Source organism: Acinonyx jubatus, chromosome E2, assembly GCF_027475565.1.
Source record: "Acinonyx jubatus isolate Ajub_Pintada_27869175 chromosome E2, VMU_Ajub_asm_v1.0, whole genome shotgun sequence".
In the NCBI taxonomy this organism is placed as follows: domain Eukaryota; kingdom Metazoa; phylum Chordata; class Mammalia; order Carnivora; family Felidae; genus Acinonyx; species Acinonyx jubatus.
Genome location: NC_069396.1, coordinates 12,249,352 through 12,520,800, shown reverse-complemented (window position 1 = coordinate 12,520,800; position 271,449 = coordinate 12,249,352). Strand labels below are relative to the sequence as shown.

Genomic DNA, 271,449 nt, shown 5'->3' with positions numbered 1-271,449 from the left:
GTCCTGGGGAGAGGGAGGAGGACCCTGAGGGGAGAACAGAGAATCCAGCTAGCATCTGTCTCTCTCAGGAAGTTATTTTCAGGGTCACCTTTGTGCTCTCCTGGGACTGGGCACCTGTGCCCAGCTGGCCCTGTGAGAAAGCCTGGCCCAGAGGCCTTAGGGGCCACCCGAACAGTAGAGGCATCCAAGCTCGGGACACTTGTCCCTTTCTTCTCTCCCTTCTACTTCTCTCCTGGTGCGTCCTCAGGGAGTAGGCAAGAGTTGGGCTTAGCCTGGGTGGAACCACTGTCCAACAGGCCTGGAGGCCTTAGGTCACAAATGTTTTTCTCAAGTGGTGAATGCATAGTCACCCTCACCCCATTTCCACACCTCTTCTGTTCCAAATACCTTGCCTGTGCAAAAGCAGTCTGCGGGACTTCGCCATTTGCATTTTACACCATTGCCTTAAACACCTGGAGTTGACCAAGTAGTTTAAGGCATCTACTCAGAATCGTAACACACTTACCATAGTAATTCCAATGATAGAAATTTGGCCTTACAGATATACTGTATAAGGATGTGTATGTAATGGTATTAATTGCAACACTGCTTACAGGTTAGAAACAACCCCAGTGTTCATCATAATGGAGGACTAACTGAATAACCGATGATGCATTCCCACTGTGAAAGGCTATGTAGCCATTAGGAAGAACCAGGTAGATCTGTATGTACTGATAGGGAATAATCTCCAGGACATTTTCAGTGGAAAAAAAAAATAGTGTGCATGGTGGGCTAAACATTATTTTGCTATTTTTAATTCTTTAATCTTTAAAAATATTCTGAAAGCAAACAAAAGAGTGCATGTAAATTTCAAAGCAAAAAGAATGTATTCAACTCGGTGAATTTGCCTCCCAACCCGGGAGCTGGGACATTATAAAACACCTGCACGTACCTCTGTACTCCAAAACTTTCATCTCTCTGCCTCTCCCCAAGAGGTAATCACGGTGCTGGCTTTTGTGCTTATCCTTCCGTTGCTTTTTATTTTTAATATTTTTATCACGTCTGGGGCACCTAGGTGACTCAGTCGGTTAACCGTCTGACTTCAATTCAGGTCATGATCTTGTGGTTTGTGAGTTCGAGCCCCACATAGGGCTCTGCGCAGACAGTGCGGAGCCTACTTAGGATTCTCTCTCTCTCCCTCTCTCTGCCCCTTCCTCACTCTCGCTGTCAAAATAAATAAATGAACTTAAAAAATATTTTAAAAATATTTTTATCACATCTGTGTATATGCCTATACAATATATTATTTAGATTAGCTTAGAGTTTTATGAAAATCACATGATACTGTATTTTACTTTATGTGGCCTTGCATGTTTGACTCAATATCATTTTAAGATTTATCCATGTTGGCGGCACCTGGGTGGCTCAGTCGGTTGAGTGTCCAACTTCAGCTTAGGTCATGATCTCACAGTTCGTGAGTTTGAGCCCCACGTCGGGCTCTGTGCTGACAGCTCAGAGCCTAGAGCCTGCTTCAGATTCTCTGTCTCCCTCTCTCTCCGCCCCTTCCCTGTTCATGCTCTGTCTCTCTCTGTCTCTCAAAAATGAATAAATTTAAACAAATTAAAAAAAAAGATTTATCCATGTTGTTGAGGGTCACTGTAGTTCACCAGTTTTTCAGAGCAGCGTCATATTCCACTATATGAATTTATTTACCCATTTTCTTTACTTGAGTTTTTTTCTTTTTTCTTTTCTATTATGAGCATTCTTTAAAATTTTTTTTTTTTACATTTATTTATTTTTTCAGAGACTTAGAGAGACAGAGCACAAGTTGGGGAGGGGCAATGAATCTACTCCTGAAATCATTGTTGCACTATATGCTAACTAACTTGGATGTAAATTAAAAAAATAAATTCAATTAAAAAATATATATGCATATATATATATGCATATATATATATATGGGGCCTTGCAAAAAAAATGCAAAGTTGTGACACCTTCCCTGTGAATTTAACCTTTTATCATTACAGAGTAAATCTGTTCATCTCTTTTAATGATTTCTGCTTTTCTGTCTATTTAATATTCCTAAACCAGCTGTATTTTGGCAAGCACAAGTCTAGTATATATTTGTTCATGCTCTTTTTTTTTTTTTACTTTTACTTTTTCCATAATCATATGTTTAGCTTTCTCTCTTGTAATCAGTGAACAGTGCGTTTTTAAAACGTTTTTGACTGACAGCTTTTGTCTTTTAAAGATTGGGAAGCTTAAAAAAATTATTGCAAAGGGAAAGTTGAATTCAGCTTTCCCTTAGGTCAGCAGCCCCTTCCGGACTGTCTTATTTCTTCTTATTAACCAACTGAGCCACCCAAGATCATGATATTACCGCTCACCTGGCCCCAACATCCAAAACCTTAGAGTCACCCAACACCTATGCCACACCCTCCTCCTTTGTTTTTTTAAAAATTTTTTTTCAACGTTTATTTGTTTTTGGGACAGAGAGAGACAGAGCATGAACGGGGGGGGTGGGCAGAGAGAGAGGGAGACACAGAATCGGAAACAGGCTCCAGGCTCTGAGCCATCAGCCCGAGCCTGACGCGGGGCTCGAACTCACGGACCGCGAGATCGTGACCTGGCTGAAGTCGGACGCTTAACCGACTGCGCCACCCAGGTGCCCCCACACCCTCCTCCTTTAAAAGGCATCTCCTATATTTCCTTTTCCTTTTATTTTTTTTAAAGTTCGTTTATTTTATTCAAGTAATCTCTATACCCAATGTGGGACTCGAAGTCATGACCCTGAGATCAAGAGTTGCTCACAGCTCCAACTGAGCCAGCCAGGTGCCTCTCACTTCCTTTTCATTTTAGAAATGTTAAAGTTAAGGGGCACCTGAGTGCCTCAGTCGATTAAGCATCCAACTTCGGCTCAGCTCATAATCTCACGGTTTGTGAGTTCAAGCCACGCATCGGGCTCTGTGCTGACAGCTCAGAGCCTGGAGCCTGCTTTGGATTCTGTGTCTCCCTCTCTCTCTGCCCCTCTGCCGCTCATACTCTGTCTCTGTCTCTGTCTCTGTCTCTGTCTCTCTCTCTCAAAAATAAACATTAAAACATTTTTTTAAAATGGGTAAACACTTAAAAATTTTTAAAAAGCAAAGAAATGTTAAAGTTAAAAGTGGCCCAAGAGAAGGACTATGGCTCAATCTTAATTCTTTGGTAGATGAGGAAAATGAGACCCCAAATCACACTGCTAATGAGGGGTACAGCTAGGAGCCGAGTTCTCTTGTGCTTTAAGGTTAAATGCTCATTCTTCCATTGCCACTAGACATGAGCAGCTCAAGGCCCCGTCTCGCCTACGTGGTTGTTGCTTTGCTCCGAACAGAGCTTCTGACGCTGGAGGCACATAGTAAATATTTGCCGAAACTGAACTTCACTCTCTAACTCAGATTCTCCCCTCACGCTGACTCCTGCAATGGCTCTGACAGTCTCTTTTCCTCCAAGCCCCAGCCCTTCCAGTCCACCTTCAACACCATGAAGAACAGACATTTCATTCAGTGCATGGCATCGCCCTGCTCAGAACCTGCCAGAGGTTCCCTCTGGCAAACACCGTGAGATTCGAATTCGACCTGGGATGTAATCCCGAAGTACCTCCTCAAACTCGCCTCCCTCTCCTTCAGAGGGAGAGATCCTTTTATCTCTCCACCTGGCTGGCCTGACCCCGCCATTCCAGGACCACCTCTCCAGAGAGTATTCTCAGCATACAGCGTCCTGTGCTGTTACCCAGTCCCTAACTAGACTGGTCCCTAACGAGAAGCGCTGGAGGCAGGGAATGTTTCTCGTGTTGGTTTGAGTCTCCAGCGCTTAGCACACAGGACAAACCCAATATCTGCTAATAATTATACCAGTAAACATAAACACACATTTGCCTCTAGCATACGTGTGCACACAGAAAACATACAGTTGCATACCCCTTTTAAGCACTCATCTGAATACTAAACATTTTGCCGCTGTTGGGCTATCTGAAGGTACTATCTTTTTATCCCACGGGTCGTGGAATATGGGCCTCATTCACTGTGGTACAAACCCTAGGTTTTTCATTGGCTGGTTGTTTGGTTTGCTAAAAGGCAGCGTTGTGTGAGACGAAGCACTGAGTTTGGGTGTTTTTTTTGTTTTGTTTTAGTTTTATTGAGATATAATTGATACACAGCTCTGTGTGAGTTTAAGGTGTATGATCTCACTCATGTATAGAATCCAAAAAAGCGCCCAAACGTAGAGGGAAAAAACCAAAACAAAACAGATCACAGTTACCAGAGATGGAACTATTGATTTGTGGCTCAGAAGCCCCGAATCTACTTTGGGTCTGGACCCTGGCCCCAGTGACTTTAGCAAGTTTCTTAAGCTACTGAAGGCTGATTTCTTTCACTTTTTAAAAAATTGAATCAGAGTTCACACGACATAAAATGTATCATTTAAACTGTTTTAACACGTACAATTCAGTGGCATTTAGTTCACAATGTTGTACGACCATCACCTCGACCCAAACATTTTCATCACCCCAAAAGGAAACCCCGTGCTCGTTAGCAGTCACCCCCCATTTCCTTCTGCCCCCAGCCCCACCCTAGGCCCTGGCTACCAGTAATCTGCCCTCTCTGTGGATTGGCCTATTCTGGATATTTAACATAAATGGAATCGTACAATATATTTGTGTCTGCTTACTTGTACTTAGCGTCATTTCTTCGAGGTTCATCCGTGTTGTAGCACGTATCGGCACTTGATTCCCTTTTCAGGCTGAACAACATTCCCGCACCGTATGGACAGACCACATTTTGTTGATCCATCCGCCAGTTGAATGACATCTGCAGTGTTTCCACTTTTTGACTCTTGTGAATGGTGCTATGAATACTTCGCTTCTTTTTGTGTAAAACTGCGATTTAATAGGCCCCCTGGCCTGGCTGCCTTAAGGTCTGGGTGAAACCCAAAGGAGAGCACATAAAAATCATTTCACGAGCTGCCACCCCATGCACGTGTGTTGTGGGGTGCTGGTGGTAGACTATTATGGTTACGCTTCTCGGCTGATTTACCTGTTATGGCCTCCGCCCTTTCTCAGTGCCAGCTTGTCATCCAATGCCAGCTCCCGGCCTGGCAGAGACCAGCTGCTCACAGCTGAACCTAGACATCCATTCTTGGCCATTTCAGGTAAAGCAATCAGGGCAAAAGGTGCCAATTAACTACGAGGACAATAACGTGCTTTGGGGTTCTGAGTCATAATCTGGCCTTGCTGCTGTTGGGCCTGAGGTACTTGTGGGTAACTGGAATGAGCACCAAACAAATCTGCTGGGTGGGGTAGGGTAGGCAGTGAGTGATTGGGGCTATTGAGAAACTCTTTTAGTGGCTCTATGCTAGACAAGACTCCCGTGCAGAGGGTGACCTTCACTTCCTCCCTGTTGGCCAAAGCCCACTCTCTAGTTATCCAGGACACCAAAGAAGGGAAAGATATCCATATGCTCCCAACAGGGGAAAAAGAACATGAAGCTATAGAGTATTTGTAAAGCAACTCATTAAAAAAAATATGTCTAAATTGCTATGATGGTGAGTACAAAAAACAGACTATATGCATTAAGAAATGATACTTTAACATGAATAGACACTTCTCCAAAGAAGACATCCAGATGGCCAACCGACACATGAGAAAATGCTCAACGTCACGCGTCATCAGGGAAATACGAATCAAAACCACCACGAGATACCACCTCACCCCTGTCAGAATGGCTAACGTGAACAACTCAGGCAACCACAGATGTTGGCGAGGATGCGGAGAGAGAGGATCTCTTTTGCACTGCTGGTGGGAACGCAAGTTGGTGCAGCCACTCTGGAAAACAGTATGGAGTTTCCTCAAAAAACTAAAAACAGAACTACCCTACGACCCAGCAATTGCACTACTAGGTATTCATCTAAGGGATACAAGTGTGCTGTTTTGAAGGGACACATGCACCCCCATGTTTATAGCAGCACTATCGACAATAGCCAAGTATGGAAAGAGCCCAAGTGTCCATCAACGGATGAATGGATAAAGAAGATGTGGTATATATATACAATGGAGTATTACTCAGCAATCAAAAAGAATGAAATCTTGTCACTTGCAACTACGTGGATGGAACTAGAGGGTATTATGCCAAACGAAATTAGTCAGAGAAAGACAACTATCATAGGACTTCACTCACATGAGGACTTCAAGACACAAAACAGATGAACATAACGAAAGGGAAGCAAAAATCATATAAAAACAGGGAAAGGGACAAAACATAAGAGACTCTTAAATATGGAGAACAGAGGGTTGCTGGAAGGGTTGTGGGAGGGGGGATGGGCTAAATGGGTAAGGGGCATTAAGGAATCTACTCCTGAGATCATTGTTGCATATGCTAACTAACTTGGATGTAAATTAAAAAAATAAAATAATTCACTGAGAAAAAAAAAAAGAAATGATACTTTAGAGGGGCGCCTGGGTGGCTCAGTCAGCTGAGCATCCGACTTCAGCTCAGGTCATGATCTCATGGTTCCTGAGTTCAAGCCCTGCATCAGGCTCTGCCCTGACAAGTCACAGCCTTGAGCCTGCTTCGGATTCTGTATCTCTGTCTCTCTCTGCCCTCACCTGCTCTCTCTCTCTCTCTTCCCCTCTCTCTCTCTCTTTCTCTCAAAAATAAACATAAAAAAAAAGAAATGATAGTTTAGAAAATTAATTAGAGAAAGCCCCCAGGCAGTGGGTGCTCAGGTGACTTAGAACAGAGAAGTCTGGAATTGGTGCAAATTACTCTATCCACCCCAGGTTTTTGCTTGGGGGTCAGGGGCCCCATCTGATTTTTTTGTGTGTGACATTTATACACTTGCTGGGACACAGTGTGTGAGGTTGGAGTTTTCCTCCTTGTTCAACAGATGAGCGCACCATCCTGCCGACCTCCATGTTCTTACACCCACCACCCCCCGCCCAGATCAAAGGTGAAAAGGGTGCAAGGGAAGTGAGAGCCACGGGTCTCGGGTCCTTGTAGAGGATTGGGAGCCTCTGTTCTCTCACTTTCTGCAGACCAACTTTGGCCCCAGTGTGTTGATGTATGTGCACAACCATCTTAATGATGGCAGCTCTTATTCTGTTCTCGCTCTTTGGCTTGAACTCCTTGTGGATTCCAGCCCCTTCTCTGACACTCACTTTCTGAACGTTTATCAGCCTCTTTGATGGCCCCTCCTTTTTTTCCCCCATCACCAGCATATTTTCTTTTTCCCACTGCCCCTGAGATGGAGCTATTCACAAGGTCACCTTCAAGTCTCCATTTTCCCCTCTGTACTTTTCCCTTGGTGACTGTATCTACTACTTTGACTTCGACAACCATCTCTTGTTGTTGAATTTTAAATCCAGAGCTCCATCCCTGACCCTCTCTCAAATCCAGAGAGGTATTTCTGATGACACCTGAGCCTCCTGCAAGCCCCACATGCTAAACCCAAACCGATTATCTTGCCCCTAAAACCAGCCTCTCCTGTTTCTGCAATGACATCATGAAACTTTCAATACTCAGTGACGGACCTCAGCATCCCCATTTAGTGCTCATCTCCCACACTATCCAAACCAACCAGCAGCTGAATTGTGTCCAGTCTACCTCTGAGATGTCTCTTATCTTCACCTCACCTTCACCGTCAGGATACAGATCCTTACGTCAATCACGAGGACCACAGAAGCTCCATTACTTCATTCAATAAAGGCTGTTGGGATAACAAGTCAATTACTAAGGCAAATGAAAGTCTGGGAGTCAATTTGGAGAGTAGGAAGCAAACATATTAAAGGAGCGTGTTAGAGCTGCCTGGATCGGCTCAATGTCTACTTGAGAAAGTTGGAAAAATATGCACCGAGAGGTTTTTGGAAGTTACCTCCCATTTGCATGTTTATATTTCGTCTTTTCTCCCCCCTGAAATGAACATGTGTGAAAAAGGGATGAGGAAAAATAACCTAATTGAGATTAACATTTGTTTATACGGGTAGTACACAAATGTGCTATTACCATACAAAAGTTTTATAAGGAAAAAAATTGGATCAAGGGCTGGGGGTGAGGGAAAGAACGGACCATAAAATTGCATGAAGAACCTTTTTTGAGGGCAATGGAAACATTCTAAGTCTTGATTTTGGTGGTGGTAACATGACTATATTTGTCAAAACTCAGAACTGCATGTCTAATAGGGGTGAATTTTACTATATGTAAATCATACCCCAATAAACCTGACTTTAAGAAAAGAGTTATGTGGGGGCGCCTGGGTGGCGCAGTCGGTTAAGCGTCCGACTTCAGCCAGGTCACGATCTCGCGGTCCATGAGTTCGAGCCCCGCGTCAGGCTCTGGGCTGATGGCTCGGAGCCTGGAGCCTGTTTCCGATTCTGTGCCTCCCTCTCTCTCTGCCCCTCCCCCGTTCATGCTCTGTCTCTCTCTGTCCCAAAAATAAAATAAAAAACGTTGAAAAAAAATTAAAAAAAAAAAAGAAAAGAGTTATGTAATATAGAAATTTATAGAGTGAGTCAGGCAAGCCTTCTTTCAGTTATCATCCTCCCAGCCCAAACCCCCAGTTCTACTTCCTGGTCAAGAGGTAGCCGATATCCAGTTTAGCTTATTTCCTTCCGTTCTCTCCCCACCCCCACTTCTGCTCCACACACACACTTTTTTTTTTGAAATTGACATAACATTGCATTCGTTTCAGGCACTCGTCTTAATGGTTTATGCATATGTTGTGACACCATCACCACCCTAAGTTTAGTTAATATCCATCGCTGAATGTAATTACATTTTTCCTTGTGATAAGAACTTTCAAGATCTATTCTCTTAGCAAATTTCAAATATACAGTACAATATGGGGGTGCCTGGGTGGCTCAGTCGGTTAAGCATCTGACTTCAGCTCAGGTCACCATCTCTCAGTTCATGAGTTCAAGCCCTGCGTAGGGCTCTGCACTGACAGCTCAGAGCCTGGAGCTTGCTTCAGATTCTGTGTCTCCCTCTCTTTGCCCCTCCCCTGCTCACATTCTCTCTCTCTCTCTCTCTCAAAAATACACATTAAAAACATTTTTTTTACAGTACAGTGTGTTAGCTATAGTCACCATACTTTACATTACATCCCCAGGATTTTTTTTAATGCTAATTCCTTCATTTCTTGGGTACATTTTATTTACTTATTTATTTTGAGAGAGAGAGAGCGTATGTGAACAGGGGTGGGGCAGAGAGAGGAAGAGAGAGAATCTCAAGCAGGATCCTCGCTGTGAGCACAAAGCCCAACTTGGAGCTCAAACTCATGAACTGTGAGATCATGACCTGAGCCGAAATCAAGAATCAGTTGCTTAACCACTGAGCCACCCAGGCACCCCCGCAGGACTTTTAAAAAAATCTTATAACTGGAAATTTGTACCTTTTAACCATCTTTACCCATTTCACACACTCTCTTCCTCCTGCCTCTAGTAGCCACTGAACTGTTCTCTGTATCCGTAAGTTTGTTTGTTTGTTCTTTAGATTCCACATATAAGTGAGATCATACAATATTTGGCTTTCTCTATTTCTTTTTTTTAATGTTTATTTATTTTTGAGAGAGAGAGAGGGAGAGAGATAGCTTGAGCAGGGAGGGGCAGAGAGAGAGAGACAGAGGATCTGAAGTAGGCTCTGCACTGACAGCAGAGAGCCTGATGTGGGGTTCGAACCCACAAACCACGAGATCATGACCTGAGCCAAGGTTGGACGCTTAACGGACTGAGCCACCCAGGCACCCAGCTTTCTTTATTTCACTTAGCACAATGCCTTCAGGGTACATCCATGTTGTCACAAACAGCAGAACTTTCTTCTTTTATATGACTTAATATTTCATTGTGTGTACACATGTATACACACACACACACACACACACACACACACACACCACGTTTTCTTTATCCAAGTCACCCATTGATGGACATATAGGTTGTTTCCATATAGACACCTATATCACAATGTAGCTTAGAAATGGGGGTGCCTGGCTCAGTCAAAGTACATAACACCCTTGATCTCGGGAGCATGAGTCTGAGCCCCATGTTGGGTGTAGAGATTACTTAACTAAATAAATAAACTTAAAAAAAACACAGAACAAAAACAAAAGAGTCTAGCTTAGAAATCACTCCATATTAAGTCAAGGAGATTCTCCTCATTTTCTCTTCTAGTTTCCTAGTGTTTCACAAGATGGATATAACACAGTTTTATTAAAACAGCCTCCTTTGTGTAGAAGTACATTTAGATTATTGCTCGTATTTTGCAATTACAAATTATTCCAGAACGAGTAGTCGTATACATATTATTTTTATATGGCTTAGATGAATATTTCCAGGGTGAATTCCTAAGAATGAAATTGCTGCGTTTGGGGGTAAGTGCATTTATAGTTTTGTTAGATGGGCCCAAACCCCATTCCACAGAGGAAACACCCCGTTGCTCTCCTACCAGTAGCACATGAGAGTCAACAGTGTGTGGTCAAACTTTACGATGCTTGCCCATCCGATAGGGAAGAAATTGTGTAGTCGATTTGCATTTCCCTTATTAAGAATCGGAGTTATCTTTTAAAAAGCCTTTCTGGGGGCGCCTGGGTTGGCTCAGTGGGTTGGGCTGATGGCTCAGAGCCTGGAGCCTGTTTCCGATTCTGTGTCTCCCTCTCTCTCTGCCCCTCCCCCGTTCATGCTCTGTCTCTCTCTGTCCCAAAAATAAATAAAAACGTTCAAAAAAAAAATAAAATCATCTTATTAACAAGATGAAAAATGCAAAAGCATATGATCATCTCAGTAAATGCAGAAAAAGCATCAGACAAAATCCAATATTCATTTCTCATTTTTCAATTTTTAAAATTGTAGTAAAATGCACAAACATTAAACTTTACCATCTTAATCATTTTTTTAAAAAATGTTTCCTGGGGTACCTGGGTGGCTCAGTCAGTTAAAGTGTCCAACGCTTGGTTTCGCCTCAGGTCATGATCTCACAATTTGTGAGTTGGAGCCTCACATCAGGCTCTGCACTGACAGTGTGGAGCCTGCTTGGGATTCTCTGTCTCCCCCCTCTCTCTCCCCTTTCCCTGTTCTCTCTCCTTCAAAAATAAACAAACATTAAAACATTTTTAAAAAATGTTTACTTATTTTTGAAATAGAGAGTGCCAGCGGGGAAAGGGCAGAGAGAGAAGAGGACAGAGGATCCCAAGCGGGCTCTGTGCGGACAGCAGCGAGCCAGATGCTGGGCTTGAACTCACAAACCGTGAGATCATGGCCTGAGCCAAAGTCAGACGCTGAACCAACTGAGCCACCTGGGTGCCCCCTCATCTTAAGCATTTTGAAGTGTACGGTTTAGTAGTATTAACTACACTCATAATGTTGTGCAACCATTGTCACCGTCCATCTTCATACCTCTTTTTGTCTTGCAAAACTGGAACTCTATACCGGGTAAACAATAATTCCCCATTCCTCCCCGCCCCTAGCCCCACACAACGACTCTTACACTTCCTGTCTATGATTTTGACTACTCTAAGTACCTCAACTTTCATCCATGTTGTAGCATATGTCAGAATTCCCTTCCTTTTTAAGGCTGGATAATATTCCCTTGTGTGTACTACATTTTGCTTATCAATTCCTCTGTTGACCGATATCCATTTCTATCATCCCGTCATATCCCTTCTTCAAAGGAAGACTGGAAGGCAACATCCTCAGTCTCCTAACGGGTATCTTTGAAAATCCTACAACTAATACAAAACTTAATGGCAAAAAAATGGATACTTTCTCCAAATATCAGTAAGAATGCAAGGATTCTACTCTTACCACCTTTATTCAACATTATACTAAAGGTTAGAGCCAGAGCAATTGACAATAAAAGGAAATGAAAGGTTTCCAGATTGGAGAGGAAGTCAAATTGTCCTTATTGAGAGATTACATGACTAAAATCCAATGGAAGCTACAAAAAAACAACTAGAAGTATTATATGAGTTCAGCAAGGTTACAAGGTATAAGGTTAATTTACAGAAATCAATTATATTTCCGTATACTGGTAACAAACTGGGTTTGAAATTAAAAAGCAATACTGTTTACAAGGCATTTAAAAACATGAAATAATTAGGAATACATTTGACAAAAGATGTGTGAAACCTGAATCAGGAGAACTACAAAACATTGTGAGAGAAATTAATGAAGAACTAAATAAAAGGAGACATACTATGTTCAAGAATTGGAATGCTTAATATTGTTAAGATGTCACTTCTTCCTAAATTGATCTACAGATTCAAGGCAATTCTACTAAAAGTCCAGCAGAGTATTTTTATAGAAATCAACAAACAGTTTCTAAAATTCAGTGGAAACCCAAAGGACCTAGAATAGGCAAAATAAATTAGAAAAAGAACAATCTGGGGGACAAACTACCTGATTTCAAGACTTATTATAAAGGTATAGTAATTGAGGCAGCATGCATAGTGGGGATAAAAAAATAAATAGATGATAAACCAGTGTCTAGAAACAAACAAAAAAAGCAAATAAATATATTCAAATATGTATTTTATATAACACTTGATGGAGCCATAATCCACACAACATATAGTTAGTCCATTTAAAGTGTATAATTCAATGGTTTTAAGTGTATTCGCCAAGTTTTGCAATCAACACCACAATCAATTTTAGAACATTTTCATCATCCTGAAAAGAAACCCAATATCCATTAGAAGTAACTTCTTAATCCTCTCATTACGCTTCCCTACCCAGCCCTAAGAAACCACTACTTTACTTTCTACCTCTATAGATCTGCCAATTCTATTTCCACATCCTATAAATGGAATGATAAAATATGTGACCTTTGGTGCCTGGTTTCATTCACTTAGCATAATGTTTTCAAGGCCCATCTAGGTTATAGCACATGTGAGTATTTAATTTCTTTTTATTGATGAGTAATAATCCATTTTACGGATAACACACTTACCATTTATCCACACATCACTTGATTAATCTTTAAGTTGTTTCCACTTCTTGGCTATTGTGAGCAAGGCCGCTATGAACATTCATTACAAGTTTTTATGTAGACATGCGTTTTTATTTCCTTAGGGGTAGAACTGTGGCAGCTCAATGTTTAACATTTTGAGGAACCGTCAGATAGTTTTCCAAAGTGGATGCACTCTTTTCCATTTTCACCAGAAGTGTATGAGGGGTCTAATTTTCCTACACCCTCACCAACATCTGTTATTGGCTGTTGTTGCTACCATCCCAGTGGTGTGGAGTGATATCTGATTGCAGTTTTCATCCTTACTTCCCCGATGGCTAATGATGTTGAGCATCTTTTCATATGCTTATTGGCCATCTGTTTGTTTTCTTGGAGAAAGGTCTATTCAGACCCTTTGCCCATTTTTAAATTGGGCTATTTGTCTTTTTATTATTGAGTTGTAAGTGTTCTTTATATATTCTAGATGCAAGTTCTTTATTAGATCTATAATTGCAAATTTTTAATCTTATTCTGTGAGTTGTCATTCCACTTCCTTGATGGTGTCCTGTGAAGCACACAAGTGTTTTTTTTTTAATTTCTGTGATGTCCAATTTATTTATTTTTTCTTTTGTTATTTGGGCTTTTGGTGTTCTAGATTAGGACCAATTGACTAATATAAGATCATGAAGATATGCGCTTATGTTATCTTCATATTCATAAGAGGTATTGGTCTATAGTTTTCTTGTGATGTGTTTGGTTTGGGTATCAGGGTAATATTGGGCTCATATAATGAGTTGGGAAGTGTTTCCTTCTTTTCTAGTTGTTTGGATGAATTACAAATAATTGATATAAATTCTTCTCTAAATGTTTGGTAAAATTTACCAGTGAATCTGGGCTTGGGACTTTCTTTGTGGGTAGTTTTTAATATTAGTAATTTATTCTCTTTACCTGTTATAGGTCTATTCAGATGTCCTATTGCTTCTTGAGTCAGTTTTAGTAGTTTGTATCTTTCTAGGAATGCATCCATTTCATATAAGTTATTAAATAGTTGGCATATAGTTGTTCATAGTATTACCTCATAATCCTTTTTATTTTTGTATGGTTATAGTAATGTTCTCTCTTTCATTGCTGATGTTTGTAATCTAAGGACTCTCTCTCCCCCACCCTCCCTCTTTCCCTCTCCTTCTCTCCCTCTCTCCCTCCTTCTCTTCTTCTCCAGTCTAGCTTAAAAAAAAAATCTAAAAGCTATTTTGTTGATTTTGGGGTTTGTTGATTTTCTCTCTTGTTTTTCAATTGTCTATTTCATTAATTTTCACTCTAATTCTTATTATTTTCTTCCTTCTGCTTGCTTTGGATTTAGTTTGCTCTTTTTTGTAGTTTTTTTTTAAAGTAGAAGGCTATTAATTTGAGATGTTTCTTCTTTTTTTCTATGTTTATTTATTTTTGAGAGAGAGAAAGAGAGAGAGAGAGAGAGAGAGAGTGAGAGAGAAAGAGAAAGCAGGGGAGGGGCAGAGAGAGAGAGGGAGTCAGAATCTGAAACAGGCTCCAGTCTCTGAGTTGTCAGCATAGAGCTTAATGTGGGGCTCGAACTTACGAACTGTGAGATGATGACCTGAGCCAAAGTCAGACCCTTAACTGACTGAGCCACCCAGGCTCCCCAAGGTGTTTCTTTCTTTTTTTTTTTTTAATGTTTATTTATTTTTGAGACAGAGAGAGACACAGCATGAGCAGGGAAGGGGCAGAGAGAGAGGGAGACATGGGATCGGAAACAGGTTCCAGGCTCTGAGCTGTCAGCAGAGAGCCGGACGTGGGGCTCGAACTCACGGACCGTGAGATCATGACCTGAGCCGAAGTTGGATGCTTAACCGACTGAGCCACCCAGGCGCCCCTCTTTTTTTTAATACAAGTATGTACAGCTATAAATTTATCTCTAAGTTCTTCTTTCACTGCATTCTATACATTTTAGGGTGTTATATTTTCATTTTCATTCATTTCAAAATATTTCTAGTTTCCCCTGTGACTTCTTTATTGACCCATAGGTTATTTAGGCGTGTGTTGCTTAATATTCACTTATTTTTGAATTTCCCAAATTTCCTTCTGTTAATTTCCAATATTAGCTCACTGTTATTGGAGAGCAACCTTTGTATGATTTAAAACTTTTTTAATGTATTGAGGCTTGTTTTAACACTTAGCATGTGGTCTATCCTGGAGAATATTCCATGTGTACTTAAGAAGAATGCATATTCTGTTGTTGCTGAGTGGAGTGTCCTAGATATATCTGTTAAGTCTCATTGGTTTATAGTGGTAATCATATCTTCTATTTTCTTTGTGAGCTTTTGCCTAGTTGCTCTATCCATTATTGAAAATGGAATACTGAGGCATCCAATTATTATTGTTGAATTGTCTATATCCGCCTTCAGTTTTTTTCAGTTTTTGCTTTATGTGTTTTATGGCTCTGTTATTAGGTGCATATATATTTATAATTATTATATCTTCTTGATAGGTTGATCCATTTAACATTGCACAATGTTCTTCTTTACCTTTAGTAACATTTTTGTTTTAAAATCTATTTTATCTGATATTAGTAAAGTTACTCCAGCTTTCTTATGGTTGCTGTTTGCATAATATATCTCTTGCAATCCTTTTACTTTCCCCCTATTTGTATTTTTTAATCTAAAATATGTCTCTTGTAGGGGCACCTGAGTGACTTAGTTGGTTAAGTGTCTGACTCTTGATTTCAGCTCAGGTCATGATCTCGTGCTGGTGAGATAGAGCCCTGCATAGGGCTCTGCGCTGACAGCATGGAGCCTGCTTGGGATTCTTTCTGTCTCTCTTTCCCTGCTTCTCCCCCACTCTCACTCTTACTTTCTCTCTCTCCCCAAATAAACATTCGAAAAAAAAATGTCTCTTGTAGATAGAATATAGTTAAATCTTCTGGTTTTTAAAATATCCAGTTTGAGGGGCACCTGGGTGGCTCAGTCGGTTAAGCATTTGACTTCAGGTTAGGTCATGATCTCACTGATCTCGGTTCCCGAGTTCGAGCCCTGCATTGGGCTCTGTGCTGACAGCTCAGAGCCTGGAGCCTGTTTCAGATTCTGTCTCCCTCTCTGCCTCTGCCCCTCCCCCACTTATGCTCTCTCTTTCAAAAATAAATAAACATTAAAAAAATTTAAAATATCCAGTTTGACAATATCTGCCTGTTCATTGAATTGTTTAATCCATTCACATTTAATGTTGTTTTTTATGCAGTTGGCATTAAATGACATTTTACTTTTTGTTTTCTATATGTCTCATGGCTTTTTGTTCCTCTATTCCTCCTTTACTACTTTATTTTGCATTAAGTGAATATTTTTTAGTGTAACATTTTATTTCCTTTAATGATTTTTTTTTCTACCAGATCTCTTTGTGTTCTTTTTCAGTGGCTGTTCAAGGACTTACATATACATCTTAACTTATCAGGGTCTACTTCAGATTTATATTAACTTAATTCCAGGGAGATGTAAGAATGCTATTCTTATATAGTTCTATTCCACCTTCTTTTTTTTTGTACTATTATTAATATATATATTATCTCTTTATGTGTTACAACTCCTACAATACATTGTTATAATTACTACTTTATATAATTTTGTCTACTCAGGAAGCTGAAAAAAGAAAGGAGAGAAAGTATGTTTATAGAGCTAAAGTAAGCTTTTTATTTACCATTTCTGATTCTCTTCATTTGTACCTGTGAGTTCCAATTACTGTCCAGTATCATTTCCTTTCTCCAGTACAACCTTGCTCCTATCTACCTCCTTTGTACTGTCATTGTCGTGTATATTACATTTCTATATGTTATAGGTCCAATCATATAACTTTTGTTTTACAATCACACAAATACAATCATATATATATATATATATATATATATATATATATATAGTCTTATACAAAGAAAGGGATGGCCTGTGATAGGAGTAAGGATGGCTCATACATGGCAGAGAGAGTCCGGCATGTAAGCAGATGATTTAGATAGCATGGATATAGAGTCAGGTCTAACACTGCTACTTTCTCAGTAAAGTATGAGGCAAGACCCCAAGTGACAATAGAACTTGGAGCCAAAAGGAAGGGACATGTTACTGATGGTACTATAGATAATAGGCCATCCAGCTGGGCAGATCTGTATAGCTGGCTGCTAAAAATGTTATTTGTTGGGTGGAGTCCCAAGTTTATTAGTAGGTATTTAAATAATCACAAGTAACACTATGCTTATATACACACACCAATGGTGACTTTAACCAGAGACAAGCCCTCAACTATCCAGAAAATCTGTGAATTTGTAGCACTTTCCAGTGACTGACACATAGTAATAGCTTTAGGAATGTTATTAAACTGATTTAGATACAGAATATACATTTCCTTGCCTACAAAGAAAGACTTCTGATGGACTACCAGAAAACATAGTTTTTAGGATATATTTCCAGGGGTCAGAATAGTTTTCTGGAGATCTATCCACATACTCTACCCAAACTTCATGGCACAAAGTAGGGACACAGGTAATCAAGCACAATCAAAATAAAGGCAGGCCTAAGCTAAGTGGATTGACTCCTTAACTTGACTCCCTTAGTTATAATCAGTTGTGCAGATGCAGGTGTAAACATCTGCCTATAAACATCTGCCTATACAGGTATACACAGTATTAAAGGTAAACAAAGCAGGATATTAATTACAGCAGTAAAAACAGAATTTATTCTATAACTACTGATAGTAGGGGAAAGGACTGAGCTCCATTCTGATTTGTGCAGACATGACCGGATATTTTATTTTATTTTATTTTATTTTATTTTATTTTATTTTGTATATTTTTAAGTTTATTTATTTTGAGAAAGGGAGAGAGCAAGAGCAGGGGAGGGGCAGAGATACGGGAAGAGAGAGAATCTCAAATAGTCTCCGTGCTGTCAGCACAGAGCCCAAAATGGGGCTCGATCCCATGAACTGTGAGATCATGACCTGACCCAAAATCAAGAGTCAGACGCTTAACTGACTGAGCCACCCAAGCGCCCCAACGTGACCAGATCTTTTAAAGACAGAATGAGGGAGTAAGGAGGGAAAGAGAGTGGGGCTCTAGTAAAAGTGACAAATGGTTGGTCAGTGTCCATATGATTAGGCTAGTTGTGTCTGTTAACTGGCAGTTATGGAAGTTAGGACCCCATCTTCCCACAGAGGCCAGAGACAGAGGCCCTATCCTTTCTCGAAGGAATGGCTTTCAGATCCTTTAGAAAGAGACTCCTGACTTGCAGGAGATACATATATCTCAAAAGGAACAGAGGAAGGATTCACTGTTCTAAATAAACAGACTGTAAACTTGGAACAAACTATAAAATTTGCTGGCAGATTTAAGCTTTCGTAGGCAAGTATTTTATAGGGCGGGGTTTGGAAGTCATCCTAGGAACATGCCTTAAGCCGCTGGAAGCCATGCTAAAATTTAGATGGAGTCCTGATGTGCCCAGAGTTCTGCAGTTTTCAACACACACTTACACCCACACCCACGCCCACACACACACATTCTCATTCAATATCTTTGTTCACCCTAAGTTCCACAAGGTCCATATTGAAATTCTTTCTCTTCTTTGGAAATCTGGTGGGGAAGTCTTGAATGGAGCAATGTGTAAAGCTGAATCCTGGCACACTGTAGGGCAGGGGCCTGTGGAAGAAGGACATTATGTACACAATGAACTTGTGGAAAAGAGGCCTAGAAAGTTCTCTCCTGTCTGCTACCATACCCATCTTTGCAGCTTCCCTGAGCCCAACCCCACACCCAGGGAACATACCAAGTGGTTTCTTAGCTTCAGCCCAGGAAATGGACTTGTAGGTCTACTTGGGGGAAAGGAGAAGCCCTCCAAAATGCCCATCGATAGTCAGAGCCTATAAATAATCCATCCCTCTAGTTCTTAGAGCACCTAACCCAGGACCCTCTCTCTGACTCATGACCTTGGGCTGTATCCCTCCCTGGGGCGATCCTCCCCTTGCCCAAGCCTGCAGAGCATCATCTGAAGAGCCTCCCACGCTGAAGCCTGGAAGGAGGTGCAGAGGAGAACATTTAAATCCCGGGCCCTCTGTGTGTGTGTGTGTGTGTGTGTGTGTGTGTGTGTGTGTGTGTGTCAGGGGTCGTCACCATCTGGAGTCCTGGCAGCGGATGCCCAGCCAAGTGTGGGCGCTGGACCTCCTGGGGACTGGGTGCAGACACCGGGTTCAGCACCCGCCTTCGTCTCCGCTCACCACTAGGTGGCGGACTTGCCTAGGCAAGGCCTCACGTCTGCCCTTGTCACAGCCGGGCCGGACCTGCCCAGGAGAGGTGCGCGAGGAAGTCAGTGTCATTCTCTCTGAAAACCGAATCCCAGACAACAGGAATGCACCTAGTGGGTATTGTGCTAAGTGAAATAAGTCAGACTGAGAAAGACAAATACCATATGATTCCCCACATAAGTACAATCTGCAAACAAATAGGCCACAAATGAATAAACAAACAAAAGCAGAATCAGACCCCCAAAATACAGAGAACAAACTGACGGTTGCCAGATGCTAGAGGGGAGGGGCTGGTGGGATAGGCAAAATGGGTGAAGAGGAGAGGGAGATACAGGCCTTGGGTGTGGAATGAACAAGTCTTGGGCATAAAGAGGCAGACCATGAGGAGCACAGTCAATGATACTATAATAGCGATTTAATGGGACAGGTGGCAGGTACCTTTGTGGTGAGCACAGCATGATGTATAAACTTGTCAAATCACTATGTTGTACACTGGAAACTAATGTACCTGTGTTAACTACACTCAAATAAAAAGAAGAAAATGAAAACAAACAAAACAAAACAAATAAACTAGAAATAATTCCCAGAGCCACCTGGGGCACCAGAAAATGAACATGACCCCCTTCAGGGATCCTTCACCCATTTTTGTGTTCGGACTCCTTTAGAGGGACGGTGGAGCTGCAGCACCCTCCACGAATGATGCTTCCAAGTGCATAAAATATACAGGATTAAATAAGAAGATCTAGGAATTTTGGAAACGTGGGCACAAGTGACTTTTCTTGATCTCTGCAATGACCAATATGACATGAATGTCTCTGATTTCTGTGGGTACCGCTAATACTACTCTGGTTTATTTGCTGCCTACATTCATAATTGAAGAAAATCTGAAATACCACTTAGAGGTTAGTGAGACTGAAGACTTAATTAGTTTCCCAGGCAAGTTCAAGGATTCCATGAATTCTCTCTGCAAACCCAAGGTTAAGAAACCCTTAGTGAAAACAGAGGTGATAAAGATGGGTGGAGTTTAAATTGAGCGTCTTAAGTCACGCACAGGGACACCTCAGTCCCTCCATGTGGAGACATGCCGAACATTTTCCTGTTCTGCCCTAGCTTCCTAGCTCAGTGCTTCCTCAGCCTTGACCCTAAGAGGCTGGCTCTGAGCATCCCTGAACAAAGGCATAGCCTAGGTCACCAGGGTTTCAGGAGACATTCCTAGAAAATGTGGAGATTGGCAGGAGTCTAAAATGTCATCCAGGTGCACCCTTTTGGTTTCCAGAGATTGAGACACAGGAGGAGTAAGTGCCCAGTGTCTTACCACTCATTCAGGGCAGAGCCAAAGGTCTAGCCTCCATTTCTATTTCCCCACTTGGGTCTAGAGGACAAACTGGGAGGGACACAGTGAGGGAGATCTCCCCAGAGCAGGGGACTCACCAGGGCTTTACTGAGTCACCAGGTAGCCATGATGGGGAGTCTGGTTTCTGTGAGAGTGGGGGTGCTCAGAGTAAGCTTCCCTGAGAAAACATTTGAACCAAAACATAAGAGAGGGAGGGACTGAGCCAGGAGGACATCTGAGGAAAGAGTGTTTCACAAAGAGTGAAGTGCTGAGACAAAGTGCTGAGGCAACAATATGCTTGGAGTGCTTCCAGAAGGAAGCCATGTATCTGAAGCAGAGCAAGGGATGACTGATAGAGAGAACAGTAGGAAATGAGGTCTGAGGGGTAACCAGAGACCAGACCTAGAAAAGTGTCCCACCCTTTTTGCTGGGACTTTGGCTATTGTAGTGTGTGAAATAGGGACCCAGAAGAGTGTTTTGAGCAGAGAGAGAACACAATCTGACTTATGTTCTAACCTGGGTGATCACATGTTCCAGTTTGCTGGAGTCAGTACTGGCTTATTCCTCTTGTCCATTGTAATTATTATTAGCACTCCTTTTTCCTCTCAAAGAGGATGGCAACTTAGAGTCACTTGGGTAATGTCACATGGCTGCCATGTTGAGAAAGACTGAAGGGGGTCAAAGATGAGAGGAAGAAGATCATTTAAGAGATCACTGTAATAATCCAGGCAAGAGCAAATGGTGGCTTTGGCCAGAGTAGTAGCAGTGGAAGTGGGAGAAATGGAGGAATAAATCCAGAATTCAGTTTTTGACATGTTAATTTGAGACATCTACTAGACTTCCAAGAAGTCATTGGCCAAGAGGTGGATGCTGCTGGTCCATGATGAGCCTCTGGTTACTTGTACCCTGTGTCTTCTGCCCTCTACTGCCTGGTCCACACAGACTTGTTGAGGATGCAGTTGGATACACAGGAGAAATGATACTACAACCTAAGGGTGGGCAGGGGGAGCTCTGGCTCTCCCTACACAGAGCCTGGACCAGAGAATCTCTTATGTCCTTAAGGGATCCAGCTCCAGGGATCCAGACACTCTCCTAGTGTCCTCCTGTCCCAAACAGCCCAAGAGTTTAGAAGGCCACCTGGCTACATGAGACAAGCTGTGCTCATGGTTAAACACCCAAACATTATCCACCATTTTTTGCTAGGACTTCACATACCCTATAATCCAGCACTGGCTACACAATTTGTGGTGCCCAGTGCAAAATAAAAATGCAGCGCCCCTTGTTTAAAAATTAATAATAAGAATTTTTTTCCTTGCGATAAGAACTTCTAAGATCTGTTCTCTTAGCAAATTTCAAATAAACAGTACAGTATGTTAGCTTTGGCCACCATGTTTTATGTTACACCCTTGGGACTTTTTTTTTTCAATCTTGTAGCTGGAAATTTGTACCTTTTGACCACCTTTACCCATTTCACACTCCCCCCTCTCCTGCCTCTGGCAGTCACCCAACTGTTTCCTCCATTGTTTGCTTTTGATCTTTGCCCCAATCTATCTCATTTGATCTGAGCTCTAAGAAGTGTTTCGGTCTTTAGCAAGACAGTCAGTCAGGGTCCATCCAGGAAAACAGTAACCACAATAGTTATTTTAACAGAGAGAATTCAATAAGGGGAATTCAGCAGGTACTACAGAAAAGGCAAAAAAGGGAATGTTGACATAACATAGACATTGTAACTTCAGGAAGCAGCTCTCATCCCAAGGGCTGGGAGGACAAAGAGGGGATGTTGGGTCCATTGGAATTTAGAGGATTATGTGAAGGGGTCAGGGTGCTACAGCTTAGACCTCTGGGGAGTAGTTCCTGCCAGCTTAATGTGGTACCTCAGAAGGTTAAGGGATGGACCCTCCAGAACTGGACCCCAGATTGCCAAGGAGTGGGCACTGCCTGGCTGTTGTCTTGAAGGAGTGTGATAAAGTTGGTTTGGGAAGTGCAGAAAGTGCCTGTCAGGGTAGAGCACACTTGCTGTGGTGACGTTGGTAGGAACAGAGAGCGAACAGGATGGAGCAGCTCCCTCTTCCCCTGAACCCGCCTTTCCTTTCCCTTTTGCACCATTATTGCCAGAGCTCAATGTAGAGCCAGCTGGCCAAGCAGAAATGTGGCTATCAGAGTCTCAGCCCAGCACCATGAGGCAGAGCACAGAGGGTAAGCTGGAAGAGGAGAAATAGTAGATTGCATCTACCAAGTCATGAAGTTGGACAGGCCAGAGCAGTCCATTGTAGGATGGAAATGGTATATTTGGACCTGAGTCAACGAAGAACCAGAGGACAAAAGTAAGCTGAGAAAGCAGGTAGGCCAGACCCATGTGCCAGCCACCACAGTCACAAGGGTCCGTGCTGTGGTGTCCTGAAATCCATCACTGCGAGTGCCCTGAGGCCATGCCTGCCATGAGCTGCTCCCCACCATGACCACACATGACACGTATATTAAGGCAGTCCTGTTCCTGGTAGACACAGGACTCCTCTGACAGCCAACTTTGGCTCAAGAACTTCCCAATGTCTTGGCCAAACCTTCCTTGGATGCATGGCAGTCTAGAATTCTTCCATCCATCTCCCTTTCCCCACTTGGGCTCATATTTACATTAGAGTCTAATGATTCCTGCAATCTCTCTATTTTCCCTCATACAGGAATTTTCCCTCCTTTATTCATTTCCTTTGGTCAGGTACCCAAGTTTACAAATTCATAATAAAATTCTTCTTGGAGCATTGGAGTTTCTCAGGAGCATTGTCAGAAACAAATCTTCAGGATGGTCAGCATCTGCTCCAACTCCAATTCCCATGGCCAGGTGGTGGGCAGGAAACACCCCACTTCTCCTTCCCAAACTTCTACTAGAAACGAATACACTGAAGCCTGACAGCAGCCTCCTCACATTCTGCAAAAGACTCCACATGCCAATAGGCAAAAGCTCATGAAGTCAAAGGTACAAAGGCCCAAATATCTTTGGCCCTCGGAAACAGCTCAGGCATGAGGATTGCCAAGAGAGTTCCAACTCATCTTGGGGGCATTTTGGGGTGGGAGGGGGTGACGGGTTGTGAACTGGTTTAGGAGAAGTGGAGGAAAGGAGGACAATGGCTGTTGTTTGGTGCTGCCCTTGAGGACAGTTGGACAAGGGCTAAATGTTAGAAACTGGGAGCTCCTCCTTGATCTGGATCCCCCTTCTCCAACTGGGGACTGTGCATCCTTTTGCCCTCTCAAAAGCTGGGGCCACACCACCCCCATCGTATGACCCCAGGAGCTTCAAATAGTACTGCCTGCTATGTTTCCAGAAGTGGAGCCACCCCTGGGGATTAGGCTGAGGGCTCCCGTCTCTTCTAGACTCTATGTTGTTCTAAAATGGATTGTAGGGCATGAGAACTTTTCTATCCTCTCCTCCTGTTCCTTCTAAGCCAAGAAAGTCCACTTTTTGGCTAAAATCCCATTCATTTCCTTAAGGCTCCTTTCCTTAGGGCTTTCCTTAGCTTTCTTAAGAAACTTCTACTCTATATATGCATTCGCATTCATTCACACCTACAAGAACCTTTCGTCCTTCGTGGTCTTACAACCTTCAAGATGAAATTTTCCCTTTATCTTGGCAAGTTATCACTAAGATAACTTACCTCCTTCTCAGAGATGATAAAGACACTGAGTGGGAAGGGTGGGATGAACAGTGTCAGGTACGCCAAAGATTAGTTTGATTCTTTGTGATAGAAGTGATAGATGGGGGTGAAGGCTTGGTGTGGTTTTCCCCAAAGTGTGACTGTAGCAGACCTGTTGGTGCCCTGCCCAGATCCTCTAACTGGGCAAGTGCTCCTCTCCTCCAGCTCCAGGGTGCTGCCAGTAGTTTACACCTATGCTGTTCTCTTGTCCTTGGCCAGAGCTGCCTTGCCTAGAGATGCTTCCAAGGTTATGTCTTGCCCTCCAGGCTCAGCCTATGGCCAATGACTAATGGATAAGCGTATAAAACAGCTCAGCCCCTTTTGCCTCTGGGTGTATGTGGGGACCTCTGAAAGTTTTGTCAACATTCACATTAAAGTTTCTGAGAAATCCTGAAATAGAAAAAAACACAAAACCTAATTAACCCCCTAGACCCCACTTTAGCCCGTCTAAAGCAATGTGTCCCAAGGGGCCAGTCAGGCCCCCAAGGGGCCTACTTCTGTAGGTTGGGTGGGGGCGGGGGGGGGGGAAGGAGATTAGGAAGAATCATTTGGATTAGAAGGAACATCAAGAATGTTCTCAGACTAAGTCAATTCTGAGGCTGGATTTAGGGTTTGGAGATTCAAGGGAGGATTTGTTCTGTGACTGACTTGAAACCCTGGGGAAACTTCTAGGCCAGTAGCCATCTGAGTCCAATCGTAAACACAAATGAGAAGGCTAGTACCAACCTGAACCCCAGGTTACAGATGTGAAAGCATCATTCTCTTACCCTGCTGGCTCCACTGTTGATCCATGGTCACCACTCCTTCGTACCTTGCTTTACTCGAGGACCACACGGGGTGACCCCCTTACCTCCTTCCACTCTAAATGGGGGGAGTATTACTTGACTATAGAAAACTTCTTTTTCTTTCTTTTTTTTTTTTAAGTCAGCTCCACTCCCAACGTGGAAGCAGAGAGCTGTTTGCTCCCAAGATGACTTGTGGTGTGGACACAGAAGTGTCTGTGTGTGGTGAGGACACACATGATGTGGGCATGCACAGCTGTGTCTTACCCGAGGAGACTTCCTGCGTGAATGGAAGGCCATGTGCACACAGGACCTTCCTGGCTTCACGTTTTCATTGGTTTTAAAATGTGGGCAAAGGTTTTGAGGGGAGCAAAACTCACAGAAAGTCAGCACCCTAAGAGCCTCCTGCTAATCTCTGGAGAGAGTGAGCACCAGCTCAGGTACCACCTCCTCCATCATGGCCTCCCTGATGCCTTAGGCATAGTTCTCCTCCCTGGCTTTTCCTGTGGTACCTGGCACATTCCTCTTGGCATGGTCTGGCTTAGAGTTGATATTCAATAAACGAGTTAAGCATAGGCTTAATAAAGTATGTTTTACAGAAAATTATTTGGAAACCACAAGTACAGTCTACCTATGAAAACTTAAATTTTCTAGTAGCCACAATTAAAAAGATAAAAAGAAACAGGTAAAATTAATTCTAATATTTTATTTAACCCAATATATACAATATATATATATATTTTTTTTCATTTTTAAAAAATGTTTCTTTATTTCTGAGAGAGAAAGAGAGTGCAAGAGAGCATGAGCAGGGGAGGAGCAGAGAGAGAGAGAGAGAGAGACAATCCGAAGTAGGCTCCAGGCTCTGAGCTGCCAGCACAGAGCCCTATGTGGGGCTTGAACTCATGAACTGCGAGATCATGACCTGAGCTGAAGTCAGATGCTTAACCGACTGAGCCACCCAGGAGCCCCCAAAATATATTTTTTAATGTTTATCTATTTTTGAGAGAAAGAGAGTGTGAGTGGGGGAGGGGTGGAGAGAGACAGGGGACAGAGGATCCAAAGCGGACTTTGCCTTGATGGCAGAGAGTCCAGCGTGGGGCTCGAACCCATGAACCATGAGATCACAACCTGAACCAAAGTCAGATGCTTAACTGAGTCACCCAGGTGCCCCAATATATACTAAATATTATCAAAACTGTATACAATCACCATAGAAACCTTTTTTTTTTAAATTGAGGTATAATTGACATACAATATTGAATTAGTTTCAGGTGTACAAATGAGTGATTTGACATTTGTATACATTAAGAAATGATCAGCACAATGTCTAGTTACCATCTGTCACCTTATAACGTTAAAGCAATATTATTGACTATATTCTGCATACTGTACATTGCATCCCCATGACTTATTTATTTTATAACTAGAAGCTTGTACTTTATCCCTTTTCATGCACTTCACAGCCCCCTGCCCAGGCAACCACCAATCTCTTCTCTGTATTTATGAGTCTGGGTTTTGTTTTGCTTTATTTTGTTTTGTTTTGATTGTTTTTGAGGTTCTACCTAGAGGTGAAATCATGCAGTATTTGTCTTTGTCTATCTGACTTATTTCACTTAGCGTGACACCCTCAAGGTCCATCCGTGTTGTCACAAATGGCAAGATTTCATTCTTTCCTACGACTGAGTATTACTCCAGTATATACATTTACCACATCTTCTTTATACATTCACTTATCAATGGATGCTTAGGTTGTCTTCATATATTGACTATTCTAAGTAATGCTGCAATGAACATAGGGGGTGCATATATTTTTTGAATTAACGTTTTCATTTTCTTTGGATAGATACCCAGTGGTAGAATTGCTGGATCATATGCTATTTGTTTTGTTTTTTTTTTCTTTCAAACATTTTTTTAAGTTTATTTATTTTCAAAGAGAGCACAGGTGGGGTAGGGCAGAGAGGGATGGGAGAGAGAGAAACCCAAGCAGGCTCTGCACCACCAGTGCAGAGCCTGATGCGGGGCTCAAACTCACGAACCGTGAGATCACGACCTGAGCTGAAATCAAGAGTCCGATGCTTAACCGACTGAGCCACCCAGGTACCTCTGATATTTCTGTTTTTAATTTTTTAAGGGCACTGCATACTGTTTTTTGTCACGATTGCACCAATTTACATTCTTACAATAGTGCACGGGGGTTCCCTTTTCTCCACATCCTCCCCAACACTTGTAATTTCTTGTGTGTGTGTTTTAAAATAATCATTCTGGCAGGTGGAAGGTGATATCTCGTTGTGGTTTTTACTTGCATTTCCATGATGATTAGTGACATACCTTTTCATGTACTTGTTGGCCATCTGGATGTCTTTTTTGGAAAAATGTCTACTTAGATCCTTAGGCCATTTTTTAATTGGTTTGTTTGGGTTTTTGTTATTGAGTGTACAAGTTCTTCATATGTTTTGGATATTAATCTCTTATAAGACATATGATTTGCAATATCTTCTCCCATTCAGCAAGTTGCCTTTTCATTTTGTTGATGGTTTCTTTTGCTGTGCAGATATTTTTAATTTGATGTCATTCCTTTTGTCTATTGTTGCTTTTGTTTCTCTTGCCTTTGGAGTCAGATGCAAAAAAGCATTGCTAAAACCACAGTCATGAAGCTTACTGCCTATGTTTGCTTCTAGGAGCTTTATGGTTCTGGTTTTTATATTGAAGTCTTTGATTATTTTGTTAATTTTTGTATATGATGTAAAATAGTGGCCCAGTTTCATTCCTTTGCATGTGGCTGTTCAGTTTCCCCAACACCATTTATTGAAAAGACTGTCCTTTCCCCATTGTATATTCTTGCTTTCTTTGTTGTAAATGATTTGACCAAATATGTGTGGGTTTATTTCTAGGCTCTTTATTTATTTTTTTTAAGTTTATTTTTTTTTACTAAGGTCTACACCCAGTGTGGGGCTTGAACTTATGACCCCGACATCAAGAGTAGCATGCTCTTCTGACTGAGCCAGACAGGCACCCCTCTGGGCTCTTTATTCTGTTCCATTGATCTATGTGTCTGGTTTTATGCCAATACCATACTGTTTTGATGACTATAACTTTGTAGTATAGTTTGAAATCAGGGAGCTTGATACCTTTGGCTTTGTTCTTCTTTCTGAAGATTATTTTGGCTACTTGGGGTCTTTTGTGGTTTCATACAAATTTTAGAATTATTTGCTCTAGTTCTGTGAAAAATGCCCTTGGAATTTTGATGGGGGTTGCATTGAATCTGTAGATTGCTTTGGGCATTATGGACATTTTAACAATATTAATTCTTTAAATCCATGAGCATGGTATATCTTTCTATCTATTTGTGTCTTCCATTTCTTTCCTCGATGTCTTATAGTTCTCAATGTGCAGGTCTTTTACCTCCTTGATTAAATTTATTCCCAGGTATTTTGTTCTTTTTTTATACAATTGCAAACAGGCTTGTTTCCTTGATGTCCCTTCCAAATAATTATTTGTGTATAGAAATGCAATATCTTTTTGTATATTAATTTTGTATCCTGCAACTCTATTGAATTATTAGTTCTGTTTTTTGGTAGACTCTAGGATTTTATACATTTAGTATCATGTCATCTGCAAACAGTGACAGTTTTCCTTCTTTCTTTCCAATTGGATGACTTTAATTTCTTTTTCTTGCCTAATTTCTATGGCTAGGACTTCCAATACTATGTTGCATAAAAGTGGGAAGAGTGGGCATCCTTGTCTTGTTCCTAATCTTAGAGGACAAACTTTCCGTTTTTCACCAGTGAGTGTGATGTTAGCCATGGGCTTTATAATGTGGAGATAATTTCCTTCTATTTCTAGTTTGTTGAAAGTTTTTATCATGAGAGAGTATGAATGTTGTAAAATGCTTTTTCCGCATCTATTGAGATGATGATGTTTTTTAAATCCTTTATTCTGTTAATGTGATGTATCATATCAATTGATTTTCATACGTTGGAACATTCTTGCATACCTGGAATGAATCCCAGTTGATCATGGTGTATGATCCTTTTGATATATTGTTGAATTTGGTCTGCTAATATTTTGTTGAGGATTTTTGCATCTATGTGCAGCAGGGATATTGGCCTATAATTTCGTGTCTGTGTGTGTGTGTGTGTGTGTGTGTGTGTGTGTGTGGTGTCCTTTTCTGGTTATGGAAACATTTAATGAGATATTTTATTACTTTTTTAATGTATTAAGTCTTTGGAATTCAGTATGAATTCACAGTACATCTCAATTCAGACTAGCCACATTTCTAGTGCTCAGTAGCCACAAGTGGCCAGAGGCTACTGTATTGAGTAGCACAGATTTAGGGCATCTGCTACACAACGGCCACTATGCTGAGCACTTTATACCCACGTCATCATAATAAAAACAATTATAATCAGACCGTATTGCATGTTTCCTACTTGCATCATGCCAGGCATTATGCTAACAGCTTTAGTGGATTATTGCATTTAATTTTCACTGCAGTCCTATGGCTACATGCCATTGTTATGCATACTTACCACGAGGGGACTGAGAATTAGAGGTATTAAGAAATTAGCCCAAAGCCACACAGCTACTGAGTGAAGGAGCCAAGCCTGGAGCCTTAGGCAGAATTTGCTTTCCTGAGCAGCTTCTACCTTGTTTCCCAAAATCCTCATACACACCTGGCCAAGCAGGTTCCTAACATAAGGGTTCTGAAGTCCTTACAATTTCTGGTATTATGTAAATTCCACTGTTTTGCCTGCTCACCGAGGCTGATTTTTTAAATGTGGTGACAAAACAATGATTGTGAAGTGGTGATTTCTCAAATTTTAGGGTATGGTAAGAATCACTTGGGATTACAATCACTTGCTTGCAAAAAGGCAACTTTTTGCCCCAATCTTCTGAGATGTTGATTTAACATATTTGGAGTAAGCTCACAAACCTGCGGGACCTCCCCCAGTTTTCTCCTCCATAAAGCAATGAGAAAATTGACAAAAGTGTCCAGAAACAGTTTTTTTTTTCAGAATTCTAAAAAATAGCCAAAATCTTGCAGCAAATCAAGGAGCATTTATTCAAGAAAAGCTCCCATATAGTTTCTGTAGGTACACCAAATAAAAACTTCATTTGTTAAAAAAGAAAGAAAGAAAAGTGGCCAAGTCTTGGTAAGAATGGCAAAAGCTGTAGTGGTTTAACTTTCCCTCGTCCTTGCCCTTCTCTCCACCTCCATGGTAACCTTGAAACCGAGAGCTTGAAATCATGGGGAAATCCAGTGTGCATGCTCAAGAATGACACAGAAAACCCTAAGTTCTTACCTCTGTCTGACTTTGAGGCTCTACGTAAGCAGGAAGCGGAGGCTAAGGAGGAGTTATCAACGGCCAGGATGAGTATTGAAAGCAAACCCCAGCACACACACATAGCCCCTTGGCAAAGACTTACTGGTTCCAGGCATTTAAGGAAATCTCTGTCCAATCATTAGCTGACACGAAGCAAACCAGAGTGCAGTGGCCAACACGATCAAGGAATACAGAATTTAGAGAATTACTTCAGAAAGGTCACTAAACAAAAAAGCAGTAACAACAAACAACAGCAACAACAACAACAACAAAAACTCTGGTGCGAGAGTGTAGAGGGATCTCATGTCCAGATTTACCAAATTATATGACTTCAAATGTCCAGTTTTCAATTAAAATTTATGAGACATTCAAAGAAACAAGAGAGTACAGACAGTCTCCAACTTACCATGGTTCAACTTATGAGTTTTTGACTTGATGATGATGCTAAAGTGATATGCACTCAGTAGAAACTGTACTTTGAATTATGAATTTTGATTTTTTTTTCCTGGGCTAGCAATATGTGGTGTAATAATCTGTGGTAATGCTAGACGGTGACAGTTCCCAGTCAGCCATGTGATAATGAGGATAAACCACGGATACACTTAAACCATTCTGTACCCATATAACCATTTTCTTTTTCCTTTTTTTAAGTTTATTTAATTTGACAGAGAGAGTGAAGAAGGGGCAGAGAGAGGGAGAGACAGAGAATCCCAAGTAGGCTCGACACTGTCAGTACAGAGCCCAACGTGAGGCTCAAATTCACAGACCGCAAGATCATGACCTGAGCTGAAGTCTGATGCTTAACCAACTGAGCCACCCAAAAGATTTCACCAAAAAGCTGCTAGAACTGATTCATGAATTCAGCAAAGTGGCAGGATATAAAATCAATGCACAGAAATCGGTTGCATTCCTATAAACCAAAAATAAAGCGACAGAAAGAAATCAAGGAATCGATCCCATTTACAATTGCACCAAAAACCATAAAATACCTAGGAATAAATCTAACCAAAGAAGTGAAAAATCTATATACTGAAAACTAGAGAAAGCTTATGAAAGAAATTGAAGAAGACACACAAAAAAATTGAAAAAGATCCCATGCTCCTGGATAGGAAGAACAAATATTGTTAAAATATCAATACTACCCAAAGCAATCTACATATTCAATGCAATCCCTATCACAATAACACCAGCATTCTTCACAGAGCTAGAACAAGTAATCCTACAATTTGTATGGAACCAGAAAAGACCCTGAATAGCCAAAGCAATCTTGAAAAAGAAAAACAGAGCTGGAGGCATCACAATCCTGGACTTCAAGCTATACTACAAAGGTGTAATCATCAAGACAGTATGTACTGGCACAAGAACAGACACTCAGATCAATGGAACAGATTAGAGAACCCAGAAATGGACCCACAGCCGTATGGCCAACGAATCTTTGACAAAACAGGAAAGAATATCCAATGGAATAAAGACAGTCTCTTCAGCAAATGGTGCTGGGAAAACTGGACAGCGACATGCAGAACAATGAACCTGGACCACGTTGTTACACCATACACAAAAATAAACTCAAAATGGATGAACGACCTCAATGTAAGACAGAAAGCCATCAAAATCCTCGAGGAGAAAGCAGGCAAAAACCTCTTTGACCCCGGCCACAGCAACTTCTTACTCAACACATCTGCAGAGGCAAGGGAAACAAAAGCAAAAATGAACTATTGGGACCTCATCAAAATCTAAAGCTTTTGCACAGCGAAGGAAACCATCAGCAAAACTAAAAGGCAACCGACAGAATGGGAGAAGATATTTGCAAATGACATATCATATAAAGGGTTAGTATCCAAAATCTATAAAGACCTTATCAAACTCAACACCCAAAAAATGAATAATCCAGTGAAGAAATGGGCCAAAGACATGAATAGACACTTCTCCAAAGAAGACATCCAGATGGCTAACATGGAAAAATGCTCAATATTACTCATCATCAGGGAAATACAAATCAAAACCACAATGAGATATCATCTCACCCCTGTCAGAATGGCTAACATTAACAACTCAGGCAACAACACAGGTTGGTGAGGATGCGGAGAGAGAGGATCTCTTTTGCATGCTTGTGGGAATGCAAACTGGTACACCCACTCTGGAAGACAGTATGGAGGTTCCTCAAAAAATGAAAAATAGAACTACCCTATGACCCAGCAATTGCACCACTAGGTATTTACCCAAGGGATACAGGTGTGCTGTTTCGAAGGGACACATGTACCCAATGTTTATAGAAGCACTATCAACAATAGCCAAAGTATGGAAAGAGCCCAAATGTCCATCGATGGATGAATGGATAAAGAAGATGTGGTATAATGGAGTATTACTCGGCAATCAAAAAGAATAAAATCTTGTCATTTGCAACTACGTGGATGGAACTAGAAGGTGTTATGCTAAGCAAAATTAGTCAGAGAAAGACAAATATCATATGACTTCACTCATATGAGGAATTTAAGATACTAAACGGATGAACATAAAGGGAGGGAAGCAAAAATAGTACAAAAGCAGGGAGGGGGATGGGGCGCCTGGGTGGCTCAGTCGGTTAAGCGTCTGACTTCGGCTCAGGTCATGATCTCACAGTTCGTGAGTTCGGGCCCCGCGTAGGGCTCTGTGCTGACAGCTCAGAGCCTGGAGCCTGCTTCACATTCTGTGTCTCCCTCTCTCTCTGCCCCTTCCCTGCTCATGCTGTGTCTCTCTCTGTCTCAAAAATAAATAAACATTAAAAAAAATTCAAAAAAAAAAAGCAGGGAGGGGGACAAAACATAAGAGACTCTTAAATACAGAGAACAAACAGAGGGTAACTGGAGGGGTTGTGGGAGGGGGGATGGGCTAAATGGGTAAGGGGCACTAAGGAATCTCCTCCTGAAATCATTGTTGCACTATATGCTAACTAACTTGGATATAAATTAAACAATAAATAAATTAATTAATAATAATAAAAGGGACCAAAAACTGAAAAAAAAAAAGTTGCTAAGAGAGGGCGCCTGGGTGGCTCAGTCATTAAGCATCTGACTTTGGCTCAGGTCATGTTCTCACGGTTTGTGAGTTTGAGTCCTACATTGGGTGAGCTTGAGCCCCGCTCTGGGTAAACACAAGCGCTGCTTCAGGTGAGGCCTGCTTCTCTCTTTCTGTGCCTCTCCTAAGATTCTCTCTCTCTGTCCCTCGCTCACTTGCACCCTTTCTCTCAAAAAAAAGAAAAAAAGTTGCTAAGAGAATAGATCTTAAAAGTTCTGATCATAAGAAAAAATGTAACTGCATGGTGATGGACATTAACTAAACTTATTGTGGTGACCATTTTACAGTACATACGTATATCAAATAATGTATGCACCTGAAACAAATACAATGCTATATGTCATTTATATCTAATTTTTAAAACTGGAAAAAGGGGGGAAAATACATTATTAGTATTCACTCTTGCATTAAACAAGATTGAGCATTGTTTACAAAATTTGGTAGGAGAGTCATGCAATGAGTATAAAGCAAACAAATATTTACTCCTTAGAACAAATCAGAGAAAAGGAGAGACATAGTTAAGGACCAGTTTCCTAGTAACAATGTTTATCTAATTAATGATGCCATACTAATAACGACCTTGTTAATTATCTACTATCAGTAGTTACATTATTAATAATAACAATGTTGTTGGGGTGGCAGGGTGGCTCAGTCGGTTGAGCTTCCGACTTTGGCTCAGGTCGTGATCTCTTGGTTCATGAGTTCGAGCCCCATGTCAGGGTCTGTGCTCCCCAGCACGGAGCCTCCTTGAGATCCTCTTTCTCTCCCTCTCTGCCCCTTCACCACTCATACCCTTTCTCTCTCTCTCTCTCTCAAAATAAATAAGTAAACTTAAAAAAATAACAATGGCATTAACTATCAACAATAAACTCTCAACAGATGGACACTTTTAGAGCCCTGATATTCATTAGCTACTCAAACATTCAACCAACCTTCCTTTCATGGGATATTTATTTATTTATTTATTTACTTATTTATTTTAATGAAAAAAAAATTTAGGGGCACCTGGGTGGCTCAGTCAGTTAAGTGTCTGACTTTGGCTCAGGTCAAGATCTCACAGTTCATGGGTTCAAGCCTGGCGTCAGGCTCTGTGCTGACAGCTCAGAGCTGGAGCCTGCTTCAGATTCTGTATCTCCCTCTCTCTTCCCCTCCCCTGCTTGCACTCTCCCCGCCCCCACCTCTCAAAAATAAATACACATGAAAAAAAAATTATTTTTTTTTTTTAATTTGAGAGAGATACAGAATCTTAAGCTGGCTCCAGGCTCTAAGCTGTCAGCACAGAGACCCGTGCAGGGCTCAAACTCAAGAACCACGAGATCATGACCTAAGCCAAAGTAGGACCTTTAACCGACTGAGCCACCCAGGCGCCCCTTCGTGGGATCTTTAGAACTTAAGTATTTCAAGAGAAGAAGGCATTTTCCTACAGGGACTCTTGCTCTAATTAATTACTCTTTTTGTAAAGTATTTCTAGCTAGAACCAGTAGAGGCTAACACATTGGGTGGCCCATGTGACCTCTCACAGGTGCTGTGTGGAGAAGTAATAGCCCAGGATTTGTCCTTAATTATCTTCGTTTTTTATGGTGTCATTTGTTCAATGATTTATTTGTTCATAGACTTATTTAAACCATTTTGCATTTAGGTAAAGTGCTGACTTAAAAAGCTGTGAAGGGCACCATGAAGGGGTAGAGAGAAAGGATTATTGAGCACTTACTCTACCCTCTGGAACATAAACTTTGACTAATACGGTTGTCATTTTCCAAGGTGGCAAGAATCACTTTCACTTTATTAACACCAACCGCTTATCGGCATGACCAGTGACCCTGCCACAGTTGTAGTTTTTGAAATTTTCCCACATCTCACACGTCCTTGGTCATTAATTTCTCTAAGGGCTGGCCAGGCTGCAGTCAAACGGGACGTTCGCCTTGTGGGGGCTCAGGACTCTTGCTCTCTTCTCTCTGCCTCAGTGACCTTATCGTATTTTCTGAGCCAAGGGAGTTAGCAACGACAGTGCTTTTTATTTATTTGGTCATTTGTTTATGATTTATTTGTTTGTGCATTTGTTCTGCCTAACACGATATAAATGTATTATCTTATAGTTCTGGAGGTCAGAAGTCCCAAAGAGTTCTCTGGGGCTAAAAATCAAGGCTTTGGCAAAGCCGCATTTATTCTGGGGACTCTAGGGGAGAGTCTGTGTCCTTGTCTTTTCCGAAGGCCGCCCACATTTCTTGACTTGTGGCCCCTCCTTCCATCTTCAAAGCACATCACTCCACATTTCTGGTGTTTATAAGCTCCCCAGTCTATGGAATTTTGTTACAGCAGCACAAACAGACTAAGACACCCTGCAAGATGACACCTTCACAGGTTTTGGAATTAGGATGTGCACATCTTTGGGGCCCAATATTCAGCCTGCCTCGGTGAGATCTTTAAGCTGTCAGCTGCCTACAGTACTGCTTTTCCAAATGCACGGAAAACGGAATTTTAGTTTTGGTGCTGATTTTATTAGCTCAGCTTTTGTTACCCAACTTGGCATATGGTAGCCAGAGCTAACCAGCCATGGGAACCTCTGAGAGTCTGCCGAATCCCTCTAGGGTTAAGTTGCGTAAATATTTGAAAAGGCTGGAGGCACGGGGTGCTTTTGGCTTCTCTGTTCTATGAGCTGGCCAAGATCTGTCCCGTGGCTGGTTTACTCCTTTGGGAAATTTCCAGCCATACTTCCAACATTCACATGGTGTTCCTAACGACAAAAGTCTTAAAAAACAGAAAAATCAGAGTCCATGAGAAAAAAGGAAGCTATTGCAATCAGAAAGACAAATAAAAGCCCTTTTTATAGTCACCCCTATGAAAATAATTAATGCGCCAACATAGAATGGCATAATGTAGACTCTATCTTGCATTTTGCTTTTTTTGTTGCTTGTTTCAAGTTTTTATTTAAACTCTAATTAGTTAATATGTAGTGTAATATTGGTTTCAGGAGTAGCATTCTGTTTTCAAAGAACTACATAGACTTTTTAAAGCTACTGAGTAGAATAGATTGTTATTTCACATGTCATAGAAAGTACAAATGTCCTTCTAGAAGACAAGGACAAATCAACAGTAAAAATGGACTAAATGAGCTGAGACACAGCAGTCATCTCTATCTTTAGTTAGAAATGTGTTGCCTGGGGCACCTGGGTGGCTCAGTCGGTCGAGTGTCCGACTTTGGTTCAGGTCATGATCTTGCAGTTCGTGAGTTCAAGCCCCGCGTCGGGCTCTGTGCTGACAGTTTGGAGCCTGGAACCTGCTACAGATTCTTTTGTTTCCCTCTCTCTGTCCCTTCCCCACTCATGCTCTGTCTCCCAAACATGAATAAATGTAAAAAAAGAAAAAGAAAAAAGAAATGTGTTGCTTAACTGTAAAGGGAGTAGTACAGGTTACTTTAAATAATACTTTACCTAAAAGCCCCTCCATTTTGACAAATCGGTGGATGTCATTATTTGATATAACTGAGTTAACAATGACCTTAAAGGTATTTTTGTGTTCAAGGAACACAGGTGGCACAATTAAATTATTGCACCATCGTGTTTTTTGCACGTAGGCTCATTCTTTTTCAATGGTCTCTCACCCATAGGTGTGAGGAAATGGGAGGGTAGAAGGTAAGAAGCTAAAGGGCAGAGGGCATCCACCTGAGCCAACAAGATGAATACCCAAGAACAGAATCCAGGTCACATCCTGCCCACTCATGACCTGCTAGTTGTGGGAAAGTAGTCCTGAGTGAGAGCCATGGCTTTTCAACTGAAACTTGTCATGAGAGACACTTACTTCATTTCTCCGTGGCTATTTCTTTACCTGAAAAATATCAGTAAGAATGAGAAACTTGACCAGGGGACATTTTTCACATTTATCTGGAGTTCTAAGTTCGATTTGTGTACACACAAGTGTGGAAAGGGCTTGATGGGGTAGCTACAGAAACACAACGTAGAGTACAGAACCCAATAAGCTCTTAACAGGCAGCGGGAAGATGAGCCGTAATCGAAGTTGAGGCTAGGGAAGTGTTGCCAAACTCAGAAAGACTGGTAAGGATGAAATGTGAAAGATGACCAGAATATACGATGACCTAGGTCCAGACATTTATAATTAAGTCCAGTTCACAGATGCGGACTTGAGAGCCAGACTGAGAAAAGCCAGAACCGGTCCATGTGTGGACCCAAGCTCCCCAGTTCTGGCTGCCCTTCTTGGCCACTTACCCTGAACCAATCTCGTGGAGCCATGGCATGTTTGAGAAGCTTACTCAGCTCTCCTTAAGTGGCTAAGTGAGTTTGCAGTCCTGGAAAGGCATAAAAAATAAACATATGCATGATGAGGAAATAGAGTTTTGATATAAACTGTCAATCCTGGTGTGAAAAGTTGTATGCTTGTGCTTTTTTTTATAGGGCTTCATTCATTCAGTTTTCAATGGTTTGAAACATTTCAGACAATCTGATATACTAGAGAATTTGACATGTAATTTTAATTGTAATCCTAAGGAAGATTTAACTAATTAAGTGTGCAGTCGACATTTAAATGCAGAGGAATTCTGATTTTCCAAATGTATAAGTTTGGTTTTTAACATATAGAAGTGCATTAAGATTTTTATCTTACTAAATGTATATTTTGATTTATTGGATAAAAGTTATCTAAATCCCTAGCAAAACTGTATAATTGGATTTGTAAGGCTTTTCTCTTGGGTGCCTACAAAATTCAGACTTAAGGAAAGAGCTTAACTTTCCTACATAAAGCATACAGAAGAATAAGTTCTTTTTTTTTTTAATGTTTATCCATTTATTTTGAGAGAGAGCAAGTGCGTTCGTGGGAGCAGGGGAGGGGCAGAGAGAGAAGGAGAGAGAGAACCATTCGTGCAGAGCCTGATGTGGGGCGTGATCCCACAAACGATGAGATCATGATCCAAGCCAAAACCAAGAGCCGCCCAAATGACTGAGCCACCTAGGCACCCTAAGAATAAGTTCTTTTTTTTTTTAATGACCTACTCTTTTCACTTATTTTTATTTTTTTAAGTTCATTTATTTATTTTGAGAGAGAGTGCAAGTGGTGGAGGGGCAGAGAGAGAGGCAGAGAGAATCTGCGCTGTCAGCACAGAGCCCAATGCAGGGCTGGAACTCACAAACCTTGAGATCATGACCTGAGCCAAAATCAAGAGTCAGACACTTAACCGGCTGAGCCCCTCTGGCGCCCCAAGAATGAGTTCTTTATAGAAGAATACCAGCCACTGAATTCAGAAGGAATGACAGACTTGGAAAGACATCATGCTGCAAACCTTAATAAAGCAGTGATTTGGGGCAATGACTCTCACCTGCCAGAATCAGCAGTGAAAAGCTGAAGAGTTATGTTGACAAAGGATACATCTGGCAAAACCTAAGTCCATAGATCGATCATTCTTCACATCACAAAAAGAGAAATGACCAGTTATTATGTGTCTCCTGATGCAAGTACACAACACTATATTGAATGAATTCTTGCCATAAAAGCAAACCTGAATTAATCAAACCTCTAGATTACAGTTGCCAAATTTAGCAAATAAAAATACAAGATGACCAAATACTGCATGGAGCATTCTTACACACACACACACACACACACACACACACACACACACACACTTATTCACTGTTGAAATTCAAATTTAACTGCGTGTCCTGTATTTTCTCTGGAAACCCTACACAGCTCTGTCTACCTACCGGTTTACAGGAAATACATAGGCATGCAATCAACAAAATCTAGAATGTAGAAAATTCTACAGGACAAATATCCTTCAACAAATAAATTGTGGAGCAACAATGGGGATTTTTTGCTAACTGGAAGAAAAAAATGATTTGTTCTTTGACAGGTAAATTGCAAGAATGGAAAAGAGTGGAAACCTATAGATCCTTTAGATTCAAAGAGACTGAGAGGCATAGCAATGAATTTAATGTATGGACTCTGGATCCTGATTTGAATAAACATTTGTGACACAATTTAGGAAATGTGAATGCTAACTGAATATTTAGGAATTATTGTTAAAAGTTTTAAGTGTCAAGGCACCTCGCTGGCTCAGTTGGTAGAGCTTACGACTCTTGATCTCGGGGGTCGTGGGCACAGAATTTACTTAAACATTTTTATTATCTTTTTAATGTTTTTTTATTTATTTAGAGAGACGGAATGAGGGGCAAAGAGAGGGGGGAGAGAGAATCCTAAGCAGGCTCTGTACCGTAGACACAGAGAGTGACGCCAGGCTCAATCTCATGAATCCTGAGATCATGACCTGAGTGGAAACCGAGAGTCAGTTGCGTAACCGACTAGGCCACCCAGGCGCCCCTACTTACAAAAATTTTTTTAAGTGTCATAGCTGTGCTTCACAGAACAATACTGACCTCCTGAAATACATACTGAGGTCCTATGAATGAAATGATACGATGTCCCAGATTTGCTTCAAAATAACCCTGGGGCAAGTGGGAAGGGAAAGAGGCTGGAATGAAATGACATCAGCGGGTGCTGACAGGTGTTGAAGCTGGGTGGGAAATGGTTCTTTATAGCATATGATTTTGGGGTGCCTGGCTGGCTCAGTTGGTAGAGCTTGTAACCCTGGAGTTTGAGGTTGTGAGTTTGAGTCCCATGGTGGATACAGAGATTACATTAAAAAATTAAAATCTTAAAAATTATACAAATCTACCACATGATCTTTGTATATATTTGAAAAATTGTTGAAAATTTTTAAAAGGGGTGTTTAAGAAAAACTGAGGCTTACATGTAGAACTTAAACAAAATATTAAGACACAAATATAAATTTGCATGCCTTCATAATAATTGAAAGGAATGATAAATTTAAATTACAATTTAGTGAAAATAAATGTGCTATTGTTTCCCCTATCTGTCAACAGACTCCTTGAATCCACCCAGAGGCTCCTCTGGAACCTGAGGATCCATAGATTTCAGATTAAGAACTCCAAAATTAGCATAACAAAAAAAGGTCTTGGAGGTTCCCAAGAATAGCACTGAAAGGTAGGCGGGGAGGGTCTGCTTAAAGATGGGGGGCTACGGGGAAGAAACATTAGGGAAACAGAAAAATTTATGCCCCACAGTCTTTAATTCCACAATGGCTAGAAAATATACATGAAGGCAGAAGCCTCAAGATGTCATTAGCAATTAGTGACAAAACCTGAAAATAGTAAGAGCGCGATTGGTGAACTTTCACACTTGGTTAGAACATTTTAGCAAATATTTACAAATCTTTTCTCACAATATTTAAGGTATGATACCACAACTTATGTATGATACCATTGATAGATACATGTCATTATATATTTCTCCAAACTCCAGAGAGTGTACAACAGCAAGAGTAGCCCTAAGGTAAACCAGGGACCTTGGGTGACAACTATGTGTCAGTGCTGGGTTCATGGACTGTAATGAATGAACCATTCTGGTGGGGAATGTGGATAACGGAGAGGCTGTGACTGTGTAGGGCAGGAGGTAAACGGGAACCCTCTGTACTTTCGGTTCAACTTTGCTGTGAACCTAAAATTAAAAATAAAGCCTTAAAAAACAATTTTCTTTTACATTTATTCATTTTTGAGAGACAGAGTGAGACAGAGCACCAGCAGGGGAGGGGCAGAGAGAGAAGGAGACAGCATCTGAAGCAGGCTCCAGGCTCCGGGCTGTCAGCACAGAGCCCGACGCGGGACTCGAACCCTCCTCGAACCATGAGATCATGACTTGAGCCGAAGTCAGTCACCTAACTGACTGAGCCACCCAGGTGCCCTGCCTATTTTTTTTTTTTTTATGTTTATTTATTTTTGAGAGGGAGAGAGAGAAAGAGAGAGAGAGAGAGACAGAATCCAAACCAGGCTCCAGGCTCCAGGCTCTGAGCTGTCAGCACAGAGCCTGACACAGGGCTCGAACTCATGAACCTGAGGCTCGAGATCATGACCTGAGCTAAAGTCAGACGCATAACAGACTGAGCTACCCAGGCCCTCCAAGCCTTTTTTTTTTTTTTTTTTTTTTTTAAGTGAGGTATCACTGCCTATCTTGGTCTGCTTGCCGTTCTGAGGTAACCAGTTATCAGTTTAACACGTGAACTTCCAGAATGTTTCCTACATATTTATAGACACATACATGCACCACATATTTATAGATACATACATGACAGCTTTCCTGCTGTCATCTGACTGGTAAGTGACCCCTTGAGTAAAGGTTAAGTGATCATTAAGGTACTGATTGATAATACTCTGTGACCTCTTATACAATATCTGGTAAACACACACACACACCCATAAAATGACTTCTTAAGGATAAGAATAACTACAAAGATGCTAAGAATTTGGTTTAGTAGATAAAAACTTGGTTCGTCATTTGCAAGTGGCATTAACCTGACAAAATCTGTTGTAATCTTGGGTGAGACCCTGATGTCTAAAGGCTGGCCTGTGTGCTCAGCGAGGTCCTGCTGTAACATTGAACATAAACACCTGCATAGAACATCAGCATCAGAGAGGGCCACTCTGAGGCCAGGAAGGCGCAAGACAAAAACAACAGCACTTGGGACTTACACCCGAACACAGATAAAACCCAAACAGCATCAAGCCACGAACTCCAAACTACCCCCCTCTCTCAGCCAGTATGAGCAGAGGCTGCTGCTGCTTTACCAGTAACAGCTGTAGCCTCTCTCTGGTCTCCCGTCCTATAATTAAGTTTTATTAATGTATCTAATCATAGAACTATCCTTGCTTCTGACAGCAATATGATATCCAACTGAGAGCAAACCTTCACTTCCATGAACCTAACAGCAAATCACCTAACACCAGTGCAAATCCCGTAATGACGTCCCACCGTCTCACAGAGCGGCCCCGCAGGGACCACGGTGAGGTTCTCCCTCTCTGCAAGGAGGAATAAAGCCAGCTTGTTTACCTACAGGTCTGGTCCTGGTGGTCTTCAGCTCACAAGGCTTTTTTTCTTGAAAACTTTTGAAACAGTGGATCCTGAAGTTCCTGGTTGGCTCAGTCGGTTAAGCGTTGGACTCTTGATTTCAGCCCAGGTCGTCATCTCACAGTTAACGGGATTTAGCCCGGAATTGGGCTCCGTGCCGACAGCGTGGAGTCTGCTTGGGATCCTCTCTCTCCCTTTCTGTCTCTCTCCCAAAATAAATAAACAAACTTTAAAAACAGTGCGTCCTGCCCTCCAATTCTCATAGATCAACCCTCATCAATGATTGCTTCCCACAGTGGATTTAGTGATCACCTCCCCGGTATCTATTTTCCATTTCTGTTGGTATCTATCACCAGTTTCATTCTTTCGGGTAACCATCCCCACTCAGCCTACCCGTTCAACTCATTGGCTACCAGGAGCCTTAGAGACTCGGGTCCTCTATATGGCCAGTGAAGACCACCTCTCATGGGGAGCCACCGGGACCACACTGCAGGCGCCTCTCCTGTGGCTGGGCGGACCCAGGTCCTTACCACACCCAGCGGCCCAAGAACCTCACAGCTACGCAGCATAGGAGAGGCAGGTGAACCAGGGCTGGAAATGATTATTATTTCATGTTTAAATGTGTCTGCGTGCAGTTTTTTGTTTGATAAAACTGGAATTCTAACCTAAGTTCTTTATCATGTCTTTTTTACTTAGTGTATTACCATTTGCCCCAAATTGCTCCAAATTTCTTGAGTTCAAATTTCTTGGGACAGACCTCAGCTAGCCTGTGTGAGGTAAATCTCTTTTTTTGCTCTTTATATTCAATTTTGGAGACTATTTTAGACGAGTCAAGTTTTCTTGGGTGCCATTGTTATTGGAAGGACTATGTAATATATACAATGTCAGCATTTTTTAGGGAAGGACTTTTAAGGGGCGCCTGGGTGGCTCAGTCGGTTACGCGTCCGACTTCGGCTTGATCTCACAGTTTGGTTCGTGAGTTTGAACCCTGCATCAGGCTCCTTGCTGACAGCTCGGAGCCTGGAGCCTGCTTTGGATTCTGTGTCTCCCTCTCTCTCTGCGCCTCCCCTGCTTGCACTCTGTCTCTCTCAAAAATAAACAAACATTAAAAAATAAATAAATATGCTTTTAATTGTCACTACCTATTACCTAAGCTATTAACCTTAAAATAATGATGACATCTGCTTACTTTGGACCACAGTGCTATTGCATCTGAAATGGAAAACACACTCATAAAATTTTTTTAGTGATAAATCTGTTCAATAGAACTCTAGAGGCATAAGCACATATTCTTTGGGTGTGGGCTTTTCTGACCCATATAAACATGTTGCCTCACTTACAGCTGTCCCATTTAAAACAAAATTGAGGGACTCAAGTGCTTTGCACCTAGCTATTTCTAACACACAAAATTCTTCTCAGTCAGGCACTGAGTAGCCAGCAAAAACTTCTCTTTTTATATTTAAAAAAAAAGTTGCTTATTTGTTTGCTTCTGGCAAGGAATACTTATAACATTTAATATTATATTAAATCAATTAATATTATATTAACTTAATGTTAAATTAAAATACTAATTTTCTTACATTAAAGAGTCAAAGCATAGCAAGTAAGCAAAGCATTTTTTACACAGTAAAAAATCAGTACAAAAAATTAAAAATAAAACATAAAACACTTTTATCACCCCCAAAACCCTTCCAGGCCTATTCTCCAGAAAAAATTCTTATTAATAGCGTATGCTTCCATTTATAAATGTATATGTATACATTATTCTTCAAAAAACCAGAAATAGGACCACACTTTATACACAGTTTGGGTGTTTTTCCACTTAATATATATGGCAGCACATATAATCTGTGTCCATGTATTTACAAGGGTGCATAATATTCCATTGTATGGACATACCACAGTTTATATAATTCGGCCCCTATTGATGAGCATTCAGGTGGTTTCATTTTTTCTGCTAGGATAAACAATGGGAAACTGAACATTTTCATACTAATGTTTTTGTGCATTTGTGTAAGCGCATCTGTGCAATAAATCCCTACTAATAAAATGGAGTCAAAGGGTTGGGTATCGGACCATGTGAGAGCTATTGCCAAATTGTTTTCTAAGAAGGCAGTGCGAGTTAACACCCCTACCTGCAGTATATGACATATACCGCATGCTGGCCAACGCTGGTTTTTTAACTTTTTTTTATCTTCGCCAGTCTGATGCGTGGGAAATGGTATGTTCTATGTGTGCCTGAGTTTTTAACCAGTACACAATGAGTGTGAGGTTACTGCCATTTCTGCGTGGGGTGACCCGATTAAATCAAATCAGGGTGGTAACAGGGATGGAGGCTATTTCAAAAGTGTATCCTTATTTAGAGGCACCTGGGTGGCTCAGCTGGTTAATCATCTGACTTCAGCTCAGGTCATGATCTCACAGTTCGTGAGTTCAAGTCCCTCATCAGGCCCCCGGCTGTCAGCAGAGTCTGCTTGGGATCCTCTGTCCCCTTCTCTCTCTGCCCCTCCCCCCTTGCATGCTCTGTTGCTTTCAAAAATAAAATAAACATTAAAAAAAAGTTTATCCTGATTTCTACGAATGAGTGGTTGCCTTTGCAGCCTACATTGGAAGATTAATTATATGCTGAGCAGGGCTTCTGTGTCACTTTCAGATTATTCCTTGATCTTAAAAGGTCAAGCTAAGAATTAAAGGGAACTACTACCCTGATAATGTAAGAAATAATTACAATTTTGATTCCGTTATTTAGAAATGGCAGCACATGTCATTTGTAATCTTGGCAATGACAAATCCATATTGTGTATTTATGTGAAACAGGCGGTCTCAAGAACAGGCTAAATAGAAAAATGGGTGTAGTAATTCTTCAAGCTTTTCTTTACCTCTTATGAACAGTTTTGAAAGCAATTTATTAGGGCCACTGGGAGGAATTTTAAATCCCTTCTTGAAATACATGTAAATAATCTTTTTTATTTTAGAAGGGTTTTAGATTTACAGAAAAATTGCAAAGATGGTACAGACAGTTCCCGTATACCCCACGCTCAGTTTCCCCATTTATTAACACTTGTTCCCCAATTAGTTGTTCCCCACTATCATTTTTCTGTTCCAGGATCCCATTCAGGATCCCACATTACATTCAGCTGTCATGTCTCCTTTGGCTCCACTTGGCTGTGATAGTTTTTCTGACTTTCCTTGTTTTCGATGACCTTGACAGTTTTGAGTACTGGCCAGGTCTTTTGGAGAATGTCCCTCAGTTGGGATTTGTCTGATGTTTTTCTCATGATTCGACTGGGCTTAGGGATTTGAGGGGGGAAGACCCCAGAGGTAAATGCCCTGTTCATCCACCATGTCAACTGTCATATCATACTGTCAACATGACTCATCACTGCTGCTGTTGATCTCTATCACCTGGCTGAGTGAAATCCATTTATAAACTTCCTGTGTTGACATAAGCAAGGTTACAGTGATGAGTTGAGTCTTGAGTATTTCCAAAGTACATTGTGCCGGCAAGGCTGAGTATTAGGGAGCAGGAAACCCCTAATTCTCTTGGGGACCCTGCCAAGGGAATGGAGAGAACGCTATGCCAGACTACAATGAAGTTTGAAGCAATATTGGAAACTTATAAATACAATTGTTCAAAATAACCCCAGTGAGGGAAGTACAGTAGCCTTCCCTTATTGGCAGGGCATACATTCCCAGACCCCCAGTGGATGCCTGAAACCACGGATAGAAGTGAACCCTGTGTACTGTGTTGTGTTTTTTACAAACACTATAAACCGCACTATGCTTTTTCCTATGCATACGTAGCTATGATAAAGTGTAATTTATAAACTAGACACAGTAAGAGATTAACAACAATAATCAATAATAAAATGGAAAAGGGGCATCTGGGTGGCTCAATCAGTTAAGTGTCCGACTTCGGCTCAGGTCATGATCTTGTGGTTCGTGGGTTGGAGCCCCACAACAGGCTCTATGCTGACAGTGCAGAGCTTGGAGCCTGCTTCAGATGCTGTGTCTCCAACTCTCAGCCCCTCCCCTCTCACTCTCTCTTTCTCTCTCAAAAATAAACACACATAAAAAATAAATAAAATAGAACAATTATAACAATATACGGTAATAAAACTTACATGAATGTGGTCTCTCAAAATATATTTTTTTGAGGGAGAGAGCAGGGGAGGAGCAGAGAGAGAGCAGGATTCAGAGAGGCTGAATCCCAAGCAGGCTCCACACTCAGTGCTGAGCCCGACACGGGGGGCTCAATTCCACGACCTTGGGGTCATGACCTGAGCTGAAATCAAGAGTCAGATGCTGCACCGACTGAGTCACCCAGGCGCCCCTCTCTCTCAAAATATCTTAACTGTACCGTACTCGCCCCTCTTGTGATAATGGGAGATGATAAGGTGCCTACGTGACGAGATGAAGGAGGTGAATGACGTGGGTGTTGTGAGGCAGCAACAGGCTACTGTTGACCTTCTGACCATACATCAGAAGGAGGAAGCGTTGCTCCTGGATGGGAGTCGACCGTGGGGAGCTGAGACCACGGAAAGTGAAACAGCAGATAAGGGGGGACTACTGTACTGGTACTCACGCTCTGCAGAGGAGAAAACCGAGGCACGGCGCCAAGGATACAGGCGAGATGCGCCGGAGACCACGCGGCCTGGGCACAGGGTCCAAGTTCAGACCACTGGGTGCAGAGCCTTGCCAATGCTCTCACTAGTCTTAACTTGCATTTCCCAGACTATTAGTGAGACTGGATTATCTTTCCTTTGGTTTATCAGCCAGTGGACTTCTTTTCAAGAATTCTGTTTGGACAAGGGATACAAAGGAGGACCCCAGGGGGACATACAGGGTGAGAGCCAAAGTCAGAGCTGCCAGAGACACGGAGGGGTGGCGCCCGTGCTGGTGCCAGCAGCTGGACTAATTTCAGGGCACAATTTTGGTTATGTCCCTGGGCTGGGCTGGCCAGATTCAGCACACAAAAAAACAAGATCCCCGCTTAAATCTGAACTTCAGATTAACCACAAATAAGCATGTTCCGACTGAAATTCAAATTTGCCTGGGCATCCAGTATCTTATCTGGCAACCTACCCTCTGGCTATGGTGGCACCCTCCACCCCCAGGCCTGATGTCCTAGCCCACCTGGAGCTTCTGTGACTTAACTTCTCTTTCATAAATCTCTTCCCTGCTTCAAAAAGCTATGGAAGAGTCTGTCGTGTGACACGAAAACCTCTTACACTGTGACTCCATCACTGCGGGAAGATCAGTGAAAGATCTGGAAGGTTTCAAGAAAAGATGAGGAGAGTACACAATTCTTCACGGAAGAGAAAAGCACTGCGTGCTTACCTCTGCAAAGTGTCTTTCCAGAGAATTCCGCTCAAGGTGTCATTATGAAACAAATTGTTAACATTTGCTTGCCTCCAGGGCTTAGGTTACACTGAACTTACGTTACACCTGAAATGCCCAGGCTTTGGAGTTAGTGACTCCTGGAATAGTTCTGCACCTTTACTTTACAGAAGAATGATTAGATTTACAGGAGTCCTGTGCCCTCCCTGCAGTCACACAGCAAAGCCGGGATGAGAAAAAAGGTCTCCATAGTCACAGACACCATCCCGACTGCTCCAAATCTGTAACCCGAAAGCCCTCCTTATAGTGCACACTAAGATGCAAGATCATAAAACAGCCAGAGTTGTGTCCCATAGTGTGTCCCTGTAAAGGGTAGCACAGTGCCTGAGACCCAACAGATACGTGTTAAGTGAATGGGTGGAAAAGTGGAGTCAGAACCAGTGGAATATCCCTTAAGAAAATACTCCATTAAGCATTAATGTATTGAGGCACATTTTTGCAAACCCAAAATTGATCTTGGCACAAAAGGACATCATGAAGCAGACAGAGGGAAAGGCAGTGATTTTCCTTCATCAAGATTCCTATGGTTCTGGTGCAGCCTCCTAATCAATGCAAGAATCCCCTCTACGACACCCTTAGCAGGGGATACCAACTCTTCCAGTGATGGGAACTCGCTGACTTTTGCTGAACAATTTCAAGTTCAAGTCTCCCCTGCTGTAATCCAGGAACACCCCACCCACCTTCCCCCATCCTGCTGAAGTCACTTTTATATTTAATATCTCAGGAAGGCAGTTCTGGGCTGCCTCCCCTCGCGCTCTCATAGATTTCCTGGAACTCACCGTTGATCCAGGCAGTCCAGGCTGCGGCTTGCTTGCTCAGACCTCAGCACCCACATTCATTCCTTCTTTCACCCATCAGTCCATCCTGAACCTTACCCCTCTTCTTTCATTCCTTCGCACCCCAGTGACACAAAGTTACCGTGTGGCAAAGCGTTACCAGCAGTTGAGGTTAAGTACGGCTCAGAATGGGGAATGACTTCAAGTTGAATGTGAAGTATCACTGCTCTGAAAAACTTTTCAGCCATTCCCCACCTCAGGACATTTCTGGGCGTGTCCCTCTGTGGAGTGAGACCTTCTGCCGCGTTTCTCTCTTCCCCCCAAAGCTCTCCAGGGAACGTGCAAGCTCTCTCATCTGATTAGACAGGAAATTGAAGCTTTGTTTTTTGTGTCTCTTCTCTGACCTGCCCAGAGACGGCTCACCTCTCACACCCAAAGAGGCTTGTTGGGAGTTACATTATACCCATATGTGCAAGCCATTACAATCAACTGTTGTCATTTCTTCCTGCTATTCTTCCACGAACTTGAATGCTGTTCCCTTGCAACCTGTTTCTGTTCATCCTACTTTGGGCTTCCAGAACTACAGATTAAATCCGTCAGCCACTGAAAGTCCGTGTTTCATGTCTTCTCTTTATCTTCTCTTCATCAGGTCAAAAATTTTCCAACTTTTACAATAATTCTTCATTGTATATAGTTTCCAAACTCTTCACCACCTTGCTTATTACTTGAACTCTGTTCCTCTAAAAATGCCCAGGAATTGAACACAACGATCCATAACTGCCTAAACAGGACTATTACCTCCCCCCATCCAAACAATAAAGGCTGAGATTTTGTTGACTTTTGGCCATAAATACACATTGTTGGCACCTACTAAACATGCAGTTAGCTAGACCCTCTAGGCCTTTTCTGTACGAACCCTGCATCCTGTACTTCTACAGCTAATTATTTCTAACTGTGGATTTTGTATGTATCCTTCATAAAACTCATCTTTTTAGTCAGGATCCATGACCATAATTTGCTGATTTTTTTTTTCAAGAAGGTTATTTTCTTTTAGTCATCTCTATACCCAGCATGGGGCTCAAACTCAAGAGTCGCATGCTCTGCCGACTGAGCCAGCCAGGCACCCTTTAAATCATGATTTGATGCAATTATCCAATGTACGAATTATGCATCTCAGCTCTGTGTCACGGACCAATCTTAAACAAATAAAGACGTTTTCATATAAGCCATCCATCAGGAATTGTTGTACATTCTTGCTGTTAAAGCAATGTGAGTGAAGTAAGTCAGGCTAACCTACAGGAAACCCGCGTTCTAATCCCAGCTTCATTATTCAGAATGTCTGTGGGTCACAGTCTTCCCAAATGTAAAATGCGCTGTGTTCCTGGTAGGGTTGGTGAAGGTCAATGGTCTATAAAAAGACATACACCTGAATCCAGATTAATGTTGTTATTTTATTTTCTCGTTATTTCAGCTTCTGCCTTTCTCACTGACTTCCAGATTTGATATTGGTAGAATCCTCTGCACCGCCTCACCCACCAGGCTCCTAGACTTGGTTTGACCGCATCCATCTTCCTCATTTATAAATTTTAACAAGGTGTCTCATTTAAAAAGACAATTTAAAATTAATGTTAAAAGGCCAGGTTTTAGCAGTATGCGAGAAATGTTCATACTCGCGAAGGTGCAGGGCAGGATTTGAAACAACTTTTCTGATGATACATGTTTGTTCAATCACTGGATCAATCTAGGGTGAATTACATACAGGTGAGCAGATCTTCCATTTCACAAGTACAGAAACAGGTATAGGCTAGTCTGGATTAACCTTTATCCTCAACCTCATTTCAGACCGAGGAACTGAGCAGATTCTTCAAATGAGGTCTCTGCTGCCACCTAGTGGTAATAATTTCTCAGCTTTAAATTTGTAAATGTTCAGGAAATTCTGGGCTCTAAAAATTACACCTTGAGCTCCAGTCTGCCATCTCTACCTCAGATTTTCCAACTATATCGGAGCCTTTTGTGGGAAAAACCAAGAATATCCTCTATTTGTACTGCAAAAAACATTTACACTCTGTTGTATCAAATGTGTCTAAAATGTTTGATTCCTTTAAGGTACAGATTGGCCCAAGCCTTTTAAAGCCAGCAAAAACATTTTCCAGATGGGAAAGAAAACTCAGCTCTGTTGGTTTTGTTTTGTCTTTTTTTCCATTTCTGATTTCCATTAGGAAAAGAATAAAAAACATAGTAGTGCAGAGTGTTCTCAATTAAGAAAGTCACAGAAGAAAGTAACGTCTGATCTGGCCTGGGGCCTTTAAGCCAGAGTCAGTCCCAGCGTGGACCAGGGAGTTCTAGCAAACTTTCAACCTTCTGAAATCACGGCGGGGGGGGGGGGGGCGGGGGGTGAGAGAGAATGCCTTCCTGAAGGGCAGTCCAGAGCCATGGCAGTCAAGAGCTAAGTTCAATGACAAAACATAGGTCATTTTTTTTTTCAACACAGGCCATTTAATCTAATCATTTTCTCTTCCTTTATATTGTGTCTTGGCTTAATATAGCAAAATAAAGGTAGTAATTAGAGATTGTTTTCAGATTATGCTACTGTAAGAAAATTTTTATGGTAGAAGAAATGTACTTTTCTTACCGTTTTTCTGTTAGTCCAATCTGGAAGAGTTTATCCATAGATCTTACCTGAACATAAGCAGTCAATCTCCCCAGTGGCAGCACTGGGGACTTCTGATGTCTGGTTTCAGAGGCAATAACCAGTCTCCCAGGACGAGTTGTATATTTTCAAAGTGATGGCAGACATCACATTTGCCTCTATTCCTAAGAGTTTTAACTGCTTTTTGACCACAGGTATTACTGGAAAACAATTACAACCACCATAAGGGAAGAGAGTGGAAGGTCTAAAATCGGAATGAGAAACTAGAACCTAAGGTGGATGAACCACCGCGCAGAGTTACCATGGGGCTCATCTAAGACTGCACCATCCCAGGGGAGCCTGGGTGGCTCAGTCGGTCAAGTGTCCAACTTCAGCTCAGGTCGTAATCTCACAGTTTATGGGATTGAGCCCCACATCAGGTTCTGTGCTGACAGCTCAGAGCCTGGAGCCTGCTTCGGATTCTGTGTCTCCCTCCCTTCCTCTGCCCCTCCCCCGCTCTCACTCTGTCTCTCTCAAAAATAAATGAAACATTAAAAAAATGTTTGTTTAATCCTTGTCAAGAGATTCTAACATCTACTCATCGCTGTGTTGGGTCAGTTGACTGTCTTTTCTATTTGAGTTGTGTCAGCCTGGCTCTTGGTGTAACAGATGATTTTCTATTGTATCCCGGACATTTCAGCTAGTCTGTTAGGAGGCTCTGGGTCCTATTTGAGTCTTATGTTTTAGCAAGCAGTCACCCTGTTCACGTTTAAGGTTTCTAGGTGGGCCTGTCCTACTTTTCTGGACTGTGGTTCCAATGACAATTTAATTTTCAGAGACTCTGTGCTATTATTTTAGGGTGCTTAATTTATCTGGTGCCACTGGGGCTCCGCTGGTCCCAGCCGGTGCTGCCTGAGGGGACCAAAGAGTATTCCAGGCCGACTCTCTGGTCTCTGCAGGCATGTGAACAAAGAGACTTCCTGAACCAGGTGCTGGTCATGTTGAGATTCCTCTGCTGGAGTCTCCAGCCACCTGGTGCCTCAGTGGGGGACTGCTTGGTGTCAGCGAGTTCCCAACCAATCTTTTGCTGGGGCTACTGCCTCACCTGGTGTTGGTAGAGCTCTTGTTCCACCTGGGCTGCCTTCTACTGCTCGGGTGGCGGCTGGAAAATGCGGGGTGCAGGTAGCTTCCTTCAGTTGGGTGAGGGGTTGTAAAATGTCCTCCCTCTATGTCGTTCCTCTAGCCCTGGTGTCTTTACCAGTTCACCTTTCTTTTTCCACCTTGCAGAGTTCTCTGGTCGTCTCCTGCATTGTTTCCAGAGTTAAGAGCTGTACTTTGCGGGGAAGAGCAGGGAGAGGCAAGTCTACCCTCTCCTGTCCAGACCAGAACCCCTGGCCCGTGGCCGTACCAGTTTTGATATTTCCTAGGTAGTGTTGCTGCAAACGGGAAGTTCTTCTTTGACATCTGGAGGGATGTTATAAAGTATTTTCATAAAGTGAGAAAGGCTAATTGCAGTGTAAAGCATATAATACGACCACATTATTCTACACACAAAAAATAACTTGTATTTGTTTGCATATTCGTATGTGAGAAAAGTGTGTAAGGATAAGCACAAGCTTGTTAACACTAGTTGTTGGGGAGAGTTTGTTTGTTTGTTTCCATGTATTTTTCCACTGATTGCAGTGAAAACTTTCTTGAAGAAGAAATTAAAATAATTTTTAAAAATTGATTCTGAAGGGGCACCTGGGTGGCTCAGCCAGTTGAGCAGATGACTTTGGTTCAGGTCATGATCTCGCAGTTTGTGAGTTCGACCCCCACGTTGGGCTCTGTACTGACAGCTCAGAGCCTGGAGCCTGCTTCAGATTCTGTGTCTCCTTCTCCTTCTCTGCCCCTCCCTCTCGTGTGTGTGTGTGTGTGTGTGTGTGTGTGTGCATGCGCACTCTCTCTCTCTCTCTCAAAAATAAATAAACATTTAAAAAAATCAATTCTGAAGACTGGACACAACCCAAATGTCCTTCAAAAGGTGAACAGTTAAACACTGTGGTCCATCCATACCATGGAATATACTAAGCAATAAAAGGAGACAAGCTATTGATACACATAAGCAACGTGGTTGGATCTCAGGGGAATTACAATGAAGAGCCAAACTCAAAAGATTACATACTGTATAATTCCATTTTTAGAACATTCTTGAAACTCTACAATCCCAGATCTGGAAAACAAATTAGCAGGTGCCAGGAGCTTAGGAGGTGTGTGTGTGTGTGTGTGTGTGTGTGTGTGTGTGTGCGCGCGTAACTGTGGCTATCACAGGGCAGCACAAAGGACCACTGCTCTGTATGTGGACTGTGGTAGTGGCAGATACACAAATCTACTGATGATAAAATTGCAGAGAAATTAAACACGCGCGCACGCACACATACACATACACGAGTGCATGTAAAACGGGTGAATAAGGTTGAAGGATAGTACCAAAGGAAATTTCCTAATTGTGCTATTTACTACAATTACACAAGACGAAGCCACAGGGAGAAAGTGGATGAAGAGTATACCACGTCACTCTGTATTATTTCTTACAACCGTATGTGAATCTACAATGACCTAAAAACAGAAGTTTAAAAGAACAAATTCTGGCACAATAGGATAGTGGTACAGAGAAGTATAAGCTCCCCGTGCTTAAGTGTTCTTAGTGACAGCTGCTCTCCCCGTCTGGGAGGCAGTACTGAGGCTAAGCATTCTTCCCAAGGAGATGGTTTTGATCTCCTTTTGCCTTAGTGTCTGTATTCCCACTGTTGCCATCCTAATTAAGGCACAGAAATGGACTTCTAACCACTGTCCCTTTCTACTGTCTCTTCACCTGTAACGTGCACATGGTCAAATTAAAACCTGACCTGTCACTCTCCCATTTAACTCTCCTTGATGGCTCCCCATCTTCTACAGCAGTTAGTTATTTCTCAAGTGAGATCTTCAAACCATGGGTGTTCCCAGTTGGTCTGCAGGTCAAGCCTTCAAAGGTAAAAAGATAATTTGGTGTGTGTATATGTTTTCTCAAATTTGATACATAATATTAACTATGATTTTAATATGTTCTTAATGATATCCTCAAAGATTGCACATGAGCATATAAAGACTATATTGCCATTTAATCTTGTCTATCAAATGACTATGCTATTACATTTGCATTTTCATTATTACTAGTGCATAACATACCTCCAATTTGCAAAAATAGATCAATGGCTTAAAAAGGTTAAAAAATTTGACGATAGTGATACAAGTGGACTGATTAACTTTCTTACACCACACACAAAAATAAAAAATGGATTTAAGACCTAAATGGAAGACATGAAACCATTAAACTCCTAGAAGAAAATATAGGCAACAATTGATTTGATATTGGCTGTCACAGTATTTTTCTAGATATGTCTCCTGAGGCAAGGGAAACAAAAGCAAAAATAAACTATGGGACTACACCAAGATAAAAAGCTTTTTCACAGTAACGGAAACTATCAACAAAATGAAAACCTACTGAATGGGAGAAGATATTTACAGATGACGTATCTGATAAAGGGTTAATATCCAAAATACATAAAGACATATACAACTCAACAGTTGAGAAAAAAAAAAAAGCCCAAATAAATATGGGCAGAGAATTTGAATAGATATTTTTCCAAAGAAGATATACAGATGGCCAACAGATACATGAAAAGATGCTCAACATCATGAATCATAAGGGAAATATGAATCAAACCCACAATGAGATAACTCCTTATACCTGTCGGAAGGGCTAGAATCAAAAGACAAGAAATAACAAGTGTTGGCGAGGGTATGGAGAAAAAGGAATGTTCATGTATTATTGGTGGGAATATAAATTGGTACAACCACTGTGGAAAACAGTATAGAGCCTCCCCCCAAAATTAAAAATAGAAATACCATATGATCCAGTAATTCTACTACTCAGTATTTATCCAGAAAAAACAAAAACACTAACTTGAGAAAATATATGTTTATGCAGCATTATTTATAATAGTCAAGACATGGAAGATGTTATGTACAATACCAAAGTGTCCATCCATAGATGAATGGGTAAAGAAGATGTGATGAATACCATATAAGGAACCTAGAAAACAAATGAATAATAAAAACAACACCCATAAATACAGAGAACAAACTGATGGTTGCCTGAAGGGAGGGGGCGGGGTCATAGGCAAGATAGGTGAAGGACAGTGGGAGGTACAGGGTTCCAGTTATAGAATGAGTAAGTCACAGAGATAAAAGGCACAGCCTAGGAAGTATGGTCAAAGGTATTGTAATAGCGTTGTATGATGCAGATGATAGCTACACTTGTGGTGAGCATAGCATAATGTATAGAGTTGTCAAATCACTATGTTGTACCCCTGAAACTAGTAACATTATGTGTCAACTACACTTCAATTTTTTTAAGAGTTCAAGTTTACTCCACTTTCTTACTTTTTTTAATTAAAAAATTATAATGTATTTATTTTTGAAAGAGAGAGTGAGACAGCGCAAACAGGGGACGGATAGAGAGAGAGGGAGACACAGAACCCGAAGCAGGTTCCAGGCTCTGAGCTGTCAGTACAGAGCCCCACATGAGCTCGAACTCACAAACCTCAAGACCATGAGGTCTTAACTGAAGTTGGATGTTTAACCAACTGAGCCACCCAGCTGCCCCTCACTTTATTATTTTTTTTATTCAACACTTCCAAACATCACTCGGTGCTCATCACAAGTGCACTCCTTAATTCCCATCACCTATTTAACCCATCCCCCCACCTACCTCCCCTCTGGTAACCATCAGTTTGTTCTCTATAGTTAAAAGTCTATTTCTTGGTTTACCTCTCTCTCTCCCTCTTCCCTTTATTTCTTAAATTCCACATGAGTGAGATCATATGGTATTTGTTCTCTTATTGGCTTATTTCACTTAGCATAATACTCTCTAGCTCCATCCACATTGTTGTAAATAGCAAGATTTCATTCTTTTTTTTTATGGCTGAGAAATATTTCATTGTGTATATCTACCACATCTTTATCCATTCATCAATCAATGGACACTTGGGCTGTTTCCATAATTTGGCTATTGTAGATAATGCTGCTATCCCTTTGAATGCATGTGCATGTATCCCTTTGAATAAGTATTTTTGTATTCTTTAGGTAAATACCTAGTAGTGCAATTGCTGGATTGTAGTTCTATTTTTAACGTATTGAGACACCTCCATACTGTTTCCACAGTGGCTGCACCAGTTTGCACTTCTACCAAAAGTGCAAAAGCGTTCCCTTTTCTCCACATCCTTGCCAACACCTGTTAATTCTTGTGTTGTTGAGCTCAGCCATTCTGACAGGTGTAAGGTGATCTCATTGTAGTACCAATTTACATTTCCCTGATGATGAGCAGTGTTGAGTATCTTTTTATGTCTGTTGGCCATCTGTTTATCTTCTTTGGAAAAATATTTATTCATGTCCTCTGCCCATGTTTTTAAAAAGTTTATTTTTGAGAGAGAGAGAAAGAGAGTGAGTGAGTAGGGGAGGGGCAGAGAGAGAGGGAGAGAGAAAATCCCAAGCAGGCTCTAATTGTTAGCACAGAGCTCCATGTGGAGCTCAGTCTCACAAACGGTGAGCTCATTACCTGAGCAGAAATCAAGAGTTGGATGCTAATTGACTGAGACACCCTGGTGCCCCTTCTGCCCATTTTTAAATTGGATTGTTGAATTCTCGGGTGTTGAGTTTTATAAGTTCTTTATATTGTATACTAACCCTATAAAAGGTTATTTGCAAATATCTTCTCCCATTCCATAGGTTGCCTTTTAGTTTTGTTGATGGTTTCAGCTTGTAATTATGATATAATCCCAATAGTTTATTTTTGCTTTTGTTTCCCTTGCCTCAGGAAACATATCTAGAGAGAAGCTGCTATGGCCAAGGTCAAAGAAGTTGCTGTCTGTGTTTCCTTCTATGATTTTTATGGTTTCGGATCTCACATTTAGGTCTTTCGTCCATTTTGAATTTATTTTTGTGTATGGGGTAGAAAGTGGTCCAGTTTCATGCTTTTGCATGTAGCTGTCCAGTTTTCCCAAAACCATTTGTTGAAGAGACTTTTTCCCCTTGAATATTCTTTTCCTGCTTTGTAGGAGATTAATTGACCATATAACTGTGGGTTCATTTCTGGATTTTCTATTCTGTTCCATTGATCTTTGTGTCTATTTTTGTGCAGGTACCATACTGTCTTGATTACTACAGCTTTGTAATATAATCTGAAGTTGGGAATTGTGATGCCTCCAGCTTTGCTCTTCCTTTTCAAGATCGCTTTGACTACTTAGGGTCTTTTGTGCTTCCACACAAATTTTAGGATTGTGTGTTCTAGCTCTGTGAAGAATGCTGTTGGTATTTTGATAGGAATTACATTAAATGTGTGGATTGCTTTGAGCAGGATAGACATTTTAACAATATTTGTTCTTCAAATCCATGAACGTTGAATGTATTTCCATTTCTTTGCATCGTCTTGAATTTCTTTCATCAGTATTTCATAGTTTGCAGAATATGGGCCTTTCACCTCTTTGATTAGGTTTATTCTACTCTGATTAGGTTTATTCTTATTGTTTTTGGTACAATTGTAAATGGGATTGATTCCTTAATTTCTCTTTCTGTTGCTTCCTCATTGATGTACAGAAACACAACAGATTTCTGTATGTTGATTTTGTATCCTGTGACTTCAGTGAGTTTATCAGTTCAAGCAGTTTTTTTTGGTGGAGTCTTTAAGGTTTCCTATATATAGTGTCATGTCATCTGCAAATAGTGAAAGTTTGACTTCTTCCTTGCCTTTTATTTCTTTTTGTTGTGTGATTGCTGATGCTAGGACTTCTAATACTATGTTGAATAAAAGTGGTGAGAGTGGACATCCCTGCCTTGTTCCTGACCATAGAGGAAAAGCTCTTTAGTTTTTCCCCATTTATATTAGCTGTGAGTTTTTCATATATGGCCTTTATTATGTTGAGGTATGTTCCCTCTAAACCTACTTTGTTAAGAGTTTTTATCATGAATGGATGTTGTACTTCTTGTCAAATGCTTTTTCTACACCTACTGAAATAATTTTATGGCTCTTATCCCGTATTAATGTGAAATATCACACTGATTGATTTGCAAATATTGAACCACCCTTGCAAACCAGGAATAAATCCCACTTGATTGTGGTGAATGACTTTTCTTTAAGGTATTGTTGGATTCAGTTTGCTAGTATTTCAATGAGAATTTTTACAACTGTGTTCATCAGGTATATGGGCCTATAGTTCTCTTTTTTAGCAGTGTCTTTATCTGGTTTTGGTATGATGATAATGTGGGCCTCGTAGAATAAATTTGGAACTTTTCCTTCCTTTTCTATTTTTTGGAAGTTTGACAAAATAGGTTTTAACTTTTTTTTTTTTTTAATTTCTGGAAGAATTTGCCTGTGAAGCCATCTGGTCCTGGACTTTTTTTGGTTGGGGGTGTTTTGATTACTGACTCAATTTCCCTGCTAGTTATTGGTCTGTTCAAGGTTTCTATTGCTTCCTATTTCAGTTTTGGTAATTTATATGTTTCTAGGAATTTATCCATTTCTTCTACATTGTCCAATTTGTTCACATATAAATTTTCAAGATACTCTCTTATAATTGTTTCTATTTCTGTGATGTTGGTTGTTATTTCTCTCTCATTTGTGATTTTATTTATTTGGGCCCTTTCTGTTTTCTTTTTGATAAGTCTGGCTAGAGGTTTATCAATTTTATTGATTTTTTTGAAAGAACCAGTTCCTGGTTTCATTGATCTGTGTTTTTTTTTTTTTTTTAATGTTTACTTGTTTTTGAGAGTGTGTGTGTGAGCAGGGGAGGAGCAGAGAGAGAGGTAGACACAGAATCTGAAGCAGGCTCCAGGCTCTGAGCTGTCAGCACAGGGCCCGATGCAAACTTGTGAACTGCGAGATCATGACCTGAACTAATAATGTCTAACTGACTGAGCCACCCAGTTGCCCCTCTGTTTTATTTATGGATTTTTTAGTTTCTGTATTATTTATTTCTGCTCCAATCTTTATGATTTCCTTCCTTCTGATGGCTTTAGGCTTCCTTTATTGTTCTTTTCTAGCTCCCTTAGGTGTTAGGTTAGGTTAAGACTTTTTTTGCTTCCTGAGGTAGGCCTGTATTGCTATAAACTTCCCTCTTAGGGCTGCTTTTGCCACATCCCAAAGGTTTTGGACAACTCTTTTCATTTTGTTTCCACATATTTTTTTAGTTTCTTTTCCTAGATGACTCATTCATCATTTAGTAAGATGTTATTTAACCTCCATTTATTTTTGATCTTTCCAGATTTTTCCTTGTGGTTGACTTCTAGTTTCATAGTGTTGTTGTTAGAAAAGGCGCATGGTATGACTTTAATCTTCTTGTGTTTGTTACGACCTGTTTTGTGGCCTCATATGTGATCTATTCTGGAGAACGCTCCATGTACACTTGAAAGAATGTATATTCTGCTGTTTTAGGATGAAATGTTCTGAATATATCTATTAAGTCCATCTGGTGCAGCGTGTCATTCAAAGCCATTGTTTCTTTGTTGTTTTTCTGTTTAGGTGATCTGCCCATTGATGTAATCAGGGTGTTAAAGTACCCTATTATTATTAAAGTACCCTATTATTAGTTATTATTATCATAGATTAGTTCCTTTATGTTTGTTATTGTCTTATGTATGTGGGTGCTTCCATGTTGGGTGCATAAATGTTTAAAGTTGTTATATCTTTTTGCTGGATTGTCCACTCTATTGTTATATAGTGTCCTTCTTTGTTTAAAAAGTCTTGGGGCGCCTGGGTGGCGCAGTCGGTTAAGCGTCCGGCTTCAGCCAGGTCACGATCTCCCGGTCCGTGAGTTCAAGCCCCGCGTCAGGCTCTGGGCTGATGGCTCGGAGCCTGGAGCCTGTTTCCGATTCTGTGTCTCCCTCTCTCTCTGCCCCTCCTCCGTTCATTCTCTCTCTCTATCCCAAAAATAAATAAAAACGTTGAAAAAAAATTAAAAAAAAAAAGTCTTTGTTTTAAAGTCTAGTTTGTCTGATATAAATATTGCTATTCTGGCTTTCTTTTGACATTGATTTGCATGATAAATATTTCTCCATTCCTTCACTTTCAACCTGCAGGTGTCTTAAGGTCTGAAGTGAAATTCTTGTAGGCAACATATAGATGGGTCTTTTTTTTTTTTAAGTCCATTCTGTCACCCTATGTCTTTTGACTGGAGCATTTAGTCCATTCACAGTAATTATTGATAGACACGTATTTATTGCCATTTTATTACTTGTTTTGTGGTTGTTTCTGGAGATTTTCCCTGATCCTTTCTTGTTTTTCCCTCCTTCATAGTTTACTGATTTTCTTTACTGGTATATTTGGATTTCTTTCTCTTTACTCTTTGCATATTTATTAGTGGTTTTTGATATATGGTTACCAATAGGTTTGTATATAACATCTGCATATAGCAGTCTATATTAAGTTGATGGTCATTTAGGTTTGAATCCATTCTTTTCTCCTTTCCTTCCCATGTTTTAGGTATATGCTAATGTATTTTACATCCTTTTTTGTGTGTGAGTTCCTTGACTGATTTTTTTTTTTTTACAGAAATAGTCATTTTTACTGCTTTGTGTTTCCCACCTTTATTGTCACTTTTGGTTTCTCCTTCCCACTTAAAGAGACCTCTTTAATATTTCTTGCAGGGCTGGTTAATGGTCACAAACTCCTTTGGTTTTTGTCTGGGAAACCCTTTATCTCTCCTTCTATTCTGAATTATAGACTTGCTGGAGACAGTATTTTTGGCTGCAGATTTTTTCCATTCAGCACTTTGAATATATCATGCCACTACCTTCTGACTTGCCAAGTTTCTTTCGAAAAATCTCCAGCTAGCCTTATGGGTTTTCCTTTGTAAGTTAATGACTTATTTTGTCTTGCTAATTTTAGGATTTTTTTTTTTATTACTCTATTTTACAAATTTAATTACAATGTATCTTGCTGTGGGCCTGCTTTCGTTGATTTTGATGAGAGTTCTCTGTGCCTCCTGGATGTGTATATCTGTTTCCCTACCCAGATTAGGGAAGTTTTCAGCTATTTTTTATCAAATAGTCTGCCCCCTTTCTCTTCTTCTTCTGGGACTCCTGGAGTCACTGAATTCCCTAGGTCTATCCTCATTTTGCATAATTTTCTTCTCTTCTGTTCAGTTTCATTGCTTTCCACTACTGTCTTCTAGGTCATTAATTTTTTCCTCTGCTTCTTCCAGCCTGCTGCTGTTCATTGCATCATGTGTATTCCTAATCTCATTTTTTTTGCACCCTTCATCTCTGATTCTTTTTTAACTCTTTTATCTCTGTGGCAAGTGTCTCACTGATGTCTTCCATTCTTTTCTCAAGCCCAGTAACTATACTTATGATCGTTGCTTTAAATACTCCATCAGGCATGTTACATATATCTGTTTCATTTAGATCTCTGGCTGTGGCCTTATCTTCTCTCATTTGGGATAAATTCCTGCCTTCACATTTTGTCTAAGCCTCTTCCTTCTTCTCTGTGTTAGAAAAGCCAGTTATATGTCCTGTTTGTGAAAGTAATGGCCTTATGAAGAAGAGGTCATGTAGTGCTCAGAGCCTGGCACTTCAGGGAGTGTCTCTAGTGTGTGCTCTGCTGTTGTGTTCTGGATGCTCTATCCTTCAGGTCAATCGTTGCAGAGGCTCTCTTTGCCTACGGTGGGCAGTGTTTGGTCCCTGGCTTGAATGTGGCAAGTTTTAACTAGGAGTGCTCTGGTCTGCTTGTGAAATGAGACCAGTTACTGCCTCCACTGGAACTAAGACACCTGCAAAACTCTTGTTAGGAGACATGGTATGGGCACAGGTTTGTGCTAGTCTTTTGGGGGAGGGGCCTGCCACAATGGACTGAGATATGCATGACTGAGAAAGGCAGTTCCACTGGAAGGGGGGGGGGGGGACTTAGTGTAAGCAAGTTGGGCAGCCACTGTCTGTGTTACACTGCTTCCCATTGGTCGGTGTGTTTATGCTGAGGGGGAGGGAAATGATGCCAGTCAGCTCCTTTGTTCCTGGAGAGGTGTCTCTGTGAACACTGCCTCTTCAGAGATGTGCTCTAAGAACAGCAAATACTCTCCCGACTGTGTACCCTAGGCACTCTTCAAATCAGTTCCCATGCGGTATGCCCCTGGATTGTTTGCCTGCCTTCCCTCCAGGAGCAGCACAGTGTCTTCCAGCGTCTATCCCAGCCAAATCCACTGACCTTTAAAACTCCAGGCTTTAAGCCCCACTGGTTGCAAGCACTCATGAAGTTCGGCCCTCTCATTTTCTAAGCCAACGGCCTTGGGGAAATATTCCCCTCATGCATCCGCCTGTGTGCTCTTCTCTCTCATCCTTCTCTGCGGCCACAATTCCCTCTCCTCTGCAGCAGCCATGGTCCATTTGCCCCCTAAACCATGCCTCTGCACTTCCTACCTTCTTCAGTGTGTCCTCTTCTCTACCTTTAGTTGTAGAGTTTGTTCTGTCAGTCTTCAGGTCGGTTTCTGGGGTATTTAGGATGACTTGATATTTATCTAATTGTGTTCGTGGGACAAGGTGAGCCTAGGGTCCTCCCAATCTGCCACCATCTTCCTGCTCCCCTTGAAATGCAAATATTCTTAAAATATTAGACTTTGGAAAAAATATATATATATTAGGCTTTTGTTCTGGTAACTTAGAAATTCAAAAGGAACACACGTGTTGAAAGAAGAGATTATGTAATCTTTTACTTCTGTATGTATGTATGTATGTATGTATGTATGTATGTATGTATTTATAGAGAGCCCAAGAGTGGGATAGGGGCAGAGAGAGAATGAGAATCCCATGCAGGTTCTATGCCCAGTGCTGGATCCCATGACCATGACATCATGACCTGAGCTGATACCAAGAATCAGATGCTCAACTCACTGAGCCACCCAGGCACCCCAACATTATGTAATCTTTTAAGCTTTAAATTTCTTAACACTCATTAAGTTTTAGAAGATAAGGTTATTATAATAAACTAAAACAATAAAAACATCTAATTCTTGATGAGGACAGATAGGGACAGATTTTACATTAGTTTGAGCAGTGGGGAACAAGAAAAGATTGTTCTCTGCAAATGGTGTGACTTCACTGAAGAAGGTAACAGATCCTTTATCTTAGTATAAATATCTTAGTATAAATGGCCATCCTGTGATGGCCATTACAGCACCCTCAACGCAAATGAAAAACAGACAGTGGAGAAATTCGGGCTTCCTAGGCCACGTCCTTTATCAGCCTCCCAACCTACCTGTTGCACCTCGTTTCTCAGCTCAGTCTGTGGAGATGCTGGCATCTGACCTTGGTCAGAGCCCAGGCTATATACCTCTGCTCTCACACTGCACACAATCTAGGCTTCTCTTACATCACGGTGCTCTGTGCCTGGCAACATAGGGGACAAAGTAGATGTATCATCCTGAACAGTGTTTTCCAAATGTTTTGACCACAACCCTCAGTTAGAAATGAAGTTATGTTGGGGCGCCTGGGTGGCTCAGTCGGTTAAGCGGCCGACTTCGGCTCAGGTCATGATCTCGCGGTCTGTGAGCTCGAGCCCCGCGTCGGGCTCTGTGCTGACAGCTCAGAGCCTGGAGCCTGTTTCAGATTCTGTGTCTCCCTCTCTCTGACCCTCCCCCGTTCATGCTCTGTCTCTCTCTGTCTCAAAAATAAATAAATGTTAAAAAATAATTAAAAAAAAAAAGAAAAAAGAAATGAAGTTATGTTGTGCATATACACTCATAAACAAGTTACACAAAATGATATTCACTGTATGTATGGTATATGTTCATCTTTTCTCTTCTACTCTACTTCAATTTTTTTAAATGCTAGTTTTTATCTACTAAATCAATGTCACAATCCATTATTGGGTCCTGACCTACAGTTTAAAACATAGTGATGCATGACATGTTTTGAGACATGTAGTTATATTTCTTAACTTAATCAATTTGGAACAGAAAAATTCTTAAAAAAAAAAAAGTTCGTTTATTTTTTGGGGGAGTGGGGAGGAGATCTGAAAGGGAGAGAGAGGATCCCAAGCAGGCTCTGAACTTTCAACACAGAGCCTGACGCAGGACTCAATCTCATGAACCGTGAGATCATGACCTGAGCTGAAATCAAGAGCTGGATGCTTAACTCTGACTGAGCCACCCAGGCACCCCTGAAACTATAAAATTCTAAGAAACAAATATATATTTCAGTAGAAATGTGAAAAAAAAAAATTTCCCTGGCACATATGTGAAGAGTTTGAAAATCATTCTGAAGAATAAAATAGGTGGACATGTGAGTCACAGTCACTTGGAATGCAGATAAACACAGGGCAACATCTGTGAGGAAGCCCAAATGAAGAGTGGAAGGAACTTACCGGAACTCAGCCAACCTACTGTGGCAATGAGAGACTTGACTATCAATGCTGTGAAGCCATCTCATTTTCCTTTTGCTAAATAAAATGATTAAAAGGGTTAGAAAGAAACTGCAATGTCAAATTCTATCTTCTCCAATCAGATGACAAGAGTAAATCAGCATTTCCTTTGAAAATGTGAGCGCTGACTTTGGTCCTATCCAAAAGAGTTAACTTCAATTAGAAGCAGGGTAAAAACAATTTCACGAAAACATTGTTCAGGGGCGCCTGGGTGGCTCAGTCGGTTGAGCGTCCGACTTTGGCTCAGGTCATGACCTCACGGCTTATGAGTTTGAGCCCCGTGTGGGGCTCTGTGCTGACAGCTCAGAGCCTGGAGCCCACTTTGGATTCTGTGTCCCTCCCTCGCTCAGGCTCTGTCTCTCTCCCTCTCTCTCAAGAATAAATAAAACATTAAAACTTTTTAAAAATAAAAATAAAAAAATGAAACACTGTTCAATCTTTTTTCCCAAACAATTACCTGAATTTTATTAGCCAAGGAAGATCAGCTTGAAGAGAAAAAACAAACAAAAGAGCCTTTAGACTCTTTAAGTACATCATATATTTATAGTTTAGCATTTTTAAAAGGTCACTACCCATCAGTCCATTAAATGTACCAATTTACATCACAGGCCCACTTGTCAACTAAGTTAATGTCCATCGTCCTTTGGCTCAGGAGACCGTCCTTTGCATCCCACCGTGGTCTGAAACGGCATCAGAAAGGATGCTGCTCAGTGGTTTGTGGTTAACACCTCAAAGGTAAACATGGCTCTGGAGCCAGGTGCTTTTCTGCAAGGAAATTTCCACCTGGCTACGCGGCTCTGCACATCTGTTCTCCTCCTGCCCGGTGACATCCCTGCCATCAACAGCCACACTGAAGAGAAACAAAAGCTCATGAGCGGCTGGGGCTGCGGCAGTCTCTGAGGGGAACGTGCCCCAGTCTAGCTGGGAATGGCTTCGGGAGCCTCTCTCCTGGCGGAGAACTTGCCGTCCAGCGTTTACGGGGTTCTCCGGGATTTGTGACAACTCCCAAGGTCTGTAAGTTCAGAATGTGCTCTCAAGCAGGCAGTGGCATCCACACCCGGTGGGACACACCTCCTGGGTCCGAAACCACTCCATCATGTGGCTGGTGTGCCCACCGTGCCCACAGGTCAGGCAGAAGTTGGACGAGCCGCGCACCGCCACGTGACAGATGGCACACTGGAATGTGAAGCCTTTGCAGATGGCACACTGCGTGCCACGGACCTCGCTCCGACAGTGGCTGCAGTACACGCCAAACTCTGCGAACGGGTGGGAATGGCCAGAACAAGAGACACGGTAAGTTAGTTCCGCAGAGGGACATGGCACTGTGAGAACGATGTATTGGCTGGAGGACTCTACGGGATTCTATCACAGCCGTGGTGCTCCCTTTTCTTCAACAGCAGCTCTTCATCCACAATCTCACTAAGTCTGACAAAGAGAAGCTGCTGTCCCTGCCGGCGGGGTGCAGGTGGACAGCGTGCCAGACGCCTGGTGGCCAGGGGCCTCGGGTGAAAAGCCCAGGAGGTAGCTACGCCTCATTCTCTCCTACGCCAGTGGCTGCGCGGGCCTGGCTCGTGGAGGTGGCCACCGATCGTTTGTTGACAGAAGCGAAGGACCCAGTGACACCCAGCAACGGCTGACCAGTCTCACGCCGTCTTCCCTACCTGCCCACCAATGACCAAGTGGCACGAGAGGAGCCGGGTCAGGACACTGCGGTCAGGACCACCTGACAGCTGGCCCCCCCGGCCTCCCGAAAGAGACCCCGAGGGCCAACCCCCTCACCTGCACATCCTAGTCTACCTCAGGCATGACCCCGAGTCTGGGCGGCCAGTACCGACCTCCCGTCTGCCTGGCCCGCTTCCAGCGGGCCAGCTTGGGAGCAAACCTCCCCACCGGCTGCGCTCTCTCCCGGGACGGTGCCCTCGTCGCCCAGCCCTGCCTGTAGCCTGCCACCTCTGCCAACCTCTGGAGCAAAGGCCACCTTGGTCTCGATTCCTGAAGAGCGCCAGGGCAGGAGCGGCAGGCCCGCGCCCCATTACTGCCTCCAGACCGTCACCTTTCCTCTCGAGGAAACGCCGCCTGGCTCCGCCACCCTTGTCTCCTCTCCTCTGCTCTCACCTGTGGCACCGTGGACACACCCCCGTTCCCTCAGGACTTCTCTTCTGGTTCTCACGCTTCCTTCAGCCCCGGTTCTTGGCACCATCGCTGGTGCCTTCAAAACCCACCCCCCCGACCCTCTGCCCACCTGGCCTCGCAGGTCCTCACCTGTCATGTACAGCCTTCACCCTTTCTGGCGTCACCTTCCCCCGGGGCCAGTCTGAGTGACGCGAACCAACCTCCCAATCACTTGCTCGCAAGTGTCCCCACCTCTCCCTCCACGGTACTGACCGGAAGAACCTCCGGCCCCGGTGGAGCTGCCGACTCCACGAGCACTAGTGAGGGAAGGCCCACCGTCAAGATGCACTTCCCACTAAATCCACGACAGACTCCCAGTGCGGGGGGCGGGCTGGAGGGGGGGCTTCTCTGCCATTCCCCAGACGGCACTTCCGGCCTCCGCAGCAGCCCGCACACTCCTCGCACACACCCTGCTCCCCTCACCTGCTGGCCTCCCCTCTGCCTCGAGAAAAGAGAAGCTTTCATCTCCAGCCACCAAACCTTTGCATCTCCCTACCTGTTTCTCTACTCCTTCTACCTCCTACAACACAGGAAGGAGCCTTCCTTTCGCCAGAGCCAGTTCCCTCTGCTTCGTGACGGCGGGTGGTCACAAAAATGTACCACTAAAGACTTCTAAAATACATGGTAACTAAGGAAAGATTTTATGATAGTCCTGGTTCAGGTCAATCCCGAGACAAATTAGAGTGGTTTGGTGATCTTGGTTAAAAACAGCCATGTCTTGTCCCTCTAAGCCTGACTGTTTATGTCAGGTAAGACTTTGGTTTATGTTCTTGTGAAAAGCCTAATTAGTTTAAATTTCTTATATTTCCTTTAGTAGTTTTATTGGTTTGATAAGATTCAACCTTTAAAGATTATGAGAATGCAGAAAGTGCATGTTCAACATAGTGAATTATAGTATGGCTTTAAAAAAAAAAAAAAAAAGGTTGTTCTTGGGGCGCCTGGGTGGCTCAGTTGGTTAAGCGTCCAACTCTTGATTTGGGCTGAGGTCATGATCTCGCAGTTTCATGAGTTTGAGCCCCACGTCGGGCTTGCTGACCCTGCAAGCCTGCATGGGATTCTCTCTCTCTCTCCCTCTCTCTACGCTCCCCTGCTTGTGCTCTGTCAAAATAAATAAATAAACTTAAAAAAATTATTAAAAAATAAAATAATAAGACACAAAATAAAAAAGGGTTGTTCTTTGACATTTCAGATAACTGTATATGTAAACTTAATTATCCTCCTTATCTATCCGGGTAAAATTACTAAAATGTCATCTCCCTGAAAAACTCAATGTCATCGGTAACTGTGTTTCTTCACAGTAAGTCAGTTTAAGTATAATTTCTAAAAATCCTTATTAAGGCTCTGAACTAACATTTCATTTAGTTAATTAATGAATCATTTGTGGGGGGGGGTGGATGTGAACAATTTCTAAGTGGATACAAATTCACAAAGAAAATACAGAAACACTACGTCACTAAGTGTAGTTTTAGTTCTTCTCTCTTGCCTCTTACTGTTACACATGATGGACCGGCCATTACTGAGAAGGGTGGGCACACATCTGGGCCATGCTGGTGGGGTTCGCGCTAAGTGTCACCACATTTGGGTATGCAAAGGGCTGTAGACTTTGTTTGTGATCGGGAAGCTGTCAGGTATCTTTTATAGGAATACTGACAAACCTGGGGATCTCAGGGAAGGAAGCATACAACCACAGGTGTAGGCTTTGCAGGGGAAACGTGGTGGAGGTGAAAGGGATCATTCTTGGTTCCTAAGAGACAAACTAATAAGGACAATAAAAACACGTCTGGCACATAAACGATGAAATTACGATTTCCGAGGCTCTATGAAACCCTCAGGCAGAAGCCAGCTCCGGAGGCTTAGTGTCATATGGCCCCTCATAGGGAAGAGTTGTGTCATGAACATCAATTACACAAGTGTAAATAAAACCAGTCAAAAAAATAAGACGCTAAATTAATAAATGGAAGTCAAATAAAATAAGACATAAATTAATTAATAAGCTAAATAAAAATCGCTGAACAAAATTGAGGTGGGCAGATGCACACCTCTGGCGCAAGATTTGGGAGGCGGGGCTGACAAAGCAAAGCAAACACCTTGCTCTGCCACCATTGTGACCAAGCACCACATGCCGTAGTGGAAAACAACAAAATCAAAACCCATCTTATGATGGAGATGGCTTTTCAAAAGAATATTCTGCCCAGCAGTACTCCTTCAAAATAGATGAAGCTTTGACTTCTTTCTATAAATCTAACTCCCTAAATGAAAACAATCTTATTCCTAAAATTCACTGCTGATATCGGATGACCCTTGCCGACGTGATTAGCCCAAGAGGAAAGTGCTGGTTTTCCAGCAATTTGGAGCCTAACTGTACGTAGCCCTGGTGACCTTGTAGCATTTTTCTCTCAATATCTGTTTGCTATATGTGAACAGTCCAATTCTTCCAAATAATAAAAATGAAAATATTTAAATGCTTTGGTCTGTGAGTCTGTTTTCATAACCCCCTCCCTCTGAAATCTTGCAGTGCTCTTTGTAAAGGTATTAGAACATATTATTCATTCTTCAAGATCATCTGAGTCTTTGTGAGTTCCTGTTTTACTTCTCTGATTGGATTATAGGCTTCTTGTTAACCCCCGCCCATCCCCACCAAACCACCCCCTGGATTTCCTCGTATGGCCAACAGAACCTGGCATGATGCTTCTCATGGTGGATGTCAGTAAGAGTGCAATATACCAGTTACCTGTCTCTGTGACTCACAGATTTTCCTGAAAACTAATTCTACAAGACAAACTGCTCTAGGCCTGCAATCCTCTCTCTGATAAACTTTCATGCATTTATATGCTCTGAAAAATATATTACCCAAATAGCATTTTGCATCTTTGCATCTCCTCAAGTACATACACCAAAATAATCCGTATTAAAATAATCCTTCAATATGCAGATCTATGTATTACTCTGGTTTGTTTTTTAGATTTTAAGTAATTTCTACACCCAACATGGGGCTTGAACTCACAACCCTGAGATCAAGAGTCACATGCTCCGCTGAATGAGCCAGCCAGGTGCGCCCTGTTTGGGTTTTTTAATTGAAACTATATACACACAACTTAAAGAGTCAAATAATGCTATACATCTTATTAACAAAACCAACATTCCCTTCTACCTCCCTTGCCCCTCACTCTCAGGAGGAAAACCTTCCAACTCATTTAACTTTTTCTTCTGTTTCTACCTTCCTATTCTCAAACACCACATTTATGAAGCCAATTCTTACCTTCCACACTGAAGCATTACCTCAACTTTCACCTGGCAGCTTCTTCCACTCCTCAATCCCACCATCCACTCATATACCCCGTCCCACCATCTACCTAGGTGAACATGAATCAAGCCGAGCCACATAACCATGATGACTTTTCCTTTCCTGCACATTTGGTTTTTCTCAGAGTTAGTAACCGTCTTGTTGTTTTCATTTGCTTAGCTGGCTTAGCGTAATTCACCTGCGAACCCTCTATCAAATACCTGAATCTCTATAAATATATCGGACACTGAAATCCATTAGATACTTTGCTAACTTTCTCTTCTTGGAGACAATGCTCCTGAAGCTCCAAACTGGATCTGTCTCTGGGTTGGCCATGTGGATCTCCCTTTAACATCATCCCGACTCCCTGCTTTCTTAGACTGAATCTCCTTCTTGGAGAGGGTGAAGGTTTACTTTCACACGTGACTGATAATTTGGGTAGAATTGCAGGTGAGAAACCATTTTCTGGAGAATTCTGAAGGCACTGATGCATTCATTGTCCTCTCCTTTCCAGTATCTAGTTCACTGCTTCTGAGAAGTGTGGTGCCATCCATTTTCCTTAACCTGCTTTGCCTCTCTGGAAGCTCCCAGGGTATGCTCTTTATCCTGGGTCTTTCTTCATTCACTACACTAAGTGCTTGGTGAGCTTTCTTTTTTTATATTAAAAAAAATTTTTTTTTAACGTTTATTTATTTTTAAGACAGAGAGAGACAGAGCAGGAATGGGGGAGGGTCAGACAGAGAGGGAGACACAGAATGTGAAACAGACTCCAGGCTCTGAGCTGTCAGCACAGAGCCCGACACGGGGGCTCGAACTCACAGACTGCGAGATCATGACCTGAGCCGAAGTCAGATGCTTAACCGACTGAGCCACCCAGGTGCCTCGTTGGTGGGCCCTTTCAATGTGGAAAGGTGTGTGCCTTCTCTGGAGAACGAATATTTCCGATTTTCTATAGTGCTAGAGAATGGGTAATAACCTGCTCTGCAAACTAGGGGCAGGGGTCTGGCCTAAAAAGGCCATCAAACAATACTGTGCTTACTCTTACCTTCATGCCACTTCCAGAGGTACTGGGCATAACTAAATCCTGAGCCATCGTTGGGGCAGGTGGTTCTGTGATGTGTGTTACTGTTTTTCCACCTGTCCGTTCAGGCCCCGTAAAATCAGCTACCACTAACCTATCTGCCTCCTTGACCCCAAATGCTATTGCCAACACTGTTCCCCGTACACGGTTATGCCTTTTCAGGAAAGCTCTGGATAGATGCTCTGGGGCATCCGGGGGAGAGAGGAAATCCATGTGTGTTCAAACCACCCTCTCTGGCAGTCTTCCACGTCACCCTTTAAAACCTATCTCTTCTTTTGGCTCCTTTCAGGTCACGGTCTTGCTTTTCCTCAGAACTCACTGGTGTCTCATTCTAAGTTTGTTTCTGGTTCTTCCTCTAGACGCCAGTGCAAGGGCTGGTTTCTCTCACGGCCCGGAGTGGGTGGGCACTCGCTCTCCCTGTATTCTTCCCCCCGCCCCACTGGGCCTCCCCCCTCCCCACCCCCAGGCCCAGGGCAAGGTACCCACTATCACAGCTTCAGGACCGCCTACATGACGGAGGTTCCCAGACTCCTAGTTCTAGCCCCAGGCTCCCCTTTGAGCTCCAGACACACATCTGGCCACATATGGGACTGAACGGTCTGGCATCTCATACACACCTCCGGCCCCTAACAGGGCTCCTAATTTTCTGTCTTAATTTGGGCACCACCACCTACCCAGTTGCTCAAGCTAGAAACCCAGAAATTACCTAATAAGCTCTGTCTCTTCCCCGCAATCCGACATCCAATTTGTTAGCGTATTATGGTAGTCTCCCTCTAAAATGTATTTTTAATCCCTCTCTCTCTACCTCTATTGACACAGCCTGACATTAGACTGGAGATCTCCCTCTGACTATCCTGACAGCCTTCAGACTTTCACCCCTGCCCTCCTCCAATCCTTTCTTCGTTTAACAGCCAGTGATTCTCTTAAAATAAAAATGAGAGCATGTCACTTACCTCTTAATACCTTGGACGCTTACCACTGGACTCAGAATACAAGCCCAACGCTGTACCCTGACTTACAAGTCCCTAATTATCCTACAATCTGACCTGGTACCTCTCTTCTTGCTCATTGTGTTCTAGCCACTGCCTTCCTTCACTTGTTTATGTCTACTGCTCTCCTCACGAATGGCTCCTTCTCACCCCTCAGACCTCAGCCCCTCAGAAAGGCCTTCCCAGTCCACTGTAACACCTTACCTAAAATTCTCCCTCCCTGCACCAACATCCTTTTTGTTTGCTCATAAACACGGATCACCACTTATAACTACTTAATTTTGCTCCCTACTTGTCTGTGAACTCCAGAAGGGGAAGAATGTGCTTGATATACAATAGGGGAATATATGGATAAGTACCCCTCGTTCAAATCACTATCTGAGTACCACACACAGAACTACTACTATTTAGAATAGAAATTTACGCTTGTCATGAAAGGCAGGGGTTTTTGGCAGCTTGAAAGTGAGAAGCTAAAACACTTCACTCCAAGTCTTACACTACAGACAAACTAAATTATGGGACCTTTCAGACAGTGACAGGAAAAGAAAGAAATTAATATTCACCGATCCCTTTGTGAGGATCAGGAGGACAGGAGACAAACTTCAGCACCTCAGCTCGTTTCTCTCTCAGCCCCCAGCGATAGAGGATTTCTCCATAGCATTTCTTAAAGTCATCAAATTGCTGGGTATTGGCAGGGTCCAGAAGCCTGGATAAAACTCAAAAGATTTCCTGTCAGTTCCTTTAAGAAAAAACAAGCTCGATACCAAATGAACTCAATATGCCTTTCTTAAGGCAAGAGTCCTAATTTTGGAGAATCTAAGCATTATGAAATTGCAGCTTTCGCCCGGGAAGGTCGTTACCTTTTATTTTTATCATGCTGGTCACGTTCTCGCTCACGAGGATCACTGTAGGTAAGACTCCCAAAGCGGATTTCTTCTGGAGAAGACTCTCCCCAAGGTGAAGATACATGTTCTGCCTCCCTTCCCGCTGAAGAAAATCAAACGGGAAGGAAAAAGGGAAATCAGAGAAGGCATGGAAAGGGCCTGAACACCCTCATAATGCAGAATGCGCCCAATTTAGTCCCTGGAAGATGTTGAGAAATATAACTGAACAGAACTCTTTCTCAGCCTTGCCTTTTTGTCTAGGTATTTACTGTTCAGGTGACCAGATAATTAAGTATACACATAATGTTCAAGCAGCAAATTATGGTGTAGTGATACGGAACATTGGATAAAGCAGTCATGACTCATAAAGACTTTTTAAATGACATGAGAAAATGCTCATGATCCAATTAAAAACAGAACGCAAAATCATATATATAGAATGATCCCACCCCCCACCCCCCACCCCCCCGCCCACATATACACACACACACATATACAGATTGGGAAAAAATGTTCTGGAATGTTAACAGACATTGTTTCTAGGTGGAGGTTCAGTGGTGATTATTTTCTTCTCTAATACTTTTTGTTTTTCTTCACTGGGCAGGTATGACTTTTATAATCCAGAAAATTAAGGTAATTTTTATGTATTTACTTAAATAGGCTTCATGCCCAGCATGGAGCCAATGCAGGGATTGAACTCACAACCCCGAGATGAAGACCTGAAGTGAGATCAAGAGTCGGGTGCTTAATTGACCGAGCCACCCAGGCACCCTCAAGAAAACTAAGATGATTTTTAAAAAGAAATTGCAAAAATCCGTAAACCACAAATACACTTATTCATTAAATAGGTCTTTATGGCCAGCCAGAATCAGGCTCATCTTTACTTCTCCACGTTGAAAACAGTGCGTGGGAAGAGGCGGATAACAGAAGTGGCAGATGACGGGGGCAGGCGGTGGGGGGGGTGGGGGTGGGGTTGGGTGCCATGAAGGAGAAAGGATGAGGGTTGGGTTTACGGGGTGAGCACAAAGAAGTCCCACTGTCAGTTTCACAAAGTTCTAAGTTGAAAAGCAACCCAGCAAGGCACACAGGCATACCGGAAACTGGCCTGTTCAAACATGAAAGCCCAGGCCTTGCTGACTACAGCATCCCCATCATAGGAAATTGGAATAGAAATGAGAAACAAGGAAAAAATGGAGCATATCCATCAACCGAAGTTTACACATCAACGACTCACACACAGCTTCAGAGCACTAGAAATCCAGCGTGGCCAAGTCAGCTCCATACCAACCTATGTTCCAGCCACCAGTGTTGAGCCCTGGGTCCGACATGCTGGAGCAGGAGCCCGAGGAAGTAAAGCTAGGCTGAAGGACAGACAGGCGCAGTGTCAGAACACGCTGCTCTGTGAATGCTTCCCTCTCGGAGAAGTCAGACACAGAGCAGAAGGCCACAAGCTTACATATCGGCTGTGGGACACCACGAGGTTAGAGGACCGGCCGGGAAAAGGTCCGAAGGGGTTTGGTATTCCCTGAGGCCGAGACTGGGCTTCAAACACACTGCACAGCATGGCCAGTGTCTGGACGTCCCGGAGTCGGCAGTAATGAGCCAACCTGGAGGAAGATGACAGAAAAAAAGTCAAGAGAAGAGACAGAGGAAGGGTAACTGTCACAGTTTATGGCAGGTTGCTGCCATAGGGATGAGAGGGAAGGTTCTTAATTCTGCCTCACAAACCCCTGTCGGGAACCAGGGTTTTCTACAGATCTAGCTGCTTGATTAGAATCTGGCTAAATTTGTTTTGGAAAAGAATATATCCAAGTATTACAAATGACCCGGGTAACCCATTCAAAAGTTTCTGGTTGGCATCCAGGCATGGCTCAGACTTGAATGTACCTTCTCCAAGAACTAAGGGGACTAAACTAACATCTGAATGAGGCCATGCATGTGCTCTCAGTCTCTCCAACTCCAAGAAGCAGCCCACTGCTTTCTGGGGGTCTCTACACACTTCACTCGTGGAACCAAAAGCTGCGTGAAGGTGCTCAGAACACTGTACAACCACCACTGTATGGCGAGCTGGCGACAGACTCAAAGGTGGAATTATGAGCATGAGCTATTAAATAAGAACAACAAGGAATATTTTTACCTTTTAGGTACTCACATCCTCTTTGCTCCTTTTAGGACTACTATGCTAGGATGTGAGGTAGGGATCGGGGCAACATGGCCTTTGTGATAGAATGATATTGATACTTTCCTACCAAGTAATGTCTAACATTTCTTAAGGTGTTTTCACACTATCTTATTTGAGCCTTCTGTGATGTGGACAGAACAACTGTTATCATCCCTGCATGACCATGAGGCAACTGAAGCTTGAGGACAGGTCCGAGGTCTGGCTTCAACAAGTAAGTAAAGAAATCCTCCACCAGAGGAATTAGAGCTTCTCTGTCTTTCTATCCAGATCTGAGCCAAACTGTTATGAAGGTTCAAGTGGTTTTATCTGGTAAATCATTTTGCACATTGTATTTCCAGCTTGCCACATCCCAATGCAACAATCAAACACAAATTCAGTGTTGCCATAAATTGCCTAATAGGGTGAAAACATCATTGCCCTTGGAAAATGTGTAAGCCAATGTGGCATTAGAGTCTCCGCTCTTGGGGGCAAAGCTCTACAGCACCCAAGATATTTACCATCTGAAGAGTTCAAATTCTTCTATTCAGACTGATGTTACTTATAGACTAAAGCATAAATCTCTAAAGGACGCATGAGTCTCCAATCTTTGTCGTAAATGACAAAAACTGTATAGTTTCTTCTGTTATAAGAAGTTAGTTCTGCACAGAAATTATTATAGCACTAACGGGAAAGATCTCACTTCTTCCTCCCGTTCTTCAGACTTCTTCGATGATAACACTGAAAAGTGTGTACAGACCTAAAATTTACATCACTCGTTTCCTTCCTTTTAGCTCTCTAAACCTACAAGGATTCCAGCAGCTGTCGCCCGAATGGATGTCGAGCCCAGGGCGTTTCCAAATCTGGGTCAGACTTCGGGCCAAGGCAAAGATCTGTAGCGACTGTAGCCAGCGACCAAACCTGGACAGATCAAAGAGAAATATTCAAAGTCAGACTGGGGACGAGAGGACCAGGAAGCATGAAAGAACCCCACCTATCCTAAAGCCTTGCTGCTCTGAGGGCAGTAAAACCTGGGAATATCAGGCCCCATTCCAGACATACTGACTCAAAATTCGCATTTTAACAAGATGCTCAGGGGACTACACCGCTCAAGAAACACTAGTCTTAAAAACTTCTATCAAGCAGGATCACTTGGGTGGCCCAGTCAGTTAAGTCAGACACTTGATTTCAGCTCAGGTCTTGATCTCATGGTTTGTGGGTGTTCCTGAGTGTTTGTGAGTTTGGGCCCCACGTCAGGCTCAGTACTGCCAGCTTGGAGCCTGCTTGGGATTCTCTGGCTCCCTCGCTCTCTGCCCCTCCCCCACTCGTGCACAAGCACACGCACATGCTCTCTCTGTCTCTCTCTCTCTCTCAAAAATAAATAAATAAATAAATATTTTAAAAGCCTTTTGTTAAGTATACTTCAGAGGAATGACACTGTGCATTAACTTCAATGGGTTGTCTATTTAACCACGAACTCATGTGACTTCTGCTGCTGCTTCATTAGTGAACAGGCAGAGGTGAAAAAATAGAATTCTGTATCACACTGCAGATCTGTCCTTTGCCCAAGTAACAGGAAGCTATGTTGCTTTCATTACAAAAGTTTCAGTATACTCACAAAGCTAAAGAAAAATAGGCCAGGACAAAATAGACTTGGTTTTCTTTTTGTTGACATCAAATCTGAGGAACATCACCAAACCTGAAATCTCACAGGGCTTGGGGTCATCAAGCCGAAACGAATGTCCATTAAGTGTCTATTAAATCCAAGATTTAGCACATGCTTAATATTAAGAGCCTCCTTAAGAGGAATACTACTTTTGGGAAATCTTTCTTCTTAGTAGCAACACATCATTGTACAACCAGGGACTGGAAAACCCTGTACTAGACTCTGAGAAACCTGAAAGGAAGGAAATTTAGACTTTAATCAAAGAGTCTATAAGAAAAAAGAAGCAAATAAAAATACTGGAAAACAGGTAGAGAAATACATCAGCTACGTAATAAAGCAATTAAATTAGCCCTTTCATGAAGATGGCACCGAAAGTGAAAAAAGAAGCCTCTGCCCCTCCCAAAGCTGAAGCCAAAGCAAAGGCTTTGAAGGCCAAGAAGGCAGTGCTGAAAGGCGTCCACAGTCACGAAAGAAGATCCGCACATCACCTACATTCCGATGGCCCAAGACACTGTGCCTCCAAAGGCAGCCCAAATATCCTCGAAAGAGCACCCCCAGGAAAAACAAGCCTGACACAAACAAGCTATGCCACCATCAAGTTCCCACCCCACCCCCACCCGGACTACCAGCATCAGCCATGAAGAAAATAGGAGACAACAACACACTTGTGTTCATTGTGGATGTCAAGGCCAACAAGCACCGATCAAACAGGCTGTGAAGAAGCTCTATGACAATGATGTGGCCAAGGTCAACGCTCTGATCAGCCCCGACGGAGAAAAGAAAGCATCTGTTTGGCTCCCGACTATGATGCTTTGGACGTTGCCAACAAAATTGGGATTGCCAACAAAACTGAGTTCAGCTGGCTAAATCTAAATTTTTTCACCAAAATAAATAAATAAATAAATAAATAAATAAATAAATAAATAAATAAAAAATTAAGTGGTACCAGTGTACTTAATGCACACAAGTACTGATTCAGGCAAGAAACCTGAGGTTGGTTAAGCATCTGACTTTGGCTCAGGTCGAGGAAATTGAGGCTCAGAAAGATTAGGTGGCTACCCCGGATCACACAACAAAAAAAGTGAGAGCCTAGGTTTAAACCCGGGTCTGTCTGAACCCAAGGGAAGGGTCTTTCAAGTTCACACAGACTAGCCTGACTTTCCAAATCAACTCCCAGAAAAATACTGAAAACTTCCACAAAATAAAACAAAAATACCTTAGGAAGTAGTTTTTTCGCAGAGAATGATTTTTTCACAACACGAACCGTGGGTGTGCCTTAGGACTGACTGCATCTGCTAACCTCACCGATCCTATGATGCAATTAACCTTCCGGTTTTCATTTTACAAAGACACACACACAGAGGCTGAGCGAGTCTGAAATACTTTACCCAGGGCTATCCCATGAGGAGCAGAGTTGGACCTTCACCTCCCAGGATAAATTCCACAATGTTTCTACTACTTTCTTGTGCCTTTTTAGCGTACACAGACCCTGAGATGGCTAAGTCCTTAGAGAAGCAGATTCAATCTAGGACCCTCAACCTCGCTTAAAAGGGTTTGGGGGGTGGAGACCGGACAGTGTTCATGAGAAGACAAAAGGAAATCTTAAGGATTTTTTAATCAGATAAAAATCATGGGAAGGCCTCAGTTCTGGGCCAGTGGGAGAGTTATGAGGGAAAAACTGAGCTGAGAGGGGTTTCACTGCCCAATCACACGCTCACACTACAGAATAAAGGGCACAGGAGAGACAGAGCGGACTAGTGGTTGCCCAGGCCTGGGTGGGGAAGAGGGGACTGGCAGGAGACAGCCAAGTAGGGTGGTTTATGGCAGTGTTCTAGTTCTTTTTTTTTTTTTCAGAATTTTTTCTTTAATGTTTATTTATTTTTGAAAGAGAGAGAGAGAGTGGGGGAGGGGGAGAGAAAGGAGGACAGAGGATTTGAAGTGGGTTCTGTGCTGACAGCAAAGAGCCCCCCCGATATGGGGCTCAAACTCAAGAAACCATGCGATCGTGACCTGAGCCACAGTCGGACCTTAACCGACTAAGCCACCCGGGGGGCCCCTACGGCAGTGTTCTAAAACCCTTGTGATCATGGTTGCAAAACTGTGAATATACTAAAAGCCACTGAACGGTACGTTTTAAATGAGTGAATCACAAGCTATATGGACTATATCTCGACAAAGCTATTAAGAAAAATAGGAGCAGCTCGCTTTAATATACTGATGTGTTCCTGCAAGGATGAAGGGAATTAACATTTTTGCTCGATTACATCGTATTTTATTTTACGTCGTATTTTAAAACGGAAACATGTTTCCACCTAAAGGAATGCTTTGGTAAACTTTTCATGAAACAAAGCATTTTTAAAAGTATAAAAACCCCAACAAAACGGAATTAAGGGCGCAAATGGCAAGGGTATAGATACCCACATTTAGATGTATAACAATCACCATGGTACCAGAACAGAAAAGAAATGTAATAAAAAATTCTCAGTATGTGAGCTTTAGGATCTTCTCAACTAAGCACTAATGAGAAAAATACCCAAAGGATTTAAAAAGCTGCTCTTGCCCTGATGTTTATCAAAGAAAATGGGAGAGGGATTACAAAATAGGAGGCCCCACTTGAAATGTCATTAAACCACAACCATACAGTGACAACAACCTGCTCAAAAAGGAAAATCCAGATTGCCATCAGAAGGGATGCACAATACCTGGACAAGGTCCTTCCTTCCCACGAGCAAGGCCGAAGTGGCATTCTTCTGACATGTTTCTTGAATATCATTCACATTCAATCTGAAATTTAAAAAAAGAGTTAAGAAGTTTTTTTTTAGTCTAACTTCCTGAACCAATTACCCCTGGACTAACAGACAGACAAAAAGGTGCCTCTTTAGTTGTCACCCAAAATGTCTTATCTGTGTGGGCCTTCCGCTTCTCCCTTGCTACATGATATGGAGAAAAAGCTTACCTACAGCTCATATGAGGCCGTGGGTTCCCGCCTGGGGAAGGTGAAATTGCTCGCCTCTCTAAAGTCAGGACAGGAGGACAGCCTCAAATGTCAATTTGGCAACCAGTCCTTCTATGGATTTCCCCAGGCTTGAGGGTTGAATAAAAATGCATTTAAATACGTGTAACACCGAGGTTTCTAACACAAAGGGTGGTGTGCTGTGTATATGTTACAAAATAAACACTTTCTGCTATGTATGCAGGTTCGAGAAAAAGGGCAGCCACAGGCCAGCCTCTGTATGCCTGCTACTAGCCTCCCAACTCTCTTCAAGCAAAATGGCCCTGCTTTTAACTGTTTTACATACTGGCACAGAAAGCAGAATTCTGAGGCCGTTCCCAAGATTTCGGCCTCCTGCTCTACACATCTTCTATAATATCCTGTGCCTTTAATCGTGGGTGAGACCAGTGAATGTTGATGGGCTATGACACCCAAGATTAGGTTATTGATCAGTCCACTTTGAATGCATCAAAAGGGAGATTCTCTTAGGTGGGCCTGACCTAATCAGGTGAGACCTTAGAAAGAAGGTGAGGTGTCCTCTCCTGGTCTCAGAGAAGATGAAAACCATCAAGTTCTACGGCTTCAAGGAACTGAATTCTGCTAACCACCTGAATGAACTTGGAAGAGGACTCTGAACATTGGATAAGACCACCACCTGGCCACCTCCAGATTTCAGCCTGGTGAGATCTGAGCAAGGACCTAGCTAGGCCGTGCTCAGACTCCTGACCCATAGAAACTGAGACAATAAATGTATGTTGTTTGAAGCTGCTAAGTTTCTGGTACCTCCTTATGCAGCAATAGAAAGCTGGTACACCGGTCTTCTAAAACTGCTTTTGAAGAAAGGGTTCCGATACTTAAAACCAAGCAAACGAACACAACTTTGATTGTGATGACTGTGTGATAAGCAGGGCGCACTTACATGTACAGTTCTCCCAGTGACTTGTGAACAGGAAGAAGGCACGCAGTGTCCTGGATGATAACCTTCCCAGCAGCCTTGATGGGTCGATTGCCGGAGTCCGATCCCTCACGCTTGCTTTTCCATCTCCTGGATTTCTGGGGGAGATGACGAGATATAACTAATAGGGACTTGGACGAATGGAAACCTACGGTTGCAGAGCACATCAGAGTTGGGTCATTGGTTATTTGCAGAGGCTTTGCATTACATCATGCCCACAATTATATGAATCAGCATCTGTAGGAAATAAAAGGATGGCAAAGGGCACTGAGCTCTTGGTCCAAAATCCTAACAGGAAAATAAGCACCCTACCGCAATGCTACATACATTCTGCAGGTGCCCAAAAACAGACGCCTTGAATTTAGAATTAAAAAAAAACAAACAAAAAACCCCCCAAAAAACAAGAAGAAAGAAAGAAAGAAAGAAAGAAAGAAAGAAAGAAAGAAAGAACGAACGAACAGCAGGTAAATAAGTTAGTAAAGACCACAAAAATGTGGGGGAAGAGCAACTTTCAAGGTTGGGATCAGCCTTAGATTCAAAGTTCTTGCTTGAAACTAACCAAAGGTTTTCTTCTTCTCAGACAGCTTTAACAGGATTTGCTGAGAATGTAATTCACACACAGCGGTGTGGGCTCTGCAAACCTTAATCTGTGGCAGGCAGACAGAGAAACATAGCAGCTCAAGAGAATTACCAGGTTTTTCCTAGCAGATTTGAATTATTTCTAAAAGTGATCATTTTAGAATGTCAAAAATAGCTGAGCAGAGGGACCTGGGTAATGGATGTGGATGATCACGAGCAACTGTCCTGTCTCCCCAGAGCCTCACCTACAAAGGAGCCTGCATGCGGGAAACGAGAGATGTCCTGGAAAAGGAGAATTATCAGTGTAGCCTCATCTGGTACATTCAAAATGACAACCAGCCAAGGGAGCAATATTCTATTTTATTTTATGCTGAAGTTAAAAAAGGGGGCCGGCCACCAGAGTGACTCAACTCAGGGGGGAAGTGACATACTTATTATTTAACAAAGTTGCTAGCGAAAGAGTCTGCAAACTGGAGTCAGAAAACCAAGGTGTGCTGGTCTTATTACGGCACGGCTGGCTCACCGTGACCCTGGCTGAGCTACACGGCTGGCTCACCGTGACCCTGGCTGAGCTACTCACTGGCTGTGAGTTTAGTCTCATGTCGCTCTCTGTGCTCACTGGTAACTGTCTTAGGATGAGCTCCGTTCCAATCTTGCAAGATTAATAAGGGCACAATGAAAAGGTGAGAGTGCGCACTGAAAACGTGCAATTAAAAAATACGCAATGCTTATGAACGTCTATAAGCCCACAGGAATTTAGATTAAATCATTACTTAGATTACTCACAAATAATTCATTTTCCCCAAGTGATTTTTATACAATCACTCTTCCATTCCTGAGTCACGGTCTGCATTTAGTTGCTTCTGACCAGTGACGTCCCCTCTAATCCCCAAAGGTGCCCAATGCAGGTAACTTCCTACTGGCTCAGTAAGTGTACGGAACCTCTTAGATCCAGGACACCTGGACTTGGTTCACGGCAGGTAAACGAAGTTTAGCTGAAGTCTCTGAATTATTTATCATAATTTGTAAATATATATGGCTACATTACCAATTTGGGACCTTAAGCCATTTGATCGTTGGAAGTAATTTAGTTACCATGTGTTCTTTATTCGTACACATTGCTATTACCAATACATCAGGAAGCCTCATCGATTACTGCATAGCAGCCCTTCAGTTCTCTACCAGCCCTGGCTATTTTCTAAAGAATTGTGTATATATTCATGAAAACACTAGTCTTTTAGCCACAAATAACATGATGTGGATGCAAGTAAGGGGAGAAGGTGCTAAAGAGCAAACAACCTGTCCGCATGGGCTGGAGGCAGGCAATGTTAACTGACACAAGACGGAGGTCGTCACACATGCAGGTGATACTTTGATGTGACCGGTTTTAGGGAGGGCAATTTCGTGTGCATCTACAGGGCAGTGACGGGAACAGCACAGTGTGGTTAACTGAACAGGGAGGGTGTAAGTACACCGACTTTTTCATCCAGGTTTCCAGGAGTTTAAAAATCCCAGGAAACAACACCCGAGTAGGTCTCCCATAATTGGTCATCTCAGATGAGACTGAGGGGACTAGGTTGAAAAAGTAGGAAAGAAATAAAAGAAAAGACCTACAGTAAGAAGATTCCACCTGGAATGGAATATGATCCACCTCACAGGTTTTCTGGGATGGGTGGGAGGCTTCTCAAATACTGTTCCAGGCAGACACTCTGGCTCCTTATTACAAAGAGAAAACGAGCAGCACTTGGACAGTTGAGCACTTCACTGTAGCTCCATTTAACTCAACAGTGGAAATAAAAGGAGGCCTCACGAGGGATGGGGTCTACTAGCTCTCAGACCACACTGCAAACCTCAATTTCTGGCCTTTGGAAGCGAACCTAATGAAAGCAAAATACTAAGGTACGTGTGCCCAAACTGGTTCCTCTGCATGCAGACTAGCTCATTTAGACATGTTTTTCCTCGCGGACTTGAGTTATTTCTGAAAGCGATCACTTTGGAATGTCAAGAATACTTGAGCACAGGGACCCGGATAATGGACGTGGAAAATCATGAGCAAGTGCCCTATTTTCCCCACAGACTTAACTCCAAACGGCTGTGGAGGAGCCAGGACACGGGCAGTGAGAGATGCCCCTTGACACAGTCCAAGCGTGTAAATGTTTGACACAGGACTGAAAGATGTGTCTGTCATTACGAACATCAGCTGCTGCTTGGGGCCGTTCACCCTCTGCGAGTGTGGGCGTCACACGGCTCTCCGGCAGAGCGGGCGTTGCCTCCACCTCACAAACGAGGATGGGAGGCCATGCAGAGCTGGGATTTGAACACAGGCTGTCAGGCTGCTAAGCCCATACCTGTTAAGTCGTTTTTGAGCGCAGGATTTCGGATTAAAAAAGAAAAAAAAAAAAAAAAAGCCCTAAGCCGAAGCTACCTGTTAATACGTAAGCAGTGTGGTCCATTTTTAAATGGAATCACTTCTGCATGGGAGGAGATCAACATCTGACTGCAGTGAGGCCTGCCCGACACACAGCCTCTACGATTACTTCTTCTCATTTCACTTCTCCGCCAAGTACCACGAGCACGTTCCGCGGAGCCAGAGCAGCACGTTGAACACTGGCCGAGACACGCGGCGGCCAAAGCTACTGGCTTCACGTGGAGCACACCAGGCTCGGGCCCAGATGCTGTATTTCAGGCCAGGCTCCGGAGCCGCAGCCTCAGTCTGTTTAGTCTCCTTTTGGGATGCGTTAAGGGCGGGCACGTTCAGAGAGAAGAGAAGTGAGTCCAAAGAGATGCTTTGCCCCTGCCTGTCTGCCGTCCCTGGTTATAGAGACTGGTGGAAACAAACCCATGGGAGTCATCAACAAGTACTGGGAGAGAAGGAAAAGACAGTGGTCTTGGACCACTTGCTGCCATTATCCTTCACTGAATGATAGAAATCACAGTCTGTATTTCCTGGAACTTCGTTGTCAACTTCTGGAGACACCAGGCTTCTAGGTGTTTCTCTGATGTAGAGATGACGTTTTGTGGAAACTCACGAAGCTGCCCTTGAGCCTGTAACAGAAGGAGGTTCGCCACCACTGGATCTCCCTCACCAGAGCTGCCACCAAGAATCAAACTGTAAGGCAATTGTGGGACAGCGCTACTCAGTCATTGAATCCAGCAAGGAATAACTGCAAAACATTATCGAAATCTACAAGGGGTCAGAAAAGTGTTGTGTTTCCTATTTATTGGTTGGTGGTTTTTAGGTATGAACTATTTCCCCTTCAGCCTAGAGGGTCCCTCGGTACTCAGTCTAGTGGCCAAATATTCTGGGGATGCAATTATAACAAGGCTGCCTAAATGAAGACATGCTCAGTCTCAAATAAGAGGTTGGGCCACGGGTCCTTGCTGCTTCCTAACGAGCACGGACAACTTTCCTGCAGCAAGAAAGGGTTCCCATCCCATCTACTCCTCCCCGAGACTTCTTCTTCCCTTCCATCTTGCTGGCGATTTTAGGAATCTCTCGTCTGTGCAACTGCCAGCTGATGACACACGAGGCTGGCATGTGGCTGAACTTTCCAGGTGAGGGGAGGGCACTTTGGCACGAAAGCCCCTTAAGCCTCCTGCGCTGCCGCAGTCCCACTCTGATGGGCTTACATCTGGATACTTTTCTGTGCAAGGATCGGTCCCTCTGGGAGGCCAAGGGCCCTGCACTTCTCTTAGGTCTTCTCAATGCCCCATCAGTAGAAAATGCCCCCTTCCCCACAGATTTCATAAGCAGGGATTGAGGGAAGAGAGACACAACAAGACAGACAATTATCACATGATGAGCACCGGGATGCTCCTCTGAACATACCAAGAAGGCGTTCATGGGATCATAGGAAAGAGGACAGGGAGGAAAGGACCGGGGGGAGGGGGGAGGCATTGGTGCGAATAGCACTGAATGACAACCAATATAGCCAGCTTGCGACTGTACCACCAGTGTTACTGCTACAACCGGAGGCGACATCAATGCCAATAAATGGGTTAAATGTAAAAACAGCCCAAGAATAAGCCACCAACTGCTTCGCAGCAACCCCACCAACAATGCATAATCAGCAGAGTGGGCAGTGAGTCAAAATGAGTTCCTATTTCAATAGCAGCAGGAGCAGAGACTTCTGGAAAATCAGTGGAAATTCCACAGTCGGATTGGCCGGGACAGGCTTTTGGAGGAAAGGTGGCCACGTTGGCGGCTCCGCCTCCAAGTTGTCGGCAGCAGTGGCACTTGAGAATCAGGGCTCCTGATTTCAACTGGTTTTGATATGAAAAGGCTATAGGACTGTTCTCCTAAATATTTTGTAGACCCAGTAAAATTTACAAAAAAGCCACAAGGCTGCCCTACACAGCCTGAGGCCACCTTGGCACTACTGAAACATGGAGGGGGTGGGAGAGGAAGACAGAAGAGGGGGATGACCAATAGGAATGAGTAAGAAGGAAAGAAAAGGAAGAGAGATGTCCACAGCAGAGGTTTTGTTGCAATGCAAAATACTGATGGTAAGGAAAAAATTTGTTCCAGAGAGTTCCCGAAGGATTAAAAACTAGCTTATGCATCATGCCAATGAAGCAGGTGAGCACTTCCCTCTTTGAACTAGACTAAGACGATAAAAACAGAGAGACAAAATGGTGGAAGCCTCTTATATCTTCCTCTGCTTCACCCCATGCCAAAGGTAGGCTTTTGAAAGCTCCAGGAAATTATACAAATACTCCAAATGAAATCAGGTGAGCTAAAGGCTTACAGATGGGGTTCTTTCCAAGAAACCCAGTGTTTGGCTTCACTTTCAAAGAAGTCCATTCACAATCCTTAATGATACCAGTACTCATCCATTTGAAACTGGATGAAAAAAAGAGGAAGCCCTCGGCACTTGACTCCCAAGAGTGAAAAATTTATTGTGCTGGTCCTGAAAACCAGCCAGCCTGTCATTCAGGTTCCTCAAAGCCAGGCAGGTGGCATTTTATTCTTGGGCCTTTGGGCAGACAGGATTAGTCAAGGAGAGCATTTGCACAGCGCACAGTACCGGGAAGTCGTTAATTGCTTGTATGGACCAACGTCGCCGGGCAGAGCGAGGAGACATCTGTGCGTGAAAACGTTACACCCAGGAGGAGGGAAGAAAAACACCAAGAAAATTAAAAGGGAAAAATATAGAATAAAATGAAAGCTTCCCACATATTTGATGGATTAAAAGGTACCACAATATACTGCAAAATCAGGTTTGCATGACTAAAAATCTGAACCTAACCACAGCAATATTTGGAGATTCCCTCACCTCCCTCCAGACCCACTGCACTCCAAACCCAGCTTCAATGTCATAATTCTTTGGTTCAAAACACATTTCAAGATATTGAGGAGGCTGGCATCAATACAGCTCTGACAAGGTCAAGGTTTATAGTACTCTCATGAGGATTAAGATCGTAGGGCAAGCAGAGAAATAGGTAGAGGGTCTACTCTCCCCATCAAGAGCATACATTTGTGCGAGAAGATTCTCATTCCTAAAAATGAAGAAGTTCGTTGGTAGACTAACACCAAATTGTTTCTGATGTGTGGTTGGGGTGGGTGGGGCCAATGGGGGAAATTGGAAGCCTTGACCTTGGGGTTGCAGGACTATTTTCGGAGTGACACCATGGGGAGGCAAGAGCCCATGAGAAATGAAGGGAATGAGGGAGCAAAGCTGAAAAGCTGCTGTCCCGGGGGCACGTGCTAACAACATGCGCATCAGTGTGAAACTGGGGCTGAAAAGCACTGTTTATGGGAAATCAGAAATTATCCTATTAACTTCAAGACCTCCTCAGTTATTTACACTTAGAGCTATTTTAGCAACATAAACTGAAGCATGGGTGGAGGTTGCAAAATGTAAAAAATGTTTATAGGCCAATGCCTAATGTTTAACACAAGTTCTAGGTCTTCTGATTTGCCCTAGGAATAAACAATATTTCACCAACTATTAATAGGTGGTCCAGTTACCAAATGAACGTTAGCATCTCTCTGGGCTCTCTAACTTCCTATGAAATTTGATAGTTGTTTCTGGGTTTTTTTTTTAGGTCTCTCACATTTTAAAATATTTAGGAGAGAACCTTGGAATTTCATCTGGAGAACATTTGGGTGAATATGATAATATGACCTAAGTAGGGCAGGTCAAAAACACACCAAAAAACAAGAGAAACGAACAGAAAATCCCCAAAGACTCCATAAAGATTCTTATAATCTCCAAAATACTCTATAATTCCTTCACTGCTATACTTTAACATGGTCATATTTTTTTCTTTTATTCTTACTCATTTATAGACCTCAGGGGTAGAGATCTAAAAGAGAATAAAGATATGTAGGAGAAAAATTGGGGCTGAAAATAAAGACTTTAGTGATCTGGAATCATTTCGAGAACAAAAGTAATAAAAGTGGTATTATTTGACATGTCAAACTAGATACCTGAGGATAAGAAAATACTCCTTGAGGGATAAAACCATATTGACTTCTAACAGGAAGGAAGATGGCCTATATAAGATATCATGGCCAGGTTGCCGTATTTCATTTCCCTAACTCCCCCACCCCTCCCTCTGCCCCATGTAAATGGGATGAACGTGAACAAGGTTTAAGGAGAGATGAATGTGTTTCAGATTCATCACAAAATGACTCACTCACTTAACTACTTTATACAGCTGAACCACATGAAACTTTTTTTTGAGATTAAAAATGGTCAAATATCAGTCATTTCATAGGATGTCACCTAATAACTACTATCTATCTGTCACCCACTGAAATGTGCCTCCCTCCCCCAGGGCTTCTAGAGTTCTTATAATGTTCTACTTCTTGGCCTGGGTGTTGTTAGTTCACTGAATTATTGCCAATGATTTGTGAACTGTTCTGTACGTATATTATATAGAAATACAAAAGTTTCAAATAAAATTATAATAAAAGTGTCTGCTCCCCTTTTATGTGGTCATTATCTCAAATAAAACCTAAAGACCATGTGCTATACTAGGTCATCCTAAGGGACTATAAGAGCCCATTTTCTGTGGAGAAGCTGTACACCGGGAATCATCCCAAAATGAAGGATCACAGTCCTCCCCCTCCTCCCCAGAAGATCCTACCTGATACAAGGTAATTATCTATGTGCCTTTGGTCCCTCTTTGTGACTGTGGTATTTATAGGAAAAGAGGCCAGACCATGAAAAACATGGGCGTAAGCCTTTACAAATGCTTTTGCATTAGGAGAGGCCCCATGGTGGAAACGGAGTTACTTTGACTAGACATGGCCTTTTTGCACTATCAGGGTCAAAAGTGCTAGTCAACCTACTTTCCCAATCCAAACCCAAGCATGAGTAACACATGACATGATTCGAAGGAGGACTGAGAACTCTCTTGGACTAAGAGATCTCCTCAAATGGGCCCTTACACTCAAGAAAATTCCCCATTTACCCAACCATGAGTCTGTTTGGCTATTATGTCAATAAAATGCCCTAGTTCTGACCATCTAGCCAGCTGCCTGCTAGCTTGCTTGGAGGGAGTGGGAGGGAATCCTAAAAATTTTGAATGTAAAGGACTTGTGGGGATATATGTGTTCTGAGACAGTCAGCAACGGCCAGAGGGGCACAGTTCCATCAGAGATGTGAAGAAGGGGACTACGGAAAGGCAACAAAAAGATCACTGTCCCTATTCAAGTGAGTGGTTTTGTCCAAGGTCGGTCCTATCTCAAGCATCAGCTCCTGCCGCTCGCTCATTTCCGTCACATACAAACTCCAAGACTACACAAAGTCAGAGGTGGACAACTATTAGTGTGAACCAAGGTTAGACAATACAATGCAATCGAGGTGAAGACACCTCTAACACTTGCTGGAAATTGGGTTTTTATTTAAAATAATTCAATTTTTTAAAAAACACATTTCAATTAGAGTCGATCCATCATTTAGCCGGGGACAACAACAAAGAATTCCTAAGGACCGAGCTCTTCTTAAAACATCATTTCAGTTAAAAGCCAGTTTAAACCAGCCTCTCAATCTGACAACACAGGAAGAGTTCTTAGAAGCATTCCTACGCTCTGCCAACATTCTCTACACTGTCATCACCAAAGGCTTCTGCTTCTGACAGCTTAATAGCTACATTAGGAACGATGAGTTCCTTAAGAACTCAGGAACACAGGACAGGCTCGGGTGATTTTGTATAAACTGACCATTCAGATGGGCATTTCAGTGGAGATTTAGTAAAAGCCTAAGACCTCTTAGAGATCAACTTTATAACTTTTCACCACTATGAACTTCTAAATATATCGAGATCCCAAGCCTTCAGAAGCATCCCTAAATTTGTTGACAAACATCAGAATATGAAGGAAGATCTGCAGCTAAATTATGCTACCTGAAACAAGGGGAATCAAGCTTCGTAAATGGGGGTAACAAGGATAGGGTTAAATGGGGAGCGAAGAATATGGATTCTAAGAACCAACCCATCCCTCCACACACACAATTCACAGTAGTTAAAACCAACTGAAAGGAACGAAGCAAAGGTCTTTCTTGAACCAACTAATTTTGAAAGTTAGAGACTATAGGGGCATCGCTAACTTAGGTGCTGTGCAGAGCAGGCAGGGAGACAAAGAACGAAAATCTAGAAGGAATAAGAATCAGAGGCCATGCCTCTCCTGCTTACCCGCTCCTTGTAGTAGAAGGAGCTGATGGAGACCTGCTCTTTCTCACTTCGAGTGGGGCTCCCACTGTATAAACGAAGGTTGCCAGGGGCCTCTGTGCGGATCTTCATTGGCGCAATCAAGCCAGTATGATAAGCAGACAAAGCTGACAGAGACCTGTAGTTGAAAACAGAATTATCCATACTGGCTTCAGTCTTTCCTTATTTCCAAATACTGTTGCTCTTAAGCACATGATGAAACCAAGAGGAAAAGATGGGTAAAACGGGAAAAAAAGGAAACTCAACAAAAAGAACAAAACACGACTTTTGTCTGCAAAAGCGGAGAATACTTCTAAGACTGTATACATAGAAAATCAAAGGAATCTACAAGCTATGAGAATGAACAAGTGAATTTAGATACAAGGCCAATCTATAAAAATCTGCATTTTTATACATTAGAAACAAACATTTAGAAATATCTTAAAATTTTCATTTACAATAGCATCAAATACCTAGAAATGAACTTAATTTAAAAATGTGCGTTGAAAACACAAAATATTGCTGAGAAATCAGAGAAGTATCATGTTAGTGGATGAGAAGTTTCCATATTACTGTCAAGATGTCAGTTTTCTCCAAACTGATCTGTAGAGTTGACACATTTCCAATCAAAATATGAAGAGAAGTTTTGTGTAGAAACCAATCAGCCATGTCATGTTTTTACAGGAATGCAAAAGACCTAGCCAATAGCCAACATGATCCTGAGTAAGAGTAATAAAACTGGAGGACTTACTAGCAGATTTGAAGACTTACAATATAAAAGCTACATTAAGAGTATAGTGTTGGCATAAAGAGAAACCAATAGAGCAAAGGAAAAAAGTAGACTCTAGAAATAGACCCACAACCATATTCAATTGATTTTCAACAATGGTATCAATGCAATTTTTTTTTTAATCAATGCAAATTCAATGAGTAAAGTCAAAATTTTTCCATGAATGGTGCTGGAACAATAACTATATAGCTCTACTGAAAAAAGCAAACTTTGACCCCTACCTCACATCATACACACAAAAAATTAATTTGAGATTGACTACAGACCTTAAAGAAGGACTCTAAAACTATAAACTTTTAAAAGAGAAGAATATTTTTGTAACCTTGGGTTAGGCAAAGATTTTTTTTTTCTAGAACACAAAAGCACTAAACATAAAATTTTTAAAGTGATAGATTGGATTTTATCAAAATTAAAAACTTGTATTTATCAAAAATCATTACGGAGAAAGACAAACCACGGATTAAGAGAAAATCTATCTGGACTTCCAGCAAACGATTTAGAACCAGAATAAAGAACTGACACAAATAAATAATAAGAAACCTAGTCCTATAGAAATGAGCAAAATACTTGAACAGGCACATCACAAAAGAATATACCCAAATGATCAATGAGCACACAAAAGCTGCCCAACATCACCAGTCATCACCACAATGAGATACCACATACCCATCACAATGACTAAAGTTGAAAAGATTGAAAATATCAAATTTTGGAAAGAATGTGGAGCAACTATAATTCTGAAACATTGCCGGTAAGAGTGTAAAATGACACAACCACTGGGGACAGACTTTTTGGCAATGCTAAAAAAAAAAAAAAAAAAAAAAAAAAATCAAACATACACCTAACCTATGACCCAGGGATTCTGCCCCTTGGGTAGAGAAGTTAATATACACGTCCATAAAAAGACTTCTGTGTGTAGGTCTACTCATGATAGCCGCAAACTAGAAATAATTCAAATATCCCTCAAGAAGAGAATGATAAATTGTATTATTTTCATACAATGGAACCATCGATATATGCAACTCTGTGGATCAATTTCAAAAACATAAGAGACTCTTAAATATGGAGAACAAACAGAGGGTTACTGGAGGGGTTGTGGGAGGGGGGAATGGGCAAGGGGCATTAAGGAATCTACTCCTGAAATCACCATTGCACTATATGCCAACTAATTTGGATGTTCCACTATACGCTAACTAATTTGTATGTAAATTTAAAAAATAAAATTAAAAACAAAAAACATTAAGTTAGCAAAACAGGTGAGACACAAAACAGCACATGCTGCCTGATGTGCTACTTAGATGAAGCTCAAGCACAGGCAAAACCACAACTACAATGATGGAAGTCGGAAGACTGGTTTCCTCTGGGTGTAAACAGAGAAAACTCCTGTTCTCTATGTTGATCTGGGTGTTGGTCATCAAGGTATACACTTCACATCTGTGTACTGTAAATCAGACCTCACTGAAACACTGTTAGCGTGCAAACCGTTCTAATAGGAACATTCTTCCCTCTTATCCGAAGCCCAGATACACATATTCTTGTTTCCCTTTGAGAGCAGGTGCTTGTTTTCTAGTCCAACCTTTCAAAAACAGAACCCAGGTAATACATGGGGTCTCTGACACTTAACTCCCCAGGCCTGTGCAGTCAAGGTCTCATCTGCTCAGGTGACTGCAGAGATTGGCAGACTCCCAGGACAGCAGTGGTGCCTCCTCGTGCACTCGGTTCAATCTTTCTTTCCTGGAAGTATGCTAATTATATTTCATCCCATACATCCAGGTGTTCGCAATGGGAGGACTTTCATGTTATCCTAGACACCGCACTGCAGGGGCAGAAGTCCCTCGTACGCACCTTATAATTTTTAAGTTTAAAAAACCAGTGGTATGGGGGAGGTTGTGCATGTGTGGGGACGGGTGTATATGAGGACCCTCTGTACCTTCCACCCAATTTTACTACATACTTAAAACTGCTCTAAAACATGAAGCTTATTAATTAAGAAAAAAAAAAAAACCTTTGTGATGGGATCCAGCAATTCTGCTCATAGGTATATACTGGAGAAAAATGAAAAGCTGTGTCCACACAAAAACTTGTACATGAATGCACAAAACAGCATTATTTGTAATAGCCAAAAAATGCAAATAACCCCAATGTCCACAGACTGATAAAGAAATAAATAAAATGTGGCATATGTATATGACAGAATATTATCTGGCAATAAAAACGAAGTCCTGGGGCGCCTGGGTGGCTCAATCGGTTGAGTATCTGACTCTTGATTTTGGCTCAGGGCATGATCTCACGGTTTGTGAGATTAAGCCCCCTGTTGGGCTCTGAGCTGAGTGTGGAAGCCTGCTTAAGATTCTCTCTCTCTCTTCCTCTCTCTCTCTCTCTCTCTCTCCCTCCCTCTGTGCCTCTCCTCTGCTCACACGTTTCTCTCTCTCTAGAATAAAATTAAAAAAACAAAAAAAGAACTACTGACCATGCTACAATATGTATGAGCCGTGAAAACACTACACTAAGCAAGGGGCGCCTGGGTGGCTCAGTCAGTTGAGCATCTGACATTAGCTCATGTCATGATCTCATGGTTTGCGAGTTTGAGCCCTTCGTCGGGCTCTGTGCTGACAGCTCAGAGCCTAGAGCCTGCTTTGAGTTCTGGATCTCCCTCTCTCTCTGCCATCCCCTGCTCACACTCTGTCTCTCCCTATCTGAAAAATAAGTAAACATTTTTTAAAAGTTAAAAAAAACCATTACACTAAGTGAAAGAAGCCAGTCACAAAGAACCACATAATTATATGATTCTATTACTATAAAATGCCCAGAATAGGCAAAATGATTGACAGAAAGTACATCAGTGTTTGCCCAGTACTGGAAGAAAGGGGGACTTGGGAGTGTTGACACCTAGGGGATGCAGTTTCTTTTGAGGGTAATTAAAAATGTTCTAGAACTGACTCTAGTGATGGCTGCACATGATCTGTGAATACACAACAAGCCACTGAATTATATACTTTAAATGGGTCAACTGTATACTATGTGAATTATATTTGAGTAAAATAGTGAAAACTTAAACAGTAGTAATAGGAAACACAGAGCCACACGCCAGGCTGTATTCTAAATGCTTCCCAGGGATTAACTCATTGATTCTTCCCAGCAACCCAAGTATGTAGGTGTCACTATCATCCCCAACTTATTGGTAAGGAAACTCAAGGATGGTTTACATAACTTGCCTAAGGTCACAGAACAGCAGGGCCAAGACTTGGACCCGGTGGTTTGGCTCCGGAGTCCACATTCCCATTTGCTACCTTAGATCTCCTCTTAAAAACAAAACAAAGCAAAGAAAAAACCGACACACAGAAAAATAATGGAGACCAGACAGGAAGCATGTTAAATTGCTAACGATGACTCGCCATGGAAAAGAACAGCTTTCAAATCTTAACTGAAAACTTCCATAATGTTGGAGTTTTTCCAACCACTGAATGTAGTTTATAAAAATTTCACATGTTTTGGTAATGTCAGAAGTGGCATACTAATGTTGTGGAACTAGAGATGACCTTTTTTTTTTGTTATTTTTCTATTGTTATTTAATGTTCAAATAATACTTTAGCAACAGGGGAAAAGAATTTGCCTTGTTTTGACAACAACTTTTATCAAACTTCTTCTAGTGGTTTGGTGGTAACCTGACAGTACAAATCTCAGCTGAGTAGCAATTTAATGAGCCTGATCATTCTCCAATGAATCTTCTAATGGGTATTTACTGAAGAACTAACACACACTGTCCCAAGACCAACGCAGTGATAAACCCCGGATGTCTGCCCACCTATGGCTCCGTGAGTGCAGCTTACACCTGCATCTCCCAGGCTCACCTCGGAGTAGGTTCTGTCGGAGACACTGCTCGATGCATCGTCATAGGCCGCGTGAAATACACCAGATAGCCTGACAAAGGAGACACCACATGGGCACATCAAGGTCAATGAGTTGCACGCGGGAAATCCAAAGGCAGCACCGGTCAGTCCTCGCTACAGCCACACTTTAACAACGACAAAGGTCAGAATCTCTAGGATCCAGGAAGGATGGGATGTGTTTGGTGCAGAAAAAATCTTCTCAGGTACTTTCTACTTCTTTGCTAGGGGACCTGTCCTACGTTGAGAATCAGGGATCGTCAGAATGAAAAAAATAAAACTGCAATTCTGTTGAGTATTCTCAGGATATGTCCACAGAAGCCAATTCAGCATCATACCATTTAACACTCTCGCAATCTTTTGAGTTACCAGGAAACGACAAATTTTCTGATTTGTCTGAGATTTCTTTATAGACTATAGAACAGTCTCAGCTTCTCACTCTCACAATCTACAATCAGAGAACCAAAAGAAAGACAAACCTGCTCCACAGAACCTGGCCCCCGAGGTCCTAGGGAAGGGAATGTTGGCATCTTGGTATGACCCATAGGCAGTGGTCACCCGGGCAAACGTTGGTAAGGGCGGAGTGACGGAGTTTGGGAGTGCAAAGGGGTTGCTGGAAGTGCTGTCTTCTTGGTTCTGAAATTTAAAAATTAACAGACTAGGGGCACCTGGGTGGCTCAGTCGTTTAAGCGTCTGACTCTTGGTTCCGGCTCAGGTCATGATCTCACACTTGGGGAGTTCAAGCCCCACATCAGAGTGTGGAGACTGCTTGGGATTCTCTCTCTCCCCCTCTCTCTCTGCCTCTCTCTCTCTCTCTCTCTCTCAAAATAAATAAATAAACTTAAAAAAATTTTAACATACTAAAAACCACAGGCTGTCTTAAAGCTGACTTACAAAATGAGGACACATTAGTTTGGGGAGGAAGAAACGAAACAAAACACCAAAGCACGAGTCGGTACAAGAATCCCACCACAAAAGACTCAAGGCAGGAGACGAGCTGGCGCAGGCAGGGCTCCAAACAACTCTGGTTGCGCTTCACTTTTTGCAGGGAAGTGTCTTTCAGGATCTAGAAAAGGCACGAAACACAGTCAAGAATAGCAACCTTCTCTCTCCTGATTCACTTTTATTCTTCAAAGCAGTGGGAGGCCGTGAAGACGCAGGGAGACTGGAGCACAGCCGTGCCTCAGGCTTCCAGTGCAGCAACCTACTTTCCAGCTGCTCTAGAGGCACGGAGGGCAGATGCGTTTCTGTGCCCTCTTCGAGAAGCCCGTTCCTCAGCCAGGGTGTGCACACACATCTTTACTGTGAATTCTACTCCTGCCCTGTCCTAGCTTGACCCCTATCCCCCCCAGGAAAATCCCAGTACCTTAGAAGTAATGCTCAATACAAGCCCGGGGGAGAAGATTTCAATCCAGTGGAAATTATTATAATTTTTTTCTTCTTTAAAAACATAAATCCTAACATTTTAAGGCACATATTGGAGACCTAAAGTGACATACACATACTGAAGACAGGCATGTAAACTGGCTGTCCTGTAACGAAGTCATTACCCATGTGGGGCTACGGGGCATGGGAAGTGAGGAGAGTCTGAATCGAGAGGTTCTGGAAGCACACAATTCATACCAAGTGTTGAAGACTTATTAGTACAAGAATGCAAAGTGTCTCAACAATTGTTATATGGATTGCATGTTGATATAACACTTGGCACATACTGGATTAAGTAAAAATAGTATTGAAATTAATTTACCTGCTACTTTCCATTTTTTTTAGTGTGGTTACTAGAAAATTTTAAATTACGTGTAGCCTACATTCTATTTCTGTCAGACAGTACTCAATTAGACTTTTAGAGATACTTCCTAATCCTATCATTTGTATACCAATAGGAAGATCTATCTTTTTTTTTATATGTGCAAATAAGACAATGAAATATTCAAATTCCGAGTACAGAAAAACAAAAAAAAACCCAGACTCGTAACTAGAGAGAACAAATAGATGGTTACCAGAGGGGAGGTAGGTGGGAGATGAGTGAAATGGGTGATGGGGATTAACCACACTTAACGCGATGAGTGGTGCTGAGTGATGTAGAGAATTGTTGAATCATTGTATTGTACACCTAAAACTACTGTTAACGCTGTATGTTAATTATACTTGGATTCAAAAAATTCCAAGCACAAAATGTACCTCTACCACAAAACCAGAGTAACGTCTGAGAGATCTTTACGCCACCTGAAAAATTTCTTGGCTACGTATCTTATCCCAAGAAGACGGGCCAAGTGTGTATAATACAAACTAGGCCAAAGCGAACAGCATTTGGGTCAACTTGGTCGGTCAGGACTTTTCAGTTACTTCACACAGGCTGCTGCTCACACTGAAAAAGGTGTAGCATCCCCAGCTCGTGGGGCTGTTTAAATGGGGGTTCTGCCTGATTAGCTCTGCATGAACTGACAGAGCAAGTTCCTGAGCCAGCAGCTAAGAGCAGACGCCGTGCCGGTCGGCCCTGTTTCGGGCACCGCCATGCCTCCAGACGCCTCACGTGTTCAACGAGCCAGCCGCGCTCTGGGATGACACCATTTCCTCTCATGGAATGAACTTTTTTAGTGACCTCACATTTTGTTTTCTGATTATAAAGTATCTCTTAGCTTCAGAATACATCTTGCCTACTGTTTCCAGATAAATGAAAATGTACTGCAGGGCTCTTAACCCAGGATTAATGCACAGCTTTAATGAGATCTCTGAGCAGATGAGAGGCAATTATGGAACCGCATCCTATTCACGCACAGTGTTTCTGAAATTATATACCACAGTTGCGCACATTTTTCTGTGTCGGTTTCATTAGATGTTCAAAGGGGCTCCACGACCCAAAAAGGCTGAGGACCACCTCCACTGTTTGCTACACACAGTGAACAGCAAGGGCTAACCCGGTGGCGCGGAAGGACAGATGACTTTCAAATCTTCTCTACCGGACTTTTCACTCGACCTTACTCCTCAACTCAGACACGGACGCCCGTGGACAGAGGTTTCCTCTTAAGACACCTGAGGAGAATTTGTGAACACAGACCCCCACCTTCAGCAGCTTGGCTTTCATCGTGGACGTGATGGTGGTGGGGTTGATAAACTGGAACGAGGGGGCAGCGTTGTTGGGATACTGCGCGGGGAACTTGACCAGCATCTTGACGCGGTGGCTGCTGCAATGCACAGACACCGTGCAGCTCCTGTCCGCCGCATCCATCTGCAGGGGACAAAGGGACAACCGCTTGGGAGGTAGGCCACCATTCGTTTTCAGACGCAAATGAATTTACACAAGCTAAGTGCAAGCTCAAGGTTCCTGGTAACTGGGTGGAGGGGGGGGATTCCCCAAAGACAAGTGAATCTGGAAGATTCGGACAACTTGTGTTCAAGACAGATGTTTCATTTTTAGCACTGATTTAATAAGCTCGAAGTATTCTGACGTAAAAAAGCTTCAACCTAAAGCTGTAAGGTAGACTGGAACTTGTTATATTTATTTTGAGACGAGAAAAGAAAGCAGGAAGAATGGAAATACCTGACTCAAGTTCAAAAGAACTCCTGGGAAAATCCATAGAGACAGAAAGTTGATTAGTCAGCGCCAGAGGCTGGGGGGAGAAGGCAATGAGAAGTGACTGCTAATGGATATGGGATTTTTTAGGGACGATGACAATGCTTTGGAATTAGGGGTGATGGTTGCATAACTCTGCGACTGAGGTTTACAACCACCAAACTGTAAACTTTAGAAGGGTAAACCTTATGGCATGTGAATTTTATCTCAATACTTTTAAAAAAGCACTCCTGGAAAAGGAATCAAGATCTCCTTCTTAAAAGAGACTCACTTGGCTATCCACACTCTTCTCAACTGTTCTCAACAAAGGGGGTATGATCTGAATCAATACAGATAGCCAATTAATCAGAGGATTCTTTCTCTCTCTTGATTTCTTGTGAGGCCCACCAGAGAAGGCAGCTGGAGTAGAGCAAAAAACAGGAACACAGGTGGGAAATCTGGGGACAGATTTCAAATATTCTCTCTTCCACCAAATAGCTGCTGACTTCCGACAAGTCATTACATCTCTTAGTGTGTGTTTCCTCTTCTGTTAAGTGGGGATAAAAGCACGTGTTGCAGAGTTGTTGCATTTATTTTTTTGTTTATTTCTTTTTGAGACAGAGAGTGAGCACAAGGGGGCAGGGGCAGAGAGAGAGGGGGGACAGAGGATCCCAAGCGGGCTCCATGCTGACAGCAGAGAGCCCCGTGCGGGACTTGTACTTGCAAACCGCGAGATCATGACCCGAACTGAAGTCAGGCACTTAACTGACTGAGCCACCCAGGTGCCCCTGCAGAGTTGTCTGGTTTTTTTTTTTGTTTTTTTTTTAATTTTTTTAATGTTTATTTATTTTTGAGAGAGAGACAGAACACGAGCAGGGAAGAGGCAGAGAGAGAGAGGGTGACACAGAATCCAAAGAGGCTCCAAGCTCTGAGCTGTCAGCACAGAGCCAGCCTGATGCAGAGCTCCAACTCACCAGCCTCGAGACCATGACCTGAGCTGAAGTCGGACGCTCAACCGACTGAGCCACCAGGCGCCCCCCTGCAGAGTTGTCTTAAAGGCCAAAGGAGATAAGTATGTACACACAGGTACATATCCATGCCTACTGTTTGTTGAATCTGGGCAAAAGAGAAACGAATCAAGCTTCAAAACTCCTTCACAGGGGCGCCTGGGCGGCTCAGTCGGTTAAGCGTCCAACTCCCGATTTTGGCTCAGGTCATGATCTCACAGCTCATGACACAGAGTCCTGCATTGGGCTCTGTGCTCACATCGCAGAGCCCGCTTGGGATTCTCTCTCCCTCACTCTCTGCCCCTACCCCGCCCCTGTGCTCACGTGCACTGTGTCTCTCCCTCTCTCTCAAAATAAATAAACATTAAAAGAAAAAAAAAAACCTTCTTCACAGACTCAGTTCTCTGAAGGAAAGCATTTCATTACCCGCCCAAAATGAAAAGAGTAAATCTTTCCACATGTTAGACGAACAGAGAGGTTTGGTGATCTCACTAGGAGCTGAAGTCATTAAGGAAATGACCAGCTCTAAGGGCAGGTGGTACAGCAGAGCACAAAGAACCTTGGGGAGGCAGGCGTGGCTGCCAAACTCAGCTCTGCCATTAACTATGGCAGGAACCTTTGCCAACTCACGGAGCCTTCCTGGATCTAAGGATCTTCACACATGGGAAAATGAAGTGTTGGAGCATCTAAGAGGATTTCAGGACACGTGAACACCAGTTTATCCCTTGGTCCAGCTTATGAGAAGAGAGTATGGTAAGAATATAATTTACATTGTAAGACTTCTATTTCCTTAGAAAGTCTAGAAAATAAAAAAGCAAGCAGAGAGGTACACCTGTTAGAGCAGCGGAGCTATCTGTAGCCACCATCCTGGCTCAAACAGTCCCCACTCCCACAAAGTGCCATCTGCAAGCATGAGCCAATCATTAGACTACTGAGTACCTCCACGTTGACATTCCGGATCTGCACGTTGATCAGGGAGAACTCCTGCTGCAGAGTCTGAGGCAGTCCCGGCTGATCTGACTTCTTCTCTTCCAGGAGACTGCTTGGGGGGTCTTCCTTTAAGACTAGCAGGAGAGAGAGGGTCTTCAGTTGTTGGAAAATGTTTTTTGAAAATGAGTCAGAGAGCAGTTCTGGGGTACCTGCCAGAACTGAAATGCACAGAGGGGCACCTCACCTAAAACATCAGTTTAACCAATTACCTTCTTCCTCCCCATGGCTCAAGTTGTGCTGGTGATCCGTATCTTGAGTGTGAAGGGTCTTCTCTGGTTCCGGCAGAAGAGAAATGCTCTCAATGAACTCATCAACACCATCTAATATGTCATTTGCACAAAGCTGCAACAAAGGGTAAAAGATCTAGGTCTCCGGAAGTCAGTGGAAATGTTCATCGAGTCTGGTTCTGACTTAAAAATGGGACTCACGGAGGCTAAAAGACGTCAGCCCAAAACTGAGACAATCAAAATAGGTTTTACCCACCACCAGCTCCCCCTGGTTAAATACACAGGAGAATAGGCTCCATTATCTACATGGAAATTTTTCATCCTGTTCATCCTTTATGCAAGCCTCAGAAAACATTATTTTAAATTCCAAGCCTTTGTGGAGTTATTCAGCTAACCCAAGACCAAAAATGAATACATGGTACTTTCTGGAGAAAATATATTTAAAAGGCAGTAAGGTGATGATACTTGACCAAAATGCTCAAGAGTGACTTCTTACTAAGCAATGTTGCACATTTTTTACAATTTTATTTATTTGTTTGTTTGTTTGTTTTTAAGTAACCTCTACATCCAACGTAGGGCTTGAACTCACAAACCTAAGAGCAGGAGTTGCATGTTCTCATTCCCAGGTTTCAGCACCGAAAAAACCCCAAAACACAATAAACCAAAAACCCAACTCCATGGTGTTGTAAATTTCAGCCAGCATTTTCCATCCACCCTATACGGAGCACTGTGGGGGAAGCAATACAAGGGAGGTGTGGCTCCTGCCTTTAAGGAGCGTGGCCACTGAACGAAAGAACCACACTGAGGCGGGAACACAGCAAGGGGCCGTGGCAGCAGGTCACACCAGGTGCCACCGTGGTTCGTGGAAGAAACAGAACTTGTGGGGCAAACCTTGAAAAAGGCTTCAGAGAATAGGTGCCACTGATGGATGTAAAGGGCTCTGAACACTGCAGAGTGTAAGGTTTGACTTCCTAGCTCATTTAGAAGAAGAGAAAGAAATTAAGCCCACAGGCCATTTGCTCAGTAGGCTATCTACAGTCTCCTACCAGGACAGGAGAAAAGGCAGTCGGAGGCTTTTCACGCTTAGAAGTGCCAGATATCAAAGTTGGCTCTTGGAGACCGCAAAGCCTCAGTGTGGCCTATACAAGCCACTCAGCCAACCATCAAGTATTATTAAATGTCTGTCATGTACCCTCTAAGTTCCACAACTACTAACCCTTGGTTTTGTTTTGTTTTGTTTTAAGGTTTCCAGCGTACCCGGTTATACTCCTCCACAACGGCGCTGAATACATACCCTCTGCATCTGGGAATCTACCCGCCACATTCTCAAGGTCTGATCCCGTGACCACGTGACCAGTTGGTAGTCCTTGGACCCTAGAAATCACCAAATAAGAATCCTGGAATTTTTGGAGGGTGGGGTGGGGGGTGTGGATTCAACATCAACTTTGCTACAAGTTGCAGGGGAGCGAGATTCCTCCCTTCATTTGGCCATCCATCCATTCAATAAATACTTACTGACCAACGCCTATATGCCAGGCACCGTTCTAGATACTAGGGCAACGGCGCGAATGCAACAACCTCTGTCTTTACAGAGCTCACAATCCAGTGCTGGCAACAGACAAACAGATAAATATGCGATAAAATGTCTGGGAGTGATAGCGCTCTTGCAAAAAAAGGATAAGACAACTGCCGGCGGAGCTATTTTTAGACAGGGCTCCCTGAGGAAGTCGCATTTGAGCAGAAACTTAAATGAAGCGAAATAATAACTGGCAGGTGAGCAGGTGAAAAGGGATGCTGGGATTTAACGTCACACTGAACTTTCGCCTCCACAAATGTTCCTCCTTTTACACGCTCCAGAGGAGCTGATTTTGAATATGATTTTTTGAAATGAATTGCTTTAAAAGCATAATGACACCTTACTGTTTGAAAAGAATTTTTTGGCAAAGAGATGCATCTCTTCATAAAATGGATAATCGATCTTGAATGTTCTTAATGGCCTGAGTTACATTTTCACATATTAGGTCTGGTCAAAGGGAAATTATTCTAAAAAGGTTTAGAGAGCTTTATGAAAAATCAGGGCATTTCAGAGTAATTAGGTCCTATCTAGAATCGCCTTTATGGCCATCCTTAGACAGCCGAGAATTTAGAAGACTTTAGAATTTTTATGTCATCCAATTCCCTCATTTTACAGATGGGAAAATGGAGGCACCAGAGAACACACTCTGTCCGAGCTAACAGGGTGGGTGAGGGGCAAAAATTCCTTCTCTGTGTCACTGCCTTCAGTTGGGCCTCCGCTCCTCAACGTGTCAGCATTTCCCTGTGTGTGCCCCACAGGACGCAGCTCTTCTGAATAACTGCCTGCCAGGAGTCCCCTCATACAGACTCCTGCTCGTGTCAGCCACTGTCTGTCTCCACATCTGGCTTCTCTTCATATCCCTGACTGGAGATAAGTTATGCCTGATTCCCTTCTAAACCCAGCTCCTCCACCACTGCCTTCACCCCCATTCCCTCCTACCCCCACGGGGCCCTTGCTTTCCCACGCCCTCCCTTTCTTGCACCTTCTCCTCGCCCTCAGAGACAAGGCAGCAGCTCTAACATCAACTCAGTCTGCTCCTTGCCTTTGAAGGCAATTTCTTTCGCGAATCCAGTCCCTACCGCCTCTGTTCACGTTGCCTTGTAGTCTGGCCTCTAGCCTCAATCCGCTTTTGGAACTCCTCTCTTAATGATCATATGGCCTCCTATTTGTACCATTAAGCGCTTTTCTCTTATTCTGCACATCCATCCTTCAGCAACACCTACAACCAGCGACTGCCGCTTCCTTCATGAAGCATCTTCTTCCCCTGGCTACAACACCCCGATTCTCTTCCTACCTAAGAGCCCCTGCACCGCAGTGAAAACCAAAATTAAACCAGTAAAAATTGACTAGGAAGACATGGCGGTAAAAATAAAATGGGGCAGCCTGAAGTTGAAAAAGAAGTGAAATACAGGAATACATGCAGGATGACTAGACTTATAAAAGGTTCGACAAGCACACTGAAACTATTCCAAGGGATGCGCTAATGGGTGGCAAAACTCTAAAAAAATAATCATTCTCATGAGTGTTAGGACAGCGTGTCCTTCTGGGGAAGGGAGGGCACTGTGATCGAGAAGTTTCTGGGGTTCTAGCAATGTTCTCTTTCTAGACCCTGGTGGTAGTTATGTATATTTTCGCTTCATAATTTGTTAGAATGTACACGTTTTATGCAGTTTTCTACACAGATGATATACTTTACAATAAAAAGGAATTTGAAAAAAAAAAGCACCTGTAACCGGTACTCAAAAATCTCGTTACTGACTAGACGGTCCCAACAAACACAATTCACCCTGCCGGCTTACAGACAACACAGATAGCTGAAAATGGGTTGCTAAAACCTTTTCATTCCAATCCAAAACTACAGGCCAACCTCTCCCTGCCAAACCACGAGGAAACTACATCTTCTATTTACGATGGCAAAATGCAAGAGAGGAAGTTGAGAGCCAAAGTCATGCATGCAAATTAATGGGATAAAAACCAAGCAGCCTCACGTTTCTAGAAGCAAGGAGATTTGGGAAATAAAGATGGGAAAATTCAGGGGGTGATCAAATGAGTCCCTTCAAAAACTATCCTGGAAGAGGCTTGTGAAGTCACAAACAAGCCGGGATAAGAGGACTGCTCTGATCTCAGGATTACCAGAGACCTTTCCCGGGACTCTGGACAGTCCACACCACTCCACTGCCTGGTTTTCCGTCTATCATATGGAAAGACCTTGAAATCCACTTCCGTTGCATAAAACCTTTAGAGATCACAACAGTAAGGTCTCAAGAAAAGAGAGGCTGCAACTAAATTTGCACACTGAGCGGGTGGAGAAGCGGAGGCCGAGGGCTTGTGATTCCCATTACACTTGACCTTGCATTAGTGAGGGCTGGCTAGATGGAGGTTCAAGAACCATCCCCGAAACTCAGTGGCCTAAAGCAAGGACATCTTGCTCCCTCTACACCCCCACCTCATCCTTGCTGCCGACGGGCACAGCTCCAGCTGGAGTCTTGCCAGCTGCTGTGGCAGAAACAAAGAGAGCGTGTTAATTGCACAATGGCCGTTAATGCTTCAGCCCAGAAGAGATGGCATCTCTTTGTTCACGTTTCACGACCAAAGCAAGACGTTTGGCCAAACCCATCTTCAGGGAGGGGGGAGATAAAACACCACCACGTGCCGTGAAGAGAACTAGGGTTATTTGGTGGGCAGCGCTGATGACGGCCTCAGGTCTCCTTCCTCAAGAGAGTGGAAAGGGGCGAATGCCAGACTTCTGAGGGTTCTGACCCCAGAGTTTTTCAGCCCCAGAGATGATCCGACAGGAAGTCTATCAATCTCTTCCGGATCTCTTCCACACAGGTGAGAGATGACACTGAACATAAGAGAAGAGGAGGAAACCTGGGAGAGAAACCACAGCCGTACACCCCCTTACCCATCTACCGTGAAAGGTGGCGACCCCCCTGACTCTCTCGTTTCTAAAGCCCAGCCCTGAGGTGCCCATGCTGGGCCACACGGCCAACCCTGACTGGAGATGCCGTGGACCACGGCTCAGGAGGAAATCAGGCTCCCCCTCACCCTCCTTCTGTCTTCTCCACTGGAACTCCAGCACCACATCATCGTGCCCCACAAAGGTATGCACTGGCGTGTTCAAGTCAAAGACGTTCCACAAGAGAAGACTATTTTCCCTCCGCAGCTGGGGAACCATCACAGTCACCAGTCCATTGCTGAAAGGCTACGGCAGGAAAGGGAAAAGAAGGTGATTATTCCAGGGAGACTCCGCTGAATCTTGAATTACCCAAGTTGGGATGCTTTCCTAACTAAAATAAATTACACGATGGGGGGATCCCAACCACTCGGGGGAGATTTTTTTCCCATACCGTAAGTTAACCATCACATCTACTTTCCTTCTGCATTTATTTTACTTCTTCTTCGCGTGGAAAGGGCCACAGCCGGTAAAAAAATAAAGCTAAGCCAAATCCTTGGAGAACTTTAAATTCTGAAACAAGCAAATGGCTCTGACCGCTGCGTATCATGAAACACTGTGTCGCATCCTAGTGCTTCCCCAGAACGAGTGTGCAAGACACCCTGGGGAAAACCCCAGAGAGGCAAGCAGAATTCTTGCCATGTGGACACACACCGGAAGCACACATCCACATCAGGCAGCACCTCCCTGGCCCCAAAACTGCAGCTTTTCAGAGGAAAACCCTCCAATTTCAGGACTGACATGTTTTACTTATCCACACCTCATCTGCTAGGGAGCTGAGGGGCCCATTTGGTAGATAATCGGCCTCTGTTCTTTAAGGAATAAACCACAGTCATCTAAAAGCACATTTATCTTCACTTGCCCTCCTGGCAGCACTCCTGGACTTCTCTGTTTATTTTTTAAAGTAAACATATTAATCCAGAGAAGTATTTCACTGCATAAGAACAATGTCTGATTTCTTGACAAGCACTCCTAGATGCAAAAGCCACTTAATCCCTAAATTATCTTCTATGCTCCACAGAGTCTCAGGGTGACAGCCTAATGCAGAAACGCAGCTTTATTCACCTCTGTGCTCCCTTTCAAGTTGACACTGAGGACAATAGATTATATCTGATCAGCAGCTATCAATGTGGCAATGGGAAAAATTGTGGGAAGGCTGATAACAGCCTGCCCCCCCCCATCTGTGGCATTTTATGGTTTACAAAGCATTTCACACACAATTTTTCAAAAGGAAAGGCATATTGTGCATGTGCTAAATGCCACTGAATTGAACATCTTACAGTGGTAAATTTTATCACAATAATAAAAAGGAAGACCTAGTAAAAATTATTATTCATATTCTACAGAGGAGGAAACTATTGCTCAAAAGCATCCAGTAGCCTGCCCAAGGCCACACAAACATTAAATGGCTCATTGCAACATTATTCACAACAGCCCAGATATGGAAACGACCTAAGTGTCCATCAATGGAAAGATGAAGAAGACGTATTAGATATATTCTATGGAATGCTATTCAGCCAGGAGAAAGAAGGAAATCTGCTATCTGCCACAACATGGGTGGACTTGAGGGCACTACGCTAAGTGAAATAAGTCCGAGAAAGACAAATACTGGGTGAGGTCACTTACATGTGGACTCTAAGACAGCTGAATTCACAGAAACAGAGAGCAGGATGGTGTTTGCCAAGGGCTGATGGGTGGGGGAAATGGGGACATGCTGGTCAGATTTCCACTTGAAACTTCTAGTTAGAAGACGAGTAAGTTTTGGATCTAATATACAGCATGGTGACGGGAGTGAACAATACCATATTACACTCATAAAAGTTGCTAAGAGAGTAATATCACATGTTCTCAATCCAAAAAAGAAATGGTAATTATGTGATGTGACTGAGGTATTAGCTATGGTACCAGTAGTCTTGCAATATATAAGTGTATCAGACACCTTGAACTGACACAATGTTATATGTCAGTTATATCTCAATAAATCTTGGGGAAAAACTAAATGGCATCGATGGATCCCAAACCCAGGTCTTCAGAATCTAAAGCCAGAATTCTTCCCACCATCGGGAAGAAATCCACTGACTGAAAGCGCTTCAACCCTGTGGCTCCATCTCCCCACTTCCCCCTGCCCTTAGTGACCACCTTCGTGCTGCCCGGCTTCCCAGGTGGTGGCCAGCAATCCTAGTGCAGATTCTTCCCCAACACTCGAAGCGCCAGTTTTTAAATACCTGTGCCCCCACCCCTCAACCAGGACAGGAGGTGAAAACTGCCTCACAGAGAAAGTAAGAGAAAATGGCCCTCGTGGCCCCCGCCCCCCCCCCCCCCACATCTGGAACACCAAGTTGAAGCTCCCCAGCAGGAGGTGGGGTGTCCCACTCACCGTGTATCTGGCCTTCCAGACGGGCACCTGGCAAGGGAGAATACTGAGGTATTTCCGAGGCTGGCGGTAGTCCCAGAACTGGAAGAAAGAGAGCAGGATAATGTGTGAACTAAATGCCATCAAAAGACTCGACAAGTGAAATGAGCCCAGCTTCGCTCTGTCCTCGGTGTGTTCCACGCAGCCCCCTGGCCCTGGGACCGTGGCAGAGACACAACCCTCCCTCTCCCATTTACAAACATTCCCAGGGAATTTCCAGACTCCACGAGGACTGGCCCCGGGGGGCAGATCACCATCATCAGCCTGCCTACTAAACAGCCTTGTAATTGAAAGGTAAGAATGACATGTTTTCACGCCACATCGCGTTTACACCGTGTAGGGTAATGTAACTAGGAACTAGGCTGATGTACTGACTACTCACTGCATTCCAGAGTTTGGAGCTTTCAGTTCTGTATCCCGCTTAATCTTTACAACCAAATAACGGGTGTTATTCATCTCTTTTTCAAATGAAGAAGCTAAATTACTGAACAGTCTAACTTGTGCAAGGTCACACCCGCTCCGCCACCGCCCCCGAACACGCGGAACTTGAGGCCGCGGAACATATGAAGGTAAGCCAGACACACTCTGCCTGAGCTGCCTGTGTTTTCCATGACAGGACAACTACACTTAGAGCTTGAACATTTGTCATGAAAGCAGGAAATGGCAGAGCACAAAAGGCAGGAGGACCGAGAGTGAGACTCTGAATTACTCAAGTACTAAGAAATTATTTTCTCTTAAAAAAAAATTTTTTTTAATGTTTATTTATTTCTGAGAGAGAGAGAGACAGAACGTAAGCGGGGAAGGGGCACGGAGAGAGGGAGACACAGAATCTGAAGCAGGCTCCAGGCTCTGAGCTGTCAGCACAGAGCCCGACACGGGCCTCAAACTCACCAACAGTGAGATCGTGACCTCAGCTGAAGTCGGACGCTTAACCGACTGAGCCACCCAGACGCCCCACTAAGAAATTATTTTTAAAAACAGATGACTCCCTCTCTCTCTGCACCTCCCCTGCTTGGTCTCTCTCAAAAATAAATAAAACACTAAAAAAAAAAAAAAATAGATGACAGCCATTCTGGAAAACAGTTTGGCAGTTTCTTAAAAAGTAAATGAGCACATACCACTGACCCAGTGATCTCAACTCCTGTGTATTTGTCCTGGAAAGTGGAAACGGTCCATTCCCAGAAAAATCGATACATGAATGTTTATAGAAGCTCTATTCATAATCACCAAAAGCTGGAAACAGCCCCATCAATGTCCTTCAATGGGTCAACAGAAAATAAACTGTAGCAGTATATCCATATAGTGGATTACTGCTCGTCAATAAAAAGTATATGATCTATCGATTTTGAAAACAACTTGGATGAATCTTGAAGGCACTATGCTGAGCGAAAGAAGCCAACTCAGAAAGTAAGATACTGAATGTATCCATTTAAATGACATTCTCAAAAAGACTAAACTACAGTGATAGAGAACACAACAATGGTTGCTAGAAATCAGGGGTTCGGGGAGAGTGTGGCTCTAAAGGAATCACATAAAGCAATTCTTGTTCCTTCTGACAACACTTTATTTTTGTCAAATTTGGGCTCCATATTCAAAATAATAAAATTTTTAAGATGTCTTTTCCAGCTAAACTGCCTCAGCATTTCCCAGATGGCCACAGGGAAAACTACAACTTGCTCCCTCAACTCGTAAAAGAAGGGAAGCTAGACATCATTAGGTCTGCTTGGCATTCTCCGGATTTTTAATTAGCTCAACACTTTATGAATGCTTTCCTGTTACCAAGTCTCCCATATGTGAAAAACAAGCAAATAAAAAAATTCAGTCTCCCTAAGCTAATTACATACAAGTAAAACGTTAGTATTATGAATACATTTTGGCAACTGGTTACTTGTCATGTCGGACAGAAGCATATTCATGCGCATTTACAGACTGTCACGGTAACTGTTAACAAAAGTAATCCTTTTTTTGAAAAGGATTATATAACTTAGGGGACAAGGTAGAGGACCCTGGGGATTTGACCAAGTCCTCGCTCACCAGAACACGATCTTATTCTCAAGGCAACCACTGACAGTCTTACGGAATGATTACATATTGCATGTGAGTGGAGGACTTTGGTCTGTTTCAATCTGACAGACTGGTCACTATAAGAACCAGAGCCATGCCATCCTCCCCTTCATAGGTGATTTCTGCTTTTCTCTTACTTGCCAAAGGGCCTTTGCTATGAGCTACAGATCAGAAAGGAAGGCTTCTGAAGAAATATCAGAAGAGCCTCAGACAAGAAAGAATCACATTCTTGAACAGCGTCATGGGTACAAGACTCTCTCAGCAAGGTGACCCTGACCCATGGGCAGACACACACCTGTCAGATGTACTGAGGAACCGTGTCTGGATTTCCAGGACACTTTGTCTAAAGAAGGCAATGTTGTAAAATAGGCTGCTTAACTCAAGTTCAGGAAAAAAAGCAACCACCTAACCTGGTATGAAGTCATTTCATTGTGGTCATGTTCTATTTTTATTTTTATTTCCTTAATGTTCTAATTTTAATAGCCATAAAAGAAAAATCCTTTTCTTTCTTTTCGATCTAGTTCTAAGCCTCAATTCAACAGTTTTACAGTTTAACAATTTCCTAACTCGAGTGAAACATTCATTCAATGGCACCTTGTTCCAGTGCACCCCTTAGAATTCAGAAAATAAAAATATAATAAAAATTACTATAATTATAAGCTAATATTTCTTAAGGTAAACTTAAGAAAATGATTATGTAGGGAAAAAAAAGACATACTGACCCTTATCTACAAATTATTAAAAATAACGGTTGAATATTATGCAAAGTGCCTCTAAACTCCTACACTTTCTACAATTATGCTATTTATTTACATTCAATAAAAACTGCTTTCCACCCACCAGGATATAGTGGAACACATCAAATACCATGTCAAAAAATCTCATTTAATACGTAGGCTAAGCCTACAAGTAAGGAACAGGGGCTGAATCTCACAGGTGGAAACTGGCCAGTCACCTGCTTTAATACCTATGGAATCCCAGCCTCACAGGTGGGAAAGATGTCACTGAACGGCGACAAACTTGAGGAAAGAGGAGGGGGTGAACTGGATGGTTTCTGGGTTCTGAACTTGGGCGACAAGGTGACAAAAACCCAAATCCAAAACAAGCAAACCAACAAAACCCCGCTGTGGCATATAAAAGTAAATTCCAACCCAAAGGGATTGACAATCCTCAAGGCAGAAGTTAACTTTTTAGGCCGTAGTGTCTGACCACACCGCAGGAAGACGTGGTACGGGAGCCTATGTAAACAGAGCGTTAAATCAACGATGCTGAATCGCAAAACTGCTAAGTAAACTTCTGTGGTCAAATCTCTGTCCTTCCAGACAGGGACCTGAGCTCAAGGAGGACATGTGGAACGAGGCTGACTCTGTGCCCTGCAACTTCGTAAACACAGCACACCCCACAGTCGGGAGAGGAGCAAACAACACAAAACGTCACACTCCACGATAAACCACAAACACGAGGGTCACTGAAACACATAAACCCTCGAGCACTTCCAGCAAGTTACAGAATCTAGTAGAACAACTCTGCCCCCGACTTTTTGCGGTGCTGATGACTGAAGATGTCCTAACTTTTGCAGACATGATCATCTTGTGAGAAAATTGCTATTTTTCCACCCCAGGGAGACGAACCACAAACTCGGTAACCTTAACAACGTTGGGGGCTTTTACATCTGGTGTGGTTTTTTGGTTTGGTTTGCTTTTGGTTGGTTTGTTTTTTCTCTGAAAGCTGACTTCTTGACAACTTCTTTGCAAATAAGCTTTTCCTTTCTAAATGCTTTAGTCTCTGACTCCCTTTCACAAAGGGAAAGAGGAAACCGTCTAAACAAATCCCAGGAGCCGCAACGGAGATACGCTACCCCATCATTCCTACTGGCCTACGTAACCAGGTTTACGTGCCCGTGCACCCCTAAAACACACACACTGTGCTCACTTATTGTAGCTTTCTTTCCAAAGAAAGTGCTGTTACGAAATCTGGTGCCTCCCACACACGGAACCCCAACTGTCCCAGTGGGTCACTCACCTTGACAGAATTGTCTTGGCTGGAGGTAGCAAGAATGTGCTCGATGTCTGGGTGCCAGTCCAGGCCATGGATTTTGGAGAGGTGGGCTGCGAGGTACTCCACTGCGGTGCTGGGTTTCTACAACAGGATCAGCACCGAGTGTTGTCGATTTACAAATCACTCGTTGAGGGTCTACCATGTAACGGACTGTTACGTGGGCAGCGGGGGGACACAAGAGTATTACCAGATCCTCTCTCTATCCTTAAGAAACTCCACTTTGTTTTGCTTAAAACAAACAAACAAACAAACAAACAGAAAAAGACTTATCCAGCTCTCCTTCACACATGCTTGGCATATGGGCCTGTGAGCCAGATTTCTTTCTGCTCCGTCGCCACGCGTAGTTTTAATGAAGGACACAAGGCGGTGTGTGCTCTTCCCCCAAATAGGACAGACTGCAGTGTCGGCCCCCCTTCCTCACTATCACTCAAGGAGAAGGGCTGTGACACGCAAACAGACCACCCCACCCCAATATCCTGGAGGTAAAACCACCAAATTTAAGTAATCGAGCACCAAGACCCAAGAGAACAAACACACATTGCAAAAGAAAACAATACATGATTAATAAGCTTATATAAGACAAAGGCAGAAGGAAACCTCAGAAATATACATTAAAGTGAAGACTTTACAGGGCGCCTGGGTGGCTTAGTCAGTAAAGTGTCTGACGTCAGCTCAGGTCATCATCTCCGAGTTCATGAGTTTGAGCCCCTCGTCAGGCTCTGTGCTGACAGCTCAGAGCCTGGAGCCTGCTTCAGATTCTGTGTCTCCCTTTCTTTCTCTCTCTCTCTCTCTCGACCCCTCCCCTGCTCATGCTTTGTCTGTCTCTCTCTCAAAAATAAATAAAACATTAAAAATTTTTTAAATAAAATAAAATAAAATATTACTAAGCTATCAAATTAGAAGACATATGTAAATAACACTCAATGCTGACAAGGCTGCATTTGTCACTGCTGCTATTTATACCAAATAGCACAACCTTTTGGCAAAAAACTGACAATTTTTATCAACCAACTTCAAATTTTCCTTTCTTAAGAGAGTATTTCATTTCACAAAAAGCTTTAGATAACAAAAGATGTTCATCTTGGTATTATCTGGGCTACCAGAAAACCAGAAACAACACAAATAGTAAGTGGGGAATAATTAAATTTTAGAGTCGATTATGGACTAGCTATCTGATCCAATATGATATAGCCACTAAATGTTCTACTTAGGGATTATAGCACAGGGAAAATGCATGTGTTGTAACGTTAAATGAAAAAAGTACAGGGGCACTTGGGTGGCTCAGTCAGTTGAGCGTCTGACTTTTGGTTTCAGCTCTGGTCATGATCTCACGTTTTGTGGGGTTGAACCCCACGTCAGGCTCCACAGTGACACTGTCGGGCCCGCTTCGGATTCTGTCTCTCCTTTCTGTGCCCTTCCTCCTGCTCAGGCTTGCTCTCTGTCTCAAGATAAAAAAACATTAAAAAAAACAAAAACAAAAACAAAAACAAAAACAAAAACAAAACGTGAGTGGGAGAGAGCCAAAGCATAAGAGACTCTTAAAAACTGAGAACTGAGGGTTGATGGGGGGTGGGAGGGAGGGGAGGGTGGGTGATGGGTACTGAGGAGGGCACCTTTTGGATGAGCACTGGGTGTTGTATGGAAACCAATTTGGCAATAAATTTCATATATTGAAAAAAAAAAAAAGCCAAAAAGCCAAAATGTTAGCACTTGTCTCTGAGTAATAGGTCTATAAATGATTTTTATTTTTCCTTTTATATTTCCTACAAAGAGCATCTATTACTTCTATAATTAGTGTTGGTCTATGAGGTTAAGAGCAGTCTCCAGAATCAGGCCTCCCTGAGTTTAAATCTTGACAACATACCATGCTTCAGTTTACCCGTCTGTAAAATGGGGATAAAAACCACTTATTTTAAAGGCTAGTCATATAGAGAGTTCTTAGAACAATGCTGTGCACAATGAACGATTAGTAAATGTTACTATTATCAGTTATCTGGGTGTGTGAACGAAATCCAACATTCCCACTGATACTGCACTTTTTTAAGGCTCTGATGCCTGGTACCATCAGTGCTGCTTTGACATGGGAAAGTGCCAGAGAAGTAAGAATATGACCTACAAGTTTTACAATCCATGTGAGCAAAAGTCTTAAGTATTAATGGAACAAAACAAGGTTAAAATTTAAACAAAATAGGTAAAATTGCCGAGGGAAGTCAGGATTGTTAGCGCAACAGTCAGAAGGCTAGAAAGGGACAGTTCGGCAGTCGGTCTCTGAAAGACAAAGAACAATGCTAGTCTGGAAAACAAGTACTGACAGGGTTGATGGCTGAATACCAAATGGTTTATCTTGCCTACGGCCTGAAAACATTCTAAAGCAAATATATATGCTCTGCAAATTAACCAAATATTTTATTTAAACCATTTACTATGTTTAAGTGCTACGCTAATGATGAAAGGAATAAAACCAGTTGCCAATTTAAGACATAAAGAGAGGGGCGAATGGCTCTCACCAGACTGGACGAAGGGACACAGACAAAAACTAACACATAGAAGGTGCACCCGGCCACCTCTACTTACGGACTCACCTGCTCACCTGAGAGCCACCTAAGGCAGAGGGCTTCGGCGGCACACGCTGCCCCAGCAGGTCCTGGCACCGAACGCGGCAGACTCCGCGTCTCCGCTTCATCTCCTTCCCCTCTCCCCAACCACATGACCAACTCCCTGCCACGAGGGAAGGGGCGAGGCTGCCAGGGCCACGCTGAGACTGGACAGTCAGCACCCAGGCTGACGGTTTCGGGAAAACGACAAGTGGGTGCTCCCCGGAGGCTGAGGAGCTCTAGCCTCCAGTTCCAGAAAGCGGGAAGCAGTAGGACACCCCAGATCTTACAGAAAGAAGTCAACTGCTCTGTGCGTTACTACCCAATCATACGGCAGGTAAGTTCGGGGGGCCTTTCCCCGAGTCATTGTCTTCTCCGATACCAACAAACCGAACTCCAAACAGACTCTCCGTGGCAGCAGCTGCCTGGGACCCTGCCCCTCTTCCCTGCCCGTCAGTTACACGGGCTGTGCGGGGAGAATCCGGGCTCTGCAGGCTCTTTGGAGGCTGAAAGGACAGCTAGACGTCTAAGGGAGGATCTGAACACGCTACGTACCCCGCCTCAGTGATTTATACCAGAAATACCCAGGATGGAATAGGTCCTAGAACAACTAGTTTGCACTTCGCAATCTGGGGCAGGGATAAGAAGCCTGCTGACCATTCTAGAACAGTGTCTGGTTCCCAGGCTCGACCTCCTCAGTGACCCATTCGCTATGATTATCTTCATTTTGAAGACGAGGTAACTGAGGCTTGGAGTAGTGGAGTGGCTCACCTGACATCATAATTAGGAGGCAGCAAAATGGGGCCCTCACTTAGGTCAGTCCTAGTTCATTTGCTTAACCACTGATTGGAATATTCTCTATCTTCCTTCAACATCAGTTTGATCACAAAGCAAATGTCATCTGGCACCGTGATCTTAAAATGGCAATTTGCCACACTGCAGAGGACACCCTGGCTTCTCAACACAAGTCCTGCTACTCACAACATCCTCTTCATTCCCGCTGCGAGGGACTAAAGACCACCTGGGGTGGGAGGGAAGAGATTACTCACCCGCTTGTCCCATATCCGCACGTCCCCATCATGACTGGTGGCGAGGCAATTAGCATTTTTTTTATTCCATTTGACCTGTGAGGCACCCGCTGGAGAGAAAAATCAGGGGAAGAAAGCTGCTGCCGTCAACTCCTCTGGAACCAGAGTGGAATGTGTCCGGGGGGGCTGGATAACGAGTTCTGGCTGAATGAGAACAGAACCCTTCAAGTTTCTAGGACTGCACCAGCTCCACCATTAAAGAGAAAATGAAGCCAAAAAATAAATGAACTAACACACTGGAACAGGATCAGAGACACCTAACGGAGGAAACAATCTGACTTAGGAAAAAACTCTACAGGTTACCTCGGCACAGAAGCAGCAGGGAAACACAGTTTCTCATGAGCAGCAGTTCAACATGGCTCTGTTGGCGGGAAACTGACTACTCAGCACACAACCTGGCTCTTCATCATCCCCGACGACCAACCTGGAGCACCCACCCAGAAGAGCCTCAGCTCAACGCCTGCTCCTTCCCACTTACTTGCTCACCTCCTCGCCTATCTAGGAGGGCAATCTTGGAGAAACAAAGGTTCCTCAGCCTCCATGTTGCTCAATTCTGCCCTCAGAAGGGTATGTGTACCACCCCCCTCCTACGCTCTCTTCTCCCATCAGCGGCTACACGTGGTCACTGGCCCTGCATTAGGTCAGGGAAAGGGAACGTCCCTGGCACCGTGAACTGAGTCCTTTCCCCACTCTGCCAACACAAAGAAGTAACAACAATAACAAAGGAGCTACTTAAGAGAGGAGACATAGTGTAAAATGCCAGAGGGGTTGAGGTCTGTCGAAAACCGGGACATATCAGCACTTCTGGTGGACTCTTAAAAATAACCAAGTTGGGGTGCCTGGGTGGCTCAGTTGCTTAAGCATCCCACCCTTGATCTCAGCTCAGGTCATGATCTCGGCTCAGGTCATGATCTTACAGTTCATGAGTTCAAGCCCTGTGTCAGGCTATTTGCTGACAGCGCGGAGCCTACTTGGGATTCTGTCTCTCCCTCTTTCTGCTCCTCCCCTGCTTTCTCTCACTCTTTGTCTCAAGATAAATGAAGTTCAAAAAATAAAATAACCAAGTTAATTAAGTTAAACCAGAACAACACGACAGCTCTGCTTCCCATCTCTTCTTGTCCTCGCTCAGACAACACATAATATTTCTTCCTTTGGGGTGCTGTTTACTAATGGGGACACCACAGTGAATCCAGGGCTTTGGAAAGCAACCTGAACCACGAGGTCTAGAGTGACACCAACAGAGCAAGGACTGAGAATCTATTACGAAACTGAACTGGTGTCCAGAAATTACCTCTGCTTGGTTCTGGGGACAGTCTTTGTTTGTTTGTTGTGTTTTTTGCCTGAGACACAGGACATCTTAAGTCACTGAAGAATGAATGGTGGAGACCCCTAAAGGAGGAAGGTAGTACACTACTTAGGAGACACAGTTTCTTAGCAAGAAAAGGTATCAGCTCAAGGAGAAGGTGAGTAAGAAGGGTCTGTCCCATTTCCTCATGATAGAATTACTTGAAGACTTTCCCCAGTGCAGGGGTCTATCAGACCATGAAGCCTTCCAAAGGGCTCTGGGAACCGCCTAATTCAACCTGTTTTACTAGGCTCATGACAACAGAGTCAAACAGAGGTCCCAGACCACAGGTGTCCTCAGACAGAGAATACTCTTGAATACACACATGCTCTTGCTTACTCCCCACCCCAAAGGTATAAACAATGTGCTCATGGAGAGATAGGAACCATGGCCTCTGGGAAGCAATACGAACCAAGGCTGAACCTCTCAGGGAATGGTAGATCAAGCAGCTTCCAAAAATCCACAGCTTCTCATTTGCCTCTTTTCTCCTCTTTGCTACCCTGAGAAATCTTTGCTACCCTGCAAGAAAGAAAGAAGACTCCCTACCTCTATTCTTTAGAGGACTCAGAACAGAAAAGAAAGCAATCAGAAGGAGTGGGTTGAAAAAAAGAACTTTCTTTTGGGAGCTCCTCTAAAACCAACCTAACTTAGAAACCTTTAAGTAGAAGCAACAAAATCCTGGGGGAGCAACTGAGGCATTTATAGACCATTTGTGTTTTCATTCAGTTGGATGTCTTCTGCAACCATGTCTGTGCCCCATCATATGTCTCTGACCATAACTGCCTAAAGGTTGAGGTGGCGGGGGTGGGGGTGGGGGTGGCCCAAATCCACAGATTTATTACGCACTTAGCACAGAGGCACAGGGGCTTGACTCCCATGCCATTTAACAAACATTTACGGAGCATCTCCTTGAGTCAGGCACAAATGCTGACCTTGGGCTACAGCACTGAAAAAAAGAGATGTGGTCCCTAACTTCACAAAACAGATAATCCACCTGCTTAATACAGGTGTGATGTTCAATGTCTTTAAATGATGGGGCACGGAGATGTGGAAGAAAAAAATATCACATAATCATTTTGGAGCAAATACCACATGTGAATTCAAATGTAACAAACAGATACAAAGGAGCAGGATTTAAGAGATAGATGATGTATGTTTTTAACAAGGATGCCAAAATACAATACTGATGACTGACCTTCATTGCTGTGATATAACCAGTTCTGTGCCCAAATTCTACTCTCAGGAATTAGTGGGAATGCCCCACAACGGACCCAAAGCAGAATTTCAAAAACAATCCATTCCAACTGAGCAATGAAAACAGGTAGACCAGAAAGTAGTTTCAAAGTTTCAGGACATCCATATTACACGACAACATGGGGACACAATCAGCATAATCTAGATTGTGGGGAAACTGCAGGACAAACCTGGTTTCTTCAATAAATGAACCTCAGGAAAAGAAAAACAAACCAAAAAAGGAGAAGGGGAAGAAACCTACCAATCACAAAAGATGAGAATTCCATCAACCATTATAAGTATGTTCTCTATTTGGATTCTGATTTAAATAATTTGTAAAAACAAAAACAAAAAAACCAACAAAACAACAACTGAGACTATTAGGGAAATCAGTATACTGCTTAAATATTTGATATTAAAGAGCCACCATTAACATTTTTAGAGGTCTGTTCATAGTATTGTGGTTACATTTCCATAGAGGATTCTTCTCTTGTAGAAGTATTACTGACTGAAATATTTGTTGAGGAAACGATATGACACCGACATACTTCAAAATAATTCCAGAGAAGATGGGAGTGGGGGGCAGGGCAGTAGGTAGGAGTAAAGATGAAATAAGACTGGCTAAACAGGGACAACTATGGAAGCTGGATCATGAACACAAGGCAGTTCGTTTTCTTCTATTTTTATATGCACCCAGGGGTGCCTGGGTGGCTCAGTCGGTTAAGCGTCTGACTTTGGCTCAGGTCAGGATCTCACAGCTCTTGGGTTCAAGCCCTGCGCTGGGCTCTGTGCTGACAGCTCAAAGCCTGGACCTGCTTCAGATTCTGTGTCTCCCTCTCTCTCTGCCCCACCCCCACTCGCACTCTCTCTGTCCCTCTCTCTTAAAAATAAACATTAAGGGGCGCCTGGGTGGCTCAGTCGGTTAAGCGTCCGACTTCGGCTCAGGTGGTGATCTCATGGTCCGTGAGTTAGAGCCCCGCGTCGGGTTCTGTGCTGACAGCTCAGAGCCTGGAGCCTATTTCAGATTCTGTGTCTCCCTCTCTCTGACCCTCCCCCGTTCATGCTCTGTCTCTCTCTGTCTCAAAAATAAATAAACATTAAAAAAAATAATAAACATTAAAAAAATGTTTTTTAATACATAAATAAAAAGTTTAAAAACAATTTCAGCTCCTGTCCTTGAATCCCGAAATAAGCTCCTGAGCGCACTCAGCAGTCCTGACTGTAACTTCCGAGAGCAGCCTAAAGCAAGCCCCTTGCCATGAGAGACTCACAACCCCACCGGCCAGGGTGTGGGCAGGAGGCAGTCCCCGTGGGGGTGGGGGAAGTACACACTCACCTACAGCAGAGAGCGCAACGGTAGGCTTCCTTGTGTCTCTGGAACAGAAAAGTCAGAAATCAAATGCCCGATTCATAGGCCACCATCCACCTGTACTTTTCACCCTCTGCACGCATTTCTCCACTCTCCTTTCAGTGGGTACTTGGAGCTCGGAGAGAACGTGAGGGCCTTAGAAGCAACTGTAAAGTGTCTCCCTTCGGGGACAAACTTTCTCATCTGCCTCAAATGAGGCTGAGACTAAATTTCAAATCACATAGCTGCAGCCACAGAAAACGAACTATGTGATTCAGCGTGTCCGGCGTGACCCTGATCGTAGGGGTGGAGGAAGCCATAAGAAGCCGTTCCTGGCGTCATTTCTCCCAGTGGCAATGAAGGAACAGTCATGGAGGCATAACTCTGCGAGAACCTTCCCAGCAGCACTTCAAAGGTGAAGTCAAAAGCTACTCTGATAATCACAGTTGCTAAGAGGTGGAAACCCAAGTGTCCACTGACAGACGAGTGGATCGACAAAATGTGGTCCAGCCACACGACGGAATATTAGCCAGCCTTCTGACAGAAGGAAATCCTGTCACACGCTACAACATGGATGAACCTTGAGGTCATGGCGTTAAGTCAAGTAAGTCAGTGCCGAAAAGACAAGCACTGCATGACTCCACTCCCACTTGTCTGAAGGATCTAAAGTAGCCAAAACCATAGGAACAGAAAGTGGGAAGGTGCTTAATGAGCAGAGTGTTAGCTTGGTAAGAGGAGAAAGTTCTGGGGATCCGTTGCACAACAATGTGAATATATTTAACAGAACCACACACTTAAAAATGGTGAAGATGGCTTATTTCATGTTTTGGGTTTTTCAACCACAATTCAAAACAAAAAGAAAACAAAAACCCTACTCCTGGATACAACGGGAGGCTCCTGGAAAGAGAGAGATTCCTGGGTTCACCACAAAGCCAGAGGACAACTTCTCCACCAAATGGTAAAGTGACAGAACAGGGCACCAACCCAGGGCTAGAGGGTTCGGACGGCCAATCCGTGGCTCAGGCTTACTAATCCAGAAAACTTGAAAAGGCATCATCTGTTCAGCATTTTTTAATCCTTAAATTATGAAAACAACGATTTCATGTAAATGAGGAATACTCTAACCTTGCCTCCTAACTCCCTGGGGTTTTGTTTATTTAAACCCATTTCCCCTGGGTTTAGCGCTCCGTCCCCACTCCGGCGCTGCCGTTAGACTGATCACCACCAAGGCAGTGTCCCGGATGCAGGTGAAGTCTGCTGCGCACACCCTCTCGGACTCCCTTTCCCTGATCTGTCCACCTCTCAGTGCAAACGGTCACAGAGCCACTGCCATTGGGAGCACAGCAGTCCGCTGAGGGGAGAGAGGGTCCCGTCTGGGGGACTCTACAGACCACGCCCTCTAGTTAGTCACCTCAAATTGTTATGGCAAAGGGAGCCTCGCTCTACAAAGGGAGAAGGGGGACAGACAACATGCCCGGCCCTGGGCTGGGGGCTCCTTCCCTCTTCGCCTCACGAAGGGTAACCCTGAGAGGTGGCCCTCAGCCGCCTGGGGGACTGAAGCCTCACAAAGAGCAAAGCAGATGTGTCTCATAGCATCACCTGCTGTAGCAGACGTGTGTCTGTGCCCACAACTCCCCACTGTCACCTGCCACGTCAGTTAAACTTCAGCCTGACTTTCAAACGCCAGCACCTATGTTTCTCTGCCAAAGGGACTTCCCTGACTGCTGAAGCCTGTCCTGCACATCTCTGTGCCAGGCCTGAAGTGCCAGGGAAGGGAGGCCCCAGGGTGCAGCCTGCGACCAGTGACCGACAGTGGATGACGCCCCCACTTCCTGAGCCCTCAAGGGTGGGACACCTCTGAGGAGTTCTGCACTAGCACCTAGCGGTCCCCGGCAGGAATAAGCTCCACGTGCTCATGCTGCCTCCCGCGTGGACAGCGCGCCCTCCGTGTGCAGCCTTCCCGCTCCCGTCTCTCCTCCCGCCAGTGCTTCTGTCGCCTCCTAAACAACGTCCTTGCAAGGCATCCTCATCTCGGGGTCTACACCCAGGGGAAACCAAACTAAGACAGCTGATCTCTAAAACAAAGGTCCCAGATCATCCCACAACCCAGTGGTTTGGCCTTTTAATTGTTCTTACTTGATATCCCAAATGTAGATGTAAGTGTCCACAGAGCTGGTAACCAAGAGATCTGGCTCAAACACTGCCCAGTCCAGGTCACTGGAAACACAAGAAATAAACAGAACAACACCAAAGAGAAGAATATTCAGAGTCCAGTTCCAAAGCACTAGCAGATTTCATTTCTAGTGGCTTCAGAGAGTCACTGTTAACGGTCCTCCTTAACATGATATAGGCTAGAAATCTCCAAACTTCTTTGGGAATGAGTAAGACTTAACTGAGCTCTGAAAAAAGCTTTCAGGTCCTTTCCCCTGTCATCACCAGCTATCCCATCACCTGCTCCCAAAAAAGAAAAGGAGGATTTCAACTTCAACCACACACACACACACACACACACCCCCCAAAGCAAAAACATCAAGTGATTTTTGAGTTGGAATTTTCTAAACCAGATTCAACCACAAGTACCTTGAGTAAAACCAACATCTCTCAAAGCAGCGGCAAACTGTAACACTGCCATGCAGCTTTCAGGAAGGGTAGGCCTCCCTAACATAGGCCAGGGGTCTGGCCTTTCCCGTTACTTCTGGGTCAGCTCCCCCACTCCTGTACTCCCTGCTGCTACTTCCCAGGATGAGTGTTCCCTACCCAGGAATAGTGACCCAAGGACAGGATGGATCAAGGAACACTCCAGAAGGCCATGGGTGGGAGGCAGCTGTGCCCCACAGCCACTGGAGAAAGAGCAAAGGGCTGCGTCCTGCTGTCTGTGCTCCCACACACTGCCGAATGTGAGCTGAGGATTCTGCCAGCATAACTGTGTCTCCCTCCCATGGCAAAAATCAGCTCTAATCCTTCACTCCAGACTGGGCTGTCCGAGGGCCTTCTGGAATCGAGGACAGCAGTTACAGGAATGCTGGTTCCTAAATACTGGTTGATCCCCAGTATGAGAGCCACCGCTTCAGTAAGCGCCAAGGACCTAGCAGTCACCCGTGGCCAATGCAGCACAGAGGGTCAAGTTGTGGAAGGGGGACGGAGCGTTCACATCACTTCCCGAGGGACTATGACAGAGCGAGACAGGCCAGGAGCTGCGGAGGCCTGGTACCTACCTGATTACACGAGTGTGGCCTTGTAAGGTAGTGCCAACTTCCCCGCTGCCATCTTTCCACTTATAAAGGTCAACCCGTTGGTTACTCTGAAAAGAAACAAGGGGAAGAAGGCAGCCAGTCCCACACCTGAACACACGCTCTCACCGCGATCTGCCTAGGGCTGAGAAAACGAAGCCATGCAGAAACTAACTTGCATGGCAGAGACCCTACAGACTGACTTGCTCACAGAGCCATCAGAAATGAGTACAATTAGGGGCTCCTGGGTGGCTGAGTCGGTTAAGTGTCCAACTTTGGCTTGGGTCATGATCTCACAGTTCGTGAGTTTGAGCCCCACGTCGGGTTCTGTGCTGACAGCTGAGAGCCTGAGCTGCTTCGGATTCTGTGTCTCCCTCTCTCTATACCCCTCCCCCACTCATGATCTGTCCGTCTGTCTCTCTCTCTCTCAAAAACAATAAAGATTAAAAAATATTTTTTTTAAAAAAAGAAACAAGTACAATTAACATGTGAGCCAACCTCAGCTCAGTACATAGGACTATAAATTTCCAAAAGAGAGGGCAGTGCTGTCTTCAAAGTGAATCTACCCTGAGTCATTGCAGCTGAATTGAAACCACCGAGGCGCTACTGAGCACCTGAATGAAGAGATGCGCCACCCCCACCCCACCACCCCCACGCCTCCCCCCCCACCCCACAGGCTGCTCAAAGGACCACCTCCCAGCTCTAAGCATCACACACCCATCTCTCCAGCTGCTGTCACACTAAGGCTTTCAGCTCACTCTTCCCACTTATCAAAGGCCCAGAGTCCATCCATCACACTTTAAAAACACATAAACACAAGAAAGAAAACAGAACCACTATTAAAGGGGTATCCTAGAAGACAAAATTACAGAAGACTCCTTGAAATATGCCTATACTGAATTTCTTTTTTTATACATTTTTTTCTTAATGTTTATTTTTGAGAGAGAGAAAGAGAGATGCAGAGTGAGAAGGAGACAGAGAATCCGAAGCAGAGGCTCTGTGATGAAAGCCCAAAGCCCAGTGTGGGGTTCAATCTCACATACTGTGAGATTGTGACCTGAGATGAAGTTGGATGCTTAACCGACTGAGCCACCCAGGTGTCCCTAATACTGAATTTCTTTTCTTTTCTTTTTTAATGTTTATTCATTATCTTTGACAGAGAGAGACAGAGCACGAACAGGAGATAGACAGAGAGAGAGAGAGAGAGAGAGAGAGAGAGAGAGAGAGAGAGAGAGATACACAGAATGTGAAGCAGGCTCCAGGCTCTGCCCTGTCAGCATAGAGTCCGACCTGGGATTCAAACCCACAAACCATGAGATTGTGACCTGAACTGAAGTCAGACGCCTAACCAACTGAGCCATCCAGGCATCCCTATACTGAATTTCTTAAAGGGTTAGGCATAAAGACCTAGGAAAGACTAGGAAAGACTGACCAGAAAAAAACACACAGCAATAGGGAAAGGAGGAAAGAAAAAGCTACATTTCACTGAAACAACAAGCCAGCAAAATATCTAAATATCATGAGCTTATGAAACACACCAAAAGTGAATAAAGACTACAACAGACTGATTACTGCTACACAGGCTATCTAATAATTTCTGAACTGATATACAGATGCAGATCTATTAATATCTATATATTACTAGACTCATTTTCATTTTAGCTCATAGATGGACAGATGTATAAAGTTCAAAGGTGTTTATCCAGAAATGCCAGTTTCCAATTCTAAATAGGTAAGGTTTCTGGTCAACGGTTAGAATTCAAAACAGCTTCCAATGGGAACAGGAGTGAAAAGAAAAGTCCCCTCATAATATAATAATATCCCCTGTCATTTCCAGAGGGTCTGCTAACACCAGTCTATGTACTAGGAATCTTGTTTTTAATACACAGATTCTGTTTTTATTCATTTTTTCAGTTATTTACTTTAAAGAGAGAGAAAAAGCATGAGTGCGGGAGAGGGGCAGAGAGAGGAGGAGAGGGGAGAGAGAGAGAGAAGGAGAGACTCTTAAACAGGCTCCATACTCAGCAGAGCCTGACATGGGGCTCGATCCCACCACCCTGGGACCACGATGTAAGCCAAAATCAAGAGTTAGACACTCAACCAACGGAGCCATCAGGCGCCCAACGTACTAGGAATCTTCAGAGACCCGCCCTCCGTTCCGTCACACAACACTGCACGCTGGCTATCATCACCCACGTTACAGGTGAGGCAGCTGAGGCTCAGAAAGTTGGGAGAGTACAAAAGATAAAACAGGAGTGTCAAAACTAGAACTTGACCTCAGATGTGCCTAACTCCAAAGCTTTTTCTCCTGAAAAAGCCTCTCTCCCAACCAAGAACAAAAGAAAAAAAAAATCCATCAATTGAACTTTATCAAAATCAAACCTTTTACGTAACAAAGGACATTATAAAGTGAAAGACAATCTACAGAATTAGACACATACTTGCAAATCATATCTCCGATAAGAATCTAGTATCAAGAATATAGAAAGAACTCTGGCAACTCAGCAGCAAAAAGACATACAACCCAATTCCAAGATAAGTAAAGGATGTGCATAGATATCTCTCCAAAAGATACACAAATTGCCCACAGGGACATGAAGAGATGCTCAACATCATTAGTCATTAGGGAAATACAAATCAAAACCACAGTAAGGTACCACTTTCTCCCACTAGGATGGCTATGCTTTAAAAATTAAAAAAAAAAAAAACCAAACAGAAAAACACTAATTTGGGGGACAATGTGGAGAAACTGGAACACTGCTGGTAGGACTATAAAACGACTCAGCTACCATAGAAAAGTCTAACGGTTCCTCAAAAAGTTAAACACAGACTTACCATAGGACCCTGCAATTCTACTCCAAAGTATATACCCAAAACAATTGAAAACAAGTACTCAAAAAACTACATTTACACACACGTCCACTTCCACCTTATTTACAAGAGCCAGCCCAAATATCCATCAGGGAATGAACGATTAAACAAAACATGTTATAGCCATACAATGGAATACTACTGAGCCATAAAAAGGAGTAAAGCACAGATACATGGCACAGCATAGTTAAGAAAGCAGACACAAAAGATCACATATTGTATGTTTCCATTTATATGAAATATCCAGAACACAGAGACAGAACACAGACTGGTGGCTGTCAGGGGCCGTGGGGAGGGGGCATAGGGAGAAACCGCTTCATGGGAGGGGTAAAATTTTATTCTGGAGGGATGAAAATGTTTGGGAACCAGAGAGGGGCGGTGGCTGTGTAACATGTGAATGTAAATGACATTACATTGTCTACTTTTTTAAATGTCTATTTTTTTTTAAATGTTTATTTTTGAGAGAGAGAGAGAGAGAGAGAGAGAGAGAGAGAGAGAGACAGAGCTCGAGAGAGGGAGACACAGAATCCGAAGCAGGCTCCAGGCTCCAAGCTGTTAGCACAGAGCCCGACCGGAGCTCGAACTCACGAACCGCAAGATCATGATCTGTGCCTAAGTCAGCCGTATAACCAACTGAGCCACCCAGGCGCCCCTACATTGTCTACTTTAAAAAGACTGTAAAAAAAAAAAAAAAAAAAAAGGCTATCTCACCATTTGTAAACAAATGCAATGTTAATCCACATGGGCCAAGTATTGACCAGTTAGCCTAAACCAGTCGTTCCCAAAGAGGGGCTATTTTGCTTCCCAGGGACATTTAATAACGTCTAGAGAAATTTTTGGTTGTCATGGTGACGGGGATGGCGAAGATGCTACTGGCATTTGGTAGGTAGGGCCAGGGATGCTGCTTCATCTCTTACAATGCACAGGACAGACCCTGCCGCAAAGAATTATGTGGCCTGGGAGGTCAGTAGCTCTAAGGTCTAGGACCCCTGGACCCAATGATCAGGGGCTGAGGCTGAGAGGGGAGTGGAAGTTGTAAAGCGTAAGCCAACAAAAAGAGCATTCTTCCTAATTCACAGGAAAGGGGTCGGGAATGGGAAAGCAGTAGACTGGCCCTATCTTCTCCTTCAGAACAGCCCCCCACATCAGTTCGACCGCAGATGTCCATGGTGAGAGTCAGACGTTCAGATTCTTTGTTTGTTTAGAGAGAGAGCAGAAGCAGGGTAGGGGCAGAGATGGGGAGAGAGAGAGAATCCCAAGCAGGCTCCAGGCTGTCAGCGCAAAGTCCGATACAGGGCTTGAACCCATGAACCGTGAGATCATGACCTGAGATCAAGAGTCAGACACTCAACCGACTGAGCCACCCAGGTGCCCCAGACAGTCAGATGCTATTTTGGAAATGAGGGGAAGAGCGGCTTTTTGTTCCTTCTAAAGCTGACAGCGTTGCTCGTCTTTCTCTTCCTCAGGTGCTTCCCTCTCACAGACTGTCATTTCTGATAAGAACAGACGTAGACAGCACTGTGAATGCTTGCATCCCTTGGATGATAAGCAGGGTTCTTTAAATACTGTTCTTCCAGCCCAGTGCAAAGGAGCCAAAGGTTTAGATCTCTAATTGTTCTAGGAGAGTAGAATGCTGGTGTAGAATCTGACGAAATACCAGAGGTGATCTAGCCTAGATCTTTCTTTCAGTCACGAATCCCTTGGAAAACCTAATAAAATGCATGCATCTTTTCCTGGAAGAATTCACACAGAAACAGGCACATAAAATCTCAGGGGGTTAGCCGATCTAATGAATCCCAATCAAGAAACAAGCCCTTCCTGGGGCGCCTGGGTGGCTCAGACAGTTAAGCACTTGACTCTTGATTTCAGCTCAGGTCACGATCTCACAAGCCACTGTGTTGGGCTCCGTGATGATAATGCTCTCTTCCCCTCTCTCTTTCTCTCAAAATAAATAAATAAACTTTAAGAAAAAGAAAGAATCCCTTCCTTTGAGCGAAAGCATGTGTGGAGTCTTCTGATCCCTCTGAAAACAGTGAAGGTCAGAGTCATGTCCAGCTACATTCCTGCCGGTGAAAACAGGATCTTATCACACACAGAAATGGAGGCATCTATTCATTTCCCTTTAACATCTGGATCTTTAGAAACACAAGATCTGACACCGATGGGATCAGCAGTTCCGTTCATATATAGATATACGCCATATGTGTATGTATACATATATGTCTTTAATTTGCCTCTCTCTTCCTTTTAGAACCATCCACACTTCTTTTCTGCCTGAAAAATGAGTTATATTCTCTTCTCTCCATAGAACATAGACCTACCAGCCCCAGCTCACACTTTTAACAGCCTTTTCCCGTACTCCTTAAATGGCTCACCGAAGCTGCAAAATAGTGCGCAAAGCTGTCATGAGGATTCCACTGCACAGCTCCGATGTCCCACTTGCTCTGGCGAGAGATCTTTCGGTGACCTTCGAAAGGGGCATCTAGATTAACGATGTATAAGAATCGGCGGCTAGGAAAACAACATCAACATGATGACAATATAACAGCATTAGCATTAAGACAGAAAAGCACATTTGGAATTACATATGGTTTGCAAAGAGTGCTCAAAAAATCCCCAGGTTTATATGACGTTTATCTACTCTGAAAGGCATACAAGGGACAGGAGGAATTCAAGGTGACAGTTAAGCAAGTGGAAGCCACGTCCCTGCGAGAGCCTGTCTCCAGAGATGGTCTTCCCGACTGGATCCTTGGGAGTCTGACATCTTCCCACCAGCTTCAGCTCCAAGCCCACTTCGCTCCAGCCTTTCCCAACTGCTGAGCTAGGGGTAGTTCCGGTTCCCACACAACTCCCACCACGCTGTTTGCATTGCGACAGCAGCACTGATCTCTGTAGTACAACTACCCATGGTAAGGCTCTGGTCCTGAACCAACCGAGTGGAGCACGGACCAAGTCTCCAGTGTCTGTATGTCCCTCCTCACCAGGCATAGTGCTTGGCATTCAGTAAATGTGTGTTAAACCTATCACTTATCACTTTGCCAAACATCCTGGAGAAAATCTCAAATTCCCTTGCAAGTTGACTACCTGGGAAAGGCAACTAAATCAAGTCTATTGGGAGGGAAATAATAACGAATAAAATGATAATGAAAATAACACATTAAGGGCTGATAATGTTCACGGTGCCAATCAGTATAAAGGATCTGAAAACAGGAATGTCCTGTGTTCTGCCTATTTTCCCTTTGTTTTAAGAGAAAAATCATTGTGTGAATCAACATCTCAGCAGCCATTAATCAGCTGTTGTTAGAGAACACTTCAAGCCCCAGAGCATCCATGAGGACAGGTGGGCTCAATGATGAAGAAAAAGATTAACAGTCCCTGCTCAGAAGAGATGGGAAATGCAAGTTAACACGGCCTGTAAAACTCTAGCAGAAACCCCAGAAGAGAAGGTTAGGGGAGAAGAAAGCAAGCACAGGTAAGACAAATTCACAGAACTTTCAGAACTGCTGGTGCAGAACAAAGATCTAGCATCTCTGACGTACTCTGAAGGAATCACTTGATTCTGGAGCAGGCAGGCTGGCATCTTCCTCTCAGCATGAAAAACGGGAAAGCATGACAAACGGGGAAAGGCTGAGAGCGATACACATGGGGCGCCATCAACAGGGGGGCCCAGAGACGTTACAGAGCAAGTGCAGAGCAGCAGAAGAAAAGTAGGCACTTCAGGATAAACATACCTGACATATCTTCTTTCTCCCCTGAAGACCCACGAAAGTCAGAGTAAAAACGTACAACACAGTAACCCACAAAGAAAATGAGAGAGGAAATGAAAAGCGGATGGACAAATGGTGATCGATCTAAAGAAGGCAAACAAATACCAAAGTGCCTGCAGAGGGGAAGTGGATGAGAGGCGAGCTGATTCACGCTGCAGAACCGAGGCCAGCTCGGGAGCTGGAGGCTTCAGCCTGCACACAAGGGAAGAGAAGCCTGGAGAACCAAAAGCAGAACAGAACAGGAACTGTTTGAAAGAGGACTAAGGAGAGCGGTTTACACACACCCCACAGAGCCACCTCTCCTTCACCCGGGTGGGGGGGTGGTGATGTGCTTCAGACAAACTACTTCAGAGGAGCCCAGGCCTGGGACAAACGGCAGAGCAGTGTGGGAATATGAGGAGCTGTGCTCAAAACAGGGCAGGAAGTGGAATGTGAGACCCTCAGGCCTCTTCCCCTACAGCTGATCTGTATAGTCTTCGTACAGTGACAAAAGGATTCTTCTCAGGGGAAAATGACCAGCCCAAGAAAAGAACAAAAGCAAATAAGTAACACAGAACCCAGGAGATAGTGACATCTGAGCACCCTCCAAAAAAAGGGTCTGGTTCCCAGACGACCTCCTTCCAAAGAAGCCCACCGTCACACATGTAAACTGATCACTCTTTGACAGTAACAGAGAGCCAGGTAGTATCAGTCACCAGAGGAAACCTGAAAGACAGGGACCAATGCAATCAAAAGAAAAAAAAGGAAATGGGTAGTGCAGAGGCAAGAAGAAACCTAGAATTAATATTGTCAGAGAGGTAAAAGAAGATGAGGTAAAGAACAGAGAACAGGAAAGAGCTCCTGGAAATGAAAAGCACAGCTGAAATAAAGAAATCTGATAGAAGAGTAGAAAGTTAAAGCTGAAGGGAACTGTCAGAATGCAAAACAAAAAGGACCAACAAAGAATCCACATAGGATATCCAACACGGATGAACAGCTTCAGAAAGAAGGAGCGCAGGAAATAGAGGGGGGAAATTACCAAAGACACAATGCCGGAAAACTTCTCCAAACTAGAAGACACAGACCTTCCAGATTGAAAGGGCCTTCCCACAGTGCTAAAAATTACTCTGGGTCTTAATCTGAATGGGGATCACATGGGTGTATATATTTGTAAATTTACTCAAGCGGTTAACTCAAGTACATTCTTTACTGTACATATTTTCAAGTTCAGTATAAGAAAACAAAATGGTGAACCTTCAAGATTATGTTGAAAAATAAAACAGGTATGTATGTACCCAAGAACACACCAAAACAGGAATGCTTGCCTGGTTTCCAGTGACATAATCCCATTCCCTCCTTGGATGCTACAAATGGCAATGCCCACATGAGTGAATACAGAGAAGTCTAACATTTGAGACACAGTTATTCCTTAGCACTTGAGTATTATTTACTTTTGAGAGAGAGGGAGAAAACGTAAGCAGGGAAAGGCAGAGAGAGAAGGGGGCAGAGGATCTGAAGTAGGCTCTGTGCTGACAGTAGAGAGCCCAATGCGGGGCTCAAACCCATGAACCATGAGATTATGATCTGAGCTGAAGCTGGATGCTTAACCAACTGAACTACCTAGGTGCCCAGCACTTGAGTATTTTGTGGGTTGTGAATATGACTACATGATGTCAAGTGTATGTCTATTTGTTTAGATAAAACAAGTAATGATGCTTAAAAAAAAAAAAAGAGGGGACCCTCTAAGTGCCCACCACACTGAATGAAAAAAAGACACACGCCAAAGCAGTCATGGTGAAGATTTCACACACCTGGAGATAAAAGGAACGCCGGAGACAAAGACAGCATTTTAAAGCTTCCAAAGAGAAAAAATAGGCCGCATACAAAGTGCAGAATCAGAATGGTATAGGAACTCTCAAAATTACTCTGAGAAAAGAACCCCAAATACTGATTCAACACAACAATTGTTATATAACTATACTGGAAGGAGAGGGAAGTCAGGGACTCACAGAGCAAAGTAAAAGTGCTAAATCCTCATCTACTTTAAAAAGTCAATTGGTAATATCTGGACAAATCAAGATAACAGAATATTTGTGTATTATTTGGAAAAATGGAGGCAACCCCAGAGAAACAGCTAAAAGAGTCTCAAGTAGTTGCTTCTATTGAGTGGGATCAGGATTGGGGAAAAGCTGAGCTAGGATTCTGCTGTCTGACAATATAATGTTTGTAATGCTACTTGACTTTGTCAACTATGTTTAGGTATTTCCTTGATTCAAAAAAAAAAAAGGTTTAAAAACGGAGTAGGAAATGAATAATATATCCCCAAAACCACTGGCTTGCCACTTTAAATGGGTAAATTGCATGGTCTGTGAATTGTATCTCAATAAAGCTTTTTTTTTTTTAAGTGAGTGCAGAGGGGGCAGTAAAGAAACATATCAATTTTTCCTTATCTAGGCATCCAGTGTGACACAAAAAAATGGATTTGATAACTGTCTCTGGGGATGGGGGTCAAAGAGAAGAGGGAAACTTACTTCCCAATGTAGAGCCTTTTGAATTATTTAAATGTTTGCTATGCTTTTTTTAAGGTAAATTAAAATACGATTTCAAAATAAAATAATGAAACAGAAACTAGTTCGTTATTTAGAAGTGAGTTCATAAACAATAAGTTAAAGAAAACACTGCAGACTTAGAGAGGTAGTGAGTATGAAAGGGGAGGGGACTCTGACCATTAAATGGCATTATACTGGTACAATGACAAAGTGATCAGCAAATGCTAGGATGGCCCTTAGTTGCCAGAATGTTAAAAATGATGGGCTGAAAAACACTAGAGAAATCATGTAGTTCTAGTTCTTCATAATGAAATCAAAGTCCTTCACAAGCAAACCAAAGTCCAGGGAGGCCAACTGGACAAATGTCCAGGGGCTCATCATGAATGGCATTGCCAAACCAGAACCCAGATCCCCTTGAACCTGTGAGACCACACCAGATAGCACCCTTCTGCAGAGTCTGTGCAATAAACAGAAAATTGCAATTCCAAGACCAAACTACCAGTCACGCAAATTTCAAAGGAATTTTATTGCTTACATATTAGGGCGGAGACAAAAATAAACTGCAAGTGATCCCTGTTAAGTACCCCTGAGGTCACTAGGATAGCGGAACTAAACCCTATGACCACAACCCTTAAGGATAAAGAGTATTTTCCAATTTCCCAGAAACCTCTCAATTTGCGATTTGTCCCCAGAAATTGCAGCAGAGCTCACTTACCCGGAGAGCACAGCATGCTGCCCCAGACAGTCCACAGACATTGCGGTTGCCTGTGAGAGAGAACACAGGGTCAGTTCTGCCAGCAAAGCCAGCTCGGGTTGGGGAAGACAGGTGGGTAGCCTCGTCTGGGGCTTCCTCTTCCCATGGCCCAGGTAAGTCCCCCGCTGGCAGGTATTATTAGTTCTCTACAGTGAATGCTTTCACTCCCTTCTAATCTTCAACCAGATCTCCTACTCACCTTCCTTAATAGGGCAGTTGCTATCTGTTCCCTGACACCAGGATTATATACAAGCAAGCTGGTGTGTTCTAAATTGTGGAGACATCATCTTAGAATTTGGAGAACCTAACTAGCTTGGAGCTAACAGAGCTACTCAGAGCCCCTTCCAAGCAAAACCTAACCTGGGACATCACACACACACACACACACAAACACACCTACCCCACCCCACCCGTCACCCCCATGCCTTTCCAAAGGGCATGGACTTCTCCTCCAAGCTAAATGGGAAGTGGTAATAGTCAAACACCACCCGTGCTGAATCCACGGTCACGTTATTGAGATGCTCAGTTGCCATTTAATCTGAGATTTCTAGCACATTCTAATGATTTCCATTTCCTAGGTCTCCCAGTTCCTAGGGAGCACCATCTTTTCAGGACCACACTGAATCAAATGAAATTGCATTCAGGCTGAAGCATGAGGCTGACTTAAATCATGGCAGTTACAGCCCTAAATTCTCTTATTTGGACCAGTCCAAATTCTCCTGCATTCTCAAGACATTAGTGCTCCCTCTTATACACCGTCAAGAAATATGTCATAGGTAATGTTGGGGACAAGAAACCAGGGTGCTCTCACTGGAGGCTAAAAAGTGGTTGTTATGCATCCTTCATCCCACTAGAGTCGTGAGCAGAGAAAAGTCCAGCTGGAAAGGCAGGCAGTGAAATGAGATGCGACTTCCACACTCTTCTGAACAATTTATAGATTAAAAGTATGAAAGCAGGCAAGATGGAACCTCCAACCAGGGGTGGTACGATCCTTCCAGGAGGTGTGTGGTAGGCAGAATCCTAAGGTGGCCCCAACATTCTGGGCCCTTGCAGTACACATTCTCCCCGTTATTCAAATATGAATCTAGGTGCTGCTGTGAAGGGATTTAGCAGATGTGGTTAAGGTCCCAAATCAGTCGACCTTAAGAGACCTCAAACAACCCAAATGTCCATCAGTAGGTGAATGGATAAACAAAACATGGCACACACATACGACGGCATACGTACTATCGTGTGGATGAACCTTGAAAATACTATGCTAAGTGAAAGAAGCCAAGCACAAAAGAATACTGCATGATTCCACTTATGAGGCACCTAGGATAGGTAAATTCATAAAAAGGGCAAGTAGAAAAGAAGTGGAAGGGGACAGGGAGTGGGGAATGGGGAGTTACTGTTCAGTGAGTACATTCTGTTTGAGGGTTGGGGGGAGAGAGAGAAACCTAATCACATCAGCCCTGTAAATCTAGGTCTAGAAGTCGGAAACAGAGGCACTCAGAGATTCTAAGGATGAGGCATTTATGTGAAGAAGACTGCTGCTGGCTGTGGAGGTGGGACCACATGGCAAGTCCCTGAAAGTGGCCTGTAGGAGCTGAGTGTCCCCTAAATAACAACCAGCAAGAAAACAGAGACTTCAGTAAAAAATGTTTAAAAAGGGGCGCCTGGGAGGTGCAATCGGTTGAGCATCCGACTTCGGCTCAGGTCATGATCTCGGGGCTGACGAGTTCGAGCCCCACATCAGGCTCTGTGCTGACAGCTCAGAGCCTGGAACCTGCTTCGGATTCTGTGTGTGCCCCTCCCCTGCTCATGCTCTGTCTCAAAAATAAATAAACATCAAAAATTTTTTTTTTAATTTTCTTAAAAGAAGCGCCTGGCTCTGGTTCAGTTGGTAGAGCATGTGACTCTTGATCCTGGGGTCATGAGTTAAACCCCCATGTTGGGTGTAGAACTTACTTAAAAATGAAAGAAGGGGCACCTGGGTGGCTCAGTCTGTTAAGCTTCCAACTCTTGATTTCGGTTCAGGCCATGATCTCATGCTTCGTGGGATCAAGCCCCATGTAGGGCTCTGTGCTGGCAGCGCTGAGCCTCCTTGGGATTCTCTCTCTCTCTCTCTCTCTCTCTCTCTCAAAATCAATAATAAACTTTAAAAAAAAAAATGAAAGAGAAGAAAACCCCTTGAGATGATGGTGAGCTAGAAGGAACTTCCTCCACTCCTTCCAGAATGACAATTATGACAATGAGCATGTGATCCTCTCCTCTTCTCCGAGACCCTGAGAGAGCCAGCATCCAGGTGGGAAGATGCCAGAAATTATGCAAGAAGAAGTGAGTGTCATTACCCAGGAGCTGGGGAAGAGGTCTCTCCCACCTCCTCCTCAGCCCCACCTTCCTCCTCTAGTCCCCCAACCTGTGCCAATTGTAGTTTCATGCAATAAAAAGGCCAAACTTTTTATTCCATAAAACATAAAGGACAAAACTCAAAATTTGAAAAAAGAAGGGAAAGAAAACAGGGACCTCAGTCCTATAACCCCAAGAAGCTGAATTCTGCCAACAACCTGAATGGGTCTCTTAGCAGATTCTTCCTCAGGCCACTGAGCCTCCAGATGAGAACACAGCCAGCTGCCTCCTGGATTTCAGCTTAGGGGACTAAACCGAGAAACCAGCCACGCGGCGCCTGGGATTCTGACAGACAGAACTATGAGCTAATCAGTAGGTACTGTTTCAAGCTGCTTAGTTTGTGGTACAGTGATAACAAAGAGTGACCCAGTAACAATAATTAATAATCATCATCATAAAGTCATGCCCTTTGATTCAAAAATTCCACCTCCAGAATCCACCCAAAACACAGGAAAACTTCTATGCACAGAGTTGCTTGTTTCATGTTATCTACAAGTAAATTATGCATATTTACATAAGGGAGTATCCTGAAAGTGTTTAAAAATGACACGGAAAAATACAGGAGCCAAAAACTGCAAACAGAGTATCATAACTCACCATATCACCTCATCAGAGGAAGTTATTATTTAAAAGGAAGACAAAAAACACTAACTGAGGTTTCCCTACTCCTACCTCAGAAAAAAGGGGTCAACATCATGTTCGTAGCAGCACATTAAGGACGGTCATGCTGGGCTGTCAGGAGAATGCAAAGAGGGAAAGCAGAAAAGAGAAGATCCCCTAACCAGGGTAGAAGCTGGTGCTCTGTGGGGGACAAGAGTCCCCGGAAGGCCTCCTCATCTCAGGGCACCAGGCAGGGACTGGCAGGGAGATGCTAAGTCTGGGCATCAGGGGGTTAAGAACCACAGCAACCCCGTGATCCTGCTGCAAGAGAGGAAGCGAGCCCCAGTGATGGCTACGAGAGAATTCCCTGCGGGAGAATTCCCCCGCAGCCTGCAGGAAGGGGAGATTAAAGACTTAGAGGAGTAAAGTAGTATTTTATACCTACTATGAACTGAAATTTAAATCAGCTACTTATGCCTTAAAGAACACTGAAGAACATATATCAGAATGTTTCAATGGCAGTTGTTCCCACAGGGTTTTTGTCTTACTCCTCTACATGAGCCTACGTTTTTGTACTACTTACATATTTACATGACTTTGTAATTAAAAAAAAAAAAAAACTTTTTCTCAAAGGCATCCCAAGCCTCTTCCGTTTCCACGCTTCCGTCCTAGCCTCAGTCCTCAACGCCTGCGGCCTGGCGGACACAACCTCAGACAGTGCGCCTTCCCCACTCCTCTGTTCCACCCGATACGGAACTTCTGAAAGCGGAGTTCGGACTACATCGCTCCGCTGCTCCAAAACCTTCCTTGGTTTTCTACTGAAGGCTGAAGACAATCAAGTGGAAATCTTCCAAACTGGATGCTTCCAGAACTTTTTAGTCTGACCTTCCTTCTCTACTTGCCCAGGCCACACCCATTCAAAGCTCTTACCTTTCTCCAAGGTCAGCGATGCTCCCAATTCTAAAGAGATGCTTAAGCTCCTCTTCCCATCCGGAAGGTCCTTCTCGCCTGCTCTGCTGTTGAAATTCTACTCATCTTTTAAGTTCCAAGACATACGTCCCCTAAGAACCTCACCCAGAGTCTGCCATAGGGATTCCACCCTCTCCCAAAGCACCTTCTCTGCCCCCCGTCACAGGGCTTGCTGTCACTTGCCATGTGGTAGCGGCTGCTGCACACGTTTATCTTCTCCCACTAATTGGGGAGCCCCCAGAAGGCAGGGTCCATCTTCTTTCTCCCAGAGCACCCAGCGAGGTGCTTTGTACATGCAGGTGCCCTGTGAACATCTTCTGTTTGGAAGATAGGTCAGAACCAGGTCAAAATCTGGGTACTTCCTTTCCAAAATGTGCCAAGGCGCTCCTTGACATCTCAAAAGAATTTTTTCAGTAGCTTCCCTTGGTAATTTATCATCCATGAATTTATCTACATCTGTAAAGTTCCTTCACTTCTTTAATGCCTTCTAGAATAATAAACTTCAGTAGTTTTCTGTCTGCTCTGTGAAACCTTCAACAAGAATAGAAACATTTGACGAACCAAATGTGTGCACCTTACTCACACTTTATAATGTAAAATTCCAATCATATCTTCTCTCAGCCTTTGTTTTTAAGGTACTAAAAAGTCCTCTCCTGACTGCAGGAAAACAAACTTACTGCTCAGAATTGCTCCCTGTCAAAAGAGGTTATCTTTAGGAGCACCTAGGTGGCTGAGTCAGTTAAGCATCCAACTTTGGCTCAGATCATGATTTCACGGTTCACGGGTTCAAGGCCGGCGTAGGGCTCTGTGCTGACAGATCAGAACCTGGAGCCTGCTTCAGATTCTGTGTCTTCCTCTCTCTCTCTCTCTGCCCTTCCCCCACTTGTACTCTCCCTCTCTCTAAAAAATAAACATTAAAAAAAAGAGAGAGAGAGACCTTTAAACATAAGAGAATAAAGTTTTTAATAGCCCTTGTTCTTCCAATTGCAGGATGGGAGCTTTTGTGACACACTTCAGGAGTCGTATGACCTTTCTGAAATAACACAACCATGGCGCTGACAGTGGCACTTGATTCTTGTTGGCCTGGAAAATATGTAATTAATAATTTGGAAAAAGCTGGCTAACTGAAGGCTACTAAAAAGATACCAACTCCAAGAGACTGTGTAGGCCTCTGTACACGAATGGATGCTGCTCTGGTTTAAAAAGCCATTTCTGCACGAAGCCAGCTGTGTTTGTAAGCGCTTGATTTCACCAAACCAAGGAAACTGACCACAGTTTATCAAAAGGAAGAAAGACTCTACATGGCATTTCTGCATGTGTAAAATGGAAATCATCTGGCACAGCAGAAAGGGTGTGCACGGGCTTTGGTGTCAGAATTGGATTAAAAACTGTCTTTTACCACTTCTCAAGTGTACAATAGAAAACGATCCAGCAAAGGTTGTCACAGACCTCTGGTGTTGAAATTAGCAGATACTTTTTATTAGCTATTTTAGTTGATTTCATGGCAGTATCAGAACTAATGATCACTCTCTCCTTAAGACCTGTGGCTTCCGTAACATGACTCTCTCCTGAGACCTAACTCTGGACGTCCCTTTCTAGTCTGTTCCTAATCAATCCATTTCTCCCCATCTCTGCCTCAGCTCAGGCCTGTGTCGGTCCTCACCTGGAAAGAGACACCCATCTCCCACCAGCCCAGCGCCACCCTCAGGGCTGGTGCTGGGTCCCACAGCTCGCAGGATGAAGGACAACACCCTTAGCATGACATTAAAGATCCCTTAAGACCTCTCTCTGGCTCACTTCTACAGTCCATCTTAGGCCTCTCACCTTCCAACCCCGTCCCAACATTCCCACCATGATGAATTTGTTATCATGAATTCCCTCCAGCCCTCCAAATCCAAGCAAGCACCACCCTCTCACCTCCGGACGCTCACATCAGCCGCTTCCTCCGCCTGGGTGACCCTTCTCTCCATGCTTCACCTGGCCAATGCCTTCTTGTCCTTCAGGATTCAGTTCAGGCTCATCCCAGGAAGTTATTCTGACCCATCCCCTCTTGCACACACCAGGGAGTCACCTGTGCTTCCACAGGACCCAAGGCTTATCTCTACGTAGTACTTGTGGTACTTTATAATAATCCCCTATTTACTATTACACGACCTTGGTCTGACTGCAATTCCTTAAGGGTAAAAACCAATTCACAAGTACAATGCCTAGCACAGCACATGGCGTGTTCTCAATAAATGCTACCTATCATAGACAATATAGGTCTTAAAAGCTCATGCTGTACAAAAACTTGTACACAAACGTTCATGACATCATTAGTCCTCACAGGCAAAGAGCGGAAACCACCCAAATGTCCAACAATTGATGAATGGATAAACAAAACGTGATATGTCTCTACAGTGAAATATTATTCAACCCTAAAAAGGACTGAGCTTCTGATACATACATATGGATGAGCCTTTAAAAGAACTACGTGAAAGAAGTCAGTCACAAAGACCACATAGCCTAGGATTCCATTTCTATGAAACGTCCAAAGAGGCAGATCTATAGAGAAGCAAGCAGATTAGTGATTGCTTACGGCTGGGGGGGGGGGGGGGGGGGAGAGCTGGAAGATAGGGGGCAGGGGAGGTGATGTCTAAAGGGTACAAGGTTTCTTCCTAGGGTGATGAAAATGTTCTAAAAATGACTGTGGTGATGGTTTCACTCTGTGAATGTACTAAAACCCACTAAATTGTGTACATTTTAAACAGGTGAATTATACAAGAGGTGAATTAGATCTCAATAAAACTGCTACCCTCCCCCCCCCAAAAAAATTGATAAATACAGTGTGCTCTTGGTTTCGGGACTAGATTCACATGATTCATCATTTAGATACAACACCCACTGTTCATCCCAACAAGGGCCTTCCTCAATGTCCATCATCCATTTTTCCCTCTTCCCTGCCCCTCCATCAACCGTCAGTTTGTTCTCTGTATTTAAGAGTCTCTTATGGGGGCGCCTGGGTGGCTCAGTCGGTTGGGCGTCCGACTTCGGCTCAGGTCATGATCTCGCGGTCCGTGAGTTCGAGCCCCGCATCAGGCTCTGGGCTGACAGCTCAGAGCCTGGAGCCTGTTTCGGATTCTGTGTCTCCCTCTCTCTCTGACCCTCCCCTGCTCATGCTCTGTCTCTCTCTGTCTCAAAAATAAATAAAACGTTAAAAAAAAAATTTTAATAAGAGTCTCTTATGGTTTGCCTCCCTCTCTGAAACTATTTTTTTCCCTTTCCCTTCCCCCATGGACTTCTGTTAGGTTTCTCAAATTCCACATATGAGTGAAAACATGATATCTGTCTTTCTCTGAACGACTTATTTCACTTAGCATAATACCTTCCAGTTCCATTCACGTTGCTGCAAATGGAAAGATTTCATGCTTTCTCATTGCCAGGTAGTCTTCCATTGTATATATAAACCACATCTTCTTTATCCATTCATCAGTTGATGGACATGTGGGCTCTTTCCATACTTTGGCTATTGTTGATAGTGCTGCTGTAAACATTGGGGTACATGTGCCCCTATGAATCAGCACTCCTGTACCCTTTGGATAAATTCCTAGTAGTGCTGTTGCTGGGTTGTAAGGTAATTCTATTTTTAATTTTTTGAGGAACCTCCACGCTGTTTTCCAGAGCGGCTGCACTAATGTGCATTCCCAACAACAGTGCAAGAGGGTTCCCATTTCTCCTCATCCTCACCAACATCTGTTGTTTCCCGAGTTAACATTTTCATCTTTTAGAAAACAACCGGTATGATACTTTACAAATGGTCAGGGGACACTGAATTTGGAGATGGATTGCATTACCAATCCATTTTGGATTTACAGTTAAATTTTGGTGCAAACACAGTGGTTCTGTTAGAAAGCTCATCTCTCTGGGAAGATAATATATAGCTTCATAGGGCTATCTTGCTACCCTGATTCAATGCAAAAGAAAGCCTCCCTACAGAGACCACTGCTATCTGTAGAACAAAAGCCAACGTTTGTTTATTTCTTCAAATAAACTAGCAAAGAAATCAACTCTTCCTCTTTCAAACTCAGCTGAATTAGAAAGAGCTGTTCAAAAATATGAAAACACTTTGCCTATTCATCCTTCCAAATGACGCAAAGTGGAAACATCCAATCAGTGCAAATCAGAGCTAGGTCAGCTCCCCGAAAATCAGTTTGTCACATGCCTGAGCAATGACTGTAACGTATGTACTATCAGATTTCATAGAATAAAACCACAGACTGAAACCCACTGACATAAAAAGGATCAGAGCATTTCCAATGACAATATCCAATCTCTTTATAAATCAGAGACAGCCACTGCTGCCAAGGCTGCTTTTGAACCATCCTTGTCTAATGCTTTCTAGAGGTTTGTATCCGAGGTTCTGTTCACACACTCAGCACAATGGGTGTTTCTTGGGAAGTCTCTGTCTAAAATGAGAACATCCTCACGTTCCCACAAGCTAAGATGGCACAGAGTGGGTATCACTAGGAAAATCACCTAACCTTTCTGAATCTCAGGTTCCATGTCCGTAAAATAAGAGGGTAGACGGGCTGTCTTCCACAGGTCCTCTCGGCTCCATAAGGCTATCTTGTCGGGCTGTTTCTTGCTTCCTTACACAAGCTTTCTAACATAATCATAATAATTAACACGTAGCAAGCAATTAATATATGCCGATCACTGTGCTAAGCGTTCTATGTTGATTATCTCACTCAATCCTCACATTAACTGTCAGGTGGTGTGCAGAAAAGAGTTACCCCAGCAGGCAGGAGACTGCTAACCTCAGAAAGGCCTGCTTGCAAGGCTGGCTTTCGGCTGGTGTCTGGGAACTTGGATTTGGAGTGTTCCCACCATTCCCTAACTGATAAGAGTGGCTCACTGTGCCTACGCTATGTGTACAAACAATGTGGTTTATGCTGAGCGCCTGCCGCCCTGCTGGGGGTGTGCAATTGTGATTCATGCGCTCCAGAGGGAGCCTGGGTGACCCGCCCCAGATAAAAACCTTGGGCACTGAGTCTCTAATGAGCTTCTCTGGTACATTTCACGTGCGTTGCTATAATTCAAAACTGGAGGAATTAAGCATGTCTGAGGGACTCCATTGGGAAAGGTCTCTTGCACCCAGTTTCCTCCAGACTTCACGCCATGTGCCTTTTCACTTTGCATTTGCTTTGTGTCCTTTCACTGTAATAAATCGTAAGTGCAAATACAGCTGTGAATCCTCCTAGTGAAACCAGGAGTGGTGCGGGGAATCCTGGACACAGGCAGATACTATTACTCTTGTTCTATGTATAAAGAAACTGAAGCTTAAAAGGAACTAACGTGCCCAAGATCACATGGCAGATAGATGACATAACCTGGATCCTGACACTGTGCTCCAGCTCCAAACTCTTAAACTCTTGGCTGTACATACTCTTCCCCCATTCATTACTGCATCTTTACATCAAATGTTCTAGAAAACAAATAATTTGCAGAATTCACAGAATAGTCACTTTCACCAAAAACAGCCCTACTATGCCCTTCCATCCCCATAGTTTTCAAAATGAACTTTCAGGGAAACTAGGAAAGCTGGGACCAAAGCTGGACTGCTCCAGGTAAATGTCTGGACTATATTAACTATTCATAGCCTTTTAGTTAAAGAATTTGCCGAGTTGTGTTTTATTTTTGATTTGTTTATTTAGAGCAAAAAAAAAACAAGCCTCAATTTTTATCTGTCTGGATGAGTTGCTGTAATGTTGAGACTAATAAGTCACCCACCATTAGGGAAGCAGGGAATACACTTTCTGCTGAGATGCTTCATTTTTAATTTCAAAAAGAAACAGAGTAGCAAGAAAAAATTTATTGGAGAATGTCTCTATGAACCTAGAATATAGATTTTTCTTAAATAGACTGAAAAAGCACAACCTATAAATTCAACTGCATTAAAAATATACTTCTAGGGGCTCCTGGGTGGCTCAGTCGATTAAGTGTTGGACTCCTGACTTTGGCTCAAGTCGTGATCTCACAGTTCGTGGGATCAAAGCCCACATCAGGCTCTGAGCTGGCAGCACAGAGTCGACTTGGGATTCTCTCTCTCCCTCTCTCTCTGCCCCTGCCCAGTGTGAGGACCTGTGCCCATGCACGCTCTCTCTCTCTCAAAATAAGCAAACAGTAAAAAAATTTTTTTCAATAAAATAAAATCTTCAAAAAGAGAGAGAGAGAGAGAAGAAAGAAAGAAAGAAAGAAAGAAAGAAAGAAAGAACAAACTTGACCACAGTGTGAAGAAGTGAAAGCTGCTTAAAAATGATGAAAACCTTAGTAGAGTCTGTAAGACTAAAGTGGAAAAGAACTGTACATAAGCACCGCACTCCAGCTGATAAAGTCACTCCTACAAGGGTACAGGTTAACAATTCTGAAACGACCATCCATGTATTTTGGAATGAACAATTAAGTAAATGGACAGAGGATGGCTGGGGGCCCGTTTCTCATGACTGGCGTGGGAGATTACTGACAAGCAAAGGGTGGAGCCACAACGACACTTGTGGTAATGACTTAGAGTAGATGTTAAACATGAACTCCCGTTCAGCTTAATATACAGATGGTTACTTATACATACACTTACAGATACACACATATTCATGGATTAGTAGTATATTTCCTGTTTTGTCATATGAGTGCCTGGAAGCGATGACACCCAAGAGCAACGAGCACATCTGTAACCAGGTTTTAGTATCTGATGTCATTCTCCAATAAAAGAAACCAGGACTCCTTGGACAAATGGCTAATTCTGGGACTGGGGCAGGAAAATATACATGATGAGAGTTAAGCATCTTATAGTGCCAGAAAATAAGGAAGTACTTTGTATTTTAAAAACATACAAACAAGTGGAAACAATGATGGGGTCATGCCAAAGGAATACATGAAACATCTGAAAGAGCTCCCAATGGTGAAAACTGGGACAACTGGAGCAACAAAATAAATATAGTAAAATAAAGTAGTATTGGATTATAATCCAAGGTATAAAATATATATCACACTGATACAAGCAACTAATTCAAGAAAGAAAGAAAGAAAGAAAGAAAGAAAGAAAGAAAGAAAGCAAGCTCCACTGTTTAAATTCAGGCCTCATGGGGGAGCCTGGACGGCTCAGTTGGTTGAGCGCCCAACTTCAGGTCAGGTCATGATCTCACGGTTCATGGGGTCAGGCCCTGTGTCGGCCTCTGTGCTGACCGCTCAGAGCCTGGAGCCTGCTTCCGATTCTGTGTCTCCATCGCTCTCTGCCTCTCCTTTGCTTGTGCTCTGTCTCTATCTCTCAAAAATAAACAAACATTAAAAGAAATTTTTTTAATTTAAAAATAAATAAACAAACTTAGGCTGCATATACAGACGATTTTCCAAATAGTGTAGTATAAACAGAAGGCAAAAAGAGTAAGTTTATAGTAGACAAACCTGACAAGCACTACTTCAGCCAGGTCAACATCAACAGCGATATATCACTTTCACAGTAAGTACCGTTGATACGATGTGATGAGAATGATACTTTATCTCTAGGGTCCTCCCCGAAACCCATAAGCCCAGTCTAATCACGAGAAAGACCATCAAACAAATCCGAACTGAGGGATATTCTACAAAACACCTGACTGGTATTCCTCAACACTGTCAAAGTCATCAAAGACATCATCTGAGAAACTGTGACAGCCAAGGAGCCTGAGGAGATGCATGTAAATGTAATGTGGCATCCTGAATGGAATCCCAGAACAGAAAAAGGACATTAGGTGAAAACTAAGGAAATCTGAGTAAAGTATGGATTCGAGTTAAGTATCAATATTGATTTGTTAATTGTAGAAAATATACCATACTAGTATAGGATGTTTGTAAATATTTTTAAAGTTTTTATCTATTTTTAGAGAGAGCACAAATGTGCACAAGAGTGAACACAAATGTTAAATTTAAAAAAAGAAGAAGAAGAATATAGCGCTCAAACTCACAAATTGTGAGATCATGACCTGAGCTGAAACCAAGAGTCAGAGGCTTAACCAACTGAACCACCCAGGTACCCCAGAGTATAAGATGGTTTTTAATAGGGGGAAATGGGTGTAGGGTATATGGGAACTCTCTGTACTATCTTCCCAATTTTTCTGTAAGTCTAAAATTATTCTAAAACTTATTTTTAAAACTATGAAAATCTAAACACCTTTTTCCTAATTCGTGTTAATAGTGTTCATCAACATAATTGATTTTTTTACACTTATTAACTCAACAAATATTTATTGAGTGCTACTGCATACCAAGCACCCCTCAGGGTGCTCCCCCTGCAGCAGCCGGCGAAAGATGAAAATAAACAGTGACTGAGGGCGAAAGTGGTACAAGATGCGATCTGAGAAGTAGGCAGAGACCAGCCCACAAAACAGTCTAAAATAAGGAATTTATATTCTACGCTCCATGCAATAGGAAGTCACTGAAGCATTTTCATCAAAGGAGGGATATGAACAAAATAAGGTTTTAAAAAAATCACCTTGATATTTTATCACAGCTTTAACCATAATCGCCAAAAAGTGGTAACAACCTGAATATCCATCAACGGGTGTATGGATAGACTGTGGCCTCTGCATACACTGGAATACTACTGGTGGGCAATAAAAAAGAAGAGACTAACTGGGATGCTTAACAACCCACATAGATGAATGTCAAAGGCACTGGGTCAAGGGTGACAGGCCAGGTTTAAAGGGCTCCACACTGTACAATCCTCGTCTTACATAAACCACCTCAGCAGCTGCCAGAGGGCGGTGCTATGACTGTCTACACAGGGGCACCAGGGAACTGTGTGGCGGGGTTCTGTATTTTAATTGTGGTGGTGGCTACAGGACTACGTACAGTGGCCAAACTCAACAAATTTTACACTTAAAAGGGGGAATTGTATATTAACTATACTTCAATAAACTTGGTTTTAAAAAAAACCACTCTGGGGGAGCCTAGATGGCTCAGTAATTTAAGCATCTAACACTTGATTTCAGCTCAGCTTATGATCTCACGGTTTGTGAATACGAGCCCCATGCTGATTACTTGGAGCCTGCCTGGGATTCTCTGTCTCCCTCTTTCTCTGCCCCTCTCCTGTTCATGAGCGCACACCCTCTCTCTCTCTCTCAAAATAAACAAATAAACTTAAAAAAAAAGAAAAGCCTTTAAGGGCACCTGGGTGGCTCAGTTGGTTAAGCGTCTGACTTCAGCTCAGGTCATGATCTTGAGGTTCGTGAGTTCGAGCCTGGCGTCAGGCTCTGTGCTCACAGCTCGGAGCCTGGAGCCTGCTTTGGATTCGGTGTCTCCGTCTCCCTCTGCCCCTCCCCTGCTCACGCTCTGTCTGTCTCTCTCTCGCTCTTTCAAAAATAAAATAAAAAGCATTTAAAAAAAAGTTTTTAAACAAAATAAAATAAAAGCCTTTAAAAAAACCACTCAGCTCTGCGGAAGATGAAGTGGAAGGAAGCAAAAAGCCAGGATGCAGGGAAAGTGGTGCTGAGTATGTCCAACTACCTTGGAATACTGAGTTTTAGACACCTCATGGCTGCCAAAGCAGAGACATTAGGCAAACTGTTGCCATGGGTTTGGATTCCTGTCTTCATCAAACTCCTATTCTGACCTGTTTCTGCTCTTCCCATTGGTTTAGAGCTTGTGAACTGCACATTCCACCATCTTACGTCTTTGAGAGTGAAACTATTTCACCTCCAATGCAAGAGCATAGCTACTAGCTACAAGTGGCTATTTAAATGTCTATTAATTAAATTTTAATTAAATTAAAAATGCAATTTCTTGGTTGCCCTAGCCCCATTTCAAGTACTCAACGGTCACATTTCCATCAATACAGAAAATTCTACTGGACGGTGTTGCTCTAGAAAGTTATCTCTAAGTTTTCTTACAGTCTTAACACTCATTGATTCCAGGGATCACTTCGGAGCAGTTGCCAAGCACCACAGGTTCTTTACTACTGATCAGTGACAGGGACATCTCAAGGCGTTGTTTTATAAAGTGCATGACTCTTGTAGAAAATGTGAAAAAAAGAGTTTCATCTGCGGCGCCTGGGTGGCTCAGCCGGTTAAGCATCTGACACTCGATTTCAGCTCAGGTCATGATCTCACAGCTCATGGTTTGTGAGTTCGAGCCCCACATCGGACTGGGCATTGACAGTGCTGAGCCTGCTTGGGATTCTCTTCACCCCCCACCCCCACCCCACCTGCACTACGCATGTGCATGGGTTCTCTCACTCTCTCTCAAAATAAATAAATAAAAACTGCAAAAAATAAATAAAAATTAACAATTCAATAAAAGAATATCGTAAAGAGACTACCATCAATAAAGAAACCATCAATAAAGAACTTAATTCCAGGGCACCTGGGTGGCTCGCTTGGTTGAGGGTCTGACTTCAGCTTAGGTCTTGATGTCATGGTTCATGAGTTCGAAACCCACATGGGGCTCTGTGCTGACAGTTCAGAGCCTGGAGCCTGCTTCAGATTCTGTGTCTCCCCCTCTCTCTGCCCCTACCCCGCTCATGCTCTCTCTCTCTCTCTTTCAAACATAAATAAACATTAAATAAGAAAAAAAATCTTAATTCCAAACAATTCTTTTAAAGAAAAAAAAAAGTTTCACCTTTCAGGCTGGGGGTTTTCTCTGAAAAACCAAAATGCTTTAAGTTTTTAAAAAACAATTTTTTTAATGTTTATTTATTTTTGAGACAGAGCAAACAGAGGAGGGGCAGAGAAAGAGGAGACACAGAATCCGAAGCAGGCTCCAGGCTCTGAGCTGTCAGCACAGACCACAACTCTGGGTTCAAACCCACAAGCCATGAGATCATGACCTGAGCCGCAGTCAGATGCTCAACCAACTGAGCCACCCAGGTGCCCCTAAAAAACTATTTTTAAAAGAGGCAGGGTGTTTTGAAAAGTTTATTGTTCTGGCTTTCCTTTTCAAAAACACAATATGAAGAGTTTTGATTTTTTCTGTCTGAATGAAACAGTTAATAAAGCGGGTCCAGATCCCTCCCCGTTGCCACCAGAAACAACCACAAAACCCTGCTAACTCAAACTAGGTTGCACCTTTCCAAACAAATAGAAAAATATAAAAAGAAAAAGAGAAGCTCCCGCAAGGCAGTTAAATTGCCCAATTTACTTTGTTCTCTTTCTATGACAACTGCTGTTCAGATTTAATTATTTGACATTACTTCATACATCCTAATATATGTGTCAGCACCCTCTCAGCAGGCCTCTTCAATTACATCTCCATAGAGAAGGAGGGGTGGGACTACCTGGGTTTCAGTGAGAATTAAAGCATTTGCAGATTAGTAGCTTCCAAATTAGCAGGCTCAGAGGTACCATACATGACTCTGTTGTTAGTCCCTGTGAAAGCAATTAACAAGGAGGGCAACAGGAGTACACTTCTTTTTCCCTAGGAGTCTGGCGCCTCCCTTGGGGACAGCAGGCCTCCCAAGACACCGTGCTGACAGTGCAAAATGTCTCAGAAACCTTTAATCCGAATCCTGTGGCTCAAATTCTCCCTGGGGGCTATGTATCAGAGGGGACCACAGAGCAAAGCGGTGGGTGGCTCCTCCACTCATTAATCTTTGTGGCAAAAAAAAAAAAAAAAGGGGGGATGGAGTTTTAGAAAGAAGAAACCACATCACCCCTTGATGTAATCCAGAGTTCCCTTCAGTATAATTCACCTGAGTACTGATACAGTGTGCGCTGTGCCCCAGGCAAGGGCTCAATAAATTCCTGTTGAATCAATCTGTGAATGAAAGCCTGGCCCACAGAAGGTAGTCAATAAATATTTGTTGAATAAATGGAGAATCACCAAGACCCTGTCCTGGGTGATGGAGTAGGGGAAATGGGATATTTATTGTGGAATGACTGTATGACAGATTCCTACAGACCGAAGCAAAGTAGTGCAATGAACCCACCAAGATTCCTGGGGCCGGATGCCTGCATTCAAATGCCAATCTGGCCAACATAATGGGAGGCCTTGGCCAAGTCACTTGAGATCACCCAAACGGAGATCATCTTCCTCCTTTGGGGAAAAAAAGAGGTGGGGGTTGGGGGATTATATCGGATAACATCTACTTATCTTGGTTCTTTCATGAATTAGAAAAAGAAAATGTAGACAAGTCGCTTAGCACAAGGCCAGGCATTAGGAAGGCACGACATAGAAAAACGGTAAAAATCTCTTTAGTAAGTGCTAACGTTCCTGTCCCTGGAGGCTTACCACGTGCCCGTCACTGTGCCACATATTCTAAATATAAAATTCTCACGCCAACCCTGCGGAGGTAGGAACGACTCGCACCTTCTCACAGGTGAGAAAACTCAAGCGCTGAGGGGGAATGACCGGCTAGGGCTAAGCCGGGATTCTAGGGCTCAGCCCGGATTCGAACCCGAGCAATGCGTGCAGCGCACACTCCTACTCTGTATATAATACTTTCACTATTCTACCATCAGCAACCACTTAAAAGCTTAGTTGCAGAAACAGGCACTTTACACGCAGTCTTGTTTTTCTTTTCATCGAATCCACTCCAAAGTCCTGTGAGGCAAGGTTAAGGCCACGCAGCTGAGGCTCAGAGAAGTTGTGCGGCTCACCCAAAGTCACTAAGCCTCGAGTCCCGGGGCCTCGGGGAGCATATCCTCTCCTCACCACCCTGGTCTGGGAAAGCCTTCCCTCAGCAGTCACTCGCGCTCAATCTTTGCGCTTCGGTGTCCCAAGGCCGAGCCTACTACCCGGACCACCGCGGGGAATCCCGATACCCCATCCGCGATCGCCCCAACCGCCCCCAAAGATCATCAAGGCTCCCCTCGTCCGCTCGGGTCTGACAGCTCCGGGTCAAGCCTAACCTAATTCCCCAGAGGGGGCTAGAGGATAGCCTTGGCACCCCCAAGACGGACTCGGCAACGTGGGGGAGGGGAACCACGGAGGGCGCATGCCCAGAAGGCTCCATTTGGCCCCCAGCTCACCTGGGAGTCGCGGAACTCTACCACCACGTTCTCGCTGCTCCATCGCGCCGCCATCTCCGCACGCAGCCGCCCCGGCCCCAGGGCTGCGCGTTCCCACCCCCCCGAAACCTGCGTTCCCGGGCTCGGTGAGCCCCACGCAGCCCGCGAGTGAGCCCTGCCACGCCCCGTCCCTCTTCCACCTGACCTTAAACCATTGGCTGACCCAAACGCAGGCTCCGCCCCCTCTCCTCGGCTCCTCCAATTGCGGCACGGCGCCTACCCCAAACAGACACGCCCCCTCCATTTCCGTCCCTCGGCTTGAGTGACCCACGCTCCCCGCAGCTGCGGGTACACGCCCCCTGTCGCAAGCTCTACCGGGAGTCGTAGTCCAAGGGTGAGCGGCGCGGGGGTAACTCGCAGAGAGCTCGCGAGTTAGGATTTGGCTAGGGGAGGCGCGTGTTGTCCTCCCTGTCTCCTCGCGGGTGTCCCCCAGTAGGGCCCCGGCGAACCAAAACCCGGCATTCGCGCAAACCAAAGATTTACCTCATCTCCTGAGGCCGCCAGTAAAGGCATTGATAAGTCCGAAGGCACGATTTTTTTTCATATGAAACAGCAGCACCTACCAAAGTGACCAGGAACCCCAGGGGGTCTCCAAAAGTGAAACATTTTTCATAATCGTACTAAGGAAGTTTTTTGCCTTTTTCACTTTCTTTCCAGAAGCTATGTGGTATATAGTAAACAACATAAGCAGATGTGAGAATAGAGGTTTGCTCTTAAGCCAGACATTAAAGAGATCTGCCACTCTTCGCACTAGAGTTTTTTCGTTTTAGGAAACAGGTATTTTTTACTTACAAAATGTATCAATAATAATGCACATTAATGTTCAAGTGAAATCATGAAATAATATATGTTAAATTCCTGGTTTTAATTTTTTTAATGTTGATTTATTTATTTTGAGAGAGAGAGAGAGAGAGAGCATGAGCAAGGGAGGGTCAGATGATCTACAGCAGGCTCCACACCTTCAGAGTAGAGCTCTACGACGCGTGGCTCTGTCTCACGAAACCATAAGATCACGACCACAGACAAAACCAAGAGTAAGATGCTTAACCATCTGAGCCATCTAGGCATCCCTTGGTTTTAACTTCTAATAGTTACTTTCAGTAGATACAGCCCACATGAAAGTTTGGTAGGGAGGGTCCTTAATAATATTTAAGAGTGTAAAGAGGTCCTGACAAAGAGTTTGAGAACCACTGTGCTGATATGGGGAGTGGTCATTAGGTGCTCCTCTTTTGTCCCACCCTCTCAAATCCCGGCTTAACTGGCTTAGCTTCAATTTCTTTACAGAAAGGAGAAATGGGGGCGCCTGGGAAGCTCGGTCGGTTAAGCATCTGACTTTGGCTCAGGTCATGATCTCACAGTCTGTGAGTTCGAGCCCCACATTGGGCTCTGTGCTGACAGCTCAGAGCCTGGAGCCTGCTTCTGATTCTGTGTCTCCCTCTGTCTCTGCCCCTCCCCCACTCATGCTCTGTCTGTCCCTCTTTCAAAAATATATTTTAAAAGATATATTTAAAAAAAAGAAAGAAAAGAAAAAATATATTTAAAAAAGAAAGAAAGGAGAAATGACCTACTTCTGTTTGGTTCTTGTAAGGAGTTAACCACAGGGCCAGTAACGTAGTCAACACTCAATTGTAAAACTACTATTGTTGTTAATGTTATCACTATTTCTAGGTACAAGTCCCGGCATGAATAGAGATAAGAAGGATCACCTTTCCTTCTGGAGTGTTGGATATAATGGGGAAGACTGACAATATCAACAAATTAGGGTGACCAACTTGCCCAGGAATCCCTTCAGTCCAGACAAAGTGGGAGAGTTGGTCACAGTATAACAGGTACACAGTTTGGAGAATAAATAGGGTTTTTTGTTGTGGTTTTTTTTCCCTTAACTTTATTTATTTTGAGGGAGAGGGAGAGGGAGAGTGAGCACATGAGGGAGGGATAGAGAGAGACACAGAGAGAGAGAGAGGTAGAGAGAGAATCCCAAGCAGGCTCCATGCTCACAGCATGGAGCCCCATGCGGGGCTGAATCCCAGGAATTGCAAGATCATGACCTGAGCTGAAATCAAGAGTCAGACATCCAACCTACTGAGCCACTCAGGCGCTCCTATTGTTGTTGTTGCTGTCGTTGTTAGTGTTTACTTAGTTTTGAGAGAGAGTGAACGCGCGTGCGTGTGCTGCACGTGTACACACACACACACACACACACACACACACAGGGGTAGGGGCAAAGAGAGGAGGGGACAGAGGATCTAAAGCAGGTTCCATTAGGACAGCAGAGAGCTCCATATGGGGCTTGAACACGTGAACCTCGAGATCATGGCCTGAGTCAAGGTCAGACTCTTAACCAAGTGAGCCACCCAGGTGCCCCAATTTTTTTTTTAATTTTTTTAATGTTTATTTTTGAGAGAGACAGAGACAGAATGCGAGTGGGTTAGGGGCAGAGAGAGAGGGAGACACAGAAGCAGAAGCAGGCTCCAGGCTCCGAGGTGTCAGCACAGAGCCCAACGCGGGGCTCAAACCCACGAGCTGTGAGATCGTGACCTGAGCCAAAGTCGGATGCTCAACCGACTAAGCCACCCAGGCGCCCCCCCCCCAAATTTCTTTTTAATGTTTATTTTTGAAAGAGAGAGAGAGACAGAGACAGAGTGTAAGTGGGGGAGGGGCAGAGAGAGAGGTAGACACAGAATCCGAAGCAGGCTCCAGGCTCTGAGCTGTCAGCACAGAGCCCAGTGCGGGCCGAAGTTATGACCAGAGCCGAAGTCAAATGCCCAACTGACTGAGCCACCCAGGTGCCCCCTGAATTTTTTTCATGCTTCTTTATTTTTATAGAGACAGAGAGCGTGTGCACATTAGTAGAGAAGAGGCAGAGAGAGAGACAGGGAGAATTCCAAGCAGGCTCTGTGCTCTCAGCATGGAGCCCAAGGCGGGGCTTTAACTCACAAACCGTGAGATCAAGACTAGAGCCCAAATCAGGAGTCAAATGCTTAACCCAGTGAGCCACCCAGGCACCCCTGAATTGGGTTTTATGAGAGTTGCAAGCAACATGGCAGGAGAGGACAGCCTAAAGAAGAAACCTGACACAGCATCCTGAACAAGGTGACGTTTAAGCTTTTCAGTATAATATTAGCGTTTCGATAGAATACACTATCAAAAGAAGTATTTTAGGGCCGGAAGTGTGAACAAAGACCCTTAAGTGTGAAGAGGGGAGATGTGTTCCAAAGATAAAGGAATTCCCCAAAAAACACTCACGAAGCTGCGCTTCTTTCTTTTCCTTCAAAATACACATCACAATTTGTAATTCAATATTTGTTTATTTAATATTTTCAAGCTTCGGGAAGAGAGGGACCAGATCTGTTTCGTTCAGTCTTGTATGGTGACTACACATACAGGACACTCCATATTTGTGCAAGAATGGGAAAAGCATATAAAGTCATGTCCCTAGAGTACTGTCTAGGTCAAAAGGATGCCTTCTGCGAAACTGAAACCAAAAGTAATTTCAAGGTCTTTACTTGTAACTCTTTATGCCCACAAGGGGACACAGAATCACCATTCCTTCTCCTTAAAACCCTTTGCCTTCTTTCCTATCCATTTATTCCTTATTCTCACACACTGTAGCCCTTAAAAAACTCCTCCAGCCCTGGCCTTCACCCTCCCGCTTTGGCCTTTCTTCTTGCTTCCCAGTTTCCTCCCAAATCTCTATCACAGAGAAGGCCAAAGACTGCTCTGGAGAGAAGGGCCTCAGCTCATCAGGCCGGGAAGGGAAAAAACTGCAAACAAGGTTCAAGGCCAGAGAGAAGGAAAGATAAAGAATACTTTCTCTGGGCACCTGGGTGGCTCAGTGGGTTAAGCTTCCAGTTCTTGATTTGGGCTCAGGTTGTGACTTCACAGTTCGTGAGTTAGAGCCCTTCATCCAGCTCTGGGCTGAGAGCACGAAGCCTGCTTGGGATTCTCTCTCTCCCTCACTCTCTGTCTCTCAAAATAAATAAATAAATAAACTTAAAAAAAAAAAAGAGTATGTTCTAGGCATGCTCATGCCATCACGTAGGAATAAGTGAATTCACTCATCTAACGTGCCATAGTCTTGTTTATTTGCCTGTAGCTTTGGATATAGTAGGTGCTCAATAAATAGGTGCTAAATAAGTGATTAGCAAATAGGTATAGCTACAACTTAGGGTATGTGGCAGGTTGTAGCAAGAAGTACAGCTGGAAAAGCTGGAAAGGGCTGGTGAGGAAGGCCCTGCTTGGGCATTTGAATTTTATTTTGGATAAAGAGATACAGGTAGAGATAGAGATATAGGTATTCCAAAGCTTTCTGTCTATATGTAGCGTGGTAATATTTCCTACTAGAACTGGTAGGAATGCCCTTGCAACTGCCCCGAGCACTTCTGCAACCCTTCTCCACGCCCGCCTCTTTAGTTCACATGTGTCTAGTTCTCAAAACCTGCTGGTCATGATTTGTAGGCGCAGAAAGTACTTTGGGTTCCAAGTCCTTGGTGCCCTCTGTTCTCTCAATGTCTTCTTTCTTAATATGAAAAAAAGCCCCGGTAGAATTAAAAAAATTTTTTTTGAATGTTTATTTATTTTTGAGAGTGAGCGGGTGGGAAAGAGGGACGGAGAGAGAGAGGGAGACACAGAATCCGAAGCAGGCTCCAGGCTCTGAGCTGTCAGCACAGAGCCCAACGCGGGGCTCAAACCCACAAACCATGACATCACGACCTGAGCCAAAGTGGGAGGCTTAACCGAATGAGCCCACCCAGAGAGAGGGAGCATGAGCATGAGAAACTTTCATACTGCCCCCTGGGGCCCTTCCTTTTTCTGACTCCCATCCACACTGTCATCACAAAAAGAGTGGGGGACTCTGGAGCTAAATCTAGAGCTCTCTGGCTGCTTCTTGATTACTGTGTGCCTTTGAGATCCGCATATGAATGTCCTGTCTGAACCAGAGACTGGGAGACGGTTGGGGGTCCCTGGTCAAGTAGATCTCAGGTTGCTGACCAGGCCACAGGGCTCTTATCACCAAGCAAGGTCTTTTCAGAAGGTCACTTGCTAGCCACACCACAGGAAGGCAGGGTACGTGGTCAACCCCGAAATCCAGGGCTTTGGCTGGCTGTTATCAGCAACTAGCCTTGTGAGTTTGAGCTCAGACCCTTTATCTTTCTAGTCCCGTGCTTCCTCTTCTGCAGAATGTGGAGTTAGCCGACCCCTCAGTCCCTTTACATCTGGGAATCTTGAAATCCTGCCCTGAGCCCCACTAGTAATTTTCCTCTCCATCAATCAACAAATATTTGTGGATGTGCACACATGCTCCTGCTCCTCGCTGTGTGCATTTGGTTGCCTATTACCCTGGCTTCTCTGAGGTTTCCCTTTCAAGCAAAATAATAAAAATGTAAAGAGCTCTGAGAGGTCTGGGGGGAAATTTCTTACTGGGAGACACTTATCCTGCACCCCGCCAGAGGAGGTGCTGGGGGCTCCCTCCAAAGCCATGGCTCATGGAGACAGAGAGGAAGGAGGCCACAGGTTTCCTAAGGCTTCCCAGGAGCAGGCCCCAGCAAGCTATTTCCTTCATTTTCTGAACCTTTCAGGAACCTCCCAGACTTACATTCTTCCGGAGATGTTTGAAACTGGGGCTTTGCAGCAGTGTTATGCACTGGCATTTGCGGGCTTTGGCAACCCCAATTTTATCAACCCTTTCTCCTGACAGTTCTGGTAGGTGGGTCAGTGGTTTATTAACCCTGTTTCACAGCTGAAGGAGAGCCAGGAAGCGGCTCACCCAGGGTCAGTGAGAGCATGAAGATAAAAAATAGTAACACAAGAGTCCTAAATCTAGCTGGGGCTATTTCTGCATCTGGTATCCTTGCATTGAGAGCATCCGAAATGACTTGACACCTCCCCGGACGCATTAACTCTAGACCAGGAACCCACAGGAGAAACTTGCAGCAAAACCCATACTGGACTCTCCATGCAACAAATGACAAAACGAAACTAATCTGAGGCTGCAGGTCTCCGTGGATGCCTGTTGTTATGCCATGAGTCACTCTCCCTAAGATGGAAAGGGTAGAGTCAAGCTACTGAATGAAGCACTTTCCCTGCTCTGTGTTTTAATATTTTAATTTAAAAGGAAATTTGTTATTTAATAAGTGCACGAAGAGATAACAAGGGCATCGCCTGAGCAAGGCTGCTGGTCAGAGTCCCACAGGGCACCTAAGCCTAAGGTCATCTCGCTGCAGAGAGGAGAGAGAGGCTTCACTTTTGCCGTTCAAGCTCCCAGCTGTTCTGTGGTGCCAGATGTGAGAGAGACTGGCCTATCATAATCACTAGACTGGAATATAAACCTTAAGGGCAAATTCTTTTTTAAAAAATGCATTTATCTATTTTTTTTTTTGTTTATTTATTTTGAGAGCGACAGAGGCAGTGCAAGTTGGGGAGGGGCAGAGAGCAAGGGAGACAGAGAATCCCAAGCAGACTTTGCTGCCAGCACAGAGCCCAACGTGGGGCTCGAACTCATGAAACTGTGAGATCATGACCAGAGCTGAAACCAAGAGTCAGACTTAACCAACTGAGCCACCCAGGTGCCCCATTCTTAATTTACAAAAAGAAATAGAGCTGTTAAAGAGATCTACTCTTTTTTCACCGTGTCTGCAAGCATACAGAGAAAATGAAATTGTCATCCAAAGAGTCCTTGATGAGCACGTTCCCTGTTAAGCCTAGAAGTTCAGCTCTGGTCCTGTGAGCTGTGTGACTTTAATGCACACGTGTATACTTTGTCTCTCTGTCTCTCTCAAGTTACATGGCTCACATACCAAAATACAAAAACGTATATAATGAAACAAATATTTGTCATCCATCCTGTCAGCCAGCTATTCAGCTCCCACTGCCCACCCCCAGGGGACAACATCATGTTGTTTCATGTTTCCATCCGGTATCTTTATGAATATAAAAACTGAGATCTTTATGTGGGAAGGGGGCAAGTTTCTTAATTTTTCAAGTCTTGGCATCTTCAGTGCTCAATAATCACTGGCCGTTATTATTTTTAAAATGTTTATTTACTTTGAGAGAGAGAGAGAGAGAGAGAGAGAGCTGGGGGAGGCCAGAGAGAGAGGGAGAGAGAGAGAGAGAGAGAATCCCAAGCAGGCTCTGTGCTGCCAGCCAGCGCAGAGCCCAATGCAAGTCTTCATTCCAGGAACTGTGAGATCATGACCTGATCAGAAATCAAGAATCAGAGGCTTAACTGACTAAGCCACTCATGTGCCCCAGCATTTATTCTTGTTAATGATAATGATGTTGATAAATCTTCCCAGAGTCTGTGTCCCCTCAGGATATGAGCCACGCTCCTGACCATGGCTCCTAGGACCCTCTTGTTTACCCCTGAGGGACCAGCTTCGTCTTTGGTTCCCATATGCTCTCATATCAGCCCTCCAGCAGCTTTTGGTTCCTTGAAGATGCCATGCTCCTAGGACTTCTAACATGCTGTTCCCTTTGCTTCGAACATTCTTGTCTTCCCGAAACACAGTTCTCCCCCTGCAACCCCATCCTCTGGCTAATCACCAGCTCATCTTTTCAGCCTTGGCTGGGAAATCTGTGTTGGTGCCCATCCCCTTCCATCAGCGCCATGTTCTTTCACTCTGACAGCACTTCATCATTCACTCATTCATTTGACAAATATTTGAGTGCTAACCACAAGCCAGGCCCTGTCCTCGGCTTATCTGTCACACTGTATTGTCACTGCTTACTTCAATATTTCAACACTTCGTACAGTAACGCACTGTAATGCACATACCATCAAATTCACCCTTTCAAAAGTAGAATTCAGGGGTTTTTAGTATATTGACAAGGTTGTGCAACCATCATTTAAATCAGAACACTTTCATCCCCCCAAAAGGAAATCTGCTAGTAGTCATTCTCCATCCTCAGCAACCCCCCTAGGCTCTGGCAACCCTTAACCTTTTTGTCTCGGTGGATTTGCTTAATCTGGAAATTTCACGTAAGTGGAATCACACAGTATGTGGTCTTTTGTGATTAGCTTCTTTTTGTTAGTGTAACGTTTTCAAGGTTCATCCACGGTGTAGCACACATCAGCACTTTATTTCTTTTTATGGCTGAATAATAGCCCGCTGCATAGGTATACCACATTTGCTTTGTCCATCCAGCAGGCGATGGACGATTGGGTTGTTTCCACTTTTTAGCTATTTTGAATGATGCTGCTGTGAACATTCAAGTGCAAGCTTTTCTGTGAATCTATGTTTTCATTTCTTTCGGAAGTATACATAGGAGTGGAATTTCTGGGTCCCATGGTAACTCTGTTTAATCCTTTTGAGGAATTGCCAGACTGCTTTCTAAAGCGGCTGTACCATTTTCCATCCCCACCAGCAAGGTATGAGGGTTCCAATGTCTACACATCTCACTAACACTTGTATTTGTCTTCTTTGACTCTAGCCATCCTAGTGAGTGTGAATTGGTCCTTCTGAAGCTTTGTGAGGACAAGGACTCCATCCATCTTGCTCTCTACTGTGTCCCAGAACCCAGGACAGTGCCTGGCACTTACCAGACATTCACATTTTGTCTGATATACTCAAAAAGTGTTGAATGCATAGGTAAATCAAAAGCTACTTAGATGATTACCATCTTTATTGATTGTGAGTTTAACTCCCCAGTAGAGATCTATCAAGAGATCTAGTATCTTTTTCTGCACAATACTGTACCACCCCTCCTCTGTTACCCTAGTCTCTCTTCAGGGAGAAAATTGGGTTAAAAGTAAGCTTTCTTTCCTTTCTTTTTTTTTTTTTTAAGACTTTACTTTTAAAAAATAATGTCTACATGCAACATGGGCCTTGAACTCACAACCCTGAGATCAAGAGTCACAATGCTCTACTGACTAAGCCAGCCAGGCACCTCAAATTTAAGCTTTCTAATTTTCCTTCAGATACTCATTTGGATCTTAGGTGTGCACAGATTCCTTATTTAGGCACTTACAGATAATTTCTTGGGTACTGGAACACCTTGTTTTTTCCTATGTTCATTTCTCCAGCAGAATTCTCTACTTCCTTCTGCAGGGCTTTCTGCTCACCCGAAGCACTCCATGCTTGCAAATAAATAGTCTTCCTTTTGTTTCTTTCTAAACTGCTCACACTGGGACAGTCAAGAACTATGACAGACCAGCTCTTCTTTTGGAGGTTTTCTTTTAATATCTCTCTACACTGTCTTGGCTCCTTGATGTGGAAGTATCTCGGGACATTTAGAGCAAGGAAGTCAGGCGAGGGACTGGGTGACGCTCATAGCCAGCACCCAGCACTTGAAAAATAGTTGTTGGATGGATGGATGGATGGATGGATGGATGTGGATATGTCAGAGATATGTTGCAAAATGCAGACTTGATCAACATACATTTATTGAGTACCCACTGTATCCCACTATGGTGCATGTTGCAACAAAAGGTAAACAAACAGAGGACCTACCTTGGACTAGGAAGTTTCTAAAATCCCAGTCCTAGCTGTGTTATTTACTCCCTTTCTGTATCTTTTCACTCTCTATCGTACACCTAGTGATTTTCAGGATCACATTTTAGCTAAGGAATCTACCCATTGCATAAGCCCCACATAGGAAATTGTGATCTATTCTCAGCAAAATCCGGAATCAAAAGTGCCCCAGTTCGCTCCGTACCCCCAAACAGCTAAGAATCCTCCAAATACTTAGCTTCCTGATCTTAGGGGTTCCTGGTTGGGATGGGAACCCTCCGAAAGAATGGACAGCACGTCCACCAGAGGGTGCTGTGGGGGCAAATTTGTGCCGGGAGGGAGGCTTGACCAGTGACCCTCAGAGCCAGGTAGGCGTCTTGAGTAATTTTCATTCTTCCTGGCGTTGCCTTCCCAGCCCCTTGAACCATCGCCGCCCCTCCTCCCATAGGTGGTTTCCCCTCGATAATTAGCCATTTTCGGGGACTTAAAGAGTGCTTGCTTTGAAAAGACGCCTGGCTTCTGTTCCTAATACCCCGTGGCTCGGGCCACTCGGGTCACAGGCCGGTCGGGCAGGGTGGGTGGGTGGGTGGGGACCTCCCGGGCGTCAGCGGCCCGGCGCCGCAGGGGCCGCGAAGGGGTTAACCCGGCGGGGGGGAGGGGAGGGGGCGCGGGCCGCGCCTGCGCTCTGCCGCCCTCCATTGTCTCCACGGCGGCGAGGAGCGCCGGCGAGCGCAGCCCGGGACCGAGCGGGGCGGAGCGGCTGGCGGGGCTGGCGGCGGCTGGGCTAGAGCGCGACGCGACGCGACCGCGGTTTCCCGAGCTCCGCCTGGCCGCCCAGCGCCGCAGCCCGCCCGAGGCCTGGAGGGGTCCGGGCCGGCGTCCATGGTCGCGGCGACCTGAGGAGGGGGACGCGCCCGGCGCCCCCAGCCCTCCTCTGCCTCCTCCTGTCCGGCGGGCGGCCTCCTCCGGCGCCTCCCTGCGCCCGCCCGCCGCCTCCCTCCCTCCTTCCCTGCGGCTCCCCCGGCTTTCGGGAGCCCGGGGGCGGCCTGTGGCGCGCCGAGACCGCGCCGGACTGCGCCTCTTTGGACCTTGAGGGGAAACATGCGTTTGGCTTGGATCGTTTTAAATTCTTAGTTTGGGATCCCCGCCCGCCTGCCTCTTCCGCCCCGCGGGTTTTCTTTCCTTTTTTCTTTTTTTCCCCTTTTTTTCCTCCCGGTCTCCTTTTTGACTCCCTCCCCCTTTATGCTCGCCCAACCCTCCCCCCGCTGCTGAGAAGTGGGGGAGGGTCTCGGCCTCCAGGTTCCCGCCCCACCGGGGCCCGGGCGAGCATGGGGGGCAAGCAGAGCACGGCGGCCCGCTCCCGGGGCCCCTTTCCGGGGGTCTCCACCGATGACAGCGCCGTGCCCCCGCCGGGAGGGGCGCCCCACTTTGGGCACTATCGGGCGGGCGGCGGGGCCATGGGGCTGCGCAGCCGCTCGGTCAGCTCAGTGGCGGGCATGGGCATGGACCCCAGCACGGCCGGAGGGGTGCCCTTTGGCCTCTACACCCCCGCCTCCCGGGGGACAGGCGACTCGGAGAGGGCGCCCGGCGGCGGAGGGTCTGCGTCCGACTCCACCTATGCCCATGGCAATGGTTACCAGGAGACCGGCGGCGGTCACCATAGAGACGGGATGCTGTACCTAGGCTCCCGAGCCTCGCTGGCGGATGCTCTACCTCTGCACATCGCACCCAGGTGGTTCAGCTCGCACAGTGGTGAGTCCGCGGGCGGTGGAGGCCTCGGAGGGTGGAGTGCAAGGGAGGGCGCGTCGGGGCGCCCCAGACCTTCGCGCGCTTGCGAAGATTTGGAAATGGAGTGCGCGACCTGGATCTGTCTGCTTTCCCTTTGGTTCCTGGGGATGAATGGGATATCTGTCCTCTAGAAAAGAGGCTTCCTGCGAGGCTGCGGAGCCGGGCGTATTAGGACTTCAGGCGTTGATTCACTTGTGGATGAGCAGAGCCGCACCTGCCTATTGAAGTCCCGTTTGTTGGCACCACCATCCTCAGAAAGGAGGTTTTGTCTGGCTTATAACAAGTCGGCCTCGAGGCTTCCTCTCTGTCACTGCAGCATTGTGCCTGCCTCACCGTTAGCAGCGAGGGGGATCCACTTTGACCAAGCAGTGTCTCTCGAACAAAGAGTGTGAAAAGAAAGAAAATTGGGGGCAAGTGTTGTTTGGATTAGGGCTCTCACTTTCGCTGGGAGAAGGGGGTGCCCAGTTTTGCCAGTCTCCTGCTGGAGATCCGTTTGAATTGGTAAAAATGGAGCAGCCGGAAGGCTGCTGGCATATAGACAGGTGTGGCCTGCTGAATGGAGGGCCTAGCCAGGGAACCTCCCTCTGAGGCTTTGCAGGACCTGGGCTCTGGTGGCGGGTGCTGCATGCAGTAGGTTTGGCTCCATGACTCTCGCATCCCTCCATCTTTTTTCTTCTCCTCCATGGGAAGTGCTAGGTCTTCGTGGTGGTCTGTATCTTTTCGTAATGGGGAGGCGGCACTTGATTGCCTGGCTGTTGGTACATCACAGGGCAAGAGGCGGATTCAAAGAATCTGGATGAATTCATTTTGTGAACTTCTGGTGACAGGCCAGCAAAAAGCTGGAGGAGGGTTTTCCAGGCCCTGAGTGGCAGGGCGGAAAAGGCACCGGCAGGAGCTTCTGGAGGAAAACAGGTCTATCGGCTCAGCTAACCTGAGAAGCCAGGTGAGGCTTCTAGAAAATTGGTCACGAGGGCGTGGGGCCGCTATTTGCTAATTGGCAAGTTGGAGTGAAGAAGTTAACGTATTCAGACTTCTTTGAGAGAGTGAAGAAAATCTAGGTATTGTGTAGAAAGAAGAAAGATTGCTTTCTGGAGGATGTATCTGTTGGATCGCTGTTCTAGCTATGGTTGAAATAGGGTAGACTTTTGGAATCTTTTTTAATTTCTGGTAATAGGTTGGCTTTTGGTTCAGTTCTATAAACTTTAATTTGTGAAGTAATTTTTTGAGGGGGAAATAGTGACTGACTTAGGGTACCACTTGAAAGTGGCTTTTGAATTGCTAAAATGGTATTTTAGTCCCTGAACAGACCTCTAGATATCATTGGAGCTTCCTCGACCTGCATCAGTCTCTTGCTCTGAATGAGATGCAAGGTGTGACTGCTTTGGGCACTTCGAGACATTTGATCATTTTTAGACATGTTGAAATTAAAATTTTTTTCTCCACAAAATTTGGTCCAGAAAGACTTAGCTATAGTTGTGAGATGACGGTGGTTAAGTTTTTGAAAGAACCGTCATTAGTATCCGATTTTAAACTGAAAAACACTGTAAGAAGATTCTCTCTAAAATCACAGAATTTTGTGTGTTGCAAAACAAATGTAATGTTATATAGACCCTTGTCTGGGAAAGGAGTTTGCATTTGGCTAAAATTTCTTATCTGTCTCTTACTAGAAACTTCATTTCCTTATTCCACCTGGTACCAGGTTCCATGTTGGAGTTAAGAGCTTACAGTTGGATTCCAAAATTTCAGACTCTTCAGCTGTAAAACCTGAGTTTAATTTTTTTCATCCAGCTGTGGTGAGGGTAGGAAGAGCCACTGAGCCATGAGAATACAGGAAAAGTTGGGGCATATTAATCCCTTTGGGATTGATAATAAAGTGTGTGTGAGGCTGCTCCTAATATTTTGGGTAATACCTTCTTTTTTGAAATTATTTATACACCCCCCCCCCACACACACACATATGTGGTTTAAAGTAATCTTTATGCCCAACTCATGCTCTGTGGAATGAGCCAGTCAGGTGCCTCAGGTAAGAAATTTCTTGTAGGACCGTCCTGTCCTTTTGTAAGACATGGCCTGCCTTACATGCCTACAACATGCCTCCACAAAGGTTCCAAATGCTCAAGTGGGGGCGCGGGGGGGCATCACCCTGATTGAAAGCCACCGCTTTAGGAATTCATTGTTTTATTCAAAATTAAATCATTAATTTTTCCTTTGCAGTTCACTTGATGTGAACCTTCATATTTCCACTTTTGTGCAATGATGGTTCTGTCTCACTTTCCGGAACAGGCCACAGGATCTTCCTTCCAGGACATCCTTTTCCTCTCTCGTTTATTGCTGTAAGAGGAGAAACTTGTTTCTATTTTGGAGCTTTTGAGTAAGGTCCAAGCACTTTTTGCTCTTGTGTCACAAGAGTGGAAGCGTAAGGATTTCAGTGCACAATTGAGTAGATGCCTGGAAGTTGATGCGATGTTGTTGCTTGTGTTTTTAAGGTGCTTTTGGAACTCTTCATGGGCACAGAAAACAGTTGTCAGTGAAATAAGTAGGGGAGCTCAATGTACACGAAGCTTCCTCAGAGAGAGTGAGCTGATGTTGTATCTGGAGGTCGGATACTGGGGTCTCGGCCCCTCCTGGGAGTAGCTATGACCTTGGGTAAGACACATCACCTCTCTTGAGCCTCATCTTTGTTATTTTTAAAATAGATGTGGAAATCTTTGGCAGTCAGCCTGTAAAGGTTGTTCCCGAAAGCCTGTGAGGATACGTAGCCGTCGCATCTGTTCCTACACTTCCCCAGGTTGTGACCCTTATAATTCGAATGCTTTTCCTTCCATTCTGTACATGGAATAGCTCTTTCTGGTCCCTTCGAGTTCTACTTAAATTTCTCCTCAGAGGCCACTCTTAAAAATTGCCTCCCTCATGTTAATCTCTCCGGTGACTCACCTATTACCTTAACAGCACTTAACACACTTTATAAGTGTTTTATTTATCCTTTTAGTTTTTCTATGTAGTTTGAGTTTTAAGCTTCATGAGAGCAGGGCTGTGCCTCTTGCTCACTGTTGTCTCTCTTGCACTGTGTGTGCCTGGCACAAATACTTCTCGAGTGAATGAATTGGAGTGCCTCGTGTCCATCATCTCTTTTAATCGTCACAACAGTTCTAAGAGGTGGGCGTTTTTATTCCCATTTTACAGGTGAGGAGCCTGAGATACAGGACGAGGGTGAGGAGCCTCCACAAGGTCAAATAGCTAAGAGGTGGCAGAGCTGGGATTGGAATGTAGGTGTCCCGTGTGAGAACCTGGGCTCCTGACCATTACACTCCACGGCCTGTCATCCTGAAACACCAGGAAGCTGGGTAGTGTACTGGAAATTGTACTGGCCTGCGAGTCACAGGGCTAGGCTCATCTACTGGTTGCACTACGAGTTAACTGCCTGACTTGTGACCATGGGCAAGTGAGTCATTTAGCCTCAGAGTCACCATTTTGTCACCTGTAAGGTGGAGATAACACCTGTCCTGCTTACCTTTCAGAGTCATGGTGAGGGTCTCATGAGACAGTGTTTACAACAGCCAAATAACATACAAAAGGAAGGTGGTGTTCCTGTAGGGGCCCTTCTCTGATAGTTCTCTGCCTTTCTTCGCTGCAGAATTTGCTGGGCAGAGAGATTTAGAACTGTGTGAACTGTTTCTCCAGAATGGAAGCTAGTGCTCTCTATTGAAATCTGACCTACATCGACAGTCCGTTGATAATAATGAATGCCATTGAGAAGAGCTGCTTTATAAGATGAGAGTTAGTGTCCCTTTCTTTCCACATTAAAATGTAAATTTTGCTTTAAGGTGTTTAACCCCCTAGTGGTTTTCTGGGTGGTGTTCTGGAGGTCTGGTCATTCTTTTTTGGTGGTCCTGTTGATCTCAGAACATGGATTACTGGATGTTGGGGGGAAACATAGAGGATCCACCATGTTAGAAGGAAGAGGTTGCCTATTTTCTGGGTCCTGCTATAAAATGGTCACTGAGGGTTTCAATCCAGCTTCTTAGCCATGTGCACGTACACATGTGCATATTCAGAAAAATCTAAACTGTTCTCTGTTGTCACCAAGTCTTCGACTGGAGCTGATAGAAGGTAACTTTTGATAAATCTTTGAACATGCTAGCAGGATATCTCATGGATTCTCTTTTGCCACCATGCTGGCATTCTCAAGTGATTTAATTGTCTCTTCTTAAATAATTAAAGAGAGTTGCCAACCCTATTGGAGTGGATCAGACAGCCTCCCTGTGCCTCACCATAGGTGTGCGAGAGGTCATGGTCCTTTACATGGTTTCTGGGGAAGGAAAGCATTCTGTGGTCTTCAAAAACCATGACGGCTCTCCTGCTCTGCAAAAGTCCTATTCTTAATGAAAATTTTTTCGGTAAAGCACAGTTTTTAGTTCTTTGTTCTTTGTTTTTAGTTCTTTTACCATGAGGGCTTATTTTCTATAAAGTAAAAAAAGTTCCCTTGAGAAGCTGATGATTCCTTGAAGGTCACAGTCAACTCTTCCTCATTGAGGTTTGAAGGGTGTTGGAAGAAACAATGGTTTCACTCTTAAAGTGTTTGTTTTATGGGACGTGTACATTTTGCTATTAAACAAAGACACACCCCAAATATGTCATAAGGAATACTCTGAGCCAGGCCACTCCGCACCAGAGAAATACACCTCTAGTTCCTTTTGGGAAAAGGAACATGCTTTGTATTTTACAAATGTGATATTCAACCCAAGCTTATTGGGCACTAACATTTTGGCAAATCTGGTTATAAAACTAAATTTCGATTTTGACAGTTTCAGAATTGGAAACAAATTCATAGAGCAGTGGTGGTAACTTAAATGGACAAGTCTCATTTCTGCTTACCCTTAAATAGGTTTTTTTTGTTTTTTTTCATATATATTTTTTAAGTTTATTTATTTGAGAGAGGCAGAGGCAACATGAGTATGGGAGGGGCACAGAGAGAGAGAGAGAATCCCAAGCAGGCTCTGCACCGTCAGTGCAGAGTCTAATGCGGGGCTCAAACCCACCAAACCGTAAGATCATAACCTGAGCTGAAACTGAGAGTTGGGCGCTTAACTGATGAGCCACCCAGGCGCCCCTAAAATAGGGGTGTTTTTAATGATAGTGGGTCACTGAGATTATAGTACTAGAATCTCAAAGTTAGTATAAATTGCCATCTGTTTCTTTTCTAAGCTTTGTCATGGCCTAGTGTGTATCAGACTGTCTCTAGTGATTACTGTGGGTACAGGCTTGAATATGAAAAGGGACTTCTCGGAGACCCAGCAGTTTTCACTTCTGAATCTTCTTTTCTCATAAGAACAAAGGTTTATCCTTGAATGCAACAGTTGGGTTCCTGGTTGTTGTTGTGGTTAAGTTTATTTATTCTGAGAGAGAGCGAGAACACGAGTGGGGTAGGGGCAGAGAGAGAGGTAGAGAGAATTCTAAGCAGGCTCCATGCTGTCAGCACAGAGCCCAACGCAGGGCTTCAACTCATGAACTGTGAGGTCATGAGTCTGAGGCTTAACTGACTGAGCCATCCAGGTGCCCCAGGGTTCCTGGTCTTGATATTTGAGGGGTGAGTTGTAGGTATGATTGAATAACCTGAAGACCAACAACCTTCAAGTGAGAAGCAAATAAAGAGCCAAGTTTAGTCTTTTTTTAAAATCTTTTTTAAAATGTTTATCTTTTGGGGCACCTGGGTGGCTCAGTCGGTTGAGTGTCCAACTTCAGCTCAGGTCATGATCTCATGGTCTGTGAGTTGGAGCCCCGCATCAGGCTCTGTGCTGACAGCTCAGAGCCTGGAGCCTGCTTCACATTCTGTGTGTCTCCCCATCTCTAGGCCCCTCCCCTGCTCACACTCTCTCTCTCTGTCTCTCAATAATAAATAAACGTTAAAAAAAAAAATTAAAAAAAATTAAAAAATAAAAAATAAAATGTTTATCTTTTTTTTAATGTTTATTGATTTATTTTTGAAAGAGAGAGTTCACAAACTTGAGCCGGGGAGAGGCAAAGAGAGAGGGAGACAGAGAATCCCAAGCAGGCTCTGTGCTACGGGCTCAGAACCTGACATGGGGCTCGATCCCAATACACTGTGAGATCATGACCTGAGCCAAAACCAAGAGTCAGACGCTTAACCGCCTGAGCGACCCAGGTGCCCTGAGCCAGGTTTAATCTTAAAGCAGCAGCTGGGGTAGCTTCTCTCCTGATGAGACTGTTTACAATGAGTTCTCCCTGGAGTTGTTAGAAGTGACAGTACAGCCTTCCTCTGCTGGAAGTAAAGAGGAAGGGGGTATTCACTGGGTCCCTATAAACACCAAGTTAAAAGAGGCATTATAATTTCTAGTGCCCTCTTTGGGTCTATAACAAGAAGGAGGCAGACATAAACAAGCTCCCCGATTTCTGTGAATGGTTCAAAGGGTTTTCAAACTTGACGCTGCACAGTATTCTCTAGGGGGTTTGTTAACAGTGCAGATGACTGGACCTCACTCCCAGAATTCAGTGGAGCTAAGGAGAGACCCAAGAATCTAAATTTGTAACAAATGATTCTGAAAATTCTCTTCCCAGAGAAAGAACTCTAAATGCTTTTTTTTGGTGCACTCATTAGCATGCTTCTCAATATTACTAAACGGATCAAGTATCTCCTAAGCAGGATCCATACAAATGTTCCTTTCACCTGCTCCCAGAGGGTAGCGTCACCCAGCAAGAGCATTGCTCATTGTTTGACAGTTTTCTTTTACATGGAACTAAGCATTTTTCTCCAGGAGAGAGGCGTGAGCCCGGCTGCCTTGGTCCTGAGAATTGAAGTTGCTCAGAACAGAAGAGAGTTGTGGCAATGTCTCCTTTCCTTCTGTGCTTGTCTTCCCCCTGATTTTCATTCTAAGGCACAGCTGTCTTTGGCTGCTTGTGCTATTGAAGGGCTTACGGAGCTGTATCCTCTTTTATGTATCCCCAGCCAGCAGCTAGACAAGTCAAGATCCTAGAATGAATCCAAACTTTAGATGGACAAAATACCTATTTTTCCTTTTCTCTTGCAGACCCAAAAGTAGGAGACTTTTTGAGTGTGCGTATGGAGATCTGTTGCACTAAGACATTTATTTATTCATTTGGTATTTATTGAGTGCCTCCAGTATACTAGGACCTGTGTCAGGTGGTGGGAAGGTATGTTCATTACAAGACTGATTAGCATTACTTTGTTATTTCTAAGGATCTTTGCTTCCTTACTCCGTAAGTCTGAATATTGAAGCTTATGGGACATTTTCCCTTCTTCCTTGGTTTTTCTCTTGGATGAACAAATTCAAGGTTTTGTCCACGAGGCTGCTACATGGATGGTATTTCCTCCTTACTCTTCACTGATACTCTTAATTCTTTCCTAAACCCTGTTTCTGGGCTAGAGTAGGCGATCATTTCTTTGCAGTTCTAGTCAAGTGCTTGTTAAAAATTCCTCCTGTATCCTAATACAAGTGGTCCTTTATCTTCTCGATGAGAATATCAAAAGGAAAAACTATTTTTCAGGCTCTTCATGTGTATATTTGGCTTGAGTATCTTTGTCGTCCCTAGGGCCACTTTTCTTTCTGGTCATTGAAAACTGTTTTCTAGAAGCATGATCCACCACTTTAGTAATCTTGTCTGTATAAAATTTATCCCAAGCCACAAATACCCATAAGGAAATATGAGAAACAGTTTTAACCCTTGTATGTCTCTGAGCTCCAGACACTGTTGATACTCAGTGCTATTTTAAGTGATTTTTAAAGCCTTGTTTATGATAGCCAACATTGGTGACCAAATGTCCTCCTCACCTCCCCCAAATGATTATTAAATGTGTGTTATAGTCAAGTATTTTTTTGCTGAGAGTAAAGGGTTTTAAAAAAAGTGCTCCATGCTCAGAGACTTAATGTGGACTTTAGCTCTAAGAGGGTGCCTTGACTTTTGGAGAAACCTCACCTTATATTTAGGAATTATGCAGTCATCTTTATCTTAGTGAATTAGACTTGTCGTAGCTTGGCTCCAGCTTTCTCCCCGGTAGTACCTTTAGCCCTCTAAAAGTATAATTAAATAAGCCGTACTTCACAAGAAGTTGTCCTAAAATTGGTCACCTCTGCTGTACAATGTCTTTTAAGGTCAAAGTTGATTTGTTAGCATGCGGGAGAAACTTAAATCTGGAGTCTCCCAATGATTTGGGACAGAGGTAGGAGAACCCAAAACCCTAGACCCCAGCCATTTTGGTCATTTTGCCCACATTGCTCAACTCTCTGGAAATATTTGCACTTGTTTCTTCTTCAGTAACCCTTTTTTTCCTGCTAAGAGGGTGCTTTTCCTTAGTGAGGGCCATTAGAATTCTTTTATCCCGCCACTTGCCTAAGTACTCTGGGAATCCTACAAGGATTTGAGGGAGTCCTTGGGATTCCAACTCAAACCAATGAAGTACTTGACTACCATGAATATTAACTTTCTATGCAATTGTTCTCTTCTACTTAGATCATTTACACTTTTAACGCCCACTAAGATATAATGCCATCTAAGTCAGCTTTCCAGAGAAACTTTGTTAGAATGCCACTCACTACTATAACAAGCATCACCAAATACTCATGTACACCGTATATTATTAGTTTTCCTCAGTCCTGGTCAGATCTGACTAAAATATTCATACCATTGCAGCCGGTTGCCCTAGAGAACTCTGGCAAGTCTAATACCTGTGGTGAGGGCTGGCTTGCACACTAGCTGCCTTCCACCTTAATATCTGACCAGCCCAGTCTTGTTGGCTGTGTTTAATTCATCTATTCCCTACCTCCTCTCTCGGCCCGGAGGCCAAGTGCAACATAAAAGGATGGCGAATCTAAGCATCTGCAGTATTTTGAGGTATAGGAATCGCCTATGAAGTGGCAGACCTTTGAGAAATAGTATTGTGAGCTGTTCTGTTTTTGCTGTGGCTTTGGAAAACCTTTGGATTCTTCTACTGAAAATTTGTTTGAAAAAAAAAATCTTTTTAATGAAACAGTGTGAGTCACAAAGCAGCCACTCCTTCTCATAATAGCATTTCTCACCAGGGGAATTTTTGGTAGCTGTTGGGGGAGGGATTTGAGTAGGTTGTGGATGATAAATCCCTGGGTAGAACATAACCAGAGGCTGCCATATCAGAACTCTGGTGCTTTCCATGCTGACAGTGAGCCCTGAATTCAAAGTGCAGGACAGCAGAATAGAATGGGGAGGACTGTGCTGAGTGAATAGCCACAGTAGCATGACCAATGAGATTGGAGTTTGACATTCAAACTCAGTTCATTAAAGCACCTTTGTAGTGTGAAAGGATCATGAAACTGAGGCCTTGGGTCAGAGGCCCTGAGGCCAATTTACAGGAAGACCATCACTTTTCTTGTTAAGGGAAGGCTGTGGACCTAATGATGAGAATGTAAGAGTCACAAGTGTGCCTCCTTTTTCTATATTGTGAAATGGTGGCATGGCACTTGACACTGACCATGAGACTGCTTTACAAGGAGACAATTCATGTGAGGTCATCTGTGCTCTTAAGATTTTAGGTCTAATAAAGCGTTTAGAACGACACCCAAAGTGAACACATTACACAGCCAGCCCTCTGTAGGATGTTGAAAAGGATACACTAGAGATAGTAAGAGTTTAGAACTAGTAAGGATTATGCTATCAGCATCCAGAATGCTATCCTCAACATCTCTGCCCACCCAAATCTGAGTTTTAACTGTTCTCAACTTCAGTGACTTACAACTCTTCAGTCCTTGTGGCTGAACCAGTCTTATGTAAGCTACAGACAGAGGAAAGTCTGAAAGGTTATTACAACTATGTTAAGATTTGCTTTCCTTTGGAAAGTCGTAGCTGTCTCCACTCTGTTTTCCTGGCTTTGTACTTTTCTTCTAAGCCTCTTACCAGTTCTTCCAAGGCCCCAGAGCTCAAAAAAAGGGGAACAGGAAGTCAGCGTTTGATGCCTAAGAACCAGCAATAGAAAACAAGGCCCAAACAAGGGACTCAGAGGGGGATTTCTGGGCCTTGAAGCTATCAGGCCTGTAGGATTACAGATCCATCCTTCGGGGATGGCCTTGAAATGAGGAAAGAGCAAGAGGAAACTCTGCTTCCCTGAGCGGACTACTTTTTCTTGGGTGATATGGTGTAGGCTCAACATTTTTAATTGATCCCATAACTACAAAGTATCTTTTGCCTAAGGAGTTCGAAACACTTAAGGTAAAAGTGATGGTCACTTTTTAAATTGAGTTTTTAATTTTAATTCCAGTGTAGTTAACATACAGTGTTACATTAGTTTCAGGTATACAATGTAGTGATTCCATGCATCACCCAGTGCCCATAATGATAAGTATACTCTTAATCTCCGTCCCCTATTTTACCCACCCCCGCCACCCACCTCCTCTCTGGTAACCATCAGTTTGTTCTCTAATATTAAAGGGTCTATTTCTTGGTTTGTCTCTCTCTCTCTCTCTCTCTCTTTTTTTTTTTTTTTTTTTTTTTTTTTTACCCTTTGCTTGTTTGTTTTGTTTCTTTTTAAAAAAAATTTTTGGGGTGCCTGGGTGGCTCAGTCGGTTGAGCGTCCGACTTCAGCTCAGGTCACGATCTTGCGGTCTGTGAGTTCGAGCCCCGCATCAGGCTCTGGGCTGATGGCCCAGAGCCTGGAGCCTGCTTCCGATTCTGTGTCTCCCTCTCTCTCTGCCCCTCCCCCGTTCATGCTCTGTCTCAAAAATAAAATTAAAAAATGTTCAAAAAAAAAATTAAAAAAAAAATTTTTTTTTCTTGACGTTTATTATTGAGAGACAGAGAGAGACAAAGCATGAGCATGGGAGGGGCAGAGAGAGGAGGAGACACAGAATCCAGAACAGGCTCCAGGCTCCGAGCTGTCAGCACAGAGCCCAACGTGGGGCTCGAACCCACAGGCCGCGAGATCATGACCTGAACCGAAGTTAGACGCTCAACCTACTGAGCCACCCAGGCGCCCCTGTTTGTTTTGTTTCTTAAGTTACATATGAGTGAAATTACATGGTATTTGTCTTTCTCTGACTTATTTCGTTTATCATTATGCTCTCTAGCTTCATTTGCATCATTGCAAATGGCAAGATTTCATTCTTTTGTAAGGCTGAGTAATATTCCATGGTGTGTGTGTGTGTGTGTGTGTGTGTGTGTGTGTGTGTATACGTACGTATATATATACATATGTATATTCCCCATCTTCTTTTTCCATTCATCTATCTATGGACACTGGGCTGCATTCATAGTTTGGCTATTGTAAATAATGCCGCAATAAACAAACACTTTTGAATTAGTGTTTTTGTACTTTTTTGATAAATACCCAGTAGTGCGATTACTGGGTTGTAGGGTAGTTCTATTTTTAACCTTTTTTTAAAAAAATTTTTGTTTTATTTAAGTAATCTGTACACCCCAAGTGGGGCTTGAACTCATGACCCTGAGGTCAAGAGTCACATGTCCTTCTGACTGAGCCAGCCATGTGCCCCTCTTTGTGTGTGTTTTTATGCCAGTACCATACTGTTTTTATTACTACAGCTTTGTACCATAACTTGAAAAGTCTGGAATTGTGATACCTCCAGTTTTGTTTTTCTTTTTCAAGATTGCTTTGGCTATTTCAAGATTGCTTTTATGGTTCCATACAGATTTTAGAATTGTTCATTTTAGTTTTGTGGAAAATGCTGTTGGTATTTTGATAGGCATTGCATTAAATGTGTAGATTGCTTTGGTTAGTATAGACATTTTAACAATATTTGTTCTTCCAACCTATGAGCCTGGAATGTCTTTTCTTTGCGTTGTCTTGAATTTCTTTCATCAGTGTTTTATAGTTCTCAGAGTACAGGTCTTTCACTTCTTTGGTTAAGTTTATTTCTAGGTGTTTTATTGTTTTGGGTGCAATTGCAAATGTTAATTGTTTTCTTAATGTCACTTCCTGCTGCTTCATTATTAGTGTATAGAAATATAATAGATTTCTGTACATTGATTTTGTATCTTGCTACTCTACTGAAGTCAGTTATCAGTTCTAATAGTTTTTTTCTGGTGGAGTCTTTAGGGTTATGCCATCTGCAAATAGTGGAGGTTTTACTTTTTCTTTACCAGTTTGGATGCCTTTTATTTCTTTTTATTGTCTAATTGCTGTGACCAGAACCTTCTAGTACTTGGTTGAATAAAAGTGGTGAGAGTGGACATCCTTGTCTTTTTCCAGACCTTAGGGGAAAAGCTCTCAGTTTTTTCCCATTGAGTATGATGTCAACTGTGGGTTTGTCATATATGGCCTTTGTTATGTTGAGGTATGTTCCCTCTAGACCTATGTTGTTGAGGGTTTTTATCATGAATGGAAGCTGTATGTTGTCAAATGCTTTTTCTGGGAGGTGATAATCACTTTTATAAAATAACAAGAATTATTTCCTTGCCTCCCTTTTCCTTGAGGGTCCCCAGGGTACATCTTGTCATAGGGTCTGACCCTTCCTTTTTTTTGTCCATTCACTCATATTAGATGAACTCTAAAGTTTCAGTCCTATGATTGAAAAATGGAGGGGCGCCTGGGTGGCTCAGTCGGTTAAACGTCCGACTTCAGCTCAGGTCACGATCTTGCGGTCCATGAGTTTGAGCCCCGCGTCGGGCTCTGGGCTGATGGCTCAGAGCCTGGAGCCTGCTTCCGATTCTGTGTCTCCCTCTCTCTCTGCCCCTCCCCTGTTCATGCTCTGTCTCTGTCTCAAAAATAAATAAAACGTTAAAAAAAATTTTTTTTTTAAAAAAGAAAAATGAAAGTCACAGGGGTTTATACTCTGTCAATTTGGTACATTTCAGGAAATCAGGTAGTGGTGTGGCTCTGAATAGGAGCTCTGGTCTCTTGGAACCTTTTTTAAAAATCTACTTTAGACATTCAAAAGAGGTAATGTATTTACCTATCAAACAGATTTATGAATAAACTATTACAGATGTAATTGCATAAATCCACCCAGTTCCCATATTTTTCCTTCCCTCCCCAAAGGTAATGACTGCCTGGCTCTCCTGTTTACCATCCTTTATATGTTCATAGTTTTATTGCATGTTTCTGTCTAAAACGATATTCATTTAATTCATGTAAACTTTATCATAATGCCTCTATCCTCTCATATCCCTCTGTATATCCCAAATGGATTTGAGATCTGTAAATCCATTGTGCTACTTATTGTTCGTGTTGACACATTCATTTTCACTGTTGCACTCTGTTGTGTGACTGTGTCACAAATATCACCATTTATTGGCGCCTGGGTGGTTCAGTCGGTTAAGCGTCTGACTTTTGATTTCAGCTCGGGTCATGATCTCACAGTTTGTGAGTTTGAACCCAACACAGAGTTGGGCTCTGTGCTGGCAGCGCGGAGCCTGTCTGGGATTCTTTCTGTCTTTTTGCCCCTCCCCTGCTAGAGCTCTTTGGCTTGTGCTCTCTCTCTCTCTCTCTCTCTCACACTAAATAAATAAATAAATAAGTAAATAAACAAACATTAAAAAATTTTTTTAATATCACCATTTATTGATCCATTCCCTTATAATGGGTATTGAAGTTATTTTCAGTTGCTTTGAGAATTTTTTCTATGTTTCTTTACATACCCGAGTGAGAGGTTTTTTTAGGGTACATCATTAGTTGTGAAATAGCTGGATCATAGAGTGTATGTATTTTCAGCTTAAATGAGATATTGCCCAGTGGCTCTCCAATATACTTGTACCGATTTACATTCCCAAAATAGCATATTTTTACTCCCTCTATGTCCTTGCCAAAACGTGATATCGTCATACTTTAATTTTTGGCAAGCTCTGGTGGGTATGAAATGGCATATCACTCTGATTTTGTTATATATTTGATAATATGTATTCATATATAACTAATACATCAGTATTAGTTAATCAAAATGTTTCCTCGTCTATGAAACACTTGTTCATGTCTCTCGATGTTTATGTTGGATAGTTTATCCTTTTCTTACTAGTTTGTATGAATTTGTGTTTTTGTTTTGTTCCCAGACAATAATTATTTGTTGTCATATGTAATGCAGATTATTTCTCCCAGTTTGTGGCTTATCTCTCTCTTTTTTTAATGTTTGTTTATTTTGAGAGAGAGTGAGTGGGGGAGGGGCAGAGGGAGAGAGGGAATCCTAGGCAGGAGTGCGCCACCAGCACAGAGCTTAACGGGCCCCAATGCCACCATCGTGACCTGAGTCGGAATCGAGAGTTGGACACTCAACCGACTGAGCCACCCAGGTGCCCCTGTGGCTTATCTCTTTATTCTTTTGTGATTTGTTATAGTTAACTTAATTGTGTAATTGAATATTCCAGTGTTTTTCCTTATGCCATATGTGTTTTATGTCTTAAGAAAGACTTGCTTATCACTTTCTTACACTTTTTTCTAAAAGCTTTTAAATTTTGCCTTTCATATTTAAGTCTTTAATCCCGGAGAGTTAAATTGTTTGGATGGGGTAGGATAAGGGTATATTTTCTTTTCCATAGGAATACTAGCTCTCCTAGCAGCAAGTGAAGAACGATAAAGTCCTTTACCACTGATTTGCAAAGCCACCTCTGTCATATATCAAGTTTCCTTCCTGGCCTGTATTTGTTCCTGGGCTTCTTGTTCTGTACCATTGGTCAATTTGTCTATCCTTGTGCTAACACTTTCTTAATTACCGTGGCTTTATCTTGCTGTGTGGAAGGGCAAATCCTTTCATCTTGTTATTCTTTTTCAAAGCTGTGCTGTCTAAGTGAAGCTTTCTAGGGGACAGATAAGGGAATCAGGATAGAATAAGCAAAATGAAATACAGAGTCCTAGGGCTGCTCTGTTTATAACTGGTATTCTTCATGACAGGACATCTGGCCAAGTGACCCTAATGGGCAGTTTAAAATTTTTTCCCTTACTGTGTTGCACAAACAGTAACATTTCCCTATGTTTTTGTATTGCAAACAGCAGAATAAACAGTTCTTTTTGTATGTTATAGACAACAACAATAAAAACAACAGAAACCAGTTAGCTATTTTTGGCACTTTCTGCTCCTAGAATCAGCTTTGTCACCTTCTGTGGGAGAAAAACTGTTAGGGTGTTTATTGGAATTACATTGAGTTTATAAAATGCCATCTTTATAAAATTGAATCTGCCTGTGACTCTGATGGGATTGAATTTACAGATATAATAGAATTTTAAAATATTTAAAAAAATTTTTTTAAATGTTTATTTTGAGAGAGAGAGCATGTGAGCAGGGGAGGAGCACAGAGACAGGGAGAGAGAGAATCCCAAGCAGGTTTTGCACTGCCAGCACAGAGCGCACTGTGGGGCTTGAACCCACAAACCATGAGAACATGACCTGAGCCAAAATCAAGAGTTGGCCACTCAACGGATTGAGCCACCACGGCACCCCAGATTTTGAAATGTTTTTAAAGCTTTGAAATGATTCCAGATTTGCAGAAAAATTGCAGAGTTTGTACAAATCGATATTGCATTTCCATCACCCAGAATCCTCAGATGTTACTAGGAAGACCTAAATAAAACCGCATGATCTGTGAGTGACACGGTGTCTGAAGGGGTGGCTAGGTCTAATGCTGAGGTGTGTTTGCGTCAGAATCCAAGGAGATCCAGTTCCAACCTTTGCTCCTGAACTTTTTGCTGTGATCCCACCTGTTGAGATAGGGGCTTCTTTCAGGTCAAATCTGCCTCAGCATGACATGAGACTCTCTCGTGGAGGCTTAACTCAGCTAAGCCAGAGGAGCCTTCATGGGAAGAGTGGGATCCCCCTTTTGGGAGAGGCCCTGTGGGGTAGTGGTTAAGGTTGCAGGCTTGGAGCCAGACTGCCTTAGAGCTGAATCTCAGTGTAGCTGATTTTTAGTTTTGGAATCGGGCGAGTGATTTACCCTGTGCCTTAATTTCTAAAGTGAGACTGATAATAATTGTATCTATCCTATGGGACCATTTTATGAATTAAACTAGTATATGGGCATAGCCATACCATTCAGAACAGTGCCCAGCAGATAGTAAGTGATCAGTAAATATAACCTAAGATTATTGCTTAATGTCTTTGGATAAAACTTTATAGTTTTTTAAAGGTCTTGAATCCCTTTTGTTAGATTTATCACTAGATACCTTGTTTTTGGGTTATTACTGTAAATAGCTTCAAATTTTTTAAATCATTTCAGATTTCTTGTATATTCAGCAAATTTGCTGAACTCTTATAGAGAGAGAGAATGAGTATAATAGTTATAATGGAAAACATCTACAGAGAAAAGCCGAGAATCACATCTACAAATAATGACTACTTAGTTTCTTCTTTTCTAATCCTTTTGTGTGTCACTTCTCTTTCATTCAAGATTGCTGTCTAGTTCCTCCAGTAAAAAGTTTATTTGAATCTGTAATCATGGGCATCCTTGTTTTCCTCCTATTAAAGGGAGTGTTCCTTGCATTGGAACCATTGTGTTTGTTTTTGATAAATTTCCTTCATTCCCTTCTATTCTTAATTTGTTAAACTAAGTATCACAGGTGGCTGTTCTATCAGATTTTTCCCTTACATTCAGTCAGATGGTCTTTCTCCTTTCATTTGTTAATGATTACGTTAATAGGCTTTATAATGTTTTACACTTATTTATTTTTGACAAAGTGAGACAAAGCGTGACCGGGGGAGGGGCAGAGAGAGAAAGAGACAGAATCTGAAGCAGGCTCCAGGCTCTGAGCAAGAGGTCAGCACAGAGCCTGATGTGGGGCTCTAACCCACAAACTGTGAGAGCATGACCTGAGTGGAAGTCAGATGCTCAACCGACTGAGCCACCCAGGTGCCCCGACTTTATAATGTTTAACATATCCTTTTTTATTTTTTTTTAGATTTTTTAATGTTTAAGTTGTATTATTTTTTTAATGTTAATTTATTTTTGACGGAGGGAGTATGAGCGGGGGAAGGGCAGAGAGGGAGACAGAGTATCTGAAGCAGGCTCTGTGCAGACAGCAGAGAGCCTCCTGAGCCATAAGATCATGACCTGAGCTGAAGTCAGACACTTAACTGACTGAGCCACCAAGGCACCCACCCTTATATTCTTGAAGCAAACCATCCCATATACATTGCTACATTTAATACATCCATATTCTACTTGGGATTCATGTATATATGTGATGAAATTTCACTCAATTTTCTTTTCTTCTCTTGCTATTAAGATTAATGTAGACTTTTAAAAGGAGTTAGGAATATGTATATGTTTATTCTTTTCTAAAAGAGTTTTATAAAAGCCTATTACAGTTCTGACTGCAAACAGATGGTGCACTCAGAGAGGTAATTGAATCAAATTTAATTGAAGAGAAGGTTTACAAAGGTGTGGGCAGGATTGAAGGAATGAACAGTGGATGGGTGAAGCACCTGGAGATTGGCCACAGTGGAAATCTGTTGCCCCTCCTAGATCTGAAGTACAAGGGGGAGGGAAGTGATTATAAAACCTGGTGAAAACTCTAGCCCAGGGAAAGATGTCCCACAGAACTGTGGGCTTACATAGAAGAATGAAACCATTGCCATACCATAGCAAGGTAAAGAGAGAGCCAGGGAATAAGCGCCCCAGCTTCTCTATCATCTTGTCCTCATCTTCTGCTGGTGCTTCCCATTGACAGAACCCAATAGAAGTTTAGGAGGTGAGGGAATCTTGTCCAGACTTGTTAGCCTTGTAGAGAACAGAACAGAGAGGGAAATGGATCTGGGGGAAACAGATAGAGACAAGGAAATATCTGTACTATGAATGCTTGATAGAACTTGTGTGTAAAATTCCCCTGTAAAACTGTCTGGGCCTGGGCTGTGTGTGTGTGTGTGTGTGTGTGTGTGTGTGTGTAAATTTTTATTTAATATGATTCAAGTTCTTCAATATTATTGGTATGCTCAAGTTTTCTATTCTTGTGTCAGTGTTGATATGGTATATATTTCCAGGCAATCTCTGTGTCTATCTTTGTATTATGTCCCCCTTTCCTTTCCTAATATTATTTGCACATTTTATTCTTGATTAGTCTTGCCAGAACTCTACTTTCTTAGTTTATTTTCAAAGGACCAGTTTTTGATTACCCTCTGCCCCCCGCCCCCATTTCATTGCTTTCTGCTATTAACCATATTTTATCTTTCCTTCTACTTCCCCTTGGGTGTACACTGTGTTTTTCTGACTTCTTGAGTTATTATCTGAGTTACATTTCTGTCTTCTGGAGGTAGGCTTTAAAGTTTTTTTCAGTCTCTTAATTGTAAACTCTGTTTTGCTTGCCTAAAAGTGTTTTTATTTGTCATCACCGTTGAATGATAATTTGGCTTGATACAAAAATCTGGGTTGGCAGTTACTTATTATCAGCAATGGGACGATGTTATTCTGTTTCATTATCTTCCAGCTTCTAATATTGTAATTGAGAAGGCTGCTTATCAACCCTTAATCCATTTTTTCTCTTAGCTGCTTTTTTTATCTTCTCTTTGTTCATGGTATTCTGCAAATTTACTGCCATGTTGGTTTATTTTTGTTTATCCTGCTTTGCTGTTTGTCTTTGAATCTGAGATTTCTTTCAAAGCATGTGTGAAATTCTCAGCCATTTATCCCTTCAAATTGTGCTTTTCTTTTATTTTCCTCCATCTTTCCTTTTGGAAATCCTAGATGTCATATATTGGACTTTCTTATTCTATCGACTTCATGTTTCTCAAACTCTTTTCATGTTTTCCAGTTTTTTAGCTCTGTATGCTGTGCTCTGGGTAATTTCTTACCTACACTTTGCAGCACACTAGTTCTTTGTTCACCTGCTTTTTAACTCATCGGTTGATTTTTGTATTTCATTGAACTACATTTGAAATTCCTTGGAATAAGTTGGTGGATTGTTTACTTATTGCCTTCAACTATATAAAAACAAATAAAAAATGAATAAATCTCTTCACTTCGATGGTTCTGGTTTTCCTCCTTTGGAAAGTAAGTGGGGCTGGCTACTTGCTTTCTGTTCTTGTCTCAAAAATTCCATTGAGCCTTATCACTGACATTATTCTCTTGAGCAAGCAGGCACTAAGAGCAGGGAGGCAGGAAGCTGGAAGCCCATCTTCATTTTGGTTCCTACTCCCCAGAGGAAGAGCAGCTCCTGAGTCATGTAGGGAACCCTTTTAGCACAGTACCTCTTCGGGGTTGGTGGGGGGCTGCCTCACAACTGTGACAAGGATCTATGTCTGTGGCCACAGAAGCCTTAACTCTTCCTCTGTACTCTGGATACACTTTTAGAGCTTTCTGTTTTCTCATGCGGCTGAATTTATTCTCTTTCTTCTTCTAGACAGCACTGTCCAATAGAGTAGCCACAGGCCACAGGTGGCTACTTAAATTATAATTAATTAAATTTAAAATTAGTTTCTGAATCACACTAGCCACATTTCAAGTATTCGCTAGCCACAAATTGCTAGTGACTGCTATAATTGGACAGCACAGATGTAGAACATTTCCTTCATTGCAGAAAGCTCTCTTGGGCAGTACTCTTTGGAACTCTTCCACAGTATTCTTAATAGTAGATAGAGGGTTGGTAAACATGAAGTTTCAGAAAATGGATCAAGTGAACCTATTGATACCCTGAATCTTTTTAGAGTTACTACTCTTCTGCACCATCTATGAGTAGGAAGAATTCAGAGAGGACATTACATTCACAGAACGATTCATAGGATGAAATGGGGGTACTGAAGCCTACTTGTCTGACCTATAACTTGGTGCCATGGGAAGAGGGGAAGTCAGGTTTAGTGGAAAGGTAAATGAACCCCTGATGTTTAATAAACTTTGGGAAACATGGAGAAAAATTACTGCATGGGGATACTGATTTTATGTAGTTGTGATTAGAGTGAGAATAGGGAGGATGGGTTTGTGAGGTAACTGGAGAAAACCAGCCCAAGTTCTTATTACTTGAAATTTGACTCAGGTTGGAAATTCCTTGTAATGAAGTCATCTTTTTCCACCCCCTTAATCTGTCATCTCATTCTCTTTTGAGTTGCTATAGAACAGTTAAAGATTCTCAAGAAAAGAGATACTTTCTTCCTCCCCCCAACCACATACACACAAACACCCACACTTTCTTCAAATATAGCAATGTTTCACAGTGACTGGACTCCAGATACACCAAGAATAAGAGCAATGTAGGTCACACCAGTGCTGGGCCCAGCAGGCTATGCAGAGAGGGAAAAGCCACTGACCCCAACTTTGTTCATTGAGCATGGTGGACAGTGCTAAAACTTAACCTCCCTCCCTCTTTATTAGGGAACTCTGTGTGAACTCAGTCCTCCTCAACCCTGTGTTCTGGGTTCCCAGTCCATATTAACCGGCTGGAGTTGGCAGGTGGCACTAACCCTGTTCACTGCCCTTGACAGGGGATTGGGGCTTGGAGTTGGCTGTTAAGAGAAAGGACATCGTTCTTGTTGATTTCAGAGTGTAGTACCTATTTTAAGCCAAATGAAGTAGTTCAGAAAGTTTAAAATAAAAATTTTTTAAAAAGGTCTATATTGAGTATTTATGGTATAACATACAGAACGGGTACCAAAATAAAAGTTGTTCAGTGAAGATATACATGTAATGGATGGTAATTTTTGGGGGTGAAGGTAAAGGGAATTCATAATGGAAAAGGGTTCAATACTTAGTTCATTCTGGTGATTTTTGTAGGGTTGGCAAAGGCAGCTTGGAGTCAGCTTTCTGGAAGAAATTAATAGGAAAGAAAAGGAGAACTTGTACCATGACTGGGAGTGACTTAGGAGGAATTCAAGGCTGCATTTGTACAAAGAGGAGGGAGTTCTAAAAGAAAAAAGTGCCCTTGAGCAGGTGAAGGAGTAGGGAAGGATGAACTAATAGGTGTTCTGCAGATACAGAAAGGGTAACAGACATTTGTAATTTCTAAATCAGTGGGTTTTTTGTTTTTAAGCAAATCTGGAAGCATGAGTTCTTCCTGTTCCCCCCGACCCCCATCCCTGAGATCATCAGAATAGTGATTGTAAAGATTTCAAACATTAACGTAGAAAGCAGAAATCTCACAGGATTCCTTCGGTATGTGTTACAGATTTTTGCCCCTGTGGATGAATGAATGGATATGTAAAAACAGTAGAAATCAGGTTAGCGGTTCACAACTTGCGTTTTCTATTTCATGTCTTCTTCATCGTTCTGTGTGCATATGTGGATTTTGTTTTGTTTTGTTTTTGTTTCTGTTGTCATTTCCGGAAACTTGTATCTGAAAGTGGAACCTATTCACAGCAAATCCCTCCCCTTGTCCCCTAGTCATTGTGCCTGTTTGGGTAAAATCACGATAAAACTGTGAAGTTTGCCGGAAAACGCTCTCGCCCCCTTACTTCTTTGCTAGAGACCATATCTACTCTTTGGTCAAAACTTCTCTGTAAGTTGTTGTGAAGAATACCGCAAGGAGAGATCGTGAAGCCCCTCCTCTCTCATTCCTCTCATAGAGCAATTAAATTATAAGCTAGAGGAGCGCCTGGGTGGTTCAGTTGGGTAAGCATATGACTTTAGCCCAGGTCGTGATCTCGCAGTTTATGAGTTTGAGCCCTGCATTGGGCTCTGTGCTGACAGCTCAGAGCCTGGAGCCTGCTTTAGATTTTGTGTCTGACTCACTCACTCTCTCTCTCTCTCTCTCTTTCTCTCAAATATAAATAAATATAAAAAAATTTATTAAAAAAAATTATAAGCTAGAAAGAGCTCAGAGCCCAGTCCCAGCTACAGAGGATGTTTGGTCAATAAATCACCCCAGGCTCCTAGAATTCCTAGGAGCCCATGTTCTCTCCTGGCCTTCGATTCTGAAGCACTCTGAGTGTGTCTCACTTGTTGCAGAGTTTGCTGCTTCTTTCCCATTTTTCTTCCTGATGAGATGATTGCTTCTGCCAGTAGCTGCACTTAGAGCCTAAGAAATTTTTCTCTTGGATCTCTGATCCCAGCTACTCTGAAAGAAAACCCTGGGCGGGGACTGGGGGTGGAGACATTTCAAGCCAGGCCTGAAAGATGTAAGAGGCAGCTAACCATGGATGGCTCTGCACTCAGCCATTGCTTTTGCTTCCTTGTGGCATCGAAAACAGAAACTGTCAAAGAGGCGGTGTGCCAGTGGGGTCTGCCGCAATCTCCTGGGACTTAGCGGCTGTCTGTCTGGGATTCTGTCCCATGGAGGGGTGTCACATGGGCTTGATTCCCACAGCTCCATGGTCTAAATAGCTGTCAGATGACAGGCCAGGGTCTATTTCTCCTCCTTCCTCCAGTGACCTGTGATGTAATAAACAGTAACCGAGCATCTTATTTGAACTGGAAAAGAAGTCTGGTCTGTTCCTAAATGGACATGTGAGATATTTGTAAATAAGAAAAAGTACCATTCTCAAGGTGTTTCACTAAAGATGTTGCTATTGCATGCGACTGTCTGAGGCCAGCTGTGTGCACAGAAGGCAGAGGTGCTGGCACAGAACCTGGAAATCGAGTTTAGGGTGAAGTTGAACCCCTCAGCGGCAAGGTTTGATGTTTACAGAGTTCCCATGAGCTTACAGCCCTTTGGGATGGCATGTGTCTTTTCTCCCATGTGTCCAGAAAGTGGAGAAACAGGAGCAGAGTGGGAAAAGTACTTGGAAAAGTTCTGGAATGAGTTCAACCTCCACCAGCCTTACTACTTGAGTCTCTGAACTCTTCCCTACTGAGACTGTTGCTTTTATAACATTTGTTGGTTATTGCATCTTTTAAAAATAAGAAACACGCATAATCTTAGCAATTAGTAATGATGTTACTGATAGTCGATATTTATTTGTTACTTACTAAGTGCCAGACTCAGTTGTGTTTCTCATATATTCTTTCAGTCTTTGTCCTGTGAGGTGGTTACTCTTATCCCCATTTTACAGATTAACTGAGCCCCAGCAGTTAGGGAATTTGCCCAGCCCCACACAACTAGGGACTGATGTTGTTCTAATTAATAGCATCTCGTATTGTTACTGAATGTGTCAGTTTGGCCATCAAAAATTAAATGGTGGGGATCTTCAGCCCTGTGTCCTTCCTACTGCTTATGAACCTACAGCATTCTTCGTAGTTTCGAAAAACAGTGGAGAACTAAAACACGTGTCTTACCATGTCAGCTGTAAGAGTTACCACTCGTGAGGATGTTTTTCTGCTCTTTATCATAACATCAGTCCTCTCAGTGGTCTTTGACCGCAGCAGGACTTCTAGTCCTTCTTTCTCCCTGATCCTTATCCCCTCATGCTCTTACTTCCTTAAATAACTTTGATTCCAAGGGCAGCCGTTACAAACACTGCCTCATGCAATACACTCTCAGTCCCCTTCCCCTCTTTTGCTTTGTCACACTTTCTTGGCTAAGCCACAGCTCTGGTTAAATCCACGTGTCTGCCTACTCTGTGGGTGTTCTCCTGGGCTGGAGGAAACACCCAGCATGTTTGCAGACCTCACTCTTAGCTCACGATCAGTCATCTCAAGCAGGCCTTGAATGCTGCCAAGGAATCCTGCCGTATTTCCACAGCTCATTCATTCTCCCACCGTCCTAGAGGACTAGTCCCTGCCTTCCCCTCTCTTCTCAAAACTCCTTTCTCAGCCTTTGCTGATGACCTTACTTCCTGTTTCATCAAGGAAACAAGTTCCTGCCACTCACTACTGTATCTCTCCACCTGCTTGCATCTCTGCTGCCTTCCCTTTTCCTGTAACTTACTAGGAGGTCTGATCTGTCCGTGTCCTGGTAAGGGCCAGGGCCTCGCTTGTGCACCAGATTTCATTCCTGCTTGCTGAGTTAGGAGCATTGCTGTAGCCGTCCTCCTCTCTGTCTCCAAAGTGTTGCTTCTCTGGTGGCACATTCTATCAGCCTGCACACCGTTCCTGTTTCTTCCATCTTGAAAACAGTAACAGATTCTCTTGATTCTACTTCTCCAAATACTACCCCATTTCTCTGCTTCCTTTTATGGCAAATTCCTTAAGAATTCTCTTTTCTTGATTGATTTTTCTCCTTCCAGTCTCTTCGAACCCTCTCCACTCAGGTATTTGCCCACACTGCTGAAGCAAAACTGCTCTAACAAGGTCACTGAGGACCTTTGTGTTGCCAAATCCAATAATTCCTTCTCAGTTCTCAATTTGGGAAGGCCAGCTGCATTTGGTCTCCTTGAAACATTGTCTTCACTGGCTTCCAAGATGCCACCCTCACCTAGCTTTTTTCCCACCTCTCACTGACCTCATATCCTTTGCTGATTCCTCCTCAGTCCTCCTGTCTCTAATGTTGAAAGGCATGGGGGCTCAGTCTTTGGACTACTTCTCATTCTTTTGTGTATCACAACCTTGTGAAGTCTTCGAGGTTAGTGGTTATAAGTACCGTGTGTATGCTGATGACTCCAAAATTTATTCTCCGACTCAACAGCTCCCTTGGTCTTTTTTAATTTAACTGCTTTATTGATATATAATTCACATGCCATACAATTCACTCATTTAAAATGTATAATTCAGTGATTTGTTAGTGCATTGAGGATTGTGCAACCATCACCACAATCAATTTTAGAACATTTTCATTACCCCGAAAAGAAACCCCATAACCATCACAGTGACTGTGTTTCCCTCAATGTACCCCAGCCTTACACAACTACTCATCTATTTTCTACCCATTTGCCTATTCTAGACATTTCATAGAAGTGGAATCATATAAAGTGTGTTTTTTTATACCTGATTTCTTTCACTTAGCTTGTTTTTTCAAGGTTAATCCGTGTTACAGCCTGTATTAATCCTCCATTCCTTTTCGTGGCTGAATAACATTCCATGGTATGAGTATCACATTTCGTCTGTCTGTTCATCAGTTAATGGACATTTGGGTTCGTCCCACTTCTTGGCCATTAAGAACAACAGTACTATGGACACGCAAGTACAAATTTTTGTGTGAACGTACGTTTCATTTCACCTGGGCCTATACCTGGAATTGCTGGGTCATATGGTAACTGTGTTTGATGGTTTTTTTTTAATTTTTTTTTTTTTAATGTTTATCTTTGAGAGAGAAACAGACAGAACGTGAGTGAGGGAGGGGCAGAGAGAGGGAGACACAGCCCGATGCAGGGCTTAAACTCACAAACCACAAAATCACGACCTGAGCTGAAGTCGGACACTTAACCGACTTAGCCACCCAGGCACCCCTATGTTTGATATTTTTTAGGAACTCCACGCTGTTTTTCAGATAAACTGCAGCATTTCACATTTCCATCCAGAGTGTATGAGGGTTTTGATTTTTCTGCATCCTCGCCAATACTTGTTATTATCTGTCTTTGATAGTAACATCCTAGTAGTTCTGAAGTGGTATCTCATTATGGTTCTAATTTGCATTTTCCTAAGGATGTTGGGTATCTTTTCATGTGTTTGTTGGTTGGTCCTTCATATATCTTCTTTGGAGAACTATCTATTCAAGTCCTTTGCCAGTTTTTTAATTGGATTGTCATTTGTTGAATTGTAAAATTTCTTTGTATATTTTAGATACTAATCCCTTATCGGATACAGAATTTGCCAGACTTTCTCCCATTGTGTTGTCTTCATTTTCTTGATAGGGCTTTTTAAAAATTATTATTATTATTATTATTTTAGAGAGCGAGCCAGCCAGTATGCATGTGTATGTGGTCAGCAGGACGGACAGAGGGAGAGGGAGAGAGAGAAAATCTAAAGCAGCCTCTACATTGAGCACTGAACCCAACCTGGGGCTCAATCCCACGACTCTGGGATCATGATTATGGTCCAAAATCAAGAGACCCAGGAGCCCGTCTTGATAGGGCTTTGAGGCACAAAAGTTTTTTAATTTTGATGAAGGCCAATTTTGTTGTTGTTGTTGTTAACTTGTGTTGTTGGCATATTTAAGAAATTATTGCCTAATTCTGGGTCACAAAGATTTACCCTGTGTCTACTTACAAGAATTTTATAGTTTTAGTTTTTATGCTTAGGTCTTTGATCCATTTTGCATTAATTTTAGTGTCGAATGTGAGGTAACGGTCCAACTTCATTCTTTTGCACAGGGACATCCCCTTGTCTTGGCACCACTTACTGAAAACACCATTCTTTCTCAACTGAATGGTCTTGGCACCCCTCTTAAAAGTCCGTTGACCTATAGATATATCGGTTTATTTCTGTACTCTATTCTGTTCCATTGGTCTATATGTTTATCCTTATACGAATATTACTGTCTGGATTATTGTAGTTTTGTAGTAAATTTTGAAATCAGGAAATAAGAGCCCTTTAACTTTGTTCTTTTTGAAGATTGTTTTGGCTATTTGAAGTTGCTTGCAATTTCATTTGAATTTAGGATCATCTTACCCATTTCTGTGAAAAAGGCAGTTGGGATTTTGATAGGGATTGCACTGAATCTCTAGATTAATTTGAAGAGTATTGCCATCTGAACAATATTAGGTCCTTCAGTGAATGAATATGGGATGTCTTTCCATTCATTTAGATCTTCCTTAATTTCTTTCAGCCATGTTATATAATTTTCAGTGTACAAGTCTTACACTTCCTTTCAGTGTTCATTTTTCCCCTTAGTGTTTCAGCAACAAATGTTGCAAAGATTATCCTTTCCCTTACCGAATTACCGTGGAACCTGTATAGAAATTCTGTCGACCATGTATGTGTGGGTCTACATCTGGACTGTATTCTCGTTCTGCTCTTTATGACTGTCCTAATGCCAGTACCTTACTCTTGATTTCTGTGGTATTAAAAGTAAGTCTTGAAATCAAGTGTTGTAAATCCTCTTCCTTATACTTTTTAATGGTTTAGGGTATTCTGTAACCTTTACATTTCCATACACATTTTCTTTTTTTTTTCCCCATACACATTTTAGAATGGGCTTATAAATTTCTAGGGAAAAAAAAGCCTGCAGGAATTTTGATTTGGATTGAATGAAATTTATGAATAAATTTGAGGAGAATTAACATTTTAATATTGCAAATTCCAATCCATAAAAGCAGTATTTCTTTGCGTTTATTTAAGTGATCTTTATAATCACAGCGGTGTTTTGTAGTGTTAGAATAAAAGTGTTGCATACATTTTTAAACACTTCTCTTTAAAAAAAATTTTTTTTAATGTTTGTTTATTTTTGAGAGGCAGAGACAGAGTACGATCAGGGGAAGGGCAGAGAGAGAGAGAGAGGGAGACACAGAATACAAAGCAGGCTCCAGGCTCTGAGCTATCAGCATAGAGCCTGACTGGGGGCTCAAACCCATGAACTATGAGATCATGACCTGAGCTGAAGTCGGACGCTCAACTGACTGAGCCACCCAGGAGCCCCCAAACATTTATCTTCAAGTATTTCATGGGTTTTTTTTTAATTTTTAAATTTTTATTTATTTATCTATCTATCTATCTATCTATCTATTTATTTATTTTTTTATTTTTTTGCGAGGAGCACCAGCAGGGGAGGGGCAGAAGGAGAGGGAGAGAGAGAATCCCAAGTAGGCTCCACACTCAGCACAGAGCCCGACGTGGGGCTGTATCCTACGGCCCTGGGATAATGAGCAGAAATCAAGTGTTAGATGCTCAACCAAATAAGCCATCCAGGTGTCCTTTCATGTTTGTTTTTCAAAAAAATTTCTAAATTATTTGTAATAAACTACACATAACATAAAATTTACTGTCTTAACCACTTTATTTATTTATTTATTTATTTATTTATTTATTTCAAATGCTTATTTATTTTTGAGACAGAGAAGAGGGTCAGAGAGAGAGGGGGAGACAGACTCTGAAACAGGCTCCAGGCTCTGAAGCTGTCAGCACAGAGCATGACGCGGGGCTCAAACTCACAGACCGTGAGATCATGACCTGAGCTGAAGTCAGAAGCTCAACCAACTGAGCCACCCAGGCGTCCCTTAACCACTTTTAAATGTACAGTTCAGTGGTAGTGGTTGTGTGCCCAATCTCCAGAACCTTTTCGTCTTGCAAAACTAAAACTCTGTACTTGTTAAACGACTCCCTACTTCTCCTTCACCTAGTCCTTGGCAACCACTATTCTTCTTTCTGTTTCTATGAGTTTGACCACTCTTGCTACCTCATATAAGTAAAATCATGGTATTTGTCTTTTTGCAACTGGCTTATTTCACTTAGCATGATATCCTCAAGGTTCATCTGTTTTGTAGCGAGTGCCAGATTATTTTTCCTTATTAAGGCTGATTAATATCCCATCACATGTATATACATCACATGTATATACCACAGTTTGTTTAGCCATTCATCCATTGCTAAGCACTTGGGCTGCTTCATCTTTTGGCTCTTGTGAATAATGCTGCTGTGAACATGAGTGTACAAACATCTCTTCCAGACCTTCCTTTCAGTTGTTTTGTATGTGTACTCAGAAGTGGTATTGCTGGATCTTATGGTAATTCTATTTTTAATTTTTTGAAGAACTGCCATCCTGTTGTCCATAGTGACTGCACCAGTTTACATTCCTGCCAGCAGTGTGCAAGGGCTCCCTTTTCTCCACATCCTTGCCAGCATTTGTTTCCTCTTGTCTTTTGGATAACAGACATTCCAACAGGTGTGAAGTGATCTCTCAGTATGGTTTTGATTTGTATTTCCCTAATGATTAGTGATGTTGAGCATCTCTTCATCTCTTGTTGGCTATTTGTACATCTGCTTTGGAGAAATGTCTATTTAAGTCCTTGGTCTATTTTTAGATTGTATTTTGTTTTTGTTGAATTGTAGAAATTCTTTATATATTCTGGTTATTAACCCCTTATAAGATATATGACTTGCAGATATTTATTCCCATTCAGTATATTGCTTTTTAACTCTGTTGTATCCTTTGATGCACAGTTTTTAATTTTGATGTGGTCCAACTTATCTGTTTTTACTTTTGTTGCCTGTGCTTTTGGTATCCTATCTTTTGATGCTTTTTTTTGAAACTTTATTTTCCTATACCAGTTTGTTGCTAGTCTATATAAATGCAATTGATTTTTATATATTGTTCTTATATCCTATGACCTTGCTAAATTAATTACTAATTAGCAACATTTGTGTAGTCCTTAGAACTTTCTACACACATCATTACATTATCTGTGAATCAAGACTTTACTTCTTTTCACATCCCTGTGCTTTACTTCATTGCCCTGGCTAGGATCTCCAATACAGTGTGTTGATTACAAGTAGTGACACAGATATCTTTGGGTTGCTCCCAGTCTTAGGCGGAAGTGTTCAGTGTTCCGTTATTAAGTATGATGGTATCTGTACATGTTTCATAAAGTTTCCTTCTGTTTCTAGTTTGCTGAGAGTCGTTATTACCAATGATTGTTGAATTTTGTCAAATGCTTATTGTCTGTCTATTGATGAACATAGGATTTTTCTCCTTTATTCTATTAATATGACAAACAGTATATTTCAGTTTGTTCATGTTTATTTCAGTTTATTGAAGTTTTGTTGAGGATTTCTGCTTTTATGTTTATCAGTAGTATTTATAAATTTTTTCCCATGCAATAATATATTATTTTGTATATATTATGAATATATTTTATATATTTAAATAATATTAAAATATATATATTTATATATATATTAATTTTTTTTGAGAGAGAGAGCATGCACACACAAGTGAGGGAGGGGCAGGGGAAGAGGGAGGGAGAAAATTCCAAGCAGGCTCCACGTTCATTGTGGAGCCCGACCAGCACAGGGCTCAATCTCACGACCTACCTGGAGATGGTGACCTGAACCAAAATCAAGACTCAGATGACACTCAACTGACTGAGTCACCCAGGCACCCCTCCATGCGATATTTTGGTCTTGTTTTGGTATCAGTAATGTTGGCCTCTTGCAACAAGTTGGGTAGTGCTTCTTTTCTATTTTCTAGAACATGTTGTAGAGTATTTTTCTTTTTTTCTTAAATGTTTGATAGAATTCACCAATAAAGCCTTTTGAGCCTGGATTTTCTTTATAGGTATAGAGCTATTCAGGTTATGTATTTCTTACTTACCAAGTAAGCTTCAGTAATTTGTCTTTTTCATGTAATTTGTCCATTTCGTCTAATTTGTTGAATTTAGCAACAACATTGTTGTTATTATGCATGTTATTATTGGCCAAAAGCTGTTTGCTGTGTTTCCTTTTCCTTTTTCTGACTATAAGGATGTTTAGGGATGACTCATCTTTCATTCCTGACATTGGTAATTTGTGCCTTTTTTCTGATTAGTCTGGCTAGAGGTTTATCAATTTTATTAATTGTTTCAGTGAGCCAGATTTTGGTTTCATTGATTCAATTACTATATTGTTTTCTGTCTTCTGTTTTGTTGATTTCTGCTTTTTATTTCATCCTTCTTTCAGTTTAATTGGCTCTTCTTTCTTTAGCTCCTAAAGATTAAAGTTTAGATCATTAATTTTAGACTTTTCTTCTATAAGCATGTAAAACTGTAAATTTCCCTGTAAACAGTGTTTTATTTATTTTTTGTATTATGTATTCCATAAATTTTCATATATTGCTTTTCTTTTTGTCCATTTCTGTGTATTTTCTAATTTTCTCTGATTTTCTTTCTATAACTCACAGGTTATTAGAAGCATCTTATTTAATTGCCGGATATTTGAGGGTTTTCCAGATATCTTTCTGTTGTTAATTTTGGTTTAATTCTGTTGTGATTAGAAAACATACTTTGTATGACTTAAATCCTCTTAAAAGTTTTCCATTAAGTTTTTATTTTAATTCTAGTATTGTTAACATACTGGTTCAGGTGTACAATATAGTGATTCAACAATTCTGTATGTTACTCAGTGCTCATCGTGACAAGTGCACTCTTAGTCCCCTTCACCTATTTCACCCATCCCCCCACCTCCCCTCTGGTAACTGTTATTCTGTTCTCTTTAGTTAAGAATCTCTCCCTTTGTCTCTTTCTCTCTCTCTCTTTTTTTCCTTTGCTCTTTGTTTCTTCACTTCCACATATGAGTGAAATCGTATGGTATTTGTCTTTCTCGGGCTTATTTCGTTAAGCATTATACTCTCTAGCTCCATCCAAATCATTGCAAATGAATCCTCTTAAATTTTTTGAGATTTGTTTTGTGACTCAGAATGTGTTCTCGCTTGGTGAATGTTCCACAAGAATATGAAAAGAAAAGTCTTCTGCTTTTAGGTGGATTTTCTATCAATGCCAGATCAATTTGGTTGATAGTGTTTTTCAAGTCTTCTGGAATTATTCTGATGTTCTGTCTACTTGTTTTATCAGTCACAGAGGAAAATGTTAAAATCTTTAGAAATACTTGTAGCCAATCCAGCTTTCTTTTGCTTAGTGTTTGCATGGTTATTTCAATCTTTTTACTTTTAACCTATCTATATCTTTGTATTTAATCCTATTTAAAGTAGATTTCTTAGTGAAAGCATATAATTTTGTGTTGCTTTTTTAAATCCAGATTATCTTTGCCTCTTAACTGGAATGTTTGCATTTAATGCAGTTATCAATATAATTGGGTTTAAGTTGATCATCTTATTTTTTATCTTTTGCTCTTTTTTTTTTGTTTTATTTATTTTTTGTTTGTTTGTTTTATTTTTTCCTCTTTTCCTGACTTCATCTGGACTAAGAGAATTTTTAAAAATTTTTTGGGGCGCCTGGGTGCTCAGTCAGTTGTGGCCCACTTTGGCTCAGGTCATGATCTCTCAACGGTTCATGAGTTCGAGCCCTATGTCAGGCTCTGTGCTGACAGCTCAGAGCCCGGAGCCTGCTTCAGATTCTGAGTTTCCCTTTCTCTCTCTGCCCCACCTCCACTTGTGCTCTCACTCTCTCTCTCTCAAAAATAAACATTAAAAATTAAAAAACTTATTTATTTATTTATTTATTTATTTATTTATTTATTTATTTATTTATTTATTTTTGAGAGAGAGCAAGCAAGCTGAGGAAGGGCAGAGAGAGAGGGAGACAGACAATCCCAAGCAGTCTCCACGCTGTCAGCACAGAGCCCCACGCGAGCCTCAAACTCATAAACCATGAGATCATGACCCAAGTCGAAATCAAGAGTCAGACCCTTAACTAACTGAGCCACCCAGGCACCCCTGGACTGATAGAATTTTGTATTATTACTTTTTATCTCCAATATGAGCTTATTAGCTTTTTACCTCTTTGGTTTATTTTATTAGTGGTTGCTCTAGGTTTTACCATACACATCTTTAACTTACCACAGTGTACCTTCAGTTTGTGTTTTATCACTTCATATACTGGGTGAGAACTTTGCAACAATGTTCTCTTATTTACTTGCTTGCCCCAGAAGATCTCTAAGTCCTTTACCACTGCCACCAAGTTCAGCCCTTGTACCTGAGAGGAGAATGAACAAACAGGCCCAAAATGATGAAATGCAGATTTCACACTTCATGTAGCAGACATAAGATCTTGAACAAGTCATATAAAGTTGAGACCTGAAAAGCAGATATAGTCTCATTTTTTTCGTTCTGTGATTTCAGTGGCTAAAAGAGTGAGGGAAAGTTCAGTGTAACAGAGACAGGTGAAGACTGAGCTATAATTAGCAGGAGGCTGCCATTAGCAGTTTAATGCCAGTTAAAGTAGGAGATTCTGTTTACCACCTTATGTAAGAATCAGGAAGGATTCCGTTGAGTATCATCAGTTTCGTAAATCCTAGCAGAACTAAGCTCCTCTACCTGCCGGCATCCTTCTGAATGTGAAGACTGTTTGCCCTGTTTCAATGAAAGCTTCCTCTCTCTCAAGCAGTAGACTCCAGGACTTGTTACTTCCCAATGCTGAAGTGTTCAGTAGCCAGCTCTCAGTTGTGAGTTGAGATCATTAAGACTCACATAGCTGCTTTGAGCTTAGAGCTCATCTCTGCCGTTCTCCTTTTAAGGATCCATCTCTAAATGAGCACGGCCTGTTCTCTGGCAGCTAAGTTATCTGCTTTCTCATCCAAAGAGCTTTGGACAACCTGTCCAGAAACATAGAAGCAACTTCGTTCATTTTCTTTCTCAGATAGTTGACATTTCAAATGCTTAAAAGGGACAGTAATACCTGCATGGTACTTGGATGAGTAGGATTTGTCCAGTGTACCTGGATGGTATACGTGTATGTGTACATACATCTGTTTAATTCCCTTGAGCACTGTTAGGTGAGCTATATGTGACTTTGTTTATCGTATTTGCTTAGAGTACATTCGAGAAAATCCTAGGGCTATACAACACTTTGTACAACATTGACTTGGGAGGGAAGAGAGAAGGGAAACATGAACTTGACATTTCTTGAGTGCTTGTTCTGGACCAGGCTTCCCATCTTACAGATGGGAAATGGCAGACCCAGGATTTCAATCTGCGTGACCCCAGCATCATCTTTTGCAGCCTTTGTCATGGGTGGCATTTTAAATATGATTAGGTATACGTTTTCTTTCCTATTAACAAAATTAACATGAGGTGCTAGTATTTAGAGGGAAGAGCAGAATGGATGACACTGTTGAAATCCACATCTTCAAGATCTCTTGTTCCTTCTGTTGCAGCTAACTCTTAAGAGTAGAACCACATTGGGGCGCCTGGGTGGCTCAGTCAGTTGAGCGACCAACTTCGGCTCAGGTCATGATCTCACGGTTTGTGAGTTGGAGCCCCGCATCGCGCTCTGTGCTGACAGCTCAGAGCCTGGAGCCTGCTTCTGATTCTGTGTCTCCCTCTCTCTCTGCCCCTCCCCCACTCACGCTCTGTCTCTCTCTGTCTCAGAAATAAATAAACATTAAAAAAAATGAAGAAAAAAAAAGAGTAGAACCACATTGATGGGTTGGTGTGTAATGGCAGTCCTGTGTTCCATTTGGCCTTAAGAAAGGAATTTAGAAATGTTCATGTAACTTGCTTTTTTAGTATAAAATTTGGAAAACAATAAAGCCTTTTGTCTACAGTGATAAGGAAGCAGATCAGGTCTGTCTTGTGATTCTTCCTTCAGTAGCTAGATTCAGGCTTCTCCTACCCCTGAGGTGTAAGTATACTCCATACCTGTTGACTACAATCTGCATGTCATTTCCCTGGAAGAATGTTCGAGAACCAGCTTGAAACCTATTTCTGTTGTCTTTTATTAGGTAACAAAACCAACTCCAAAATCTAATGGCTTAAGACCACAGCCATTTTATATTTGCTCATACTTCTGTGACTCAGGAATTCAGGCAGGGCTCCGCCAGGCAGTTCTTCTCTGTGTGGCCATAGCAGGGGCATCTCAGGTTATAGTCAAGATGGTGACTGGAAGTGGAACATCTATGATGGTTTCACTCATAAGACCAGTCTGGCACCTTGGTGTGGCTAGGAGGTGTGGCTAGGTGTGGCTAGGTGTGGCTAGGAGGCAAGGACCCCTCCTCCACGTGGCTAACTTGGATTTTGTTACATGGCAGCAGGATTCCAAGAGGGAGCATTCCAAGCAGTGAAGGCATGGCTGCAGTTCTGTCAGGGCCTGGCCTCAGAAGTCACTTCCTCCCCATTCTGTGGGTCAAAATAAGAATCTGGGCTAGCCTGGTGATATGGAGAGGGGCCATTGCAGAGGAGCCTGTGGGCCAGACAGTATTGTTGCGACTCTTTAGGAACATAATCTACCACCAAATCCTCTCCCTAGAGTGCTTGAGCCCCACTCCAGGACAGTTCAGTCAGAATCTGACAAAACAATGAGGCGCTATTAGGGAATACTGTGTGTGCGTGCGTGCGTGCGCGTGCGTGCGTGTGCGCGTGCGCGCGCTCCTCCAGGCACGTTTACATTGAGGTCCTCAGTCTGGCTCTTTCTGGCTCTTGTAATATGGCATTGCAGTGTGCGAGACTACTCCCACTCCTTTGAGCCATACTGATAAGAGAAATTGAAAATAATTTAAGTGCCGTTACATTTTTTTTCTAGGATGCAGTCCTACTTCTATAAGAATTTCCCCTGTCGGAAGTTCCCGCATACACTGATGTTGAGTAGTATTGTTTTTATAATTGTTGAAAAGTATGGTGAATTCCTGGTAAGAACGGGGTCTTCTGTGTCTTCTGTGTCTGTGTCTTCGGTGATAGCCCAGGATTAGACTGCAGTAGGTATGCAGGACACTGTAGAATTGAACCATTAAAAATGGTGCTGCTGCTGCTGCTGCTGCTGCTGAGTGTTATCAGTGCCTGTCAGAATTGTGATGTTAAAATTTTTTTTTAATGTTTATTTATTTTTGAAACAGAGAGAGACAGAGCATGAACGGGGGAGGGTTCATGAGCCCTCTGAGAGACAGAGCATGAACAGAGAGAGAGGGAGACACAGAATCTGAAGCAGGCTCCAGGCTCTGAGCTGTCAGCACAGAGCCCGATGCGGGGCTCAAACTCACGGACCATGAGATCATGACCTGAGCTGAAGTCGGACGCTTAACCGACTGAGCCACCCAGGCGCCCCAGAATTGTGATCTTATAGATCAAACAATTACACATCCCTGTTAAGAATCCAGAAAAACACATGATCTTGCACTTGAACAGATTTAAAATTAGATTCAACTTGAAAGGTAACCTAAACATGTTTAAAGGAGAAAACATTTTTTTAAATGTGGAAGCAAATTTAGAAACTTTGAATAAATTTAATTAACTTCTCCACAAATGACTTCATTTAGAAAGGCCTAAAGCGGAACCCTTCTGACTTTGAACCATTTAAAATATAGGACATTTTCTCTGTCACTTTCAACACGGGAACACAGATTTTACTCTTGAAACTATGTATTAATGGTCCATGAGAGTGCTGTAGCTCATAGAGTGCTAAACCATGAGATTGATCAATTATAAGATTCTATCCTGTAAGAGGTATAGATTGCTTGTCCTTCTTTCGTAAAGATTTGAGGTAATCTCTGGTGGGACTTTGCAATCTGTGTTTTTCCTGTGTGTTCCTGGCGCTCTGTAGGAATGCAGATTTTAAAAAAAGAAGTGCAGAGTAATGAACCCCACCCCAGACCTATCTGGGGTGGAGGGATATCTGGGGTTATCTGTGTTTCATCAGGTTTTCCAAGTGATTCTTCTTACATGTGCTAAAGTTGGAGAACCACTCTTGCAGAGAAATCCATTTCTTAGTTCTCTGCCTGAAAGTTCCATTTCTTCTACAAAATATCCCAACAAGATTTTCACAGTATAGGAACCTGCAGTTAGGGCTCTTAAGTAATACAGGTGGTTGGTTGCTGGTGGTTTTTTAAATATAGTTTACGTACTATAAATTTCATCTATTGTAAATGTACAATTCGGTGATTTTAGTAAACACACAGTAGTACAACTATCACTAAAATCCAGTTTTGCAACTAAAATCCAATTATACGTTTGTGGTGAGTCCCTGCTTCCACCTTCAGTCCCAACCACTTACGCTTCTGTCTCTGGATTGGTGTTTCCTAGAGATTTCTTATAAATGAAAGACTATATAGTCTTTTGCGTTTGGCTTCCTTGACTAGGTTCATCCATGTTGAATGTGTTGTTCCTTTTTGTTGCTAAATAGTATTCTGGTATATGAATTTACTACATTTTGGCTATCCATTCACCGGGTGATAAGACATTTGGATTGTTTTTAGTTGAGGTAGTTATGAATGATGCTGCTGTGAACATTCACATGCAGGTTTTTGTGTGGTCGTGTATTTCCACCTGGGAGGTCTTTGTTTAACCTTTTAAGAAACTGACAAACATTTTCAAAGTGGCTGTACATTTAAGTAGTGAGTGAGGGTTCCTATTTTGTCACATCCTCTCAACACCTGGTATTGTCAGTCTTAGGAATTCTAGTAGGTATGTAGTGGTATCTATTTGTGGTTTTAATTTGTGTTTCCCTAATAAGTAATGATCTTGAGCTTATTTTCATGTGTTCATTAGCAATTTATATATTTTCTTTGGTGAAATGTCTTCAAATCTTTGCTCAGTTGGTTTTGTATTGGGTTGTTGTCATCTTATTATTGAGTTATAAGAATTCCTTGTGTATTCTGGATACAAATCTTTTATCAGATATGTGATTTGCAAATAATTTCTCCCAATGTGTGGCTTGTCTTTTCATTTTCTTAAGTGGTTGTCTTTTGAAGAGCAAACATTTTAAATTTTGATTAAGTTCAGTTTTATCAATGTTTTTCTCTTATTGATTATGCTTTTGGTGTCATATATAAAAAAATCTTTGCCTGACCCAAGGTCACAAAGATTTTCTCCTATGTTTTTATCTAGAAGTTTTATAGTTTCAGCCCTTACATATGTCAATATTCCATTTTGAGTTAATTTTGAGATATGGTGTGAGATAAGGGTGTAAGTTCTTTTTTCTCTCTCTCTTTTTTTAAACATCATTGCAGCAGTAATCTAGATACCAGTTGTTGAAAAGACCATCTTTTCCCCACTGAATTCCCTTGGCAAAATCAACTGGCCATTAAGTGTAAAGGATTATTTCTGGACTCAGTTCTCTTCCATTGACTTACGAGTCTATCAGTGTTTTGGTTACTCTTGGTTACTTACAGTTTTATAGTAAGTTTTAAAATCTGGTAGTATATGTTTTCCAACTTTGTTATTCTTTTTCCAAATTGGCCATACCAGGTTGTTTGTATTTCCATCCGAATTTAGGATCACCTTGCCGATTTCTACAAAATGGTTATCCCTTTTTGAATCTTGAAGATTTTTCATTCAGGAGTCTCAGACTTCTCAGAGAGGAGCTGAAACTGACTCACTGCTCTTTGAGAGGTTATAACAAATGGTTCCTGAGAGACACTTGCTGTCATGGCACTGCTCCAAGTTAGGCATGTTATGTTTAACAGCTAGTGAGAACACAGGTCAAGGCCAACTCCTGAGCAGCAATGGCTGGGGTGTTTCCCTTCACCTCGAAGTCTCATCGGTTGTTGGCACTCCATAAATAATAGGAGTGAGAGAGCATCTGCGATAAAGAACAAGTTGAAGATGAAGCATTTATCTTCTCTCTCCTGTTTGAGCCTTCCTTACTTTAAAGCCATCTTGATACCAGAATGTTTTGAAGCAGCCTGGCCAAGCATGGCTCCCTCTTCATTGAGTTATAGGCAGCGTCTTGGTTGATTGCTTTTATCAGATTTTTTTCACCTGTTCTTGCCTAAGCCTGTAATACATTATCACTCAAACCAGACATGCTTTTATCTTTTTAGAAGCTTGCAAGGGGAAGCTCTGGTGCTTTTCTTCCTCAGTTTTACTTAGAGGAACATTTTATCTCTTTCTTGCAAAGGTTGGCTGTTCATCTTTTAACATTTTAAATGGGCATTTCTTTTGAACAGGCTCTTTCTAAAAACTGTATACTTCTTCCTTCTATTTCACCAGGCCTTTTATGCCAGATTCACTTAGACCCAACTAATATTTACTGAGTGTTTGATATATTCAGACTGTCAGTTTAGGCCCTACTAGATGTGGAGAAATGGATAAAACCTAGTTCTTGGCCTCATGGAGCTTGTAGTCTGGTCAGAGAGACACTGGGTAATGTTAAGTGCACAAATAGCTATAGAAGGTAGCAATTTAAGAAATTGGGAAGGTCTCAGGGTTGGATGAAGTCCTGGTTCTTCAAGGAACCTCCTGTGAATCAGGGGCTCCCTTTGCTTCATATTTTTAAAACCATGATCTTTCAGAATTTAATTCTTGGAAGTCTCTTGTGGCAGTTTAACCTTGCTGATTGTAGAACAGATAGAGTGCTTGACTTCCAGTCTTCCTTGTCCTCTTGGGTCACTTTGCTGTCTCTGATTTTACCAGGCTCTAGGATGTATTTTTAATTATGTTATTTGATGGGTACTCTGTTTTCCCTTGGGGGGAAAATATATACATATATATATACATATATATACACATATATATACATACATATATATACATACATATATGTACACATATACATACACACGCATATGTGTGTGTAAAACAAATGAACTATGGGTAACATGCTTATAAAGGGAGTAACATAATATTTTAAGCACCTCATCTGTTATTTAATATATTTTTTAAAGTGGGATTCTTTTCTCTAACGTTGCTTAATACTTCCACCGGAAAAAGAAGGTGTCAGAGGATTTGAAATAGTGACTCTGTTAGCCACTCTCCTGTCCCTTTCTGTACTGTGGGAAATCCTTTTTAGCAGAATCTCCTGGCAGGTATCCTGGTTGGATCTGTGGGCAGTGCTTGTCTGGTGGTCTCATGGATCCGGTTTAGGTACCTGTTCTTTGAGCACTTGGTGTGAGAGTTTGTTTGTTTGTTTGTTTGTTTGTTTGTTTGTTTGTTTTTAACCTAACCCACACCCATGCAAACCACATTCCCCGTGCCAGCACCAAAATAACCCTGGCCATGACTCAAGAAAAACCTGGTAAGTAACCTAAAATTAAATGCATGAACTCTCCCTGCCCTTTGCATTACATTTTTGTTGTTGTTGTTGTTAGGTATTCTTGTCCTTTTTCCCCTTAGGAAAAGTCCGGGGAAAAGTTTGAGTCATTATCCTAAGCACAGAGAAGGGATGGATGATTGGGGAAGGAAGATTATTGTTAAAAAGCACAGGTGGGGCCAATGCAAATTTTACTGAATCTGAGATTTTCTTTTTTGTTGTTTTTTTAAGGAGATAGAAGTTTATAAGATTTTGTTTTTCAACAGCAATAAAGATTCCATGACATTATCCATCCCTAGTTTTGTCCCAGCAATCCCTGTTATGATCTTGACTTTGACCATGAACCATATTACACCGGGTGCCTGTAAGCCTACTCTGCTGAGTCTTCTCCTTAATGAGCTCACTGACTACTCACAGGTGCAGAGTGTGGTATATTTGCCCCCAGCACCTTTCTGATTATAGGAGATTATGCAAGGCTTGAAAGGGGGGCAGTAACCTAAAGTTGGTGTTTATTCTGACTTAAAAATAAGCGTCTTGGATATTAAAATGCTTTCTTTGCTGTTTTCTTTTTTTAATGTTTTTATTTTATTTTTGAGACAGAAAGAGCACAAGCAGGGGAGGGGCAGAGAGAGAGGGACACAGAATCCACAGGCTCTGGAGGGGCAGAGAGAGAGAGGGACACAGGCTCCAGCACAGAGCCTGACACGGAGCTCGAACTCACGAACCACGCGATTGTGAACTGAGCCTAAGTCAGATGCTTAACTGACTGAGCCACCCAGGTGCCCCTCTTTGCTGGTCTTAACCTTCCTGCTGCGGTAATGGTAGTTATGCGGGTGAGCTTACTGTCTTCTGAAAAGACAAATGTGTACAGAGAGTAGAGAACAGCATTGTTGGACTTTTAAAAAACATTATGAGTCCTTTAGAGTTTAACATTTGCGTTTATTTAGATCTCAGAGTTTTTTATTTTTACAAAAAATTAAGCATTTCAACTATATACAGGAGTATATGAGGGGCACGTGGGTGGCTCAGTCCCTTGCATGTACAATTCTTGATTATGGCTCAGGTCATGATCTCACGGTTGTGAGACTGAGCCCCTCATGGGGCAGCAGGCTGGGCATGGGGCCTGCTTGCCTTCCTCTGCCTGCCTCTCTTCCCCCACCCCCCCCACCAAAAAAAAATAAAGACAGAAAGAAGGAAAAAGTACCTATCACCAAGATGAAATGTTTCTATTATTCTTTAACATTCTTGTGAATTTTCCTGTGCTTGTACCACCACCACCACCACCACCACCACCACAACAACAAAATGTAATGCAAAGGGCAGGAAGAGTTCATGCATTTAATTTTAGGTCACTGATACCATTTCCTGATGCAGACAATCATATCACACTTGTGTTTCTTCCTTTCTAGTCCTTGTATCTCTTCTCTTTTTCCTTTCTTTCTTTTTTTTTAATGTTTTTATTTACTTTTGAGAGAGACAGACAGACACAGAGCATGAGTGGGGAGGGAGCAGAGAGAGAGGGAGACACAGAGTCCGAAGCACGGTCCAGGCTCTGAGCTGTCAGCACAGAGCCCAACGTGGGCTGTGCTCTCATGAACTGCGAGATCATGACCTGAGCTTCTGAAGTCGGACTCTCAACCGACTGAGTCACCCAGGCACCCCTCTTCTCTTTTTCTTATTCTACTAGTTTGCTAAGGCTGCCGTAACAAGGTACACAGACTGGGTGGCGCAAACAACAGAAATGTATTTACTCACAGTTTTAGAGACTGGGAGTCCAAGATCAAAATGTCCAGCAGGGTTGATTTCTTCTGAACCTCCATCTATGGCTTGTAGATGGCTTTTTCCTCGTGTCTTCACATGGTCGTCCTCTGTGTGTGTGTCCTAATCTCCATTTCTTCATTAGGATATAGTCATACTGGATTAGGGCCTGCTATAGTGACCTCATTTAACCTTAACTATTTCTTTAGTAGCCCAGTCTCCAAATACAGTCATGGGCTGGGTTACTAGGGGTAAAGACGTCAATGTAGAAATTTTAAGGGGATACAGTTCAGCCCATAACACTATACTGGCTCAGCTGTCTAATACACTCCTAAATTAAAGCAGTGATTGTGGGCATCCTTGATTTGTTTCTGACCATAGAGAGATTTTAAAGAGAATGTTCTTTTTTTGAGAGAGAGAGAAAGAGAGAGAGAGAGAGAAGATCAGGGGAGGGGCAGAAGGAGTGGGGGAGGACAGAGAATCCAAAGCAGACCCCAAGCTGTCAGGACAGAGCCCAGCGCGGGGCTCGAACTCGAACACCATGAGATCATGACCTGAGTCCAAGTCGGCCCTTAACCGACTGAGCCACCCGGGCACCCCTTAAAGAGAATGTTCTTAAAGTTTCACCATGGAAAGTGATCATTGCTGTGGTTTGTAGATACCTTTCACTAGATTAAAGAAATTCCTTTCTTTATCTTGTTTGCTCTCAGAAATCGATTTTGGAGACTTTCCAACCCCATGAGGGCTCTCTTCACAAGTTAGAGTCAGAAAACGGAAATACCTGGCCTTCCTAACAGCGGGGTTTAGAGACATGGCCTTGGCTCTGTCCAAAGGCTAATGTGGAAAGAACAATCTGAGGCCAAGGAGGCAGCATGCTAACAGAGTCCAGTTCTAGCATATAAATGGCATGCGGGGGAGGGCGGTGGATACGATGGTGGCACTTTCCTCAGATGCCCCCGAGGTGGAAGCCCCTCATCCGTCCAGTGTCGTGGTGTGGTGTTTGGCTTTGTCACTAGAAGATTAGCTTCCAGTTCCTGTTATTCTGCTACCATCCTTTTAATTAAGTTTTTTTCTATCTAAACGCCGTGTCATTTTCTGCTGGTTGCTACGAGGAACGTTTTTTGGCCCAGTTGTCCTCCCTTCCACTCTCTCTGAGTATGCTCTCTGGTCCTTCCCTAGGTTTTTGAGTTGGGCCCTCCAATTTATGATTTTCCATTATGTTTATTTTCTAGTACATGCATTTTTCACATCTTTACTGAGATATAGTTTACATATAATTTGCCCATTTAAAGTGCACGGTTCACTGGTTGTTAGTATGTTAAGAATTGTGCAACCACCACCAGCATCAATTTCAGAATATTCTCATTACCCCAAAAAGAAACTCCACTCTCTCTAGACATCTCCCATTTCCCCCAAGTCTCCTGGAGCTGGGCAGTGTACTTGCTTGCTGTTTGTAGAGATTTGCCTGTTAAGTATATGCATTTTAAATTGCCCCTGGGTTCTGCTTTCCTTTGTCCCACAAACTATTTTTAATCATAGAGGAATTATTGTTTATCCCCTTTTATTGTTTCTTTCTAGAGATCACTTAGATATTAACATAAGAGGCCTTATGTTTGGTAAGTTAATATTCGGGATTCATGGCTATTGAATATATATGAAAATATTATTCTTAGATCTCTTGGTGAAGTTGGCAATTACATTTCCTTAGATGATCCAACACAAATGCACACTATTACCTGCTGTGTTTAAAGTAGTATGAAATCTAGATCCCCTGAAATAAATGAACTAATTCTCCCTTTAATGAGCTCCTGGGGACTTCCTTACTTCTCTAGGTTACTTGGATTGGAATCATACCATTCATTAAGTGCTTCCAGTTTTCTCTCCCTTCTTTTTAACCCCCACACTCATTACCATATTTAATTGCCTTGATATATACCCGGGGTTTTTTATGTTTATAATTGTACGAAATACATTTTTTTCTTTTTCTCAACTTGCTCCCTTGAAAAATTTCAATCCCATAGAAAACTTGAAAGAACAGGACAATGAACACCTGTATACTGTCGTTTAGTTTCACCCAGTTAACATCTTGCTGTATTTGAACTTCTCTTCCTTCTGTGTCTCATGTATTTTTTTTCTGTACGATTTGAAAGTAAGGTGTAGTCACCATAACATTTACTCCTAAATACAATCTAATTAGTATACTTAATATTACATCCTTATTCAAGTTTCCACTTGTCCCCAAAATGTCCTTTTTCTTGTTTGCCTTTTCTTTCCTCCTTCCCTCCCTTGCTTCCTTCATTCCATAGTATCTTACCCTTTGAAATTCTGAATCCTTCTTTATGTCTTTAATTTTCAAATATCCTTATTTTATAGGCCCAGTCAGATTGGACTGTTTCTGGGTTCCTGCCCCTGACTGATGGTTTTGTAATTTTTGACATGAAGCTCATCGCAAGCAGGGTGTAGGAAGTCCACGCCCAGGGCCACAGGCCTCAGGGGAGACTTTCCTTGCTCTGTGGATAGACAGACCTTTCTCTCTCTCAGTTTCTGGCACTTGGGGATTTCCAGTCTTTTCTTTTGTTCTCCAATTGTATGAGATATTTGTAGCAGTAGGCTTTTCTGTTTCTGTAGGCCGTCCTATTAGTCTAACTGGAAGTTCCCCTGACTTTCATCTTCAGAATTGAGACTTGGTGCCTCAAAGAATGTTTACGGTCACAGGTTTACTCTTCTGCGAACTTCCAGCAAGTGTCCAAAGTTGTTGTCTTTCTCTCCATCGAGCAAATCCTGGAATCTTAGCTCCCAAGTTATTCGCCCTGATTACAAAGTTCTTACAAATCCTTATAATTTTTTAAATAACTGGGGCTTGGAGAAGGGATGGGGTGATGGAGCCGTGTAGGGAGGGTAGTGATGTTGTCTGAAGTCACAAGTGTCTTGTTGCTTAATCTTTCAGCTCTTTAGGGCGTCAGTACGTCAGCATGTCAGCATTTTAAATGTGTCAAAACTTTTTGCTTTTCAATGTGATCGAGCCCCAGCAAAGTTACTACCTTTTATAAGATGAGAAGGATCATGGTTCCCTCCCCTGCTGACATTGTAGTTTGAAGGATTTATGACTTTTTAACATTTTCTCTTTTTAGACAGGATCTTATTGTCAACCACAGATAGAAACTGTGGGTCCAGAGCATGTTTTCTCCTGTTTCTCATGAACTTTACCATCAAATGATGGTTTAGGAGCTCTCAAAGCTGGGAGAACTCCATTTGGACAAACCCAGGCTTGGGTATGGTGGGTGTGAAACACTCATTTAAAAAAAAAAAAAAAAACTTCTCTATAATTTTCAGTTTGCAAATTTGCTGCTGCCCCAATGTAACTACAGAAAACATCTGTTTTTTTCTCCTTGTGACCCACTTGACCTACATTTTCGCCCCCAAAATTATTGATCTCCCTCCTCATATCTCATGTAATGCCAAGAATACTGTCCCAAGGAGGAAGAGAAGTTGTCTTTAGGCATAAATGATTCAGAAATATCAGTTAACATTTTTGGTAATTGATTAACTTTCCTTTAGTTTTAGAATTAGAAGGTAAAGGTTTCTGTGGTTGAGAAACCTTTACGGACTTTGGTTTTCCTTCTCTCCAGTAAGTGGTTAGACTACGTTACTAGTTCTTAACTAGGGAAATGTTTCAGAATCGTCTGAAGAACTTCGGTTTAACTTTCTACTTTGAAATAATTATGGATGCTCTGGAAGTTGTGAGAATAATAGAGTGGCTTGTAGCTTTGTGCCGTTTCCCCCAGTGGTACATCTTCCATAACTTAATGAGGAAACTGACATTGGTACCCTTGGCACAGTCCACAGACCTTATTCACGTCTCACCAGTTTGACACACACCCATTCGTACATTAGTCAGTTTTTGCAGTTTTATCACACGTGTGAGTTCGAGTATTGACCACCACAGTCAAGATAGAGCGTTCCATCTCTGCAGAGATCCCTAGCGCTCTCCTCTGTGATCATGCCAATCCCCTTCCCCCATTCCTAACCCCTGGCAGCCTTTGAGCTGTTCTCCATCTTTATAAATTCATAGTTTTGTTTATGTCGTATAAATGGGATCATAGAGTATGTCACCTTCAGGATTGGCTTTTTTTACTTAGCGTAATTCCCTTTCTGTGTTGTTGTGCGTATCAGTAGCTCCTCCCTTTTTGGGGGAAGGTTAAGTATATTTCATGATACGGATGGACCATAGTTTATTTAAGCCACTTGAAGAACTTTAAAAAATACTAATCTGCTGGGGCACCTGGGTGGCTTGGTTGGTTGAGCGTCCAACTTTGGCTCAGGTCGTGATCTTGCAGTTCATGAGTTTAAGCCCCACATTGGGCCCTCTGCTATCAATGCAGAGCCCACCTCGGCTCCTTTGTCCCCGTCTCTCTCGGCACCTCCCCTGCTCGTGCTCTTTTTCTCTCTCAAAAATAAAATAAAAAACAGTAAACAAAATTCTTACAAAAATACCCATCTGCTGGTACACCCTACTACCACTTCCACTACTGCCCATCTCAAATATATCTTTTGCTATGCTTGTTTCGTCATCATATGCCTATTCATCTATCCACTCTTCTATCCATCATCCATCAATCTGATGTTTTGATACATTTCGAAGTAAATTGCAGACATCCCTATACTTCCCTCTAAATATTTTGACATGCATACCATTAACTGGTATTCATACTTGTTTATAGTTTCTTTCTCTTTTTTTAAAGATTTTATTTTTAAGTAACCTCTACACCCAATGTGGGACTCGAGATCAGGAGTCACATGCCTTTCTGACTGAGCCAGCCAGGCGCCCTTATAATTTCTCTTGATGTAAAATTTACATACGATGAAATGCACACATTTTGAGAATGTGTTCACTGAGTTTTGGCAAATGCATATACAAGCACACTTCAAACTCCTATCGAAATAGAAAAGTTACATCACCCTACCTACCTCAGATTGTGGGTCAGTAGACTTACAGTAGACTGGCAGCCCAAGCATGAGCCCAAGCAAAATGTCCCTAATTTTGATGAGACCGAGTATGATGCATGTCTTTCTAAAGAACCCCTGGTGATGTGATAGACCTTCTTCAGGCCCAAAGACTTGCTTAAGGTGAGGCTAGGTCTTCTCATCTCAGGGGTGAGTGACATCCTTACTCCTGCAAAGCCACCTCCATCCTCAAGGAAACGGGTCCACCAGAGACAGTAAAATGAGATAACGGTGCAGCAGACACAATGTGACCACCACATAAACTCTACAGTCAACATTTTCCTGTATTTGCTTGACCACAAATCATTCATCAGTGCAATCCTTCACCAACCTATCTTCTAAACTGTTTCGATGCCTTTCCCCAAATGCAGTGTTAAGCTCTGCATGATCTCCTCTGTGATTCTGCTCCTTTGCAGCACAAGCTTAGAGAACTAAAACAGAGCTGGTAGCCCATGTGAAAATGAAGAGAATCTAAGCTTGCAGATGTGAGAAGCATTTTCGTTTGCTGCCATTGGGGAGATGACGTGTGTATTCCCGAGGCTAGCTAGACATCCTGTGACTTGGCTCCGTGAGGCGTCTGTACTGGAAGCGAAGGAGGAACCTCCCGAGGAAGTGGACTCTTTCTTAAAGTCCTGGCTAGGTAGGCTGACTGCCTTCCTGAAGCCCTATTTATAGATCCCAGAGGAAATCTAGGGGATTTTATCTCACTTCCCACCCTACCTTATAAAATTAGTTCAGGTGGGTGGTTAGAATCCTAATGTTAAACAGCAATTATCTAAATATACATGTAAGGTAGGAACAGAGGGTCAGAAAAGAATTATATTCTCCAACTTGAGGACTCCAGCTGACAAGATAAAAACTACAGTGCCCAATATCTGCAGCCGTCAAGGGTTGAGTGTGAGCCTAGAGGTTTCCTTCTCTTTGCATCCGTAATTCCTATCATAGGTGTGCCTCATGCTGCAAAACACAATTCATGTATTAAATAAGCAAATTTGACTCATCTAAATAGTTTTCTTCATAAGCTCAGATTATGTCTTTTCAGTCTACTCTTTGGTATGACACTTCACATTGTCGAGAAAATCTTGACAGGAAAAGAATCTGTAGGGTATTTCCGGTTGGCCTGGGCTCCCTACGCCTCTGCTGTAGTGGCCATGGGCTTATTTGGTTCATCTTGGTGGCTCAGATTCTTCTGTTACATTCCCTGTGGTGGTCAGCGTCTTTCCAAGCTCAGGTCAAAACTTTGCTTCTCATTGAATTATGTGTCTCTTCCTTCGGTGTATAGGTTCGCTTCCGTTTTACTGTATTTAAAAAATTTTTTAATTTTTTTTAACATTTATTTTTTGAGAGAGTGCAAGAGAGTGAGCGGGGGGAGGGGCAGAGAGAAAGGGTGGCAGAGGACCTGAAGCGGGCTCAGTGCTGTCAGTGCAGAGCTGGACATGGGGCTCAAACTCACGAACCATGAGATCATGACCTGAGCTGAGGTCGGACACTCAACTGACTGAGCCACCCAGATGCCCCTATTTTATTTTATTTTATTTTTCAAGATTTTTTTTTTTTAAGTAATCTCTACATCCAGTAGTGTAGTGTAGAGTAATCCCTATACCCAGGCTCGAAGTCACAACCCTGAGATCCAGAGTTGCACACTCTTCTGACTAAGCCAGCCAGGTGCCCCAGGTTTGCTTCTATTTTAAGCTATTTCTTCCTTCCTTGTTGACAGTTCACTCTGTATGCCCCCGTGTACCCAGCAGGGCCCCTTAGTTTCCTTTAGTTTTCAAGTTCCCATGGAAATGAAAGAAGCCCATGTGGAAAATAATCAGCCTGATGTGTGTACTTGAGCAGCATAATGTCTCTCTGTACGCTTGTGTTCCAGAGCCCTGGCTGTTCTGCCTGCCTTGCTGATCTTTCCGGGTCAGAGGACAAACTAGGCACAGACTAAGGTCTAAGATCCAGGACAGAATCCCATCAGGCCTGGGTGAGAGGGAAGAGTGGGGAGGGGGTTAAGGGGTGGAGACAGCCATAGGGGAGATCACTGTGGGCTTTTGAGGCCACACACTGGGTGTTCAGTCTTGACTCTGGTATGTCTAATTAAGGGTCTAGAATCATTGCTTTTTTACTTTAAGAATCGACTTAATAACTTCACAGTCAATAATATGAGTGCGCCGTGCTTCCCTGACCGGCTCCTCCATCTGAGTGCTGTGATGGCACCACTGTACTGCTCTAAGATTTCTCTCCTGATCTCAGTTCCCCTGGGAGGTTGACCTTACCCGTTCATGTGGAGCATCACCTCTCCTGGAGCGTGAGACCTGCTCCCTGGGGACGGTGCCTTGGCTTTGACTGCCCCCATCAGTTGGAGGATCTTAGCCTCTCCTTGTCTCTCACACCTGCCCTTTCATACTGGTCAGGTCCAAACAAGAGGATCCAACTCTCTTCCTGGTCTGTTCCCCTGTGTAGCTCTCTTGTTTTAGAGTAGTAATTGAAGGAGCAGGGTGTCTGGATGAACCTGTTCCTGTGATCTTATCAGCTTCCCAGAGCAAATGCAGAAAGAAGGCCTTTGTAATCGGCAGAGTGGGTGGGCCAACACTCTCATTTGTAGAGGGATGGCTTTCCTCTCCCAACAAGCAGGGCCCGGCATCATCCCCTGTTGCATCGATGCAGGAGAGAATTGAGAAGTGTGGGAACGTTGTTTGGGCTTTTCCCCCTGCTCCCATGTTACTGTTTTCTAAAGGAATTATTTCTCTGGTTTAGATAAAGTGGTGGCGCTAGCTAACCAGAATTGAGAACCACTCCTCCTTTGTTTTTCCAGTCCCCCACTCCACCAGGATTTTGAATTTCACCCTTCTTGTGCAGAAGTAGGGTCCTGATTTAAGGTCCTAGCATCTCTTGTTGGGAAGAACTTGGTCCCCGGCCCTTTGTGTGGTACTGGCCCCGAAACAAGTCTTCTCGGAAAGCCTGTGGGCTTGACGACGGGCACTGCTTGTCTCTCCAGGAGAGAGAGCTTTCCTGTGCCCATAAAACCAGAGATATTTGGACACACCAGCTACCCTCTGGAGCAAGAAACCCCTTCTTGCCGGTCTTTGGAACGTCACTTCTGCTGGAAACGCGTAGGAACGCAATGCCCATTGATCTCGTCAAGTGAGCCTGGTGGCCAAAGATTTTGACTTTACAGAAGAAAAAGCAGCATAAACTCTTATGGGGGGAATTATTGCCATTCCAACTGAAATGAGTTTTCCCTGGGAAAGTCAGCCTCGTCTCTCACTGGGCATATCCTTGAAGGACTAAGAGGGTGTCTCTTGCGTCACAAGCTCTGAAGAAAACAAGTGATGTTCCTGCTCCGGTATTTCCTCAATAAAGACATTTGCTAGTCCATGACCCAAAGCTGTCCCTGAGCTGCTCAGAATTTAGATCCATTCCTTTGCTGAGCTGGCAGGTTATATTTATATATAATCGGGACTGTTTGCTAGTAGAGAAAATTCTGAAGGCTGCAGTCATTTTAGCTCTTAAAGCTGATGATTATTTCTGTAGGTTCCCTTCCCCATATCACTTTAGAAGGCTTCTTTTAGGGGCAGTGGGATGGCTCAGTCAGTTGAGTGCCAAGCTCTTGACTTCAGCTCAGGTCATGATCCCAGGTTGTAGGATAGAGCCTGCATTGGGCGCTGTGCTGAGCGTGGAACCTGCTTGGGATTCTCTCTCTCTCAGTGCCTGGGTGGCTCAGTCAGTTAAGCAACTGATTCTTGATTTTTGGCTCCGGTCCTCATCTCACAGTTGATGAGTTCGAGCCCTCCGTCAGGCTGGCAGCGCAGAGCCTACTTGGTATTCTCTCCCTCCTTCTCTCTCTTTTTCCCCCCTCCTGTGCTTGTTCTTTCTCCTTCTCTCAAAAATGAATAAACTTTAATAAAAAAAAAAAAAAAAGATTCTCCCTCTGCCCCTCATGTACTCTCTTTCTCTAAAACAAACAGAGTCTTTTTTTCTCAATGTCTAGTTTAAAATTTAAGGATCCATAAGATGAATTGAAATCAGGGGCACCGGGGTGGCCTAGTCAGTTAAGCGTCCGACGCTTGGTTTCAGCTCGGGTCATGATCTCACAGTTTGTGGATTTGAGCCCAGCGTCTGGCTCTGTGCTGACAGCTCAGAGCTTGCTTGGGATCCTCTCTCTCCCTCTCTCTCTGCCCTTCCCCTTCTGTCACGCTCTCTGGCACCTTCTCTCTCTCAAAATAAATGAACTTTAAAAAAAAAAAAAAAAAGATGAACTGGAATCTTCCTCTTCAGAGGTCAGGGCTTAAGGAAGTTGACTGAAAGGATCATCTCCTTCCACAGATCCCAGTGGACATTTTAGTTCACATTCCCATCAGCCAGCGCTGGCCAGAAACCCCATAAAATAAAGTATTGAGCTGAGAAGTCCCTCTTTTTTCAATGATGGTCATGTGTTCCAGTGGCTGTGGCCAGAACAGGTTTCAGAGTCTGGTACATAGTTCCATCGGAGGTTGGTGTTTACCTTTCTTGGTTAAATAGTAAATCTGGCACTGGCACTCTACGAATGGGAACTGGATACTCATACAAAGACTTGAAGATCTTGAAGTTCACACATCGTGTGCAGGAGCACAAACTACCGTGGACTTACCTCATGGAAGAGACTTAAAAAAAAATTTTTTTTTAATGTTTATTTACTTTTGAGAGACAGAGAGAGTGTGAGCAGGGGAGGGGCAGAGAGAGAGGAAAACACAGAATCCGAAGCAGGCTCCAGGCTCTGAACTGACATTACAGAGCTCTACGTGGGGCTCGAACTCACAAACCGAACCGTGAGGTCATGACCTGGGCTGAAGTCCGACACTTAACCAACTGAGCCACCCAGGCACCCCTCATAGAAGAGACTTTTAATGCCACCAGGCTCAACCACCTTCCGTGGGAATCTCCTTGGGAAGCAGCTAGAAAACCTAAGAGTTCTCTGCCTCTGGCCATTTTTATTGCCAGAAAGGCAAGACGAACAGGATTGCATTGTATGGACGTCCTTCATTCCCTAAAGTTAACCAAAGTGAAAATGAGTCAGTGTTACCTGGCTTACTGCTTTGAGAATCTGTTGATGTCCTTCCATTTGTTCTGAGGTAAGATTTCCCAGCAGGCCTGTTTTTGGAATGTCACTCCAGTGAGGTGTAAACTGTTCAGTCTTTGAAGGGCAGGTGAGCATCCCGTGGACTAAGCTTGCTCGTCGAGCAAGCTGGTAAAGGTGACATTTGGCTCCCTGCAAGACCCTGACTCTGTTTAAACTTCTCGGTTTTCTCAGGAGAACTTGGATCCCCCGATGCATTCAGCCTTGTAGCATTTCCCAGTTCTGTTTCTTGGGTTGTTGGAATTCAAGATTTAGGGTTTTTATTCTGAGTCATGTGGTTGTATTTCCTTTCAGATTTGTTCAAAATCTCCTGGGGTTTTGTCTCAGTCAGAATCTGATGGCTTCTTTGAAAACTTCCACCCTGCCAGCCTCCTCCTCCGTTTGCCTGCTCCTTTGACTCCTATGTAACTCAAATGCTCATTTTGTGCTTATTCATGCCAAGAGGATTTCTGATCTCAACGAATTTACTGAGGTTGTTCCAGTACAAATATAGATGGCGACAGGGTTTTGTTTTCTTGTTTGCTCAGCAGAAATCACTGGGTTTGATTAACACCTGGAGCGTTTTTTAAATGACTTAATTTGGTCCTGAATTGAGAGGGGCTCCAAGAGGATGAGCTCCTTCAGCCCCAAGACTAAAAAGCCCTCCCTTAGCCACGAGGCTGGCTGGGTCAGGACAGCAGGATGACCAGATTCCTGCTGTTGTTTCTTGCGCTTTCTCTGAGTCTCTATCACTTAAAATAATGTTTATTTATTTATTTTTGAGAAAGAGGGAGCACGAGTGAGGGAGGGGGAGAGAGAGAGAGAGAGAGAGAGAGAGAGAGAGAGAGAGAGAGAGAGAGAATCCCAAGCAGGCTCTGAACTTTCAGCACAATCTCGCTCAACTGTGAGACTCAGTCTCGCGAACTGTGAGATCATGACCTGAGCTGAAATCAGAAGCTGGACACTTAACTGATTGAGCCACCCAGGCGCCCCTCTATCATTTTTGAACCTTCTAGTTCTGGTTCCAGAGTCAGAGGTCTTAGGACATAGGAGTGGAAATAGCTTTACAGGAGAGAATGCGGACTTCATAAACCAACAGAGAATTCATCATCCCTGGCCTCTGGATTGTCCCCAGCAACTGCTTTGCCGGGAAGTCGGTGGAGTGAGTTCTATAGATCTGCCTGGGGAACTGCTTTTTTCACTGTGAGCTGTGTGTGGAAAGGGCAGGGACCAGTGCAAACTGTAAACCCCCGTTAACAAATGTGGGGGCTGAGAGAGAAGCCTGGATTATACCCAACTGGTCCTATAAATAGCTGGCCTTCCCCCTTTCCTCTTCTTTCTCTGCAGGGGTGCAGATAGGATAGTAGCCTGTCCTGTTAGGTGGGCCACTCTCATCAGTGTTGTGCCGGTTTTCCCTTTTTGGCTCCCAGTCCAAGGATGGTTTCCCCATACCTGCAGGCTCAGCACCACTGTAGGCAGCAGGAACTGAAGGGAAGAAGAGTGGCCAAGACCTCACAGAAGAGTGCAAGGAGTGGTTACAGATGGGGACAGCTTGCAGGGGAATTGGAGCCTTCCTGGACAATAGGGATCCCAACCCTTCATAGTGGACTTGGGCAGAAGGTACGCAGCAGACCTCATCACGTTACTTTGAAATGACATGTTTATATTGAGTTTGGTAACTTGATGAGAGCTTAGCATCAGCTAGTGCTTCCTGCTTGCCTCTGGTACAGCTTTGGGTCTTTGGTTCCAGGAGAATCGTTCCATGTGGTCCCTTTCCCCTTCTCCTTTAAATAAATCAAGTCTCACCACCCAAAAGATGCACTAGGCTCTCTGCACATCTTAGTTAAGAGTTTTTGACCACGTTGGCTTTTTCTTGCTCTGGTTCTGTGCTGCTGCCATCCCAAGGGCTGCTTCATGCTACGCTTTTCATATTTGAATGTGAATAACTGGCTACTGGCCTTGATCTCCAGCTGCCTGAGCATTTGGGAGCTGTGAAGGGAGCCCTCACAGTGTCCTAGACCTGTCTGCTGTAGGCAGAACCTGCTATCAGAACGGCTTCCAGATTAGATTACAGGACTCATTATAGACACTTTGCAGTCACCCTTCCCGTTTCTTGGTGTCAAATATCTGTGGAATTTGAAAAAAGAACAGCATAATAAATCAAGATCAAGCATGATAAATCTCTGATACTGTGAAGGTATCAGAGAAAACTATAGTCTTTTTATTTTTGTTTGTGGTGAAATGACTTAGTTGGGCTAGGAACCAGTCTCTGCCATCAAAAGAAGCCTGTCTGTTGAAGTTTGTTCTTAGGTCTTATTTGATCCTTCTGTTTTTAGATGTGAGCAGAGGAAGATTTGGAGCCAACAGTTTCAGTGTTTTACTCTTCCTGTAATGATTAGGAGTTGCAGAAATCAATTTAAAAAGTGGACTAAAGGGGCGCCTGGGTGGCTCAGTCAGTTAGTTAAGTGTCTGACTTCAGCTCAGGACATGATCTCACGGTTTGTGAGTTTGAGCTCCGTGTCGGGCCCTGTGCTGACAGCTGAGACCTGTTTCGGATTCTGTGTCTCCCTCTCTCTCTGTCCCTCCACCACTTGTGCTCTGTCTCTCTCTGTTTCTGAAAAATAAGTCAACACTAAAAAAAATAAAAAGTGGACTAAAGGTGTTAGGCTATTAGATTTAACCGCTCCCCTCTCTCTCTCAGCCATCTTTTTGTTTCATTTGACCCTAGCCATCTTTTTGTTTCGTGTTGTTTATGTTCCTGTATCTTTTCCACCCCCCCCCCCCCGCCCCCGCGATTCCTTTGCACTTACCAACTCTAGAGGAGCAGATAGAGAGTTGGGACAGGGTTATATGACCAGACCTCTGGTGTCATTATATTATTTGTGATTATTTGTGGAAAACCCAGAAGCACTTGAACATGTCATTGCTGAACCAGGTGATGGGCAGTTTTCTAACCTGGTTGGTCCTACCCTGGGTGGCAGGACTGGGGGGATAAATCCCTTCCACACATGTGAGCACCAGAGCCTTGAGGTCCTCCCGAGCACACCGGTCTCAAAAGAGAGTTTAGGAGTCCAGAAACCTGGGTTTTAACATTGGCTGCACCCTTGATTTGGGGGAAGACTTCTGAGGTTATGTCTTCATTTCTCCCCCGTGCTCTGAGGGTACTACTGCATTTCTTAACTGCAGGAGGGGAAGCCAACAAAGAGAGGCAAGACGATCTCCATAAGACTGCCTGGTGGTGACTTCCCTTCAGGGGACATGATAAATGCCGACCGTGTAAGTGGAGCTCTGGTATTATGCTGGCAGATTTTCTGATGGCTTGGTCGGGAGTGACCAAGGAAGAAGACATGAGAAGTAGGCTCCCTGTGTCCCAGTGTGACTTCCATCCCACCAGGTTTCCTGACACGGTTCATCGTTTTGCCACCAGCTCGATTTAAAGTGTTAATTTGTGGAATCAGCTTTGTAACAGCTTCTGACCTGGCTGAGGCCTTCTAATGAAAACTGGCCTCTAGACGTAGTAGTTCCCGCAACTACTACCCGAGAGGTTCCCGTGCCCGAGAGCCTGGCGGCTGTGACCGCGAAGAACATTGGTTTATAGCATATTTCCCTCCAGTTAATCTGTGAAAGAAACTTAAAATCAGGTTATACTTTGGAATTGACACAGTATGAGTGTTCTCGCTGTTATGCTGCTTAGAAGGATCTAAGAAAATGGCTGTTCAGTGACTTCAAAAGAATCGAGACAGTTTGAAGAACTTGCTTTGACAGACCTGTTATATCTCATTTGTAATAAGACGCTTAGAGCCGTGTTTGTCTAAGAGCACCTCACACGGAGGCAGTGCCGCGTGGATGCTCCACTGGAAATGCCAGCAGGCACAGCCCTAGGAGCTTAGGGCGCCAGACGCGACACCTCCTGTCTCTTCAGAAATGGCATTTCTTAGTCACGTGGGAAATACTATTCCTTTCATAAAATCTCTCGAGGCTTCTGAAGAGCTGGAGAGGTTTCTGTGGACAGTGGCTCAAGGTCAGTGCTTTGACCTTTTGCTGAGGTTCAGAGTTGCTCAAGTGAGATGAATCCTTTGCCAGAAAGAGTTGATTAAAAGAGCTAAGAGTGAGTGCAAATATGGAATACGTCTTTACCTTTTTGCCGCAGCTTTGGCCACATGCACCTGAGTTCACTTTGCCACTCAAGTTCATAGCGGTGGGTGTGTAGCAGGGTCACCCAGGAGTTGGGGTGTTCCAGTGTTGCTCCTTCAGGTCACTGTAAGTGACGGAGGCTTAGTGGGGTTGGGGATGGGGTGCTGCACGAGGGTCCAAGGAGAGGCATCGAGGGGCGTCTTCTGAAGTTTAACAGTCAATGTGAGTAACAGGCATCCCCTTACCTTTTCTCATAGAGGCTTTAAAAAGCCAGGTGTATTAATTCTGAAAATATTTTAGACTATTTATCATGTGTGAGGCTTCCCAAGTCCTTTTGTTGGACCTGGGAACAGTACTGCCTTTCTTTAGGGGCAGAAGAGCCCGGGGTCTTCCCTGAACTGAAGGGGACCCTCGGTAGGGGAGAAAACCACGGTGATCCCTAACTTTAAATCCATAAGGCTTAAAATTAGCAGGAATCTCAGAGATCTAAGCCAGTCTCCTCGCTTTATAAGGGAAAAAATGGGCACTCAGAAATGCTAAGTTTGTCCAGGTTAGAGACAGACCCTTGATAAGAATGCTTATACTTTTAGCTGCCTGCTTACTCCTTTTTCTACCACCCCGCCCCACCATCCCACCCCACATCTTCCCGCCCATACCACACCGCCCACACCACACCGGTCGCAAGCTGGACACTCTGGAGTGCCTTCAGGAAGGTAGGGGAGGGTGCCTCCAGCCTGTGCATTCCCGGAGGCCAGGGGTAGATTCCAGCCTAGATTGGGGTGGGTGTAGATAGCCAGGCTCCACCTGCTTTGACATTTTACCTTATCCCCCTTTGTCTCTGACCCTCTGCCGCACCCCCCCCCCCCCCCACTGCCCTGCCAGGTTCAGCATTTGCCCTGGACAGGTGTTCGTGTTATGTAGCTTTGAAAAAATACATGGTGGCCTTCATTTGTATGTTTTAAATTTTAGTCCGAAGACTTTGATTTCATTTTGGGAAAGTATTTGAATTAATTAATGAATGAAGATCATGCACTATGGGTTTTGAGAGTGGATAATGAAGTTTGTGAAGTCACTCTGTGAGCTCTGAGGTTCTGCGGCTGTCACAGGGGTGAGTGCTTGTGAACACCTTGTCCCCCTGCCACTCTGCTCATGTGATAAGGGCAAGACAGTTCTTACCAGACAGAATCAGAACGAGAACGGAGAAGACTCCAGGCACAAAGCTGTTGCCACTTTTGTCCTCAGTAATAAAGGTGGGGGACAAGTGGCCTTTTGAGTTGGCTGTGACCTCCCTGTGTGTCTGCCTCCCTCAGGCCAGGTGAGACTAGACAAGTGGGAGTTGTCTCCCAGCTCATAATCTTTGCTACAGCACAGGGTCCGTTCCTCATTATTGTCACAGCTCTTCCTGTGGATTTCTAGATCACCCAATGGAGGAGAGGGATATTACTCCTGGAAACATCTCTCCTACCTTGAGGCTTGCATTAGTTCAGCTTTGAGAGAAGGGCCTGATTTTGTACTTACTTATATTTATTTTTAACGTTTATTTATTTTTGAGGGACAGAGCATGAGCAGGGGAGGGGCAGAGAGACAGGGAGACACAGAATCCGAAGTGGACTCCAGGCTCTGAGCTGTCAGCACATGGGCTCAAACCCATGAACTGGGAGATCATGACCCGAGCTGAACTCGGACGCTTAGCTGACTGAGCCACCCAGGCGCCCCATAGAAGGGTCTGATTTTAAATTTTTTTTTTCAAATTTTTATTTATTTTTGGGACAGAGAGAGACAGACCATGAACGGGGGAGGGGCAGAGAGAGAGGGAGACACAGAATCGGAAACAGGCCCCAGGCTCTGAGCCATCAGCCCAGAGCCTGACGCGGGGCTCGAACTCACGGACCGCGAGATCGTGACCTGGCTGAAGTCGGACGCTTAACCGACTGCGCCACCCAGGCGCAAGGGTCTGATTTTAAACCAAAATTCAGTTGCTTTGTCCTTGATTGAAAAGGAAGAACCAAGTCACTTCGGTTTGCTTGGTTTTATTCCTTCTTCCCTCCCCACCTCACTTCCCCATCTGGTTCTTCATATTATCCTGAGGTCTGTCTGCCTGGGTTGTGCTCGCAGCTCTGATCACTCAAGAGCTGTCTGACCTTCACCTCCCTGGGCCTCATTTTCCTCGTATGGGAAGTAGGAATAATAATGGTGCATAGCAAGGAAGTTCCAGAGATTAAATGCAGCGATGCAAGCAAGGCGCCCAGAACTTGTTCCTGGCTCTTCAAAGCGGCTCTGAAGATGGGAGCTACCGTTCTCATTTTTTTCTTCCTCTTCCTCCTCTTCCCACTGTCCCGGGTGGATGGAAAAGCTAAATGAGCAGCAAACTGAAAGTTGCTGTAGCAAGAGAATTGAGATTCTTTTCTGGCTGCTCTTGGCTATCCTTGCAGTATTTGGCACGAGTGTGTCTTGTATTGGTGAGAGCCACAGGGGCTTTTCAGAAAGACCTGTTGCCCGGCCCTGCCCTGGCTCACTGTGCGTCCTCCCCAGCCTCACATGTGCCATCCTGTGTCCATCACAGGGCCCAGCAAAGGGCAATGTGGAACACCAGTAGCTGGTACGCTGGGTTCAGACCCGGTGGTACCGGAATGCTGTGTTCAGTTAATTCAGACCGATGAGGCTGCTTTTCACGGGGGCACGGAGGATACTTCTCACCTTACCTTCTGTGAGAGATGGGCTTTGTTCCTGTGTTCCTTCCTCAGTAGCTTTCGTGCCTTCAAATAAGGAAAGGGTGGGGGAGCCTGAGTGACTCAGTCAGTTAAACAGCCGACTCTTGGTTTCGGCTCAGGTCATGATCTTGCAGTCGTGGAATAGGGCTCTGCACTGACAGTGCAGAGCCTGCTTGGGGTTCTTTCTCCCTCTCTCTTTCTCCGCCCGTCCCCCGCTTGTGCGTGCATGTTATCTCCTTCCCCCCTCCCTCTCTCCCTCGCCCTTCCTCGCCCTCCCTCTCCCTCCCTCCCTCCTTCTCCGTCTTTCAAAATGGATAAATAAAACTTAAAATAAAATAAGGAAAAGGAGAATGTGCTTCCTTGGAGTGAGAAACTATAGCAATCCCATTGTTTTGCTGATTATAGTATTACACAAGCTAAATGCAGGCAGGCCGAGCTGGAAAGGGAGAAGCGGAAAGCAAAATGATAAGAAAGCGGGGATGGCGGGGGGCTCTTCACTGCTCATCCCAGCACAGTTGTCCAGCCAAAGAGGTGCCGGCTGCTCCTGCAACTGGGGCTGTGGGGCAGCTCCCTTGCGGGGATGGCCCCAGAGTACCGCCATCTGCTGCAAACTCTATCAGGGTTTTTTCAGCCAGAATCACCGTTCGGACCCAGACTGTTGGCCGTGCCTTCTTGCTAAGTAGCAGGAATCTCTTTTGCAGAGATCTGGGGTTAATTATGGTGGGGGTCAGGAGGTAGGAGAACTTAACAAAACTTTGTCTTTTTTGGTTCTTGTAATTGGGAAAGTAATTGGAGTGCATTATCACAAAATCAACACAGAGTGTTTATTTTTTTTTTTTTAATTTTTTTTTTAACGTTTTTTATTTATTTTTGGGACAGAGAGAGACAGAGCATGAACAGGGGAGGGGCAGAGAGAGAGGGAGACACAGAATTGGAAACAGGCTCCAGGCTCTGAGCCATCAGCCCAGAGCCTGATGCGGGGCTCGAACTCACGGACCGCAAGATCGTGACCTGGCTGAAGTCGGACGCTTAACCGACTGCGCCACCCAGGCGCCCCTCAACACAGAGTGTTTAAAGGAAAAGATTGTGTCCCTTCTCCTACTCCAATCTCCCTGTCTGTGGGTAACCAGGTGGCCACTGTGACACATGGGTGTGTCTGTGCTGATGCCATTGTGTGTGGGTTTCTTTGTTTTCTAAGGGTCTCACATTCTACATATTATTCTGCAACTTTTATTAAAAAATTCAATTTGTGGACAAGTTAGTATACAAAAGTTTTACCTTTTTATTTTGGCAGTCTGATAGTCCATCATATGGACATTCCACAGATTATCAGCCAGACCTCTATTAGCCTTGAAAATAAGGGGATAGTTTGAAAGTCTGGTTAATGAGCCACTTGCCTCTTCTCCTCCATTGGATGACTCCCCTTTCCCAGCCCTGTAGCATTTGGGTGGGGGATTGTCTCCAGAAAAACTGAGCAGGAGTTTGTAGACTTGGTCAGGCACTGAGACAGGAGGATCAGACAGGAGGATCAGACAGGAGTCTGTACTGTACCGTGAGGCTCCAAACTTCCTTTCCTGTTCTATTTTGGAATTCCAGGGGTAGCGGCAAGAGTTTAGAGGATCTTTCTTTGAAGAAACTGAACTACTACAGAGGAAAGACCTATAGATACTAACATTTGGTCACAAATGAAAAATCTCCCTAGCACCTCTGTTACCACATTCCAAATAAAATATCAGCTAACCACTCTCATAGTATATTGAGAACATACATATCACAAACAAATACTATTTTTGCCCAAAATGCAAGGATGGTTCAACATCAGAAAACCTGTTTTATCAATAGACCAAAAGAGGGAACACATGATTTCACTTGATACAGAAAAAGAATTAGATCATTCAGTCCATTTTATGTTTTAAATTCTCACTAAATAATGATAAAAAGAACTTTCTCGATTTGACAAAAGTTATATAACAAAAATCTGTAGCAAACATTATATCCAATGGAAAAAACTTTCTTTAACTTAATAATGGAGATCCTGATCAACAGGTTAAGGAAAGAAAAAGAAATTAAATGTAAGAATTGGAAGGAAAGAGATAACCCTTTTTGTTTTCCTCATGATGTTATCAGATATAAGATGAATCTATAATATCAGATTGTATTTCCCAATGTTTGCATGAACTGACTAGAAATTTAAGAAATAATAACAGAACAAACCATAAAGTGTCTGGTATTTAACTGAAGCCATTTGTAGACTCTCTACTAGAGATCTAAATAAAAGGAAAGATGTTCTGTAATCTTGCATGAGATCCAATATTATAAAGATGATAATCTTTCCTTCTCATTGATTTATAAATTCAGTGCTATTCCAGTAACTATGGAGTAATAGATTACCCCAAAACTGATGAGCTTAAACAACAGTAATCATTCTCTCTATTTTTGTGAACCAGTAATTTGAGAGCAGCTCTTTCAGGCATTTTTGGCTTTTTGGCCTCCCATGAGGGTGCAGTCAGATGGTGGCTGTGGATGGGACCATCGCAAAGGCTTTTCTAGTCATGTACCCTGTGTTTGGTCTGGGAAGACCCCAGGAGTTGGGGGTGGGGACACCTGGGGCCCTTGGGCATCTCTATTTATGAGTACTTTACACATGATTTCCCCAGCATGGTGCCTTCAGGGCACCTGGACTTCTTACATGTTAGTTGAGGGATCCCACTGCCCTTGTCCCAAGAGAGAGCCAGATGCATGCCATATTACCTTTTTTTGAACCTAGCCTTGGAAGTCCCCTGGCATCATGGCTGTGCACCTCTGCACATGACTAGTTGAGGCAGATACGAAGATCACTCTACATAGAAGGGAAAGGAACCTAGACCCCATCTGTCGATTGAGGAGTGTTAATATCACATTGTAGAAAGAGTGTGTGGGGTGAGATATATATTGGCACAAGTCTCTTTGGAAAATATAGTCTGCCACAAGTACAGTTCTCCTTGGGGCTCTAACTGGATTTTTTTTTAATCTTTTATTGTTAAATGCATTTGAAGTAACAAAGTCAACTTTTAGAAAAAAGAGAAAAGGGGGACTTTTACACCAGATATTATGAGCTATCGAACTGTAGTACTAAAAGCAGTATAGTGTCTATGCAAGAATAGGTAAACCAGACAAAAATGGAATGAAGATCTCAAAGATAGACCCAGTGGGACCATAATTTGGTATAAAGGGGCACCGTGAATCTGTGAGGAAAGGATGGATTGCACATTAGATAGTGTTAGGATAATTGACTTACTAGATGGAAATACACAAACCGGATCTCCACATAATGTCACATAAAATTCTAGAGGAATTAAAAGACCTAAATGAGAGTGGTAACACCACAAAATTAATACAGGTCCACCTTTTCTTATCCACAAATCTGCAACCCAGAAAACTCTGAAAACTGGAAGCTCTTTCATAACCCACATGGCGGCAAAACTTAGTTGAGATTAGGCTGTTTATTTGTAATCATTTATTTATCCTGCTTGTGTGAACATCACAGATTTCATTGCAGTTTTTTAAAAAAACTTATCATATGGGGTAGGAGGGAGGGGAGGGTGGGTGATGGGTATTGAGGAGGGCACCTTTTGGGATGAGCACTGGGTGTTGTATGGAAACCAATTTGACAATAAATTTCATATATTGAAAAAAAAACAACTTATCATAAAACTTGCAAATATTCAGAAAAATTAAAATGATATCACAGTGGACACCCACATGTCTAATACCTGAACTCAACACTTAGCATTTTTGCTGTATTTGCTTTATCTATATATGTGTGTATATATATATAGATTTTTCTTTTCTTTTCTTCCTTCCTTCTTTCCCTCCCTCCCTCTTTCTTTCTTTCTTTCTTTCTTTCTTTCTTTCTTTCTTTCTTTCTTTCTTTCTTTTTCTTTCTTTCTTTCTTCCTGCTGAACCATTTGAAATAAGTTGCAAACATTGTGAAACTTTACATACTACTTACTACTACTATAGGTAGTATAAGAGAAAGGACAAGAGAAAGGACATTTTCCTACAGAATCACCATATAATTGTCACACTTTTAAAATTTAACAGCAATTCCATAATATCAATACCCAGTCCATATTCAGACTTCCCCCATTTATCCCCAGAATGTTTTTCCCCCACTCAATAAATGTTTATTGAGCATTGGAACATTATTTATTGTTCATTGAACAATGTGTAGTGAACATGATTGAACAGCTGCTATTATAAATCACTATGGAAAATACAAAAATAAATTTAAAAAACTAAATAAACTAGGCATGTTCACTATCCTCAGGAACAATCTAGTGTGGGAGATACAAACATACACAAAATACCATGCAAGGCAGACTGCGGATAAAACTCTGTAAGACATAGGGTCATTGATTCCTTCTGGAAGGGTGTTCCTCCCACTGTAGCATGTTGGGGGAAGTGCCAACTCCCTGGTCCTAACCCAGATCCCTCTCTGCTCAATCTTCAGATTCGAATTTGAAGGATATTTGGTCTCAGACCAAAAATATATTTGTCAGCTGTCTTTACTGAACTAAGATTTTTAGTCAAGGTTCATGCATTACATTTGGTGGTTGGTCTGTTTCTTTAATTTCTCTTGATTCACAGCTCTGTGTGTGCATGTGTGTGATACTGACATCTTATAAAGACCAGAACCAACTGACTTACAGAATGTCCCTCATTCTGGGTTTGTCTGATTGTTTCCTTGTGGTATCATTTACTTTGTTTCTCTGTCTCTACCTTCCCTGGTATTTCAGTATAAACTGGAAGCTGGGTCTAAAGGCTTGATTGATTTCAGCTTAAACATTTTGGTGAAGAATGTAGGTGTTCTTGCTGCATACTTTGTATTGTATCACATAAGGAGACAGGTACTGAATGTCAGGTTTTTCTACCATTAGAGTTCTGTTAAGTTTGATCATATGGTACGATCGTGACCGCCAAGGCTTCCCCTGGTGAAGGTATACTTTTTCCCTTTGCAGTGAGCAACTTACTACCAGGGCTATTGTGACTTGCAGGTGTCCTCTTCTCTGGCAACAGAATGATTTTATCATTCTAATGATAAAATTTAATCGTTTTCATATCTATTGATGATCCTTGCCTGAATCAATTATTTCTTTGGTGGGTCACTTCAAAACTATTAACGTGTAATTATGTGGGGCTGTCCCAGACGTTAATAGAGGCATTGCATAACATCACCTTTCTTAAGTCTGGAACAGTCTCAATTCCAAAACTCCCAGGCCCCAAGGTTTGTAGATGTGGGATTATAAAGAAGTAGGAGGAAAAGTAGAATGTCTTTGTGTCACAGGAACAAGGAAGAACTTTTTCAAGCACAAAAAGGCAAAAACGTAGTTGGTATTTAAAGCCTCCATACTCAGAAGGGAGAAGATGTAGAAAGAGAATAGTAGAGGGTCAGGACTGAGCTGTGGGCATCAACTATTATCCTGGGGTTGGGAGGAAGAGGAGAAAACAAAACAGGAGCCAGAAGGAGCCACTAGCGGGGTGAGAGGAAAGCCAAAAGAGTACAGCACGGAAGCCAAGTAAAGAGAGCATGTCAGAGAGGAGCGCTGGCCTGGCTTGTGCCCCTGGGAGAGCCCGTGCAGATGAGGACCCAAAAGCGACTCGTAGGTTTGGTGGCACCAGGCCAGCGGTGCCCTTGATGAGCCATTTTGACGGAGTGGTGAAGGCAGAAGTCTCATGGAGGTGGGTGTGGGGTGAGAGGGAAGAGACAGGCATTAACAAGTATGGACAACCTTTTGGAGGAGTTTGGATGCAAAATGATGAAAAAAAAAAAAACGGGAGATAGCTGTCAGGGGAAGCTGAGTCAAGAGAAGGCATTTTTCCAAAATTGCTGAAATCCCAGCATATTTGTTTGCTGATGGGAATGATTCAGTAAAGAGCAAAAAAGTAAAACAGCCACATTCCGAAAATCATGATCCACGTTTCACGAGCACATCTATAAAGCGGGGTGTGCACGTAAAGTACATTAAAGGGTACCTCCTGGAGCAGAAGGTCTGCAGGGAGGCGAATGGAATGACTTGAGGGCGAAAGGAAACGAGATAGGCCTTGCACAGGCCCGTGGGCCATGAACTGTGGGCTGTGTTAAATCGGCCTCGGCAACCAGAGGGCAGGAACAAAGATCAGCAAAGAGCAGCGTGATGTCTCTGACCTGTTGCAGTGACACCACCAGTCAGCCAGCCCCCCACCCACAGACATGTGAGGTGACAATTAGGTCATTTGTAAAGTCTCAAAATGCTCCCTTTCCCTGGAAACTGCCGATGTGTGCCCTCCATCCTAAGGAGGGAGCAAACCGAGAAAGAGGAAAACCTGGAATCCTGGGAAGGGGATCTAGCAAAGGAGGAGATGGTAAGATGGTGATGTCCTTCTAGGATGTAGACGACACTGTTATTAATACCTCCGGGAGTTCAGCTGGGGACTTTTTACTTGTAGCCTTGTACCCTTTTGTGGTAGGTAGAAGTTGTGTTGTAAGGTATCTGTGTCTTAACCAAGCAGTTTTACTATGTGAGATTTACCCAAAGGATGATACTGGACACAGTGCCCAAGATACTCAGGTGCTGTCGTGATGTAGTGTTGTTTCTAATACTGAAAAACTGGGGACTGCCTAAATGTCTATCTGTTGGAAATTAGCTAGAGAAATTATATCTCCGTACAACGTAACCATTTCATAAAAGAGATGAGGGAAGTTGTATTATTTCCATGTAAAGAAAATATATTTTAAATGAAAAAGCAGGGGTGTGTGGGTGGCTCAGTCGGTTAAGCAGCCGACTCTTGATCTCGGCTCAGGTCATGATCTCAAGGTCGTGAGATCAAGCCCTGAGTCAGGCTCTGGGTGGGGAGCCTGCTTAGGATTCTCTCTCCCTCTCCCTTTGACCCCTCCCTCACTCTTGAACACGGGCTTTTCTCTGTTTCCTTCTTTCTCTCAAAAAAAAAAAAAAAAAAAAGCAAGCAGATTTCAGGGTGCTTCCTGGCTCAGTCAGTAAAACCTGTGACTCTTGATCTTGGGGTCATGAGTTCAAGTCCCACTTTGGGCATGGAGTCTACTTTAAAACAAAGCAGATTTCAAAATCCTGGAGATGGCATGATTTAAAAAAAAAAATGAAAGTATAAATATCCAGAAATATATTTTACAAATAAAAACCTATTGACCTACACTGGGGAAGAAAAGTATCACGTGAAACCGGTCTCAAAGTTTGGAGCCCAGTGCCCGCGTTCCTCAAGAGCACATTGCCCTGGGAAAGCCTTGAACTGGAAGAGCATGGCAGTTAGAATTAACGAACGTCTTATAACGTGCCTACATGACTGGGGGGCATCCCCACACGGTGCGCCATCCCCAGTGAAGGTACCTTGCCTGGCTGAGGTCCCCGTGTGCGTGGGGAGCAGCCCGCGGGGCAGCCGCGCTGGTGCAGCAAACCCCTTCCTCGGGAGGCTGCGCCGAGCTCTACTCCACACCTGCCGTTCCTTTTTCACAGATTGTCTCCTTGGTTGCTTTTGCCTTTTAAAGCCAAGCTCGAACATCGGTCAGTCCAAAAAGTGAAAGACCCAGTGACCTGGTTTTGGAGCGTGACCTCTGGAGGCAGAGCGCCCCAGGTGCATGCAAGGGCTTCCAGCACCAGCCGCCACCGTGAGTGAGTGAGTGGTTCTGGGTCCGGAGTCTGTGCAGCAAACTTCCACGTCCCCAGCCAGCCATCATGCCTCCCCCTGGGGCACGGAGTGTAATCTCCCTAATCCAAGTTTGAAATGTGGCCCTGGTGGCCGGGGCTGGAGAACACACTTCCCTTGTCACCCTGTGTCCATTTCCTTCCTTGTGTGAGCCTCTTTTCTGTCTGCCAAATGGACCCGAGGCTGCCTCACCAAGTTAATTTGGATGCACTCAAAAATGCGAGGGTCCACTCCCACCTCCCCAGTTCCATTCAGCACATGGATGGAACCGAGCTGACACCTGAGGAGAACCAGTGGGGCCGAAGAAAGTGAGAAAAGGCGTACTTCCTGCCTCTCGTTAGCCAGAGAGGTGAACGGCTTGTCTTACCATCTGAGTGAAGGTTAGCCAAAGGCAAGATGTAGCCTTTTAGCAACACCACTTTCCAGCTAAGAGAAACAAGAACAAAAGGAAAGAAAGTAAGAAGAGTTGCTTTGCAGATAGATATCTACAGTTTGGGAACTTCATTTTTTTGTTTTGGTTGGGTTTTTTGCTTGGGATCTCAGCGTATGCACTGTAAATATTATTCCTAGCTGTGCCCTTCTACTTCCAGTATCCGTAGTATTTGCGCTCATGTTTAAGTGTGGTTTTTTAAATATTATTTTCCCTCAGGGCCCAGGCGGGGATCCTCAAACATTCTCCTAGAGTGGGCTTATCTGTTCTTGTGGCTTTTTTTTTTTTTTTTTTTCCTGTTTTAAGTTGATTCTACCCTCATGAACATCCCCAGTCCACATCTTCCCTCTGGGCCTCAGCTCCTACACCAAACACGCCAGCTGTCGCCACTTGAATGTCTCTCAGAGTCCTCAAGACTTGGTGTGTTCAAAACTGCCCATCATCTTCATCCCCACCCCCTTCCCATAACCCGTCCTCTTCCTAGGATTCATACCTTCATAAAAACCACTGTTTACCCACTTCCTGATGCCAGAAACTTGAGCGTCATTGTTAACTACTCCTGCACCCGTTCTTCTAACTTCTAAGATAACAAACCCCAGAGTATGAACCCCTTAGAGATCTTTTCTCCCAGGGTTGGGCACAATATATAAGAGGAAGCAGAAAGTTTTAGTAATCAAGATAATAATTGTTCAGGGTCACGTTGACCAGATGTCCCTCCTGGATTCTGAGTCTGCCAGATGGCCCATTGGGCAGCCAGTCCGGAGGCCCCAGTGGCATAGGGACCTTAATGTTTGCCAGGGGTTGGCCCACACCTGCTTTTCTCCATTCACACCATTTTGGGCCTGAGTGACTGCAGCAACCCCCTAATTGCTGTGCAGGCTTTCAGACCAACCCAGTCCATTTACTGCACTGTGACCAGAGTAGTGTTTCTAAAATGTTCTAAAATCCAGAGTTTCTGAATAGTTTGTAGTATTCCGGAATGAGGCACCTAAGTTCTCAGTGTGCCTCACAAGGCCCTATCAGATCTGATCCCTATCTCCCTCTTAGCTCTCACATTTTTTTTTTTTTGCCATTCTACCTGTCAACATTTTTTTAAAAATGAAACTTTTTAAAAATTACAGTTTAATGTACATACAGAGAAGTGCTTATATTACATTTTAAGTGTGCATTTTGATGAATTTTCACAGACTGAGCAACTCTGTAACCAGCATCCCACGAGACCCGCTCATGCCCCTTTCCAGTCACTGCCCCTCTAGCAGGTGACGGTCATCCTGACTTGTAAAACGTGGATTTGTCTTATAATTGTGCTTTAATTAGATAGAATCAGAAACCATATGCTCTTATGTCTGTTTCCTTCCTCAACAGTATGTTTGTGAGAATGCGTCCGTATTGTTAGGTGCGTAGTCATAGACCTTCCATTTGCTTTGCTGCAGTAGTTTTCCATTATACGAATACACTACTTTTTTTATGTGTCCGTTTGCTCTTATCCTCGAGCTGTGTAACAAAATAGCCCCAAACTAGAAGGTGTAAAATAACCATTATGCTCACAGATTCTGTGGCTCTGGTATTTGCTTGGGGACAGCAGGAGCAGCTTGCCTCTGCCTCCTGATATCTGGGGCTTCGGCTGGAAAACCGGCTGGCTGGGTACTGTGTCTTGATGGTCTGTTCACTCACATGTCTGGCTCTGGCTGAGACCTCAGTTAGGGCTCTCAGCCAGAACGCTAATGCGTGAGGCCTCGATGTTTGGCCTGTGCTTCCTTGCAGCATGGCAGCTGGGTTCCAGGGGGAGGGTCCTGAGACACAGCGAGGTGGCAGCTGAATCTCTTGTATGACAGCCTCATGCATCATAGCATCTCCACTCGACTCACTTGGTCAGAACAGTCACAAACCCGTCCAGGTTTATGGGAAGAGAAAAGATTCCAGAGCTTGGTGAAGACCGGCAAGGTTCTGCAAGTGTATGTGGGACTGGGAATACTCCTAAGGCCATTTTTGGAGAATACAGTCTGCTACTCCATGCGACTGGTGATGGGTTTTTACCTTTTTGATCCAGCCACACTGATAATTTTTTTAGTTCTTTGAGAGAACAGTCCTCAGGCCTTCTGCTCGCCCAACCTAGCTGCCTGGCTGCCTTCTACTTACCCTTTAGTCTCAGCTGAGCCGTGCCTGCTTACCAGAAACCTCTCTGACGTCACTGCCTCCTCAGCCCCCAGCCTCAAGATCTCAGGGAGGGCTCTGCTGCCAGCTGCATTTGGCACGTTGTCCTGTCCCTGTCCTAGCAGTGATGATGAGGTGGTCCCCCTGCCTGCATACCCATACATATGCAGCCCCCATCAGAGTTTAAGCTTCATGAAGGAGCGCTTTCTGCCTTGTATGCCAATCAGTGACTGGCACTTATATGCCAATCAGTGCCTGGCACTTAGCAGTTGTGGGTTGAGAGCCTCCCATCAGATCCCCTTCTTTTTCTGGTAAGAAATGTAACCAGAGCTGTGACATGAGTCATCCAGCCGGAAGTAGGTGCCTCTGGGACCAACACTCCCAGGTCCACACTCTGAGGAGAGGCGTTGTAGCGGATGGGCCTCCTTTTGAGCCACCCCCACACCTTCACCTCTGAAAGGCAGGGGCTAAAGTGACAAAGCCCAGGTGCTGCCATTCGTCATACCCTTCCCACGTGGAGACAGCAAAGACAAGTGAGGCCTCCTCTCCCGTCCCGAGTCCTGGACCATTTGTCAATCAGCTAGCTATTTGGGTGAAAGATACTGTTAGAGAAATTGAGGCCAGGCTGCTTTTCACAAGTATTGATGGTTTGCTGGGTTCTGTTAATAGCGCTTTTTTTTTTTCCTTTCTTTGTGTGTGTGTGTGTGTGTGTGTGTGTGTGTGTGTGTGTGTGTGTCTCCCTCTGGAGCAGAGGTTGAGTTAATACTGTTGCTCAGTTTGTGGCATTTTATCATTGGTCTGGGCAAGGCCGTTCTCTTGGTTTTATTCATTTGTACATTGATTTACTCCCTTTTACTCCTAGTCTTCATCCCCCTCCACAGCCAGCCATGCACACGTTTATTCTCTTATTGGTGTATCGTGAGTTGTTACTTTGTGTGCATATGCGTAGTTTTCATTTTTGTTTTTGTGTGTGGATTTTAGTTAATCATGTGCATATGTTTTTTAAGTGAAAATGCTTTGTTTCTTTGTTTTAATTTGGCGCTGTGTTCATATCTATCCTGTGTGTATGTTCCGTCCACTGCTGATGCCTGCTGCATACTGCCTCATAGTGTCCATGCTCTGCACGGTTCTTATCCATTTATCGTCGAGGCTGCCTGAAGCCCACTGCTACCCGACTGGATGCTATAGCGAACATCCTGTGCTGTCTTCTGATTGGCCTCTGGGAAACACCCAGAGGTGGCCTGGGAAACATACCCCAGTGGTGGGGTATACCAGCGAACTTTCTAGGATTATTTCTTCTGAGGACTCAGAAGAGACGATTGTGTTTCATTTCTCTATTGTCTCCTAAATGCTAGGAAGATAGGTTGCTTAGACCACCCAGCTTTTAGCCTAGCTCTGCAGTCTCCCGGCGACACCACCCAGAGACAAAGGTTGGGGTTTTATTCTCTTGTGGGGCAGTTTGAAGTCTGAGTTTCTTCACTTGAATTGTTCAAAATCCCATTGCTCCTTTTGTGTCCATGTGTACAATAAGCCGCGGCTGCCGAGTTCTATCCTGATACCCTGTTGTCCATGACTGTTTCTAGAGTCCTGTATGGAGGCAGCTCCATACAGGTATAGTGCCAAGAGGCCAGTCAGTGGAGTCAGGCAGGCACAAGCACACATTTGCCTTCCCCATGTGTGTGCTCGCCCCATCCATGAGCTATGGGGACCCACATGCAAGCACATAGCACAGAACCTGTCCAGGGGCAATTCCCACTCTCCCTTCTAGGCTCCCCTCTTATGAGACATGAAAGCCCCTGGTAAGAGTGTTGAAAGAGCACAGTGTCTAATGGGTGTTGATCTATTAAAATATTTGTTACCACATTGTGAATTATTTATAGATGGACCTATGTCTGGAATTTGTTTCCAAAGAATCTGGGTGCCTGGAGGAGTGGGTTGGGGTAGAGATCAGGTGACTATATAATTTATTGTCTAGTCCCAGGCATGTTTGAGACTGAAGAGGAGCTCTTAATTACACCAGGACAAGCTTAAACTGAGATTGTCTAGGCAAACCAAGACCTGGATACCCTAAGAGAAAATGAGACAGAATTGACCCTGAGTTGATCATTGTTGAAACTAAGTGATGAGTACCTGGAAGCCCATTATTTTCTATTTTTTGTTTGTCTGAAAAATTTCCATAATAAAGAGGGTTGGTTTTTTTTTTACATTTTTAAATGTTTTATTTATTTTTGAGAGAGAGAGAGTGAGCAGGAGAGAGGCAGAGAGAGAGATGGAGACACAGAATCTGAAGCAGGCTCTGGGCTCTGAGCTGTCAGCACAGAGCCCGACGCGGGGCTCAAACTTACAGACTGAGAGATCATGACCTGAGCCGATGTCAGATGCTTAACTGACTAAGCCACCCAGGTGCCCCCATTTTTTTTAAGGAAATCTATCTATTAGCTAAAGCATTCCAAAGTCCTCACTTTCCGGGAAATGGTTATGGGGACCCTAGGCAGTCCCTGCAGGGGGCAGAAAGGTCACCGCTCTTCCACCTACAGGCACTTCCTCGCGGGGAGGAGGAGGTAGCGAGGTCCTGCCTGCTCTCATTGGTAGGAGAAATGAGAAACCAGAGGGTGTTCAGCTCAACATAACTTGGTTTAGCACGGGCGCAGGGCTGACCTCTTTCTGGCCCCCAGGACTTTCAAGCCCTGCCCACGTGGCAGCCCGAGCGGAGCCGTCCACATCCGCTGCACACCACACTCGCGGTAGCAAGGGTGCCTGCGCTCTGTGCACCCGCACATGTGATTACTATCAACACCCTGTGTCAGAACCACAAGTTGGGCAGGAAGCAGCGTGACCGCAGTGGGTTTTTAACTAACATTCGGTCTCACAAACACTTCACCATCCTACTTAACTCTCACTGTGGTATGGCAGTTGGTGGAGCCCTGAGTGGTGGAAGGTAGCCTCCGCTGGGAATGGACTCAAACAACAGTGTAACATACTCTTAATTTGTTATTTCTTTCCAGTTGTACAGCTGGGCCTCTTTCCACAGTTCCATGAAGTGTGATATTCATTCATCCAGCAGATATTTTCAAGAGTCTGTCATATGCCATGGTCTGGGAACACAGCAGGAAAAGAAAAAGACTCTGCCTTCAAGGAGCTTATATTGTAATGGGGGTGACAGATAGCCGGCACAGCGGTGGTGAATGCTAAGAAGAAAATAAAACACATTGGGCTGGGGAGGGTGGATCGAGATTGGTGTCTGTTAGAGGGGTTGTCTAAGGAGGTGAGAGGGAACTAGCAGATGTCAGAGGAAAGGGCATCATAGGGGACCAAAAAGCAAGTATAACAACGTGGTGGGGGCAGGTGGAGGAGGGTCACCTTTCTCAAATGCTGCTGATTGTTGGAGAATTGACTTTAGGATAGCACCATGGAGAGGTCCTTGGCAATCTTGGTAATGGCAGTTTTGGGGTTTGGGCCAGTTCAAAAGGAAAGGAAGGAGAGGAAGTGAAGAAGGCAATCGCAGATAACTCCTTGTTGGTGTTCCTCATTGTAAATGGGGCAGTTGCTGAAGGTGTGGGTGATAATGAGAGTGTTGTAGAAGCTGGGGACTAGCACATGTATGCGGACTCGGTAGAGAGGGAAAATGTGTTTTTGGTTTTTTTTGTTTTTTTCAATTTTTTTTTAACGTGTATTTTTGAGACAGAGAGAGACAGAGCATGAACGGGGAGGGTCAGAGAGAGGGAGACACAGAATCTGAAACAGGCTCCAGGCTCTGAGCTGTCAGCACAGAGCCCGACGCAGGGCTTGAACTCACGGACTGCGAGATCATGACCTGAGCCGAAGTCGGCACTTAACCAACTGAGCCACCGAGGCGCCCCGGGAAAATGTGTTTAGTGGAACTTGTAAGTGGCCCTCTGGTATGCTTTAGTAAATGTTAAATGACCCTGATCATGAGGTAGGGAGCCCTGGAAGGCCTGGTTCAGTTTTCTCTTTCTCTTGGCAGTCCCTCTTCTCCATACTAAAAGTAAGTCCTAAGTGTTTGCACTGTTCTCAAAATATCTCAAAATAGTGGATAATCTTTTATCTGTAATCTTTTATTATACAAATGGTTCTGAACTTTGGGGTTACAAACCTAAACCCTTTTGACAGTCTATGGATCTGTTCCCCAGAAAAAAACATACCTGCCACAGAACCTGGCATATTATTTCAGGTTGATGGATCCTATGGTGTCTATTCTAGAAGTGTTCAGGTCAAGAAGCTGCATGTTCAGTGCATCCACTAGACAGTCACTTAAGGCTAGGAAAATGGCAGAAAGAATAAGAACTCTGTGGCCTTGTTATCTCTCTTCTTCCCTAATAGATTATCAGTTCCTCGAGGGTAGAAATTATATTCAGTGTTTCACCATGTTTCCTAACCCCTTAATAACTAGAGTAAAAATGAATGGACAGACAGACTGACCCACTTGGTTGCTCATCCTATTTGAGTGTGGCAGATGGCTGGCCTCAAGAGAGGATATCATGCTGCAGTAATTTTTAGTAGAGTCAGGGAACCCCAGCTACTTCCCCCTTTTAAAATTCAATCCTTTAGGAGAATAACCATGTCTCCTAAAATATTTTGCATTCATTTCCTATTACTGCTATAACAACTTATCACAAATTTGATAACATAAATTTACTCTTACATTTTTGGAGGTTAAAGTCTGAAATGGTCTGACTGGGCTAAAATCAAGGTGTTGGCAGGAATGCATTTCTTCTGGAGGTTCTAGAACAGAAGCCGTTCCCTCACTCTTTCCAGCTTGTAGAGGCTCCTGCTTGTCTTGACTCAATGGCATCTTCCATTCTTCAAAGCCCACAGCCTAGCATCTTCACATCTGACTCTGATGTCTGCTCCCCTGATTCTCAGGTCAGTCTCATCCCCTTCGAAGGAGGAGACTTGTGATTACACTGGGCCTCCCTGGTTAATCCAGGATAATCTTCTGTTCTAAGATCCTTAAATTATCCCATCTGTGAGCCCTTTTCGTCATGGAAAGTAACATTCCCAGGTATCCGGGATTAGGATCTGGACGTATTTGGGGGACCATTATTCTGCCTGTCACACGCTTGTATGGCTTTTTACACATATGTTTTTGTTAATGGCTAGGCTGGCCAAAGAAAAAAATGGGGAGCTCACGGAGGCTAGGTGACTTGGCATTGGCGACGTCACTTGGGACTTGAATGCCAGAATTTTGAGTCCAGACCCATGTTGTTCCGTTCTGTTTGGTTGCTTGTTTTTTTGTTTGTTGATTCTTTTGTCTTCCACGGATTTCATTAAGTGATATTTATGGGTATTTAGGTTCCCGATGCCAATATTTTGTGAAGGGATGTACTGACTTGAAATGAGGGGATGTTAAAATCTGTGCAAAAATAGTCACCAAGCCAAAAATGTCAGCATGCAGAAGGACTTCCCAGTTTATGTGGTCCTCCCATTTCATACATGCGTGTAAGGCGCAGTACAGGGTCAGCCTGCTGGCTTGACATCTTGTCCACTGACATACATGTGATTCTATATGTCACATCATATCACGGTGTTTGGCTGCCCTGCCAGCCAGATTACGTTTCCCTAGGAGACCCCTGACTTTCTTCACCTGGCACTGGTACCGTGAATAGGGATTTGTGAGGTATTGCCCTGTTTCTGCCACCACGTCGGAGTGTCTTCCTCTTGCTGTCCCCTCTCCCTCTCCCCTGTTTATCTACCAGACTCAAAGTAATCTGAACCAGAGATGAAGAAAACCAGTCCAGTAGCACACTTTATATGTCTTGATAGTGGTCATACACTATTTTAGGAAGCTTAGAATTGATGATCCTTCTGGCTCGTGCTTTGTGTCTGGAGGGTCCCTGGGGAATCCTTTTTGAACTCATTGGTTGGTCGGTACCTCAGAGCTCTCCAGGGTCTTTCCATCTCCTCCTCTGTGGTACTCACAGCCGTGGATGACAGAAAAGCAAAGGCTGAAGCATGAAGGTCTTCTCTTACCCTTATGGTTGGTTCCCTTTGATAAGATGGATCGCTCTACTGCTGTCAGACTATCAAAACAGCCCCATTCTGTTCTTCGGCTTCTTCCTCTTTAGATTCTATTTCAAAGCACAGTTGTGGCCTCAAGGACTGTGTCCTCTGAGTCCTTGCTTCCATCTACCTCTGTGTTGGAGGTACAGCTAAGCAGAGGATGCCCTGCTGGGAAGGGGCCAGGTCTAGGCCCAGGCAAGAAGCCAGCCAACATTCACTCTGCCAAGTAACCGAGCTCAGCCTGCAGAAGTGCTGCGTGCCAGGGCCCAGGCTGGAGGGGGTAGTTGTTAGGAAGGGAGTACCGCAGCACGCGCTCTGCATCCTGAGAGGACACTGGGAGCTGCGGAAGAGCCTGCCAGCAGACCTCCAGGAAGGCCGGGGCTGTCGGCATCGATAGGGCCAGGCAAATGGTGTTTTTCACAATGAGCAGTCACTTAGCTGTTTAGTGTCACGTCCATTTGCCTGGTGAGTCGGATTCTGGTTGAACATGATATAGTCGTACATTCAACTGTTTTCCTTCTCTCCAAGTGACATTCCCATCAGCCATATGGACGCTAGGGTAGACAGTGCCTTCAGAAACTCAGAAATAAACTATTGATTCTGTATAGATTTTGTGTGAGACTCTCCTTCTCTGTCCCTTCCCTTACTCTCCTTTTCGTCTCCAATTCCACCTCCAAAAGCATACATATGCACACTTTAGTTAAAAAAAAAAACAACAACAAAGTTCGTTAAAGGTTCATTTTTAAATAAATCAGTCAAGACCCCAGGACTTGAAAAAGAGTATAAACAGGGGAGAACCAGGCCAGTGATAGGGTGATTCTCAGCACAGTCCTGGCTGTGGGCACTGCTGTGAATGACAGTAGACCTGCGCGGCTGGTGTCCTGCTCAGACGGTGTCCCCCTCTGGAATTGGAAGAAGTGAGGCCCCCTTCTGTTGCTAATCAGTCCACAGATCCTCTGCAGGTAATAACTTCCCTTTTTGCCTCAAGACCAGATTTTATTGTTCCCTTTGTCTTTTTTGAGGTGACCCACATCACCTTGGCCCCTCTCATTGCTGTTGAGTTTAGGAAGAAAAGGCTGAGGATTTCTGCCCACTCCTAAGAGTGTTCTCTGGCATTGCCCAGACACTGGAAAGCCCACTCCAACAGTGGCTACGGGTATCGGGTCCAAGGCCCATAGGTGTGTGGTATACAAAGGATTGGAATGAAGTTGGGGCAGCCAATGAGAGGAAAGCATGGTATTCAGCTAGTAACTAGTCATTTCCTGGCCGGACCTGTTTCTCCCGTTGCCTAGCTTTTGGGTGATCACTAATATCTAAGAATTTAAAGAAATTCTGGCTTGACTCTTTAGATATTAGATCATCTTCCTCTTATAATCCATGATCCATCCTTTAAATAAGACCTCTCTAAAACAAAAGCCAAATGTTCACCTGGAGTCTACATGCATGCTTTTCAAATCATGATTGGATGCCCCTGAACTTGCCTAAGCATGGTAGCCAGGTGACAAAGGATTATAATTTGACACTGATCTTTCCTGGCTCCTAGTTGGGGACTTGATCACGCTCACTCTAAGGCTTTTTTCTGTATTCATACCTCAGGCTCGGGTCGTCAGACCCTCAGGTCCCCACTTAACCCTCTCCCCAACACTCCCTCCTAAACAGACCTTTTAGGGCCTCTGTCTGGAAGAAATGGGTTAGAGTGTCAAAGGGAACAGAACTAATTAGTAGCCGTAGCTCTGGTTCCTGGCAAATGCCTTTCCTATTCTTCACTTGACTGGAATGCTGCTGTCGGGCTCCACCTGCCTAGAATTGCTGTAGCAGTAGGGTGGGTTTGATGTCATCAGGCACATATCCATGCACACAGATCTTCCCTTTGTTCCCTCTGTAGATATCTTCATTGAGCCTGTTTTCATTTGCAGCAAATGAACAGGAATACTACATGTATTGGGTATATGATTGGGATTCATTCTGTATATATTTTGTTTATTTGTTTGTTTGTTTATTTAATGTTTATTTCTGAGAGAGGGAGAGAGACAGACAGACAGACAATGCGAGCAGGGCAGGGGCAGAGAGAGAGGGAGACACAGAATCCCAAGCAGGCTCCAGGCTCCAAGCTGTCAGCACAGAGCCCAACGTAGGGCTCAAACTCATGGACCGTGAAATCATGACCTGAGCTGAAGTCGGACGCCCAACCGACTGAGCCACCCAGGCGCCCCCAGTCCGTATATATTTTTAAATACCCATATATGTATTTTTCATATATTCACTGATTCTAAGGCACATACATTTCACAATTTACCAACTCGAAAATCAAGATGTGTCATTTGTCACATCTTAAAATTATAATTGGCAGGAGTTTTTTCCTCTCTTGAAGGTTCATAACGGTGTCTTTAAATGGATGACCATCTTAGAGTCCACAAAATATACTATGTAGGGTCAGCTCATTTTCCATTTCTTTGCCTGAAGAATTTGTGAGTTTCCTCAACTAGGCAGATGTTAACAGTAAGCCTCAGTATATTTGAGCTGTACTGAGTACAGCCTGGTAAAATGGCCACTCCACGTTCCACATGACTTTTTCTCTGCACAGAACACTCGCACATCCGTCTTTGATTGGGCTTTAGAACAGTGTTGGGCACTATGCAGATACTGCTAAGTGTCTTGCACCAGACCACCTGGCTAGTGACTGGGAGAGCCTGGTTGTTCTGACTCCTGATAGGATTTTCTTTCCTTCAAATCCGTCAGCCTAGAATCCAGAAACAGCAAAAATATTTTGGGGGTGGAATATACTGTGCTTAGAGTAGAGAATGGAGAACACTACTGAGAGAATCTTTATAGTAGGTAAAAATTGAGAATCTAAACACCCACAGAAGAAAAGAGCTAAGCACATTGTCACTATAGAATGCATAGACATTGAGAATGACAAGTACGCGGATTGTTGCTGATGCAAGGAACTCTGTATACTTAAAAAGCAGAATATGAATATCCAAACAGAGAGGATTCTGGGAAGATAGTGGCTGGAATGCACGTCTCATCTTTTTGACTTCCAGTGCCAGCTGTTTACCTCTTCCAGCCAAGCAGGGGATGGGCGGCCACGGCCCAGAAGGAGTTAGAAAGGCCGAGCTCCTGAGAAAATGCCAAGACATAGAAGTGATGGAAGAGATGAGAGACCTAGAAGATGTAACCACGACATTTGTCATACAATTAATAGTAATACTAGAAGGAGGAAGAGGTAGAGGCAGAGTGTATTAGGACAGGTTAGAGCTAGATTTATAATGTCGTAACAGTGCCACAAGCTCAATAGTTTAACTCCACACATTGATTTTTTCCCCCCACACTGCAGTATCCAACAGGTCAAGGGGTGGGGGGCGTGGGGTGGTGGTCTGCTCGTTGGTCCTCAGGAAGCTGAGGTGGTAGAGGGTCCATCCCAATGCGGCGGTGCAGGTGTGTGGTGACCGTGAGCTAGTGCTTAAAGTCTGCTTGGCAGTGCATACGTCACTTCCACTTGCATTTCACTAGTCCAGGCAAATCACAACCCACCTTTACCTTCAAAGGGAGTAAGCAAGCGCAGTCCTACTATAATGTATAGCTGGAAGGACGAATGCCAGAAATACTTGGTGAACGGTACTCATGACTTACCACTGGGGGAAATAACTAAGGCACATCTAAGCATATCCTGGTAAAATAACTGAACTCTGAGGATGAAAGGAAAAATCTTTCAAGTTTTCAGGCCAAAGGAACATACCATTTACAAAGGAAAAAGAATCACACTGGTATCACATTTTCTATTTGCAACACCAAGAAGCGAGACTATGGCAGAAGTTTATCTGTAGACCGTTGAGGGAGAAAAGGAAAGCAATTCAATGATCTTATACTCAGACTTTTATTCAACATAATACTGGAAGTCCTAGCCAGAGCAATTAGGTAAGAAAAAGAAACAAAAGTCATCCAAATTGGAAAGGAACAAGTAAAACATCAGATGACATAACGTAAAAACCTCTAAAGGGGCACCTGGGTGGCTCAGTCAGTTAGGTATCCTACTCTTGATCTCAGCTCAGGTTTTTGGGGTTTTTTTTTTTTGTTTTTTTAAGATTTATTTATTTCGAAAGAGAGAGAGAGAGGGAGGGAGAGAAAATGCAAGAGGGGAGAGGGACAGAGAGAATCCTAAGCAGGGTCCACACTGCCAGTGTGGAGCCCAGTGCAGGGCTCGAACTCATGAGCCACAAGATCACGACCTGAGCCGAAACCAAGAGTTGGTCGCTCAACTGACTGAGCCACCCAGGTGCCTTTTTAAAGTTTTTAAATTTTTAAAGTTTTTAAAATTTGTTTTCAGAGAGAGAGAGGGAGAAAACACAAGTGAGGGAGAGGCAGAGAGTCACCTCAGGTCTTGACCTCAGGGTCATGAGTTCAAGCCCCACATTGGGACCTGCTCTGGGCACGAAGCCTACTTAAAAACAAAACAAAACAAAAAAACAAAACCACTCTAAAGCCTCCACCAAAACACTGTTATACCTAATAAACAAATTCAGTAAAGTCAATGAAATATCAGAAAAAGAAATTAAGAAAACATTCCCGTATACAGTAGCATCAAAAACAATTAAATACTTAGTAATAAATTTAAGAAGGTGAAAGATTTGTGCACTGAAAACTATAAGACGTTGATGAAAGAAATTGAAGAAGACACAAATAAACAAAAAAGTTCCATGTTTGTGGATTGGGAGATTTAATATTGTTAAAATGTGATCTACATATTCAATGCAATTCATATTAAAATTTCAGTGGCATTTTTCACAAAAATAGGAAAAACAATCCTGAAATGTGTATGGAACCACAGAAGACCCTGAATAGTCAAATCAGTCTTGACAAAGAAGAATAAAGCTGGAGGCATCACACTTCCTGATTTCAAACTATGTTACTAAGCTATTGTAATCAAAACAATATGGTATTTGCATAAAAACAGACACATAGACCAATAGAACAGAATAGAGGCCAGAAATAAACTCATGCGTATATGGTCAATTAATTTTTTACAAAGGTGCCAAGAATGCACAATGGGGAAAGGATAGTCTGTTCAGTAGTGTTAGGAAAATTGGATATCTCATGTAAAAGAATGACACTGGATCCCTATCTTAAACCATACACAAAAATCAGTTCAAAGTGGATTAAAGAATTTAGTACAAGACCTGAAACCTTAAAATCCTGCAGTGTATAATTGAAATTTGCTAAGATCTTAAGTATTCTCACCCAAAAGGAAAGGTAGATATATGAGGGGATGCATATGTTAACTCAGTTGTGGGAATGCTGTACAACATATATCAAATCATCACATTGTGCACTTTAAATGACACTGTATCCCTATCTTAAACCATACACAAAAATCAACTCAAAGTGGATTAAAGAATTTAGTACAAGATCTGAAACCTTAAAATCCTGCAGTGTATAATTGAAATTTGCTAAGATCTTAAGTATTCTCACCCAAAAGGAAAGGTAGATATATGAGGGGATGCATATGTTAACTCAGTTGTGGGAATGCTGTACAACATATATCAAATCATCACATTGTGCACTTTAAATGACACTTATTTGTTAATTATACCGTAATAAAGCTGGAAGAAAAAAAAAAAGAATCCTATACCCAGACAAGATCAGAATAAAAAAAAAAGGTATTTGAGCATAGACAGTGAAAGAGCCTGTCCCCGCTGTCACCTGTTGCCCCTGGTACTTAATGTGCTTATGACTTGGCCTTGACTGTTCTAACACACCAAGTCCTCTGCTCACCTGTCACCCTCAGAGGGGCCTTCCCTGACCACTGTAGCTAAATTGATGCAGGCACACATGCACACAACACACACACACACACATACATCTCACTGCTTGATACTTCTGGTGATTTATAATGAAAATTTCACATGTACAGAAAAGTTGAAAGAAGGTTAACTTCTACATCATTTTTATGCATTTCATTTTAATGTAGATGTCAGTACACACCCCTCTTAATGCTTTAGCATGTGTACCATTAACTACAGTTCAGTATTTGCTTAGTTTTTTTCTGGTTGAGGTAAAATTTGCAAACAGTGAAATCTCAAATCATAAGTGTACATTCACTGAATTTTGACATGTATGTGCATGTGTATAAACCAAACCTTTCTCACGATAGAGAACATTTCATCACCCCAGAAAGGTCGCTCATCCCTGTTTCAGTTAATTGCTACCCCAACTCCTACCTCTTCTTGGAGATGTCACTGTCCTAATTTTTTCCACTACAGAGTTTTCCCTATTCTAAAGCTTCATATATTTGGAATCATAATATGTGCTCTTTTGTATCCTTCCTCAGCATGTTTTTAGTATTAATCCATGCTTTGCATATATCAGTAGTCATGCTTTTTATTGCTGAGGAGTGTTCCATTCTGTTCCGTTGTATTCCATGATGCCACAGTTTGTTTACCCATTCTATTGATGGACAGTTGGGTTATTTCCAGTTTTTGCTTGTTATCAATAAAGCTCTGATTAAAATTCATACAAACATCTATTTCTAGGCCTATGTTTTCACTGCTTGTGGGTAAATATCTAAATAAGGAATTGCTTGGGTCAGGCTAGGTGTGTTTCATTTTATAAAGAACTACCAGACCATTTCCCCAAATAGCTCCTGCCAGCAATATCTGAGAGTTCTAGTTGCTCTTCATCCTTGCCAGCATTTGATGTTGTCATTCTTTTAAACTTTATTGTTTAGCAATTTAATAAGTAGAGGTATGGCGTTCTCTGGAGAAACAGAACCAGTGGTAGTGGCAAGGAGGGAGGGAAAGACAGAGAAAGAGACATATTGTAAGAATCTGACTCATGCAGTTATGGAAGCTGAGAAGTTCCATGATCTGTCTTCTGCAAGCTGAAGGTCCAGGAATGCCCTTTGGTGTGGGTTCCAGTTCAAAACTGAAGGCCTAAGAACCAGGAGAACCGATAGTATATGTCCCAGTCCAAGGACAGAAGACCAGTGTCCCATTTCAGTAAGGCAGACAGTTGAAAATCTCTTTTTCTCCACCTTTTATTCTGTTCAGGTCTTCTAATGGATTGGACGATGCCAACCAACACTGGGGAGGGCAATCTACTTAGTCTACCAATTCAAACATTAATTTCATCCAGGAAGACCCTCACAAATACACCTAGAAATAGTGTTTAACCAAATATCTGGGCACCCCATGACCCAGTCAAGTTGACATACAAACTTAACCATCACAACAGACATGTTAAAAAATAGACACACACACACACACACACACACACACACACACTAAATTGATTTTAGGTATCAGTGTGGCTCTCTTCTGATATCTACTTACGGGAATTTTCTTGGTTGCTGGGGCACCAGGTGAGCATCCCCCCTAGAATGGAAGTACAGAGGCTGAGTCCAGAAGGGAGATACTGAAAAAAGCAAGTCAGAATTGCTGAGCCTTTCCCCAGTCCAGAATGTTCTCCAGGAGAGATTGACCCACACCTTACCAACTCCTAAATTGCGCATTGGTTTCCAGTTACTGCTCAGGATTTGGGGGAGAAAATGTGTGTGAAGAATGGGGTATCTGCTCGTGGGGACACATCTCTTCAGCAGTATAGAAATGTCAAAGATAGTCATCCTGTGTTACCCCTTGATCTTTCTTTTGTAATAAATCCCATTTAACCACATTCGTTTAGTCAAGTCTCATTTCATAGACAAACACCACAGGATGTGAGAGGGAAAGATCCAGGCTGGAAAGTTGGAACTGAACAGGGCTGCAGTGTTGAGGGTAGTGCTCTCTGGGGGAGAGGAGTCTGCATCAGCCCCTCTTCCCCGGGACGGCAGGTCCTGCCTGGACGGCCTGGCTGCCTTTTCCCCGGTTGCTTCTTTAGATTTCTCCCTTTAGGTGATCCCAGAGACAGGCAGAACTGGGGCAGCGTTAAAATAGCGCATCAGCATAGGAGGGAGGGTCAGGGAGGGAACTGGGGCAACATGCAGAGCACACGTCCCGCCCCGCCCGAGAAATCAGGTCTTAAAGGAGAAGGTTGCAGTTTTGGGAAATGAGAAGAACTTTGGTTTACATCACAAGATCAATGTCGTGGAGGACTGAGAGAGTCGTAACTTGAGCCGGGGCTCCTGTCCTTCCTCAGTTGCCCCGTCAGAAGGACCCAGGTGAAGGAAGATGCATCCTGTACATGACCATGTGCATGTTTCTCGGATCTCTGTTGGTTCACCTACCAGTGGGGCTTACCCTGACCCTGCAGTTACAGGGGTCAACGCCCTGCACTGGGTGGTGAGTGGGGGCTTGTCTTCTCTCAGGAGCTCTGGTCTGTAGCCCAGCTGAGGATTCCCTCATTTACGCAATCTGCTATTGAATGACAGGAAGCAGCTGGGCTCTGGCTGATCACACTCTCGTGGGCTGTTCTGGCTGTATAATTTTGGGCTGATCTGATGACAAGAGAAGGAACAGAAGTGAGGCCTCCATTAGAAGGGCGCCTGTAGGTTGGGGTGGAGAAATCCTGTAGCAGCATTTGCTTGGTAGAGCCCGCCCAGCGCAGAATCGGGTAATTGCAGACAAATTCCCCTTGGTGCCCTGTCATTGATTCCTTCCTCATTTCGGGAGGTTGGCAGAGAATCACAAGGAACCATGTAACTTCCTCACTTCTGCTGAGGCCTGGTGGGAGCAGACGATGGCTTTGGGGCCCCACGGTCAGACTTGGCCAGCAGGCCTGAGTTAGCTGACACTTCCCTCCCCTCCCCCTCTTATTGGCAAATATTGAAGACCCAACACGTGTAGGGCACTGCCTCTGAAAGAAAATAAAGATAGGGAAGGGAAAGCAGCTGGGTGTGCTTGCTGTCTGTCGCCCAGCTCCGGGGCGTGGTGGGCAGTCTGGTCTCAGATGCAGTTAAGGAGTGTCCCAGAGGCTCCACCTGTAGCTTTGTCGTGAAGGAAAAGTAAGCATCTCTTGTGCACGCTTCCTGAGTGCTGATGAAGGGCCCTTACAAAATCTCACATAATTTCGTCAGGTGGGTGACTTTGCAGACCTTTGGTTTGTCTTTGTTCACAGGGCTGACTTTAATTTGGCTTGAACTTGAACTGCTTTCCAAAATGGTATCAAAATTTCCTAGATATTTTAACCTTCAGATAGCTCATAAAGATCACAGTGTTTATCATTCCATAGGGCTGTTGATGCTGAATGGAGACTGGACAATTACAAGAAAAGATTGGGGCAGTAGAGTGGTAGAGTCCATCTTGATCATCGGATGACCTTTCGGGAAAGAAGGTGGGGACGATAGTTTTCTCCCCTTAGCTCTCCATCTCTCCTACCTTTTGTCGTTTATTTTCTATTTAAAAGGTAATTTGCAAATTCAGTGTCTTGAAACCAGTGCTACAGGCCCAGTGCCAAGTAGAAGGCATAGTTCCGTCCTTCCATAGTAACAGAATTCCCAGGAAAAAAAACATTATCAATTGTTTCAGTTTATGGGATTATCCAGGCCCACGATGCTTCAGAAGAAATTGCTGGGACAGTGTGGAGGCTTTGAAGTTACTATTAAGTAACACCAGCATTTGTGTAGCATTTACCATCCTTTTGCCCTATAACGCCTCCTCCTTAGACCAGCCTGCCTGTCCCACAGCCCGGCAAGCAGAGCACAAGCTGGGTGGTCAGTCTTCCCGGGTGCTGTGTGCCTGCTCTGGCTCCCTGGCTCTGTCACCTTGGTGTCCTCTTTTGCAAAGTGAAGATCAGTACCCACTCTGTTTTATGGTAAATGAGGAAACACATAAAGCCCAGTGGCTGCTCACAGTAACGACTCAATAAATGTGAGCTGTTATTTGTCATCGCAGGCAAGAGTGGGAGCCGTAGAGGCTGAACAGGGACCATTGTTCCACACTGGCAGTGTAGAAAGTGCCGTGCACAGTGCTCCAGAAGTTCAGAGGAAACAGAGGTGGGACAAGCAGAGATAGCTCCTGCCCCTTCCCCTGCCATCACACTTGGCATGACCCGTGGCCTCTACGCCCTCCAGATCCTTCCCCAGCCTTCCTTTTCCTTCCTCCTCATTAAGTACTGTCGGGCTCGATGATACATTTGATTAGCTTCTTCGTGTGCTTTCAGGTTTATTATCTCATTTGATCCATTTTTTTTTTAAGTTTATTTATTTGGGGAGAGAGAGCACAAGCAGGGGAAGGGGCAGAGAGAGAGGGAGAGAGAGGATTCCAAGCAGGCTCTGTTCTGTCAATGCAGAGCCCAACGCGGGGCTCAATCTCATGAACCGTGAGATCATGACCTGAGCCGAAATCAAGAGTCAGATGCCTAACTGACTGAGCCACCCAGGCTCCCCACATTTGATCCTTTCAAGAGTGAGGGAAAGTACTCTATTTTTCAGGTGAGGAAACAGGTCTGGGGAGGGTAGATTACTTTCCACATGTTGAGCCTGGAAAGCCCAGGTGGTCTTGTCATTGCCCACTCACGTAATAGAGGTCTTGTCATTGCCCACTCACGTAATAGACTGAGTTATTTTTCAATCCCTACCCACCCCCATTCCAGAGGTAGGTGATTAAAGTGGCACTAACCCTGCTTTCACTAAAGTACAGGTCTCTTGCTACCACAGTGCTGCTCCCTCGCCAGATGGAATATTTCCCAACCCACCTCTTTCTTAAAACCCTGTTCTGAAGTGTGTTTCCCAGCACCACCAAGCAGTTGACTCAATTTCAACACTGTCTCCCTAGAGGTAGCATCAGACCGCACAGGTTAAGGGCTCAATCCCACAAGACCGCCCCCACTTCAGACACCAGTCCCAAGTCCATGTTGTCGCCTATGCTTCTGCCCAACTGGCTCTTAATCAGTGGTTCCTACGACCCCCTTCTCGGGTTCATTTAATTTGCTAGAGCCGCTCGCAGAATTCAGAGAAAGAGTTTACTTACTTGATTACCATTTCGTTTTTAAAGGGTAGAACTCGGGAACACGCAGATGGAAGAAATGCTGAGAATGAGGTATGGGGACATGGCGTGGAGCCCCCAATACCTGTCCGGGGGGCACCACCCTCCCTGAAGCTCTACGAGTTCACCACCCTGAAGCTGTCTCAGCCCTGTGATTCGGTCTATAGGCATGACTGGTGAAACCATTGGCCACTGGTGATTGAACTCCATCTCTAGCCCCTCCCTTCCCCAGAAGTTGGGGGCAGGACTGAAAGTGCAGACCTTCTGATGAGCTGATTGGTTCCCCTTGGAACTAGCCCCCCATCCTTAGTGTACCAGGGACCTTCCCAAAGTCACCTCATTAACATAAATTCTGGTGTGGTTGAAAGGGACTCATTATGAATAACAAGACATTCCTTTTACCTTACTGGCTCTGGAGCTATTTCGGGAACCAGTGACAAAAGACCAAATACTACTGGTCTTATTATGTTGGGGAATTCCCAGGGTGTTTTAAACTCTGTGCCAGAAACAGGACAAAGACCAAATACATAGTCTTATCATAAATCACAATATCACACGTGTGGTGGGCCTTCTTCCCTGATGGAAAGGACTTTAGATTGCAAGCTAAGAAATCTGACTTGGTCTCAGCCCCACCCCCTCAGGTGTTTGAGCTGATGTCTTCCCTCAAGGCTTCTTTGTCTTTACAAGGAAGGTACTGGCCTAAACCTGGGAGTTTGTTTTTCTAGGACATAAATGTCCAGTGACATTTCCTTGTAGGCTTTCCTGTTGGGTGGCCTACTTCCCACTACCTTAGCTGTAACTCAACTCCCGCTCCTGCATTCTGGGAATCGTGTTGGGATGAGGGGTGATTGATGCTATTATAGTGATGACAATGAATCTGTTCTAGTGTATCAGAAAAGTGAGTAATGTGAAGTGTAAGGCCTTTTATCAGTAGCAACAGTTCGCTTGAGCACCTCCTAGTGACTGTATCAGGGCCTGGCGTTGGAGGAGCGGGTCCAGAGCACGTCCACCCTGGCATGCCAGCGCGGAGCCCTCAGCCTGCAGACAGTGTGCCAACGTAGCCAGTTTAAACTAGAAAAGTCCTGTAGTCACCAAGTCGTAAAACCTTGGTCTTTCGAGTCAGAAAAAAAAGATGAAGGAATCTCTGAAGAAAATAAGACAATCTCCCAATGGTTGGTCATTCTGTGGGATGTTACTTAATACTAACTTCTTTGCAGGGCCCGGGCCTGAGGGCAGATCCAAGGATGCAGAGAGACTTAGGTTAGAGGTGAAGACATCCTTGTCCTACAAGACTCAAGTGCATTACTCCCTTGTCCACCACATATGCCACACTGGGTCTGTAGATTTCTAACCTGAGTTAGAAAAGAATCAGCCTGACACATCTGAGATCTGGTTTTGGCTGAAAATTTAGAATGGACCCTCTCTCACCATGTTTCTTTACAGTCTTCTGGTTTTGTTATTAATAGATTCATAACCACCCAGAGATCAGAAAATACAGCCCTTGGATTGATAGCATTTGCAAGACTTTTAGTTTTTATTTTTTTTAATTTATTTAGTGTGTGTGTGTGTGTGTATGTGTGTGAGAGAGAGAGAGAGAGAGAGAGAGAGAGAGAGAGAGAGAGAGAAGAGAATCCCAAGCAATTTCCACGCTGTCATTGCAGAGCCCAGTGAGTGGCTCAAGTTCCCCAACTGCAAGATCATGACCTGAGCAGAAACCAAGAGTCAGATGCTTAGCTGACTGAGCCACCCTGGCACCCCACCAGACATTTTAGCTGAGACACAGGATGCTAACGATCTTTGAGGGAAAAGGTTGGGGGAATGGGGACTGTGCCATGGAATGAGGTCCACTTTGTCTGTCCTTAACCGGACCCTGGATTTTCTGTCTGGTCCTATAGATCATTGTCACTGAAAAGAGGAGGGTTTGGAGAAGACTTTAAGCAAAGTATTTGTGCCTTACATGGGAACACGGGAGCTGGCTTGCTTCCTGTCTCAGCACCAGCAGCTGTCAAAGTGCAGGGCTTTCCATACAGAATGAAAAAGGCCCTGGGAGAGACACTGTCCGGGAGGGAGCAGCTGACAGTCAGTACAAGCCCTCAGCCTGTTATCTATTTGAGAAGAAATTGTTGCTGCCCGATATTACCAGCATCCCATGAAACTGTGCAAGGAACACTTCAACTAAAAGTTTAACAGGAGAGTCAAACCTTGACAACAGTATTTAGATGTGCCGTCACGGACCTAAGATGTCCAAGCTGCGTGGGTAGGAATTGTGGTCATAAAAGAGAGAGGCTGTGACGTATGAAATTTGATGTGGACAAATAAGTAATAACTTGCTGATGGTCTTAGATCTTCCTGGTAGAAAAGAAAAGAAATGATCACTTGAAAATAATTTCAATAAAAATTAAAATGGGGGAAATTGGAGATCGTTTATCTTTAAAAAGTTGTTCAGGGGCGCCTGGGTGGCTCAGTCAGTTAAGCGTCCGACTTCGGCTCAGGTCATGATCTCACGGTTTGTGGGTTCGAGCCCCGCATCGGCCTCTGTGCTGATAGCTCAGAGCCTGGAGCCTGTTTCAGATTCTGTGTCTCCTTCTCTCTCTGCCCCTCCCCCACTCACGCTCTGTCTCCCTCTGTCTCAAAAATAAATAAACATTTAAAAAAATTTTTTTAAGTTGTTTATAAAAAAATAACTCAAGGGACTATGTTTGATTCATGGAGTGCAGCTCAGAAGATTCTCAACCAAAATCTCCAATAATTGGGCACAGTTCTGGTAAAACTCCTTGGCTGTCTAAGCAGTCCAGACTTCCTTGGGAGGGGGACGGCAGGGTCATGACGCCCTGTGTTTGCCTGGTGTAGTGGAACAGCTGTTCCTGTCAGTGGCATATGGCCAAGGCGTGCGTGGCATTTGGGAGGGCTCCAGAGGGCCACCCTGCTGCTCCACACTCTCAGGGGACAGCTGCCTGAGCCGCAGGGAGGCAAGGTGCCACCTGGTTATGGGTGGTCGAGGAGGTACGGCTCTATGCCTTCCTCCCACAGGTGATCAGCCGTGTGGTTTGGAGCTAGTGAGGAGGAAGGGTATTAAACACTTTGTTACTCAGAGACTGATTATTTGTTTGCCTGGATTTTATTCCTCCCTATCACTGCTGCCCACTAGAGCCCCTGGGGAAAGGATCTAAATGGAGAATAAAACTCAAACCAGCTGCCAGTGACTTCTGATAAGCTTCACCGATGGGCCTGTCTCAGGGAGAGCACTGGCGAAACAGGGGGATTCGGGAGCTGTGATAAATAGTAATTAATGAAGGAGAAATCGGGTCTAGGGTGTATCCAGATTGTAATTCTCCATGTTGACTCTGACCCCCACATGACTGTAGCCATCTGCGGTTTCTGTGTTTATTGTGGACGTGCTTGGTTTGGAGGAGACATTTCACACCGTTTTCCTGTCTTTCAGGTTTCAAGTGCCCCATTTGTTCCAAGTCTGTGGCTTCTGATGAGATGGAAATGCACTTTATAATGTGTCTGAGCAAACCTCGCCTCTCCTACAATGGTAAGGGCTTGGCCAGGGGCGGGGGAGTCTCCAACTGAGGGTCTTCCCGAGTTCGAGTGGTTCTGGGCAACCTTTGCACCCCCCTTTCTGGCGGGAATGCCTGCGTGGTGTTGAGGAATCCGACTTTTGAAGGCGTCTCGGTGCACCAGCTGGAGAGGCAGCCGAGTGGAGCAGGAAGGCGGCCCAAGGGTCAGGCCCGTGGCACCCAGAAGTCTCTTGGGTGCCCAGGCCTTCTGCCCCCTTAGTTCCTTGCACCTCAGGTTGGGAGATGCGGCCTTTGCCCATTTACACACCTGAGGGCAGAGGGCCTGGAGGGGACGCCACCTCTCCTTGGGGAAGGGGACATCTGTGCTGCTGGTGTGCACGGAGTGCTTTAAGCCTTGGCGTCCACAGCAGAATACATTCACCAAGTGGACACCCTTCAGGGATTCAAAATGCTGACCTGCCACCTGGTCGCTCCACCAAGGCCCCACTGCTTCTTGCTTCAGAGCCGAGCAGTGAATACAACAGGTAGAATCACCAGGCCAGGCCATTCCTAATGTGGTGCCTCCGTGGACAGTGAGCATCAGCGTCTGCCTCCATCACTGACTGACTGGACAGTCTGAGAGGCAAGAGCTTAGCAGAGGTTTAGTTTCCAGGTCCATGAAATGGAGCTGTCAGTAACCTGGCTGTGAGGATTTTGTCAGAACAAAGTAAGATATTCACACCTAAAACCCGTCAATACAGAGCCTGACCCGTGGTCAGTGCTCAGGAAGTTACAGCTGGCATTGATCGGAGACAGTCACCCTCAAAGATGTGAGCCCATCCATGGGTTGGTTGCCTTTCATTTTCCAGAGTGGACTGACCTCTGTGTCGTGCTGGGTGCTGTGGGCTTCCGCCCTGTGTTCACTCTCGTGTGCTTAGTCCGGTCCTCAAACCGTGTTCATCAGAGAACTGCGCCTTCTGCAAGGCACTAGATCTGAGGGGGGTGTGCTCCGGCCCCGTCACGGGGCTACTTCTGGGGTTAAAGTCATAGCGGTGCTCGGGACAAGTTCTGTGATTTCTCAGAGCCTGTGGACTGGATGGGAGGTGAGCCTCTGATCGCTTGAACCCCCTCCTGACGATGAAGGTTTCCTGAGTAGATTCTCCTTACAGAGCGGTCCTTGGGCTCCTGCCTCCACACAGCATTAGCCCAGGAGGCCTGATGATTCCAGATTGCTCCCTCGAGGTAAATCTGACAAATCTGACATTCGTTCTCCTATAAACACACCCTACTATTCTCTTATCTCTGATTTACTTGCTCAGCAGAAAGATCTTGAGTACATGTGGGCAGGCCAGTTATCTGCTTGTCTCCACGACACTCAGTCTGGTGGTATTTGCTCAGGTCAGAGGACCAGCCGCAGGGAATGTCGTGGCCCCACCTCTGCCCCCAGCAATTCCTTCCCCTTCATCTGCTACCTGGTGCCCAGGAAGCCCTTCTTCTTCCCTATGGACAGCTTCTCACTGTCCCTAGACACTGACCGCTGCCACATCTCTGAAACTTGTCATGTGAGCTCTGGGCTTCCTGTCAGACTCATCAGCATACGTTCCTTAAAGGATGTTCCAGCTCTACTTTGTCATGTTCCTCGTCTCTGCCTGGGACCATGGAGGGAGCTGAGTCTTCTCCCGTGGCCCACAGCCCTCCCCAGCCATGGCCCAGTAACTGTGTTCACTTATTCTCCGCATGTGCAGAGCCCTCATGAAGACCGCTTTTTGTCCTGTGGGTTGCTGGGGAAAGTTCTCTCTAGACACTGCCTTGCTGTCATAAGAACACAAAGCAGCCTCAGAGTGGGTTCCACGCGAGAGGACTGGGCTCTTGATGTCATCAGGGAGAACTTTGCAAGGGCAGCTGTGGAGGACAGAGTGCTCTTGGGGCCACCTGAGTGAGAAGTACCCACATGCCCCATTAGGAGAACAGGAAAGGCGAGAGACTTGTAAGTGCCTGGTGCTGCCTGGAGCTCTCCTCCTTGCCCACAGCCACAGGGAAGGGACCCTTGTCCCTCTCCCCTCACTTCCACAGGAGAGCCAGCTTGGCAGCCCAGCCTGAGCACAAGCCACCCGCAGAAGCCACACTCAGAGTCAGAGTCCCCTTAGAAGAAGAGGAAGTTGACCAACCAGCGTGAGACCCAACTACAGCTGTTCTCAGTTCTGTTCCATTTTCCACTCCTCCTCTAATTGAAGGGCTGCCTCTTCAGGATGTGAGTGTGTGTGTGTGTGTGTGTGTGTGTGTGTGTGTGTGTGTAAACTAGAGGCTCAAGCACCTCCTTTACAAAAGTCAACCCTTTACCACCAGAGGCAAGGAGAGGCATGTTGTGTCTGGTCCTTTCAGTGGAATTTGACTTAAGGGGATGGAGAGGTTTCAGAAATGGCGGGCTGGCCTCTCTGTGTGCACTTAATGCCTGATAGCCAGTCTCTGTGTTTTGTGAAGACATCTAAACCTTCCAGAGAAGAGAAGGCATTTGCCACTGGGGATATGTATGTGGAGTGGGAGTCTCCAGAACTTGTCTAGGGCCTATTCTAGCTCACACAGAGCACAGGTATTTCAGGGACCGTAGGCCAAAGTCCCAGGTCAGGACATCTGGGTGTTTACTTTGGTTTTGTCAATAACCTGTTTTACGCCTGATCTCTCATCATCCCCACCAACTTCACTTTATCTTTTCAATTCAAAAGAAATGTGAGAAGACTTCTTTACGTTATTTAATCTGTGAAGTATAGAGCTCTCAGAATCTTCTGGAAAGTAGGCAAGATGAGGCTTTCTTAGTGAATAGAGAGAAAAGTGCTGTTTCCTTTTGAAGATTCACCAGAACTCCTGGTCACTCCCCTGGAGATTTCTCGTGTGTATACACACACACACACACACACACACACACACACACACACACTTTCCGTAATTGCTGGCACTAATTGGGGAAATTTCTAGAAAATTTGCAGCGGTTATGTAAGATGAAATTTAGTTAACCACCAAAGGAAAAAAAGTAGAAACCTCCTAAATGAGGCAGATAGAAAGTAGTATTTTTCTTATTATGAGGGTTGGCCTGAGCTGTGGATTGGAAAGCCTCCAGTAGCGGCCTGCCAGATTAAAAAAAAAAATTAGGAAAGGCAAGACTAGATTAACTGGTTCACCCAGTGCGCAAGAGAAATGTGCAGGCCAGTAACTGGTGCTCCCAGGGCAAGCACCTGGCTAGGAAGGCTTGTGAGTAGTTGCCCCATGCTGAGGGTGTAGGATGGGTGCAGGGCCCCAGAGCACTGAATGTTCCATCCTTCTTCTCATCCACGGGTGGCTCTGAGCTCAGGACCCCTGGGAGATGAGGGAGGAATTGGGGGGACCCACTTTTGTTGATAAATGCAGTGAGCTTGAATGGCCCTTTAATTTCTCTCTATGTGCAACATCTATTTGTGGTTCTGAGACCAGGGAACTCACCCTCAAGAATATGCACTCGAGGAGCTCCTGGGTGGCTCAGTTAAACATTCGACTCTCGATTTCAGCTCAGGTCATGACAATCTCATGATTCTTGGGTTCGAGTCCCACATTGGGCTCTGTGCTGGTGGCATGGAGCCCACTTGGGATTCTCTGTCTCCCTCTCTCTCTGCCCCTCCCTGCTTGCGCGCTCCCTCTCTCTCAAAATAAATAAATAAACATTAGAGAAAAAAAAGAATATGCACTTAAATTTTGACCTTCACATTGCTCAGCTAGCAGTACGAGCCTTGAGATTGGATGGGGCACTTGATTTTGCTATGAACAAAATAGAACCATAATACTGTCGGGGGCGTGACAGATGGCCAGCTGTCAGTGGAAAGTTTAGGGGGCCCACATTCCAAGACTAGCCAGGAGTCCTTGGCCCTGGTAGATTCTGGGGGGTTTCAGGTTCCTTTGCCAGCAGTGTTAAGGAGAGCTTGGTTGCTATCAAAATAGCTTCAGGAGATTGTCTCCCCTCAGCTTTCTTTCTTCTCTTTCTTTCTTCTTCTGGACCCATGCTCTGCTTCCAAGGTCCTAACAACCCTCTTCCCTCCTCTCCGCCAAAAGTCATTGCCCCCGACTTTAGGGCTCTTAAAATGCTGCATGCCACACAAAGTTTCTTTAATGGAGAGGGAATCTGACTCCCTAAAAAGGCAGGAATGCCTCCTTCGAGTTTACCCCAAGGCAGCAGACTTGTGTAAATGGTGCTTATCTGGCCTGTGTCCCTGCTGAGAGCCTGTGGTTGGCATGGAAATGCCTTTTCTTAGGCCTGGGGGAGCCAGGTCCTGGCCTTTGAGTGTGCCCAGCCCAGTGGGGCACTGGCAGTGTCTACCGTTAGATGCTTCGGCAGTGCCGGACTCGGAGGTGTCGGTCCTGGTGCCCCTCCTACAGGAAGAGGGCTGGTGACCGGAGGGCCACTGGGAGAGCGGGGAACCCGTGGGCAGGAGACCCACAGGGGCTTGCTGCAGTGGGGAAATCAGAATCGGGTAGTTACAGAAGAGACTTGAGCGGGGTCGCCGTGGGGAGCCTCAGTAGGGATGAAGCCCTCCGGGCGCAAGCTTTATTGGCTGCCCCCTCTTGGCCACCATCATTGCAGCCCAGCCCACCAGAACAACTGGAGCGTGCCCCACAGTCTGGGCGTTGGGGTGGGGATGCCACTGCTGGGAGGGGAACCCTCTGCTCCAAGTTTCCCCTTTTCCTGGAGATTCCCCAAGAAGGGAGCCGGCGAAACCGGCGCCGATGGCACTGCTCCTCCCTGTCCCCCAGGAGACTGGGCCAGCAGCTCTGCCCTTGAGGAGACCAGGCTCTGCTGCACCTGGGCAGGAAATGAGGCCAGGAGGTGGGGCCAGTGTCTCTGCGTCATTTGCTAAGGGTTCTCCCTCTGGCTCCTACCTTCCTTCCCGCCAGGGCTTTGACTGCCATTAAGCACCAGAGGAAATGCATTATGTATCGTCCTGCTCTCAGCTGCTGGCTCTGAGCTGCACCAACTTCAGCTTTCCCTCCAGGCTGCCAGCAGAAAGGGATCAGTAGCTATTTGGGCCTTCCTGCCCCCTCCATGCCGCCAGACCAGCCGTTCGGGCAGTCCCTTGGGGAACGTGGAGCCAGCACTCCACGGGGCAGCCAAGCCCCACATGGCAGCCCTCCACCCCCCACAACCCCCCGCCGGAGCCCCTGCGTGCACACAGTCACAAGAAGAGGAAGATCTGAAGTTGTGGGTGAGATGGGTGGTGTTTTCCTGCCCCAAGGGAAGAGACTCCATCACCTGGTCTTTTAAGGAAGGGAGGTAAGGTGGCCACGTGGAACTTGTCTTGGGAGTCATGGCCACTTACCAGCTGCATGAGCTGATCCAGAGACTCCCTTAGGGTCTTTAGGACTCATTGAGATGTTTCTGTGAAGTTCTGGCATACAGCTGGCCCCAAAGAAATGAAGCCTCATTTTCTCCCTCTCCTACATCTTGCTTTGACAAATAGCAGCTGTCAGAGTGCCCCTCTACCCCGTATCTCAAGGCAGGAGTAGAAGTATGCAGCCACCCCCCAACCCCAGTCCCTGCCCTGGTGTCACCCTCTCCCACTGTGGTGCCAGAGAGCTTTGTCTCTCGTTTGGCTCCCTGATCCATTTGGACGGACAGATATTGGCATCACTTAGCACCACTCCCACTCAGACCAGACACTTCTAAACTCCCTCTTGGGCAGTGACACTGGCTTTGCACAGGGCATCAGGGACTTGGTGGGGCAGGGAGTGGAAGGGGGGTGGGGGGGTTGTCGGGAGCCAATAAGAAAAAGGCAGAAAGCACAGCTTCATTCCTGTTTTCTCATCAACCAGCATCAGTTGAGGCCCCTCCTCTGGGGACATCAAAGGACGTTTGTGTCCCTGGTGGCCTCAATTTGTGCCAGGCCCAGGGTCCTCGGCTTTGTGCCTCGAGGCTCCTGACAGCAGGCAGCAGCCTCCCACAAGAAGTGTATGGAAGACTTGGAGGAGCTATTTGATAGCCAACCGTCAGCCCTAGCCATTTTCACTCCCCTGCTGAGCTCCCACGGACATCTGGGGGCTGTTGACTCCCTGGCCCCAGGGATCGGGACAGGAAGTTTTACTCAACCTGCTCAGGCCTGTGGCCGGATCTGTGTACCGCCTGCCTTCCGCTGTGGGAAGAATACTGCTCCCTGGGCACCGTGCCAGGTGGGTGCCACTGGCTTCCCCAGGCTGTCAGGGCCCCAGCCCTGAGCTCCCCTGTCCCACAGCCTTCCAGGCCTGGTGCTGCAGCCCCAGGCTGGCTGGTGAGGCGCAACACCGCACTGTGTGCGAATGGTAATTGATTGTTTCTAAGAAGATGCATCTGACCTTCATGTGCTCAAGCCGGAGTCCTTGATAAGAAAAGGAACCACCCTGTGCCTCCTATGTCTTCCCCTAGTGACATCCAGTATGAAAAGAGGGGCGAGTCGAGCAAACCTCAGGCCTTCTCTCCATTCCTGGCTCCCTTCCTATATCTCTGTCACCTCTGCTCTGGCCTGGAGCCAGTGCAGGTGGAGAGCACAGCCAGTGGCTCGGGAAGCTTTGGGGACCCAGGGAATTGTAACCTACCCATTGGGCTCACGGCTGGGGTATCAGTCAGTGGGGGGAAATGCAGAGGACACTAATTGGGAATCTGTAACGTTACTGCACCCCAGGGATAGGAATCATCCATAAGTGGGGAGGAAGGGAGGAACCATGAAACGGGGCTGGGGCCCAGACTCACTTTCCCCCTGGGACGCCTGAGGCGGAGAGGGCTCCCAGGAAGGTCCGTGGTAAAACTCTGCCCCCTCAAAGCTAGACTGTTTTCCTTCCCATCTTTATTGGGGTGTTTTCCTCCAGTGTTTTATTATGAAACTATGAAACATACAGCAGAGTTTGAGGGTTTTGCAGTGAACACGCAGAGAACCCAGAGTCTGGAGTCTGCGTCTTACGGTACTTGCTCTGTCACACCTCTGTCCACCAGCCTATCCTATCTTTTGATGCATTTCAGAGCCGAATGAAAACACCAGTACTTTTCTTTATTGGCGCTTTTCATTGTAAAAGCAATGCATGTGCAAACAAATTTCAAAATATATAAAGACATTTTTCTTCTAGTCCTCCTTTCCTTCACCATCAGAGTGTATATTCTCCCAGGCGTTTTCTCTGCCAACACAACCAGGTGGATACACACATACATTTCAATATGGAGGGTATCTGGTGCTTTAAGAAATGGGATCCTGCCCTTTTACCGATCTGCCACTTGCCACATTCGGAGTCTGAGGCTTCCCTCCCCTTGGCAGACTGATGTTGTGCCATTTGCTTTTTCCGTTCTTGTCACCCTTTCAGGTGGGCCTGTGGGTTAACCTGATGTTAACAAAAAGTGACCACAAATTGTCTTGGCCGGGAAGCAGAGGGTGACTTCTGTCACAGCTCAAGTGCACAGGGACTTCAGTATTGACCTGGTCCTATCTTAGGCTTTTTCCTCAGGGTTCTTGGTGGGGAGCTTTGAGGCACCTTAGCCTTCTAGGCCATGAAGAATTCTTGTTTTGAGGGCACCTCAGTGGCTTAGTTAAGCATCCGACTCTTGATCTGAGCTCAGGTCTTGATCTCAGAGTCATGAGGTCAAGCCCCTCATTGGGGTCTGCTCTGGGCATGAACGTACTTTTTAAAAAGGCGGTGGGGGCACCTGGTTGGCTCAATGGGTTAGGCAGCTGACTTCGGCTCAGGTCATGATCTCACGGTTCATGGGTTTGAGCCCCGTGTCGGGCTCTGTGCTGACAGCTCAGAGCCTGGAACCTGCTTCACATTCTGTGTTTCCATCTCTCTCTGTCCCTTCCCTGCTCACACTGTCTCTTAAAAATAAATTAAAAAAAAAAAAAAAAAAAAAAGAATCCTTGTTTTCTAGGCCCCACATGTTTTCCTTTCCACCAAAGTCATCAGAGAGCACACAAAAACAGGCGGAGGAGGGCACCAAGCAGAGGGTCCCAGGCCCTGCGCTGCCACTCCCAGGCCCCCATCTCAGGCAAGATGTTTGATTTCTCTGGCTTCTGTATCCTCCTTTGCAGAATGGAAATAACACACATGCCCTGCCTAGCTCATAAGGTTGTGAGGCTCAATTGAACACACACGTACAACCTCAGGATGTATCTCATTTGGTGGTGCTCAAGAACAATTACAATCTTTTAGTAGTGGGGAACTGATCCTGCTTCAGGCTCTTTCTTAACATCCATAACCTCACCCTCTCGGTATTTCTCTTGTGGTTTGGGAAACTTCTGAGTAACCTTTGCTTCCTTCATCTCTTGCACCTGCCTTCCAGATGTTAGAGTTAACCCAGGTTCTGTCTTCAGCCTTCTTAGATGTCAGTCAAATCTCTTTATCCCACATCTACACCCGTCACCCACGTCTCTCCTCTAAACCCCACATCTAGACTTAAATAGTCTCCCGGAGGTTTCATTAGTTTGTCCAAATGGAGATGCCCGGTCAGCATCCCCTACCCAGCTCTGAACTCACTTGTCCTGCCTGTCCTCCTCCTGGGTCCCCTCTCATAGTGACGAGCACCTGCCAGTTGCCTGGCTGCCCTGGTCAGCACACATCATTCCTCCCTTCGTGCCCCCGTGGCTAGTGCAGGCCCTGAATCCATTGCTCCTGCATTGCCGTGTCAGCCTCCGCAGTGGGCCCCCCATCTCTGGGCGCTCTCAGCCCCTTCTCCAGTGGTCAGCAGAGACCAGACATGATCAGACCGTGTCTCCAGGGCCTCCCAGTGAACCAGATGAAGCCTAGGCACCACAGCAGAACACGAGTCCGTCCCGAGGGAGTTGGTCCCACCTCCCCGTAAGACCCTGCGTCTCTCTGCAGAGGCCATAGCAAGCTTCCTGCGGTTCCCGATGCTCGGGTACTGTTCCCTTTGCCTGGGATGTCCTTCCCTGAACAGTCTCTGCCCTGATAAGGCAGGCATCTGCCATACCCTCACACCTGGGCCTGTGGGCATCGTCAGGCTTCCTAAAAATTCCCGTGCTGTTCGTTTCCATTTCTTGTCAGCCTCCCCTATGAGACTAGGACTTCGATCCTGGGACCGTGGCTTATTCACTGACTTGCCAGTGCCCAGAATGTCACAGAAATTTAATAAAGGGCTGCCGACTCAGCCATGGTGTCTCCCTATTCTGCCCAGGCCTTTCCAGCTGTGGCTGTGCTAGGGGCCTGTGGTGTGCGGTAGCTTCCTTCCATTCATTCTTTTCTGTGGGGGGCCTTTTTCTCCTTTTTAAATTGAATTGCACAACCTAGTAGCGTTCAGGACATTGACAGTGTTGTGCAACCATCATCTCCATCTAGTTACACACATTTTTGGAAGAAAACGCCTGGCACGATTGTACTTTCGTGAGGTATCTAAAATAGAGTCCTTCTCAAAGAGCCAGAGGATAGCGTGGCGGTCGCCAGGGGCTGAGGGATAGGGAGATGGGGCGTCGCCTTTCAGGGGGTGTGGAGTTTCAGTCGTGCCAGATGAAGAAGCTCTGGAAAGCTGGTGCACAGCATTGTGCCTCCAGTTAGCAACAGTGTAGTGCACACTTGAAAGTCTGTTAAGAGGGTAGATCTTGTGGTAAGTGTTCTTACCATCCAAAAGGGAGAAAAAGAAAACCCCTTACCCGTAAAAAAGCCACTCCCCATCCCCTCCTGCCCCAGCCCCTGATCTGCTTTTTGTCCACATTGGCCTGTCGTGCACATTTCATATAATGGAATCGTTCAGTAGGTGACTTTTTGTGTCTGGCTTCTCAGCACGGTGTTTTTGCAGCCTGTCCACATTGTGGCCTACCTTGGTTCTTTGCTCCTTTTCACGGCTGAGTAATATTCCATAGTGTAGATGGCCCACGTCTGTTTATCCACTGACCAGTTGGGCAGGGGGGGGAGGGGGGGGAGGGTTATAGGCTGATTCCACCTGTTGGCTGTTGTGCACTCACGAGTAGTTGCTGAGCACCTGTCTCTTCCGTTCCCTCTTGCCTCGTACCCGTCACCATGCTTTTCCAAACCAGAACTCCATGCGGCCCCTGGTCTGTGTGTCTGTCTGGGGGATGCTCCGTTCAGGGAAATAGTTTGCCTCTGCTATGTGCCTGTTCCCCTCCCAGCCCTTTTTAGCCTCCATTCTCTGCCCCTCATTTGGTGATTAATCCCATTTGTCTTCAGATAATTCATGTGCCGTGTGCGTGTCTTTTCTCTGCAGTACCTTCAGGTCAAGGCACCCTTGGTCTTCTGTGTCACCCACAGAGCCTTGCCCACTTCAGGGGACCCAGGCGGTCCCAACCAGCTCCTAGACCCCTGCCTGCCTTGCACCACCTGTCTGCTGGCGACTGACCCTCTCCCACTCTCCTCTGTCCTCCCCTTGCAGATGACGTGCTGACTAAAGACGCGGGTGAGTGTGTGATCTGCCTGGAGGAGCTGCTTCAGGGGGACACGATAGCCAGGCTGCCCTGCCTGTGCATTTATCACAAAAGGTACGAAAGGGTCGGCAGGGCCAGCTCAGCCCCATCCGAGACCCCAGAGGGCTCCTTCTGTGCAGGTGGGGGAGAGAAGGACGGACCCTCAGCACTAGCCATTCTGTCCCCTTTGGTTGCGGGATGACCTCTCCTCTGAGAGGGGTCGAAGCAGAGGCCCACAGATAGAAGGTCTGAACATGCCAAGTGTAGGGCAGAGCAGGTCTCTGGTCTGATGGCCTGGAGGGTGGGGGCTGACGGGGAGACCCGTGGAGCCCCACAGGTTGGAGGCACTTAGGACCCCACCTGGAAGGTTGATTCGCCATCCGTCTCCTTGAGCCTTATCTTCCTCCGCGGGCCCCTCTCCTCCACGGTGCGAGGACCGTCATCTGTGCCAGAGAGGCAACAGGGAGGGGTGTGCGAGCCGCCCCTGCACCCGCCCCTTCTCCCCAGAGGGCCAGAGGCAGGAATAGCCACTACCTGTGGGGCCATGGCACTGAAAGCTGCTATAATTAGCAGGGCTGAGATTTGTCCTCAGGCTCCAGTATGAGCCTCGTTCTTGTTTCCAGCTGGAAAGAAGACACCTCCTTACCCAAGACAGGAGGACGCTCTGTGCCATCTGCTCTCGGCTCCTTGAGTCCCAGAGCTTCTCCTGACACGCGGGCTTTTCCAAAGCCCGATTCACACGGCTGTTGGCCACGAGGTGGTTGTGGCGCCTGGCACCCAGACGTGGCCGGTTTATGAGAGGCTCCAGGTCGGGGTGGGGTGAGGGGGTGCTCTTGGCCTGGGCCCAGCACAGGTTGCTCCAGTGTCCCCAGAAGGCACCACTCAGAACCAGAAGATAGAAATCTTTGGCTCTGGGGGAGAATGATGCGAATTATCTACCTGGTTCCTGTCTTTGAAAATTACCCTATGTTGGTACATAAGTCAGAAAGCTGTTTTGGGCAATCTCTGTTACCTGTCTGGTTCAAATGGTCCTTTCTGTGAACATTGGACACCAGGGTTTCACTGTTAGCCTCCTGTCTGGCCCTCCCCAGCAATGTCCCTAAGCTGGAGGGCTGGGCCTCCCCTTCCCACTTCTCTGGAACAGGCTCCATGCCGTGTGCCCACCACAGCTGACCAAGCTCCGTAGAGCCTGGGGATCTCCTGAAGGTCCCACCAGGGAGGGAGCCTCAGGCTGTCCCTTTGATGGAAGAAGGGGTTCCCGGGACCCCAGTGCCCAGAGCAACGGCCAGCCTGCCGGGTCTTGGTTTCCATCTGCTTGTGCTTTAAGCCCGAGAGATGGTGGGCTCACTGTCCTGCCTGGCCCTCCAGCTCTCACCTTCCCCCTTGTAGCTGTTGCCTCTCTCGGGCCTCCATGTAGGCGAGGACTTGGTCCCTCTCAGGGCCACACTCGCCGTTTCCTGCCAGCACCCAGATCCACCCGATCCTGTACCCATCGTGCCAGGCTGATGCCTCAGGCTGAGCCAAGAGCCGTCCTGGTTCTCTCCTTCCTGCTTCAAAAAGTGGGTGTATGGGGACACGCTTGTTTTTCCCTGAGGCGCGAGCAAGTGAGATTTAGCAAATTCCTGATCAGAAGCCTGACCCTTGGAGAGCGCCCCGTAAGGAGTGGCTTGGTCCACGGGTAACATGTCTCCCCTTGCCACCTCCCTGCCTCAGTTGCATAGATTCGTGGTTTGAAGTGAACAGATCTTGTCCAGAACATCCTGCGGACTGACCCTGCTGGGCTCGCTTGCTGACTCCTCTCAAAGGTGAGCCTGTGGTTGGGGGTGCTCTGGGCTCAAGGCCGAGGCTCGAGTCACTCTGGGGCCTGGAGGTAGGGGAGCATCTCGTCAGTGGTTCTGTGGGGGGAGGTGATTCTCCAGGAAGGACAGGAAGTACAAACTCCCATGGTTATGAAGGGGAGCTTCAGCAGAACTAGGTTCTTTGGGAAGAGGCCAGTGTGTGCAGACATCTAGAGTGAATCTCCTTGAGGAAGGTTCAGAAAGACCCCCTCGGAAGGTGCCAGGTGGGAGGGGACCGACACTGGGTTCTCACCAGCCCCGCCTTGTGCGTGAGGGGTGGCCTGAGTCAGCCTGCATCTCGGGGTCTCTGCCTCTTCGGGGACAGGAGTGGACATCAGACTTACTAAACAAGACACCCTGTGGGACAGTGCCCTGTCCTCTGTGGTGCTCATCAGTGATCACCTTAACCGCTGTTCTTCTGCCCACAGGCCACCTCCCTCACGCTCACACACGCACACTGTGCCGCTCACACGCAGCCACACTCACACATACTCACACCCACATACTCTCGCCTACCCTCACATACTCATCAGCTTCCAGATGAATCAGCCACAGCAGGCCAGCACGACTACCTTTCCCTCCAGATGTGCACACGTGGTCCCCTGTATAACCATCCAGTCTGACTGTCCCTTTCTTCCCCAGGGCACCTTGCTTTTCTGCTGACCATCCTCGCCCGTCCCCCATCCCACCTGTCCCTTGCGAGTCCTGGGCTAGCACTTTCTTTTTTTCTGGCAAACAGACAAAAACCCCAGGGAAACCAAAACCCTGACTCCACCTCATCTCACATCCAAAGGTTTTGGGGCCTCTTTTCTTCTCTCTCTCTCCCTTGTTTTTGTTTGTTTTGTCTTCCTTTGTTCTTCATTAGGTTTATTTTATTTATTCCAAGTAAACTCCCAGAACAGCTGATGATGTCAGACAAATCAGGGACATTTGCTCTTTTTACCTTCCCCTCAAAAACTGAGGACACGGGGAGAAGAAAAAGCAAGGGTGAGAGTGAGGCAGAGGGACTGGGCCGGCGCCGGAGTGGGAGTCCAAATCCCGGCGTGACTTCTGGCTTCGGGCCCCGGAGCGGAACCACAGACGCCCGGCCAGCCTCGGCAGGATGCACGCGGCCGGCCTCGCCGACACGGCGCGACTTACGTGTTACGATCCACACAGGGACCGGCCAGCCCCCGTTCCCGAGAGGAGGCATCGGACACGGGCAGAGCTGAGCTGGGGACACCAGTGGGAACAGGGCACCCCTTCTGCACTGACTTCCAGAGAATGGTTCTCCTTTTCTCCCTGAGGACACCAAATGGATGAGAGCGAGTTTGAGAGAAGAAAGAATCAACCACCATCCTTCCCCTCACCCCTCATCCCAGGAGGGAAAGGGCATTTTCTTTTTCACCTTTGAAAGGCGTTGTGGGTCTGTCTAAAGTGTTTACAAAAAAAAAAAAAAATTATAAAAAAAAAAGTCTAGTGTCGACTGGTGTTTTCCCTCGTGATGTTTACAGATTGCTGTCTGCTGCCCAGCTAGAACCCACTCAGTGACAGAACCGAGCATGGCCACACGCCCCGATGGCCCAGGAGCAGGCACACGTGGCCTCCTCCCATGCCCGGCGCCCCCATCGGCCCTCTCCATCACCAACCACTCTGCCTTGGGTATTTTTGGGTTTTTTTTTTTTTCCTCTATTCTTCTGGCTTGGTTTTGCACATTTCTCCCCCAGGACCCTGATATGTAACTTTATTGCCAAAAAAAACAACCCGTCAAGGACCTACTCCTCTCCTTTTCCTTTTCTTCTTCCTCCCTCCCCTCCTGGTTCTGGTCAGTTCAGAGGATTTAACAATCACAAGTGTCCTGCAAAAATGCCTGAACATTTTTCTTAGACCCTTGTGGATTTTTTTTTTCCAGAAAACTTAAACAGACAAAAGACTTATTAAAGGAATATGTACAGTTACCCCTGTTTTCAGGCACTCTGTTTGAGAACATTTTAGCCATTGATGTTCACACGTGGCATCAGCCCATGCAAGATAGGTTTCTGTATTTATATATTAAAATACAAAAAAAAAAAAACCTTATAAAATGTTTAAAAAAAATGTTCAAAGCTTGGAGAAAAAGCTTTCTTCATTAGTCAAGGTGTTTTGATATGGTATTAAAATGTCTAATAAAAGATGCACTGTGTGACTTTATTTTACTGAGGTAATTGTTACACGACCAGGAAATGGGGCTTGAAGGCCTGTCCCCCGCTCCCTCACCTACATCCTTAGCAACTTCCTCCAGGCTTGGCGCTGCAGGCGAGTGAAGTGGTCCTCAGAGCAGTCATGCCTGGGCAGGGGGACCTGGCAGGTCACACCCGAGTCCTTCAGATTTACTGACCCTCCCAAGCATCATGGAGTCCATCTGCCATCACCTGTGGCGTGGCTGTGACAGAACTCTTCAGGAAGGATCTTCGGGGGCAGAGATCGCACAGCCAGCGGAGGCTGCAAGGATGCGGATTCCTCCAGGTATTGGCCCAACCCCCTCACTCCCCCACCCCCACCCCTGCCTTCCTTCATCCTCCGCTCCCCGTCCCACGTCCTGTCCTGCCCTGCCTGTTGCTCAGTCTACATCTCAGTGCTGACTCATGGGCATGCTTCATTGAGGCCCAGAAAGAGGCCCTGTTTGGGGCCGAGCCAGCTCAGAGCCCTTGAACTGGAACCAGCCACTCAGGGCTCACAAGAGTTGGCACACCTAAAGCCGGGCGGGAAGCTCAGGGCAGGGGGAGTGGCGCATGCCCAGCCTCTGTCCCCGGGCCAGACCAGCTCCTGGAGCAGCATTCCGGAGCCTCCTGCAGAGCCTGTGAAGGAAAACTCCGGAGGGAGATGCCTCAAGCTTCTCTGCTCCAACCCCTCCTCGGGCCCCTCTTGTGCTCGGCGGGCTGTCCAACATCTGTCAGATGCTTCCTAAAGCACCTACTCTGGGCAGGGGCCTTGCGGGCCAGGGGGCAAACGTGAACTGGGGCACAGGCACGCTCAGCACATTCGGAAACGCCAAAGAAGACCTTGTGGGTCTGAGCCTGGGCCTTAGCATCATGGTGGGGACCCCGGGGACCGACCGTCGCTACGGTGACAAGAACATGAGCTCCAAACGGTCTGCGTGTGGGCTCCTCTGTTGGGCAGAATGATCTCAGAGAAACAACTTTGTTCTTCTGAACTTCAGTTTCAATCACATGTGAGTGGGGACAGTCACACAGCTGGGAGGTGACCGTGAGGGTCAGAGAATGTGCCCGGAAGCCCCTGGCACATGCGTAGTAGGCTCCCTCATAGCTCTGTCATCGCAGAGAGCACTGTTCTCTTCACAGCACCTCCCGCTTCTGCCTGGCAACTGTGTCTCCCTGTTCTAAATTTAATTCCTCCAGCAAAGCCGGCCCCGAAGATCTCCTTGCCTGACCCCTGGGCCTGTAGGCAGAGGCCTTTATGACCACCTTGGTGGCTTGGCCCTGGGTGAGCCAAACGGTCGGTCGTGACCCAGTGGGGCAGGCTGGAGCCCACGCCGGGCGGGCCCTATTCCAGGCTCCCGGGGCTGGTGCCTGTCCCCACCCCCCAGTGACTTCCACTCCCACCCGGCACATGGCAGCCCTCTGCTGGCTGCACTGGCCTCCAGAATTCACCCGGATTGCAGGCCCCTCGGGCGGGGGTGGAACAGGCTAGTCCCAGCTTCCCAGGTAGGCCTGGTCTCTGTCATGCTCCTTCCGGGCCGCTGTCTCTCTTTCTGGGCGGGCAGGGAGTCAGCTGGAATCTCAAGGTGACTTCCATCCCCCTCTCTCTGCTAAGGGCTCAGCACGCTTTGGAGGGGGGAGGGGGGCTTCCCGGGCAGTTGCACCTTACTAAGACCATCTAGTAGCCCTTCAACGGTGTTGAGGTTTTTAAGAGAAAGTCCTTATGCTTAGGAGATAGGTGCTGAATTCTGCAGGTAAATGGTGCCAAGAAGTGTGTAACTCCACTCCAGATGGCTCTCCAGAAAGTACACACACAAAGAAAATAAGGCAAAAATAGTCACTTGAATCTTCAGGGGCTGGTATTTCAGTGAACAGTGTGTTTGTTCTTTCATCAAAGTAGATCTCTGCCCAGTAAGGGGAGAAGCCTCCATTGCAGGCTTCTCCCCTGGGCTTGGGGGTGAGGCAGTCCATTTGCAGGGCGGGGGGGTGGGGGTGGGTACTAGAGAGCTGTTTGTCCAGAATGCATGCAGCTAACACTTAGGTAGTTCCTGTACCGGGGTGGTTTGGGGAGAGGCAATGAGGCTTGCCCCCACACCAGCCCTTGGCACAGTGCTCACAGCCCAGGGCTAGAAATGTCACGGAGGAGCAAATGGGGCTCAGTCCAGTGAGGAGGGGCTTCTGAGAATCATGCTGGGCTGAGGAGTCCCAGAAGGGCAGCCTCTGCCCAGAGCCTAGACAGCTGATGGGGAAAGGTGGGAGGGGCCTGTGGGGTGGAGGCAGGGAAGGAGCTCAGTGGTGGCTCAGGAGAGTAGGGGTGAGGTGAGATGGAGAGTCCCACTGGTTTCCCTGCTTTGCTCATCTTTATTCAGAGGCCAAGTCCAAGGGGGTGAGGGAGATGGGCCCACATGATAAGCTCCTGGGATGGGATTTAGAGATTGGCTTCTGGGACACCAAGCCTCCCCCCACCTCAACCTGGGGAAGTAGGGGTACCCAGGGCAGAGAGCTGTAGGCCCTGGACAGGGGAGTCCTGGGTGCCTCTGCCCAGAGCAGATGCCATGGTGGTGGGCGCCCTCTTGTGGGCTTGGGAACAACTGAAGTACACGGACTGAGTGGTCTCACCAGGAATCCCCAGGGTGGGCAGATCTGACTTTGGGGGTGGGGGGAAGCTAGTAATGTAATACACCACACCATAGAGAAGTATAATACAAGCAGAATAATTTCACTTCCATTTCCATTGATTGGCAACAGCCGCTTGAAGAACATGTTCAGAATGTTCTTGGGCCCGGTCCAGGCTCATGGTGACCATGGGCAAATCCTCGGGCTCTCGGCTTCTCACAAACAGCAGTTGGGACAGGGACCTGGGTCCCTGAAAGCAACCTTCTGTAGCCTAAGCACCATCCCCTCCCCAGGCTGCAGTAAGTCCAAGGACAGGCCCAGAATGAGGGCTGAGGATATCACTGGCCACAGGACAGAGAACCTGACGGGGGTGGGAGGGAGGCGGGCACAGGAGGCCATGCATAGGGGCTGCCTGCTCATCTCCACACTGCTGCAAATGGGGCTCTGGTTTGCTTTAGGGGCCCAGGGAAGCCTATCAACGTAGAGTGGGGGATCCCTTCCCACGCCAGGAAAGGAGTGTTCCTGTCACCAGGCACGTGGAGTCAGGCTAAGGGAGCTGGCCCCCAGCAGCAGCGAGGCTCAGACCAAGGGGAAGGCAGGCAAGCCCCCTGCAGTTCTGGGCAGAGGCGGAACTGTTCTGTGGCAAGAAGAAAGCTTCCAGAACAGGAGGTTCCACTGTCTGGGGGCTTGTGGGCCAAGTGCTTTCAGGCCCTCACAGCACCTTGCCTGGGTTCATGAGGCCTCGGGGATCCAGCATGGCCTTCAGCCGCCGCATGGTCTCCATGCCCACGGCACCTACCTCCTCCTGTAGCAGCTGGCGCTTGCCCAGCCCAATGCCATGTTCCCCAGTACATGTCCCATGGAGTGCCAGTGCCCGCCTGGGAGCAGGGGGAGGTGGCAATGAAATTCTCAGCAGTGTTCCTCCCACCACCTCCCAGCCGCCCTCCCTGGGCTTTGCTCTCACCTGCCCAGCAGTTCTGAAAAGGCCTTGACCCTGTGGAGCTCCTCGGGGTCCTCTGGGTCCACCAGCAGGAGGCAGTGGAAATTGCCATCACCCACGTGTCCAAGGATGGCTCCTGGGGGCCCAGACGACAGAGCTGCTGCCCCGGGCCAGCCCTCCCGCTACCCACCCCCACGGCGCTCCAGCAGCGGGCACGCGGACCTGTGAGTCCCTGGGCCTTCAGGTCCTCCTTGGTCTGCACCAGGATCTCTGGCAGCCGGGAGATGGGCACGCACACGTCGGTAGAATAGCCCTAGGTTGGGGCAGGTTTGTGAGGTTCTCCACGCCCCCACCCCCTGCTGGCTCAGAGGTAAGAGGTCATTGTGGTCAAGGCTAAGAACGGCCTCACCCACAAAAACTGTTTTTGTCTAGGTCTGTACCACCAGACAGCTGGCCAGAGGGGGCTCTCTGCCCTGCCTGCAGAGGCTTTCACAGCCCTCCCCTCCGATCCCCGCCTGGCCCCATATGCAGGACCCCCAGCTGCCCACACCGCCTAGTCTGCACTCCAGCTCCCGGAGCCCAGCCTCCCCTTGCTGTCGGCTGACACCTTCCGCGTCATCATCTTTCTCCAGGCGGCTTCTGTTCCGTGTTCACAAACCCTAAGCGCACCCTCTCTGTGCCTGTGCCCAGGGCCATGCTCAGGTGGGGGTTCCCTCTGGAGGGTCTGGCAGACAACTACTCTCCCACTGGACAGTGTCTGAGTAGCAGCTGGGTTGGGGCACTCCTGCCCCCTGTGGGTCTCAGCCTGCTGCTCTGGACAGCAGTGCGGTGGGCCGAGCACAGGGTGCTGGCCCGGCCTGCGGGTGCCGCCTCCACCCCAGCCCAGCTCACCTTGTAGCCCGGCCGCAGGGCCAGCACTGCGTACCAGGCACTGTGCCGCGCTGCCCAGAGCCGGCTGCGCTCCTCAGCCTCCTTGGCCGACGAGAAGTGGAAGGCTCCATTGTCCTGGGTGATCTCCTCTGCGGGGGGAGGCAGGTTGACACGCGACCTTACTCGGGACCAGCCTGTGCCCTCCACCCCACAGCACCCCAGCACACCTGCTCGCTGTAGCTGCTCGGCCAGGACCTGCTCAGAACCATGGAACTCGAGGAAGAGAGTGGGCGCCACGGAGCAGTTCAGCTGGCTGTGCTTGTTGCAGGCATCCATCGTGACGTCATCCAGAAACTCTGGGGCCAAGGAGAGGGCAGGTGAGCTGAAGCCCAGACTTCAAGAGGGACCTCTTCCAGGGAGCCCACCCAGACTGCTCAGTCCCGGCTCACCAATGCGGGCCACGGGCACCGCAGCCTGGAGGATGTGAACAGTGCTGTCCACGGCTGCCTGGACACTGGGGAATGCACAGGTGGCGACCACTGTGGCCTCAGGGGCAGGATGCAGACGCAGAGTGGCAGCTGTGATGAGTCCTAGTGTCCCCTCAGAGCCCACAAAGAGCCCTGTGAGGTTGTAGCCAGCTGCGCTCTTCCTGGACCCCGGGGACACACAAGGTAGGTGAGTGGCCAGGGCCTGAGACGATCGGTTTCCAGCCCCAAGCCTGGTCTGGAAGCCCAGCACTGTCCCCCAGGCCCCTGCCAGGTAGGGAGCCGGCCCAGCCTGCCAGCAAGGCAGATGTTCTTTTGCACAGCCCTAATTGGTGCAGGAAACCTTCAACCGTGGCCCATGCGACAGGAGTTTCAGACCCCTCAGAAGCCTGGCCCACCAATCCAGGAGGCCCCATTGCCATGCGTAGAAGACGCTCACCGGAAATGACGGCCTAGGCCTGCGGTATGAAGCAGCTCACCACCAGGCAGCACCACCTCCAGGTTCAGCACATTCTCCCGCATGGTGCCATAGCGCACGGCATTGGTGCCCGAGGCCCCAGTGGCCACCATGCCACAGAGAGAGGCATCTGCACCTGGGTCTGGAGGGCAGAGTGCAGGCAGAATGCAGCCTGGGACAGGCGCCCAGGGACAGAAGAGTTCCCTCAAACCCTAGAAACAGCACCGCCACCAGGGAGCCCTCAGGGGCCCGGGGAAGGGCTTCAAGTTTCAGCCTACCCACAGGAAACCAGAGGCCGCTGTCCCGCAGACGGGTGTTGAGAGCTTTGTGGGTGACACCTGGCTCCACCACCACAGAGAAGTCTTCCAGATGCAGCTCCAGGATTTTGTCCATGTGGGTCAGGTTGATGCAGACACCGCCCTGACAGGAGGGAGGCCAAGGGGAAGTCGACCTCGGACTTCCCTGGGCCAGGCCACCTTCCACAGGACCCCATCTCAAGGCTGACTTCCGGGCACTCAGACCAGAGCCCGGGGATTGCAGGTAAGGCAGGCTGGAGGCAGCCGCAAAGGTGACAAGGGAGAGAGAGCCAGAGCCCAGGGAGGGGATGGGTGGAGGGGACCTGCATACCTGCACCGCACAGACTCCACCCTCAAGCCCAGTGCCCGTGCCAAATGGGATGATGGGCACTCCTTGGCTGTAGCACAGGGCGGCCAGCTGGCTGACCTGCTCCACATTCTGAGGCCACACCACGGCGTCTGGAGGTTGGCACCTAGAACAAGACGCTCAGCAACTTCGAGGAGTGTGGTACCCTCTGGTCCTGCTCACATCCAAGGAGCCCAGAGGCATCACAGGGCCTGGGGCTGCACAGTGGGTGAGGGATGGGTGTGGAGAAGAGGTAAAGAATGCCAGACCCCCCCAAAAACAGATGGGTGGGGGAGAAGACAGCCCGGGACTCTCACTCCCAGCCCGGGGCTCTGATAGGGGAAGGGGCCCCCACACCTGTGCATGGACTCGTCATGACCATGCTGCTCACGGACGGCGACAGCGGTGGACACATGGGAGCTCCCCACAACTGCCTTCAGAGCCTCCACAAAGCCCTTGCTGAGCTGACCCTGCAGGGAAGACACACGCAGTCAAGAGTCACTCAGAGACACCTGGGCCCACAGCCCTGCCCCTGTGGCGGTCCGGGAGTGGAGGAGGGGCTGCCAGCACCTCTGGCAAACCCCCCCCCGCCCCACCCCCCACTGACACCACCCCAGGGTCAGCACAGCTTGGCCTTGCCAGTGGGCCCCCTGGAAGCAAACCCACTCTACAGGAGTGCCCCTTTCCAAACAGAACCATCGGGCTCCACGTTTCACTTGGGAAAAAACCCCCTGGGTAAAAATAGGAACCAGATTCACTGTACAGAAAGGAGCATCACAGGGTTCCATAACGCAGTCAGCCCTGCCTTGGCCTGGAAAGGTTACTTACGTCTGCCCTTCCTCCAAAACTGCCCCAGGCACACCAGTGGATGCGGAAGGACGGGAAGGAAAAACTCCACAGCCTGTCAACTGAGGCGCCCCCAGCCCCACATAGTCCTCTCCTCCCAGGCATTGTTTCAGATGTGTCTACGTTCGGGAGCCTCAAAGAGGGCGCCCTGGAGCCCACAAGCTTTTCATTTTACATCCCCACTCCACCTGTGGCAGCTGTGGGGTCCTCGGTTAGGCTCGGCTCGCTCAACACCGACCTTTGGCACAGGGTGAGCCCGGTGATCCTCTGCTCAAGGTCACAGGGTGCTGGTGCAGCACGAAGCCTGGTATAAACCTGGTATCTGACCCACCCACCCGTAGCGGGCTTCCCCCCACCTACCTGCGTCCCCCTGGTCCCCCTGGAGCAGTAGCCCCTCCAGGGGAACAGCCCCCAGGTCGCCGCAGCCCGGAGCAGATTGGCCATAGCTGGGCAGCAGCCAGAGGGGCGTGGGCACTGAGGCCACCCCAGCGCCCAGCGCATTGGCTGTGCAGGGGGGGGGGGGGGCCGGGGGACTGCTTAAGGTGATCCGGCCTTAAGGTGGCCCTGCCAGACCTTGCTAGTCAGGTGTGGCAGCAGGCACATATCAGTACTTCCAAAGGAGAGGTGAGGCTTAGCTAACACACAACAGGAGAGGATAGCAACCTCTCTCTGGCTTAAAGCTCTGCTGTGGCTTCCCTTGGGCTTTCCAACAAAGGCAGACCGCTTGCTATGGCCTTAAAGGTCTTGCTGGTTCCTGCTGCTGACCTCTTCATCTTTCCACTTCTTTCCAGTCTCCTCTTTGGCCTCTGAGTTCCAGCTTCCTTTAGGGTTCCTATATCCCCTGAGCTCCGCTGACTCAGCTCAGGGCCTTGACACACACCCTCCCTCTCCCTTACCCTGCAAGTCTGGAAGTCTCAGCCAGTGCCACAGTTAGAGGAGGCTTTGAGCAGGGCCGTGAGGAGGGAAGTGGGGTCTCCCGTCAGGAATGGGGAGGGCATGGAATAGG

General features: G+C 44.3%; 3 protein-coding genes and 1 long non-coding RNA gene across 16 annotated transcripts; 1 reads left to right on the top strand and 3 right to left on the bottom strand.

Annotated features, from left to right (window-relative positions):
- Positions 1 to 50,907: 50,907 nt before the first annotated feature.
- On the bottom strand, positions 50,908 to 63,682 carry LOC128313228 (uncharacterized). The gene is made up of 4 exons (XR_008293617.1): positions 63,464 to 63,682; positions 62,629 to 62,792; positions 54,030 to 54,144; positions 50,908 to 52,605 (listed from the first exon to the last, which is right to left on the bottom strand). It is a non-coding gene; the product is annotated as an uncharacterized LOC128313228 (long non-coding RNA).
- Positions 63,683 to 65,141: 1,459 nt separating this feature from the next.
- Positions 65,142 to 149,425, bottom strand: WDR59 (WD repeat domain 59). 7 transcript variants are annotated; one of them, XM_015087195.3, is made up of 27 exons: positions 149,261 to 149,425; positions 132,285 to 132,334; positions 127,650 to 127,785; positions 122,389 to 122,474; positions 121,310 to 121,390; positions 119,162 to 119,199; positions 115,209 to 115,297; positions 111,530 to 111,646; positions 107,408 to 107,485; positions 105,123 to 105,279; positions 101,793 to 101,872; positions 100,481 to 100,613; positions 100,221 to 100,345; positions 97,786 to 97,950; positions 95,692 to 95,787; positions 95,201 to 95,357; positions 94,686 to 94,755; positions 90,030 to 90,183; positions 86,414 to 86,470; positions 80,772 to 80,905; positions 79,563 to 79,644; positions 76,003 to 76,115; positions 74,493 to 74,643; positions 74,325 to 74,397; positions 73,013 to 73,139; positions 72,716 to 72,858; positions 65,142 to 65,883 (listed from the first exon to the last, which is right to left on the bottom strand). In XM_015087195.3, exons 1-27 carry the CDS (start codon positions 149,312 to 149,314, stop codon positions 65,648 to 65,650), a joined length of 2,982 nt encoding a protein of 993 aa, XP_014942681.2. In that variant the 5' UTR covers positions 149,315 to 149,425; the 3' UTR covers positions 65,142 to 65,647. The 7 variants fall into 7 exon arrangements, with proteins under 7 accessions (XP_014942681.2, XP_026932014.1, XP_014942684.2 ...); XM_027076213.2 differs by having other exon boundaries at positions 127,650 to 127,756; positions 149,261 to 149,386; XM_015087198.3 differs by having other exon boundaries at positions 127,650 to 127,741; positions 149,261 to 149,386.
- Positions 149,426 to 159,439: 10,014 nt separating this feature from the next.
- Positions 159,440 to 265,512, top strand: ZNRF1 (zinc and ring finger 1). 4 transcript variants are annotated; one of them, XM_027076222.2, is made up of 5 exons: positions 159,440 to 160,500; positions 249,106 to 249,201; positions 259,542 to 259,647; positions 261,286 to 261,377; positions 263,671 to 265,512. In XM_027076222.2, exons 1-4 carry the CDS (start codon positions 160,077 to 160,079, stop codon positions 261,341 to 261,343), a joined length of 684 nt encoding a protein of 227 aa, XP_026932023.1. In that variant the 5' UTR covers positions 159,440 to 160,076; the 3' UTR covers positions 261,344 to 261,377; positions 263,671 to 265,512. The 4 variants fall into 4 exon arrangements, with proteins under 4 accessions (XP_026932023.1, XP_026932021.1, XP_026932022.1 ...); XM_027076220.2 differs by lacking the exon at positions 263,671 to 265,512 and adding an exon at positions 262,276 to 263,579; XM_027076221.2 differs by lacking the exon at positions 263,671 to 265,512 and adding an exon at positions 262,053 to 262,269.
- A 773-nt stretch (positions 265,513 to 266,285) lies between these two features.
- Positions 266,286 to 270,956, bottom strand: LDHD (lactate dehydrogenase D). 4 transcript variants are annotated; one of them, XM_027076215.2, is made up of 11 exons: positions 270,804 to 270,956; positions 269,955 to 270,067; positions 269,583 to 269,724; positions 269,234 to 269,375; positions 268,938 to 269,097; positions 268,463 to 268,662; positions 268,241 to 268,369; positions 268,035 to 268,162; positions 267,366 to 267,456; positions 267,168 to 267,279; positions 266,286 to 267,081 (listed from the first exon to the last, which is right to left on the bottom strand). In XM_027076215.2, exons 1-11 carry the CDS (start codon positions 270,942 to 270,944, stop codon positions 266,916 to 266,918), a joined length of 1,524 nt encoding a protein of 507 aa, XP_026932016.2. In that variant the 5' UTR covers positions 270,945 to 270,956; the 3' UTR covers positions 266,286 to 266,915. The 4 variants fall into 4 exon arrangements, with proteins under 4 accessions (XP_026932016.2, XP_053067122.1, XP_026932018.1 ...); XM_053211147.1 differs by lacking the exon at positions 270,804 to 270,956 and adding an exon at positions 270,682 to 270,775; XM_027076217.2 differs by lacking the exon at positions 270,804 to 270,956 and adding an exon at positions 270,632 to 270,744.
- Between the last annotated feature and the right edge of the window lie 493 nt (positions 270,957 to 271,449).

Coding starts and splice junctions, on each gene's coding strand:
- WDR59 (XM_015087195.3), bottom strand. CDS start 149,314: ATGGCGGCGCGATGGAGCAGCGAGAACGTGGTGGTAGAGTTCCGCGAC. Junction 90,184..94,685: donor CCGACAGAACCTACTCCGAG/GTGAGCCTGGGA, acceptor TTTCAACTACAG/GTCTCTGTCAGCTTTGTCTG. Junction 76,116..79,562: donor GAAGGAAGGACCTTGTCCAG/GTATTGTGCATC, acceptor TGATCTGTCCAG/GTTTGGTCGCTGGCTACAGT.
- ZNRF1 (XM_027076222.2), top strand. CDS start 160,077: ATGGGGGGCAAGCAGAGCACGGCGGCCCGCTCCCGGGGCCCCTTTCCG. Junction 160,501..249,105: donor GTGGTTCAGCTCGCACAGTG/GTGAGTCCGCGG, acceptor CCTGTCTTTCAG/GTTTCAAGTGCCCCATTTGT. Junction 249,202..259,541: donor ACCTCGCCTCTCCTACAATG/GTAAGGGCTTGG, acceptor CTCCCCTTGCAG/ATGACGTGCTGACTAAAGAC.
- LDHD (XM_027076215.2), bottom strand. CDS start 270,944: ATGCGCTGGGCGCTGGGGTGGCCTCAGTGCCCACGCCCCTCTGGCTGC. Junction 269,725..269,954: donor CATGACGAGTCCATGCACAG/GTGTGGGGGCCC, acceptor GTCTTGTTCTAG/GTGCCAACCTCCAGACGCCG. Junction 268,370..268,462: donor GGTGCCCGTGGCCCGCATTG/GTGAGCCGGGAC, acceptor CCTTGGCCCCAG/AGTTTCTGGATGACGTCACG.